The 280,707-nt window shown below is 33.3% G+C and overlaps 41 protein-coding genes and 3 long non-coding RNA genes across 73 annotated transcripts in view; 21 read left to right on the plus strand and 23 right to left on the minus strand.

Moving 5' to 3' along the window:
- The first annotated feature begins 2,561 nt into the window (after positions 1 to 2,561).
- On the plus strand, positions 2,562 to 3,427 carry LOC107365123 (U6 snRNA-associated Sm-like protein LSm7). The gene is made up of 2 exons (XM_015932591.3): positions 2,562 to 2,654; positions 2,780 to 3,427. The coding sequence occupies exons 1-2, from the start codon at positions 2,652 to 2,654 to the stop codon at positions 3,113 to 3,115; spliced, it is 339 nt and encodes a 112-aa protein (XP_015788077.1). The 5' UTR covers positions 2,562 to 2,651; the 3' UTR covers positions 3,116 to 3,427.
- Positions 3,428 to 5,979: 2,552 nt separating this feature from the next.
- LOC107368778 (superkiller complex protein 2-like) lies at positions 5,980 to 14,891 on the minus strand. Its single transcript, XM_089270236.1, has 4 exons — positions 13,830 to 14,891; positions 6,693 to 8,410; positions 6,482 to 6,622; positions 5,980 to 6,404 (listed from the first exon to the last, which is right to left on the minus strand). Exons 1-4 carry the CDS (start codon positions 14,707 to 14,709, stop codon positions 6,135 to 6,137), a joined length of 3,009 nt encoding a protein of 1,002 aa, XP_089126362.1. The 5' UTR covers positions 14,710 to 14,891; the 3' UTR covers positions 5,980 to 6,134.
- On the plus strand, positions 8,634 to 9,714 carry LOC149094427 (uncharacterized). The gene is made up of 2 exons (XM_089270235.1): positions 8,634 to 8,749; positions 8,910 to 9,714. Coding segments are annotated over exons 1-2 (765 nt in total). The 5' UTR covers positions 8,634 to 8,748; the 3' UTR covers positions 9,674 to 9,714.
- Positions 14,892 to 14,935: 44 nt separating the features above from the next.
- On the plus strand, positions 14,936 to 16,901 carry LOC107366836 (DNA methyltransferase 1-associated protein 1). The gene is made up of 3 exons (XM_015934481.3): positions 14,936 to 15,521; positions 15,608 to 16,097; positions 16,172 to 16,901. The coding sequence occupies exons 1-3, from the start codon at positions 15,144 to 15,146 to the stop codon at positions 16,774 to 16,776; spliced, it is 1,473 nt and encodes a 490-aa protein (XP_015789967.1). The 5' UTR covers positions 14,936 to 15,143; the 3' UTR covers positions 16,777 to 16,901.
- A 54-nt stretch (positions 16,902 to 16,955) lies between these two features.
- Positions 16,956 to 17,333, minus strand: LOC107372222 (histone H3-like centromeric protein A). Its single transcript, XM_015940421.2, has one exon. It carries the CDS (start codon positions 17,331 to 17,333, stop codon positions 16,956 to 16,958), a length of 378 nt encoding a protein of 125 aa, XP_015795907.1.
- A 5,291-nt stretch (positions 17,334 to 22,624) lies between these two features.
- On the minus strand, positions 22,625 to 24,539 carry LOC107366689 (DNA methyltransferase 1-associated protein 1). Its single transcript, XM_015934318.3, has 3 exons — positions 24,005 to 24,539; positions 23,429 to 23,918; positions 22,625 to 23,354 (listed from the first exon to the last, which is right to left on the minus strand). The coding sequence occupies exons 1-3, from the start codon at positions 24,380 to 24,382 to the stop codon at positions 22,750 to 22,752; spliced, it is 1,473 nt and encodes a 490-aa protein (XP_015789804.1). The 5' UTR covers positions 24,383 to 24,539; the 3' UTR covers positions 22,625 to 22,749.
- Positions 24,540 to 25,769: 1,230 nt separating this feature from the next.
- On the plus strand, positions 25,770 to 27,733 carry LOC107366678 (calcium-independent phospholipase A2-gamma). Its single transcript, XM_015934307.3, has 2 exons — positions 25,770 to 26,179; positions 26,302 to 27,733. The coding sequence occupies exons 1-2, from the start codon at positions 25,873 to 25,875 to the stop codon at positions 27,666 to 27,668; spliced, it is 1,674 nt and encodes a 557-aa protein (XP_015789793.1). The 5' UTR covers positions 25,770 to 25,872; the 3' UTR covers positions 27,669 to 27,733.
- Positions 27,734 to 27,949: 216 nt separating this feature from the next.
- Positions 27,950 to 29,906, minus strand: LOC107366706 (metallophosphoesterase 1 homolog). Its single transcript, XM_089269203.1, has 2 exons — positions 29,053 to 29,906; positions 27,950 to 28,528 (listed from the first exon to the last, which is right to left on the minus strand). Exons 1-2 carry the CDS (start codon positions 29,564 to 29,566, stop codon positions 28,515 to 28,517), a joined length of 528 nt encoding a protein of 175 aa, XP_089125329.1. The 5' UTR covers positions 29,567 to 29,906; the 3' UTR covers positions 27,950 to 28,514.
- A 267-nt stretch (positions 29,907 to 30,173) lies between these two features.
- Positions 30,174 to 33,622, plus strand: LOC107372233 (superkiller complex protein 2). The gene is made up of 3 exons (XM_089269148.1): positions 30,174 to 32,780; positions 32,866 to 33,006; positions 33,084 to 33,622. Exons 1-3 carry the CDS (start codon positions 30,189 to 30,191, stop codon positions 33,351 to 33,353), a joined length of 3,003 nt encoding a protein of 1,000 aa, XP_089125274.1. The 5' UTR covers positions 30,174 to 30,188; the 3' UTR covers positions 33,354 to 33,622.
- Positions 33,623 to 33,967: 345 nt separating this feature from the next.
- LOC107370629 (uncharacterized) lies at positions 33,968 to 38,518 on the minus strand. 2 transcript variants are annotated; one of them, XM_015938612.3, is made up of 6 exons: positions 38,265 to 38,518; positions 36,570 to 36,814; positions 36,419 to 36,509; positions 35,780 to 36,338; positions 35,438 to 35,719; positions 33,968 to 35,372 (listed from the first exon to the last, which is right to left on the minus strand). In XM_015938612.3, exons 1-6 carry the CDS (start codon positions 38,309 to 38,311, stop codon positions 35,262 to 35,264), a joined length of 1,335 nt encoding a protein of 444 aa, XP_015794098.2. In that variant the 5' UTR covers positions 38,312 to 38,518; the 3' UTR covers positions 33,968 to 35,261. The 2 variants fall into 2 exon arrangements, with proteins under 2 accessions (XP_015794098.2, XP_015794091.2); XM_015938605.3 differs by lacking the exon at positions 38,265 to 38,518 and having other exon boundaries at positions 36,570 to 37,140.
- LOC107372239 (histone H3-like centromeric protein A) lies at positions 34,108 to 34,479 on the minus strand. Its single transcript, XM_015940444.2, has one exon. The coding sequence runs from the start codon at positions 34,477 to 34,479 to the stop codon at positions 34,108 to 34,110; it is 372 nt and encodes a 123-aa protein (XP_015795930.2).
- Positions 38,519 to 38,548: 30 nt separating the features above from the next.
- Positions 38,549 to 40,333, plus strand: LOC107366550 (lysozyme 2-like). 2 transcript variants are annotated; one of them, XM_015934196.3, is made up of 4 exons: positions 38,549 to 39,015; positions 39,110 to 39,327; positions 39,488 to 39,623; positions 39,689 to 40,333. In XM_015934196.3, the coding sequence occupies exons 2-4, from the start codon at positions 39,166 to 39,168 to the stop codon at positions 39,919 to 39,921; spliced, it is 531 nt and encodes a 176-aa protein (XP_015789682.1). In that variant the 5' UTR covers positions 38,549 to 39,015; positions 39,110 to 39,165; the 3' UTR covers positions 39,922 to 40,333. The 2 variants fall into 2 exon arrangements, with proteins under 2 accessions (XP_015789682.1, XP_015789674.1); XM_015934188.3 differs by having other exon boundaries at positions 38,644 to 39,015; positions 39,083 to 39,327.
- A 258-nt stretch (positions 40,334 to 40,591) lies between these two features.
- Positions 40,592 to 41,808, minus strand: LOC107366541 (17-beta-hydroxysteroid dehydrogenase 13-like). Its single transcript, XM_015934168.3, has one exon. It carries the CDS (start codon positions 41,534 to 41,536, stop codon positions 40,592 to 40,594), a length of 945 nt encoding a protein of 314 aa, XP_015789654.1. The 5' UTR covers positions 41,537 to 41,808.
- A 1,048-nt stretch (positions 41,809 to 42,856) lies between these two features.
- LOC107366526 (protein trachealess) lies at positions 42,857 to 76,990 on the minus strand. 2 transcript variants are annotated; one of them, XM_089269152.1, is made up of 10 exons: positions 75,922 to 76,990; positions 68,278 to 68,373; positions 54,620 to 54,744; positions 50,113 to 50,238; positions 47,959 to 48,089; positions 46,983 to 47,337; positions 46,760 to 46,910; positions 45,549 to 45,655; positions 44,995 to 45,193; positions 42,857 to 44,673 (listed from the first exon to the last, which is right to left on the minus strand). In XM_089269152.1, exons 1-10 carry the CDS (start codon positions 75,963 to 75,965, stop codon positions 43,692 to 43,694), a joined length of 2,316 nt encoding a protein of 771 aa, XP_089125278.1. In that variant the 5' UTR covers positions 75,966 to 76,990; the 3' UTR covers positions 42,857 to 43,691. The 2 variants fall into 2 exon arrangements, with proteins under 2 accessions (XP_089125278.1, XP_015789636.2); XM_015934150.3 differs by having other exon boundaries at positions 54,611 to 54,744.
- On the plus strand, positions 45,187 to 46,076 carry LOC107366573 (uncharacterized). Its single transcript, XR_001569708.3, has 2 exons — positions 45,187 to 45,373; positions 45,428 to 46,076. It is a non-coding gene; the product is annotated as an uncharacterized LOC107366573 (long non-coding RNA).
- A 14,504-nt stretch (positions 76,991 to 91,494) lies between the features above and the next one.
- LOC107359796 (ER membrane protein complex subunit 7 homolog) lies at positions 91,495 to 92,845 on the plus strand. Its single transcript, XM_015926368.3, has 3 exons — positions 91,495 to 92,112; positions 92,171 to 92,510; positions 92,590 to 92,845. The coding sequence occupies exons 1-3, from the start codon at positions 91,892 to 91,894 to the stop codon at positions 92,731 to 92,733; spliced, it is 705 nt and encodes a 234-aa protein (XP_015781854.1). The 5' UTR covers positions 91,495 to 91,891; the 3' UTR covers positions 92,734 to 92,845.
- An 820-nt stretch (positions 92,846 to 93,665) lies between these two features.
- On the minus strand, positions 93,666 to 97,782 carry LOC107362816 (uncharacterized). Of its 3 annotated transcripts, XM_015929952.3 has the most exons (3): positions 97,368 to 97,782; positions 96,879 to 96,932; positions 93,666 to 96,282 (listed from the first exon to the last, which is right to left on the minus strand). In XM_015929952.3, exon 3 carries the CDS (start codon positions 95,763 to 95,765, stop codon positions 93,972 to 93,974), a length of 1,794 nt encoding a protein of 597 aa, XP_015785438.1. In that variant the 5' UTR covers positions 95,766 to 96,282; positions 96,879 to 96,932; positions 97,368 to 97,782; the 3' UTR covers positions 93,666 to 93,971. The 3 variants fall into 3 exon arrangements, with proteins under 3 accessions (XP_015785438.1, XP_015785446.1, XP_015785454.1); XM_015929960.3 differs by lacking the exons at positions 96,879 to 96,932; positions 97,368 to 97,782 and adding an exon at positions 96,389 to 96,838; XM_015929968.3 differs by lacking the exons at positions 96,879 to 96,932; positions 97,368 to 97,782 and having other exon boundaries at positions 93,666 to 95,921; positions 96,054 to 96,497.
- A 4,620-nt stretch (positions 97,783 to 102,402) lies between these two features.
- Positions 102,403 to 103,711, minus strand: Rab6 (RAS oncogene family member Rab6). The gene has a single exon (XM_015929974.2). It carries the CDS (start codon positions 103,100 to 103,102, stop codon positions 102,476 to 102,478), a length of 627 nt encoding a protein of 208 aa, XP_015785460.1. The 5' UTR covers positions 103,103 to 103,711; the 3' UTR covers positions 102,403 to 102,475.
- A 250-nt stretch (positions 103,712 to 103,961) lies between these two features.
- Pgm2a (phosphoglucomutase 2) lies at positions 103,962 to 107,815 on the plus strand. Of its 2 annotated transcripts, none has more exons than XM_015929936.3 (4): positions 103,962 to 104,328; positions 105,228 to 106,718; positions 106,790 to 106,923; positions 106,999 to 107,815. In XM_015929936.3, exons 1-4 carry the CDS (start codon positions 104,218 to 104,220, stop codon positions 107,132 to 107,134), a joined length of 1,872 nt encoding a protein of 623 aa, XP_015785422.1. In that variant the 5' UTR covers positions 103,962 to 104,217; the 3' UTR covers positions 107,135 to 107,815. The 2 variants fall into 2 exon arrangements, with proteins under 2 accessions (XP_015785422.1, XP_015785429.1); XM_015929943.3 differs by having other exon boundaries at positions 107,047 to 107,815.
- Positions 107,816 to 108,668: 853 nt separating this feature from the next.
- LOC107369681 (uncharacterized) lies at positions 108,669 to 111,029 on the minus strand. The gene is made up of 3 exons (XM_015937657.3): positions 110,617 to 111,029; positions 109,540 to 110,545; positions 108,669 to 109,446 (listed from the first exon to the last, which is right to left on the minus strand). The coding sequence occupies exons 1-3, from the start codon at positions 110,902 to 110,904 to the stop codon at positions 109,325 to 109,327; spliced, it is 1,416 nt and encodes a 471-aa protein (XP_015793143.1). The 5' UTR covers positions 110,905 to 111,029; the 3' UTR covers positions 108,669 to 109,324.
- Positions 111,030 to 112,357: 1,328 nt separating this feature from the next.
- LOC107372248 (uncharacterized) lies at positions 112,358 to 113,795 on the plus strand. Its single transcript, XM_025161791.2, has 2 exons — positions 112,358 to 113,168; positions 113,237 to 113,795. The coding sequence occupies exons 1-2, from the start codon at positions 112,539 to 112,541 to the stop codon at positions 113,633 to 113,635; spliced, it is 1,029 nt and encodes a 342-aa protein (XP_025017559.1). The 5' UTR covers positions 112,358 to 112,538; the 3' UTR covers positions 113,636 to 113,795.
- A 5,144-nt stretch (positions 113,796 to 118,939) lies between these two features.
- On the minus strand, positions 118,940 to 120,665 carry LOC112539025 (uncharacterized). Its single transcript, XM_025161165.2, has 2 exons — positions 119,842 to 120,665; positions 118,940 to 119,773 (listed from the first exon to the last, which is right to left on the minus strand). Exons 1-2 carry the CDS (start codon positions 120,478 to 120,480, stop codon positions 119,375 to 119,377), a joined length of 1,038 nt encoding a protein of 345 aa, XP_025016933.2. The 5' UTR covers positions 120,481 to 120,665; the 3' UTR covers positions 118,940 to 119,374.
- Positions 120,666 to 122,716: 2,051 nt separating this feature from the next.
- On the minus strand, positions 122,717 to 125,290 carry LOC107367175 (zinc finger protein ubi-d4). Its single transcript, XM_015934860.3, has 4 exons — positions 125,124 to 125,290; positions 123,847 to 124,655; positions 123,530 to 123,765; positions 122,717 to 123,455 (listed from the first exon to the last, which is right to left on the minus strand). The coding sequence occupies exons 1-4, from the start codon at positions 125,162 to 125,164 to the stop codon at positions 123,291 to 123,293; spliced, it is 1,251 nt and encodes a 416-aa protein (XP_015790346.1). The 5' UTR covers positions 125,165 to 125,290; the 3' UTR covers positions 122,717 to 123,290.
- Positions 125,291 to 125,524: 234 nt separating this feature from the next.
- Positions 125,525 to 127,509, plus strand: LOC107367188 (uncharacterized). Of its 2 annotated transcripts, XM_089269249.1 has the most exons (3): positions 125,525 to 125,667; positions 125,783 to 125,814; positions 126,093 to 127,509. In XM_089269249.1, exon 3 carries the CDS (start codon positions 126,325 to 126,327, stop codon positions 126,913 to 126,915), a length of 591 nt encoding a protein of 196 aa, XP_089125375.1. In that variant the 5' UTR covers positions 125,525 to 125,667; positions 125,783 to 125,814; positions 126,093 to 126,324; the 3' UTR covers positions 126,916 to 127,509. The 2 variants fall into 2 exon arrangements, with proteins under 2 accessions (XP_089125375.1, XP_015790355.2); XM_015934869.3 differs by lacking the exon at positions 125,783 to 125,814.
- On the minus strand, positions 126,964 to 130,154 carry LOC149094428 (uncharacterized). Its single transcript, XR_016199880.1, has 2 exons — positions 130,058 to 130,154; positions 126,964 to 127,177 (listed from the first exon to the last, which is right to left on the minus strand). It is a non-coding gene; the product is annotated as an uncharacterized LOC149094428 (long non-coding RNA).
- Positions 128,404 to 130,229, plus strand: LOC107369378 (uncharacterized). Its single transcript, XM_015937340.3, has 2 exons — positions 128,404 to 128,502; positions 128,972 to 130,229. The coding sequence occupies exon 2, from the start codon at positions 129,203 to 129,205 to the stop codon at positions 129,791 to 129,793; it is 591 nt and encodes a 196-aa protein (XP_015792826.2). The 5' UTR covers positions 128,404 to 128,502; positions 128,972 to 129,202; the 3' UTR covers positions 129,794 to 130,229.
- A 578-nt stretch (positions 130,230 to 130,807) lies between these two features.
- On the minus strand, positions 130,808 to 132,820 carry LOC107369251 (tyrosine-protein kinase CSK). 2 transcript variants are annotated; one of them, XM_015937196.3, is made up of 3 exons: positions 132,432 to 132,820; positions 131,337 to 132,299; positions 130,808 to 131,155 (listed from the first exon to the last, which is right to left on the minus strand). In XM_015937196.3, the coding sequence occupies exons 1-3, from the start codon at positions 132,660 to 132,662 to the stop codon at positions 130,979 to 130,981; spliced, it is 1,371 nt and encodes a 456-aa protein (XP_015792682.1). In that variant the 5' UTR covers positions 132,663 to 132,820; the 3' UTR covers positions 130,808 to 130,978. The 2 variants fall into 2 exon arrangements, with proteins under 2 accessions (XP_015792682.1, XP_015792671.1); XM_015937185.3 differs by having other exon boundaries at positions 131,337 to 132,302.
- Positions 132,821 to 134,053: 1,233 nt separating this feature from the next.
- On the minus strand, positions 134,054 to 137,855 carry LOC107367660 (uncharacterized). Its single transcript, XM_015935396.2, has 4 exons — positions 137,498 to 137,855; positions 136,721 to 137,345; positions 134,671 to 136,509; positions 134,054 to 134,601 (listed from the first exon to the last, which is right to left on the minus strand). The coding sequence occupies exons 2-4, from the start codon at positions 137,306 to 137,308 to the stop codon at positions 134,500 to 134,502; spliced, it is 2,529 nt and encodes an 842-aa protein (XP_015790882.2). The 5' UTR covers positions 137,309 to 137,345; positions 137,498 to 137,855; the 3' UTR covers positions 134,054 to 134,499.
- Positions 137,856 to 138,865: 1,010 nt separating this feature from the next.
- Positions 138,866 to 141,056, minus strand: LOC107364849 (acetylcholinesterase-1). The gene has a single exon (XM_015932290.3). The coding sequence runs from the start codon at positions 140,850 to 140,852 to the stop codon at positions 139,167 to 139,169; it is 1,686 nt and encodes a 561-aa protein (XP_015787776.1). The 5' UTR covers positions 140,853 to 141,056; the 3' UTR covers positions 138,866 to 139,166.
- A 587-nt stretch (positions 141,057 to 141,643) lies between these two features.
- Positions 141,644 to 142,469, minus strand: LOC107364894 (U6 snRNA-associated Sm-like protein LSm7). Its single transcript, XM_015932342.3, has 2 exons — positions 142,347 to 142,469; positions 141,644 to 142,231 (listed from the first exon to the last, which is right to left on the minus strand). Exons 1-2 carry the CDS (start codon positions 142,347 to 142,349, stop codon positions 141,896 to 141,898), a joined length of 339 nt encoding a protein of 112 aa, XP_015787828.1. The 5' UTR covers positions 142,350 to 142,469; the 3' UTR covers positions 141,644 to 141,895.
- A 1,298-nt stretch (positions 142,470 to 143,767) lies between these two features.
- On the plus strand, positions 143,768 to 145,516 carry LOC107364882 (uncharacterized). The gene is made up of 2 exons (XM_015932332.3): positions 143,768 to 143,986; positions 144,079 to 145,516. The coding sequence occupies exons 1-2, from the start codon at positions 143,884 to 143,886 to the stop codon at positions 145,056 to 145,058; spliced, it is 1,083 nt and encodes a 360-aa protein (XP_015787818.1). The 5' UTR covers positions 143,768 to 143,883; the 3' UTR covers positions 145,059 to 145,516.
- Ctps (CTP synthase) lies at positions 145,290 to 147,502 on the minus strand. The gene is made up of 5 exons (XM_015932302.3): positions 147,275 to 147,502; positions 146,729 to 147,204; positions 146,205 to 146,650; positions 145,522 to 146,141; positions 145,290 to 145,429 (listed from the first exon to the last, which is right to left on the minus strand). The coding sequence occupies exons 1-4, from the start codon at positions 147,438 to 147,440 to the stop codon at positions 145,577 to 145,579; spliced, it is 1,653 nt and encodes a 550-aa protein (XP_015787788.2). The 5' UTR covers positions 147,441 to 147,502; the 3' UTR covers positions 145,290 to 145,429; positions 145,522 to 145,576.
- A 225-nt stretch (positions 147,503 to 147,727) lies between these two features.
- Positions 147,728 to 149,328, minus strand: Tsen2 (tRNA splicing endonuclease subunit 2). The gene is made up of 2 exons (XM_015932321.3): positions 148,161 to 149,328; positions 147,728 to 148,067 (listed from the first exon to the last, which is right to left on the minus strand). The coding sequence occupies exons 1-2, from the start codon at positions 149,187 to 149,189 to the stop codon at positions 148,002 to 148,004; spliced, it is 1,095 nt and encodes a 364-aa protein (XP_015787807.1). The 5' UTR covers positions 149,190 to 149,328; the 3' UTR covers positions 147,728 to 148,001.
- A 102-nt stretch (positions 149,329 to 149,430) lies between these two features.
- LOC107366501 (uncharacterized) lies at positions 149,431 to 154,949 on the minus strand. Its single transcript, XM_089269263.1, has 10 exons — positions 154,758 to 154,949; positions 152,364 to 152,634; positions 151,782 to 152,137; positions 151,643 to 151,712; positions 151,426 to 151,553; positions 151,274 to 151,342; positions 151,179 to 151,209; positions 150,994 to 151,104; positions 150,772 to 150,911; positions 149,431 to 150,692 (listed from the first exon to the last, which is right to left on the minus strand). The coding sequence occupies exons 1-10, from the start codon at positions 154,836 to 154,838 to the stop codon at positions 150,198 to 150,200; spliced, it is 1,752 nt and encodes a 583-aa protein (XP_089125389.1). The 5' UTR covers positions 154,839 to 154,949; the 3' UTR covers positions 149,431 to 150,197.
- An 81-nt stretch (positions 154,950 to 155,030) lies between these two features.
- Positions 155,031 to 156,062, plus strand: LOC107366516 (pre-mRNA-splicing factor syf2). Its single transcript, XM_015934141.3, has 2 exons — positions 155,031 to 155,211; positions 155,306 to 156,062. Exons 1-2 carry the CDS (start codon positions 155,104 to 155,106, stop codon positions 155,909 to 155,911), a joined length of 714 nt encoding a protein of 237 aa, XP_015789627.2. The 5' UTR covers positions 155,031 to 155,103; the 3' UTR covers positions 155,912 to 156,062.
- Positions 156,063 to 159,093: 3,031 nt separating this feature from the next.
- Positions 159,094 to 182,984, minus strand: LOC107364697 (ATP-binding cassette sub-family G member 8). Its single transcript, XM_015932127.3, has 6 exons — positions 182,732 to 182,984; positions 171,727 to 173,229; positions 168,603 to 169,422; positions 161,094 to 161,302; positions 160,402 to 160,824; positions 159,094 to 159,703 (listed from the first exon to the last, which is right to left on the minus strand). Exons 2-6 carry the CDS (start codon positions 173,075 to 173,077, stop codon positions 159,417 to 159,419), a joined length of 3,090 nt encoding a protein of 1,029 aa, XP_015787613.2. The 5' UTR covers positions 173,078 to 173,229; positions 182,732 to 182,984; the 3' UTR covers positions 159,094 to 159,416.
- Positions 162,800 to 165,374, plus strand: LOC107364725 (uncharacterized). Its single transcript, XM_015932166.3, has 4 exons — positions 162,800 to 163,641; positions 163,789 to 163,949; positions 164,022 to 164,186; positions 164,285 to 165,374. Exon 4 carries the CDS (start codon positions 164,512 to 164,514, stop codon positions 165,205 to 165,207), a length of 696 nt encoding a protein of 231 aa, XP_015787652.3. The 5' UTR covers positions 162,800 to 163,641; positions 163,789 to 163,949; positions 164,022 to 164,186; positions 164,285 to 164,511; the 3' UTR covers positions 165,208 to 165,374.
- LOC149094429 (uncharacterized) lies at positions 168,315 to 170,791 on the plus strand. The gene is made up of 3 exons (XR_016199895.1): positions 168,315 to 168,517; positions 168,611 to 168,848; positions 168,937 to 170,791. It is a non-coding gene; the product is annotated as an uncharacterized LOC149094429 (long non-coding RNA).
- A 154-nt stretch (positions 182,985 to 183,138) lies between the features above and the next one.
- Positions 183,139 to 188,405, plus strand: LOC107364711 (ATP-binding cassette sub-family G member 5). Of its 3 annotated transcripts, none has more exons than XM_015932155.3 (4): positions 183,139 to 183,395; positions 185,313 to 186,150; positions 186,786 to 187,433; positions 187,657 to 188,405. In XM_015932155.3, the coding sequence occupies exons 2-4, from the start codon at positions 185,313 to 185,315 to the stop codon at positions 188,151 to 188,153; spliced, it is 1,983 nt and encodes a 660-aa protein (XP_015787641.1). In that variant the 5' UTR covers positions 183,139 to 183,395; the 3' UTR covers positions 188,154 to 188,405. The 3 variants fall into 3 exon arrangements, with proteins under 3 accessions (XP_015787641.1, XP_089125386.1, XP_015787633.1); XM_089269260.1 differs by lacking the exon at positions 183,139 to 183,395 and adding an exon at positions 184,305 to 184,777; XM_015932147.2 differs by lacking the exon at positions 183,139 to 183,395 and adding an exon at positions 185,038 to 185,233.
- A 194-nt stretch (positions 188,406 to 188,599) lies between these two features.
- Positions 188,600 to 192,896, plus strand: LOC107369005 (uncharacterized). Its single transcript, XM_015936928.3, has 4 exons — positions 188,600 to 188,785; positions 188,896 to 189,343; positions 190,061 to 190,335; positions 191,420 to 192,896. Exons 1-4 carry the CDS (start codon positions 188,777 to 188,779, stop codon positions 192,173 to 192,175), a joined length of 1,488 nt encoding a protein of 495 aa, XP_015792414.2. The 5' UTR covers positions 188,600 to 188,776; the 3' UTR covers positions 192,176 to 192,896.
- A 12,957-nt stretch (positions 192,897 to 205,853) lies between these two features.
- On the plus strand, positions 205,854 to 211,863 carry LOC112539685 (uncharacterized). Of its 19 annotated transcripts, none has more exons than XM_089269348.1 (3): positions 205,854 to 210,603; positions 210,700 to 210,891; positions 211,276 to 211,863. In XM_089269348.1, exons 1-3 carry the CDS (start codon positions 205,914 to 205,916, stop codon positions 211,782 to 211,784), a joined length of 5,391 nt encoding a protein of 1,796 aa, XP_089125474.1. In that variant the 5' UTR covers positions 205,854 to 205,913; the 3' UTR covers positions 211,785 to 211,863. The 19 variants fall into 19 exon arrangements, with proteins under 19 accessions (XP_089125474.1, XP_089125480.1, XP_089125477.1 ...); XM_089269354.1 differs by having other exon boundaries at positions 205,854 to 209,547; positions 210,124 to 210,603; positions 210,700 to 211,863; XM_089269313.1 differs by having other exon boundaries at positions 205,855 to 210,603; positions 210,700 to 211,179.
- A 39,503-nt stretch (positions 211,864 to 251,366) lies between these two features.
- Positions 251,367 to 252,648, minus strand: LOC149094430 (uncharacterized). The gene is made up of 2 exons (XM_089266283.1): positions 251,801 to 252,648; positions 251,367 to 251,704 (listed from the first exon to the last, which is right to left on the minus strand). Exons 1-2 carry the CDS (start codon positions 252,588 to 252,590, stop codon positions 251,373 to 251,375), a joined length of 1,122 nt encoding a protein of 373 aa, XP_089122409.1. The 5' UTR covers positions 252,591 to 252,648; the 3' UTR covers positions 251,367 to 251,372.
- A 24,713-nt stretch (positions 252,649 to 277,361) lies between these two features.
- Positions 277,362 to 278,478, plus strand: LOC107362318 (uncharacterized). The gene has a single exon (XM_015929351.3). The coding sequence runs from the start codon at positions 277,592 to 277,594 to the stop codon at positions 278,378 to 278,380; it is 789 nt and encodes a 262-aa protein (XP_015784837.1). The 5' UTR covers positions 277,362 to 277,591; the 3' UTR covers positions 278,381 to 278,478.
- Positions 278,479 to 279,482: 1,004 nt separating this feature from the next.
- LOC107362317 (putative protein phosphatase 2C T23F11.1) overlaps positions 279,483 to 280,707 on the plus strand; it is a 5,975-nt gene continuing 4,750 nt past the window's right edge. For both annotated transcript variants that reach the window (XM_089266007.1, XM_015929350.3), the window contains exons 1-3: positions 279,483 to 279,544; positions 279,933 to 280,460; positions 280,559 to 280,707. The exon at positions 280,559 to 280,707 is cut by the window's right edge and continues 270 nt beyond it. In XM_089266007.1, coding sequence (XP_089122133.1) covers positions 280,112 to 280,460; positions 280,559 to 280,707 — 498 coding nt within the window. In that variant the 5' untranslated portion in view covers positions 279,483 to 279,544; positions 279,933 to 280,111. The remainder of the gene's footprint in view (positions 279,545 to 279,932; positions 280,461 to 280,558) is intronic.

A 280,707-nucleotide genomic window follows, 5' to 3' on the forward strand; every position in this document is an offset into this window, starting at 1 on the left:
TGGATTCAAAATTCATCTTTGCATGTTTGGTTTGAAAAAAGTGTTCATTTTTACCTTTCAATGTTTATTAAAATCTGGTTTCAACTTGGCTATTGATTGAGAGCGATTTAACCTTGTTTCATCAAACATTTCATTTGGTGATTCAATTGGAAATGTTGAATCAATCTTAATGAACATTCAATATTTCAGCCTTTTTTGTCTGCTTCAAATTCATAACAATATTTTGAAAATCATTATTCAGTTATTAAATAACAAGCACAAAATAAACATAAGCTTTGAATTTGGGTATAAATCTTGAAATAATATGGTAATCATTATAATAATATGTTTTCTTGTCTATCATTACATTTGTCTTGATATTTTCATTTTTTCCTATTTTGTTTCGTCGTCATTTCAAATGCAGCTTTCCATATTATAATCTGAATGGAAATGATGATGAAAATTCAAAAGTAAATTTGATAATTTATCCATTCATGAATTTAATGTTTCCATTTTTAATGTATTTATATATATTTCAATATATTTATACATTATTTATTTGCATTTTAATCATTCAAGATTATTTGGGTTCATCAATTGTATGGCAACAGATTAAGTTGTCAATGTTAATTTGGTTTGATGAACAAATTGGGTAAAATCAAATGTAAAATGATACTTTGCTTCATTATCAAGGTTTACAGCAACAATTGTAGGCTTGAAACAATCAACTGTTAATACAATTGATTTACACTTAAATTGAATCTTCATATGGTTAGGAATCACAGATTTGGGTTTTGGTTGCTTTGGGTTGACTTGGTAATTTTGCCACCATTTGATGCATTTTTTTGCTTGCGAAGTGTTTTCTTGTAATTGTTTATTCCTTTTTTGGCAACATTTTCATTTTTCATGTAATAACAGGATTTATGGTAAAGGTAAACTTGTCAGGTAATGCCAATAGTATTGTAATTATCTCTCTACAATACAGTTTACTTTGCTTTTCAAAATCTTGCTCCTTGTTGTTAATGTTGAATATCACAGGGTTTTCAATATCTTTGGACGGTTAATGTGTTAGACATTACCTAAATATAGTTGGAAATGTTAACATGGCTTTTTACATGGTGATACGACATTGTTCAAGTAATAGTTAAAAGCTACCATTAAAAGAGTATTGGCTTTATTGTTAAATTGCAAGTTTAACATTAACCATTGAGAGGAAAAAAGTAAACGATAATAACCAGGATTGTAAGATGTATTACTCAAGGCAGTTATTATTTTAAGTAGCTGGTAAAAAGGGGAAAGTTGCAGCTACAGGGATGACGATTATGTTGATGGTGTTGAGAACAAATTGGAAATATTAAACTGAATCAAGAACCATTTTGTTTTCTTCTTCTTTTTGTTCCTTCTTCGTTTTCCTCATCTGCTTGCTTTGCTTGGTTTAGATGGAGAAAATTTGAAAGGTTGGAGAAAAAAGAAAAGAGTTCAATCTTATGATGAGGCAAGCAAAAGGTTGACTATTGTCATGGAAAACTGTGTCTGTAAAGATGAGTGATTCTTGAAAGGTATTTAAAATTTGGGCAACTGTAAAGACATGCAGAGTATTTTGGTTATAAACTGTATGAATGTCGTAACTGGCTGATTTGGTTTGTCATTCAAGTTGGAGGAAAAAGGTAAACAGCAAAAATTATTATCATGACGAGGAGTTGAAGATGATGAAAATGAACTAAAGAATCGTAAATTGGTTGGATGTTGAAAGGGGAGAAATATTGTTGATGATGAGGCACACAATATTACATGAGGATTTGAGTTGATTGATTCGTTAAAGAGAGAGAGAGAGAGAAAAAGAAGAAAAGATTGAGCTTAAACTTGAAAGATGATGATAATGACGATGATGATGGTTGAAAAAAATGTTTGATTCTAAGTGTAGTTGATGGATAGTCTGGTAAATAAAGTTGAACATAAAATAGAGAGTGAATGGAGGCAAGATTCTTGAAAGATGGAAGAACCAGACAAAAAAAGGTGAATTGTAAAGGTGAACAAGATGAGACGAGGTAAAATTCAATGACAATATCGATTAAGAGCACATGTTTTGTGCCTTTACTTGTTGAAGTTCATTTTTAGATTAAATACCAAATAATCTGAGAAGGTGTTGATGATGATGGCGATGATAGGTAAAGAAAATTTGAACAAAATAATATAATGTATAAGATTTGGCCTTTAAAAAGGATTTATAATTGGAAGACATTTTGATGATGAAGAGTTCACTCGCGTTTGGTAAAGAAGAGGGAAAATTGGTCAAACATTTGACTAAAAAAACCAATCTCCACCTCAAGTTGATTGAAATTTATATTTGATACTGAATTTTAGATGTTTCTACCGTTTAATCCCATGACATTTATTATTAAATATAATTATGATTAATAATATTTTGATTTAACAAACTTATAACTGGATTTTTTTTCATTTTTCTGGATTTGAAAAACCCTCCAATTATACGGATAGTGCTCTCTAGCGGACATAACTGTTAACAGTTACATATCAATTTTTGTTTTCTTAGTGACTCTTGAATCGAATTAGTTTACGATTAGCTTTCTCTTTGGTCTATTTCAACGTTGATTATAATAATTATCAAGTGATTTGTGCTTAATTTATCCCAATCGTGCTTTATATTAATCATGGTTTGTATCATGTTACTTTTGTGTCATTGTTTTTGATTATTGCACTATGTTTGTTGCTTCTATTTTTTGTTTAGCATGGAATTGACTTTCTCGAGTTGTTTTGTTTTTTGATTTTTATTAAATAGGAAGGCACAGCAATCAAAACTGGTGATGGCAAAAGTGGACCACCTTTACAAAGGAAAAAGGAGTCGATTGTTGACCTGGCTAAATTTATGAATAAACCTGTAAGAGTTAAATTTCAAGGAGGTCGTGAAGCTACCGGTATATTGAAGGGTTTTGATCCATTGCTAAATCTAGTCCTGGATAATACGAAAGAATTTTTAAGAGACCCAGATGATCCGTTTAAAATTACGGAAAACACTAGAGAACTTGGATTAATTGTTTGCAAAGGTCCGTCCGTGGTTGTTATCTGTCCGGTTGAAGGGATGGAACAGATACCAAATCCATTCATTTCAAATTAATGCTTTCACATCAACAAACAAATTCATCATTTTTAAGATACATTTCCGTTTTTATTCAAATGTGATCTACTAAGTTAACAATCTCAAGATTATAAACTTGATAATTCAAATTTGAATGGTCATTGCTATCTTCCATAAATATCTCGAACCATTTTCTCAAGCATCGTTAATCAATGTTTGAGATTATCGCTGTTTAAATTTCAATCTATCCACACTTGATAAACAAAATCAATACAAAATGTTCAACCCTAAAATAATATTGTTTCCATCTTTTTCATGTTGATACAACAATAAATGTATTATGTTTTTAAAGTGACTTTCAGTGTTCTTTTCGAAAGTGCTCAGTTCTAGATTTTCAATTTGATTACCAATTTTGTGTAATTGCTATTTAGTATAAATTTCATATCTACTCACCTTCAATACAGTAAACTGTGTGTCCATCTTTGAGTATAACGATAACTTTATTGTCAGATTGTTTCTCAATGGAGATGCGAGTTCTTTTTCTCATCCTGAGCTTGGCTATTCGCTCCTTGTACTCAAGTTCAACATTATTGTTCCACAATTGGCGTTCTTTTTCCCTCAAACATTCACTCAATGATTGATACACTTTTAGGATGGTTAAAATGTCATCATCCAAAGATAGCCAAAAAGTCTCGGAGCCGAGTTGATATAAACGACAAAGAGAGCATCTCATTGTACCAATGGATCCAGTGAAGGCTGATTTTTCCAGCTGTGAAACCATTAATTGAGTCTGATAGGATGACATATTGCTATGTAATCTACTTGGTATTAAAGCATTGGTACTGCTATCATTGTCACTCTCAACTGTTGACAGACTACTTAAGCTGATATTGTCCAGTGAATTGAGTACAAACTCATTTCCTATGGATTTAGGGGCAACATTACTAATAACATTTTGGTCAATTGTTGCATTACCATAAATATCACTACTACAACTATTACCATCACTTAGACTGTTATTATCATTGCCATTGGAACCGATGTTTTTATCATCTTTGCCCACTGCATACCAATTATCAATGTTTGTTGTACTTGATTGTCCATCTTGAGACTTTAAAAGTGTCAACACTTTCTGATCTGATTCAAGTTCCTCTTTTCCAGTATCTTGTGATAATCTAATGTCTGGTTCAATTGATTTTTCTTCCCTTTTCCGGTCACTTAAAGTTTCATTTTCACCACTGTAATGGATTTCATCAGCTTTGTCCTTTTCAATTTCATCCTTCAACTTTTCAAGATTCGTTTCATCCTCATTGATTGATTTCGGTGGATCAATAGTGACTAAAGGTGCTTTAAAAGAGTTTCCAGTTGACATTGATGCTCCTTCCAAAACTTCAACTGATGTTTTAAATGAATTGTCACCTTTGTATTGATCCATCATTTGCTCGTCATTAATTTCATCGAAACATTTTCGCACCGTTTTATTGATTTCAGCAATAGTTGTTAGTTTACTAGTTGAAGTTTTTGGTGTAGACGAAGATCTGCCTGTTAATAAACTTGAAACTGATTTACTTTGATTGTCAGTATTGGTTGGAGAAGAGTCACTTTCCTTAATGTCTACGGTGTTATTCAAGCTTTTTTGATTCCATAATGTGTTGCTTGCATTTTTAGTCACTTTGGAGGACTTTTTTCCTGTACATAAAGGACATTCAAGAGATTCAGTGTACAGCTGCTGGTGAGATTGATCACTACAAGATGCTTGTTCACCAATCACTTTACTTTTAACGTGGTCTCTCCATAAATTTGGACTTTGATAGCGTTTAATCGCGTCCGGAACAAACACTGATTTATTCTCACCACTTTGATTAGATTCTTTACTGTAGTCGTTACTTTTACCGATTTGAAACTGTTTGATGTTTGAATTGAGAGGACATTTCCAACAATGAACAAAATTTTCAATCAAATAACCGTCACAAGTTTCAATTGAAGGGGTTCCTCGTTGATTACAAGAGACTATGGTTCCCATATGTAGCTATTTTTACATGTAAACTCAACTAATCAGGAGAAACTAGTGAATTGGAGAGAAAGAAATCGAGTTGAACTTGTCTAGCAAAGTATTAACCGAGAAATGAAATTATCCGAAAGGCAAATCTAAAGATACTTTTTGCCATTTTCACCTCAATTTATCCAACTAATAGATTGGTAAAAGTTGTTAGCCAAATTATTATGATCTTTGTAACATGTTTACCTGAACTAATTCACTGAATACTATTGCGTTAAATCGATAAGGTCAATATTTGATGTTGCTTTTTATTTCCTTTCCTTGTTTTCTTTATTATATTGGTTACTCCATTGATTCCTATTCATTATCATTTGTCAAGACTTCTCTTAATCAGTTTAATCATGTTTTGTCATCCAAAGTTACTTTTATCTGGTCAAGCTTATCGAGTATCGATGATGACACAATCATTGTTTAATACTCTTTATAGACATTATTAGAGACATTTAATCATGGTCAATATTTGGTCGAAATATTTGTATAAATGTTTCAATTCAACACTTCAATGCTATAATGGGACTTAAACGATCTATCATCACGATTATTGAACCATAAGTTAACTCATTAGCAGTGTTGTAAGGAGTGAAGTTTAAAACAGAAGCATTGGCAATGTTTAAACAATGATTTATATTGATCATTAGTCACAGCATACCTTATCACATAAATTAATAAATTAAATTTAATGGAATATGTTTTGATCAAGAAAAGCATAAATTACATTTTATTGTATATTAAATATGTACTTTTTATTTCGGATGAGGTAAGTTGCATTATTATTATTACAAGCAATTAGTAGAAGAAAATTATAATATAATAAATAAGAAAAAAAGGTAAAAATATTCTAAAATACTTTTCTCAAACATGATTTTAGTAAATATGTTAACATGATTTGCATATCTATTACATTTAAAGTGAATGTAAATTGATATAACAAGAAAAGTTAATTTTAGTTAACAAAAAAGGCAAAGAGTTTTATGTTTAATATTACAGAGTAATATCAATTCACGGTGCCATCAGTTCACCAATTAGTTCATCTTCATCAATGATTTGATCATCGATATCACCTTCATCATCTTGAATGTAAAGACTAGCAGCAAAGACAATATCACGTCTTATTTTCTCAGAGGTTTCATCCATTTTTTCAGCAAGATTTGGATTCCCCATTACTTCAGCAGCACCTTTGAGATCTTTGAGTAATTCATCAAGTCTTTGAATACATCTAACAATTAAACCTTCCTGAACTTGTGTTAGCTGCATGATCTCGGCAAAAGGCTAAAATAAAATAAAACAAAATGAATAAATAGAATGAAGTTATGAAGTTGTAAATACATATTTCTTAAATAACTCACCATTCCACAGGCCCATTTATAGACAACAACCATAAGACCATCTTTTAATTGATTAACAAAATCTTGAGCAGGCATTTTACTTCCAAATTTTTGTTGAAGTTGTCCAATATTTAATGCAATATCTCGCGTTTTGGTAAGAAGCTGAGAAAAAAATGTAAATGAAGTATTAATTAATTGTCGTATACAGAATTTGAAATTAAAAGGTACTTACTTTTTTCATGGTTTCATCAAATTCAGGTGGCTCAGAGTTTTGTTGATAAACAAAAATAGATAATAAAGAGGCAATGTAAGGTGGAGAGAGATCAGCAAGAAGATTTTCAGTAATAAGCTCAGTTAAAATCAATTCATGTTCAGACATTGAACAACCAATTTTTCCTTTCAATTTTAGGACCATTTCTTCATCATCTGTAATATAATCTAAACTTTTGAGTACTTTCACTTTACACTCATAATCAGGAAGACAACTTAAACTTTCCCTGGACAATTCAAATTTGGCACGACTTAATTTGGTTTCCAGTGAAATACGAGTCATCATTATCTTGAAATGATTTAAAAAGTTAGGACAAATTAAACATTCACGTGATCGAAGATGATTCCGTTTAACCTCTAATGAATCAAATACTTCTACTTGATCCAATTTATTAAGGCCCATTTCTTTAATTGGATCAATTTCATCCAGAAAAAAGATTCCCATTGAACATGATAAGGGTCTTTCATGACTATGACCAGCTAATAAGTTGAGAGTATTTTCAATACATTTTTTTGTCACTGGTCGTTCACTTAATGATAATCCATCTTTTTCTCGTTGAATCCGAAAATCAGCTCCATCCACAATATCTTTCAATATCATTATTATATCAGATGGAAATACTTTGGTTGAAATAAATCGTAAATTATTCACTTCTCCATTGTATGATACAATATCTTCTGGAAATAATCCTAAAACATCAAATATTGTCTCCTTTGAAGCTGTTCGGGAATCATAAATTATTCCCAACATAAATGGATGTTCTTCATGATCAAAAACAATTAACCGGCCATTAATTTTCATTTTTTTAAGTTCAACCAATTGACGACAAATAATTGGCATTGCCTCTTTACGTAATCGACGACAATCAATTACATCATTACAAAATTCCCTAAGGTCACCACAAAATTCACATGATTCAAGTTGAATACAACTAAGTTGCTCTTGTAATTCTTTCACTTCTTCTGTTCTTTGAGAGGCCATTTTTTGGGTTGAATGTTCACCAAAAGATCTTTCCATTATTGATTCAATTCTAATATGTTCTCGAACTCTTAAATTATTCAATATCATAGAATAAGTTAACCGAAATTGCGATTGAAGCTCAGTTGCTTTACCAACAGTCATCCGAGCAAGAATAGACATTTCAGGTATATCACCTTTACAAAGTATTAACACATTTCCAGTTTTATCTTTACCACGACGACCTGCACGACCAGCCATTTGAATGTACTCTGAAGGTTCTAAATCACGAAAAACTTTACCATCATGCTTTTGAATTGAATCAAATATTACACTACGAGCTGGCATATTTATTCCCATGGAAAATGTTTCAGTAGCAAAAAGTGCTCGAACCAATCCTTCAGTGAATAATATTTCTGTGATTTCTTTGAGAAGAGGTAAAATCCCACTGTGATGGATACCTAAACCATTTTTCAACAATCCAGTTATCTCTTTGATTTGAGGAATAGATCGATCTACAGCTTTTAAACGTAATAAAGATCGATGAATAAATCTTTGAATTCTTCCTTTTTCTTCTGCTGTGGTTAAATCCAAAGGACTTGCAAGCATACGAGCATATTGGTCACATCGTCGTCGAGAGAATGTAAAAATAATAACTGGAAGTTGTTGCTCTTTAGCTAAATGTCGAATAACTGTAATATAAGTTTGTCTAACAGTTTTATCTGATCCCATTGATGACTTTGTAAAGGGATAGAAATACTTGTTTCTCTTTCTCCTCTTTCTTCTTCAATCTTCTTTCTTTTTCTCTTTCTTTTTCAATGTATTTCCTGCATACTTTATGCATAGATAAAACGGACACTTTTGATCCATTTTTCACGCGCTTTTTAATGCAATTATTTTAAACTTATCAAAACTTATTTTTAACCTCTTTTTTATCAAAAACATATTAAAACTGTAATTTTCAAGTGACATTTCTGGACATATAAGGTCCGTCTTGACCATTGTAAAAGACAGGAAAAAAGTAATAAAACAATTGTAAAGGTCATAAACTGACTTCAAGAGTAAGTTTCTTTACAGTTTTTACTTAAACCTCACTTTTGTCATTGCCCCTCATTGACTGTTGTTTAACAACGGTTTCAGTGGCGCAGTCGACAGGATAGCTATATCCTCCAAACCAAACTAATCTTCTTTGTTTTCTCTTTCCATATATTTTCATATTAGTGGAATTCATCAACTTTGAGCCTGATTACGCACCCTCAAGCCCTGGATCTGAACGACCACCAACTCCTGGAAGCTGGTACGGATTTGGAGACTCTGATTGTTCCGTCGATGGTAACCAATCGCCAGATCTGACCGACCCGTTAACCAGTTTAACCGAGTTTCCCGCTAATTGTCCAGCCGTTCCAGATAGCAGCCAGTCACCTCGTGGACCCATTGTTAACCAAGAAATAGCTGGTAACTCAACTCACACCAGCGCATCAACAACTGGTAACCCAATTGGTACCACAAGTGTGACCCCTCTTTCAGCTGGTACTACTCAAGGTCCGCCCCCTGGTGGCCACGCCCCCTTCGCCAGCTTATCAGCTTACAAGAATCGAAAACGGAAAGAAGCTCGCCAACGAAAATTGTTAGAAGCTGCAGAAAAGGGCAAAGTTTGTCAGCCGCAAGTGAAATATCTTCAGCAACGCCAGAAACGAGTTGAAAGGAAACTGAAAAGCTCTTTTAAGCAAGGTATTGGAAAAGCTAAGGAAGCCTCGGAGATAAAAGAAGCCATTCCAGCTGACTGGTTCTCGTCTTCAAGAGAACATAAACACGTCTTCAATAACCTTCAACACCGCCAGGAGTCACGTCAACTACTTAACAAAGCAGCAACACTTGCTGATCGTGCCTTAAATTTCAAAGCTATCCAAGCTGAACTTAAAAAGAAAACTGTTTCTCTTCCTGACCCTGTCGATTATATGCACAAAGTTGTATTCAATCTCTAATAAAATTCGTTCTTCTCAATAAAGATATTATCTTAAACTAATATGACCCGCAATCGCAGCAACACCGCAAATAGTAACTCAAGCAATAGCACAATAGTTCAAACAATGGAAAACTCGCATCACGAACCACGCATTGATAAGTATGGAGGTAACAAAGATGACATACGTATTCAGACATGGCTGAAAATTTACGAACTTCACACTGCCACTCAAGATGGCCCAACTAAAGCTAAAAACCTCATTTACGCTTTGAAGGGAACTGCTCTTGAATGGTTTGGTGATGAAATCGCTACATCCACACTTCCTCATTGGTCAACCATTAAAGAACGTATGATCGCCCGCTTTGGTACATCATCAGCAGCGCCTCTCATTGATGCTCAACGCAGATATCTCAAACGAGACGAAACTGTCGAGACATATTATCAGGAGAAAATACGTCTCCTTCGCCAAACAGATCTCTCAGAACAAGAGATCATCCAGCAATTAACAGAAGGTCTCCCAATTTCTTGGAAGTTAACCTTGACTGCCTCTAATCCAGCTAATGCCTCAGCCTGGATCAATGTTGCACGCATGTGTGAGTCACATTTCAAGCTCGCTGCAACACGTAAACAGCAGTTCGAGAAGAAAACTACTAGAACCTTGGTAGCAACTCCTTCTCATCACCAATCTGGTTCGCAATCAAACTTCAGACGCTCCGGTTCATTCAATTCAAAACCGCCTGCTCCTTGCAGACATTGTCAACGACTTGGTAAACGGGAGTTCCATTGGCACAAGGATTGTCCAAATAAACCAGAACAAAATCAATCAACCACACTAACTGCAGAGACTGATGATAACAATGATGTTACTTTAATGGCAAGTCGCGGTCCAATCTTCAAATTCATCAACATACCAGTTAAGATCAATGGAACAATCCAAACAGCCTTCATAGACACTGGCAGCTCTATCAGCATAATAAGTGATAAATTATGTAGGAGTCTTGGTTTAAGACTCAATACCAAGAACCCGATCGTAATTAACCAAGTCGAAGGTGTTACTCGTAGTCTTGGACACGTTGATGTCATCATTAACATACATTCAATATCTAAGCCAGCAAGGTTTCATGTCTTGAAACAATTCAATTATCCCGTGCTAATTGGTCTAGATATTGGTAGACAATTCAAAATCAAACTTGATCTACGAGAGAAAAAGGCTGTCATGACCAACAACAATAAACACAGCACCCTATTGATGATCGAGTCATCAAAGAAACATGAGCTAACACAGCTTTTAAAAGCCTTCAAACCAGTATTTGCCCAGAATGAGACTGATATTGGACGAATATCAGTAGCAAAACATCATATCACTACAGTCAATCATCCACCGATTCAATTACGAGCATACAGAAGACCGCAGTCCGAATACGACGAAATATCAAGACAAATCCGTGAATTGAAAGAAAAGGGTCTCATTAGAGACAGTGAAAGCCCTTGGGCGTTCCCTGTAACGCTAGTTAAAAAGAAGGATGGTGATTTTCGACTCTGTATTGACTATCGTCGACTCAATAGCATAACAATAGACGATAAAATGCCATTACCCAGAATCAACGATGTCATCGATCGACTTCAAGGAAGCAAATACTTCACAACACTTGACGTTGCTTGGGGTTATTGGCACATTGAAGTTGACCCGGACTCAATCGAGAAAACTGCCTTCATCACTCATGAAGGTCATTATGAATGGATGGTCATGCCTTTTGGACTTAAAAATGCACCGGCAACCTTCCAGCGAATCATTCAACGAGTGCTTGGACCTTTACTTTACAATGGCGCTATCAATTACCTCGACGATATCATCATCTACAGTGAAACATTCGAAGACCACATCAACCTCCTATCCAAAGTGCTAGATAAGCTCAAGCTCAACAACATCAAACTGAAATTGAGTAAATGCCATTTTGTTAAGACCGAAGTAGAATATCTTGGGTACATGATCGGTCCTTATGGTGTTAAACCATGTGAAAGAAAAGTACAAGCTGTTTCCGAATTTCCAACACCTCATAATTTGAAAACTCTAAGGCAATTCTTAGGACTGGCAAATTACTATCGACGTTTCATTCACAATTTCGCCGTGATCAGTAAGCCTCTAACAACTCTCCTCAAGAAAAACCAGCAGTTCAATTGGAATGAGAGACAAGAAGAAGCTTTCAACACACTTAAGAGAGCTCTAACTCAACCACCGGTTATAAGCATCTACAACAAGGATAAGCCCTGTATTTTATACACTGATGCATCTGCAATCGGTATCGGCGCAACACTTGCACAAATTGACGATGAGGGTCTCGAGCATCCAATTGCATATTTTTCAAAAACGCTGAATGAACACCAAGCAAACTACACTGCTTTTGAATTGGAATGTTTGGCCGTCGTTGAAGCTGTTGAACACTTTGAAGTTTATCTCAGTTTACCATTCAAAGTGATCACTGATCATAGTGCTCTTCGTTGGTTACTTTCACTAAAGAAGCCAAAAGGACGTCTTTATCGATGGAGCATAAGGCTATCAACATTAACATACGAGTTAATACATCGAGCAGGAAAGAATCAACAACACGTTGATGCTCTTTCACGCTCGCCAGTAACTTTACATTTAGACATTGATGAACTCAAGAAGCACCAACAAAACATAGACACAACGGAAATTCAAAAGCCAATAATAAAAGACGGCGTCATGATGGTAAAATGCAGAAACCAGACAAAAATCGTGGTACCAAGGGAACTCAAGATGAAATTACTTCAAAAATATCATGACAATCACAGTCATCCTGGTAAAAACAAAACCGTAAAACTGATCACACAATTCTACTGGTGGCCTGATGCTATACAAGAGATCCGACAATATGTCTCTTCATGTAAAACTTGCCAGCTTGTCAAGGTCAATCATCAACCAAAAATCGGTCAAATGATCTTGCCGAGTGCTGAACTTGAACCAGGAGATTTGATTGGACTTGATACAATCGTTCTTGGCCCAGCAGCTGGTAGCACCAGACATAAGTACATCCAGGTTTTCATCGACCATTTCTCACGCTTTGTCTGGGCTTTTCCCACAAAAAGCAACACTTCAGAAGCAATAACAACTCTGATTGACAAACTCATACATACTGGTATTCGTATCAAATGTATTCTGACCGATTGTCATAAAAATTTCAATAGCAAATCAATGAAACTATGTTTGAAGCGACATAACATCAAGCATATTAGATCAACACCTTACCATCCTCAGACTAATGGTATAGTTGAAAGATTAAATGGTACTCTTATCACCAAATTGAGAGCAGCTATTCAAGATAATCCAAGAAGAAAATGGAACACACTTTTACCCGATGTTGTTAAAAATTATAACAACACTCCGCATGATATTACTGGTTACTCACCCAACTACCTGTTTTTCGGCAATGATAACTATCCATCTCTGATAACAAACAACGACGACTTACACACAGCGAGACAAAGAGCAAAGGAAAGGACAAGGAAAGCTCAGGAGAAACGCAAGGAGAGACATGATGCCAAACATCCGGAATCTGATTTCTTTGTTGGCCAAAGAGTTTTGAGAGAAATAGCTGACAATCATCCATCAGTGACCAAAATTTCACCGAAATTCACTGGTCCTTACTACATCACAGCAAAAATTACTGATGTAACTTTCGAAATATCGGAAACACTCTCTGGACCAACTTATCGTGCACATGCAAGCCAGCTTAAAGCATTTGTTGAACGGCAACAAACTCAATAACCCGGGGAGAGTGTAAAGGGATAGAAATACTTGTTTCTCTTTCTCCTCTTTCTTCTTCAATCTTCTTTCTTTTTCTCTTTCTTTTTCAATGTATTTCCTGCATACTTTATGCATAGATAAAACGGACACTTTTGATCCATTTTTCACGCGCTTTTTAATGCAATTATTTTAAACTTATCAAAACTTATTTTTAACCTCTTTTTTATCAAAAACATATTAAAACTGTAATTTTCAAGTGACATTTCTGGACATATAAGGTCCGTCTTGACCATTGTAAAAGACAGGAAAAAAGTAATAAAACAATTGTAAAGGTCATAAACTGACTTCAAGAGTAAGTTTCTTTACAGTTTTTACTTAAACCTCACTTTTGTCATTGCCCCTCATTGACTGTTGTTTAACAACGGTTTCAACTTATTAATAGGTCCAAAACTCTTGTGATATTTTGATTCTCTTTCTTTCTTGGCTGCCATAGCTTTACGATAATTTTCTTCTCGCAATTTACCTTGACTATCGATTAGAAGAAATTTTTCATTAATTGTTTTTCCATCACATCCAGTATACAAATAATGTTCCAATGGAACTGGACGCTTAGTAGTATAAACGACATGAATTTTACTTTTACGAGTTCTTCCCAGCCAATCAGCAAAGTCCACCACATTAGGAACAGTTGCACTAAGCAAAACAATATTTATATGATGAGGTAACATAATAAAAACTTCTTCCCAAACATGACCACGTTCTGGATCATTCACGTAATGAACTTCATCAAAAATAACCCATTCAATGTCTTGAACTAGACTTGCTCCTCGATATAACATGTGTAATAATATTTCTGTAGTCATAATTAAACAAGGAGCTTCATTCCGAATTTGAACATCACCTGTTAAAATGCCAATATTAGATGAACCAAAGGTAGTACAAAAATCACGAAATTTTTGATTAGATAGAGCTTTGATAGGTGAAGTGTACACAACACGAGTTAAATTTCGTTTAATTGATAGGGCAATGGCATATTCAGCGACAACTGTTTTACCGGCAGAAGTGTGAGCAGCAACAAATACATTCTTTTTATCTTCCAGGCAGAGTATTGCTTGTTTTTGAAATGTATCAAGTTCAAATGGATATGTAAATGCTGGTGATGGTATTAACTCTGAGAATGGTGGTAACTCCTGATCAACATCTAATATTTCTGCAAATTCAGTTGATTTGAAAAGACTGTCTGCCTTTTTAGGTAAATTTTTCACAGAAAGAGATACAACTGATGCCATACTGATTATTGTTGATGTTGTTTCAGATGTTTTAATCGTGACAGAAATACTTCATGATAACAAGTTTATAATGTTAAAAATATATCAATATCACTTAATAATTAGAAAATACGGTTAATTTAGTCAAAATTCTAGACTAGAAAAAATATAATGTAAAAAACTGTATTTACTGTTCAATGTTTATTGTATTTTTATGAGATGAAAATGAAAACAAAAATAACAGTTGTTCTTTTGTTTGACACTAGATGACTCTCACCTTAGTCTTTCCAAACACAAATTTTCAGGTGATTGGAAACAAAACTTGAATCTTGTTTGAAATTAACAAATGTTTTTATTTACTATATAACTTTATTTTTATTTGTATATTGTGATCCAGAATCAAGGATTATTAGTGATTTTAGTGTGTCACAGGTTTCCTGTTGTCAACAATAAAAATGTCTGATGTTTGGGATATAATGAGTGGGATATCATCTCCCCATCAGTCAACATTTTCATCATCATCTGTTCAACAAGGAGATATGAAAAAACAAAAAATGAAAAAAATGAAACCTGAAGGAATGACTAGAGAACTTTTTGCTCTTCTTACCGACGATAACAATGACTGTGCACCGATAGTTAGTACAGATTTTAGTCCAGCTGGTAGTCTCACTGGTGGTTACAAACAAAACAAGGCTAAATTAGGTCTTAAAAAGGTCCGTCCATGGAAATGGATGCCTTTTGCTAATGCCAGTAGGACCGATGGCTTTAAATTACACCATTGGAGAAGAGTTGCTGATGAAGGAAAAGAATATCCATTTGCTAAATTTGCTGCAGTATGTCAAGACTTCTCCTCTTTTTACAGGTCTTCTAATCGATCGCATTTTTTAACCTTTTTTTCATATATTTCGTATATTTACAGAAAGTTACAATACCATCTTATACCGAAGTTGAATATCAACAACATCTTCAAACTGACAGTTGGTCAAAAGCCGAAACAGATCATCTTTTCCATTTGTGTAAACGCTTTGATTTAAGGTTTATTGTGATTCACGATAGATGGGATAGATTGACATTTCCATTACCGCGTAGTGTTGAAGATCTCAAAGAAAGATATTATAGTGTTGTCAATACATTAAAAGAAATACGAACACCACCTGGACAAGAGCCTAAATTAAAATATTTTGATGCAGAACATGAAAGGAGAAGAAAAGAGCAGTTAACAAAATTGTATGAAAGAACATCAGAACAAGTTGAAGAAGAGCAAAAATTGTTGGAAGAATTGCGTAAAATTGAAATGAGGAAGAAAGAAAGAGAAAAGAAAACTCAAGATTTACAAAAGTTGATTGCTGCAGCAGATAAAAATTCCGATGGCTCTAAAGCAGATACTCCAGGAGCAAATAAAAATCCAGGTATTTTAATGATAATGAAGATGTTAAAATATATTGCCAGAAATATAATCAATTTTGTTATTTGTTTCACTTAGGTCCAGGTCGTCCCGGTCCCGGAAGAGGAAGAAAGAAAACTTCTCATCTCAAACTTAATGCTGTTGGTAAAGGTTCAGATCCATCTACTCCAAATGCAACAAATGTATTGGAGTCTGTAGGAATAAAATTCCCTGAAATTAAATCGAGTGGTGTTAGTTTACGCTCACACAAAATGAAATTACCAGGATCAGTTGGAACTAAGAAGGCAAAAGCTATTGAGCAACTTCTAATTGAATTGAATGTTGATCTTAAACCTATGCCGACCGAAGAGATTTGTCAACATTTCAATGAACTTAGATCTGATATGGTCTTACTTTATGAACTCAAAATGGCGCTTGCTTCATCAGAATTTGAATTACAAACACTTAAACATCAATTTGAAGCTCTTGCACCAGGTATTGCAACGCAAGTGATCCCAACAATTGAATCAGCTTTACCATCATTGTCAACTGGAGATGAGGCCACAAATGTATCTTCATTTTTGGAGACACCTAAAAAAATATCTGAGATAATCGATGTAGATTCTGGTCCAGGATCATCCATACGTAAAAGGAAAGCTGCTCTTCAACAAGAACACCTTTTAAAGAAACTCAAGAAAACTTGATTTACCTTATAAAATCTCTGTTATATAATGGTCTGAGCTGTTCATTTATGAAAAGTTTTGTTTATTAATTGTACATATCGATGTCATATTTTTCATTTCATAAAATAAATATGTTAAGAGTTTGATTAGTTTCGTTTCCTTTTTCATTCATTTTTTTTGTCAACTCTTCTTTATTTACTTCATAAATCATCTTCTTTGATTCGCAAGATGAATTGTACGTCCCTTGGAAATACTGTAATTCTTTTGGCATGGATGGCAGCGAGATTTGAATGTTCAAATAGATGAGTTAAATACGTTTCTGCGGCTTCTTGAAGGGCTTCGAGAGCTGTTAATTGCCAGAAATGAGCTTGCAGTGTCAATTTTTGGGTAACTTCTCTAACCAGTCTCATGAATGGTCTTTTTCTTAGCAATAAATTTGTAGATGCTTGATAAAATTTTATCTCTCTTAATGATCTTACTCCGGGTTTGGTACGTTTTGTGGTTTTCTTTGTGAATTTTGGTAAAAGCTTTTTCGGTTTCTGTTTCTTTTTGGTGACTTGTTGCACTGTTCGCGCCATTTTTGGAGGACAAACCAGTTACCAAATGTTGATACCAAATGCTGATACAAATGTCAGCCAAGACTACAGGACACTGTACCACAGATAATCTTTGATCCGATCACAATATAGCAGATATAAAACTTTAAAACAATTCAAAAAATTTATTAATTGATGTTTTGATTTTCAATCACAAAAAAGACTAGTGATGTGCTAATATATCGAAACAACCGATATATATCGATATTTTTTCACAAGAAAATATCAATATGAGTTACGATATGGTATCGATATAAAAACATTGAAAAAATGGTTAAAGTTGCACCTTTGGACATTAATGCGTCCAATTTTTTCATGAACAATCTTTCTCGTCTTGAAAATATTTGTGTTTTACAGTTAGAAATGTTGAATTGATAATTGAATTAAGGCTAAGAACATGTGACTTTGCAACTCTGCGCGACAAAAACATTTCAGCAAATCAAATGAGTCAAATTTCAATGTAAAAAAGTTTTTTTGATATTTTTTGATATATCGATATCAAAGCCCTCAATATCAAAAATATCGATATATAAAAAATACTCATATCGAACATCACTAAAAAAGACACATAAAATAGAAAGAAATGAGCATACAGCTTGAGAAGTTGAGAGTCATCTAGTGTCAGATAAAAGAACTCGGCACTATTGATGAGTAAATCTGACGTTAAAGTGGAGGTAAATTTATTAGGTTGTCCGGAGCAAACGATGACTCGGTTTTTGTTTAATTGAATTTGATCTAATTGTCGTATGCAGATGAATATTCGTAGTTAGCATCTTACACTATCCATACAATTTTTGCAATTAATAAAATCTATTATCTCAATCAATTGCAAAGATATTCAAATTCAATGAAAAAAATGAGAAATGTTTTTATGCCCTATTCTTTAACATTGATTCAAATCAAAAATGCAGTTTCACCAAGATTTGCCAATTCTCATTTATTTCTCTCATTTTTTAATTAAATTTAAATATCTTCGCAATTAATTGAGATACAGTGAGATCCCAATTAAACAAAAACCGAGTCATCGTTTGCTCCGCACAACCTAACTGACTGGTAGGGATACAAAATACGATCATATTGTGTAAAAATAAAATAAGTTTTCTATTGATGAAATCCGTAACAAATATGGACTGAAACTCGGCCTCTTCAGATCATTTGAATTTAAAAGCATATTATTTAATTAAAGAATCAGAGCTTAAAGGTCTAAAATCACCAGATACGACAGAATCATCAAGATCGCGACTAAATCTTAAATTACATCGACGGACGTTGATCTAACCAGGTAAAATATCATCTGCATCAGGTATATTTTGATAGCGGCCGAGATTACATAATTGGTGAACGGTTCTGAAAATCCAAAATTAAATGAAATGAAATGTAATGAAAATCACCACGGATTTTTTCCCAGAAAGTTCTCTCCATTCTTTCATCAATTGTTTGTAAATCAAAATCAGCAACTTCAATCGAGAGTTCACTCCTCTGCTTCTTGAGAATGATAATGACAATCATGGTGATAATAATAATTTTCATACAAACAGCAACCAGAACAAAGTTTAATTGCGTTTAATGTTGAGTTTCATAAAATAAAACGGTCATGTTCTTGTTGAATGATGATACATAATTTTTAACATTGTTGGTTAAGGTTTTCTTTCCTTTTCCCTGAAAGATCTGATTATTGATAAAGAACTTTCATTTGTAGGTTTGCCAATTTCTCCCAAAGTGATTAAATTTGTAATTTCCCAGCAGTAAAAAATGGATATATTCCTCCATCAATCTTGATATATAATTGCATGCTTGTATCTCTGAAAAGTCCAACATTGTTGTGACCATCAGCAGTCAAATGGTGAATAGGGTCTTTACTATTTAAAGAGATTTCGAATTTTGCTGAATTAATCACTGAGATGTTGAGGCAAATAAAGTTGTAGATGATGAATGGGTCATGGCATGCTCCTTGTGGTGACCATTTACAATCCATTTGTATTTTGGATCTAATGATTTAAAAAACACTAAGATCGTGCATTCTGGCGGTAAAATTAACAGGCGAAGCTGTGGAAATGAAAAGGTGTCTCAATCTTTCCTCGTCAAAGTCTTGGTTTACATCAATAAATCCGGCAATTGAATCTAATAGTAAAAAAGATGTAAAAACAACTCCAATTGAATGAATAGGTAATCCAAGCTCACAGAGCTAAACATCCACTAATACCATATAGTATCCTGCATCCTCAGGTAAAGTAGAATCAAATATCACCGAATAAAACACTTCATCTGATGTTGATACGATGGTGTAATCGTGCTGAGGCCATTGTTTAAATTTGTCTTTACTAATAAATAATGCAATTAAGAGGGGCTACAAAAAGCGATCGATTTACCAAAAAATTGAACTTGTAAGACTAATTGTCAACCTGTTTGTGAATTAACTGTGGAGCGAGTTGAGTTGTTAGTCAGTACACCGAAGCTCCCACTAGTATGTAGCTGCAACATATGCATTGGCTAACTAAGGCTTATAGCTTAGACGGATCTTTCTACAGTCCATCCGCGCTCAGTTCTCCCTATCTAGGTCCGGGTACCTAGGATGTCGTAGGAGAATAGTAGCTCCGAAGACATGCTACAGATGTCCTCTGTAGTGGGAACGTACACTCTGTTCATAAAGTTTAGGACGCGCAAATGAATGACCTAATCTAATTGAATGCATTATATTAAAGTTAAATTAACTATTCAGAAATATTGATAATAAACCTCTCTTTGATATGCATAAGTTTGTAGCTTCAACTTTGATCACTGGTCTGATTGGTAATCGCTCTAACTTATTATCATTGCAATTTTTTTTCAAAAAGTTTAGGACGTATTGAATTTAAATCGGTTTAATAACTCAGTAATTAATTGAACCTCCATTATTCTGGACAACTTTGATAAGTCTGTCTTTGACAGAAAGTGCAAGAGTTTGGGTTAGCTCAGGAGGAATTTGAGACCAGTTATCAGTTATCGCTATTTTCAATTCAGAAATGGTTCTAAATTGATGGCCATGAGCATAAACTTTTCTAACTAACCAACCCCAAAGGTTCTCAATGGGGTTCAAATCAGGACTATAAGGTGGCCAGCTCATGACCTTCACCCCGTTCACTTCTAACCAAGATTGCGTTGATAAAGCTCTATGAGGTGGTGCATTATCGTGCATAAAGAGGTAGTCCCCGCTCGTTATTAATGGACCAAATGGTAACAAATTCTCAGCTAAGATATCTTGATACCCATCAGCATTCATTTTACTTGATTGGAAAACGATTGGAGTGCAACCTTTAGCTGCAAAACCTGCCCAAGTCAAAACTCCACCGCCTCCTGAATGTCGACGTGAAAAAACAGCTTTTTCAGATCTCAAATCAAACCAATATGATCTAAGGCCATCAGGACCATCTAAATTCCACTTTTTTTCATCTGACCAGATGATGTTTTCCCACTCAGAATCGGAAAGAGACAAGTTTCGTATGGCAAAATCTAATCTCATCTTTTTGTGAGCTCCTGTAAGAGCCGGTTTCGATTTGTGACGGCCGAAACTTATGGTTGGGTCAGTGACGAGTCTATTCCAAACAGTGGTACTGCTACAAGCAAGATTGAGGTCACTTTTGATCTCTCGAACCGACATCTTTTCCTTTTTTGCTGTTCTTGCAATCAATCTATCTTCTGCTGGTGACGTAACTTTCGGTCTTCCTGACCTTTTACCTGTCCCAAAAGCTTGTGGGTTGGCTAAATACCTACTGACACTCTGTCTACTCCTTCCGATTGCCTTTGCAATTTCCGTAAAATTCCAATCAGGGTTTGTTTGATGCAAAATGTCAATTTGTGCCTTTTCTTCTGAAGTTAATTCTTTCTTTTGACCCATTCTGCAAATTTATAAACCTAATTAGATACAAAACTGATATACCAAAGTTGACTTACTTTATTGAATTCTGAGGTTAAGAAATGGCTTGACGTCCTAAACTTTTTGAAAATTGATTATAATGGTAAAGACAAAGTTAAACTAACTGTAATTGCACCGTTAAAATTAAACTTGTTTATTGTTTATAAATTGATTGACCATGCCTTTGGGGCCATTACTTAGCAATTTAGTCCCTAAACTAGCAACAGTTTAAACAGAATCAATGATTTGGCGCGCGTCCTAAACTTTATGAACAGAGTGTATAAAACATGGCTTTGCTTCAGCACAGGTAACTGAAGAAGCTATCACTAAGGTGCGACCTAAAAAGTTTGCAACCTCTCTTATTGTTCGTACGTTGATTTGGGCTTAACCCTTTATTTGAATACTTTGCTGTTAAGAGAGACTCATATAAAATTTTGTGGCTGATGTTCACTGAAATCACGTTCAGCCTTCGGCAATTTTCAAAAACGCGCCAAATTTTTCGAATCCATTTTTTTGGCCTGTCGACCAGAATTTCCAAAGTTTGTTATTCTTTCATCGTTCATGAGCCTTTTATTTGCCAGATAAACACTGAATTCTGAAATTTCTAAGGCCATGAGATTTTGCAACACTGATACAAAGAAAGGCAGAGACTAGTTAAAAAACAATTTTCGTTTATCAAATGTGTGAGTTCATTGCCTGATTTTCTACTAAATCAATACATGCTAAAAATATGTCAAAATGTTTCTTGTATTGTTACTAATCCCTCCCTACTTAGGTCCGGGTACCAAGAGTGTTGTACGGAGATACTTTCTCCTGAAAACAAACTAAAGAGCTCCTCTGTGCATGGTGTAGCGAAAGTTCGTGTAGGAGGCAAAAAAATATTTCCCTCTGCGTAGAAACCAATTTTAATTTTCTTTGATTTCTCGATTGAGAAACTGATTTCATCTCTTAAGCCCTCCTACCTACACGAACTTTCGCTACACCCTGTAGTGGGCATGTATAAGACATAGCTTTTGTGAACACACAAGTTAAATAAACCAAGTTCAGTCACTATTGTGAAACTGCACTTAATTTTTTCAATGGTATTAAGGAGGAGTTTTATCTACTTTTGAATTTCGTCGATTTTTGATTGGATTTCTTTAATTATCAATTGACTTAATTCAATTTTCTTTCGTGAAATTTTAATCCAAAAACTCGCCAAATCAGATTAAAACAAAGTTTGAGGCTAAATTCGATCTAATAAGGAAGATTGCAATCATGAATTTCGCTGCCCGATGAATAGTGTAAATAAGCTATTTCTAGCGAGGTGCAGTCTCTCAATGGTGACTGTAACAAAAGAAGAGTTGACAAAAAAAATGAATGAAAAAGGAAACGAAACTAATCAAACTCTTAACATATTTATTTTATGAAATGAAAAATATGACATCGATATGTACAATTAATAAACAAAACTTTTCATAAATGAACAGCTCAGACCATTATATAACAGAGATTTTATAAGGTAAATCAAGTTTTCTTGAGTTTCTTTAAAAGGTGTTCTTGTTGAAGAGCAGCTTTCCTTTTACGTATGGATGATCCTGGACCAGAATCTACATCGATTATCTCAGATATTTTTTTAGGTGTCTCCAAAAATGAAGATACATTTGTGGCCTCATCTCCAGTTGACAATGATGGTAAAGCTGATTCAATTGTTGGGATCACTTGCGTTGCAATACCTGGTGCAAGAGCTTCAAATTGATGTTTAAGTGTTTGTAATTCAAATTCTGATGAAGCAAGCGCCATTTTGAGTTCATAAAGTAAGACCATATCAGATCTAAGTTCATTGAAATGTTGACAAATCTCTTCGGTCGGCATAGGTTTAAGATCAACATTCAATTCAATTAGAAGTTGCTCAATAGCTTTTGCCTTCTTAGTTCCAACTGATCCTGGTAATTTCATTTTGTGTGAGCGTAAACTAACACCACTCGATTTAATTTCAGGGAATTTTATTCCTACAGACTCCAATACATTTGTTGCATTTGGAGTAGATGGATCTGAGCCTTTACCAACAGCATTAAGTTTGAGATGAGAAGTTTTCTTTCTTCCTCTTCCGGGACCGGGACGACCTGGACCTAAGTGAAACAAATAACAAAATTGATTATATTTCTGGCAATGTATTTTAACATCTTCATTATCATTAAAATACCTGGATTTTTATTTGCTCCTGGAGTATCTGCTTTAGAGCCATCGGAATTTTTATCTGCTGCAGCAATCAACTTTTGTAAATCTTGAGTTTTCTTTTCTCTTTCTTTCTTCCTCATTTCAATTTTACGTAATTCTTCCAACAATTTTTGCTCTTCTTCAACTTGTTCTGATGTTCTTTCATACAATTTTGTCAACTGCTCTTTTCTTCTCCTTTCATGTTCTGCATCAAAATATTTTAATTTAGGCTCTTGCCCAGGTGGTGTTCGTATTTCTTTTAATGTATTGACAACACTATAATATCTTTCTTTGAGATCTTCAACACTACGCGGTAATGGAAATGTCAATCTATCCCATCTATCGTGAATCACAATAAACCTTAAATCAAAGCGTTTACACAAATGGAAAAGATGATCTGTTTCGGCTTTTGACCAACTGTCAGTTTGAAGATGTTGTTGATATTCAACTTCGGTATAAGATGGTATTGTAACTTTCTGTAAATATACGAAATATATGAAAAAAAGGTTAAAAAATGCGATCGATTAGAAGACCTGTAAAAAGAGGAGAAGTCTTGACATACTGCAGCAAATTTAGCAAATGGATATTCTTTTCCTTCATCAGCAACTCTTCTCCAATGGTGTAATTTAAAGCCATCGGTCCTACTGGCATTAGCAAAAGGCATCCATTTCCATGGACGGACCTTTTTAAGACCTAATTTAGCCTTGTTTTGTTTGTAACCACCAGTGAGACTACCAGCTGGACTAAAATCTGTACTAACTATCGGTGCACAGTCATTGTTATCGTCGGTAAGAAGAGCAAAAAGTTCTCTAGTCATTCCTTCAGGTTTCATTTTTTTCATTTTTTGTTTTTTCATATCTCCTTGTTGAACAGATGATGATGAGAATGTTGACTGATGGGGAGATGATATCCCACTCATTATATCCCAAACATCAGACATTTTTATTGTTGACAACAGGAAACCTGTGACACACTAAAATCACTAATAATCCTTGATTCTGGATCACAATATACAAATAAAAATAAAGTTATATAGTAAATAAAAACATTTGTTAATTTCAAACAAGATTCATGTTTTGTTTCCAATCACCTGAAAATTTGTGTTTCGAATAGACTGAGGTGAGAGTCATCTAGTGTCAAACAAAAGGAATACTATTATTTTTGTTTTCATTTTCATCTCATAAAAAAAACAATAAACATTGAACATAAAATACAGTTTTTTACATTATATTTTTTCTAGTCTAGAATTTTGACTAAATTAACCGTATTTTCTAATTATTAAGTGATATTGATATATTTTTAACATTATAAACTTGTTATCATGAAGTATTGCTGTCACGATTAAAACATCTGAATCAATGCGAAAAATGCGTTGTCCATATTACTAAGCGTCCAGTTTCAGTTGAATATTATTAAACTGGTTGTGGTCGGTGATCGTTTCACTGATCGATAGTCAAGCCAAATTCCATGGGAATAATATATCAGCTCGTGGCGTAATATTTCAGTCAATTCAAAAGCATGAAGATAAAGTTTTTCGTGGTTTATAACATCCAGATAAAATTCAAAAGCTATCGATACTTAAATCACTTGCTCAATCATAACAAACTACCACACCTCTAACCATCTTCAGATTACGAGAGTTAGTTTTTGTTCGTTAATCAAACCGTATCAGAGATCTGAAAATTGTTTAATGGGCAATCTGGTTATAACTAGTAACAGAGATTCTGTGAAATCCAACTGAATTCCATGTTATCAAAAAGGGAAGCAAGATTTTTCCATCACATATTTAGCATTGAAAATACAACATGATGATGTATCAACTCAGCTCATCATTATGGTTAAAATGGGAAAAATTTACTGTCAAGCTATTAAATGTTTAGGTTTGGAGTAGAAACGAAAGATTTTTGAATTACAATTAGATCAGAAAGAGATTAATCGAGCATGAACAATTACTAATAAGTCGAATCAAGGTATTGAAACAAAACATCATACGATGAGTGCTGATATGGTCCGTTTAGAGAAAACAAACATAAAAATATTTATGACGAGGATCTTGTGTTTTTTTCATCATCCTACGATCAGGAGTTTCCCATCAAGCTAGTAGCCTTGATGATTAGAATAGATTAAAATCAACAGCTTATTTATTGTATCAAATTGTTTCAGGAGATGATTCAGCTGACTGTAAGAAGTAACATTACACAAGACTCGAACCAAAAAAAAGTGTTGCTCCAAAACATTGACAGTTGATAGGAGGAGTCAAAAACAGCTTATCTCATTCTCCTCCAATCAGAATGGAATCACCTGATGTTGTTATTATCTTGTTTGTGCCACAAAATGAAAAAAAGATACACTAAAAGTCAATTCTTATTTCCTAACTGTTTATTATTTAATTGTTGTTCTTGTTGCTGTTTTAATTTGTGATTAAATATAATGAAAGCTGGAAAATTGGTCTCTAGTGGACTGATTCTTCGTGAATTACTTAGAAACTCATCTACTCGGTTAACTTTACCTTGGGAAAAACTTGTGAAACGTTTGGTCAAATCTGAAAATTGGGCTAACGAAAATTCTGAAAGCAGATCTATCTCTTTTAACATATCTGATACTTTGAGTGAAAAAAGTAAAAATAGTTTAAAAGATGAACCTCCTGGATCTTCAACTAGTGAATCGGATGAGTCACAATCTTCATCTTCTAATGAAGTTCTACACAATCAGTTCATTGAATGGATGAAAAGTGAAGGTGAGTAAACTCTATTTTATTCTCAGTGATCAACAAGTGAGGGAAGCGTTGCTCTTTTCACTTTATTCCTGTTCTTTATTCCCTTTTTAAATGACGTAAATTTTTCTCAATTTGCTATTTAGGCTCATCTACTACACCATCATCATTACCATCACAGTCACCATCAGAGGATAGTTCTGGAAACCCTAACTCTACTCCAACTCATGTCTCTTTGCCTAGATTAAGTCGTAACTCTGTGACCAGTAAAGCTCGTCATTTAATAGTCAGCTTAGCTCAAGCCAAAACACCAGTTAGTCAAGCCATTCAGCTTCAAGAGCTTTGTCGTCATCTCATTAATTATCCTGAAGCATGCGGCTTCAGCCTTCAAGAAGGAGCTCTCATGTGCATTACCAAATTAGCAAAGGAAACCAAAGATAGCAAAGTAAAAGCATATTCTCGTCAAGCCTTAGCCCTTCTAGGATACGCTGCTCCTCCAAAAGGTCGGGGAATCCGAATTTTAAGTATTGATGGTGGAGGAACCAAAGGTATTGTGATGATTGAGATTTTGCGGCAACTTGAAAAAGTAACTGGCAAACCAATTCATCAATTATTTGATCTGATTTGTGGTGTTAGCACTGGAGCTATTCTAGCAATGTTATTAGGAGCTTTACAAACTAACATTGATGAATGTATTCGTTTGTATCAAAAATGTTCTGAACAAATGTTTCAAAAGGATACTCTTCGAGGCGCTGGGCGTCTTCTTTGGACCCATGCATATTACGATACTGCTGTTTGGGAAAAAATATTACGTTCTGTTTATCCGGAGAAAGCTTTAATTGAAACAACTCAGAAAGAAAATATGCCTAAAATTGTTACCGTCTCAGCTTTAATCAACACCCCGACCATCCAACCATTTGTTTTTCGCAATTATAACCATTCTGATAAATCTCTAAGTTATTATGAAGGATCTTGTAAATATGCTATTTGGCAAGCAATCAGAGCCTCAGCTGCTGCGCCTGGTTATTTTGAAGAATTTTTATTAGACAATTATGTTCACCAAGATGGCGGGGTTTTATTGAACAATCCAACTCCAGTTGCTATTCATGAAGCTCAACTTCTGTGGCCTAACGAGGATATTCATGTTTGCGTTTCCATAGGAAGTGGTAAATATTCACCATTGAATTTAAAGAAAGAGGAGAAAGTTGCTTTAACAAGCTTGAGAACAAAAATAAGTAGAGTCATTGATTCAGCTACTGACACAGAAGGACCTCATCGATTATTGCAAGATCTTCTGAAACCTGGAACTTATTTCCGCTTCAACCCAGCCTTGTCTCAATGGTATTCACTTGACGAGCACAGACCTGAAAAATTATCACAAATGCAAACCGATGCTGCCATGTATTTACGGAAAAACGAGTACAAACTGAACAAGGCTGCGAAAGCACTTGTTGAAAAAAGGTCCACATTTCAGTCGGTCATGGATCAGATGCGTTATGATCTCAGAGATTAATATTTATGGTGACCTCGTCCTTTTAGTTATACATTTTAGTTTAGTATATGTTAGATCACTACATTGGAGATATTCATGGATAAGAAGCGAGGCCCCTTGGGGCCGAGAATCTTATCAATGAATGTCTCCAATGTAGTTTTCTAACAAACTTGTACCAGTTTTGTTGTATTAATGTGCTGCACTGGTATTAGTGCAATATACTTTTCAAAAAACAATGGCTCTCCTATAAAAAAGTGGTATAAATGTAATTATATTGTTAATTTAACGTAAATATATGCATGTAAATATGTTAAGATACTTTTAATGAACAATCTTTATAAATTTACAGTTTCAACTTAACTTGCTAAAAAATCTTATGATTATAAGATATCAGTCAATAATAATAAAAACTGTACAATATTTTCAAAGTTTCGGCAACCTCGATAATACAAAACTTAAAAAATTAAAATATTCATAATATAATAAATTCATTACGATAATGCTTTTTTGACAAAGTTTCATTTTCTGATTAAAAGTGACTTTTTTCGGCTCTTTTCCTTCTTTAGCAACTCTTCTCCAATGGTATAACTTAAAGTCGTCGATCTTGCTTGAAATAACAAAAGGCATCCGTTTTCATAGATTGACCTTTTTAAGACCCAATTTTGCCTTTTTTGTTTGTAACCGCCAGTGATACTACCAGCTGAATTAAAATCTTTACTATCACAGTCTTACACAGTTTCGCGCTAAATCAAGTTTTTTTCAGTTTTTTGGAAAGGTGTTCATTGGAATTCTTGGTTTCAATTAAATTCTCATTGCTGCCTCCAGACTTTGGTTTAACTTTGGTTTTTTGTTGAGATGCAATTGAGTTCATGAAATATTTTCTGAACTTTGAAGAGAAATAGAAAAAAAATAAGGCAGATGAGAGATGAAAATACTATGTTGATTTCACTTGGTAAAAAACATTTTCTAATAGCATAACTATCTGGCGAAATACAAAGAAGCAGGTAGTTAGGATCCTGTCTGTTTCTCCAATTGAATGAAGCTACGGTCCACTCTTCAGCATCATATTTTGTGTGATTCACAACACATCCAGCATGAATGTGACCATTAAGGATTAAGCGAGGATTGAATTTTTTTAGAAGCATTTCTGAAACTTTATATGACAGACACTCAACACCAGGATTAAATTTATGAAGTCTGTCAATCCCCTTTTGAGAATCGATCTCATGACAAATATCGTCATTTTTTCGATAAAGTGGGAAGTGCTGTAACATGACTGGTCTACCGAGTAAATCACTCTTCTTGAGATTATCTTCAACATGAAGCAAATTTTCTTTAGTTTCTCGGACTAGATCAAGACCATCACCTTCGATAGCCATACTGTTGATTGTAATAAATTTGATACCTTTGACAGTCATGATGTCAGCTAAGCTTGAGTTGAAAGCTTTTTCCCAGCGTTTTCGTAAGATTGGATAAGCAGCAACCCGGTCATGAAATCCAATATCATGATTACCAACAATGAAAATTTTTTTAGTTTCTTCAGTCATTGGAAAAGTTCTGTTAAAACGCTCAACATATTTGTTGAAGTCTTCTTGATCAACTGTGAGTCCTTCATCCAGTAAATCCCCTAGAAAGATGATCATCTCAGGTTGACGTAGTTTTACCGCGGTTTGAAATGCAATCGACATTTCCCATTCACGAACAAATTGATCAACTGGATGACCCTTTCTTTTTCCCAAAAGATGAACGTCAGTAAGAACCATGACTCGAAGCCATTTATCATCTTTAGAATCAGGACATGGCCAATCACATGGATGAATTGAAATGAAATGCAGAAGGAATAGATTCAAAACAAGAGTTAGTAGACAAATGAGAGACCAAGAGATCAGTCTAAAAAAAGCTGAGAATAAAAGTTCCATGATTTCAAAACACGATCGGAAAATACGGTCTTTGTGTTACGAAAAGAAAATGCATTGAAGGTTGTACCAATGGCCAAGTTTCGCGCTAAATCAAGTTATCTCAATTTTTTCAAAAAGTATTCATGGCGAAGAGCAGCTTTACTTTTACGAAAGGATGGTCTAATTATCGTCGGTAAGAAGAGCAAAAAGTTCTCTGGTCATTCCTTCAGGTGTGACACACTAAAATCACTAATGATCCTTGATTCTGGATCACAATATACAAATAAAAATAAAGTTATACAGTAAATAAAAACATTTGTTAATTTCAAACAAGATTCATGTTTTGTTTCCAATCACCTGAAAAATTTGTGTTTGGAAAAGACTGAGGTGAGAGTCATCTAGTGTCAAACAAAAGAACAACTGTTATTTTTGTTTTCATTTTCATCTCATAAAAATACAATAAACATTGAACATAAAATACAGTTTTTTACATTATATTTTTGCTAGTCTAGAATTTTGACTAAATTAACCGTATTTTCTAATTATTAAGTGATATTGATATATTTTTAACATTATAAACTTGTTATCATGAAGTATTTCTGTCACGATTAAAACATCTGAAACAACATCAACATCCACCAGTATGGCATCAGTTGTATCTCTTTCTGTGAAAAATTTACCTAAAAAGGCAGACAGTCTTTTCAAATCAACTGAATTTGCAGAAATATTAGATGTTGATCAGGAGTTACCACCATTCTCAGAGTTAATACCATCACCAGCATTTACATATCCATTTGAACTTGATACATTTCAAAAACAAGCAATACTCTGCCTGGAAGATAAAAAGAATGTATTTGTTGCTGCTCACACTTCTGCCGGTAAAACAGTTGTCGCTGAATATGCAATTGCCCTATCAATTAAAAGAAATCTGACTCGTGTTGTGTACACTTCACCTATTAAAGCTCTATCTAATCAAAAATTTCGTGATTTTTGTACAACCTTTGGTTCATCTAATATTGGTATTTTAACAGGTGATGTTCAAATTCGGAATGAAGCTCCTTGTTTAATTATGACTACTGAAATATTATTACACATGTTGTATCGAGGAGCAAGTCTAGTTCAAGACATTGAATGGGTTATTTTTGATGAAGTTCATTACGTGAATGATCCAGAACGTGGACATGTTTGGGAAGAAGTTTTTATTATGTTACCTCATCATATAAATATTGTTTTGCTTAGTGCAACTGTTCCTAATGTGGTGGACTTTGCTGATTGGCTGGGAAGAACTCGTAAAAGTAAAATTCATGTCGTTTATACTACGAAGCGTCCAGTTCCATTGGAACATTATTTGTATACTGGATGTGATGGAAAAACAATTAATGAAAAATTTCTTCTAATCGATAGTCAAGGTAAATTGCGAGAAGAAAATTATCGTAAAGCTATGGCAGCCAAGAAAGAAAGAGAATCAAAATATCACAAGAGTTTTGGACCTATTAATAAGTCATCAATGGGATCAGATAAAACTGTTAGACAAACTTATATTACAGTGATTCGACATTTAGCTAAAGAGCAACAACTTCCAGTTATTATTTTTACATTCTCTCGACGACGATGTGACCAATATGCTCGTATGCTTGCAAGTCCCTTGGATTTAACCACAGCAGAAGAAAAAGGAAGAATTCAACGATTTATTCATCGATCTTTATTACGTTTAAAAGCTGTAGATCGATCTATTCCTCAAATCAAAGAGATAACTGGATTGTTAAAAAATGGTTTAGGTATTCATCACAGTGGAATTTTACCTCTTCTCAAAGAAATCACAGAAATATTATTCACTGAAGGATTGGTTCGAGCACTTTTTGCTACTGAAACATTTTCCATGGGAATAAATATGCCAGCTCGTAGTGTAATATTTGATTCAATTCAAAAGCATGATGGTAAAGTTTTTCGTGATTTAGAACCTTCAGAGTACATTCAAATGGCTGGTCGTGCAGGTCGTCGTGGTAAAGATAAAACTGGAAATGTGTTAATACTTTGTAAAGGTGATATACCTGAAATGTCTATTCTTGCTCGGATGACTGTTGGTAAAGCAACTGAGCTTCAATCGCAATTTCGGTTAACTTATTCTATGATATTGAATAATTTAAGAGTTCGAGAGCATATTAGAATTGAATCAATAATGGAAAGATCTTTTGGTGAACATTCAACTCAAAAAATGGCCTCTCAAAGAACAGAAGAAGTAAAAGAATTACAAGAGCAACTTAGTTGTATTCAACTTGAATCATGTGAATTTTGTGGTGACCTTAGGGAATTTTGTAATGATGTAATTGATTGTCGTCGATTACGTAAAGAGGCAATGCCAATTATTTGTCGTCAATTGGTTGAACTCAAAAAAATGAAAATTAATGGCCGGTTAATTGTTTTTGATCATGAAGAACATCCATTTATGTTGGGAATAATTTATGATTCCCGAACAGCTTCAAAGGAGACAATATTTGATGTTTTAGGATTATTTCCAGAAGATATTGTATCGTATAATGGAGAAGTGAATAATTTACGATTTATTTCAACCAAAGTATTTCCATCTGATATAATAATGATATTGAAAGATATTGTGGATGGAGCTGATTTTCGGATTCAACGAGAAAAAGATGGATTATCATTAAATGAACGACCAGTGACAAAAAAATGTATTGAAAATACTCTCAACTTATTAGCTGGTCATAGTCATGAAAGACCCTTATCATGTTCAATGGGAATCTTCTTTCTGGATGAAATTGATCCAATTAAAGAAATGGGCCTTAATAAATTGGATCAAGTAGAAGTATTTGATTCATTAGAGGTTAAACGGAATCATCTTCGATCACGTGAATGTTTAATTTGTCCTAACTTTTTAAATCATTTCAAGATAATGATGACTCGTATTTCACTGGAAACCAAATTAAGTCGTGCCAAATTTGAATTGTCCAGGGAAAGTTTAAGTTGTCTTCCTGATTATGAGTGTAAAGTGAAAGTACTCAAAAGTTTAGATTATATTACAGATGATGAAGAAATGGTCCTAAAATTGAAAGGAAAAATTGGTTGTTCAATGTCTGAACATGAATTGATTTTAACTGAGCTTATTACTGAAAATCTTCTTGCTGATCTCTCTCCACCTTACATTGCCTCTTTATTATCTATTTTTGTTTATCAACAAAACTCTGAGCCACCTGAATTTGATGAAACTATGAAAAAAGTAAGTATCTTTTAATTTTAAATTCTGTATGTGACAATCAATTAATATTTCATTTTCATTTTTTCTTTTGTCTTTTGTATTTCAGCTTCTAACCAAAACGCGAGATATAGCATTAAATATTGGACAACTTCAACAAAAATTTGGAAGTAAAATGCCTGCTCAAGATTTTGTTAATCAATTAAAAGATGGTCTTATGGTTGTTGTCTATAAATGGGCCTGTGGAATGGTGAGTTATTTAAGAAATACGTATTTACAACTTCATAACTTCATTCTATTTATTCATTTTGTTTTATTTTATTTTAGCCTTTTGCCGAGATCATGCAGCTAACACAAGTTCAGGAAGGTTTAATTGTTAGATGTATTCAAAGACTTGATGAATTACTCAAAGATCTCAAAGGTGCTGCTGAAGTAATGGGGAATCCAAATCTTGCTGAAAAAATGGATGAAACCTCTGAGAAAATAAGACGTGATATTGTCTTTGCTGCTAGTCTTTACATTCAAGATGATGAAGGTGATATCGATGATCAAATCATTGATGAAGATGAACTGATTGGTGAACTGATGGCACCGTGAATTGATATTACTCTGTAATATTAAACATAAAACTCTTTGCCTTTTTTTGTTAACTAAAATTAACTTTTCTTGTTATATCAATTTACATTCACTTTAAATGTAATAGATATGCAAATCATGTTAACATATTTACTAAAATCATGTTTGAGAAAAGTATTTTAGAATATTTTTACCTTTTTTCTTATTTATTATATTATAATTTTCTTCTACTAATTGCTTGTAATAATAATAATGAAACAATTCATCATTAAATCCATAATCAATATAAACTACCGTCTTAAACAATGCTATTGTATGCGATATTCCTCAACTAACGAGCTAACTTATGGTTTGTTCAATTAATAGGTCTTTTAATTCTCATCATAGCATTGAAGTGCACAGAAAAATTCAAACCAATTGACAGTGATTAAACGTTGTTAATAAAGATGACAATGTCGATCAAACCAGTAAAAGAGAAAACAAAATAGAAATGAAAATCGCGCCATTTTTTAGTATCAATATCGTGTTTATTTATCAATTGAACTTGACACTATGAACACATGGATTTCAGCTTTCTCGAAAAAAAGTTTAATGCGGCTCTTTTGGAATAAAAATGATTAAAGGTGACTTGGAACTAATTTACCAAAAAATTGATTTAATTGTTGTAAAATAAACTTGTCTTAATTTCATTTTAAAGCAAAATAAGTTATAATTTTGTGAAAATTTCAATCCATACATATGATTCCTTTTTTGGTCAACTCTTCATTCATTCATTTTATAAATCATCTTCTTTGATTCGCAAGATGAATTGTACGTCCCTTGGAAATACTGTAATTCTTTTGGCATGGATGGCAGCGAGATTTGAATGTTCAAATAGATGAGTTAAATATGTTTCTGCGGCTTCTTGAAGGGCTTCGAGAGCTGTTAATTGCCAGAAATGAGCTTGCAGTGTCAATTTCTGGGTAACTTCTCTAACCAGTCTCATGAATGGTCTTTTTCTTAACAATAAATTTGTAGATGCTTGGTAAAATTTTATCTCTCTTAATGATCTTACTCCGGGTTTGGTACGTTTTGTGGTTTTCTTGGTGAATTTTGGTAAAAGCTTTTTCTGTTTCTTCTTGTTGACTTGTTGCACTGTACGCGCCATTTTTGTTGAATGTAAAGATAGTCAAAATAGAACGATGAAATTTCTTGCTTAAGAAGGAAGAGATGACTGTGGAAGTAAACACTGTAAATGAAGAAACAATAAATATCACGATTAATTATCACAAATATAAATTATGTACACCAAGTCAAAGTAAACACAATGAAAGTATCAATAAACATATTTTATCCAACGGCTGCAAATTTTTAAATTTGCGTTTGAGCAGTTCGTTCATCTACGTGTGTATAGAGGGCGCTAAAGAGTAAGCTACTTTCGATCATATTTTAATGTGAATTTCTCGAAGTTTAGACTAACAATTGTAAGCTGATTATAATCTGGTTAAGCTTACTAACATATTTAAAGTAAAAATTGAATCAGTTCATGTCCGAGCAAAAGCCTCAGCTTAATAATTTACTTTAAATTGAATTCTCACTGCAATATCAAACATTAAAAGAAATAAAAACGAAATGTTTTACAATTTTTGTATTTTTGTTTACAAGGTATTCAGAGTCGGCCATGTCCGAAAACCTTAATTGTTTGTTCAATCTGAAAAAATCAAGTTATCTAAGCTTACTTCACTTTTCATTATGGAATGTTAAACTAATCTAAACGGGTAAAATAGACACAGAATTTTTTCAGCGATAACTTAATTCCTCAGGCTGTGAAATGTTTATGCTAAATACATGATGATGATTTGTTTAAACTCTTCTTACAAAATTAGAGACTTGATAATGTAATTTAGTATATGAATCAAAATTTAATTTCAATTCTTATTGGTCTAATTTTTAAATTGGACGCAAGTGGATGATTCCACACGCAATAGGAGTTCCTGCATTGCCATCTTTCTTGCTTTGAAAATCATTTCCGCGACCAAGATCGTCAGCCTTTTCGGAAATCTGAAATTTATGCGAAGTAATAGCATTATTAGTCAAATCAAGGTAATAACTTTGGACAAACTTACACCTAGAGTGCGATTAACAATTGAATGGCCTCCGTGTAAACTGATTTGTAAATCCATTTCTTCAAAAAAAGCAACTCCATCGGAATAAACATAAATGTTTCCCAAATCTCCAATGTGACGATTCCAATCATTTTTTCCTCCGTGTTCAGTTTTCTTGGGATTATAATGATCACCAGCAGTTGTACAATCCCCAGCAATAAATGGCAACTCGTAAATGTGCAAACCATGAGGACCAGGAGCCAGTCCCATTACTTTACCTTCCATCGAAACTGGATGATGGCCCTAAATCAAATTTTTTGAAATAATTAAAATATTCACAAATCATTTCACACAATGGCTTACAATTTGAGTGAAAACAACGGTTCCAGTTACTCCAGAAGGACCAGATAACTCGGCCACTGCTCGAGCAGATCTATGCATGTGAGAAGAGTGGTGACTCGATTGCGACGGATGATCTGATGGCGAGTTTTCAGAATCGGATGATTCATTTGTCCAACTCTTTTGGGGCGAGTCATCATCCATTTTGTTAACCACCGGAAAAAGTGATAAAGGTGTCAGAGGTGAGATTAGAGGAGGCAGAGACCATACTGGTGTCGCATCTGATGCTAATGGCACTTGTTGATAAGGTAATAGATTAGGCAAATGTTCTGGTAATATTGTTGATGGTATAACACATGGATACCCAAAATAGCGGTATCCAACATAGGAATGTGGAGATCCTGTCGATGATGGTGAACTAGAACTAGGAATTGTTGGGGATGATAAATGAGAAGTAGGATAATGGGAATATGTCGATGGAGGGTGTAATGACAAATGAGAAGGTAATGGCGATGTTGGAGATGAATATAATCCTGTAGAGCTGGGTCTATAAATCGATGCAAATCTACAAGCAATAGCCAAACTGAAATATCAATTAGTTAGGATTTTGTTAGCGATGTTACAGCTCTTTACGAGTAATATTTTGTTTTTTTGTCAACTTACTCAATTGGTTGATTATTAATCGTTTCTGCTGGTGGACTCCGAGATGGATACTGATTAGAAAGACGCCAATCATGTGAAGAAGGGTAAGTTCCTGTTAGTAAATTAGTTAACGTTAAAATATTTTCAGACATCACCATTTCTTAGTGCTTACCTGGGCTGGATAGATAAGTGATCGATGTCTGAGGTGGTGGAGGGTTAGACGAGTAAACAGATGGTAGAGACACAGCTATCGTTGGTGTTGAAACGTTTATTGGAGTCGATGGGGAATTAGCTGGTGGTGGAGGTGGAAGAGGGGCATATGGTGGGTTAACAGTTGCAGTCGATGTTTTTTTCCAAGTTGATGGATCAAGAATTGATTTGATACCTGTGGCTTTAGGTGAAGAAGTTGAAGTATCTCTGTTAAAAGAATAGAAAATTGGTGGCCAAAATGATGCTGAACATTGGTAATCAGTTATGGCAATCAAAAGGATCAACAATGGTTTTAAGAAAACTAACATGACTCAAAGGTTTGAAACAAAGAGAGTAAACTGATGACCGATGATTGTGTAGAGATAAGACAGTTTTAGCAGCCAAAAAATATTTCTTCGCCAGAATTTTGAGTATCGTCTGGTAACTTGAAGCTAACTGATCCATCCACAAAAATTAACAACAAATTATAAACCTATTTCCAAGTTTATTAATTGATCTTGACTTACTTCTAATTGTTCATCAGCTAACAAAAATCACGTTGGATAAAATTTGGATGAAGACCTTTTGTTTTATCTCATGTTTAGTTTTCGCTTTCAAAATACATGCAAGTTTTAATAGTCGACTATCAAATTAACCTTATTTTCACTTTTATTCTATTCAATTCGGAATTTCAGTTTAAAAACAAGAGAGATGCTCGAGTATCAATAGGCATTGTATAAAAATAATCTCTTATTGTCAATTCTAACTTATAACTCTATGTTTTTGACAATTAACCATTGAGGAAGCGATAATGGAAAGTAACAATTTATTCCGATCAGAACGGAATGAAACACAATTTAGGTCAAAGTCAATGCAGTACGTGTTTTGAAACGTGAATTTTACATTATCTCGACGACGATGTTAGCTTGCAAGTCCCTTGAATTTAGCCACAGCAGAAGAAAAAGGAAGAATTCAAAGATTTATTCATCGATCTTTATTTGAAAGCTGTGGCTGCTAAGCTGAATAAACCTGAATAAATGAAGACCAAAAATAAGATGAAGATTTTTTTACTCTTTCGCTACAGAAGGAAAAAAGGAAGTCAAACGAGAATGGTGAAGGAGCAGAAAAGTGGACTCAACAAAAGAATCCACCTTTATTATTAGATCAACTTGAGGTAACAATCCGTTCCGCTTTCCATTATTTAATTGAATCAATCATCATTAGCCTTATCTTTACTTTCTACCTGTTTTTAGATAACTTTGAACATGCTTACTCTATTGAATGGCTGATTGGAATAGAGTAAAAGATTATCAGAATAGTTACATTAAATCTGATGAATCATTTCGTTGATAAAAAAACACAAGATGGAAAAGACAAAGTAAGAACGAATATAATACTCGAAAATGATGTTTTTATCGGACCAATCAATTGTTATTGAATTTCTATTCTTTAAATAAAAACTCAAGGCGACAAATGTAGGAACAGAATGATCAAACATAAGCATGCAAATGGTGTTGAGAAAAAAAACAATTTGTTTTACTGATTATGCCAATCCTTTCAGTGTTTACCGTCAAAATGTTTCTGAATCTAAAAGGTTATTCAAATTGCGGAAACTCATTCAAACATTGAATAGTAACAATTTGAAGAACAAAGAAATATGAGAAAATAAGAAACATACCTAGACTTGGTTACCAGAAAAACAAATCCTGGATGTTGAAGGTACATTACCAAATATTTCTGGACATTGGTTTATTATGGAACAAAAGTAATTAAATGAACGATTAAGAATCAATTATTCACAAACAGAGATGAAACAAGACCAGAACAGAGAATTCAAATTTCAATATAATCAAATTACGAGTAAATAAACCAGAAAAATAAGCCTTACTCTGCTGATCCTTTGTTTTTTGTATGCTTACTAAAAAGTCGTTTACCACTTTGCCCTTTGAGTAATCTCTTTCTTTTGTTGTTGCTATTAGACTAAATTTAGCCGTTACTAACGAAAGCTTGTAAGCTTGTTTTGCTTATCAGCTTTTGATTTCAGTTGCATCTTAAGTTCAATTAATTTAACTTGTTTTCTTTCAAATTTCAACCTTTTATCCTGCTTTTTTCATGAAATTAATTGTTATATCAAAATTTATTCAACAAATTGACAGTCAAAATGACTTCTCTTTTAAAGGCTTCTCTTCTCTTTCCATTGTGTAAGTTTGTTTGTGCCTTCTTAATGACTAAATGTCCGTAACTTAGTTCGATTAACTTCCCATTTGGAATTGGTACTGATTTAGTATCGGGTTAATTGAAATGTTAACAAAAAATGTGATCAACAAGACAAAAAAAGTAGAATTGGATTCATGTATATATTGAAAGAGAGAGTGAGATGATGACAAAAGACACCAACCAAAAAGGCTTTAAAATCTTATGGTTTGATGGTAAGTCTTATCATTTAGCTTTACACTCGTTTTACCATTTAAAATAACAATCAAAATTTACTTTCAGTTAATCTGATCTGATACACATCAACAGACCATCTCTTCATCTGGATTCAAATATCTATTCAGTGAAACAAAAACACGTTCAAAATGTTTCCAAGTTGTTTCAACCTATCCCAGTTAAGAAGTACCATGATTAAGCAGCAGTCAACCTTTTTTATTCATGCTATAATTGCCATGATTTTTTGGTTCCATGTTTCCATCGGTGATCCTCATGCTCTTGATGATGATTGTCTCAAATGTATCTGCTCGGTAAGTAAACATTATCCTTTTTATCATTTCCCTGATCATAGATGTAATCACATCTAATAATTATTTGCACGTACTTCAACCGATTTTCAATATTTCCTACCTTTTGATTGATTCTTTTGTTGTTCATTGATATTTATTTTACATCTTATCGTAATAAAAGGCAAGCTCGGAGTGCGATGATCAAGTTCGCTGTCATACTGAGGGTCAAGATGATTATTTTTGTGGTCCTTTTCAAGTATCACGAAATTACTGGTTTGAAGCTGGTTCTCCTGGTTATGATGCCAGTAACCCGATGGGTAAGATAGTTTAATTTAATTGATTTTACGGATCCTACTGATTTGCGTCTCTTTTTTCACTATAGATTTTGAGAATTGTGTAAACAATATTTACTGTGCCATTCAAACCGTCAATCAATACTTAAAAATCAAGCAAAAAGATTGTGATGCTGATGGAATCATTACCTGTCAGGATTATGCATTACTACACAAATTTGGACCAGCTAACTGTACTGATGAGAAAATGTATTCCAATTCATCGTTTTGGCATAAATTTGATTCATGCTTCTCATTTACAAACGGAACCAAGCAATTTTAACATCTTCCACAAGCTAATTCCTGCAATTGGTAAAAGTAGCCTTACAAGACTATTTCAACTGTTTCTGCCCAGATGATCTCAATGAAATGGAACCCTCAAAGCTATTTCTAAATCATTTAAAATAATTTATAACTCGTTACATCAATGGACACAATATTAATCAACTAAACACTCTCAACAACTTTACAACTTTTCAATAGTCAGACATCGATGTCAAGTTGTTTCAATTGTGATAGTTTACTGAGCAATTTAAATTTGCTATTATCACAAAATTTTGTATTTTACTTGTTATACCAAAGATTTTCTCATGTTAGTCACACTCAATTGTTATTTGTTCAACTTTTAATTTTAGATATTCTTGAAATTCTGAACTTTTCAAAGACACATTTTATAAAACATATTTCCAATTGAAGTAATTATTGTTAACAAAAAAAGATTGAAAATTTATTTCAAGAAATCGAAAAAGAAGTTTTCAATTGATAATTTGAAGTTAGCTATGATTTAGCTGTATATGAAGATATACAGATAATTGGAAATGTTAATTACAAGGTCTATTCAAAAGTCACTTATATTTCTCACTTTGTTAATAATTGTAAGTTGATCATCTCATTTTAGTATCTCATTTCAGCCCAGTCGTTGATTTAAAGTTAATTGAGATTATTGCACTTGATTAATGTGATTTGATGGGTTTGTTACCATTTTTCTGTTCCTGAGATCTTCCAGTAAATTTGGTCATCAACTCAAGGAATCCTGCTGCTCTGTAAAGATAGTAACCACTCATTGAAGGAATGAAACTTCGAAGGACCATCAAATAGTAAACAATTCTTGGTAAAACTAAAATGAATTGTTCAGTTCGAATGGCATGAATCACTTTCTCGGCGATATATTCAGGCTCCAAGGTGGAAATGAGTTTTGACGAGGCTCCATCAAACATTCCGGTGTTGACTAGGAAAGGACAGATAGCAGTACATTTAATTCCAGTTAAACCAGCTCGCATCAGTTCACAAGCCAGTGTTTCATGTAACATGTAGACAGCAGCTTTGGTAGCTGAGTAATCGGTTAATTTAGGAACCCCAAAGAAAGAGGCAACAGTTGCCATAGTCACAATGTGTCCATGATTGACAGAGATCATATCTGGTAGAAAAGCTTTGTTGATCCAAAAGTTGGATAAAACGTTGACATCAAAGGAACGAAGGATTTCTTCATCAGTCAATTCTAGGAAATCTTTTCCCGAAACAACACCAGCATTGTTGATTACCATGGTCACTGGAGTTCCCAGGTCTTTTTTAATTCTATCCGGCATGGACTTAACCCATTTACGATCTGAAATATCCCCAGTGTAAGCTACACATTGGCAGCCCAATTGACGGATAGTGGCTGCAGTCTCCTCTAGAGTGACACCATTAATATCCCAAAGAACCAGACACTTTACTTGTTTGGCCAACTTGAGAGCAACTATTCGACCGATTCCACTTGCAGCGCCGGTAATGAGAACGACTTCTTTTTCAAGCGATTTGTACCTCCATTCACCAGGAACAAAGAAGAAGACAATTGCTTCCACCCAATGATATAAACATAAAAGGATTACACGAAGAGAATCTTTCAAATCATTCATGATTTGAGCTTGTACTTTGGTCAGACGATTTTTTACTTGTGAATCGACAATCAACCAAACCTATTCACATTGACTGAAATCGCCTTTTGGTTACAAAAAAAAAGTAAAAACTCTTAACAACTGTTGGTTATATAAGTTGGATAGACGATTAAGTTGAACAGTAAATAGACAACAGGATGGTGAGTCCTGAAAAATGGAAAGATGTGGTTTGTTTGGAAACGGAAAGGACAATAAAAATGAAGAATTGGCTTTTGAGAGTTAAGTTAAGTTGATGATGATGGTGAGAATGAAAATAGAAAGGTGAGAGAGAAGGAAGAATAATTGTGATGAAGAATGATTTAAATCTGTAAGAACCGGTTGGTGATTGATCAAAGTTGGTTTATTTTAAGTGTTACTTTTCAACTTGATCATGTTTTCACTGCTGTTCAACCGTACATGTCAAGTCACTTACAATCAATCTGATTCACCAATTTACCAGAGAATTGAACAAATTACGAAAAAAAAATCATTCTATCTTAATTTATGCCAATTATTTGCCTATTTTCAAGGACTAATTATTATTTTCAGACAAAATCATTTTTGAAAATCTATCGTCAACACTATTATTCAAAAACAAACGTATCACCAGGAAATATCATATGAAACCTGTAAATGTGAAGATGATTATGTTAAACAATCAACTTGATGTGAATAAAAAGAAACGAAAAATAAACAATTCAATTTATCATTCAGTAAATGGTAATAATTTGTGCGACACTTTTCTCGGATAACATCAACTTCCAGTCCAATTTTAGCCAACAATAACCTTCCATAGATATTTGTTTACCATTCAATTGTTAGCCATTCAATTGTTGGTCAATCAATAAGTTGGTAGCCTTGATTAAATGTGTGAGTCTGAATCTTTAAATCTACTTTTTTAATCTACAATAATAGAAATGCTCTTTCTTACCTTTTCTTTAATGGTTCAAAGCTATTTTAACATCAACATTAACTGGATATTATTATTGCTATTGTTATCATTATTTCCTAAATTGTGCCGACACTCATCTAATGGACATCTTATTCATCTTGACTGACATGAAGGATAGATGATAAACTTTTCCTGACAGGGAAATCAAATTAAAACCTGGAAAATCCAGAAATTTTGATTCTGCTAGATGTTGACATTAATATGCTATAAATAGGTTTGATAGTCATACATGTATCATACAATAGAGTTGACCTTTTCATAATTTGAATGGTCATCGCATCATCACAATGAGCTGGAATATTTAGATACATTTAAAAATTTGAGTTTCTTAAATGAATCAACGAAGACGATTTATATATTAAATGATATCTTCTCTTTATTTTGATATCAGTTTGTTTTATTTAATTTGAATTGATTTTTTGTTCGAATGTGCAAATGTTACTTTTGCATAAAATTTGAACCTAAAATTGCATTATTTCCATTTAAAATTTTGCTTTCTTGAAAATGACGAAAAAAAAGAGAACATTGAAGGTGGAGTGTTCGTAATTTTTTAAAAGTGATGATGTTTGATTGCAGATCTTGTTGTTTTTTGGTGGCTTTAAATTGTGGGTAATTGAGTTTCATTTCACAGTAATTAATAATAAATTTATATTATAACACTTTTCGCTTGGTTGATATCCTTACGTTTCTTGGTATAACAAAAATCATAAAGTTGAATGAAGTAAAATATCATATAATTATCATATGATATAGTCAAAGTATGTGAAATGATTGCTTTATGATTTAAATAAACTGCATTGCTTGATTGCTTGAATTATTCAATTGATAACACTGCACAATGAAAAAGATCATTTCTTGTTAGCTAACAGCTGGTTAGTGGCTATCGTTTTTCTTAATGAAATGTATCAGTAGTTTAATCCTTGATTAAATCGATAGCTTGTGATGACTTGTTGAACGAACATATTTCACTCGAATGTTGCTGGTATCATAAAATCCAATAGGTATGATCGATTTCTTCGTCCTTATTCTTACTACTGTTGTAATTAGCTTGGTGCTTAAGTTTGCGGCTAGTGTTTTGAATCGGGTGACATTTGATTTGATAAAGGTAAAATTTAATCAAAATGAGATGTCTTGCAATCGCAATTTTGTTCCATGGGTATCATCAATTTTGGGTTTCTGCTTATTCTAATTATAAGCACCCCAATGATGATGATGATTATTGGTGACTGGAGTTGGTGTTGCAGTTGCTGCTGTTGGTACTCCAGGTCCAGGATTACCCCCAGTCTTGTATATGTGATATGCGGCAGCATAAGGATCAACCAAATGATGGTAATGATGAGAAGGATGAGGTGGCGGGGGCGGTGGTGGCGGTGGAGGAGGAGGAGGTGATTGATGATATGGATGCGTATGAGGATGACCATGAGGGTGGGTTTGTTGATGATGATGGGTATGATGGGGATGAGGGTGAGTATGATGAGGATGATGAGGATGATGATAAGCTGCTGCTGGTGCAACCACTTGAGGCTTTAGGATGGCTGGAGTTTCCCGAATCACACTGATATGGCGAAGTAAATTTGACGATGGGCTTCCACAGGGTCCTGGACTACCTGGACTTAAAACACCGTGTCCTCCGCTGGTTAACCCATTTGATCCTCCTATACTTGAAACTGGAGATTCACTTGAAGGTGGTGAAGGTGATTTCCAGGGACGAACAGGACTAGATGTATACCGGCGACGTTTCGATGAATCAATTGATGATTGATTACCGTTGATGGAATTTGAAGGCGCTGTAGCTGAAGATGTTGGTACACCAGCATGATGACCTGGTGAGTTTCCATTTGAAAGTCCATGCTGTTGCTGAGAAGAGCAAGAATCACCGGGCATTGGACGACGCACTCCGGAACCAATTATACCATTATTACCGTTTAAAGTTAATTGATTTGTTTGATTGTTGGATGATGGAGATGAAGAAGAAACAGATGACGATGAAGATGGAGGAACAGACTGCGGCGGTGGACCAACTATTAGAGGTGAAGGAGGCGATGGAGTTATCCGCTTAGAAGATGGACTTGTTTTTATTGTAATTGGTGATGATGATACAGAATTTATCAAACCTATCCCACCAAGTTGACTTAAATCCATTATCACATGATCATATTCTAAACCACTGTGGATAAAGAAATAAAAAATAAAAATAATTATCAATCAGCGATTCAAGAGTATTAAAAATATAAGGCAAAGAAGTCATTGCAAGTCAAGAAGAATGAAACGCTAATTATTATATTTTTGTACTGTGTCAAGAAAAAGCTAAATTAAAATTTACTTGATTGTTAATTTCATTACTTGAGCTAATTTTTTCGCACAAAACTGGCTTATTAACTAAATGAAGCAAGCAATGAATTGAAAATCCCGCTAATTCAATGGCGCGAGTTAAACGCTCATTAAATGACAATTATTTTAAGCAAAAATGTAAAGAGTCAATACGAACCTTATAACATAATTTACACTTATAATGCTTTGTTCTTGATCCTCCGATCCATTAGTCGACCCACCATTAGTAGCACCTTTACCATTCGGAGTTCCGTTATTACTACAAATTAATGTTGCACAAGTTTGAATCCAAGTGAATCCTCCATTTTTATTCATTATTTTATAATATTTAGACATAACCTGTCCCTTGTGTATCACTATATTTATAAACAAAAGATGGCGTTAGTAGTTGCATCATAAATACAAATGTATTTTTATTTCAACAAAAGGTAATCAACTTGAATCACTTAAATTTCATTATTGTCATTAAAAATAATCTTCAAGACAACAAGTTAATCATAATTAAGATGCCAACTCATTGTAGACCAAGAAGACAGGTAAGTTTTTTTAATTTTTCAAGAATATATCTAACAAGTTTAATGTTCATTTAGGTATGACAAGATGACTTCCCTTGTTATGGCCATTATAAAGGTTAAAAGTGGACCAGGTTAATCGTTGATTAGTGTTCAAGATGACGGAGAAGAGGACAAGAAGACATGAAAATAAACTTACAATCAAGGTGACATTTTCTAAGTTGAATAACATCCTGTCCATGAACCAGCGAGTACATATTACGTCCCGTTAATTCATCCGCATTATAATCCAAAAGATCTGATATTCTGGTTTTTAAAGACAGTTTAATGATGTTTATATTAGAAAGGCAGATTAAAGGATAATCAAACGAGGCGAGGAGATAAAATATAATGGTCAAAAACAACAAGATCATTTAAATAACACAACGAAAGCAAACGACACAATCATGACAGGCAGACAAACAAACAAACACAAAAAGGATTCATTGTTTTTATCCACCAACAACGGCGATAGTGAAAGGCTAACCTTCCTGATAGTGATAAAGATAACAATTACAAATAATAAAGGGTGGTTTATTTAATCGGTTGAGTTGACCTCAAATAAAGGTCCTTCGAGGTCATGGTTATGAATTTTACTGACAATTTTATGTTATGTAGCTTGAAAAATTTGATTGTAGGCCCAAGTAAATAAAAAAATAATCATCATAATGATATAATAGAAGGTAAACTTTGACTCTATTACCATTGTTTAAACCAAATTGTTTTTTAGGGCTTTAATTGCTGAACCGAGTAATTAGAATCTCTAAACTAACTAAAAACCAGTAACAACAAAACAGTTGAAAAAAAAGGATCCTCCACTAGTTTCAATGCATTTGTTTTGAAACCTTTGACGATAAAGATGATAATGATGACGATCATCATCTGTCTTCTCTCTTCCTCTCAATTCCTTTGGGTAGCGTTAAAAATGATGATATTTATATAATACATTACGATTTGTGAATAATATGTTTCCAGTTTTACTTTTCATATGAAAATTATCATGTTTTTATAAGGCTAATGGTTCGATTAATTGTCCATCAAGTCAAATTAATTATCTTCTCCATGTGAATACATTAATTCCTCTCTTGGTCTCTCTCTTTCCAACATTCATTAGACACACTTATGCTTCAATTGGCTCATCTTCCTCATCATCATTCCTTTATTATTCTGGTTATTCCCATAGTAACCATATTGATGTTCATTTTTCATTAAAACATTTTGCAGGACAAAACGAAAAGAACAAAAAATTCCGTAAAAAAATGTTAAAGCCTTTACCATTCACTGAATCTTTCATCCATCAATCACCATTAAAAACTGTTAATATCTCAATTGAAGCCATTTAGGGTTACAATCAATTTAAACAATGCTTACCTTGGTTCACAATGAAGTATCTTAAAATCAAGTCCTAATCTCATGACAAACATATCGGGTTCTAATCGTAATTCATTAACAGAAGGTGGCGGAAGAGCAATTGCAATACCAACAAGGCCTACAAGTTTAACTGGACCATTTTGATTTTCTCCTAATGATGGAAACACAAGAAAAGGTTAAAAGTTGATTAAGTAAAGGTGTTGACCCTTTGATTGTTGCTTACTTCTTGAATTAGCATCGGGCCTTAGGTGTGATATTACATGGACTACTCGATAGCCACTTGATTTAAAATGTTGACAACCTCGTTTGGTTAAAGTTGATTTCATTCGGATGCAAAATCGCCTCTCTAAATGATCTGGATCTGAAGTGGTCATCAAATTGTTTGAATTACCATAAGATGGACTGTCTGACTCGGAGGATGCATTTGAACCAACTGAGGCCGGTGGTAAAGGAGAAGAGCTCAGTTGAGAGGAAGAAGAAGACAATGAATTGGTATGAGTAATGCCCAGTTGTTCAGCCAATTCAGCGTGATCTTGTTGGTGAGTGTAATCAAACACACTTGACCCAGTCATTTCAACCTTTTCAATGGAAAAAGAAATAGAAATCAATTTAGTCTCTTTCAATCGAAATTCATTTTCGAGAAATGACCGTTTTAAAATCCAATATTCATCAGAATCAAACTCAACATTAAACCAACAAAAAAGTTGCTAAAAAGGTGAATTCACCAAATAACACAGAATGCGATTTTAACCTAACATCAACCTACAAGAATCTTCAAGTGATCTTTTGAATGGGTTATTTGGTCATTCGGAAAGGAATCATTCGATTTGCAAACATCGATCGAAACATGATCATTTTAAGACTAAAAATTTAAACTTTAACCAGGTTTTATTTTCGAAAAGTTGTCTTTCGATTTTTTGGGAGAAAAATTATTTTTTTACGAAACTGAAAACAATTCTTCTGCACAAATCTGCTATTTTTAACTATTTATCTCAATCGATTTTCTTAATTTCTGATTTTAAACTTATTTCTCTGTGAAACCTCGAATAGATCGACCAAGAATCCAACTTCAATCTTTTTTCATGCTAATAATGCAAATAATTTGATGTATCCTTTTGACCTTCATGTTGAACCTTTTCAGTCAAAATTTACTTTGCAAATTTAAACGGACATTTGAACCAATTTAACTAGCTATTCACCTGACTAAGACCAAGATAGATTGAAACAGTTTCTGAAATGTACAAAAATCTTCCATCTTGACCTAATGCAAACGCAAATCCATCCAATGACTGGAGTATATGAGTTCCTTGGTGAACATCAAACATATTATCTGTAAAACAAGGTGTAAAATGAGGTGAAAAGAAACATAACAATTGAGCGACAACGAAAAAAAAAGTGTGAACCAAAGAAATGCTCATCACATTTAGCATAACCTTTTTTACCTTTTGTTTTGCCGACTATTTTTTTATCACAAAGCCAACAATATACAACAAAATATACACAATCAATTCCCACGACAAGCTAATAGTCTACGAGTGTGTCTCTATCATCATCACCCTCATTATCATCATAATCATCATTATTATGATGTATTGCAGTTGACAGTTTGATGTCTCAATTAGATTGAAAAGTAAAAGTAAACTATGAAAAGCTAGCAAAAACCTAGTAAAAGGTAAGAAACGAAGAGAAAAGGCAGAGAAGAGACAAAAAAAGTGTCTAAACGTGTTTTCCGTTACCTATTAAATTGTACTTCTCTTGTTAACACCAAATTAACCTATTTATTAATTTACATTTCAATTCTTGTGTAAAACACCAAATCATGTAAAGTCACACTCAGAGAGGAGCGAAAATTAAAGTGAAAATTGAAGTGAAAATTGAAGCTTCCAAAAGAGCCTTTTGTGTTTCAGTTGTAACCCAAAAAAAGATGGTCTCTTTGGCCTTTACCAACAAAAGTCACATTCATTAACCAACCTCATTATACTGTAAATGATTAAGGATCAACTCAATTTAAACCAATCGCATTTAACAGGTAAACAAAACTATCTAATTATTTTCCCATTCATTTCATTCAATGACAGGCGAGCTTTTTGTCAACGGCTTTTCTCCATTTTTTTTGTTTTTACCTTTTTTCATACGTTTTGCAGGTTGCTTCAAGGAAACTGTTTTCATTGTACTTTTGTCTTCCTGACAATCAATCCTAATCAATGCAAGAAAAGGTTTACAATGATTTGTGGTTAATATCATCACGTAAATTTAATTGCAACTTTTCTGGTAAATGAAAGAGAACAAGTTGAGAGACAAATTTTTTTTCTTTTCGCCTTCTTTTTCCTTCTTTTCTGATCAAGAATTTTGATCCTATATTTTTGCTCATTTCAACAGTCAACATTGAACTTGTTCATCTGAAGAGTCCACAATTAGAGAAGGTAACTTTCAAGAAGAAAACAGGAAGATGATGAAGTTCATGATCAGAATATTCAATTGCAATGGAATCAATCATCAAACATTTTTACCTCTTCTCTGGGCTTCTTCAAACAAAAAACAGTCAAAGAAAGTTGAAACTGAAAAGTAATCATAAAAGATTGTCATTAAGATGAAATTTAAGCTGAAAAACTCAAAGCTCGACTGGGAGTGAAAAATGAGGGGCAAAAATAAAACTGCAAATATCGATGGTTTTGCAAATCTGTATGAATTTCAATATTGTATTAATCAAAAGGCAAACTCAATTGTACAAACAATAATGCAATATTGGTGAACAATGTTGCGAACTGAGAAGAAGAAGAAGAAGCAAAAATGATGAAAAATTAAGATTTACCACTGAGAATGATGAAGATGAGGTGATGAAGGGAAACATCAAATAAAAAGACTTGTAATTTCATTTCGCCTCTTCCCACCTCATCATCTCTACTAACCAATATTTAGGTCGTCATCCGTTAATAACTTTATTATTTGCGAATTGTCAACATAATAGATCCTTCTCGTATATCAATCTTAATCAGTTTTTTCTTCTTCTTCCAATGTTGGAAGTCGCTTAAATCCCTGCAGCTTTAATAGTCTCACTAACATATATATTGGTATCATCATTGGCTGTGATGATGAGGAAGATGGAGAAAAAGAAATCACAATAATAATCTTAATACACAAGAAAATATTTACTCACATACATCATACTTTTCATTGTATTTTTCGCCTTCTTTTACACTCTTTTCCGATTCACATTCATATTGTCATCAACCTTTTTTTATTGACTAGTCAACATCATCTTGTGGCTTTCATTCACCTTTTCACTCGTTTTTCTGGCATTTCAATGGTTTTCACTTTTTCTTTGACTTTTTTCTTTCTGGTTAAATACTTACACATTTTATTATTTTTAAGTGGATTGTTGGGATTGGGTGCCAATTTTGACCAATTTGGGTCACCATTGTTTGAAAAATCTTTCAATTTTAGGTAACTAATTGTTAACCTAATTATTGATGCTTTATCTGTGAAGAGAAAAGGTTTATTAATGATTAAAGTTGATTGCATTGACTAGTTAAGGGAACCGAAGCAAGTTTCTTAAATCAGCATTTTTAAATAACTTTTTTTTCCAGAAAATTTTTTTCTTTTCATTCCTTTCCATTGTTTATCGTGTTCTAATTGTCCGTTTGGTGTTTAAAAGTAAAGTAGTTTCATGGGAAGGAATGAAAAAAGAATTGTTTATCAATGCAAGAAAAGGAAACAAATGGTTACTCAAATTGAAATGGACGCAAGTTTAAGTCGAAATTCAGTGAGGATTGAGTAAATTTTCAAAGCTTTCAAATAAACGATGCTTCAGTCATCGATCAGTTAGTGTTCAAAATCAAACAATGAATCAAAATATCAAATATTGAACGTAAAAATTAAAATGTCAACCCAATTTTCATCAACAGTGTCTTTAGTTTTCATGAGTTTTGAATGGAAGTAAAATTTGATGAAAATTTTTGCACTAAAATGGGTGCAATGAAAAGATATTGAAATGAGCCCAGAATAGTCAAGTGCTAAAAATAGTGTTTTGTGAGGAAACAGTTTGTTTGATTGGGTTATAAAACAAGGTCATTGAATGGGAAGTAACTATTGTGAATATCAGTGTAACCTTGAAATGTGGGCTGAAGTTTAAGCACGATTCAGGGTTAGTAGAGCACGTTTGGCGCATTTTTACTAGAAAAGAGACAAAAAAAGAAAGAAGAGAAAACTGAAAGGAAAGAAAGTGGAGAACGATAGAGACAGAGACAGCTACGTGATGTCTTACGGAAACGGCCCTATCACGTATAATGAATATGATGAGAAGGATGATGAGGATGAGGATCAAGTATTAGCAATGAAGAGGATGAAAAGGCAAACGTGATTCAACAATTTTTTGTGAATCATTTTGTTTTCTCTCTTTTCTGTCTCCAAATCAATTGAACAATCAACTTCCCTGAAAACACAGAAAATCGCAAATTTGAATATTTAAACTTGATAACCCATTATCATTCCCTGATGGTGCTACTTGAATGGACAAAGAAAGAGATTAAATTAATTCCAAATTTTTGGCTCTTTTTTATTATTCTTCATCAAATTGGATTAACCGTCATTGTTTTCATGGTGATAAACATGATGAACAAATGAGATTACAAGAATAACTAAAGAATAGAAAAAAGGAAATTTTTTTTCATATTAACATAGTTAATTGATGAAGGAGCGAAAGGATGTTATCATTTTAATTGTCATGAAATGGACAAAAAATTTCATTCCATTGTCATGATAATCGAAGCTATTCATGAAGCCTTTAGTAGTTAAATTTAACCCAATTTGAGAAGAGAAAAGTTCTTATTTCAAGTCTTCCGTTGATATGTTTTTGTTGTAAACATTTCCGTTCTCATTATTGATTGAAACAAAAAAGGTTAATTAGCTGATGGTTTCATGAAATGAGAGGAAAAAGTATTTTCAATTATAGAGGTATTTTGGCTCAGATAGGACAATGGAAGCTGAACAACAGGGAAAAGATGCATTTTTATAGGAACTTTAATTCTGAGGAAAAAGAACAACAAATGTTTTTCTTATAGAGAAAAGCAAATTACCTGGTTTTTTGTTCTTGCCATTTGTGAACATTTTAGATTGGATTAAAGTTTAACAATTTATGAAACAAAACCACATGAGCAACTCATCAACTTGACCATTTCCCTGTTGAATTGGTATTGTTATATATGAAGATGGAACAGAAAAAAAAGTTAATTTTTTTGTTCGCATTTTTGGTTGTTTGCTTTATTGGCACTTGTTGGCTTTTTAATGTTTCATGATAAACAATTATGTAAACCAGTTGTTGTTGCTTCCTTTACTGTTACCAACAACCGTTCATCACTGTGAATAGACACACGACCATCAAGATGTTGATGGGTGAGTGAAGAGTCTAATGGCACAAAAAACTAGCATAACAAATCAAAGCTTTGCAAGTGAAACGTGAAGCAATAGCGAGAAGGCAAAGAATAAAAAAATGACTAAAAAAACATGAAAAGGTGCAATAACAAGTAAGTGGGATTAATGGCACTTTATGACTTTATTTCATATGAAGACATTGTGTGCTGAGTAAACATTGTTGCGCTCATGTTAAACCATCTTTTATTATTCAGTTCAACAAATGAGGATAAACAATTATGCTTACCACATAATCAAATATTAATGTTCAATATGAAATGTTTATCAATTTGCAAGATTGAAATCATTTCTCTATTACAACTGTTACTCAGGAAAACATAGAAACTCAATAATTCATTGCAACTTTAACAAAAGGAAAATTAAATTCTTTCGATAATTTGAACAAAAAGTTGACTAAATTTTGGAGCGAAAATTGAAAGTTGAGATTTTCATTATTAGTGAAGTTAATATTTTGTTATTAAGCTTATCAATTGACCGTCAAAACTGATTTAATGAGGTTCGGTGATAATTGAATGATTTTAAAGTGACTTTGTGTAAATTTAATTACACATCTCGGCATGTTTCAATGTTAATGTTCATCTGGATTAGGAAATGTTAATGGCAAGGGAAGTCGACAAATGAAGCATCTGTTTCCTCCTAACAATCAGGTTATCCAACAATGAGTTAATCGTCTGTAATTAATTAATAAGACTTTAGCCATTTCAAACTAATGAATGAGCTTTTAACTTTTGTCTAAGCTTGTTAATGATAATGTCAATTAAAATGCATCATCTTGCTCATAACAACAACAAATCAAATATTAATAAAAAGGTAATCTCAAGAGTCTTAATGGACGTTTTAATTGTTTAATCAAACAGTTAATTTGTCGTTGATTTTCAGGTAAATTATCAAGCTTATCAGATGAGATTTGAAAGCAGATCAGTTGAGATAAAACTGATTTACAGATGAACATTAGTCTGACCCAGAAAGAGCTGTTTATATGAAGACAAGAATTTTCCGTAACATTAGATTCTTTGAAGTTTGTAAGATACAGTTGAAAGGGTTAAATCGAGAGTTTATGGTCAGACAGAAATGTTGAAGAAAATCAAGTTTCTTATCAGATTTTGTCATGAAAAAGTTGAGAATAATTTTTTCCGTGAAAAAAGAAAAAATTTGGAAATTTGATGTTCTTCTGTCAACAACACTTCGGGTTCATTCAATGTTGCTATATCATGATTAAATGTAAATAATGAATGAAAGGCAAAGGGTAAAAAGAGTTGAAAACATGAAAGATCAAAGTGTTGAAGGCCACAAATCATGGGATATTATATTTATGATAATATTAATAAATGTCTTGGGAAGGGTTGGCAAAGTGTTTGGTTAACCAGTGTGAATAGGCACACAATAGTTAATAACATTCAGTTGTTCGGGGCGAGTTTAGACTATTATTAATAGCAACTCTCTATTGTCAATATATTACTCTCAAACTGATTATCTCAACATTAATCTTGTGATAATTCCGGAAATTATTGTTTTCACTTGCCTCAAATCATATCTAAATCAACTTATTGCAGTCTTTATTATAATGTATCCAAGTAATGATATCAAATAATATTCATGAGCCATTCCAAGTTGACATGAAAAATTGAGGTCAATTTTCAAGGTTCTATTAAATTTACCATTTGATGGCCAAAAGATGGAAAAATTATCGCTCAAAAACTAAAAATTTTCAAAAGCCAAAGTTCAACTCTTAACATTTTCATCAAGAGATTGGTTTTGAAAATCATTGGGTTTACTATTGTAACAATAGATTCTAGTTTAAACAACTGGGTGTCACAAAGGTTGAGATTAAAGTCGATTCGAGTCTGTTTTAACTTCAATTTGGTTTAGAAGCTCAAGCTCAACTCAAAGTTCAGTAACTGATGATTTGACTGATAAAAAATTGAAGAAGCGTAATGAACTTGATGTTTAGATTAAATTTGAAACAGAAAGTTAGGTGAATCAAAAGGTAACCAGATTGTTGTTCCAAAGTAAATTACAAATAAATAAATCGAATGAATTAAAGCTGTTCAAAGTTGCTCAATGAGCTTTTTAGATAGAATGAAGAGTCCGCTTTCGATGGATATCAATATTGACATCAAGAGTCAAAAGGGTTTAAGAAAATTCTTTCCCTTACATATCTGAAAACTTTGATAGCTAATCGAGTGCTAAGCAAAAGTTTAGAGCGATTCTCGAGTCAATCGATTGTCAACAAACTGTTCGGTCATTCTAAACATGAAAGTCGAAAATTTTATCCCATTCGAAGGTAATAAACTTTGAAAGATGAAAAATGTAACCTTGAAACGATAACAAAAAGTCCATTTCAATATTAAAGTAAAACCTTTGTTTCCTTTTTCCGATTTAATTCCCTTCTAATCGCCTGACAAACCATTGGGTACTAACTCATGATACCTAATTGAGAAGTGATGGCAGCCGGAAGTGGAAGTAATTTTGCCAATTCATAGAATTCGTGATTTTCTTTACCCCGCCTTGATCGGGCCGCATCTCGACTCTTTTCCTTACGCATTTCCAGAATTCTGTAAGTGAAAAAGAAAGAAAAATTTCGTTAGAATAAAGTATTAAAATTTAAATATCAAACATGATAAAATTCAAGAAATATGAACAAAAGTCAAGTCAACCAATGATTACTTGAATGAACTCAGTTAATTGCTAAGAACTTCTTTTCTGTCAAGTTCTATGATAAAATCGCAATGCAACTGAAAGAAAATGTTGTTTAAAAAAAGATCGATTCGAATGAAGGTTCATCTTTGCAACAAGGAAACAGTTTGATGTTCATTTGGATCATTGTTGTCATTTGTTTATGTTGGTTAGTTAAGGTGTTTGGTTTTCATCTTTCAACTGTAAGGAATTGAGAATGATAAAGAAAACAAGAAAAAGAAGAAAAAAGGAAAATTGGTTTCCATGGAGTTGAAGATGAAGGAAAAAAGAGGTTCATTCCTATTCTGCTCAGTTACCAAAACCTACGCTTCAAATCTTCAGCTTCCAGTAGTTTTACTTCGTGACTTGAATAACATGATAATAATAAACAGAGAAATGTTTTTCTTCGCAATCATCATCTTCTTTCCTCATTTCATTCCTGAAAAGCATTCAGAAATCACCTATTTTACCCTTATTTCTCCAGCTTCCTCTTTTCTTCATCCCAACTCATCTTTATCATTTTTTCTTATTCATCAATTTCCTATTATACTTTCATTCTTGTAACTTTTCAAAGTCACCCTAATCGAGTCCCAAAATGAGCCTTTTCAATGCAATCGCAAAGAGAAAAGTTTTGAAAAAATGAATTTCCAAGATAAGTTCACAGAAAAGACAGAAAAAGATGTAGGCAAAGTTCGACAAAATTGTCCAGGTTCTAAGATTTTCGAAAAATTCTTTGAAAAAAATGCAACTATAAGAAAATGCAATTCACATTTGGACATATCAGAAAATCGAACTTCTATTTTAATCAAAAAACGAGTTAAATAAGGATGTTGAAAATTTGGCCAAAGAAAAGTTCTGTTCAAAAATTTTTGTGGAAAGAAATGCAAACATAAGAGAATTTGAAATCAGAGTTTTGACATTCGATTCGAAAACAAAACTTCACTTATTCTTTCGATTGAAGTTGCAAGGTAAAGTCCTGAGCGAATGTGTTCGAATATTCTGGTCAAAAAAGGCAAATAAAAGAAAATGTAAGATTCGTGTTTTGACGTTTGTGATAAGAATCGAACTTTGAACTTATCTTGATCAAAAACAAAAGCAAACTTTACTTTCACAGATTTTTCCAATAGAGTCATGAAAGGTAAAGTTCTGAGCAAAGATTTTTCGAATAATTATTTCAAAAATTAGAAAGATTTGAATAGGAAAAGGTGAAATTCGCGTTTTGTCATTTGAAACAAATTGTGTGAAAATGCAAATATTTTCACTTATTTTTTTCAATTAATGATGAAAGGCAGAGTTGGATTAAAGGTCAACTTGTTGGAATCTGGTCAATCGTAAAATTAACAAAGCATTTTGTTGAGTTTGTTTATTCATGGCTTTTGTCGCCTCGAAACTGCAAGTGTGAAAAGGCAATAAAATGGGTGCAAAGGAAAAGCAAATTTTCCTTATGGGATTTAGTGGGCAACTTGAAAAGTGCGCTTCGAGTTAATGGCTATTCATTGCAACCTTTTACCATTCAGACATAAATAGACATTTATTCATTGATAGAGTGGACACTGTTCAATGTCCAGCATTAGTTTATTGGCAAAAGGTCTTTTGATGATAATGGCAACAATAATAAGAATACAGTTTTTATAGCCTTAGCTGGTCACGTGAGGTCAATAGTTCCGGTTCTAGTCGAGTCCAGTAAAGCGTAAAACTGCAAGAAAAAAAGGGTGAAATGTTGGACAATTATCATTGATTAACTGTTAATCAATGATAATTTCATTCGATTTTTTCATTCGCCACTTTCATTCTCTTTCTGCTTAAATGCAACTTGCCATTCAATGTTGGCCTGATTTAATCTCAAAATTGATGATAATTCACTTTAATGCAAACTCGACATTGTTAGTTTTTATTATCAATAAAATGCGAAACAATTGAATGGATGATAAAAATGAAGCTAAAAATGTAATCAACCAAATAACAATCTGCATTTAATGAAATCAACTCTTTGCGCTATTAAACGCTAATCTTACGTTTGGTCAACATTTGAGTAAATCTTTTCTTCTTATCGTCCATCATGCTCAAACCCTATAGTCTTACAAGTATCATCATTAACATGGTCACTCTCATCATCATTACTATCTATCATTGGATGACCATCTATTTATGGGCCAAACGTAAGTGTATAATGAGGCATTATCAATGAGAGGCCAACATTGTGACAATTTATTTACAGTTTTATGTTTATTTTGACGCATTTAAAGAGCATCATAATCATCCTCATAATCACTTGTCATTGTCCCTCATTCAATCAATGAACTTATCAAATTGAATGGAAACAAGCTGTAAATCGCAATGATAACAAGCTTTATAGTGATCATAAGAAGTAAATAATCTGTGAACATTTAAATGTTCAAACAGTTAACATGGGAAACAAACTGCTAAATTCACGAAGCAATCATGATTATTCTTGCATTTCTTGAAACAGTCTTTTTCCCTGAGAAAGGTTAATAACCATTTCAAAAATACTTCAAATCTTAGTTTAGTTTTTTTTCGATCAGATATTTTTTTACAGAAAAATCTGAAATTCCTCAAACTTTAAAATTCGAGATTAACCCGATTCTTCTGTTTTTGAGAAATTCAATTTTTATAGTTAATCATTTTATTGGAGGTTTTATTTGAAAAAAATGAATTTCGAGATTTTTTCAAATTTTCATGATTTTCCAAAAAGCATTGCGTTTGAATCAAAATTTTGCAAAGCTTTTAAATTGTGCGGCAACATTAGTTAATTGTTTAAGACATTGAATCCTTTTTTGTCTAATTGGCGATATAATATTGAACATAATTACAAGTTGTAAAGTGAAGAGGAAAAAGGTTGAAAGGTAAACAATTGTTGACAATTATGTTTAAACTAACCAGAAAAGAAGAAGATGAAGGCGAAAGAGAAACAAAGTGATCGTTGAAATGAACTGATCCATGATCTTGTTATTATATTCAACATTATTCGACTCTTGACTGTTTCAATAGAAGCTGAAATGATAATGATTAGCAATAACAAGAAGAGGTAAAGAAGAGGGAAAAAACGAAGCGAATAAACTGTGCAAGTTGAAAATGTTTTGACACTTATATTGTTGAGGAATAGCGTGAGTTGAAAAGCACACCAAAAGACAGGCAGATAATGAGTAGCTTTAATGGCAATAAACTGGCAGAGAAAAGATATCAAGTCAAGTATTAAAATGATTAGACAATGAGAGTTAATCATTGAGCGAGCAATTAGTTAAGTTAACCTGCGGCGAGAGCGACTTGTCTTATTAAAAGTGCTCATTACAACAATAATAGTTGGACTTAAATGATGCAAAGCTAATGAGAGAAGCCAGTAAAGTCAAGGGAAACTTTAAAGTAATGGACAGTTTTTTTGCTCTTTTTTCATAACTTTTATTCCTTTATGTAAATCTCATTTTGTCTTTAATGTAACTTATTTTTATTGAACTTTATCGAGTTTGAAACTTTTCCCTCAATCTTTTCTCTAGATCAAAATGAATCATGAAAAGATTGGCCTTTTCAAATGATGAGACTGGGAGTGAAATTGAATATTTTTTACGCTTCTTTTTGGAGAAGAAAAAAAATGTCATTTTCTGTTTTTTCCATCAAATTGTAAAGTCACTGATGGACAAGTGTAAATAAATACTAGTATTGAATGGTGACGATGATGATGATGATAAAGGATTTAGAGTAAGAGGATAAATATGACATAAATCCTATGGGCTTTTCTGACCAGTCCAAGGTGATTAGAGAAAAAAAAGGAAAAGAAAATTTCTTCGAATGAAACTCATGATGAGATCATAAAGTGTTTCAAGAATAAAAAAGACGGGCCTTTTCAAGTTAGGACCTTTCTCTGTTGTATAACTCGATTCCCTTGTGGACAAAGGCTATCTTCACAAGTAAATAAAAGTTGAAATAAAGAAGCTGATTATGATGATGATGAAGGTAAAGGAAAAGTTTCTTGAGATAATGTTGTTAGTTGAAGTAGCGGTAAAGGTGAGAGTTGAGGAGGTTGGCTGATCACTGTAGGTGGAGAGTTGGCCAACAATGCGCTCTTCAACAATGGCAAATGTAAATGTTTTAAAATGATTATTGAAAAAAAGTGAATATTAAACAACTTTTTTTCTTGGATTCTCATTTTGTTTACATTTTTCGCTGCTGTTTTGACCATTAGTGTCATGACCATGGTCGAAGTAAAACGGTTGCAGTGAAAAGTACCTCGGGGAATATTAGCTTGACGCTATTTTTTATCCACAAAATTATTATTGTTATCATCATTGGCTGTCCATTTTTCCTGTTGCCTTGAGCTTCATTCACTTTCGTTTTTTTTCTGTTGGTTTTTCACTTTTTTTCTCGCTTTGTTTTCTTGTTAACTAGCGGTTCCTATTTAACAACAGGGAAAGGACAAGCAACAGAAACTTGCTAATTTGCACCAATTGTGATTCTCAGTGGACCTTGTGTTCGAGGAGAAGCTAAAAAATAGCCTCAACTTTTCTTCTTCTTCTTCTTCTCTTTGCTCTCTTCTTGATTTGATCTTGTTGCTTTTGATCAGGTTAATATTATTCAATGATGATGAGTTTTGAAATAAGGTTTGACCGTGTGAGGGTCAAAGCAAGATGAACATGGTGATGAGTAAAGAGAAAGAGGAAGATAAATAATATTAAATGTTGATGAAAGTAGAAAAGGAAGAGAGAGAGAAAAAAATGTTCATCTTTAGGTCGATGCTTTTTCAAGTGATGAGGAGTAACCATCAAAAAATAGGAAGCAACAAAGTAAAGTGTAAATGAAATAAAGCGAAACAAAATATCTGTATTGCCCAATGTATTACAATTATTTTCGTTCAATTCTGCTGGGAATTATTCAGGCAAATTCATGAGCCTATTCATTTTTTTGTTGTACCTTCTTCTTCGCCTTTATTTATTTATTTCTGTTTCGCTTCGTATTTCATTACACAATATTCAATTCTGAATACTTTTCCTGCAAAAAGCACAAAAAAACAAAATGCATTAATCTATTTTTTCGAGCCTGATAAATCTAATAACATCAAATTACTAAAGACGCTATTGACCATTTTTGGTCACTTTTTTGCAGAAATTATTTTATTCCATTTTGAAAAGGCCAAACACTGAGACTCATCATAAGTCAGCAGAAAATGCATCTTTTTGAGCATTTCTTCAGCTAAGCAAAACTCAGAAGACAAGAAAAGGGAAAATGAAAAGTTTGAGGAAAACAGAAAATCTTCTCTTGGAATTCAATTTTGAGCTTCGAAAACTCAGTTCAATATCGATAGTTGATCGAACTGAAAGGTCAAATCGAATATCTGGAAACTTGGAATTCGCGACTAAATCAGTCTCAATTGTAAACTTGAAGCTGGTTTGGTTTTGAAATGCATTTTTGAGAATCGCAAGTTCGGAGCAAAAACGATTTTTTACTTTTAGAGGAATCGATGAAATTGCTTGAATTGACTTTCCGAGTTGAATATGAAATGAAATGATCTCATGATTTAGAAGTGAATAAATTGAATGATATTAACCCTGATAAATCAGACTAATTAGATTGTGAATTAAAGTCAAAGTTGATGTGCAATGGAGAGACAACCGTCATCCCATGAAACCTCCATGGAATTGGAACTTGCTGAAAGAGGAAAAGAAGATTCCTAGACAATTGGAATGAGCAAATGCATGAATCAAACTTTGTCATCACCTAATTTCCTTTAATGTTAACAATTGTAAAATGAATGGTAAAGTCGATTGAAGGGGAAACAAAACAACAATGAAATGGTAATTTTATTATTTACAGTCAACTATTGAGCAAATTGATGAGAAGTTGTTTGTTAAATGATGACAAAAAAAGGAGAAGAAGAACGATAAATTAATTCATTCGGATTCGTATTTAATGGTCACAAATGAAGTACAAACTTCTGTTTTACTACTGATTGGTTTCAACTCATCCATTGATTTATCAGAGAAGAAAAGAGAAGAAGAAAAAAGATTATCATGTTTAACAGCAAATTATTATTTTAAATCTTGACCAACAATCTTATTTACATCAATCATTGGACCCAAGCCTGGTTTACAAGAAAAACAGTGGTCAAGATGATAAGCTGGGCCAATTTGTTACCTTCAAATTTTCCGTCCACACAGCATAATATAACAATCAAAGGTTCAAAAATGGACAGTTCAAATGACTTCGAAATTTGTTGCCATTTTTTCTTCTTCTGTTTTCTGTGGTTAAATGAAGCTTTCAAGGTACCTTTAACATTAGAGGAAAGGTCATTTATCGAGAAATGAAAAAATGGCTCAACAATTTGTTAACAAATTCATTTTTTTTTTGGATCTTCTTCTTTGTAAAACCTTCGATTAACCTTTAACCTTGACTTTTGTTCATTTTTTGCAATCTTTTTGCTTTGCCTTATCCACACTCTTGCTGCATGTGTCATCATTGTAATGATAATCATCATCAGGAGCAGGCATCGATAGTACAATGCATCATCATCATCATCCTTTTTTTTGTTCCCTGGGCGTGACAGATAGACACACTTATAAACAAGAAAATGCGTGTTTTTTGCCAACTTTTGTTGATCACAATTTAACAACTACAATTTTTAAACCTTGTCAATGTTTGTCTCTTCAAATGAAATTCAATTCAAAATCATTGTTGTTCATTTTTACATTAAATTGGGTTGAAAAAAAGTGATCAACTTTGAACCAGCAAATAGACTTTTAACTTTCACTTTTTACTCAATTTAATTTCAATCAATCAGAAGAGTCAAAAGGAAAACCTTGATAATGAAATTTTGATGAAACGATAAAATTTTAATTTCCATTGATCACCATTCGATATTCTAGTCAAATCTATTCCAACACAGAACTTGAATCAGTCCAAAGACTCGTTTACAGACACGTTTTACATGCAATTTCATTTCAATTTCAATTGTCAAAAGAAAATTGCTTTTTAATTCAGAAAATTTTCCTTTCACAATCAAATCAAATCAGGTACAGAAATGTTCAAAATAATAGTTTAAACTGTCTTATCAAAGGTCGAACTAGTCGAAATGATGAAAACAAAGTTTCGAAGATGAAATTTTCTATCAACTTTTACTCCGTTTCGACCCTTCGATTGAGCCAAGTTTAGTGCAGAGAAACTGTCTTGTCTTGCATCAAGGTGGAGTCTCTATTAGGGTCTTTAGTTGCACATTCATCACAATCTTTTGAACCTATTTCAATGTTAAACCATTTTATTGTTTGCAAGTCAATCATTTTCATCATTATTTTAGCATTTTTTAATTTCAAACAATTTAATCACTGTAATTATGTTATTCAATATTTTGTCTGCTTCTTCATTTTTCCGTTTCAATAGTTGATCATTTTTATTTGCTCAATTTTAGTCTTCTCTTCCTAATCAATTTACCCAACATAAATCACATTTTGCAATTGTAAACTATCATTAACCCGTCATCAATACCATCTTAAACAGGTAAAATTATATACCTTTACAGTCATGATGAAAATTTTATTATTATTTATTCTTCTCTTCTACTCTTACCTTTCCTTTGAATTTCATTTTTTATTATTCTTGTTAAAAGCACATACAAAGCACATGTAATAATGCAATGATAATAATGATATGTAAAGTAAAATTAACAGTAAAGCAAGTAGCATTGAACACAAGAAAAAAACGTATTTTTTTCTGGTAACATAATGATGATAATTTCACCTGAAATGAAATGAATAAAAAGATGAGCATGAGTCAAGAAAAACTTTAAAAATTGAAGAAAAAAAATTCTCATTGAAAGAAAGAAAAGTCTCAGAAAATTCAGAGAAAATCTTTCATCAAAATTCTGAAAACCCTTTGAAATGAACCAATGAGAGTTGATCAGTTAATTGTGAAAAACATGATAAAGAAAAGATGAAATTCTTGAAGAAAAAAATTCCGAAATTACCATAATAATCATGAGAATGAACTAAAACTCGAAAAATTGGAATTTCAACTTTTCTTGGATTCTCTGCTTTCAATTGATGCTACAAGTTTAATGTTAGGCGAAGTGAAAGGTTAACAATAATAGCCTTTTAAATGGCCTCAATATGCTGACCATTCAAGTGTTGACATGAAAAAGAAAGTGAAAAGTGAGAAAATGTTTTTTGTCGAGATTGATATTTTGTCCATTAATATTGTAATTCAACAATAAGAAGTTATTAACATTGAAATGATATTTAAAAATCATTTGCCAAAAATGGGTTTACAATAAAATGTTGCTTTTATTGTCGAACCTTTTGAACCTTTTAGGGTTGTTTGCCTTATTTTGGTCATTTGATTACAATTTTCGAATCAAAAGTTTCAATTTCGAAGGGTTTTCTCTGAATGCCTTTTCGCCTGTTCAATTGGATGAACATTTTTATGTTAATGCCTTTTTTATTCACCAACTTCAATGGGATAAATGTGTGTTATTTGTGGTTAGGGATGTTGAAGGAAACTGGAAACTCTTTAGGCTCTTTTCCCTATTAAATGATCCCTTTTTTCATGGATAATATTATAAATAAATAAAAGATATTCTTTTCCTTTTCAGCCATTTCTTTCATTTTTTTCACCCAATTCAATCCATTTGTAAAGTAAACTTAAATTAACAAACAAACAGAATCAAAATTATTCACATTTCAAAGTTTATCAATATCAAGTTATCAATATCATTTCCATTCATTCCCTTGAGATAATATTGAAATTTCAATATTTTTTCAACTTTTACTTCTTTCTCACAATTTACCGATAAAATTTGAATCAATAACTTTCAAGTAATGGGAATCGAATAGCTAAAGGTACAAATTCAAATTCGAAATCAAAGAATTCAAAATGTTTCAAATCTCAAAATTTTTCTCAAATTCAATAAAGAGTGAAAAATTTCGCTTTTCCATTGTTCAAAGTTCTTAGACATTAAGAAATTTTCATGCAGAAGTTCTGAAGATTCGAGTTTTCGTTTAATCAGATAAAGATCGAAAGAATTTTCAGAATCAATTTCTTCACCACTTTTGGTGCTGAAGTCGAACTCAAAATTAGACTTGAAATTTGTCCATTCAATGAGGAAACAATTTAGAACTGAATTTTTTCGATTTTTGAGTTTTGTTCGAAAGCTCAAAATGTGATAATTTGACAAAAGATGAACATGTTTTTTTGTCGAAGATGTTATCACATCTGACAGAAATGCATTTGTGAAGTAAAATGTTATTGATATGCTAATCATTAGAGTATTGTGCATAAATGATTGATCATTGGGTTACATAAGCAATGAAAGTTGCCACAAGTGTGAATAATATCGATGAATAAAAAAAGATTTTGTCTTTTCACACAAAACTGAAAACTGATTTATGAAAATCATGGAAATGCAATTTTCTCCTTTTCAACTTTTCTATTCAACCCAAACTGAAACTAATGAAAACGATGCGAAAAGGTAAAACACTAAATGAACTTAAAGTAAATTTCATGATCAAATCTTTACTCAACTAAAGTAAAATCAACTTTTAATGTACTTTTTGCCTCAAAAAGAGAAGAAAATTTTCATGTAAATAGGAAAAATTAACCAATAAAGTTGATCTCTTTTTCAGCCTGTTTAATGATCTAATTTTGATCCTTTTTTATGCTCAAAAACCTGATGACAGAATTTTTAGGTTCAGTGAAAAATATTTTGATTTTTAATGAAATGAGATTAACTTGTATTAACCTGGACTAATAAAGTGTAATTGCCTGCAAAGAAACAGAGAAACGGTTAAGTTTACTGATTGATAAAGTTGCCAAAATTAAGTGACCAAGAAAAGGTATTAACTATTGAAATGAAGATGGAAAAGATTTGTTGATTTGATCTGATTAAAAGTTTTTGCAGCTTAAATTGAAACTTTAGATTCTTATTGAGAGAGACAAGATTATAACGATAACTGAATCGCTTGAAATTTGAATGTTTCTCATTTCAAGATTAAAGTTGGATCGAGTTGAGAAAAGGTTAATTATGTCGAGATAATAGTCTGAAAATGATGTTCGGAAATGATGATCACAATTTGATTTAAAGCTAATTTATGGCCATTCAAGGGTAAATTGATTTGTCTTGTCGAGTTGATGGAAAAATATTGAAACATTGTAACATTGGAATCAGTTGAATGGGATTAACTCGAGATGTACCATGGTCTTGAGGTTGACCTGGTAAGTGTCGACATGAGACACTTTTCTTGTATGGAAATTGAGATTAACTTTAAATAAACAATGTGGTAACATTGATGATAATAAATAGAAATAAATCCTTTTTTTCTTCTTCTCTTTTCTCCACTTGTTCAATATTTTCATTTCAAATGATAATCTGATGATTGACTTGAAATGAAAATAAAGATTTACAGTTAATGTTGCTTGTGTGTGCGTTTCTATCTCATCATTATCTGACTCGTTCGTTTTTTGCTCTTGCTGCTGCTCTTTACTTTTAAAATGTTTAAAGCAACAATGATAAATGATTGAGCATTATTAGCCTTAAGACAAGATTAACCATTTAAGGGTTCACTATGATTTATGTTAGATTAGGATGATGAACAGGGGATGAAAAGAACGCAAAATCTTCTTAATTTTTTATCATTATTTATCTGATGAAATATAAGAAAAGAACTTTTATCGCAAATTATTTCAATCTTTTTTCTTGCTCAGTCTGTCTGATAGTCAGACTATGGTTTTCATTATGGTTTGTGTTTTTCAAACATGTTTCAACTGATAACTCTGACAAGGTTAAACAATGTCTGGTATTGATTGGCTTATTTTGCATAATCGTGACAATTGACTCGAATCAAAATTAACTCCAATGTTATAACGATGGACCAAATATGATTACTTCAAAGAGTCATTTCGATGAGCGAAAAATTTCGTTTGAAAAGGTTGAAAAAAGAGTACAGAGTTGGGTAAAATATCAGATTTAGTTTGTGCTTTAGTTTCTCTCATTGACGATGGTTTGCCTCCAGAATTTGAGTCTTTAAATGTGGATTGGATTGATTCTATTCAGGAGAAAGAAATTTTCGATAAGTCATGATGTCCGGTAAAAACTAATGTTGATCAAAATGATCAAAATGTTGAAAAAACAGGATAATGAGATGGCATGATAATTAATGGACTCAGGCTTTGCCTTCGTGTAATAACTAGCAAATCACTTCGCAATCGTTATTTAATTATACACTTGACCTGAAGCGGATGAAAACACTGTTAGTGACTCTTGTTTGACAAGGGAAAAGGTTTGGGTTGTTTCTAATCAGTTTTCATTGAGTTGTTCATAAAAAGACGAAAAAGTTTGTTCAGCTTAGAAATGTCAATTTTTCAATTTTTTCGACTTTTTGCAACAAATAAAGACTTTGGCCTGTAATTTCATAATCGAGCCCTATTCACCTGAGCTAAGATACTATTTAGTGCGAGATAATAATGCCTACCAAGTTTTGAAATAGACTAAAAATTGAAAACCAGAAAATCGAGTCATGCTTTGCTCCTGACAGCCTATTAATTTGAGAGGCCAGTCCATTGACTATTGAAAATTAATCGACTACTTTTTCATTGATTAACTGTTGAAAGTTTTGTTCATTTTAATGCTAGTCTCACTAAATCGACTGTCCAAGAGCTGTGTGTATCCCAGACTATTGAATGTTAAATTTTCAGCGCAATATTGCTGTAAAATATTAAATTGATTGTGTTGACTCGAGTCTGATTTATTTCACTGAGTCAGCTATCGAAATGATCAAATGTTTAACTGTAAAATGAATTGCTGGCTACAAGGTAAATCATTGGATTATTTTTACATTATTATTCCAACTTATCGGACAACACATTAATAAGACTTGAAAAAAATGTAATGATCTCAGTGATGATAAGTTGATTTGGAAAGCAAAGCTGATTTTATCCTGATAAATGTAGCTTTAACCACACAGACTGTACATTGTTGCTCGACCCGAGAGTTACAATGTTGTAATAACATGTTTATCAATTTTGCGATAAATTTAAAAATTTATAATTTCCTATCATTTGAAGCAATCAATTTAATAACAGTCAGAACTTTAAATCAAAAAATCTTGACAAAATGTCTGATTATTCAACTCAAATACTGTTATCTGACCTTGTCTCTGGAAAACGATCAACAAAATAAAAACAAATTTCCTTTGCTATTCATCAAAGACTTTTATCTGACAAAAAGCAAAAAATTTCCAGAATGTGAACTTTTCTGAAACTCTTCATGAAAACGGCGAAAACAAAAAAATGGACAAAAATTTTCAATCAACACCAAAGTGATTTGCTCATTTATTGACCCGAAAAAAAAGATTATTATTTATTGCATTTTAATCATTCCTTAACTGATAATCATCAAAGACAATCTTGGCGATTCCATTTCGACTCTTGATTATCAGCTGAACCAATCAGAGACATAAAATATTCTTAACCTCAATTACAATAAACATATCTGATCAACAAGTTCAGTTGAAACATTTCCAAATTAACCGATAAAGGTTGAAGAAGCCCAACTGAAGTCCGATTGAAAGATTATAATCGCTTCAATAAATCAATTGGAGTAAAAAATAGTGGATTAAAGTAATGAGATAAACTTGGATCCATTGTAGTTGGTTTAGTCCAATAAGTATAATGGTTAGTTACAAGGCTATTAATAGTGTCTCGACTTTAAAGTAATGTTCAACTTTTTTTCGATCAAATTTTCTCTTTACTTTTGTCAATTTTTTATGGTTCAAACGGGAAAGATAAAGATGTCCAGAGAATAATCAAATTCTCGAATCTACTGGGAGTAACAGAGTTGCACGCGTTTCAGGGATTGGACTATTGCCTTGGATTGGCCATTAGTCAACATTTGGATTTGCCTATTAAACTTTAATTTTTTCATTTCTTTTTTTTCCTCAAAAAAGAAACATTTAAGATTCAAAAGATTTTTCAATGTTTTTCTCTCGATTTGTTCACCATGATAAACATGATTAACTTTGTCCAACATAAAAAACAAGAAAACTCGAAATGCCTTTCAGATTATAAATGACTTTGACACGGAAATTGCAACGACTCCGGAAATTGATTGAAAAAAGATGAACACTTGAACATTTGCAAGAATCAGAATGTCGATCTGATGGTGAAAATGTTTTCCTAATGACCATCAATTGGCTCTAACATTGATTAAAAGGTGCGATAGGAAAAGTCGGAATGGAAGAATGATTTGACGAGAGAAAAGTAAAAAACTGAAGAGAAGAAAAAACTCGAGGAAATGGGCTGAGATAACACTGTAATCATATTCACTAATGATTGTGATTCATCGAGATTGATTGATTGTTTATTAATAGAAGATTGACTTTCCTTCAGTCTTCCAAAAGTGATGGAAAAGCTTTTCTTACCTTGATTGGACAATGGCTGCTTGAGCCACTGTTTCGACACTTTGATGGTGATGATGGTGATGATGATGATGGTGATCTTTCACAGTGGCTCCGACTCTGTTAATCCAAATGTTCAGTTGAAGGGAAGAAAAGAAAATGTTGGTTAAACATTTAAAGTTAAGTAAAGACTTTTTCACTTGAGATTGGCACTTAATGAAATGGTCAGAAGTACAGATAAACTTGTAAATGTTGATACTTTGAACTCTAATTTTTGCTTCTTTTTTTTGGTGACTTTTCTGGCTTTTAATTTCACCTTGTTTTAACTGACAAACTAACTTGTTTTAATGTTTTATTTTTTTCATTCTGCTTTCTCCACTAATCTTGTTTCTGTTAACCTTCAAGAGTGAGAAAAATCAGATGAAAAGGGAAGATAAAGATGATGATAAAGAGGCTGGTAAGATGATTATGAGAGCAGGAAAAAGGATGGGAAGGTGAGTGTCGTGGAATCAAATGAAAGTTAAAAGATTATGAAAGTGTAATTGAGATTCACAGGTAAACTAGACGTACTTTTCATGTTTACCAGGTTTTATACAGATGGACTCTGTCCTTGCCATTATCAAGATAATTTTCATTTTTTTTTGTTACCATTCAATTTATCATTTGCAACCATCAAAAGTAGAGATAAATCTTTTGGCATTCAACTTATCAGCCTTTCAATCTGATAATTGGCACCACTTTTTGTCATTACATTGAAGCAATTTAATTATTAAAGACAAACCAAATTGATCAACTACAACAAAAAATGGCACAAATTGTAATCGAGTTACACTTTTTGGTTCACTTTCAGCCAATAAAGTGGTGAATAAAACATTTAAATTGAACAGTGAAAAGCAAAAGCTCAATATCAATGGTAAGGTAATGTTATTATCATCATAAAGTAATCAATGATAAAGTTGATACAAAGATAATAATTGCGTAAAGTGAACCGTAAATTATGTTATTTGAATGGTCCAAATGAAGAGCATAATGAAGAGGGAAGAAGAAGAGGAAAAATGAAGAGAAGACGGTTTTTCAAGCCTTTTCATCTTTTATGCAAAGTTGGAAGCAAAATCTAGTTTCAATGATATTTTACAGAGAGAAGCATAAATTGCCCGAAGGTAAGAGCATCTCTTTTGACTCCTACTTCCTCTCTTCTGTCTTCCGTCTTGATCATCTTCGATGAAAAAAAGACACAAAATAACAAAACAAATCTCAACCCAAACCAGTTGTGTTAAACTGACTGATGAAGGCTCTAAGAGGCTCATGATTCAGTCCTATGGGCATCAACTTGTGACATTAATGTTTGGCCTTAGTTGCCATTGCTCTAAATTATGCTAATTTTACTCTTTTTTTCCTTCCCTTCTCTGCCTTACTCTTTACACTAAAAAAAAGGATAAAATGATGTTACGAGCAATGAAAAGTTAAGTGAAAATGATGATTATTTGCAATATTTATTATTGCATTATTATTGATATCAATATGCAATCAAACCCTTCACTTTTCCTCTCTTTTTTATTCAATTTTATCGCAATATTTGCTAATGTCACTTTGCGCCTTTTCGTCTTTTCGAGATTTAACCAAAATCTTTACCAAATTATCGGTTTGATTTGAGAAGCAAACAATTTGGCAAACTCGATGTAAATTGAATTATTGGCCCATTTGGAACCACAAAAGCTTTTACTTTGCTCCAACTTTTTGTCTTTTCTTCATTTCAAATGGATCCAAAAACTTCATCACTTTTCACTGAGAAACTCATTATTGAAACTATTCAAGGGTAAATCATTTTCAGGTGAATTATTGGAAAGGTAAAAAAAGTGGAAAATGTTTACTCTGTAATTACAACAAGGAAATGTAAAGATTAATTATCAACTGAACAGAATAATTTATTACTTGAGATGATTATCTGAATGAATTTAATCAAATTGCTTTTAATCCATTCAATGTCCGGGTTTATTAATAAACGGTAAAACAAGGAACGAGTGAAGAAACGATTTAACAAGTAAACATGAAAGTTGATGACAGTTGAAGTCGAAGTGATTTGATGGAAAAAAAGAGAAAAAATTCGAAATTCGAAAAGTTTCAAATGAAATCGAAAAAAAACTTGTTCTTTTTTTCAGTAATTGAGATAATATCAATGTAAGTCAAATTAATATCACATTTGGAAATGAGTTGAAAAGACTGTTAAAGCAATTAAATTATTTGCATAAAATGGCAATCTCATGTTTCATTTGTGTTAAACATTTCAATAATGATTCCATCATTTGGCGTCTTCCATCATTTACATTTCAGATAAAAGTATCAGTTCAAGTTGGAATCTGATCAATATGAGTAAGAGAGAAATGATCATTTTTTTCATTCTTAATATTGTCTCTATTAACAGGCAACTTAACGTATCTCAATAAATCAGAATTAATGTTGAGAAGAAAAAGAAATGCTTTTTTATTGAATTAATGAGATAAAATTGAAATTTTTTGTTTTTCTTCGGCTTCGCTTTATGAGCTTATGTACCTTTTTGTGTGGGTTAAATGTCTCTCTATTGGTATAGTTATTGCATTATTCAGAATTGGAATGATATTTAAATTTTACATTTCTTCTTCTTCTTTTTAATTTTACCATTTTATTGGATTCTAGTTTGTTTTTTGATGTGAACAAAATAAAGTGAATTACTGTCTGCTATTATTATCACCATGTTTCCATTAAGCATGATAAGTGATTTGCATTGGAATGAGTTTTAATGCTGTAACAGTTTTAATTTATAGACGTTTTCCAATTGATTTACAAAATTTTTCAAAATTACACCAAACAAGGTTAACATTTTGGACACTTTAAGCTCAATTTAAACTTTCAATCCAAATTTTATTCGAACCTCAAACTTAATGAAATTCATTGAGAGAAAAATTTTCATTTTCATTTGAGCGCAAAGCTGGACACAAATTGTGCTTATTGGTAAAAACTTTAAATTACAATTTTCGAAAAGAATAGAACATTTTTATCGAATTTTTCAAATCAGGAAAACTGTATTTTTTTCGTGGAAAGTGTCCGTAATCTTAGAACGTTTTAAGATCAAAATGCATTTATTTTCAACTAAAGAAAACAGGATCGACTTCTATGAAAATCTCTACTTCGACGTTTCTCTACTTCTAGTTTTCGTTATTGGTAAGGATGTACTAATAACAAAAACTCAATGGTTCTGGAAACGATTTTTGGACTGATGAAGAATGGTGAGTTCTGAAATATTCGAGAAAGGGGCATGAATCGACTTTCGACTTTTGATTAACAGTTTGTTCTCAAAAAGAGCTTGATGAAAAGCTAACAATAGAAGATGGAAAAGGAAAAGTCGAATCTTATCCTAAATCGATATAAGAGGTAATCGAATCTTTTGAATTAATTCAAAAGAAGAGTTTGAAGATTATTCGTAAACTGGCTGAGGCTAAAAAAAGAGAGCTCGAGAAGCGTAACAATAGAAATCTTAAATTCTTTAAAATCTAATTTGGTCTATTCGACTCAATAAAAAGCTATTTTTTCATTAGAAAAATTATTCTTAATCAAAGCACACTTTATGAAGGTTTAAAATTGTGAGACTCTGACTTTACAAGTCTGCTAACCTTTGGAAAATTACCGAAAAATTCTATCGAATTTAATTGTTTTCTCAAAATTTTGAAATCTTTAAGTCGCTATGAAAAGATATAAAAAGCCTCGTTTTCTGGGTTAACCGATCAAACGGGAAAATTTTTGAATGAAATGCTGAAATGAACGCCAGCTGGTATTAATGAAGTCAACTAATGAAATGAAACGTGAAAAGGACTGAAGATGAAAATGAAGGGAAGTTGACCATTGGCTAATCTTTCCTTGCAGATGAAGGCAAATTTTTGACCGACAAATGTAACTATGATTATCAATTGGCTGTTAATGTTTGATGAATTTTCACTGTAAAACCTTTCAAGAACTAATTTAATCAATTTGCTTCACACGGTTAATGGCCTTAGGTAATACCTTGCCATTGACAATCTAATGGTGAACCTTTGATATAATTCAACAACCAAACTACTTCTCTTCCCATTATCATCATCATCATTATTACTATTAACGTGAAAGACAAAAAAGACCAAAATCTTTGAGCGAATAAACTTTTCCTCTTTTACCATCTTTCGCCTCTTTCAATTTCTCAATGTTTTCTGAACCGTTTGAATGTTTCCTTTTCTGTCCACCGGGTTGATGCTAATTTACGCCTTGTGTAAGCTCAATGCTAGTGGCAATTAACCTCACAGTGAAAAACAGAAGAAGCCAGTAACAACAACAAAAAACAAAACAAAACCTCAACAATCAACAGTCAACAAGAGAAAAGATGAAAATTGAAAAAAAAGAAGAGAAGCAACCAGATTGACCAAACTCGGAATGTTACATGGAAACAATTAGTTGCCTTGAAGATGATTGAAAAGGCCTCATCATTAGCATCATGTTGACTTTTGCTGTTAACAGGAATTAATTTCATGATTTTTCAAACCCTCTTTTCACCCTTTTCACCTTGTTCATTTTCACACTGAATCAACCTCAGAAAAGGTGAGCAAAAAAACAAACTTGAATCAGGTTGAACAACAAAAGGCATTTAAACAGGCTCAACTGATGAATAATGAACGATCGTAAATTGTCGTCGTTTGAACCTTACTGTTGGATTTACCTTTATTGACTGAATCATGTTTTTGTTTTTGTTTTCATACTTTTTTTCGGGTTAATCTTGATGAATGACAGAGAAAAGCTGACTTTGCGAATAAATTGAAGATTAATGAATTCATATTTAAATCAAGTTATTCAATTGAATAAATTAACTGTTTGTCGCGTGTTTCAAGTTACTACTCCTGTGTGTGTGCGTTTACTGACCAGTAACAGGACAGATTGTAATTTATTTGATTAAATGGATTAAAGTAACTCAGGTAAAAGGTATGAAAAGTAATTTGTTTGTTATTGCTTGTTATGAGCTTAGTCAAAGTCTTTATTTAAATACAAGAAACTTGACAAAAAAAGATGAAGCAAAAACAAAATATTCAAATTAATCAAATGAAAATGTCACAGAAACCATTAATAGAATCAAAGTCAAGATTGTAAATAATTTCTGGCCAAATCTGAACCTGAGAATATTATCAATGTTCATAAACTGCTCAGATCATGACTTCTGTGAAATTTTGGCAAAATTGTCAAGATTTTTGAATTCGAAGTGTTTCTCAAACATTTGTAACCTTTTAGTCAGTTATAACCGTATTTGGTTAACTAAAACACTTGACTCTTTGGATTATTAGGACAAAAATATTGACAAGAGAACGCAATTGTTGTCGGTAATGTTGAGGTTTTGCAGCGGAAAACTGAAAATCTCATGTTAACTAGCCAACTCTTTGTCGAATCTGTGACTTTGAACTCGATTGGTTTTGATAACTTTTCATTTGAAATAGTTTGAATTAGAGGAATCAGATTGAGTCAAGGTTTGGTTATTTAGTTGACTTGAAGTGAATGAACGTAGTTTTGCATTTTCAATGTTGAAGGAAATGTTTAAAGATGCTATTTGTTTTTTGGTTTCTTTGGTTCTAAAGTTGATTTCATCCTTTTCACTTCAATTCAAAAGGTGAAAATTGTTTGGTTTTTGTCTGTAAGAAATGAATGTCATTTGACCGTGATCACTGTATTGGTCACAAAGGACAAGTTTGATTCTAATAAATATTCACTCCACTTTGAAAAGCATTTCAAAGTTTAACTGACTGGTAAACCTGGTATTGGGTTCAACCTGATCAGTTGTAACAATGACACAAAAATAATGAAATAAGTGTCGAAACAGCAAATAAAAAGTAATTTCAAAAACAATGCACATGAAGAGCATTAAACATCAGGTAAACACCTAATTCTTTGATCAATTTATGTAAATCTCTCATTGAAATTTCGTTTTGTGGACAACTCAATGTTCGATCATTTTCACTGATACTTTCTTTTCGATTAACCTGACAATTTTCTGACCTTACTGTGAATCTCGAACTGCTTACAGCTTCGATTGGCCACTTTGAAACTTTTGTAGCCATTCAACGTAAGAAAGTTTCAAAGTTACAATTGTCTAACCTCAAGCATTAACAATATTTTTAGACTGAAGACAAACATGGAAATGACTAAAAAATGAAATAACATGAACGGCAAAACATTGTATCATTTTTACTGAATTTTTTATTCGTTTTCTTTGACTTTGAGAAACAATTTTTCAACTAATAAGCTTGAACAAAAATGAAATCATTTCTTCTCTTTCTTCATGTTCATGATCCTGTAATCATGGTCTGTCAACTCATCTTTTTCAACCTCTGTTTAATGAATTGTCAATCTATTGATCTATTAAATGGTTCACTGTTCAAAGTAAATAACTCAGTTTTTTAGCAACTTTGACTTTGCCTTAGAAGAAGAAAATTGAACTTTACTTAAACTTCTTTAACCATCAAAGCATCAGGTATCACTGAGTTTCATCTACACGATCTATTGGCACTTTTAATTGTCGTTCAACAGGATTAACATTAATAACACCACAGAAGTCGCAAGAGTTTTCTCTTCTTGTTGCATGGTACACTGAGTTTACTCATTTGCTTCTCATTTCAATGCAGATTACAGGTAGAAAAATTGATTCTAAGAAGAGACAAAAGAGAGGCGAAAAGGTTTTCCTGATAAATTGCCACATTGGCACGTTTCAGTGAATCAAAAGTAGCGACAAAAAGAAAGCGCAAGAAAATTGATTGAACAAGAAAAAAATGAATTTACATTTTCCAATCAATTTCAACTTTTGAAACCAACGAAAACAATTGCAATCATTGAATCAACATGTCTATATTGGTTCAATTCAAGATGAAATTTCATTTCTTTTCTTCATTTCTCTTGTTGATACTTCATCTTGTTACTTTTACCTGTTTCATTGGTTCACTGATTCAGCTAAATGAGGTTTGGTGATGTTTCCTCAGACTCTTTACAATTAACAGTGTTTATTCACCAAAGACAATTTGTACAACTAATAACAATAACCATAATAATGAACCAAAAAAAAGGTAAAGTCTATAATAAAGTCGATAACTATTTTTTTCAGTGTTTAAACAAGTTTGAAGGAAAAGGCAATTTTGTTGAACTTTTGAACAAGAAAAGGTAAACACGAATCTGAATCACTTGGAAACTCACAAAAGGTGCAAAAATAATAATCCAAATGAGTTAATCCACAAGAAGCATTGTTCATGATAACTGAAACAATTGAACAGATCTTGACACATGGGAAACAGTTTGAGACACTTTATGTTGATGAGTGAAAAGAAGCAAAAATTGAAGTTCAACTTTCAAGTTTATCATGAGACTAAATTGATTGAAAGAGAATCCAGAAAATATGTTAATTGGATAATGATGTTAATCAATTGATTAAACATTGATCCTATAATGAAATGTTGAAAGAATGTCGATTTTTCTCGAGATTATCGAGTTTGGTGAATATTTTGTTCTAAGTTTTTTTTCATCGATAACTGGCTCTTTTTTTCGGTGAAAATTGTTCATGCCGATTGGTCATTGGTTTTGAAAAAGGTAAATGACAATGTGAATTGTTGAAGGTAAAGTGAAAAGGCGACTAACCTGTAATAAGGATGATGATAAGGATTAAAGTGATGTGAATCCATGGTGGTTTGATGAGGATCACTGGTTAAACTAGTTGCTGGTGGAACGTGCGTTGTTCCCGAAGATGGACCTTGACAGTAGTAAGATGGACATAACGGTAGATGAGAGGGATGATGACGGGTGATGAGAATGATGATGAGTTGTTGCTACTGTTGCTGTTGTTGCTTTAGTGGTTCATGTTGTTGAAGTAGGTGGAGGCAGTGTGTAATGAGTTGGATGATGAAGATGACGAACAAGATGAGAATGATGATGAGATGTGAATGGTAATGATGATGATGGGGGATGATGAGGGTAGTAGCGTTACTGGTGAGAGTCAAGTTAGACTGTGTAACTGGCTAGTGTTGAACAGTTGAATGTTGGGTTGTGGATAAAGATGAAGATGAAGAAAAGGTGAAGATAGAAGATGAGAGAGAGAAGATGAAGAGGAAAAGGTTGACGATGTGAATGATGGTGATACAGATGAACTGAATAAATGCGCAGTTGATGATGTTGTTGTTGATGTTGTTCCTGATAAGGTTAAAGATGGAGGAGGCGGAGGCGGAGGCAAAGGGGTGGTGCAGTGGTGGCAACGGTGGTAATGGGCGGTGTAAAGGTTGAGCCAATGTCTCTGGATAAGTGACTTTTCCAGTAAACAGAAGATTTTTTCTCTTCTTTTTTTCTTTTTTTTATCCGTTTTTTTCGAATTTATTTTCTCTTCCAATTCTTGGTCAGAATTTCTTGAATCACCATTTGCCTTTTTTCAATTTTTGCGCAACTTTTATTTTCTATTCCATTGGAAACTTTCCTTTGAATCACAAACACACAAAGTTGAATATTGGTGACAATTCTGGTAATGATAATGAATAACCGGAAAAAGTTCAGAGAAAAATAGATTTGATGCGCAGAAATTTTCTTCTCTAGTTGATATTAACAGCGCACTTTTGGTCCAACCCTGAGTTGAAATTTTCATCTGAACATGATCATGATGGTGAGTTGAGCAGAATTTTCCAACAATAGAAAATGAAGAAATTTTCAATTCCAGAGTTTTCTAAATGAAAAGCAAATAAGATTGATTAGTAATCTCATGAATTTCGGTCAAATCGAGCTCTTGAATCTCTTGAAACTTGAGAAAATTTGAAAACTTGAAAAGAGTCAATTTTTGTTGTTAATCATTTTCCAATTAAAATTATTTTTCTATCAATTCTTATGCTGTTGGGTTTATTGAATAAATCATAATTTGTTATCCTGAACTTTTCTCATCAAGAATATAAAGTATCAACATTATTAGTTTAAAGTGATCAAACAAGTTTTCATGATTAGTTATTCATTATCAACAGTAAATAGTAAAACTAGAAACACTTTTTTCCGTCTTTTTCTTGTTTCATCAAAGAAATGGATAATAAAAATGAAATATAAATATCATAACATCATAATCATCATCCTAGAGAAAAGTTTCATGAAAATGAACAAATCACGATAAAGCAATAAGAAAATAAAATGTTAATTTTTTTTCTCTTTTCTCCAAATTTTCTCAATCTCTTCGGTAATCTTGATCTAATAACATTGTTCTTAAACTGAATTACTGAAGGTGTGATCAACCATCAGAATCGACTATTCAACTCGTTGGAACATTTTTTTCTTCTAAATTTCTGTCAAATTTGTTCCGTGAGAATAATGTTTACTGATTAATCAGAAGTGTTATGACAAGCAATTAATCATGAAAATTTTCACCAAAAAATTTCTTTCCTTTCCAATGAACTTAAAATAATTGATTATTTCATGGACCATTAAAGGAATCACCTTTTCATTGAAAATCTGAACAATTAACAGTTGACATTATCATGTTGAACAATCGAGTAAATCAGGTAAACAACATCTTTGGTAAATTAGCATGGAAAATGAAGAATTGAGAAAAGTTGAGAAATTCATTTTTTCTCCTCAAACCGATTCCAATTAATTCCAAGCACATAGAAACATCATTAGTCAATGATTCAGTTTGCTTTAAATATTGATTGAGAGAAAAGGAGAAATTTTGAGAAAATGTTGATTGAAATCAATAACAATTTACAAATGATTGGCTTCATTTGAATAAGCATCATTATGAGTAATGACAGAAACAAACCTTGTTGACTTGATTGTGATATTTTTACACCTTTTATTGATTGATTATTGATTAAACTGTCAAAGGAAAATAAAGTTGTCAAAATTGAAATTGAATTTGTTTCCATAACTTTGTTTGTATTGATAATTTGGACCTTTTTTTAGAGTAACCAAGAAAAGTCATTAGGATTGAAGGGAGAAAAGGTAATGATTGAAATGATTTAATAAGATGATACTGATGATGATGATATTGATGACATTTGCAGGTATCATTATTGTCATCATCAGATGGTGTTGATGGAAACATTAATGGCTATTTGTAAAGGTATAAAAGTATAAGTGGAAATGTTGATTTCACTTTTTGCTCTCGTTTCGCATGTTGAACATTTTTGCATTAACCATTTATTGGTGCTCATTTTATCATTATTATCATGTTGGTTAACAAATTGATGATATTCATAATGAATCTTTCAAATGGTCTCATGTCTCTACTTGTCCAATTCATCAGCATTGGCAACAGCCATGGAAACAGGCGATTCAACACATTAAACTTCATTCAAAGTCTTCTTTCCGTTAGAAACAAAATTAGCAAAAATGTTAGTCATTCGCTGAACGTGAAAATTAGCGCATGAAAGCTGTTCGAGTAGCAAAACTGTTATTCAAAATCTCGAAGTTGAATGATGAAAGATTTTGAACACTTTTCCGACTTTCGGTTTCGTCTTTATTTTTGCTCGCAAGCAAGATTCTGAAAAACATTCGAATCGATTGAGAGAATCAAAGTTCTAAACATTTTGTAACATTTCAATTCGACCAAATGAAAATTCTTCTGACTTGAACTTCGCTAACATCTTGCTAATGATGGACAATAAAGCATTTTCAAAATCCACTGAATCATTGAGAGCAATGTTAACCTGACAATCTTAATCTTGGTTATTTGAATGCAAAAAGCAATGGATAAAGAATCCAAGTTTTTGCAGAGTTTTGGCCTTAATCAAATTTGATAACTTTTTGCATTAAAAATTCATCTTGTTGGTGGCAAAATTGGGGGATTTCAATGTAAATTGCATGTGATTTCTTGCCGCTTTTTTGCAACATTTAAACTCTCAAATTTCAATGTTAAAAAACTGGGAGTGAAAAGAGATGAGAAGGAAAAAAGTACAACAGAATGAAAATGCAATTAATCATTTTATTAATAGTTGATTGTCCAATATTGCAAATAATTTTGATTGATGATGATGATGAAAAAGTGCGAGAAGTGAATAGAGAAGAGGAACCTTTAGAGAGGGAAAAAAGAAAGAGAAGATAAAAGTAAAGACAAAATGGAAAGAGGTTCAATTACTGATATTCAGCTTTTGAATGGAAACAGTTTTACTTTGGTTAAGCCGTTTACCTAATCATTGGACCATAATGAAGGGGAGAAGAGGCAGAGGTTAGGTTTACCATTAGCATCAACCTTTGCCTCTTGCGTTTCACCCTTGCATTAATATCTGTGTTAATCCAATTGATCATATTAACCATTATTACTGTTTGCTTGCCTAACAATATTTTAACCAACTTACATCTCAAGGGTTAATTAACATAAAGCTTTCATCGGTTTCACCATTTGGTTAAATTTGGATAAATTGTTAACATGGAAATGTAACGATTCCAATGAATAAATAGTTACATTGATACATTGAGAGAAGAGGAAAAAATTATCAAATTTTGGCTATTTATTCATTTCCATTCCCTGTAAGAATGTTTGGATTGAAACAAATTTTCTGTTTACGCTTGTCATTAAAATGAACATTTCTGTTTGTTTATCATTAATAAGGTCAATATTGGCTGCAATTTGGATAACATTTCACCGAATCTATTTAACATTGTTTAAACATAGTCGATAGCTTTTTTTACATGAATATAAGTTTGAAAATTTTGGATAAAATTTTCTTCTCAAGATTTTTCCATTTGTCTTTTTAATGCAATTCAATGGTGCAAAGAGATTGTTCAACTTTGAATAAATGTTATGATAATTAGCGTTTAAATTATATCAATGTGCTCAAGGAAACAAATCATGATTAATAAAAAAAACTTGTGATCATGAAAAGGAAGAAATGAATAGTTTTGCAGGAAAAAGTAAACATTTGAAGGAAACAGAAGTTTTCCATTTGAATTTCATTCTCTTTTCAATAATTGGTGTCTTCAAAGGTATCCAAATAGCCTTAAGGTTTACTTGCCATTTGCACTTCAATTATCATTATCATTGTTATTAACATTAATAACAACAATTAGTGTTGCAAATTTTTCATCTAAACTCGCGATTCAACAGAAAATGAACAAAGGAAAAGTTCAATTATCATTAACACTATTAGCATCTGAGAGTAAATGATATTTAACCCTTTAATTTTGAATTTAAAAAACTGACCCTGAAAAGTTGAAGGAACCAAGAAAAAGAATAGAAAAGGATTTTCTTCTTTTCTTGAAAAGCAAACTTTGACCGAAATTTTGGCAACATTTTCTAATTGGATTGACTTTAATTAAAGGTAACGGAATGGTGAAGTTAATTGAACGGCAATTTATGCAATGTCAATCAATTATTGGGAGAATCTTGAAATTGAGTGAAAAAATGGTTAATTAATCATTTGGTGTTGGATGCGAATTGATGAATGAATTGAGTTAATGAAACTTGATATTAAACTTGATAAGTTGAAATATGAATATTATTTAATTACTTGAAAGATTCTTGATAGTTGGTGATGGTAATGATGATGATGGTTACCCTGAAGACTTGTTATGATTGTTAAATTAAATGCAAACAAGAAAAAATGAAATTAAACAAATTACATGAAATGAGGTAAGAAGCAAAAAAGGAGCCTCTTTGTTGTAATATTTTTGTTACGCTTTTTTGTGTTCTGTTCAACCTTTCTTGGGATTTAACTAAATGGTCCATCTTGACTAGCTGATGTTACCCTTGAGGGTTTAGGAGTCACACATACACTTACAATGGTTAGGTTTTTATTAGTAAACTGTGTAAATGAAATTGCAAAAGGATAAAAGATGCAAAATGTTGTTCTGTGAGAAACAAAGTAAAATGTACAAAATTTAGAGACTGAAAGGAGATTTGATAATCTTTTTATTATTACAACTTGAAATTGGAGTTGACTTTGTGTTGGTTAAAGGTTAATGTTAGAGAAAGATGATGATTGTAAAAATAGTTTGCACCATAAAAATATGATTGAGGTGAAAAGGAGAGAAACATGGAAAGGTGAAATTGAGTTGGAATATGAACTGCTTTTGCACAGATAGTTTAACGGTGGTCATTTTTATATAAACTTGGGGGCAATAAAATGATCACCAATTGATTAATTGACCAGTTTCTTTGGTCTGTTTGGAAGTTGGCAGCAAATTGGTTTAATACAAGTTGCACATCATAACGTTATGTTGCATCTGAAAAACAGAGAACTTCTCGTTTTTCGATATTTCTAGTGTTCTGAACTGAAGCTCTTTTTGTACAATCAACACACTTCTCAAGGTTTGGATTTACCAAAAAGATTGATTCAATCTGAGAGTTGGATCGAGATGACTTCACTAGCAAAAGTACTTGCAATGAAAAGTTTATAAAGAGATTTCTTGTGAAACCTTAAAAGTTTGATGATAAGTTGAACGAGGTTGACTATGAATCAGTAAAGGATTTCGAGAGCATTTGTTAACATCTTCAAATAACTGCAACGAAAATTTGCAAATCAAATATTGAAAGATTTACTTAAAGCATAGTATTTCGAATGCTTGAAGTCGATCGAATGCACGAAAATTAAAATTTTGATTGCAGTGAATGTCTCCTGAAGAAATATTATCGATTGATTTCAAGCGCAATATGAAGTCTAAAAACTCACTCATAATTCGGAATTACTTGTGCTGAAAAAAGGTTAAGATCTTGTTAAAAGTAAATCAAGTTTGATTTTAAAAGCTTATTGTATTCGGTTCAAGATTGATTCGAGGTATTGTGGTTATTGATTGTTTTAAGGATGAAAAGGTTGAAGCACGCAACTGACAAGCAACTTGGCCTGACTTGACAAGTTAAAGGGATGTTTCTTTTCCAGTTGAGCAAATTAAAGCATCTTATATGATACATTTTGGGAAGAAGAGAATGATTTGGAAAACAAATTTAGCTCGTCGCTCAAAGTTTTACTGTTTAAAGAAAAGAAAGAAAAGCAAGGGAAAAACGGATTTACAGGTTCACTCATTAGTTAACATTGAGCGTAAAAACGTCTTCAACTAATAACATGGTTGGTGGTAGCACATTGAATGTGAGACATTGAGACAGCTTCACCAACCACATAAAGTGAAGAAGAACCAGCATTTTGACTCATTGATGTGAAAGTAAAGAGAGTAAAGAAGGTAAACTGTACAAAGAAAAGCCAAGTCCATGTTCATTGAGAAGATGATCATGTAATTGTGCCGGCTAACCTCACTGGATCACATTTAGCCAAACAGTTCACATCATTCACGTCAATATGTGCTTATTAGAGGAAAGAAAGTGTAACTTTAATTTGCATACAATGTTTAATCATTAGACAAAAATGGATTCTTTAGGACTTGTGGTTATGCTAATTACTCGATTTGAAGAAATGATTTCACGTCGGTTGAGAATTTCGCTTTTTCTTGAGAACAGAACAAAAGTGAAATGGAAATTTGTCGATTAAAGACATTCAAATTACTTATAAAGCCTAAAGATTTACCACAATTTTAGTAGACTAAAGAAATGTTTCCTGATTTAGTGCCTTAAGAAATCTGTAATTTTGGCTTATTTAGAGAATAAAGTTGCAAGTTCGTTCAATTTTAGTGTCATTTCATTACGAGAGTAAAATGCAAACTAAAATTGACTTTGATTTCGTTTTGCTTTAGCATTTGTTATTGATATTGAATATTGAAATGTATCGATACTTGTGTCCGTACTTTTCATTCTGAATGCAAATGTTGAACAGTTAAAGGTGCTTCATCTATTGCGTGTAAAAGGTTTGAAATTGTTTCAATTTGAAAAGTTATTACTGCAAGTAAAAATCAAATTGAATACAATGTTTAACAATATGGAAGTTTAAAGAGTAATAAAAAGCACAAACGCCATTTAATGAGCTCGTTTGTTTCTTTTTTTCATCTTCACTGTTTCACTTCAGGTAAACTTCATGTAAACTGACTAAAGTAAATACAACTTGTTAGCCTTTGAAAGCACCCAAAAATGAATAAAACTTTATCACCTGAAGACTGATTATCAACGAGAATTTATTCACTTTTCAACTTAAATATCAGAAATGAATTTCATCTTTTCTTCATTTTTACTACAATCAATCTTCACCTTGACGATGCTTCAACACTTTACGACTTTCAAGATTCTTGCATAAAATGTCATCTTTGGCTGAGAAAGAAAAATCTGAAACTTTGAAGTTCTTTTGGTAATTAGATTGACATTAAGATGTTCATGGATGCTCATGATAATTGTGAACATTTTTTTCTACAAATAAAATGGAAACATTAAGTTGATGAAAATTTTGGATTCACTAATAATGATGTTTTTTGAGTTCAAACAGTAACACAATTAAGCTGAATAATAATGTAAAAATGAATAAATTATCGGCTTTTAGTTGAGTTTTTGATTTACTCGGTTGAACTAGTGATAAATGGATTGTTCAAGTTGTCACAAATGATGATCTGAAAGAGGGCAAAGAGAAAGAGAAATTGTTCATTCTTGTTCATGTATTTATTCAAGTCCGGATGTTTCATTTTCTTGAAAAGTGCGTCTTTTAATGAACTCAATCTTGACTCTTGGAAACAAAATGAAGCATTTTGTCGTTTTTGTCATCATCTTCTTTATGACATGAACACTGAAAGATGCTTGCCTTTTCTTGATGATGATCAAGTTAGCAAGCTTTTCACTTACAAAGGTAAAACCTAATTATGACTCTTTTTTGAAAAGATGAAGAAGAATCGTCTCAAGCGAAGCAGAAAATTTATTTAATTGCTGTATACTTTTCCAGATATTATTATTATTATTATTATAATTCAGGTTGTTTATAAGATAAAAAGAAAAAGAGAAAAAATTGTCATCTTTCGTTTAATTTTTTCTCGTTTCCCTTCATCTACCAGCTTTAATTTTCCTTCTCCTCTTCTTTATCTTTCACCTCACTAACCTTTCCGAGCTTTATCAACCTCTTTTCCTGATCCGTCGGAAACACAAAATGATCTTAAAAGTCTCATGACTTTTCAAATTGTTTAAGGTTCAAGAAAATCTAATCTAATGTTGATCTTGTTGAAAAGCAACTTGACCCAAATTGCGATTCATAGGCTTTTTTCATCGCCAAAGTTGCGAGTTCAAAAGACCCATCAATGGAAGGGAAACATTAAGCTTAATTTTGCTCCAAATGTATCAAGGATGAGGACGAATCTTCATCAAAAATTGGTATCAAAAGTTTTCAAGCTTCTGCTGTTGATTTGGAAATGAAAGCGTTTTTTGAGGGAATGCCTGGTTTTAGTAGTTACCGATAGTTAGTGATAGAAACTATTGAAGTAAATAAAAAGCTCATTGGAACTGAATCGCACTCTTCATCATTACAACCCAAAAGTCGAACACATCGAAACGAAAGTCAATTGATTTACAAATGTCTCTAAACAATTAACTTCATCGTCTTATACAAAAGAATCAAATTGAATTGTCCATAAACTAGAACGAAGTCCAATCTTAATATCGTAAAGCTAATGATCTGTAGAAATGATGACTTCTGAGAAGAAATGATTTCTGATGACTTCTGATTTTTTCGAGAAATGCTTTTAGCTGGTCTTTTTTGGCTGAAAATAGATGAAATTTAAAATTCGGCTTCTTCCTAGCATTCAGTTGTTAGGATGTTATCGTTGAATTCGCTCTCGAAGTGTATCTTTGTGACTTTGGGAAAGATGGAAATGAGGAAATAGAGTAAGTTAGAGTTAGATTCTTGCAAAAGAAAAGTTCTGACAAGTCATCTGATTTGTTCTGAATGTTTGTTTTTCTTCGCCCTTTTCTCGGTGGATGTTGAATTGAAATTACATCTTTTCTAATGTTGATAACGTGATTTGTTACTAAATCACTTGGGCAATTATTATTTACTCTTACCTTTGCTAATTGGTCAGTTTTGTTTGTTTGATAGCATTTGTTAGCTAGGAATCGAGAAATAAAAGTTTAATGTTGCCAGGTAATAAAAATGGTGAAATTGAAATATTTTTCAATTCCATCATTTTTTTATTACCATTATCAATATTCATGTTTATTCAATGCAATTTGAAAGCTTGAGTTGGTGGGTTAGACACGAATCGGAGTAAAATCTCACAAATAGGAGAGTCTTGATTGCTTTAGTTGCAACAATTAAGATTTAAATTGATCAATTATTTTTCACCATTTTATTTCTGCCACTCGTCAGTTATATTCATAAGCTCATAATCATGATTATGTATTAAAAAAGTTAAGCAGCAAATGTAACAACATTTACATAGTTGGTGTAAAAAGCCTCAAGTAAAATAATTTCTTGCTCTTTTTATCCATCCTGTGATAACTTTATCTGATTTAATTTTGCTCTTTGCCCGTTATCAATCCCATCAATCTGAGTGCGAAAATGACTTAATCGTTGATTCTTGGCTCATCAAAGTATAACTAGTTGCATTAATGACCCCTTCATAATGATGATAAAAGGTGTAAACTTGAATAATTCTGCTGACTAGTTGAGCACTTAATGTTCAGGCTGGGTTTTTGGTGCCTTTGTATTGATATTTTTCTCAGGGAAAGGATTTTTCATCAATTTTAAAAATCTTTGTAAATTCCTATGAAAGTTTAATTCAGGCGACTTGATACGGCATCAGTTTAGGTCTGTCGACAGTTGCTAGATCTTCAGGATTGAGAATCAAATCCAAAACTCCGATGCCAATTCAATAAGCATTGCAACGATACAAAGGTTTTAAAAATATCAAAAACCGAAATTCCGACATTGTCTAATGGCTAGGATAACAAGACTAAAAGGTGAGTCGTTATCATCAGATAAATTTAATCCATTGAGTCACATCATTTTACTTGCTTCCTTCCTTGAGCTTTACAAACTAACCTTCGAACCTTTTAGTCAAAGATATTGATCACTCTCAGCTAAATATGACGACACAGTTTAATCTGTTAATACAAAAGAACGCCAATTGAGGTGTAACAATGATTGATAATAACTTCTAAATTGGTGAACTGAATGAATAAAAGGGGTTCAATTTTTAATTTTTGAAACTTTGATGTTAGCTTCTTGCAATTCAACTTCACAACTCCGTACAGCACAAGAAGGGTAAACTGAAGCATTTCGTTTTGTTTTTTGCTTTCGTTTATTCCTTCGTTGTTTTTAGCAACAAAAGTCTCATCATTTTTGCTAAAATTTTCACTTCGCTCTAAAATAAATGTTACTAATGAATTTTTAAGTCTTTCTCGTTGTCTTAAGCAAATTATGCAAATAATAGAATGATATTCATTTCAAGAGAACAGATAATTGTTCTAAATTGCCTCGAGCTAATTGTCCTTTCTATCATTATTTTTCATGATTAAATAAAGAAAAAGAAAAATACAGAGAAATGGAAATTAAATTAAGGACAAAGTAAAGAAACATTTGTTTATTTGGTCAATCTTTTAATTTAAATTTTAAAATCAAAAAGAAGCTGAAACACAATATCGATCTTTCTATATCAGAAATAGCCACTTTTTGGAGCAATCATTGAATTAAATTAAATGTCATCTTTTTCCTTGATTTGATTAAAAGATGGGTTCGTCTCTCAACCGTTTCAACCGATAGCATCTTGACTTGAGATAATGTTAAAAACATAATAAGGCTTGTTTGGACATCAAGTTGTCATGAAATGTTGTAAACTTGTTTCATTATAATCATCATCTTTCACCATCAAGTTTCATTCACAAGGCAAACTTCCCACCAAACCATAGTCGACCTCAACCTACCACACAGTAGATGATCAGTATCATACGGAAGGTAAATTAGTATCAAATTAAATTGACAAGTTAAATAATGGTTTGCCAGTAAGAAAAAAAGAGGTTCCTAATGAATAATTTAATGAAATTAATTAATCATTTAACTGTTAAACAAGTTTAATGGACAAGATTGCGGCAAATTTTGAAAAATGTGCTCAAAAGTATCTTGCAATTATCATCAAGTAAACTGTCTTTTGGGTGCAATAAGTTTAATGATACAATTAGGTTCATTTTGTTGATATTAATAGCTAAATCACTTTACGTTGTTCAACAGCAATTGGCAAAAGTGAAGTTGGTCATTTCAGTTTCATTCAGTTTCTACTTTGATTCATCCATTGTTAATCTAATATGATGAGTTTCAGTAAACTTCAATGGATTGTTAATCATGATTAAAGCCGAGAAAACTGTTTCTTTAGAAAACATTATTTTTCTGTTCTTTTACTATTCAATTGTTGCAGATGCAAATAATGATGATTATTGGGTGATAATGAAGTGAATAAGAATAGTCATTTGAGAAGAAGGTTCATCAAATTGAAAGCTTTGCTCTGCTTGATGAACATCATGATAGTTGAGAAAAAAGGAAACTTTTTATTCCTAATTTACCGAGAAAATAAACATTGTAAGTCCATTGATATTGAAATGGTGTGAAATGGTTGATGATTAAAGATGAACAAATATTAGTGATAAAATCAAATTTTTATGGGTAAACATAATTTGTTGGTGAAAAGCATGAAAGTGTTCAAGTGGAAATAATCATTGTAATCCTTTCTCTCTCTGTGTGTTTAGTCGCGACAACAATGATTACAGGTTATAATGTGATATCAGGTATGCAAAAATCTGCATAAAAAAGCAATAACGTTCTTTGTGTGTCTTTGACTCTCTTTTAACCTTGTTTACGCTTTCTGTAAGTAATCATTGAGTTAAGGTTCAGTTTGATATTGATTAGTCTTTAAAGTTGCCCAGCTTTTTAGTTTAAATAATAAATTTTTAAATTCATTTCTTCTTCCATAATGTACGAGTTCGACCTAAAAACTGATTGAAAGGTAAAAGTCAGAACTTGATTAAAATTGAAATTTTTTTCCGTCCAATCTTGTTCTTGTCCAAAAACTCACAAACTCCTTCATCTTTATATTCAATATTTGTGATTAAACTTTTTGTTTCAAAAACTCAACTTCTTTCACTTTTTAACAGTCTTGTAAAGTCCAGGTTTGGGGCAAACTTAGGAAATTGTGTGAGCAATTCTTGCCGTCATTTACCTCACAATCAATAGTGCCATTGAGTCGATATATCGCATCGAATTCACATGAGCACTTTTAACTTTCTTCAAGGAATGTCTATTTAACAGAAATCATTATCTAACAAGCGAGTTGAGTCTTTGCGGCATTTTGATGAAGTTCAATTCTGATTGCGTTTGGATGAAAAATTTAACTTTTCAATTCATTTTTCTTCTTGAAATTAAATTTTGTTTGCTGATTTTTTCCCTTGAAAACTGTAAAAATTATTGCTACTTTTCTTGAACTAAATTGTATTATATTATTCAAGTTTTAATAATTAAATCTTGATATTTGGTATACATTATGAATCGAAAGAAAAGTTGCTCATTTTTCATCATTTCATGAGCTTCTGCTGAAAATGCAATAAAGTGAATGGAAAAATTGAATTTGCATATTTTGTTCTCTTTTCACGATAAAATTTTGTAAAATGAATTAACTTTTCATGTAAAAAGTTTACACTCATTTCTATGATAAAAGTTCACCTTTCAAAAAAAGATAAACTTTTCTTTGGCAAATTACAATAAAACTATCATGCTTAATTAACGCAATTAATTATTTTAAAAGTTTCCTTTTAATGGAGTAATTTGGTGTGTTTGATAAAAAATGATTAGCAATGATGAGAAGATGATGAGGAATGATGAGACACGGAAAATAATGAAAAGGTGAAAAGTGATGCTAATAATCTGACCATGATACTGTAGTTAATAAGCAATAGCAAAGGTTAACAACTGTTTTGAGCAGGTGATGAACTGCACATTGATATGTCCATTTGAAGGTTGAGTTTCATTTGAAAATTGATTAAACGTTTTTAACCAGTCGCTTTGTTCATCACTGGTTCCTCTGTTGACACTCAATGAGCTTTCCAAGTGAGAGTGGTGGCGATGATAATGAGAATGATAAAGCAAGTAATATTATGATCATGTCAAAGATAAGTTGATGAAGGGAAAAGTCGAGGCTGACTAACAACAAAACACAGTGAATAAGGTTACAGAAGACAGATGATTGTGAATGGTGATGATGATAACAGAAGCAATGAGGATAATAAGGAAGCTTCAAGATAACCAAAAAACACTAGCAAAAAAGGTTACACTGTAATTAATGAATGGTTATTTGGGAAGCAAAAATTTTGTCTCAATTTTACGCTTCTCTTTGGACCAGTCTTTACACCCCGTAAGATGGAAGGGAAAGTGTTTCTTGCTTCTCTCTTTTTTTTGTGTTGGTTGAATACAATTTGCATATTAATGTGACACAAACAAAGGGAACGATAATGTGCTACAAGTTTGTAAGATGCTGTTTGTTCACCTTGAATCATCATGAGTGTTTCAGAACAAAGTTTCAATGTCAAACCTTTTTTGCACTTTCATCATGATGATCTGATAAAGTCAACCTAAATGTGTCTTGCAAAGAAATTTTTCTTCAAGAAAAGTTTACAACATAATTCATGACAATGAGATGAGAATCAGGAAATCTCCTTCTTAGCAAAAAGTTTTTATTATATTTACTTTGAAATTTCTTGATATTTCAGTGGAGTGTTTAGTCAAATTCAGAAGAGATTGGCCAGAGAGAATTCATTTAGCATTTAGACTTTGAATTTATCTCAACGATAAGTTCATACAGAAATGAAAAGGTGGATGGTTGAGGTTGAATTTTCCTGAAGATTCTGTGATTATCATGTGCATTGAGTGTTCAGAGTTTGGAAATAAGAGGAAAAAAAGAAGCAAAAAAAAATCGATAAAAGAGGCTGACTGATCTCCTAAGTTGATGCTAGATGGTGAATCAAGTCGGTTCAACATTTGCTTCAACTCGGCTTGTTACGAGGAAAAGACTTTGCAATGAACAAAAGTCTAATTAAATGCAAACATGAAGATTAATTTAAATATCATTCAATGTTGTTCCTAATAAATGAACTTATTTTTTGCATTTCCATGAAAAGAGGAGAAGGAAGAAGAAAATTTCTTTTTTTTGTGTTCAATTCATTACTTTTTCACTATAGGTAATCTATTTATAGGTTATTTCACCTATAAGTCTATAGAGCCTTATGCAGATTATTTGAAAATATTTTTCATCATTTTGATTCAATATTTCATTCCAATATTTCATTTTGATTTTTGAAAAATTCATCAAATAAGCAATCAAGTTGAGACTTTTTCTGAGGTAAAATTGTGAGGTTTTACGGACTTGCTTTGTGACTCTGCTTGCAAAGTTTACTTGCTGTTGAAATGTTATCGATTCATTCAAATGGAATCAGATGATGAGTTAGAGAAAGGATTGTGCCATGTCAATCATTGGCATCGAGTTTGGGTCAAGAGATCAAGAGTTGCTCAATTTGAAAAGGACAAGAGTTTTTGAAAACGAGATCAACTCGAACTTACCTGATTGAAGTTGGTCAATTGTCACTTTTCAGTTGACATCTATTTAAACACAAATATTTTTCTATTTTTTGCACTTTTCACGAGCTTTTTTGTATTCAAAGACAATTATTCAAATTTAACAAATCATTTGGTCAAGAAAATGGTCAACTTTGGCTTAATCAAGATCGACTTTGAACACTTTGCACTACAACTTTTGTGAACATAAAATGAACTACTCGATGATATAAATCCACAATTTTTCTCTTTTCTTGTGATTTGATTCCTCTTCGGTTAAATGGACAATCTATTTGCCTTATCGATTCAAAAACCAAACGAAAGTTTAACGATAGTCAAGTACAGTCAACACTGACTAACAAGATAGACTAACTTGAATTTGTATCGTCTTACTCGTTCTTAATATTCAATTACAACTGACTTTTTTACTCAATGTAATGACATCTTTGGGTTTTTCAACAAACTACAGAAAAGGCCGCTTCATTGATGAAAGTATTTTGAACAGTTTGTAATAGCAAAGGTTACAAGGCTTTAATTAGCTGACCTGAGTCAATTAGTGAGTGAATGATTCGAGAACAGAATCACTTCTCAAGATGATTCGATTGGTGTGAGTATTTTTAAGTATAGTAACATTATACACGGGATACGGCACTTGAGCTGACTTCGATACCTGAACTTCAGAAATTTCTGAATCTCTTAAGCTTTTATGTAACCGTGAGCACCATCTTTTGGTGTTTTATTGAGTTTTGGTCTTGAACCAGATGTGACTACTTGTGCCATCTAGTGAGTACCCAATCATTTAGAATATTGACAGTTCGATTAGTCAATATTTGTTTCTTAATAAAATTGATTTAAACATGTTATGATCAGCTGATTTTCATTTCCGTATTTAAATATTCTAGTGGCTCTGTATTGTCATCGAAGTCGCTTGCGATTGTCCCATCGAAAATCACCTACACTCATGGCTAAAGGTTCTCTTGGTTAAAAATTATGGTCTATCGAATCAACAATTTGATTCGGATTGAATTTTATGGCTTGATATCTGTCGATTTGTATTTGTTTATTTGTTAATTTGGTCAATTGTGGTATTGTTGTGGTTGGTTTATGATCTCATTTATGCTTATTTATAATGTAGAGTGATTTTCTCAAAATCTTTGGACCTGATCTCTTTTTCCTTGAAACCTTTGATCGGTGTAAAAATGAATTTGATTGTTGCTTTGTTAATTGTGATTTGTGCATTTATTTGCAATGCTCAAGAGGGCTCTATCTACATTAATGAGCTGCCCTTGAATTCAAAATCCACAGGCTTTTATACCATTGAAGGAAGAGTTTTTCCAGCTCCGAATGTTTCTATAACCCCATCTTGGTTCACATCTACAAGGATTATTGTAAACTATGGCCAATTCCTTGCTTTTATGAGGTAATCAATAATTGTTTTTTGATTCGTCATTATTGATTTATTCTGTTCTACTTTTCAGAAAGGATGGTAGTTTTGAGATAAACCAAGTACCTTCTGGATCTTATTTGGTAGAAGTCACTAATCCAGATCTTTTTTATAAGCCAACAAGGGTTGATATTAATTCAAAAGGTAAAATTCGTGCTCGGAAAGTGAATTACATTCAAAGCTCAGCTGTTCAGCAAATCAGCTATCCATTAAAATATCGACCTCAATCTCCATTTAAATATTTCCAAACAAGAGAAACTTGGAGAATTACCGACTTTCTATTCAATCCAATGGTGTTAATGATGGTCTTACCTTTAGTTTTAATAATGGTTTTACCCAAAATGATGAATGCAGCTGATGTTGAAACACAGCGTGTAAGTATTTAATTTAAGTATTAAATTTAACCCGAAATAGCTTATTAATTTTTTGCATTTTATTTGCCAAAATCAAAAGGAGCTGAACAATAAACAAATTCCCAAATATGATGTTCCAGAATTATCCGAAATGATGACAAACTGGTTCAGCGGAGGGGCTTCTGGTCTCAATAAGCCTGAATCACCCGGACTCAAGGCCAATAAATTGCTAAGAAAAAGATAGTTTAACAAATTAGAATATTGATTCAATAATTGATCAATTTCCTAGCCCAGCATTTTTCATATTTGTCTTTCAATCATCAATATTAAATCTGTCAAATCATTTTTAATGCTAATGATTTCTTCAATAATTTTTAAAGTAATTTATATTCCATCAAATGTCTAGAATTAATGAGTCAAAAGAGACGCAAAAACTAGATAATTAAAGATAATCAAATCGCAAATTCGAGTTAAATTCAGCAAAGAGACAAATAGTTAAAAAAAATGCCATTTGTTTGAAATAATATTAACCTGGGGCAAGTATGATTACAATTAGCATTGTTAAGGAAAAAGAAGTTGAAATAGATCCTGAATTTAGAAATTTTTCCTCGGCTAACTGTGACTACTAGCATCGTGACAAGTCGTTAAATCACTATAATTAATGAGTTAGTTCCCAAATTATCAGATTGGAAAGTGCATGTTTTACCAGAGTAATATGGACAAATAGCAAGAAAAGATGAGAGAAAGAGGAAAAAAGTGTTTAAATGATTAAAAAATTAAAATGTTCAAATTGTCGAAAGCAAAATTACGACTAGAAAGTGTATTTCTAAATATGCTTGTTTAATTTGATACAATGGGGAATATTGAATACAATCAACATTAACATATATCTTAAAATTTCAAAATAATGATTTCGTCTTGATTGTTAAGTATCATTCGTCATTTATATTAAATTAAGTCTCACAGTCAACAATTGTCATAATCAACAAAGAAATTGTCTTTTAACAACAAAAATCTAGGAAAGGTAAAATTGTTAACCATTATTAGGGTATCATTTAATTTCCTTTGCATTCTTGTCATTGATATTTTAAATAATAGATAGCATTCAAGGTTGGATATTAAATGCTTTGAAAGAGCATTTAACATGAGTGAATAAAGAGTAATTTAAAATAGCAATTACAGAGTCATTAAATCATTTAATCTCTAAATCTTTGGATATTTGGTTGTCAGTATTTTCCAATCATTGATAAAATATAACTTTGTCCTCCAAAATGTAACAGGGTTATCTTGATTTATGCGAGATGGAAAGTAACCGTTGTTGGTCTGGTAATTACAAAATATCAATCTAGGAAAAAAACAGTCTAAAATAAAAATTAAATCTCAACAATTATTACAATATAAAGTTAGTGTTGCTAAGTTGAAATAAAAAATATGGCAAGGTAAAAATCTCATAGATTAAATAACGATATTTTATAGAGGAGTTCATTCTTGAAGGGCTTCAATGAGTCTTGATAGACAGACATTAGCCCCTTGATTTGCTTTATCACTTATGGTTGTCATATTGAGGAATCCGTGGGGTAAATCAGGAATAATGTCAACTTTAACTTTTCCTTTCCAGATTTTAGCGTATTCAAGAGCCATATCCAGAAATGGATCAAATTGGCCAGTAATTAAGTATATTGACAAGTCATCAAGGCTATTTATATCATAGCAAACCATTGGTGAGATATAAGGTGCCATGGAATCAGTCAAGATCTTGGAGCTTCGTTGAGTAAATGCATTCTTGTCACAATTGTACCAATTTTTATCAGAGTTAAACCATGTATTGTAAAAGCGTTCCCATAATGAATCTTTAGAGTAACGATTAGGAGTATTGTTGTTGTTTTTATCTTGATCATAATTTAAATTTCTTTTGCTTTCTGATGAAACGGAGCCTTCATCTGAAGGTTCATCGTAACTTGAACATGGTTCACAGTCTGAATCAAAAGTAATTCCCGAGGCATACAATGACATTCCTTGATAAACAGTATTGAGGTTGAGAAAAGCGTCCATAAATCCCAAAATTAAGGAAGGTATTTTACCTTCATGATTGAATGAAAGAATTGGATAAAAACTAACCAAGGAAGTTGGGAAAATCCAAACTGAATTTGGTGAAATTTTTTGAATATCTCTAAGAACCGCGGAAAGGGTGAAAAGGAGATAAGCTCCACCAGAATCACCACTAAAGATTATCTTGCGAGGAGTAAAGCCAAGAGTTTTAGTAACTTGTTCTGATTTAGAAGTCACCCAGAGGTATGCGTCCAGAATCTCTTGGAGAGCAACAGGATAACGAACACAGCGTGTATAATCAACATCCATTATGACGGCACCGTTCAATTGTGGCACCCATTCCATGAGATATGTATCAGAGAATTGAGGAACATCAACGACAAACGCTCCACCTCGCACATGGAATATTAAATCTCCTGATGGTTGGCAATCAGTGTAACTCATCAAACGACATGTACCAAAATTATTGCTCCTAACTGGTGTAACATCTGGACAAAAAGTTACCCGACCACCTCCAGATTTTGGGATGATCCAATCTGTCTGTCTTGGTATGGACAACTTTTTGATCAAAGTTCGATGATAGATTGAATGTAGAGTTGACAGAACAGAAGTGAACGGATTATTAACACAATTTAACATAGTAAGAGGGAAAAAAGCATTTGCCTGGTAAAGTAAATTGACCATTCTAGATCCATGGGAATTTCGTGAAATTAAGGTGGACAAAGAACCAGGAAAACCAGATACTAAACCAACGAAAAGAGCGTACAGGCGAAGTGCATACCGAACATTAGACTCGATGTAAAATAGAGAAAAGTAGCCCCAATAGCATTTGAGATTGTCATGAAGATGAGATTTAGAAGATATGAAATTATGAAGATGCCAGCTTGTTGAAGTGGAAGTTGGTGGTTTTAATTTATTAGTGTGAAGAGCTACAACCATAGAACATAGTTTAACTAATAAGCTGGTCATTTCAATCAATGGTTCTACAGGAATATTTGATGATAGTAGATATTCTTTAACTATTGGAACAAAACGGTCAGTCATTTCAAGTAAAGTTCGACATCCATTGAATTTAAGATCCCCATAGTCGTAAAGGTGGGCAAAATCTTCAATCTGTTGAGTTAATTCACACAACTGAGACAGATTGTCCATCAACCTGTCCGGAACATCTTTAAACAAACTGGAATTTAAAGTCGCTAATAATTGTGGGATTCGAGTAGCCTTCATGATAATACAGAAAGATGATTTTTAAAATATGGTCCAAATATTGCAGGATGGGAAGTCGATTAAAACAAGAAATATTTCAAATCAGAAGGCCAAATTTTAATCCAAAATGGAAAGGTCAGATCGTGAAGTATCAACAATAACACTGTTCGGTCAGCACTAAAAATAATCACAAGAAATAAACATAATTGGAGTAATATTTATATTACAGTTAAGTCTATGTGGTTTTTACAACTGGAGAAAAGCTTTAATTTTGTTTCAAAAAAGCGAGTTTCAACTATGAGTATTTACGTCAAAGAGCCATCTACTGGTTGTTATACCCGTTGGGCAACTTTTTGGTGGCAACACTAGATAAAGGTTTATGTAAACAGAGGATAAAATGTTGAACCACTTAATTAAATGTTATCCGTTTTGACTTGAACCACACAAATTATTTGCACAATTAAATCAAGTTGAACCAGAGTTGATGGTTATTGAAGCTTCGATATTGATTGCCCAACAATCGGGATGAAATGAAAATCTGAAATGAAACCGACAGTGAAGATAACAGTTATTCAAGTGAAAAGATCGGGTGATTTGGTATCAGATATTGATAAATAAGTACATGTATTGAATTATGATCGTACGATTGATGTAATGGCGTTACTTATATTTCACAATACAAATATTAACAAGTTGATGAAAATGACAATTGATTTAAATGTAAAATTGAAAAATGTTTAACATCAATCAACTCTGTGGTTAAATAAAGAGGCTTAGGGAGATTAAACTAAGCTAGAAATGTATACACAAACTGTACGGTAGAGTTCATTTAAGAGGTTGTTGATTTGTATTTTGATTATTATTTACTTAAATTGGAGAGTGCTAACAATCGTTGGTTAAAACACAAACAATTTGCTATTAATAGTGTAAAATTCAAGGATTGGAATGAAAATGAATATTTTTTAGTCGATAAACGTTACAAAAAATTCAAGTGAAACTGACAGGAAAATATGGCTCATTTCAACTAGGATTCACACTTTGTAATAATAGTAATAAAGACTCAAATACACAGGATGGCAAAATGTTTGATTAAAGTAAAAAATTATAACATGAGAATAAAATACGTAAAAATACCTTGAATTGTAACCTCCAATTTGCGGATCTCCTTGGATGACGCGTATCTTGTCTCTATTGAATTATTCGGATATTTCAATATCAGTTAATAAGCCATAATCAGTATAAGACGATCATTAAAAGATAAACGTTAAAGTCAATGATAATTGTGAATTTAGATTCTGATTTCATCAAACTATTTATGATCAATGATTAAGCTTTAATGGTGACACTTTGAGTTTACTGGTAAAACTCAATTACCATTAGAATCCAATGTGCATTTATTTATATCTGTATAATCACTTTATCTCTGATTGATTGTATCAAACTAAATTGTAACAATTGTTATCAAGGATCATAAATATTGACGGAAAGGTGAACACATTAACAAGTAAATTCAATCCAAGCTGCTGTGAACTAACTGTAACAATCCATAAAGATATAAAATAAAAGGTAAAGAAGACACTCGGAAGATTATTGAAGCTATCAGTGTTAACAAGTCAAAATCACCTGAGGTTGGCAAGTTGCTATTGGTGAAAGGTAAGATCAGGCCACTTTTAGTGGTTCCTCCACTCCTCTAACCGATCAGGTCATTGGGCTGACTCTGAACCATTTTACCGTTTAAAAAGCCATAAAACAGTACAAGACAGTAATGAATGAGAAACCAGAAAAATTGATTGAAAAAAATATCTAATCATCATACAATACTCTTACAACAGCAGTATTGTTGAAAGTTGACAATTTAGACAATGGTTAATTCGCATAATTTATTGAAATGGTTTGTTTTGTGATTTAGGTTTTTTGGTTATTTATCATTGTATTCTAATCGTTTTGGCTAATTTGCAATTTCTGTAAATTATGAATATCAGATTTTGTATAAATATTCATTGTTGGCTATAACTTGCATTGTCTTCTGGCTGTGTTTAACTAACCAACAGATATGTTTTGTTGTTCTTGTTCATCAGACTGACTTGATGAGTGACTTTTGGGTTTGTTATTGTACATTCGTCAAGTTGAGCCAATTACAATACTTAACTGGTATTTTAACTGGTTCCGTCTTGCGATGTACAGGAAATCAAGATTATTTCCTTAGGTGTTAATTGATATTTTGTTTTCTGGTTATCTCAAAGAGCAACTGGTTTTGCTATTTGGGTTGTCTTCAAATGTCTGTTCAATGTTGCAGAAATATCTACATTATTTACATTAAATCTAGGGTTAAAATTACCAAAAGACTCAAGGTTTTTTCACAAAACGAACCGGTTAGTCTTTGTACATTTTACTGGTTATTTGTTTCATTATGATTTTAAGGCCGAACATAATCAAATAATCAGTTATTTTTCTTTTGCTTCTGATCAGGTTTGGGAACAATTTTTATCGGAAAGAGGGAGAGAAGGAGTCAAAAGTGAGAGCTTGGTATACTATTCATCAGTGAAACTCTCTATCAGCTTTTCAAGTGAAAGCAGCTTCCATGTCAACTGATCATTTGATTGTTATTGCCCTATTTTCATTATCTATCTAATTCGACTTGAAATTTGTGTTTATTTTGCAACTATAGCCACAAAAAATTGATTTTATTAAACAATATTCACCACCCACAGTGCCTGGTTTACCATTTTCAACAAATTCTCACCTGATCATCTGGAGACTTGACTTTTCTCTCAACAATTTTTTTCTTCTTTGGTTTAAGCTGTGATTATAGATCCACAACCAAATTGTCGATTATTTAGCTTGGTGATTTGTATACACAATTGATCCACTTTGTGTTGTAATCAAATGTGACGTGATCTGATGTTTTGTTCGTAAACAGATTCAAATTATAAAGGCTGACTCTTTTGTTTTGGTTGATCAACACACACTGTTCAAGACAACTTATTCAATAAAAGATATGGATAAGGCTTTAATCAATGGTGTCAATGGAAGCTCGATTGGAGCTAGTCATGTAATGTATGATTGTATGACTGGTGAACATTTAAAAACAATCAAAAGATTGGTCAAAAAATTGAAAATCAAAGCAGGAGAAGAAAGCAATGGACAAGTTAACCAGATGTACAACAGTTGGATCAAACTCAGTTTACTCTGTGATTATTTATACGAAATAGGTTCTGAATATTGTCACATTGATACAGTTAACAGACGCCGTAACGGTAAAGGTGTGAACCTATCTAATGGTATTCACAGCAGCAATAACAACAGATTTTCGAGATACAATGGTATTAAATGTTTGATCAAAGTTGTCAGTAAATTCGTTTGCCATGTTGAAGATGCCCTTGACAATGGTTTTGTGTCTGTTGGTTTATCAAATCCACTTTCAGTATCCACTTCAACATATGAAGTTTTACACTCAATCACTGAAATGTTGATTATTCTGCTTGAAATATTAAAGACCTACTTTGAGGATGAATCACCAGTTGAAACAGGTGCACAGGCAACAATGTATTTACTTGAAACTTACATCAAATCTCGAGAAAAATTGACTGAAGGAATCAAAGCATATTGGTCTCACTATCCTGCTTTCTGGTTAGATGAGGATGCTCAATGGGTTTCTTCATTTTTCTCTCTCATTTCATCATCACTGAGTAATCTACCCTACTCATTAAAGTCCTTGGTTTCTCGTTCTGCTCATGGTTACTGGCAGGAGGGTTTATTGTACTCTGCAAGTCCTTACTATCCCTTGAATTTGGCCAACTACGTTAATAATCCATTTACTTCAGCCTTGAATTGGGTAACCTGTAAATACTCTGGACTTGCCGTAAAGGAAATAGATGTTCCACGATCTACAAACTGGCAAATCCCTTGTGGTGGGACAGAAGGCGATGGTAAAGTTAGATATGTTGACAAACAGTCGGGAGATGCAAATCTTAAACCAATCAAATGTCGTTTGATTAACCATGCTGGCAAAGTACCAAATGGAAATGTTATCTTTCACTGTCAAGGAGGTGCGTTTACAGTAGAGTTACCTGCTATATTTGACCAATGTTTCCGTCACTGGGTTCCTTACCTAGAAGGTGGAACTATATTCGATGTGACTTATAGTCGATTTGTTCGGTATCCAGTTCAATTGCAAGAATTACTTGATGTATTCCTCTGGTTGACTAATTATGAAACAAATGACGTACAAAATACTCTGGGTTTTATTCCCAAGAAAATTATCTTCTGTGGCGATTCAGGTGGAGGTTTATTCTTATTCTCACTGTCAACAATCTTGCGAGATATCCAAATAATCATTTCTTCAACTCCTGATGGTCCACCGATTGCTTTTCCAAGTCATTTGTATCCAAAAGCGTTGGTCACTTTCTACCCAGTTCTTTCTTTAACATTCCCATCTGTACAGCCATCTTTAGTATTCTCTTTTCTTGAACAATTTCTCACTCCACTAGCCATTCTTAATTGTTTGTCTCTTTACTCAGCTGGAGTTATTTTTGATTCTGACTGTGAAAACCTTGATTCGTTCGATTCATCTCGTTACCTACAACCTTCACGCTGGCAAACCTTTTATAACACTTGGATTAGCAAGCAAAATATATGGCTTCAATGTGATAAAGAGGTATTGAGTGAACGAATCAATGCAATCGTTAACTCTTCACTGTCACCTTATAAATCTCCATTAATCAAATACAATCTTGATTTGATCAAAGATCTAAATATTTACCTTGTTGTCGGTGAATATGATCCTTTTCTTGACACTAACATTGAATTTGCTCAACGTTGGCCTGGAAAAATTGTTCTTGACGTTATAGAAGACGTAGGCCATGGATTTTTGGGCCTTACATGGACAAGCAAGAAATCAACATCAGCAGCTCGCTTATGCCTTGAAAGGATATTGGAAGCACTTAAAGATTGATTTGATGGACTTTGCTATCTATTACTTTGTTACACCCGTTGTTATTTAATTATCAATTCAGACAAGAATCTCAAAACATGAAATCTTAAGATTTTATTGTTAAATGAATACTATCAAGACAATATCATGTCTTTGTTTCAATTATATTCATATATCACTAAATATCGATTTATTTTTTTGACACTATCTTTGTTATGTTGAACGATTCAACTATGTGAATAAATACTTAATAGCGAAATGTTATACTTATCTGTGCAATAAACGCTGATTTTCAAATAAGAATAAATACACATCTGAACAAAAATCATTCTAACATTTTAATTATGACTGATAGAAATACATGCAATTACATATTTATGCAAAGAATGCACTTATAAAGAGCAATCCCAAAAAACACTGAATAAGGAAAATAATTGGAAAAAGTAATAAGTTCGCATCTCGGATGCTGGCATAGTTTTTGTAATCTCGAAGTCCCGCTGACAGAAGGATGGATATTTTGTTGGTGTACATTTTCATTCTGAGTTTTTGTCTAGACCGACTAAGCCATCGCCACCTCTTGTTGGTTTATGAAATTTCCTTATCAATTAAGCGAAATTTAAACCGTCTTGTACACACTTCACCTATTAAAGCTCTATCTAATAAAAAATTTCGGGATTTCTGTTTTTCTTAGTGCAACTGTTCCTAATGTGGTGGACTTTGCTGATTGGCTGGGAAGAACTCGTAAAAGTAAAATTCATGTACTGTATACTACTAAGCGTATACTACTGTCATGTATACTACTAAGCGTCCAGTTCCATTGGAACATTATTTGTATACTGGATGTGATGGAAAAACAATTAATGAAAAATTTCTTCTAATCGATAGTCGAGGTAAATTGACAGAAGAAAATTATCGTAAAGCTATGGCAGCCAAGAAAGAAAGAGAATCAAAATATCACAAGAGTTTTGGAGCTATTAATAAGTCATCAATGGGATCAGATAAAATTGTTAGAAATACTTATATTACAGTAATTCGACATTTAGCTAAAGATCAACTTCCAGTTATTATTTTTACATTCTCTCGACGACGATGTGACCAATATGCTCGTATGCTTGCAAGTCCTTTGGATTTACCCACAGCAGAAGAAAAAGGAAGAATTCAAAGATTTATTCATCGATCTTTATTACGTTCAAAATCGATCTATTCCTCAAATCAGAGATAACTGGATTGTTAAAAAATGCTTTAGGTATTCATAACCTTTAGGTATTCAGGAATTTTACCTCTTCTCAAAGAAATCACAGAAATATTATTCACTGAAGGATTGGTACGAGCCCTTTTTGCCACAAACTTTTCCATGGGAATAAATATGCGTATCGTAATATTTGATTCAATTCAAAAGCATGATGGTAAAGTTTTTCGTGATTTAGAGCCTTCATAGTAAATTCAAATGGCTGGTCGTGCAGGTCGTCGTGGTAAAGATAAAACTGGAAATGTGTTAATACTTTGTATAGGTGATATAACTGAAATGTCTATTCTTGCTTGGATGACTGTTGAGAAAGCAACTGAGCTTCAATCGCAATCTCGCTTAACTTATTCTATGATATTGAATAATTCAAGAGTTCGAGAACACATTGGAATTGAAAAATATGAAAATATCTGGTGAGCCTCTTTATCAGAATGGTTTAATTGCAAAAATTCACGCGAGGGAATTAGGAAGACCTAATATTAAAAACATTCGCCAAAATCTTTAATATTAAAGGGTAAAATTGTACACCATTATGAAGGTTTCATGTCACCATTAACATGAGCAGCTATTTTCATCCCGCGGGGTTTCACTAGGAGTATCCTTCAGATCAACTTCCACAATATCTTCTTTTACTTTAGATGTTTGTTCCATTCCAGGTAATGCTGCAGCAACTCTTCTGAAAAGTTGTTTCACATTATATCCTGATTTAGCGCTTGTCTCGATAAACATTACATTTAATTCTTTGGCTCTCTTTTCACCTTCCTCTGTTGATACTTGTCTTTTATCCTGTAAATCAGTTTTATTTCCGACCAACATTATGATGACATCGTTACCTCTTTCAGTGCGAACATCATCAATCCATTTAGACGTTTGATGGAATGAGTTGGCATTTGTAATGTCATAAACAACAACTGCAACCGTTGAATCTCTTATATAACTTGGAATAAGGCTTCGGAATCTTTCTTGACCTGCTGTATCCCATAACTGTAGACGAACAGTCCTCTCCTCGAGGTACATGGTTTTGGATAAGAAATCAATACCAATAGTAGCCTGGTAAGTATTATCAAATGTATCATACATAAATCTTGTAATAAGGGATGTTTTGCCAACTGATTGTTCTCCTAAAAAGACCAATTTGAATTTTTTCAAAGGATTCCCAAAATCACCTGGAGAGGACATTGTGTGAACAAATTAATCTTTTATGTGGCAAAGGAAAAAGCCAAAGATGCACAGAAGTAAGATAAGCACTACTAGACAAACTAAAGAGTTAATAAAAAGGAGGAGCACAAAAAAAATGAAGATGCAAAAATATTCAGAATAAGAAACAGTTGAAACTAGAGACTGATTACCTTTACAGTTGGCTAATAATATTTTTTGACTGCCCTCTGCGTTCAAAAATTGTAAACTCTTTCTTTTGCCTTTAATTTATTACATCACAGCATAAAGTATCGTGACTTGACTGTAAAAAAAGGTAACAAACAGTCTTCAGTGGAATTATCTTCTTCATTTGCCGACTCATAGATGGCAGTTAAAGCCAACGCTCGAAACTCACAATAAAATGAGTTAATGATAGGAAGCTCTTTAATTTGGTGATGATGGTGATTAACTGAATAAACGATTGACTCCAGATTGAATATAATTAGATAGCTTAACGGTTAACCTTTAAGAAACACTGAATAACGTTATTAGAAAGCATAAAATTAATACAAAGACATTGCCATCTGTTAATGAATAAAAGAGACAATCAAAAGATTCATCCGATTCATTGAATCGACTTTACTCAATGGTTGATAAAAAGATTTGTTTTCTTTTCATATTCAACTTTACTTTTTTTTTATCATCACCAAACATCATCATTTACAAGGATCTTTGTTTTCATTGATATCTTCTCTTTATCTCATCTTCATCACTGTTCTTCCCTTTAATCTTCACCCTTATTTTTCAGTATTACTTTTATAATGATTCTTAAGACGTTTTATATCTCTGTTCTAATTGATAAACAACCGATAAGAAACCATCTTTTTTACCATTTTGCTTCTCGCACTCCACTATAAGGTTATTTATCCGTTCGTCTTCAATTCTTCTCTTCTAGTATAACGCATTTTCAACATCGCCACAGCCAACAATCATCTTGCAAAGTCTCGTGTCAACTAATCGTATCATATTATTTCAACGCTTCTCTTGTTACAAAGCAAGTTCTACACTCTATTCCTATTTTCCTCTCTGTTTTTGGGTGAATTCGTGTTTACGTTATCTTGATCTATCCAAATTTTGTTAATTTTTCAACTGTAACCATGTCTAAGCCCATTCTTTCCAAAACCAAATCTTTATTAAATGATAATTCGCATTTGAGTGGCGATCAAAAGCTTGATCAAGCCATAAATGATTACCTTCAATGGGACCAGGTGAGTTATGCTCTTTTTATTGTTTCCTGTCATTTGTAGTTAAAGATTTACTGTTGATTATTTTCGCATGATTTTTTTTGTGTTAAGGTTCCTTTAGTTGCTTTGTCACAATCATCTGACTTAGCTACTCTCTTGATAAATTGAATCAATTTGAGACGAATGAATGATTGCTTTGTTTACAAATTGATGATGAGGTTACTTCCATCTTTTATATCTAATCTTGATTGATCTTTTCTAATTAAAACTGATAATTTCAGGAACTGATTAATGAAGGATGTCTTCGTCCAGATTTGATTCAATTTTATCGCTAAATACCCGATTGAATTGATGATATCTCAAAGAGCACTTTTAGATTTGAAGCGAGATTTTATTGTTTCGAGAATTTCATTTTCCAGTTGCCTGAGTTTATTGCTTGAGAAAACTGGAATCATTTTCAACTTTTAGGTGAAAATACAGCATCGATAAAAAAATTCATGATGGTTACGATGAGCAATTGTCAAAATATCGATCAGTTCTAATAAAATCATAAGTATTCATTTATTGATTAGCTATAATTTTAACTTTATTACAATTCAATGCCTTGTTCATCATTGCCTTAATTCATTTTCGTTGTCCTTTTTTTCAATTCAAAATGTAGCTAAAATTGAAGTGCTATTTCATTCTCAGCTTACAAGTTTTCTTGGTTGTGATAATCTTGAGTTCATAATAATCATGATAAAAATAATAATCTCTAATAAATATTTTATCACAATTCATGTTTGTTGAACTACGTAATTTCAATGCCACTGTAATAGTAACTGTGACATTTTTATCTTTGATTTCACTTGACATTATGAATAATATCATTAGCTTTAACTGATTATTTTTTAACATCTCATGCCCTTTTTTGTCGTCTACAGTATCAAGAAACTAGAGATTTTATCAAGAAGTTAACGACTGAGAAAGATTGGCCGAAATTACGAGAACTTTTAGGATCAAGACTTCAATTTGGAACCGCAGGAATCAGAGGTAAAATGGGTCCAGGATTCTCACGTCTCAATGATTTAGTAATCATCCAAACCTCACAAGGAGTGGCAAAATATTTATTGGAATATGATGATGAAATAAAAGATAAAGGCATTGTTATTGGTTACGATGGTCGGCATAATTCCAAGCGATTTGCTGAAAGAACCGCGGTTGCATTTCTTTCTCGTAATATTCCTGTTTATCTTTATTCTGATCTGGTACCAACTCCATTTATTCCCTTTAGTGTCAAACTATTAGGATGTTCAGCTGGGATCATGATAACAGCTTCACATAATCCTAAAAATGATAATGGTTACAAGTTGTATTTCGGCAATGGAGCTCAAATTATATCACCTCACGATAAAGGTATCCAAGAAGCAATCTTGAGTCACCTTGAACCATGGGAAGGAGCTTGGAAACGGGACAAATTATCATTAGCAGTTGATAAATTGCCTGAGATTGAGTCTCTATTTTATGATGAAGTTCGTAAACGAATCTGTGATCGATCTCTCATTGAATCCTCTGACCTGGGTATAACATACACAGCAATGCACGGTGTTTCTCATAAATATATGACTTGTTTATTGAAGCTGGTTGGCTTCAAAAAGATTCATCCTGTTGCCGAGCAGTCAGCTCCTGATCCAGAATTTCCAACGGTTCCTTTTCCCAATCCTGAAGAGAAAGGAGCACTTGATTTATCAATTAAATCTGCAGATTCTTCTGGGTCAACGCTCATTCTAGCCAATGATCCAGATGCTGATCGATGTGCAGCTGCTGAAAAACAACCCAACGGTAAATGGAAAGTATTTACGGGTAATGAATTGGGACAGTTGCTCGGTGCTTGGCTATGGTCTGAACATCTTCGTAAAGATAAAACAACTTTAGCCAAAAATGTTTACATGATAGGTTCAGCAGTTTCATCAAAATTTTTAGACACAATGGCCAAAGTTGAAGGATTCAATTTCATCGAGACATTGACTGGATTTAAATGGATGGGAAATAAAGCTGATGAACTAGTCAAGGAAGGTAAAAAGGTGCTTTTAGCTTTCGAAGAAGCTATTGGTTACATGTGTGGAACCCATATTCTTGATAAAGATGGAATCACTGCATCCATTGAGGTAGCTCAGATGGCTGTTTGGTACAAAAAACACACAGGACGCACTTTGGCTCAACAATTGGATTATCTTTATGATAAATATGGTATTCATTGTAGCAATAATGGTTATTTTTTTTCTACAAACCAGGAATTAACTAAAACAGTTTTTAATCGACTTTCCAACTGGGGAGGATCTCACAGCTATCCAGCTTCATTAGGATCATACAAAATTGTTAGAGTTCGTGATCTAAATCGAGGATATGATACAAATGAAAGTGATAAAAGAGCAGTAAGTATCTAAAATAATCATGAGTAATTAAACAGTGTGACACTAACCTTTTCAACGTTTTCTATTCCTAGCGTCTACCTTCTGATTCATCTAGTTACATGTTGACCTTTTACTTTTCAAATGGAGCTTGGTTAACAATTCGAACAAGTGGAACCGAGCCAAAGGTTAAATATTATTCCGAAATGTGTGCAGCACCAGACATCAAGTAAGTTAAATTATTGTTGACAACCACAACTCCTTATTAATTTAGTTGATTAACCAATGGATCCGTCTAACCAAGGATCAATAATTTGTTTTTCTTCCTGCTACTCTTTTCTTCTCCAAACAGAGACCGAAATAAAGTAGAGAAAGAGCTTTCTCAAATAATCGATCTTATGACAAAAGAATGGCTTTCAGAACTGGCATCACCAAAATAATCATCATTCCAATGATCTTCATGAACAAACCAGAAACCAATGATGTGCTCTTATCGTTTCAACGCCTTGCTATGATTACTTCTTGTCCATTCCTAGATTCGCCATCATTGCCCATTTTTAGTTTACCCATTACAGTGCTATTCAATTGAACTTATTTCCAAAATTTGGTGGCTTTATTAGTTTGCGAATGAAGCAAAATGGCGATAAAAAAAGTTCTATTGATCATCATCGGTAAAGAAAAATTACTCGGATCCAAAAACCCAGAGATTATCTATTTCCTTGTTTCTTTTGTTAAATTAATGTAATCTTCTTGGTGCATTAATATCGTGCTTTTATCCAAATCATTTAAACTAAATGGTATCATCTAGTCTATTACAAAATCACCTCTAATTGTTCACTTAGAGCATTGCGTTTAAAGTGCAATCAATCTTTTTTCTGATTTCAATGATTAGTCCTTAAATTTATGATCTTACATGATCGGAAATCTTCATGTATATAATGTCACAAAATTCCAAGTGCAGCAAAATGATTGACATTGTTGTGTCCAATAGCAATGTTATTTAACTATAATTCAACCTTGCTCAAGTTGCAACTCTTAAAGTTGTGAATGAGACGTCAAATCATTCACAAACAAAATGTATTAATAATAAAAACATCAAGAAATATGTCTGCTAAGTTAAACAGTAAACTTGTTTATTTAATTAGAATCAAACCAGCAATTTGTTAATCTTTTAATGAACTACGTAATCATTTAAATGAGCCATCATTCAAGATAATCAATCACTTTGTATTTACTAGTAAAAAGTGACAACAACAGACATTCATGGTTAAATCAAACCCTTCAAGATTATAGCACAAATTCAATGGCATCAACAAAAGCAATGCAAACAACATCACTTTTTCATTGTAAACGTTGAGTTTGATAATTGCCTGACTAACTAACAATAAGAGATTTAAAGACATTGAAAAGTCAGATTGAATTAGAAGCAATTGAACTAAATAAACAAATACAATTCCATTGATTAATTAAATCGCAGAAAAAAAGGAAAGTAAATCTTCTTCAACTGATCTAAATTAAAGATTAACAATTGTCTTAAATTAGCTAAAAGCGCAGGTTAGTAAAAAACTGTTCAACTTCGGCCATTCAAATAAAATGTAAACCATTTATTTCATTGTACAATATGATAATGATTAAGAGTGAACAAGAACGGTCAAATTAATTTGATTGCTCAATCGAAACAATTGATTAATTTGAAGCCGTTTAACTTTCTCATTCTCTATTGATAGCAATCAAAAGGAGAAATCAAAAAGATCGTGATTGACCTGATCCATCAATTCATAAATATACATTATCATCGTTAACAGTAACAAAAACATTATTGAATTATGGAAGCCGTCATTATCATCATCGCCTTCTTCATCATTGCAATCATTACCATAATCATGATTTGAGCCATTTAAGTAATAATAAATTCATGTCAAACATTGAAATGTTGTGCTTTAATTTTGTTGTTAACATTCAATCTTTATCATCTTCTAGCGATCATTTATTGCTAAGGTAACAAAGGTGCAAAAATGGTAAAATCAGCATTTCCAAGATTGATTTAATTGTTGAACTGACTAATGGAAGATTTTTTAGCGAAAATTGAAAACATTGAATCCAAATCAAATTGTCAGTCAAGAAGTGCAAATTTGAGATCCAAGAAGCTCTACTTTACGATCATTAGCTCAGAATTAATTGTTGCCACAGCTTTTACTTGATTGTTTCATTTGATGATTTATTTTCCTTTTAATTCTTTATTTGTTCTCCAACAGTTTTCTTTATTCATTTTGTTCAAATTGAAATGCTTTTATTGAACAGGATCATTAGGCAGGATTTGATGGCTTAATAAACACACCCAGTACTTTATCAGGACCACCAGAATGATCTTAAAAGTTTTGATGATTGGTACATTTCAATTCATGATGTTTAATTCAATGCTTTGGGAGGAACTCTTGAAGAAAATAAAGGAGGATAAAAAACTCTTTATCATGATTGAATCGCGCCTTTATGTTTATGTTTTCTTTATCCTGTAATTACTGACACAAGAAGAAAGATTGACAAACTATTTTAATAGTTGACAATATTAATTTAATTTTATACGATGTTGATGAAGATGGGGATGTTTTTATACAATTGTATTTATAAATTTATATAATATCTTTTAGTTCCCTCATGAATTCTTCATATGCATCATCTTTTGTTGGTTGTGGTTGCTGTTTGAATTGAGTAGAATCATAAGGCTTTGAAGTAAAACTGAAATTAGATTCACCTGGAAATAAAAGAAAGAATAAATTAATTAGTAATATAAAACTTTAAATGGGAAAATGTAATAGCACAAGATAGTTGGAAACTCGATACAAACCTTCATTTTTGTTAGTTTTCTTTACATTTTTCTCATTTCTTCTGATTTTTAAAGACAAAGGAGTAAATCTAATTGCATCGGCACTCAAATTCCTTAGTTGAGGTTTCGCTTCTATCGTTGCCTTATCAGAAACGACATGAGATGGCTTTTTGTCTTCTTTCCTATTATTATTTTGATTTCCTCTGGGGTTATGTCTGGGAGCATTATGCCGTTGAGGTCTAGAATGTGGTGGTCCCATACCAGGTCTAGGAGGTCCATTAGGTGGTGGCATACCAGGTCTAGTTTGTCCATGCATTAAAGGTTGAACAGGAGGACGAAGTAATAGAACAGGTGGAGGAATTGGAGGAGGGGCTGGTTGAATTTTAGTAGGAGCCATAGTAAGTATGGGATTAGTTGGTGGAATTGTTGTTTCCTGAAGAGCTGATGTCGAAGTAGGTATAGGGTTGATGGTAGTTGTGTTGGAAGAGATTGGCGTTGTACTAGTATTTGGAAGCGTAGATGAAGTAGTCGTTGAGATCTCATTTTCTGAAACGGTTGACTCTGTGGGCTGAGAATCTTCGGGAGAAGAAGGAGCATTCTTATCATTTTCAGCGACAGTCTTTTCTACATCTTCAATTTCCTTCAAAAACTCGTTAACATCAGCTTCCTTTTCATTATCACCAAAATGTACTTTTTTATTTGTTTCTTGTTCATCATCTGAATCTCCATCTTCAAAATCATCTAGATTTGGTGGTGGACCAGGAGGTAAGCCTGGAGGATCTTTATTTATCACTGGTGTTGTGGTACTCTTTTTAAGAATTGAAGAAGGTTCACTTTCTGGTTCCTCTTCGATTATTTCTTCACCTGTATTGGCTTCGGGAGGGCCTGTAGGAAGAGGGATGTCATCTAAAGCTACTTCTTGAGCTGATTTAACCGCCTCATAAAATTTGATCAATTGATTTCGCTTTGATTCATATTCAGCTTCTAATCTCTTCAACTCCAAAAACTTTTCATGTTCTTCTTTAACCTGAAAATAAATTAATAAGACATCAGTAATGTGTGACCAATATTAAGAATCTTAAACAAGCTTCAACTCACATAAAGCCTACATAACCGATCCCAAGTTTCTTTCAGTTTTCTCCTTTTGTCACGTAAAACCTTCTCATTAAGTGGGGGTGGTACATCAACGTTGAACTCCATCAGATCAAGACGTTCCATATCAGCTAAAACTTGATGTGGATCTTTTCCTTTTAAAACTGCAGTCCTGACCAGCATTCGCTGTTTCTTGTTCTTCTTCAACTCTCGCTTACGTGCTTCCTTGCGAGCTTGATCGGTGGGGTTCATGTACTTACCACTTTTAGTGGTGTTTATCGACCGTCTCCCCATGACTAAAGATACTTAACTAGTTATAAAACACAAATATGAACAATAAAACAAAAGGAAAAAGTATCAATTTAAATCACAAATCACAATAAAAATTTCAAGACCATCATATGTTTACTTTTTGTAAAACCAAAACAGAAAATAACTTCTAAAGAAAACACTAGGTGGCAGTCAAAAGCAATCTCGGAAAAAGTAAAAAAAGCTGCTTTACAAACCATTAGAAAGACTTTAAATAACAAAAATTGCTCGAATAAACAACAAAAAAATGAATTTCTAGTTTAATCGTAAAGATATTATAATTTTAAATGTATAAATTATTCAAAAAGTTTACTATTGACGCACGGGATACGTTAATAGTAAGTCAAAACCATGGGATTGATGGACAGTTTGACTGTTATGCATTTACAAGTAAATATTTTGTTTCAATTTAATTCATTCAATACGTACAGTATAACAAGTCAAAACATCAAATTTTGGTGAAATAATTATGGCTAGACGGAAGGGATTCTAAGGAGAAATTTTTACACACCCTGAAAGCCTTGATTGGACTACATGTCTGAAAATAGTCAGAGCTTAATCGAAATTCAGGTTACTGAGAAATTTAAGTTTAATCTGATTGAAGAAAAACTTTTTTGTTATTCTCATTGATAGTTTATTGTTGGACTAGGAGTTTATGTATATCGTTCGAGTAAAGAAGAAGAGTTCGGTGAAAAAAATCTGGTATCTCGACTGTACAAATCTGGATCTAAATTTAGTCAAAGATTGTCCATTAGAGGAAAGTTTGAGTTCAAGAACTAGAATCCATTTTATGACCCCAACCAACAAAAAAGTTTAGCTCTCAACTGGAACGTAAATTTTTAATCAGATCTGGAAACATCTTTGTGATTAAAAAGTTTGACTGATCGAAGTTTTTGAAAAAAGACTTTAAAATTTCAAACTTCGAGTGCATTTTGCTCAGTTGTAGAACCGTTTTTATTTATTTTTTAGTTTTCCTTATTGATGATTCTTTCATTGCAAATCCGACTCTTTTGCTTGTGTATTGAATTTTACTCACAAGTGGAAAGAGTTTGCGATCAGCCTCTGGTTTATGTAATGAAGTTTCTAGATTAATTATCAATGTCCAACTTATTTATGGACAGAAATATTACGCATTGAACTTGTTAAGATTGCTTGAGGGCTAAATGGGCATGAATTTCCGGTGTAAGATTATGATGATGATAATGATAATGGATGAGTAATAAAGGGTGAATAAAAGATTCAAATAATCAATTAGATATGAAAGGGGTTGACTTGAGTGAGATGATGATGATGAGAAAGTGAGAGATGAAGAGTAAGAAGAGAAAGAAGAGTAAGAAGAAGAAAGAGAGAGAAAGTTATGATGGAAATGGTGAGCGCTATGAATGTAAAGGTGGACAAGTAACAAGTGGTTGAAGATGATTTTCAGTTGAGTTAACAGTTGATCTCCTTGAGTTTCGTTTGTTAAATAGTAATCAAGTGAATTTAAAAGTAAGTTTATCATCAAAATGAAAGTGAAAGTGAATTGTGAATGAATTTTATAGTTGATTTGATATAGGATGGCCTTTAATGTTGTTGTTATTATCACAAGAAAGGATTAGTTGTTTGGTTTCAGTTCAATCATGCAAACTGATTATACTTGTTGGAATCCAGGTGATTCATATCAGTTGACCAGTTTATCTGGATCATCTTCATCTTCATCACTCAATTATAATCAAACAAATTGTGATCAACAACCAACTTCAACAGCAACAACAACTACAACAACAATAAGCAATACTTCAATACCAAATGATTCAGTGTTTAATATGTTTGATCCAACAGATTCAGTTAACCATTTAAATAGTGATTCTTATCATCATTTAGATTATCATCATCAACCAATTGATTCTTATAATTATTCTCAATATTACATTAATGAACAATCATCTTATCACATTAATTGTGATCAATTGTCAATTGAAAGTTCAAATAATAAATGTTATTCATCTGAATCATCTTCACCTGAATTGTGGGACAATTATGGATTAACCGATAGTAACAATAATATCAATCAAAGTGGACAAGTTTATAACAATTATCAGTCAAATGTAACAAGTTATTGTGATCAACAACAAAACTCAAATCAAAATGATCTTAATATTGGAAAGACATTTACCAATGATAATAACATTGGAAGTATAAAGGCCAATGTGAAATTAACAAACAAATCAACTTCAAGATTGTCTCTTAAACAATCAAACAATCGAAAGGTAAGAATATAATTGATTTAAATAAGAATTCTTATTAAAATTCGTTAATTTGTTGTCTTTTCATTCAGGTTTTATCTGTCAATAAAATAAAGAATGAAAATGTTTCCCATTTCAATTCAAATCAGATCCCTAATCATTATCATCTCCACCATCAAACCCATCATCCACACCATCGATCAATTGAATATCGAAATGAAAAGTATGGGAATCCTGAAGATGAAGAAAGACGAAGACGAAGACGAGAACGGAATAAAGTGGCCGCAACCAAATGTCGAAACAAGAAGAAGGTTCATGTTTACAAGTTGTGTCAAGAATCTGAAACATTGCAATTGACCAATTCAAGTTTAAAGGATGAAATGTTGATCCTGAAAAGGGAAGAGCAAAGACTAAATGAATTGCTGGTTAAACATTTACCTTATTGCATGAGACGAACTCTTAAACCAATTAGTGATTCACTTAATCTTTAGATTGATTATAATCTCAACACCAACACAATCCTTTATTCAATCCTCCATATTGATCATCTATTTATTATTTCAATTGTCACACTTGTTTAACTTAATCAACAACTTGGTTCATTTGCGGGTCTCAAATCTCATCAATTTAAATAAATCATTTTCCTTCCTTCACCTTTTCATCTTTTCATGTAAAATTAAAACTCAACCATGTAATGTCCATAACTAAACCATCAACCAACTTTCCAATCAACCAAAAAATGATTTTCTTCTTCTTCTTGTACAGAAAACACTTTTTACTCTTGATTTTTGTTCATCTATTAATCAGTTGTTAAATTAACAAATGTTAAATGCAAGTGCAAATGTAAATTCAAATGTAAAGTCATCACGGAAGAGACACAAAATTAAATTAAGTGAATCCAGTTTATGGTGTTCATTACAATTTCATGCTCATTCAAATCTAATCAACTGGTTAAACAGCTAATGAACAAGAAAATTAATCAACTATTTAAATTGTCATTCAACTTGTTTGGTTGGTCAATGGAAAAATCGAATACCAATTTAACCATCTAACCACCAATAATCAATGGTTACATGGAAATCAATCTCAATATTGATTAAAAGGTAAGGAAAAGGGAAGCCAATGAAGGTAATGAAAATAATGTTATTTTAAAACCTTGATTGTTGGTCAAATAATTGTTGATTATCTTGAATATAATACAAAATTGAAGACAATTAACTTTACCCGAATCCAATATTTTCATCCAAAATTATAATTCACTTTCAACCTTGATTAACAGAGTAACCAAAACAAAATGACCTTCTAGGATTCAAGTGCTTACATGTTAATTTAATATCTATTTTTGATAATCAACGGATTTTTGATTATTATTTAAAGTAATTCATCAACAGTCTGGTTTCATATCAATAATCATCAATTTGCAGTTCAATTTAATAGCTTAAAGTAATAACAAAATACATTTCAATTGATATCTCCAAATTGATTTATATAACATGAATGTGAACATTAATCACGCTTAGCTTTAATCTCATGCTAAATCTTGTCACATCAACTATCAATTTATTTGAAAACTTGTTTAATTCATTTTCAATTGCTGCACTTATCATCATTTATCATGGTCCATCATGAAGCAAATAAAGATAAACCATGAATTATTTATTTACCAGAAATAATATTTTCTGTAAATTAAACCATTGGACTGTAAAAGAATGGCTAATTAACCGTTAATTGTTTCAATTTTTGTGTTACAGTTATATTGACCTTAACACTTAAAGTGAAAAGTAAATCACAATCGCCTACTTTAAATCTCGTTCATTTGTACAATTACAATTATAAGTATTGATTAGCATAATTATTGTAAATTGAATGATGAAGAAGAAGAAGAAAAAGATTGAACAATAATTCAATTTTCCCATCATTCTGTTAGCTGTCCATGAATGTTCAATGAATTCAATTAATATCAATATATATTCAATGTATTTAACGATATTAACGGCCAACTACGTGCTGATCATGCTGAGAGAATCATCAATATCAGGTAAACGAAAATGATAAAAGTACAAAAAAAGCAAAAACCTCTTTTTTTGGTAATTTCAAGTGCTTTTTAACTGTTCACTGAATCACCTTTAAATGCATTACAATTTAAAAATCAAAATTCATTACCAAATTCAATCCAACATCTAAATCAAATAAAGTTGAGGTTAAACAACAATTTTAGTTATCCAAATGAAACTAAATTAAATTTAAAATAAAAATCAAGATCCTTCTTTGGTGTCACTTTAACATTAAAATTAATTCCTAACCTTTAATTCATTCAGAAAACGTAAGTTTCGCCATTTTTATAGCAAATCTGCATTTAAATTGTAAATCTCAGCATAACTTGAAAATGTCATCAAAACATTTCCAAACATTTCCTAATTTCCCTAAAGATTGGCCCATAAAAGTGCGTTTAACCAACAGTTTCATTCAATCTTCACTATCGATATCGACCTTTGATTGAATGTTCAGATTTCATTTCATTTCAAGATTGGTCGAGATGTTTCTTGAAACTTGGAAATGCTTTTTGCTTGAAAAATTGAAAGAAACTAGAAAGGTATTTTTCTGTTATTTTCAGGCTTCTTTTGCAATGAAAATCAACTTTAATATTTACTTTGAAACTAATGAAATTCATGATGAATTTGATTGACAGTAAACATTGAAAACATTATACAGGTTAATTTGACAAGGAATCAAAGAAAATTGAAAAGTCAAGAGAAACGACATTAAACTTTTGTTTACATTGAATCTGACAATCAGGATAATCATGATAATCATGACAATCATTATCATCAAATGTTGGAATATCATTGAAGTAAAACTTTTGTTAACCTTAATTTTCAATTTTAAATTGTCAAACATTTCATTATAACAAAAAGATATTTACGACAATAATGATCATTAGCGTATCAAGTGATGAACCATTGAATTTTAATGAAAACGCCTAAAAAAAGTTAAACCATTTGAAACCTTTTTTTAATTGCCTAAACATTTCACTTAACTATTCAGCACATTTTCATAATTTAATAATGAAAGGTTACAATGACAATTAGTTGCAAGAACGAGTTTCAGTGAATATCAGACAGAATTCAATTCAAACTTATAGATTGATTTTTTGATTAAACCCTAATGAAGTTGTTTCTTTTAATTGTATCAACATTATACATTCAATTATCTTTTGTTTAAAATGTAAATTATCATTTCCTTCTGGTCTTATTTACATCATCATATTCATGATGATCATGAACAACCAAGCCTGTGTTATAGGAATACAATCGCAATTATTAATTGTATTTATTAATACAATAAACACACCTAAAGTGGGTCTTGCCGGGTGGCCTTATTAAGCCATTATCACTCATTGAAATTAATCATTGGAATAACATTTTCCCGTTAAAAGCAACATTTGATCAACAGCAAGTAGTTTCTGTCTTTTAATTTAATTAACACTGTTGATCAAGACAAACAATTAAATGAAGAAGGAAAGGTTTTCAAGGTAAGAATGAAATATTAACCAAGAAAGGTTAAAATTCAATGAATAATAATAACTTCGATATTCATATTTTCCCTGTTAATCAACGAAAATATGAAAATTAAGATTTCTCCGTTAAATCATCTTCTAATTGAATCCCAACTCCAAAGTTGATTAATTTGATTTACAGTTAAGATTCAACTTTTTATGTTCAATGGAGCAACGTTCATGAAAGGCTCAATTGCTGATATCAACTGAATCACTTTCAATTTCAAGTCAATTGCAGTTTCATTTCCTTAACTTGCCTTGAATTCAGTTTAACTTTTCTTTTCAATCAAAGTTAATTTTTTCTCGTTAAACCCTCCATTGTTCAGGAATCTCTGAAAGAGGATAAGCAATTAACCAGTCATTTGAATAACATGAAAATTTATTGCATCAAATTTAGTTGGACAAGATGAATGTTAACTCGATGACCATGAAGGATGAAACGATTCAATGATGAGTACTAACCTGAGCTGATCTGTCAATCTTTGATAGGAAATTTCATAATGATTGATCAACATCATCAATTTATCATGATAACACCACACACCTTGTTGTGCACACACAATTGACTGGCTAACAGGATTATCAGTCCATCTCAATCGCTCATTTATCCCATTCATTGTTATCATCAAATTATTATAAATACTTTCTTATTTGCGATCAATCAGCTAATCAAACTGTAGACCAACTCGGCTTTATTCAAGTTATTATTAGTTTATTTACTTCTAATCACTTTTCATTCTTGATTCGGTTTCAACGGGATTTACCCAGAACATTATCATTATTAAAATGTTCAATAATGTTTGCATAAAAATCATCTTTAAAAGACGATTACTTTTCTCTCCTCTTGCTTTCCATGTTATTTGAAGGTAAAAAAACATTTAAGGACAAACTTTTGCAACTTTCATGAATTTCATTTAAATTAATTGTTGATTAATCATATTTTGTTGACCTATCAAGGCAACTCATACAAGTGAAAATGACAACCAAACAATCAACTAAACTCAATAGTTTACATGACATTTCACTGATCATTACTTAACAATTAACTGGACTTGATGCCAATAGCTCAACCATTGAGAAATGAATTCATTTTGTGAGAATTCATTTGAATAAGAAATCAATTGAATTGATGAATCTTAATTTTGATATTTCTGATTAACATTCACAGGAAAGTATGAATATCGAAGCTGTTAAGTTATTATTATTCATTGAATTTTAACCTTTCTTGGTTGATATTTCATTGTTACCTTGAAAACCTTTCCTTCTTCATTTAATTGTTTGTCTTGATCAACAGTGTTAATTAAATTAAAAGACAGAAACTACTTGCTGTTGATCAAATGTTGCTTTTAACAGGAAAATGTTATTCCAATGATTAATTTCAATGAGTGATAATGGCTTAATAAGGCCACCCGGCAAGACCCACTTTAGGTGTGTTTATTGTATTAATAAATACAATTAATAATTGCGATTGTATTCCTATAACACAGGCTTGGTTGTTCATGATCATCATGAATATGATGATGTAAATAAGACCAGAAGGAAATGATAATTTACATTTTAAACAAAAGATAATTGAATGTATAATGTTGATACAATTAAAAGAAACAACTTCATTAGGATTTAATCCAAAAATCAACCAATCAAATTCAATTCTGATCAACAATTATTCTATACGCACAACTAGATCATGATCTTGCCTCATTTCAATACCAAATTGAAGTGGATAATATCGCCTTTGATGGAAACCAATTTATCTATAGCAATTAGAACTCAGAATTGTTATGATTTGTCAATGTTCAATCAATAATGTTGGCTAACAATTAGATTGCAACAATAACTTGAATCCTAGAAGGTCATTTTGTTTTGGTTACTCTGTTAATCAAGGTTGAAAGTGAATTATAATTTTGGATGAAAATATTGGATTCGGGTAAAGTTAATTGTCTTCAATTTTGTATTATATTCAAGATAATCAACAATCATTTGACCAATAATCAAGGTTTTACAATAACATTATTTTATTTCCTTTCATTGGCTTCCCTTTTCCTTACCTTTTAATCAATATTGAGATTCATTTCCATGTAACCATTGATTATTGGTGGTTAGATGGTTAAATTGGTATTCGATTTTTCCATTGACCAACCAAACAAGTTGAATGACAATTTAAATAGTTGATTAATTTTCTTGTTCATTAGCTGTTTAACCAGTTGATTAGATTTGAATGAGCATGAAATTGTAATGAACACCATAAACTGGATTCACTTAATTTAATTTTGTGTCTCTTCCGTGATGACTTTACATTTGAATTTACATTTGCACTTGCATTTAACATTTGTTAATTTAACAACTGATTAATAGATGAACAAAAATCAAGAGTAAAAAGTGTTTTCTGTACAAGAAGAAGAAGAAAATCATTTTTTGGTTTAGTTATGGACATTACATGGTTGAGTTTTAATTTTACATGAAAAGATGAAAAGGTGAAGGAAGGAAGGAAGGTTTGGAAATGTTTGGAAAAGGTTAAAAAGGTGAAAATGATTTATTTAAATTGATGAGATTTGAGACCCGCAAATGAACCAAGTTGTTGATTAAGTTAAACAAGTGTGACAATTGAAATAAATAGATGATCAATATGGAGGATTGAATAAAGGATTGTGTTGGTGTTGAGATTATAATCAATCTAAAGATTAAGTGAATCACTAATTGGTTTAAGAGTTCGTCTCATGCAATAAGGTAAATGTTTAACCAGCAATTCATTTAGTCTTTGCTCTTCCCTTTTCAGGATCAACATTTCATCTTTTAAACTTGAATTGGTCAATTGCAATGTTTCAGATTCTTGACACAACTTGTAAACATGAACCTTCTTCTTGTTTCGACATTTGGTTGCGGCCACTTTATTTCGTTCTCGTCTTCGTCTTCGTCTTTCTTCATCTTCAGGATTCCCATACTTTTCATTTCGATACTCAATTGATCGATGGTGTGGATGATGAGTTTGATGGTGGTGATGATAATGATTAGGTATCTGATTTGAATTGAAATGGGAAACATTTTCATTCTTTATTTTATTGACAGATAAAACCTGAATGAAAAGACAACAAATTAACTCATTTGAATAAGAATTCTGATTTAAATAAATTATATTCTTACCTTTCGATTGTTTGATTGTTTAAGAGACAATCTTGAAGTTGATTTGTTTGTTAATTTCACATTGGCCTTTATACTTCCAATGTTATTATCATTGGTAAATGTCTTCCCAATATTAAGATCATTTTGATTTGAGTTTTGTTGTTGATCACAATAACTTGTTGCATTTGACTGATAATTGTTATAAACTTGTCCACTTTGATTGATATTATTGTTACTATCAGTTAATCCATAATTGTCCCACAATTCAGGTGAAGATGATTCAGATGAATAACATTTATTATTTGAACTTTCAATTGACAATTGATCACAATTAATGTGATAAGATGATTGTTCATTAATGTAATATTGAGAATAATTATAAGAATCAATTGGTTGATGATGATAATCTAAATGATGATAAGAACCACTATTTAAATGGTTAACTGAATCTGTTGGATAAAACATATTGAACACTGAATCATTTGGTATTGAAGTATTGCTTATTGTTGTTGCTGTTGTAGTTGCTGTTGTAGTTGGTATTGTTGGTTGTTGATCACAATTTGTTTGATTATAATTGAGTGATGAAGATGAAGATGATCCAGATAAACTGGTCAACTGATATGAATCACCTGGATTCCAACAAGTATAATCAGTTTGCATGATTCAACTGAAAACAAACAACTAATCCTTTCTTGTGATAATAACAACAACATTAAAGGCCATCCTATATCAAATCAACTATAAAATTCATTCACAATTCACTTTCACTTTCATTTTGATGATAAACTTTCTTTTAAATTCACTTGATTACTATTTAACAAACGAAACTCAAGGAGATCAACTGTTAACTCAACTGAAAATCATCTTCAACCACTTGTTACTTGTCCACCTTTACATTCATAGTGCTCACCATTTCCATCATAACTTTCTCTCTCTTTCTTCTTACTCTTCTTACTCTTCATCTCTCACTTTCTCATCATCATCATCATCATCTCACTCAAGTCAACCCCTTTCATATCTAATTGATTATTTGAATCTTTTATTCACCCTTTATTACTCATCCATTATCATTATAATCTTACACCGGAAATTCATGCCTATTTAGCCCTCAAGCAATCTTAACAAGTTCAATGCGTAATATTTCTGTCCATAAATAAGTTGGACATTGATAATTAATCTAGAAGTTTCATTGCATAAACTAGAAGCGATCATAACTGGTCGCAAACTCTTTTCACTTGTGAGTAAAATTCAATACACAAGCAAAAGAGTCGGATTTGCAAGAGTGAATTCTCACATGCATTAAACTTGAGCACCGTATATCAATAAATCTTTGTTATTCGATTCACATTTTATTAAAAGAAAGATCAATAAGTTTTCATCAAATTAATGATCCACTAATCGAAACTATCCAGTCAGAATTGAAATGGAATCAACCTAAATGAATTAGTCATTTTGGATTGCTGAAAACATTAACTTTGAAGTTTGCTATAACAAAGTATCATTCAATTGCGTGTGTCTATAAACTGATCTCTATGCAGCACTCGATTGATACTAAAAAGACACAATCAACACAATTGCCACATACATGCACAAATTGATAGACCTTTTAATGAAACTCATTTTCCTTTTATTTTAATGACGAACCAGAAAATTCACTTTACCACATGAAATAACGTTTTGTGTTGAGTTTCGTGAAAAAATCCGCTTCCATAAATGAACACAAAAGCTTTGCGAATTTCAACTTCGAACCCGATTTTTCGAGAACTGTTCATCATAGACCTATTTAAGTCGCACAAATAAATTCAGTTTTCATGTCTCTGCAGACCAAAAGAGTGTCAATTTTGTAAGCAATCTATTTTTACCAGTTTTTGCCCGTTTGTGTAAATTTGTTTATAAATGTGACAATTGTGTTGATACTGTAGCTTTGGGAATAAACTGATTCTGAGTTATCTTTAGATCTTGATTAGCTTGATCGTTAATAAGCATCATCATCAAGTATTGAGGTAGATGCATTCAATAAACTCAATCTACTTGCTTAGGGGCAAGTCCAACATGGCAAGTGAATGCAAATTTCTAGGAAAAAGCAATGAAAACCTCAAAAAAATAAAAGATCATGAAACCTTGTGGTTTAGGAGAGTGAAAATTTATGGTATAAATTGAAGTCTAATCGAGTCATTGATTTCGAATTAAGGTCATTTAGTGGAAATACATGAGTTTCAATGGTCCCAATGTTTAAGATTAACAGTAAAAATCTTTACGAATTAGATTTTTGGTTGGTAATAGCCATAAATTACAGTAGGATTTAAATAAAAGACGATGCTAACCTAAATGCCTGATATATTCCTGAAAACGACTTATGTAATATTTTTCAAGAGAAACCGCTATTGCTATATTAAAGGGTAATGAAGCAACAATAGTAATTAACATTGAAGGAATGAATCAGGAAAATGTTTAACATAATTTACATTAACTAATAAAATTGAAAATGAGTTCAATAACAAAGAAGCTAACATGTAAAATTTATGAAAACATAATTGAAACACTAATCTGTATAAGAATGGTGCTAAAAGAATCGTAAAAATATTTCGGAATAACTATGAGTAATCCACCAAATAGCTCTGTACTTTATTGCTTGTACTGCAAGGTCGTAGGACTCCTGTGGCATGAGTCCCCTGCTGTATCATCGTAATAACTGGAATAGAGTCAATGTTGTTCAACTTTTAAATAAATGATAGTTTTAGGTTCTTACTACAATTTGGATCTTTGATTTTTTTGTTGCATTCAATGTTAATAACAAGTTTTCAATTGTAACATTCAATTTACAAACGATTCTTAAGTTTCACTTCCGATTTCTTTCATAGCTTGAAAGAAATTTTCCGAAGAACCTGCTTCGGTATTGTTTTAAAGTTTAAATAATTTTTATTTTCAATATAATTTAGTGGCACAATAATTAAGAGAGGAAATAAAATTAAAAACTGTTATCTCGAGTTTAACAGGCATAGTGAGTATAAAAGCAATAAATAATGAACTTCTGTTCATTAATTTATAAGCTATAAATTATAAATAAGCAAACAAGATAAAAATTAGAGTTTGGTTTTTTTCTGAAAACCAATTTTCATTTCATGAAGTGACTGTTCATTGTTGAAAAGTTGAATTTTTGGCTAAGTATTTTAAATGATGGTGATGAAGTATGGCCCAAACTTGAATTTTTACATAAATTACAAGAAAATAATTAGGAAAGAAGAGCATAATTGTTTCATTGATGAGATTTTGATGAGTATTTTGGAAATTGTATTCACAAAGATGACGTTGAAGTTGGCAGATAAATTTCTGAGATTCGTATGTTCATGTGGCTGAATAAGCGTGACAATTGAGAAAAAATAGAGGATCAATATGGCACTGTTAATAAAATTGTGTTGGCGTTGCTTGAAATATTAATTTAAGGCATTCACAACCATTCTTCTCTATTTTCATGTTGAACTTGCATCAGGAGATTCTGTCTTGTTTTTTGACTTTTGATATTCTTCAATACACAAATGACAGCTCCATGATCCCTCTGGAGGCTCTGATAAAGGTGGAGTGAGACAATACATATGGTAACCACGATCGCAATCATCACAAAAAAGAAGTTGTTCCTGTTGATCAAGATGAATTGAAAAAATTAAGTTTTAAGCAAAGCGATGATAAAATAGTTTTAATTGATACTCACGTCATTGTCTGAAGTTCCACATAAGCCACATGATTTACATTCAATACACTGCCATCGATATTTTTGCACTGCAAGAATCATTTGAGCAGTAAATTGAAGACATGTTGGATGAGCAGATCTGCCACAATCAGAACAGGAAACCATTTTTTCGCGTGATCTACTTTTTTTGTTTTCTTCAGAGTCTCCTAGGCAGAAATCACAATAAGGACTTGGAGCAGCTGGGTTTCCACCTTTACCTGAAAAGATGTATTCTTATTATTAATAGTTCGAAGTAAACTGAAACACAGATCTGACACTTTTGTAAATTGAAATCTTACTTGATGATGATTGTTCTTGAGTATCATTCGCAGTAGACCCTTGAATTGGCTGATTTGAATTGTTACTATTGGATGATGGATTTCTGGCACGAGTGCAAGATTTTTCATTATTTTCATCTTCATCAATATTTGATAGAGGAGTACCACTTTTAGAGTTCTTGTCCCCATCAGATGAATTTTGATGACCATGAGCATAATGATAAGTCAAGCCAGGTCGAGTTTTGTAACGAGCATCGCAAAGATCACAAGCATATGGTTTATCAGCATCTTGCTGGTCCGATTGTCCTCTTTTACGTCTAGTTGTTTCTTTCCGTCTTCTTCTTCGTTTGATAGTAAATTCGTCATAATCATCACCGTCCGAAGCGGGTTCATCAAAATCTCCTTCAAATAAATCGATGCTATCCTCATACTCGGCATAATACCAAGCATCTTTCGAGCTTTCCACAAATTTGTCAGAACTATTCTCTGACTGCTCAGGCTTTGTTTGGACAGTTTCAGACCCATTATTATGAGATTCTCCACCATTCTTGTCAGAGGATTCATTGGTTCGATCACGGCAAAAGTAACTTTGGTTCAACAAATAGCCATGTCGTCTTTTTTTCCAACTTTTAGCTGGGTATGTGTACAGTTGACCATAAGTCAAACCAGGCATTCTTTGCCATTTTTGCATCCAAAGGTAACAATCTTTTTGAGCAACACCAGTTTGAGCATCAATAAAAGGTAAACGAGTTTTTCGATCGCCAACCAATTGATTGTTATATTTTGACGAGTTTTCAATGGCATCTCTATATGAAATTTCATTAAGCGCTCTTTTTGTTCAAATGGAAAAACAAAACAATATCAACATCCGATTAGAAAAATTAATGAATTTGTAAGAATAAAATGTTACACTTAGAAACAACCAAATTTACATTGAAAAACCCCATGTAGATACGAATAAAATTTTTAATCATATTGAAAAAAAACTATTCATTTGATTAAAAACCATGCCATAATGAGTAAAAGGTTTGATCGAAGTATAAACAACCTTTTCAGCTGGCATTTGAATAATTTGAAAATCTTAACATAAATCAACATAATTATATTGGTCGATTTGCAATTGAGTGACAAATTGTCAATGAAATTCTGGTCGAATGTCGGTTTTATGTTGAACAATTTAAGCGATGTTTTTTTTCATTTCATTCATCGGTTTTTCTGTTCCAATTTGGCTGTTCCAAAGTGAAACTGTCAAGTCAAGAGCTTAGCCTGTTATAAACAAAGAAAAATTGTTTACTTACTTTTCAATCTTTTGAATAGTGTGCGGCCTTAAATAAGCCATTACCTGGTGATCAAGTATTACCAATAATCGATCGGATAGTTATCAATAACTATTAATAACACATAATTTATAACAGTTGAAAGAAAAGGAGAATTTCATTTGAAAAGTGAATAATATTCACTGAATATTATTACTGATTATTCAATCGTTAGATGGCAGTTCTAAAGGGCCGGTTAAGCCGGTCTTATCCAATCAAAAAAGAGTTTCTGATGCCCGCCATTTTGCTATTCACTTGGTTTAAATCGATAAAGGAAAGTTAGTTCAACATCCAGATGAAGAGGGCGGTAAAGAGCATTACATAAGCATTGAATAATATTTTTCGTTACTTCTCAGCAGAGGCATTACAATCGGACTATTGAACTACTGGTACATGCTAACTACATTGTATTCTTTGTTTTATCAATTGTTGCCGTAATTCCAATTCAACTCTTTCGTTAAAGTTAATTATTACTGTTAATTCGTTATTAATTTTTTTTGTACTTATAAAATATCAATTAACCAAGGTGAGATTTTATATATTCTTCATAATTTTGGAAGTGATAAATCCAATTAACATCCTATTTTGTTGGTTGAAATTGTGTCTGGTTCCTAACCTCTTTCAAGCCTCTTTCTTTTTAGAATATTGTGGATGCTGGTTAATACTGTATAATGTAATGGCCTTCTTCTTACAATTTCTTTAGTCTGTTCATTTTTCCCTTTCATCCATTCACTAAGGTTTTTTTTCAGAACTTTTTCCCCCCTGTCACTGACTTTGATTCATTTATTCTTTCTTATAATAGTATCTCTTTCTCTACCACATCTTACCTTATACCGTGTGACTTGTGTTTTTTAAATGTGGTCCTGCCTTTTTACCTTCAACAATCTCAAATCCTTTGGATTACTCAAATTAAGTGCTTCTTTTTTCTACTCTGTTTTTTCATATCTACAGGTTGTCCATCTTCCATTACTGTGACTTCAATATCAACATAAAGCAGCTTTAAAACAAAATTACCTCAAAAACTCACTAATTCTCACAAGGCGCAGCTTATTGTCCATTATCATCCACCAAATTCCATCAAGATTTATAAATACTTATATATATCTATCGTTATAAATTACATACCATTTTATCATATTCATTATTGTTAGTAGGATTATACTAAAGTTGACATAATTTAATCATGCCACAAACAAGAAGCAAGAGAACCGCTACTCCAGTTAAAGACGGACAAATTGATGGTGATGCCATTGAAATTAAAAAGAGTAAAATTGAAAACAATGACTCGGTCGAAGAAGTCTCCGCGTCTACAGAAGCTATCAAAACCAATAATGAAGCTGAAGTAACCAATGGAAAATCTGAAGCTGTTTCTGAAAGTAAACCTGAAGTCGAGGAAGCTGTCGAAAAGAAAACATCCAATGGAACATCTGAGGCAGTAGCTGAAAATGGTGAAGCTAATGGTGACCACTCCGAAGCTAAACCTGAAGTTAAAGAAGATTTAGTCGAAAGCAGTGAATCTGAAAAAGTAGAGAAAGTAGAGAAAGTAGATGGTAAAGTTGAAGAATCAGCAGTGTCAGCAGAAGCTACCTCAAATGAAGCTAATGAAGTAAAACCAGAAGCTGAGGCTGAAAAGAAAGAAGAAACAGTTGCTGAAACAACCACTGTCGAAAGTACTGAAGCAGTTAGTAAACCTGAGGAAGTTGCTGTAAGCGATGACCAAAAGAAGCCAGCTGAAACAGTTGAAGAGCCAAGTGAAGCTGTTTCATCAAATTAACATTAAGCTGATAAGCGATCTATAAAACCCATTGTTTTCATCTAAATCCACCTTCGACGTATAAATTTACTCTCTATTCTATCTTCAAACTCTCCATTTGAACAAAAAAATTTTCCGAATACAGTTCCTTCATTTCCATTTTTTTCTTTATAATTGTCTAAATTACCGTTGTCATACAATCTCAGTTTATTTACCATTTCTTAAATGAAAAAAGAAAAAGGAAACAAAACTTAAACCAAATCCACGTGGATCAAGCAAAAAACTCAATGCAATCCTTATTTTCCAGCGTTAAACAAAGCTGTTTCAGAGTTGTCCAAAAATTTTCAAAGCTATTGGAATAGTCAGATCTCGTCCGAGCAACACCAAATGCATTACTCTGGTCAGAGGATATATTGATTCGATTATGGACATGACTTTAACTTCGACATAGTAATAATAATAGTAACATCTTTTTGCTTATGTCTATATAAGTAAACAATTTTCTATGCGTTGTAATACACATTCTTTGTCATTTCGATGTTAACACCTCTGATTATTACAGTTTGAGCGTCAATAAAGTTTAAACGAGTTTTCCGACCGTTAAATGATTTTCAATCCAACGTTGTTTCATTGATACTTCAGTTTGCTATTTCTCTGTTCATCTTTTTAGCGCGCTATTATGAATCAATCACTCATGAAACTCAAACCTTTTCAAATTATTCTATACTGAAAATGTTAGAGAATCGTCTTAATTGTAATAAACAATTTTTACCAAAGATTAGGGTTTACTCTTGAATTTTTACAGCACAACTGTTATCTTAAATCGGAAAATGATTGCTTTCCAGTCTTTTGAAAGCAATACGGGTTTGGTGTGGGTGAGTGATAGCAAAATACCGGTTATCCACCAGGTATTCTTGATAAATATCAAATAACAATAATTGTCAGAAGCGGAAAGATGGTCAGTAAATTGGCTAATTTCAAAGCAATGAGATAATGATAGTTACTTTTCGTTTTTGAAAAGCGAGCGAAGGAGACTTTAAATTTTAAAACGAGTCATGGCTGAAAAGTCGAATTAGTCTAACTTTAGGTAATAAAGATTTACTAAACAAAATCAAATGAGATAATTAGTTGAAATCGGAAAAGGTTACTTTTGTGATTATTCACAATCATTTAATTAGAATAGTTTAAAATGTGTTCATGTTAGGTTCTGACCACATTCACGCCTGATTTATAGTGTTTGCTGATTTAGAAATTTGAGGGCAAAGGTTTAAGTACTTACCGCATCTACTTTTTATCAACTAATCAAACCTCATTAAAAGTTAACAATTTTAATTATTACAGTTTTAGTTTAATGATAAAAACATGTAAAATAGCGAGAAAAACCGGAAAAGAATAATTTACTCGTTAGATGGCAGTAGAAAAGGCCGGCACGACGCCGGTTCTGTCCAATCAGAGATAAGCTTCTGCTACCCGCCATTTTGCTCACAGTTTTCTTCCATACTCTTGAACCAGCAATTCTTTGTTAAATCAAGTCTACAGTTAAATTTAATAATTACCGTTTAATTACAATTAACTGGTTTTATATTTATTAAAATTCAACTAATCAAGGTGAGATTTCATGAAATGTGTATAATTTTGGAAGTGATAAATCTAATTAACATCCTATTTTGTTGGTTAAAATTGTGTCTGGTTCCTCTCCCTCTTTCACGTCTCTTTTACTTTTCTTTCCTTTTATAATGCAGTGTAGTTATGCTGAGTTTATACTGAATACTCTACAATGTAGAGGCAATATGGAAGCCTTTTCTTTCTTTTTCTCCCCATTTTTTATAAGTAATCATTTTTCCCTTTCATCCATTCACTAAGGTTTTTTTTCAGAACTTTTTCCCCCCTGTCACTGACTTTGATTCATTTATTCTTTCTTATAATAGTATCTCTTTCTCTACCACATCTTACCTTATACCGTGTGACTTGTGTTTTTTAAATGTGGTCCTGCCTTTTTACCTTCAACAATCTCAAATCCTTTGGATTACTCAAATTAAGTGCTTCTTTTTTCTACTCTGTTTTTTCATATCTACAGGTTGTCCATCTTCCATTACTGTGACTTCAATATCAACATAAAGCAGCTTTAAAACAAATTACCTCAAAAACTCACTAATTCTCACAAGGCGCAGCTTATTGTCCATTATCATCCACCAAATTCCATCAAGATATATACATACTTATATATATCTATCGTTATAAATTACATACCATTTTATCATATTCATTATTGTTAGTAGGATTATACTAAAGTTGACATAATTTAATCATGCCACAAACAAGAAGCAAGAGAACCGCTACTCCAGTTAAAGACGGACAAATTGATGGTGATGCCATTGAAATTAAAAAGAGTAAAATTGAAAACAATGACTCTGTCGAAGAAGTCTCCGCGTCTACAGAAGCTATCAAAACCAATAATGAAGCTGAAGTAACCAATGGAAAATCTGAAGCTGTTTCTGAAAGTAAACCTGAAGTCGAGGAAGCCGTCGAAAAGAAAACATCCAATGGAACATCTGAGGCAGTAGCTGAAAATGGTGAAGCTAATGGTGACCACTCCGAAGCTAAACCTGAAGTTAAAGAAGATTTAGTCGAAAGCAGTGAATCTGATAAAGTAGAGAAAGTAGAGAAAGTAGATGGCAAAGTTGAAGAATCAGCAGTGTCAGCAGAAGCTACCTCAAATGAAGCTAATGAAGTAAAACCAGAAGCTGAGGCTGAAAAGAAAGAAGAAACAGTTGCTGAAACAACCACAGTCGAAAGTACTGAAGCAGTTAGTAAACCTGAGGAAGTTGCTGTTAGCGATGACCAAAAGAAGCCAGCTGAAACAGTTGAAGAACCAAGTGAAGCTGTTTCATCAAATTAACATTAAGCTGATAAGCGATCTATAAAACCCATTGTTTTCATCTAAATCCACCTTCGACGTATAAATTTACTCTCTATTCTATCTTCAAACTCTCCATTTGAACAAAAAAAAAATTTTCCGAATACAGTTCCTTCATTTCCATTTTTTTCTTTATAATTGTCTAAATTACCGTTGTCATACAATCTCAGTTTATTTACCATTTCTTAAATGAAAAGAAAAAGGAAACAAAACTTAAACCAAATCCACGTGGATCAAGCAAAAAACAATACCTTCAACTTAACATTTACCAAGAAATAACGACCAAAAAAGTATACTTGGGAAACAGCAAAGGCAAATTTTTCAATAAGTCATTTTCAACAACTGTTTGAAACTGTATTGCATTCGAAGACTTTCTGTAACCCGTTTAAATAAATAATAAAGAGACATTTTCCTGGTACATAAGTTCTTTTTCCTTATAATTTATGCTGTTCAATTTCATCCAAATTATCAATCAATTAATCAAAATTATTTCCTTTTAAAGTAACATACCGGTTACCTTTTCTTTCTCATTTCTGGCGCTACCATCGATCCAAACAAAATCATCTGCTATTGATAATTATAACCAATATTTGAACCGTTGTCAATTGGAACAATCTATGAATTGTATTTACATAATTATACAAATATCTTATCAATATCTCATTAAATTGCAGAATTGTCAAACATTGGAAGTAAATTGGAAATTGTTCATTTTGAATAAATTAATCTAGAAAAGTCACAAACTATTTGTCACCAATCAAAGTACATGTTATCCTAACTAATTAATGTGAATATCTTTATTTGGTTCAACTCATTCTGACGTATTGTTAAATTCATGGTGATGAGATGTAAGTTTTTTGAATGTTAGATTTTTTGGAATATTATTTCAAGCTTAAATATAGAAAAGAGAAAAATATTGGTATGATTGAAACTTTTTGATGATTTTTACTAGTTTATGATGGGTCCAATAATTGAATGAATAATTTATCAAATATGTAGAGAAAAAAGTGTAAACAGTTGGAATTTAATAGTTTCATCTTTTCAATTGGTATGTAATGAGTAGAAAAATAAATGATTATGTGTATTTAATACAGTATGAGTTGGCTGTTTTTTCCATTCTTTTCTCTTTCCTTTCAAAAAAAAGTTGAATGAAATATTGTGAACAATTTATACAGCCAAGGTTTTGAGATGTTCCAATTTTTTCAGTATCAGGGCAAAAGTAGGTCGTTTGTCGGGATCAAGGTCCCACGATTGTTTCATTATTTCATATATTTCTGATGGACATCCTTCCGGTGCTTCCATTTTGTATCCTTTTTCAACATGTTTGACAACATCATCCAACGGCTGTGCCAATATAGAAATAAATTTAATATTAATCAAATTGAAATAAACAATATGGAATGAGCGTGATAGAGAAAAGATTAGATAGTTCATAAGAAAAAAATTTCTTCCAAAATCAAGGTTGAGACAAGAAAACAAGATATGAGAAAATGTTTTCAACAAATCTGAGATTAACAATACTCACAATGCGAGGATATGGAACCCGACCAAATGAATAAATTTCCCACAGAAGAATACCAAAGCTCCATACATCCGATTTGTTAGAAAATTTATTGTACCTTAATGCTTCCGGAGCTGTCCATTTGATGGGAAATTTTTCTCCCCGAAGGCTGAACGATTCTTCCCTAGCCAAACCGAAATCACATACTTTAGCAATTCCATCTTCGGAAATGAGAACATTACGTGCAGCCAAATCACGGTGAACGACATGCTTTGACTCAAGGTATGCCATTCCAGCACAGGTATGGGTAGCGAAATTGATTTGATCTTTTTTATTAACGTGTAATCGACCTCGGGATCGTAAATAGTCAACCAGGGATCCTTTGGCCATATATTCAGTGACAAGGCAAATAGAGGGACCGTCAAACACAACGCCCATAAGTTGGACCAGATTTGGATGTCGAAGTGATGTCATTAATGAAGCCTCGGCGAGAAAATTTTGCGCTGCTTTACAAGAATCTTTCAATATTTTAACTGCAACTTTCTGTCCACGATAATATGCAAGACGTACATCTCCAAATTCACCGCGTCCCAAAACTTCTCTAACTTCACCAAAATCAAGGTCTTCTACCGGCATAGCCCATCCAGCTTTTTCAAATGCAGAAAATTCAAGTCCTCCTCTTTTAGGAACTGACATTCGTAAACGAGTACACAAACCATCAGCATCCTTGTGATAATGTTCAACTAACTCAGACAACTTGTCAAAATATTCCTCTTCATCAATCGTCACTTTGTTATCCTTGAATATTACCCTATAATGTTCAACTTTGTTGTTAAAGCAAACACAGAGAGTGTAGTCTCCAGGAAAATTAGTGCTTTCTCGAACAAGAAACAATCCATCCTCTCGAGGTTGCAATAAACTTTCGGCTTCTTCTCGTTTGATCTTTCCATGAAACCAAGGCATGGCATTTAATTTGACTTCATGTCGCTGCTTCGATTGCGTATAAGGAAGAGGAAAAAAGAGATAAGATAAAACAGGAAAACAAGAAAGGGTTTGGTTAGATATTTTGTTATAATCACAGGAATTGCAAATAAACAAAATGACAGGACTGATACTTACAGTTAAGCCGTCGTTAAGGCTTCCGACAGGACTAAAATCGTTGTGAACTATTGGCGCACAGTCATTATTATCGTCTGATATTATGGAGAAAAGCTCTCTTGACATTCCTTCTGGTTTCATCTTTTTCATTTTTTGCCTCTGCACATCTCCTTGTTGATTGGATGCTGGTGTTGATGATGGTGATTGGTGTGGTGAACCCATGCCACCCATTATATCCCAAACGTCGGACATGTTCTGTTTAATACACCACAAAAATCGTTTGAGATACACAATTAATAAAAACAAGTGAGGGATGAACGAAAACTATGAAGATTAAGAGATGATTGTAGCTCAATAAAAAAAGTTTTTGAAGACATTTCACATTACGTACATACAGTCAACCCTCTCAAAGTTAGACTTACAGTTTGTTAGTGAGAATAGCAAATGGTCTATTTTGCAGTCAAGTATGCGTATTTTAACCAAAGATCAACCTTTCAGGTAAACCAGAAAGTTTTAAACCTCTGACAGTAATTATATTTCAAACGATAGATAAAATGGTAATTTTTTCAGCTGTTAATGATCAATCAATATTTGCTCTTTTATTTACACCTAATTTCATAATGAAAATATTGATCAAGACACTTTAATTTTGGTTTAATTAAATGCTCTTTTGCAACTTTTCACAACAAAAATGTAAATAAAAACAGTTTCAGAGTCATCTAGCGATTATTTAAACGTCGTACATTTATTGTAACACGAGAAGGTTTATCAATAAAATTGTAATTATATTTCGAGGCTCTTCATTATCCAGTTTATTCAACTATTTTATAATCTATGAGAATATCCTTTGAGGAATCATTTTTTTCATTACATTTCAAATTGCAAACACAACACTAGACAAAATTGAAGCTGATAAGCAAGACGAAACAATAAAGAGTAGCAACAGTTCAGTTGACCATTTGCTCGAACAATTTGCAAATTATGAAAAAACGCCGATTCTCATCAATATCCTGATAACAGGATTTTGTCTCTTACTACTCTTATTAAGGGAAAGTCGGTTAATTAAGCTCATACTGATGATGATGATAGAAACAGGGTCATCAGTTTTTACCCAAAATAGTTTATTTACGAATTTCAAGCGACATGGAAAGAAAGATGATAAATACGAGATGAGAAGATCCAATGAATTTGATTTCAATTAGGTTGACCCGAGACTGAGGAAAGTAAAATATGATGCAATAGAAAGTTCCCTATTATAAATTATTCATATCTATCGATTATTCATTGATGAAAGTTATCTCCCAATAAACCTACATGTGAGATGAATTTTATGTTCATCGAATCAAATTTATCGAGAGAAAAGTGAAACTTGAATCATTCAGCAATAAGATCTTTTGCGCACCTAATCAGAGCTAATCATCATTTTGTAGGTATTCATTGAAACCATAAAAAATAATGATTTAATATCCTAATCTTTAGTTGTTGGATGGTTTTCATTTCGACAAATTGAATATTTTGTAGAACAATTCAAAACTCTCAGTTTCTCAACATGCTAATCGTATTCATTTGAAAGAGTAACTCAATACTTTGAAACCAAAAAACTTATACTGTGCGAATGAATGAAAAATTGAAGAAAACAATCATTGCGTCAAGAAATTTCAACATTATAAATAAATTACAAGATGAATTGGACCAATAGTTTTTAGGAGATAATTAACATAAGTATTATTATTAATATTATCATTAATATAGTTATTATCATTATCATTATTCAAAATTTGAGATGAAAAAGTGTTTGTTGTTTTCCTAGTGATTCATATGTCTTGACGTTGGGTTTATAAATTGGTTTGCAGCTTGTCCTAAAGCCAAAATAATCATTATGATCATTTGTTGGTTCTTTTTGTATTTGCGGGGACGAAGTTTAACCAATAATCTGGAAAGATAAAAAATGGCAAGGTTGATCTAGTATTTTTTTAACTATGGCCAAAAACTTGTTGTGTAATTAAATAATGTGTAAATATGAGGCACTGAAAAAGGTTGAGAAGGCTTCAAATCCAGCAATTCATTTTTCCATTCGTCAAAAATCTTCTCAAGATTCCATTGTACCTGTGACACTAGAAAAGCTTGGGTAGTATGCAAAAATGAAAGCCAATGATAGTATAATCAAAGGGACAATTGCACAGATGGATGCCTGAGAAAAGAAGAGAAACGGGAAAATTAGTAAAAATTGACATAAATAAAATATGAATTGTAAACTAACCGTTCGATTTTGATAAGCAACGAGATCATATTCATGTTTTAAGGTGGTCAGCTCATCTTTTAATTTGTGATTGTCTGCCTTATATTGTTCAGATAGAGATTTAAGTTCTGCGACTTCTTGCTCATATTTTTCCAAAAGATCGGAATCAACCAAAAGACTAGATTCATTAATATTAGTTGTATTTTCGTCAAGCAAGCATTGAGTGTCGGTTGCAACATCATTGACAGTTGTCGATGAAATTTCAATTTCATTTGGCACAATATTGTTATTTTCAGAAACGGCATCATCTTTAAGAGAACAAGGTTCTTCCATTATTACTTCGGGTTTAGTGTCATTTGTTATCACAGACAACATCGAAATTTCGTCTGAATTAGTTGAGCCATCTAAAGACCTGTCGTCACTTGATTCTTTTCGAACTAACGAATTTTCATCAGTCATTTCTTTAGATATATCTTCAGTACATTTGCTTTCATCGTTAATGTGATTTGTTACTTCCGATTCTTCATCGACAACTTTCTCTTCTGTAGCTTGAGTGGACGGAAAATAGTTAGTAGAAATTTCAGACTCAACATCCAGCTTTTCAGTCTCAGGCTGAGAAGAGTAGCTTTCTGATAAGCCTTCATCAGGAAGATTTTCAGATTGTAGTGTCTGGTCTGAAATTTCAGATGCTGACAAATCACTGGAATGGATTGACTGCGAAGTATTTGCGTCATCTAGCTTTTCAATGATTGTTTCATCAGTAATAATGTCGTTATGGAAAAGTGCCGTCACTTCATTTTCAGATGGAATCTCGGTTGATGAAACTGTTTCCTCAATATTATTCAGTCCGGTGGACGTACAATGAGTCATAGTTTCATCTAGACTTGAAAATTTATTTAAATCATAGCTAGTGAAATGGTCTTCCATATTTAATTTTGTATTTTCCTCGGGACTGCTGTGCTCAAATGGATCTGTCACTTTATTATAATCAATTTGATTATCAATAACCCCGTTCTCTTTAGGTTTTTTGTTTCCTTCATCTTCAGTTATTTTGGTCGATAATCTCAAGTCATTGGAAATATTTTCGAATGCTTTTGCCAAAGATTTGTATTTATCTTGCATCTCTTGTAACTCTTTGAATTGTTTATCATGTTCCTCGGCTAACTTCTTCATTTCATCCAATAATGAGTCACATGTATCTTTATAATGATCACGCTGTTCTTCAGAAGAGCTCAGCGCTATTTGTAACTCATAATTTTTGGATATAACCAGTAACTTTTCTTGTAAAGCTTTCTGGATTGCATCTTTGGCTTTTGATTCGTATCTTTCTCGATCTTCTTGAAGGTTCATGACTTCTTTCCAAAGGTGAAGAATTACTTCATCAGGCCTGTTGAGGTCCGAATCAAGAAGAGATTTTAGTTTCATTTGTAAAGACTCAATACGACTTAAAAGTATATCCTCTTCAACCATAGATTTCCAACTTTGTTCAGAAGATGCTTGAGCCTTTTGCAATATTGTACTCAGGTTTATTAATTTATTACGTAGAATTTCTTCCCTTTGGCGTGCCTCTTGTAACCAGCTAGAAAGTTGAAGCAAGTTAAAATACTTTACATTTGAATTAAGACCGTGTAAGGCTATCCCTTCACTTGGTTTAGCCTCTGATCCATCAGCATGATAAAGCTTAAGCGTTGCAGATATACAAGGAATTGTTAAATATTTCGAGCTCTCTGTAACATCCACACCAAACTGTACATGATCACCGGAGAAGATTTCTTTGGGCAAGGAGGTCTCATTAGAGTTACTCAAACGAACATTATTCACAAAAGTGCCATTGGAACTTCCCGTGTCTTGAAGGTAAAACTGTAATGAAAAAAAACGGAAACCATTAGAACAGTATACTAAAATAAATTAACTATCGATTCTGAGTTATAGTCTATTATTGGTATTTTATCATTGATGCATTCGATTAACTATTGAAAGATAAGTTGAGTTGAGTCAAGGTGGATGAAGAATGAGACAGTGATGCATTCCGAATGGATCGGAACGTGAGAGATAAGCAAAGAATACTAACCTTGTTTTTTTCATAATAGAGAAGAGCATGGTTACGAGACAATACTTTACAATCAAAAATCCCATTTATTTGAAGTGGTCTACACTTGCCAACAGCTCTACCAATTTTTACAGGCTCATTAAGATTAAGACTTCTATCTTGAAACTGAGCTTTATTCTTACAGATGAGAACTGCTTTTGGATAAGGTGATTTTTTAGCCTCTGAGTCCGGATATTTATAGGATGGTGCAATAGGCGATTCAAGATTGTAACGTTTGATTCTTGACTTTGGGCTTGAGAACTCGAGACACTGGGGTATGAGAGATGCAGTAGGCATTTGTAAAGCAGCAATAGGAGCATCCGATGGTAAAGAAACTGGTATTGATGGCGATGATTTCAATGTATCAGTTGAATTTGTATCAGTTGTGGGTGGTGAGTAAGCAAGAGGTGACAATGATAATGGAGATGGAGGCTGTGTCGATGATGATGATGGCGGTGAAAAAGCATCTAGAAGATCATCTCTTCCCTGCATATTAGACATTCTCTCGGCATTCTGGGCTTGAGTCAGTTTGATAAATGCCTGATGTTTTGTTTTGGCGTAATAGCTCATATCATATCATGGAGTCACTCTAGTACAGCCATTGGATCTATTAAAATAGAAAAAAAACCAAATACATTTATGTCAGAGGTCTTTTATGTTAAACTATGATTTTCAATGATGTGTGATGATACATGAAGAGAACTGTTTTCAAGCAAAATTATAACAGAATGAAACAAGCGCATCAAAAATATGGTTTACCTTTAAGACTCTCACTACATTGGGTCAAATTGATAATAGTATTGTTATTGTTGGTGGAACCATGGTAGAAATATTTTTGTTTTGATAACAGAATAGTGTTTACAAAATTAAACCTAGAATGAAAGATAGAAATAAACACAAACAAAACCAAAAGGCAAAAATGAAGGTTGTTGTTTGATTAATATATTTAGCAACTGTCCATGGTGTTGATGAGGATGAGAAGTTTAAAGGTGAATAGATGACAAGGAAACGGATGATGAAGATGATTAAGACGATGGAGATGATTATGATAAACTGGTAATGATTTAAAGATGATGATGATGATGAAGATGAAGAAAAAGTTGAAAGTAGAAATGAAGAAAAGAAAGAGAAAGATACAACTATTCTGTCTAATGAACACTTAGCCTTAGCCTAAGCTTCCCTCTTTTGGATGAAGATGAAACAAGATTCTCTCTTCAGATTGAAGCTATTTATTTCACTAATGCATTAATATTTTATGATCTTCAGCAAATCTGGATCACATGTAGCATTTGAACAAATTTTTAGACTGAAATGGATGAAAAATTGCTTGTTTTCGTTATGTTAAGTTGAAACTGTTTAACACTGCATTCGTAGATAGCATAGCATAGTTACTTGAGATTAAATCTTTTCAAATGATAGACTGGATTTTCAAAATTGAACTATTTTTTTCAACCCATTTACCACACAATCAACTGAATGCTGATAAAAATTTTTCCGATGAGTGTTTGGTGAATCGTAGAAATACTCATGAAACAATTTGCTTCAACCAATTCAATATAGTAAGTGTTTCATAGTGGACTGATTGACAAACAATTTGGCTGTTAATTAAAAAGTCATCTATTATTTCAATATAGCATAACTCATGATAGAATCTAATAATTGATGAAAGAATAATGTTTCTTTGAACAGCCATTCTCGAGATATTGAGGCTCAAAGTTTTAAGGCCACTGGCCAAAATAAAGAGAGCTGTTGGTAAATGCGCACCAACAATTTTTATCCAGCTCTTATGGTCATAGCGCAAGGTGCAACCGAAAATCGAAGAGATCTATTGTATAGAAACAGAAAAGATTATTTCCCGAAATAAGTGCATTTTCTGGTTGAGCACAAAGAAACCAACCAGAAAAATTATTTTGATAAAAAATCTGTACAAAAGGCAATATAAGTTCAAACTTCGACCTCGATTTTCTCGAAAACTATGGGTCGGAGAAAATTTTTAATAGCCTTAACTCAATTTTATGCCCCTGCAAACCCACAAGCCAGTGCTCTTAACTCGAAGGAAAAATTTTTTGATACACTCCTTTAAGCTTTAAAATTGGAAGATTACAGGTGACAAGTTGGAAGGAGTAATTATCGTAATGACAAACAATACCTTTATCAAATATAATTTCATTGATGAAACCAGCTTATCAAAATTTGCTGATAATACATATCAATTAATTGAACTCTTATTACAGATAAGTGATAAACAATTTTAACCAGAAAGTAGCGCAGCATCCAATTTGAAACAATCGAGGACTTAGTATTTTATTAAGCCCTTGATTGCCAACTCAAATTAATAAAACAGCTAATAAACCAGTTTTTAACACCAGAGACCTTGAAGCATAAATTATTTTTTAATGTCCATCTATACTGACTCTAATTCAAAAAATTAAAAGTCATTTCCATAGACTATTTGCTTCCAAATTTCACAGTGGAAATATCTTTCATCAAATTTGGTTGAGTTTATCTGTTTGGTTGGATTTACTTCGAGTTGATGAGGTAAGATTTTACCAGTATGACTTTGCCTAATGTACGGAGACCAGTTAAGTTTACCACTATGAACAAATTGTTTCCAAATAGAGATAATTTGTTCAGTTTGAATAACGTCTTCTTCTGTGACTTTTTTCTTGAGAAGTAATGGGGTACCAAATACATAAAGCAAATCAAGGCCATGTCTTGGTCCAAAGTTGCTGTTGAAAATCAGTTGAGGTTCCATGGAGCTGAAAATTGGACTTGCATAAGTATATTCTAGAGTATAAACAGTATTTGTGTCCATAGTTTTCTCGGCAAACCAAATTGAAGGACATCGGATAAAGAGATCGCCCAGGGCATGAACAGTTGCTTTCTCTGCGTCAAATGAATTTAGGTTGTCAAGTAAACCCGAGAAATATGTTTCGTCAGTCAATTTGACAGCTTCTGATGAATGAAGACGATTTACTGTTGTTTTGAGAGCTTCTCGAAAACCTTTACTTTTATCATACCGCATGTGGGCCAAAATAACGGACCCTTCATCAACCAAGGTTGTGACAAGGATTGGAAACCCAGATGGAAATGAACCAGATAAAAGACGACGATCTGCGTCGGCTTGTGAAAATTCACCTGTATCTACTAAACATCTTGGTGCTCCATGAACGCTGCTGTGTTCTGTTTCCTCACTCATGTAAGCTTCCATGAGGCTTTCGGGTGTAGCCGATCGAAGACATGATAAAATTTCTGGTTTAGATAAATGGTTAATGGATTCATCAGGTGAACAACCTAGAAATTTGGAAATCTTTCCCGATCTTATCAAAGCTGCACCAATATCTTCATTCAAACTAGTTTTTGTAGCTCCACTTTGTAAGATCATTTGTTGGAAGAGTGGACGATTTTTTTGTCTCATAAACTGCAAAGCTACAGAGATTGATCCAGCTGATTCACCTGAGAGTGTTATCCTGCTTGGATCACCACCAAAATATTTAATATTATCTGAGATCCATTCTAAAGCCAAAGCCTGATCTTCCAATGGTAAATTGCCAGGAGCTTCATCTGAATTGGTAAATAGACAACCAAACACTCCGAGACGATATCTTACAAGAACAACAACGAAATCACCTAAAGCTGAAAGTAATTCTCCATCTGATATTCGAGGATCTCGAGCACCATCAAGTATAAAAGCTCCGCCATGGATGTAAACAAGAACAGGTTTCAATTGGTCTGAGCTTAGATCAGCAGGCGACCAAATATTTAAAATCAAACAATCCTCTGTTTCGTTTACTTTAAAAGGTGAGGTAATAGCCAGATACTTGGCTGGCATAGAGTAGCAAACTCGAGAGTTGCGAACTGCTTTGTAAACTTCATTGGATTTCTTTGTTATCGGAATAGGCTTACGAAAACGGTTGTCTCCGATTGGTGGTTCAGCATAAGGTATATTGTAAAAAACATTCAATTTAACACCTTGAACTGTTTTCTGGACTCCTTTGATTTGTCCTGTGGATATGCTAACAATTGGATCTGCACATTTTACCAAAACTGGTTCATAGAAACAGATTAAAATAAAACTGATTATTAATTCAGGGATATGAAGGGAAAACAACATGATGATTAGGAGCGGTGGCAACAGATGACCAAAGAGATACGCGATCAATCTATTGCTATGGTTGAATAGACTAGTGACTAACAAACCTTGTTTTAAATCTGGCTTGGTGTCCTTGCCATGAAGCAAACCAAACAAAGAAAAGTAGAAAGACCTGTTACATCTGATGCGTTAGTGAGAAGGAAAAAACGATTAAAAAGAGTCTCTGGTGTTTAATCATGTAATCCAAAGAGTTATACTCTTTGATGTAATCATTGTATTATCTCATAGTAAACTAATATAAAATCTAGATCAAATGAAAAAACGCTTGAAATTATTTGTCACAATTGATTGTTATCAATAATAAACTTGAAACATTTATCAACTTCTTGAGCCAATTCTACACCAAGTTAGTTCGTATCAAAGGGTTACTCTTTGGTTCTTATTTTTTAGAATTGATTATGATAGTTGGAATGAAATGGAAGGGGTAAATTGAATAGAAATACCAAATTGCCTTTACCATTCTAATTAACTTTTGATTACTTTATGACTATTTCAGTCAAGTAAAAAAGAGTTGAGGCTCTTGTTTATTCCTGTCAAGTCACAACTAAATATTATGTTATAGCAAATACAAGGAAACAATGCAATTTTCCTTTTGATTATTTTCCCTTCAATTAGTTAAGTTTTTATGATCATTGCTTTTTACTGGTTCCAGAAATGATTTGGACATACTAGGCACAATTTAACAAAAAGTTGGGATAAAATGACTTTTGATTCACATTGAGAAAACAATGATTAATCTAAAATTTAGACTGTTTGTAAGATTTATAGCTTTTTATTAAGGATATAAAAAGTATGAACAGTTTTCGAGTCATCAGCGTAAATTTAAGAAAATATTAAAATTTTTAGTAGAAAATTCAAATTGAACAAAACTTGTACTTAGCTCATACTTTTAACAGAAAATTTTGTAAAATTTAAGATTGACAACTAATTCAACTGGAAACAACGATTGAATTTTAAATGAAATTTTACCTAACTGTTGAGGAATATGATCATTAGTATATTGATCAGTTTGAAATGAATGGATTTGGTATTTGTTCCATTCCATCAACTGGACAAATGACAACTACAGATGGACCTTTGCAAACAATTAATCCAAGTTCCCTAGTGTTTTCCGTGATTTTTAGAGGATCCTCTGGATCTCTTAAAAATTCTTTAGTGTTGTCCAGAACTAGATTAAGTAGAGGATCAAAGCCTTTCAATATACCAATAGCTTCCCGGCCTCCTTGAAATTTAACTCTCATAGGTTTATTCATGAATTTAGACAGATCAACGATTGACTCCTTTTTCCTTGGTAAAGCGGGTCCACTTTTACCGTCACCAGTTTTGATTGCCGTGCCTTCCTTTACAATATGAACGAAAATAATTTATCGAAAATCAATTCATAGTAAACAAAGAGAAAAGACTTAACACATCGTACAATAATCGAGAAAAAACATGATAAATAATAATACATACCATGATAAATTTAAGAAATATTTCCGCAAGAGCACATAAATTAAACAATATTAAAGTAAACGGATAAACTAAATGTAAGGCAAAGGCAATTATTAATTATTAGTTAACTACAATTTGTAATTCGATTTAAAAATAAACAAAATCATTCAAATTCACATGTTACCAACGGTTTCCACTAGAGAACACTTTTGGGGGGCTTTTTGAATTAGAAAAAATGAAATGGATCAGGATACATGTGAACAACCAGGCTTATCAATTAAGACAAATTCAGTATTTGCTTTAGTTTCAACAAATTTGCATCATTTTTTGGAGAACTAGCTATGGATCTGAACATGTTCTCTTAATTTGGTATTATTTGATAATATAATAAGATATTATTATAAAATGAATCTTTCCTGGTTAAGAATAAGTGATGGATGAAACCCATTTTCAATATATTTTTTATATTTTCTTACATTTTCTTGTTAGTTTAATATTAACAACAGCAACAACAGCTTAATTGATAGGGCAAATGCATATTCAGTGACAACTGTTTTACCGGCAGAAGTTTGAGCAGCAACAAATTCATTCTTTTTTCTTCCAGGCAGATAATTGCATGTTTTTGAAATATATCAAGTTCAATGGATATGTGAATGCTGGTGATGGTATTCACTCTGAAAATGGTGGTAACTCTCGATCAGCGTCTAATATTTCTGCTATTTCAGTTGATTTAAAAACACAGTCTGCTTTTAAGGTAAATTTTTCACCAAAGAGATACAACTGATGCCATTCTGGTTGTATTGTGGTTTCAGTTGCTCTATTCGTTACAGAAATACTTAATGGTAGATTTATAGGATTGAAACTTAATCATGTTGAAAATTTATCACTATTACTCGCTTATTAGAAAATAATAATTTGAGTCTAAAGTTTTAGACCAACTCAAAGTTTACAGAAATTGTTCAACTTCAACATATTTATTTACATTGTTTATTCAACTTTTTAGATTACGTCACATTCGATGTTGTGATATATCGAGAAGAAAATATCGATATTTCATCAATATCAGATATAGAGACCAGTTGGTTACTGGTAACCGGTTAAATGGTTAGAGGGGGAAAAAAGTAACCAAGTATGGTTACTATAACCAGTTACTATAACCGGTTACAAAATAACCGGTTACTTGCTGGTTACATTGAGAGGGAAATTTGAAAAGAAAGTAAAGAAAGTAAACAACAGATTTCTAAATACATTAATAGATGGCGCTGATAAAAGATGAAAAATTAAACTTTTTATTTTTGAATTTGGCGGTAAGAAATTTGTAACCAGCAAGTAACCGGTTATTTGTAACTGGGGGTGAAAGAACCACAGTTACTGGTTATACTAACCAAACTAGCCTGTAACCGACGTATCTCTAATCAGATACATATGTATCATATTAAAATGAATTTGGGAAGAATGACTGTTGTTACTGTTGTAAGTTAATTTCAATCATTTCATGTTGAATTGTGTTCCTTTCCTTTATTATTATTTTACGGTTGATGATTAATCGCAATTGGCTATGGCGAAGAAAGAAAAAACAATATTAGATCTCAATGAGGATGTAATGTTTGAGATACTTGCACACATAACCAATATAAGGGAAGTTCTTCGTTTGAAGTCAGGTAAATACAACTTTATTTATTTCAATTTTTCTCATTATTTCCTTACTAATTAAATTATTTTATAATTCTTTTTCTTCATCGTGTTACTATAGTGTGCAAAAGATTTGATTTCGTGGTTACCAAATATGTAAATTTCTGTCCGATCAAGATAATGCTTCCTCGTCATATTTATTACCCGGCAGAGTTGGTATTGCCCCGTAAGATGGTTGAGCCTCGCTCTCATAGGCTAGAAATTTATTTAATACAAATATTATCGAATTGCAAACGTCTCAGTCAACTCAACACTGTAATGTTCACCAATTTTGTCTGGTGGAGCCTATCAAATCTTGATGGACCGCTTCCTAGTCTAGTCAATTTAGACGTAAGAACATCTCATCCAACGCTGAGCAATTTAGCGCTGAATACGCTTTTAAGAAAGTGCATAAATCTGGAAAGATTAGGACTTTGGGAATTTTCTCGTCTTAATATAAACCTCAATTATATTAGCTCCACAATAACGCATCTTGAAATCAAAAATCATAGTAGTGATGCTGCTGTCCTTAGGATCCTCCAAAGCAAAGGACAACAACTTAAACATCTCAGGATTGAAAACTCCAAGTTCAACACAGCAAATACATCTCGTGTGGATAAAATCTCCAATGAAAATCTTCATCTTATACTTGCTTACTGCCCAAATCTTGAATGTTTGAACTTGATCAACTATATAATGCCTGGTGATTTAGGATGTATTACTGGCCTCAAAAATTTCAAACAGATTGTTCTCGACTCTCCAAAATCGGACTATCGATTTTCTAACAGTGCAGTCATACAAATATTATTGAACAATCCAGGTCTTACTCATCTTACTATCCCGATTCCTATTAGTGAGTTTTTGGAATTTATAAGAACCTGCCAAATGTACTGTCCAACGCTACAGTATCTTGATTCTTTGACAATCCAATTATATGACGAAATAACCATGGATGCAATAATGAAAATTTGGGCTAGATTTCTTAATTTGTATGAGTTGAACAAGTGTACCAAACATAAATTTTTAACTTCTCGAAAACAAACGATGCCATTTGGAATTTGATCTAGAAGTTCCTGATGATGGTCGTCATGATGGCACGTTCTCTAAATTCATCTATACCAAAAACTCACCAGACTTGAAAACTTATTAAAGGTTTTCATTTTTTTTCTATATTTGTTGCTGGAGTGAAACTATCTTCACGTTTTTTATCTTATCAATTCTTAATTCTCAACGAAATCAAGAGTTGATTCCCATTCATATCTAATGCATTTCAAGAAATGTTAAGTCCATTGATTGAGGGTATAAATTATTTTGTTTAATAAGCAATATAATTGGATGCAAACAAAAGCCAAGACAGACATTTCCCATCATATATCACGATCTGATGGAGCTTCTCTTCCTTGTGATGCCACAAATCTTTTCAACAAGTTTGTCTGTAAAATAAGTTTGATTGAGAAAAAAAGATTCATCAGTAAAAAGTTTACCTTGTTGTAATAAAATTTCAATTTTTGTGTCTTAAACTTACTCGAATTTTAAATATCATGTTGATGAGATGAAAATGGATCTTTCAATAATTTATTTCAATTTTTTATGAATTTGATTGCACTATCGATCAAACCAACAAAAGCTGGAGATGGCTTAGACGGTCTAGACAAAAATTCAGGGTGAAATTGTACACCAACAAAATAAGGATGGTCTTTCAGTTCTGAAATTTCCATCCTTTTATCATCGGGACTTCGCCCTACAAAAATCATACCAGCATCCTCGAGCCGAGATACGAAATCAGGGTTGACTTCGTATCGATGACGATGTCTCTCTTCAATTATTTCTTTGTTATATAAACTTTTCAGAATCGATGTTTTGACGACAAATGTTGTTTTCTTTAACCCAAGTCGCATTGTTGCACCCATCCGACCCATATTATGCTCAGGCATATCTATAATAATTGGATTTATAGTTTTTGGATCAAATTCAATTGAATTTGCATCGTTAAGTGCAAGTACATTTCGAGCAAATTCGACTGCTTGTAACTGAAAACCCAAACAAATGCCCAGACAGGGGATTTTATTTTCTCGGCAATATTTTATGGCAGAAATTTTTCCATAAACTCCTCTTTGGTCAAAACCACCAGGAATAATGATTCCACTGCGAAATAAAAGAAAAAATATTATTAGATTGAATCAAGACAATTTGGATGGGTTAACATACCTGGCTTCCTTCAAGTTATCCCATGCAGTATTGAATAAATCAATATCATTTTCTTTTTGATCTTCTTGTAAATTTGAACTTTCAATGAAAATCCATTTTATTTTGGCACCTAAAGATATGGCTGCGTGCTCAGTTGCTTTGAGCACTGATGCATATGCATCATTTGATTTGGTGTACTTCCCAACTAAGGCAATTTTTAAATTTAAATGGTTTGTCTCACTGGCCTTCAGCAATTTGTTCCATCGGGAGAGATCTATTTTAATATTTTTATCCAAGTTGAATTTGTTTATTAGAATATCGAGAATTCCTTGCTCTACCAAGTGCAGAGGAACACGATATAAAGCCATATCAGGCACTGAAATAACTTTTTCATTCGTTAAAGTGCAGGCAGCTGCTACTTTAGAGTGGGTAGCTGGAGCTAAAACATTATGAGATCTACAGATCAGCTAGAAAAAGAATAAAAAATTACAATCAAAAATTTTTAATACATGTAAATCATAAATATAATAGAGTTAAAAACTTACCAAATCTGGAACAAGACCATAAGATCGCAGAGATCCAACTGATCTTTGTGTTGCCTTGGTCTTCTGTTCATTATGAAATTCAATTATTAAAGAAACGTGAACACATAAAAAATTTTGTGGTCCAACTTTCAACTGAAATTGCCGGAAGGCTTCTATGAAAGCCATTGATTCGATGTCACCAATTGTACCTCCAAGTTCAATTACACACACTTGTGGATCTATTTCTTGTTGATAATCATCGAAGATTTTCTTGCACGAAACACTTGTAACCCAATTCTGGATTGCATCCGTAATATGAGGCACAAACTGTACAGTTTGTCCTAAATATGCACCATCTCTTTCGCCGGCACTAACTTTTTGAATAATTTTTCCTGTTGTAATGTTGTGTTCCGATGTCAGTCGTAAGCCTAAAAATCTTTCATAATTTCCAAGGTCCAGATCAACTTCACCACCATCGTCCAACACATAAACCTCACCTGAGAAGAAAGAAATAAGATTAAATTAAATATTTTAAGATAATAAAAAGCAAAATACAAAACAACTTACCATGTTCTGATGGGGAGAAAGTACCGGCATCAATGTTAACATAAGGGTCGATTTTTATGACGGTGCAGGCTAAGCCTAGGCTCTGACAAATCACCCCGATTGATGATGAAATTATTCCTTTGCCAACCCCACTAATGACACCACCAGTTACCAAAATATATTTCATTTTTTAACTTAAAAAAGAAGAACAAATCAAACTAGAAAATTGAAATTTGAGCAGTCAAAACACAAGTTAAATTGAAACAAAAACACTTGTTCACTCGAGTTTTATGCTTTTTACACTGCCATCTGTACATTAAAATGTGCAGAGAGAGAAGAAAGTTGCTTGAGACTAGAACTGCCTCGAGGAAGATTAGAGAGTAAAGGGGTTAGCTAGGGCAAAAAAAGGCTTTCAACTTGGACTTGAAACATTGTTTGTTTTGCAGATTTAGACTTTACCCTTTTTGAAAGATATTAGTATTTCAGTTGAATGTTTATTTAAAAAATTCCAATAAACTCTTTCTACCCGGTTTAGACCAGTACACTGAAGATTTTTTTGAATGCCACTTGTTAACGGATGAAGATCCCATTCACATTGTTTATTTTGCTTGCAATGCAACATCTTAATTTCCCACTCATATCAAATTTCAAGAAATGTTAAGTCCATTGATTGAGGGTACAAATTATTTTTGTTTAATAAACAAAATAATTTGATGCAAGCAAAAGCCGAGACAGATATAATTTGCCATCATATATCACGATCTGGTGGAGCTTCCCTTCCTTGTGATGCCACAAATCTTTTCAACAAGTTTGTCTGTAAAATAAGTTTGATTGAGAAAAAAAGGATTCATCAGTAAAAAGTTTAACTTTTTGTAATAAAATTTCAATTTTTGAGTCTTAAACTTACTCGAATTTCAAATGACTTAATAACCCGTGGATCAGATAAATCTGCATCTTTTAAATGTTCAGGAATAATAACAATACATTGAATCGGTTTTTTAGAAACTCCTTCGCTAAGTCGATCCCATCCAGAATGAAATTGCCAATCACGAGTTTTGTATTTATTAGCGATGGTTTGGTTGGATTTGAGAATGAAAACTATTGCTGAGAAGATGGCATGATAATGAGCGGGCCCTTCTTTGTATATTATAAAATCACAACCGAATTTGGTTCCACTTTTTACAACCCATCCTTTACTTCTGAAATAATGGTAAGCAGCATAGTATCCAGCAAATTCACTTTTATCAGTAGGGCAGTGAAGGGAACAGAATTTAGCCCAAATCTGTGTTAAATTTAATTTAGATCCATTCAATGAATCGGTGACAGTCATACAACCTAAAGCGTAAGCTAAAAAAAATGTTTCTTCAAGAGAAAGTCTAAGTGTTTCGCGAGAATCAGCTGGGCTCACATTCTTGATAGGTTGATAGGTTGATTGGATAGGAATTGGTTCTATTGGAAATGATGATGATGATGGCGATGATGGAGATGGTGATGATGATCGTGAAGTTGGCGGTGTCTTCCTGTAAAGATCATCAATGATGCTGCCGTGATCGGGACGCATAGGGAAGGCTGCATCTAAAGATGCTTCTTGAGAACAAATGTAAGCATTCTTTTGCTTTTTACGTTGTCTTATTATATCAGCGACTTCAGCTGTCGGAGCATTGTTCGATAATGAACCCTTACCAAAGAATCCATGATAATACAGAGCTTGCATGGAACATTCCTCTTTTACCTCACAACACCTTTCCCCATAATTGATATAACAATTGAAATAAACAACTGAGAAAATCTTGTTATCTAAAGGATATTGTACTTGGCCAGACGAATTAATTAAAGGAATTGGATAAGGTAAACGTTTTTCTTCCTTCACTTGCACATAATGTAACCGTGCTTTACGATCACTTTGAATATAAGGGACTTTATTAAAGGTAGACATGGCATTGATTAAAATGGTGTAGAAGGTGCCTTTAGAAGGTGACAAAATTAATTATGTTTAAATAATTCCACACTGTTGAAATTTTGCGCTTTTGCAACTGATAGATAATGTGAACATGCGCTAACATCAATTTACTTTGCGGTTTTCTCGAATCGAGAATCTCGATTATCAACCTGACAGTGTTTAAAAAACACAATTTATCGTTAAGATATTATATGCATCAACAATAGAAAATCAAGGATCAATTTGAAATGGTTTTAATTTATTTATTTAATGAAATCAAAATGAAATGACTTATTAGTTATGACAAGATTTTGTTTTGTGTTTGCTTTAAAAGTGAAGAAAACTTAAACTCGCTGATTTGCGGGAATGATCTTTTTTCTGTTGATCCATTTTGCTGCTCTTTTTGTCGATTTTAGTAGATTGGAAAGGAAATTAGCTAATATGAGGTAATTTTTAGATGTAAGGATGGTCAAAATACAAAAGCCGTAACAGTCTAAATTGTTGAAATTTCAATATGACCAAATGACCAATGAAATGTGATAATCTTTGTTCCACTTCGACAAGTTAGTTTTTACAAAAAGTGTGTTCAACCTGTCAATTCTGTGACCAAATCTTATTAGAAATGAAGATTGGTTGATTAAGGTGAGTTCATTGACTCACTATTGATGATAACAAAAAAATGAGACGCACAGCGATAATCTTTAGTCAATGAAAAATTACTTCTCAGTATTTTATAAGTCATTAAGGATAGAAATTAAGGATAGTTTACGATGGAGCAGACTGGATAGATTTTGAATCGTTAACGAATAATTGCCTCAAGAAATGAATGAGATTTGTAATTAATGGAAAGTTACGTGTCGTCAACCTTGGTAGAGAAATTCTTGTAGAGAAAGGTCACAAAAGTGGAGAAGAGAGCATAGAGTTTGCGATGAAGATACGTAGATTATATTGATGAAGCAAGATTAATCTGGGTACCGAAAACTGGTATGTTGTTAACCCATAAGATTATTCCTTAGTGATTGGAGTTTCTTTTTGTGAATTATCTTGATTAGATTCCTCAGAATCTCCAACACCATTGACCAAAGGTTTATCCAAACTCGTCTTTATACCTTCATTGATCAACTTAGAAGCAAGTACGGTACGCATTTCAGCGGGAAATTTGCTAAGCTTGTACTTTAGAAGAGAATCAATCAATGAATTAACTACTTCCACTGCTTTCTGTGCATCTGAATCATTTTCTATTTTATAGCTGGTAAAAGTATCAAGAACACTTGGGCCATTGCTTTCTGGTTGAGTCACTTGTTCGTGAATTTCTTTGAGATTTACTTTTTTCGTAGGACTAACGGATACATTAGCTGGTATTTTGGGTTTCTCATTCTTGACGGTCCATCTTTTTCTTCCATCAGCCTCTTCTATTTCTTTAGCTTTTGATTGGGCTAGAGCCATTGTTTCTCTTGTTCGCTCACTAAAACTCCAAGCTTCCAACGGACGTGCTTTTTTCTACAAAATTAACATTATGATAGTTTTATCTTGCATAAATATAAACTGAAAATTAACAAATAATAAAAAATCTACTCACAATGTAATTGACCCTGTGTTTGAAACCAATTACATGATTGACAACTGTTGCTGCATTGTTGAAAACTTTGCACAATGTGCACTCATAGAGTCTCATATCTTCATTTTCAGGATCAATGTACTCGACAATTTCTTCCAAACCTGGAATTGAATAAAAGATTGATTAATATATGTTTACATATTTAAATTAAACCATATCTAAATTAAAATCATATAAATTTACCTATTACAGATACTTTGACCAATTTGAGCTGCTCATCTAGAGTTACTTTATCTGAAGCTGGTCCATCAAGCTTGTCTTTTTTGGCCTCTTCTTCCTTTTCTTTTTCAGCTTCTGCAAAATAAATCAGCCAATTCATTACAATTAATATAAGCGACGGCTCAAATAAAATATAGATTCGAACTTACTCTCAACCTCCGCTTTGTGAGTTTCGTAAAACTAAGAAACGAAAAAGAATACGAATAAGTGAAAGGTGTCTAAATTTAAATTGGTTAAATCTTACCGCTATATGTCTTAGACTTGTTATGTGAGGATCAATAACTTTTGTCGAATTAAGCGGACTGTTGCACAGCTAAAAAATAAAACAAATTAAAAAATTTAATTATACTATAATCAAAAATGGCAAACGAATGACAAAAAGTAAACTTATCATACCAAACAATAGTAAGCTTCTCCACCAATACCATTCTTGAGTCGAACCTGTTGCTCGACGTATTTTGTCTTCTGTTCATCGGTTAATCTTTTCAATTCCTCTTTACGAGCTTTTAATACACTTACATCAGCTGTTGTAGAATAAAAAATGATTATTTTAAATTTTTAACGAAAAATTCAAAAATTTAATCGCAATATATGCAAATATAATATAACTTACTTATTTTATCTGTTTTCATAACAAATTTCATGTCAATGCCTTGCAGTTTTTCATTAGGTTCGGTCATATGCTATGGAAAAAAGGATATTTTGAACAAAAAATTAATTTGAATCCAATGCTTAACTATAATATTTAGTACCTTCTTGTGTTTGGGGCTATCAATGTGACACTCAGCAGTAATCAGGGAATTGCAGAACGCGTCACAATAATAACAATGAAATGAATTTCCATTGCTGTCAGGAGTCGGAAGTAAACCACTTTTCTCCAAAGATTGTAATTTTTCAGCAGATGGAGGTGGCGGTTTTGGTTTATCTAATGTAGGTTTAGTTCCTCCTTGATTACGCTGTTGAGTTGCTGGGACAGGTCCTTTATTAACATATTGCCTGGGAGTACTTGGTTGAAAGTTCTGTTTGAAACGTTTGTTAGACTGTTCTTCAAGAAATGGTCCAGAATCGGGGTAGCCTCCTGGTCCACTCGAAAATAAGGGACGTTTAGCTGAAATTAAGAATGAACAAACATTTATTAAGTTGAGCTTAAAAAACGAGGGCAGATATGACAGCTCAGTAATGAAAATGTGTTCAATGATGAATTCACTAGATGATTCAAAGATGATAAATTAACTATGAACTACTAGTTCCAAAACAACACCTATACTGAGTTGTTATATTGGTGAAAGAAAATGAGGCATCAAGGGATGAACAGACTGATTAAATAAACAAACCTTCAAACCCGCTAAACATTGGCGGATCTTTTCTGATGGCGCTATAAGACCCGAAATTGTTAACATATTTCGGTTCTGGCGTCATTTTGTGGTCATTAAAAGAGATGCCTAGGTATCCAGGACCTCTGTTCAAATCCAAAGGGTTTTGAGGTGGACCGGTTCTCAGAGCAAAAGAATCATTTCTAAAATTTGGTGAGTTTTGTATATCAGATCGATAATATGGTGAGTCATTGAAAAATTGTCTTCGGAAAGCCATTGAATTACTGCAGGGCTAACAATCAAACGTTAAGTTAACAATGAGATAAAAGCAAAAAATGTAATTAGATTAACTGAAAAACTGAATTAAAATATAAACAATGTGAAGCGCAGAAACACACACACAGACAATGAGGAGAAAGAGGTAGAAGTGAAGCAGGAATTTTAAAAATGATAGTCACGATTGATAATATTTTAAGGTGATGAATAATTATATTTACTGAAAGAGTATAATTTACTGTTGAATTAGATCGGAATTAATTATATTAAAATTATCGAAGAAAGAATTGCATGAAATTCTATGTCACAAAAGTAAGAAAATACAGAAAGATAGACAGAGCAAAAAATAGAAATAGAAAGAGGGGAAAGACGTTTCTCCAAAAAAGATGGAAAAGAGCATATGGAGGGAAAGAAGATAACTTTCAAAAATCAAACAAATATATTTTGAAGTATTTTGCCTTTTAATCTGAAAAACCCTCTATTTTACAATTTGTTTGAACTTTTCAACTTGCGAAACTCATCTAAATTGTTGATTTACTATTTAGAACAATCTTTAAGCAGTTCTAAAAGGCTAATTTCCGAAAACAGTTTGATTAAAAGGGGCTAAAAGTTTGAAGAGTCACTCTTTGATTTTATCAATTTTTAGGTCAGAATGTTATTTACCGATGCTTATGAATAAATTGAGACGGTTTAATACCAATACTTGTAGTTCAATTTTAATGCAAATTAATTTTATTGATATTGAATTATTCAAGGTTGAAAATGGCAGCATAAGTCCAGCTGAATTACAGTATGCATGATAATTTTAAAATTATTGTACAGATTTAGATACAAATAAAAAATAAATGATTGTAAAAATTTTTGCAGGCAGAAAAAGTGAACAGAAAACGATAAATGAATTAATGAGTGAAAGTATTGATAGAATGTGAAGCGATGTAAGCCTATGTCGGCGTTTGATGCATTGATGTTGTTATTGCCGAGTAGATTAGTAACTTTATTCGTCTAATAGGCCATATTTTTCAAAATAATTTACAACTCCAATGGAAGCTTCTTCGGTAAAGTCTGAAACGGTTGTGTGTTTTCGTCTTGAAGTTCCTTTGCCTCTTCTGAGATTATAGTCTTCTCCTTCGGATAGACTAGGTTTTTTAAGTAAATCTTGTCGATTGGATTTAACATCAGATCTATCCTTTTTGAGATATTTTTCAGCTAATTTGCTGATGATGTCTGCTTCAAAATTAGCTTTAGACGATGGTCGATTTCGATCATCTCTGGATGGTGAGGGACTACTGTGACTTTCACTTTGCTCACTACGACTATTAGATATCCTTTGATTCTCTGTCGAGCTGTTTAAATTCTGTAAAAACTTTTCATAAAAGTCCTCCTTCACCTTAGATCTGGATCTAGGCAATTCACTTCTGTCTGATCGACTTTCACTTTCAGAAGTAAGCAAACCACTGTCAGATGCTTTCTTTTTCTTGTATCTTTCTGACATTTTGCGGTGAGTTGAACTTTTATCTCTACGAGATTTGGTATGGAAACTGGTCATCGTCCCGACAGATCTTTTTTCTGGTTCCTTTTTGGTTTGTAGACTCAGAATCATTTGAAGTTGTTTTGTCATTTTATCCATTTTTTCTTCTTGTCTTTTCAAAAGCAAACTCAACTCGGCAAACGAATCCTTGTGCTCGCTCCTTGAAGAAGTTTTGGTGGGAAGATCATAATCGATACTGAGATCAGGAACGGAAGGTTTGATGTTTACCATCTATGTTGAGGTGAAATTTCACAAAAAAATGAGAAAATGCATTAGAGCTTTGTTGATGAAATAAAATTTATGCAACAATGGTTCAATATTTAAATTCTCAAGTAAACTTTAGTCAAAACTAATAGGCAAAAATCGAAATATTAAATAATAAATAAAATTATGTCAAGTTAGATCAACCATGACACATGCAAAGAGTCAAATGAGTTTCGAGCCAACTGATTCCAAACAAATACAATGAAAAACACAGAGTGCAATCAATAATTTGCAAACCTTAATTCAAATTAATTAAATAAAATTCAAGTCTATATCAAAACAATAATCATTACATTTTTGTTGACAGTTGTCAACAAAGGCGAAAAGGGGCAAGTAAAAATACTTACCCTGGGCGGTTCTGGTATGGGCACTGGTAGTTTGAACAAAGTATCAGTATTTGATTGTTTAATATTTCTTCTTGATTTCATGATGGTTTTTTATGCATCGGTTATAATCAAAATAGAAATTAATTGTCAAAAAACATGAAATAATTAGTTTACATTTAGAGATGAACAAAATTTACTTTCACACATTTTAAAATTTATAAAACGTTTTTATGCAAAAATTGTGCGCTCTCATTGGTTCATCGGAAACCAATAGCAACCAAAGTCAGGTGATCAAGTTTTCACAACAAAACCATTTATTTTTCATTTCTTTATTTGGTTTAATTGTAACATTGTCAATAAGTTAATTATGAGTGCTTTAGCTGGCCCATCTTCATCATCACCATCAACTTCATCGTCCCTGGTCGATAAAAGACAACAGAGGTTACAAAAATTGAAAGAACTCAATAAAAAAAGAGTAAGTCTTATTCCCTTTTCACATCTTTGACGTATTGTTTATTTCTTAATTTACTCAAATTTAATAAATTTATTGCTTGTATTTAACTCTCTAGGTTGAAGCTATTCGTCAAAACCACCAAGAAGTTGTCGAAGAGTACAAAAAGGCGCAGTTACCCAAGAATTGGGCAAAGAAGCAAGAATTTGTTGATTATAAGCTGCAAGAAGAAATTGAACGAGAGGAAGCCAAAAAGAAAGGCCTAGATCATGATCGACTGAAAATGTTAAATATACAAGCAGATGAAGCTGAAAAGGCTGAAAGGAGAAGACAAGCCAAGAAGAATGTTGACCCAGGTTTCTCAGGATATGAAGCTGCAACGGCACGACAATACAATCGTCAAGTTAAAGATATCAAACCTGATATGGAAGAGTATGAAGAAGTTAAAAAGACTCTTGGTGATAAAGCCTTTTATCCTAAATTAGAGGACATGTTTGATCCCGCTTTTAAGGACACTAAAGAAGGTATTGATCGTATGGTCGAAGATTTGGATAAACAATTAGAAAAACGAGGCAAATATAGTCGAAGAAGGAGATATGACGATGATGCTGACATTGATTTCATTAATGAGAGAAACAGGAACTTTAACAAAAAACTCGACAGATTCTATGGACAATATACTACCGAAATTAAGCAAAACTTGGAACGTGGAACTGCTGTTTAATTGTTTATTTGTAAATATATGGCATTTATTTATGTGAACAAGTCTTAGATTATAAAATTTGGATTATATTCACTTCATTATGACATGAAGGGCGTATCAAAGGAGATCTTCTTCATCGTATTTTGATCCAATAAAGTTTATTCAAATTTGATCTTCATGGAGCACACAATTCTCTTACCATTCTTGTCGGATAATTTTGATGATAATTGTTGCAGATTTAGTGGTTCCGTCCAAAAAGCCTTCATTTGAACTGAACTTTAGGATAGTATTTTAAACGTATTTAAAATTTACAAATCAAAGGAAAAATAGAAGAGACGATATTACTATAATTAGAATTATTGTGATAATTAATAAAAATATAGCTCTACGAACACCGGTCCTTTTTCGTATAATCGCATAACCATCCATACTATTCTGGCGCTGATAAGGGTCCATTGTTAACGCTTTTGAAACATCCAGAAAATCAACTCAACCTTCAATGATAACTATATCAATCTTACAAACAAATGGAATAATTTAGGTGGATAGCTCACATTTACATCTGATTAAAATTATCTATTGACATGATTGTTAATTAGCAAAAAATGAATCATATTTTCATTTAATTTATTTTATGGGCTGTTATTTAATAATTTTTTCATTGCAAAAAATCGCATCTATCAAAGTATTAGGAATAGTCAATGTTGTGTGGTATAAAAGAATTGAAAAATGAATTTACAATAGTTCGAATGATGATCTGAAGTTTTTCAAAATCTTGTGAATGCTGGATTATCTGAGGTGATTAGGGAACAATCTGGGAATTCATAGTACCAGGCACAGTAAAAGAATCACAAATTATTACGATGTCGCGGGACTTTCACATTTTTATAACCTTCATCCAATCCATGACTGTGGGAATAATTTCTTACCAAGGAAATGATTTCAGAACAAGGTTGATGGAAATACAATTAAAGTAGTAGCCAGAAAGGATTAATCAAAGGGTGAATCGGTGGATAAATCATCTTGGAATCTCAAATTTGATGATAATTGTTGAAGAGGCATTGGCTCCGATCTAAAAAGACTTCCTTTGATAACTTTAGGATAGCATTTTAAGGTTTAAACAAATATGTAAATATAAGAAACATTATTGCTGCAATTATTATGAAAATAAATAAAGATATAACTGAACGAATTATAAACCTTCTCCGCATAATCGCATAATCTTCCGCACTAACGTTATACGTTATAACAGTGATCTGGGGTTGGTAAGGGTCCATTGTTAACACTTTTAAAGCACACAAATAAATAAACTAAATTTTCAAAGGTTTCACTTTTATATGAATCTTACAACCCAACGAAATGATTCAGGAGGATATCTGACTGATACTCATTGTTAGCATCTGATTAAAATTATCCATTGATGTGACGCTAATAAGCAGAAATGAATAATATTTTCATTTAATATACTTTATTGACTGTTATTTAATGATTTTTTCTGAGGTCTTTTGTCATTTGGTCTGAGGTTTTAAAATTAAAACAAAAGTTACATTGATTAGGAAAGAAAAATTGATCATCATTGCACAAAAAGCAAGTAAAGATTAAAAAAAAATTGTAAATAATGGATCATCTGAGGTGATAAAAAAACAATTAGTTCAGGTGAAAACAGAACAATTAGGGAATTCGTAGTACCAGCCAAAGTAAAAGAACCACGATGTAAGATGTCGAGGAGCTTTCATATTTTTATAACCTCTATCCAATTGATGGCTGTGGGAATAATTTTTTACCAAGGAAATGATTTCAGAACAAAGTTGATGGAAATACAATTCAAGTAGTAGCCAGAAAGGATCAGTCAAAGGGTAAATCGGTGGATAAATCATCTTGGAATCTCAAATTTGAATGCCAGGTTTGATCTTCGTGGAGCTCACAGTTTTCTTACCATTTGTGTCGGATAATTTTGATGATGATTGTTGAAGATACATTGGCTCTGTGCTAAAAAGACTTCTTTTGAACTGAACCTTAGACTAGTATTTTAAACCTATTTACAGTTAAAATTTGTTAGAATTTGCAAAATGGAAAAATACAAAAAACATTATTGCTGAAATTATTATGAAAATAGAAAAGGCTATAACTGCACGAATTATAAACGTTCTTCGCATAATCGCATATTCTTCTGCACTAATGTTATACGTTACAACATGAATCGGGCGTCGGTATGGGTCCATTGCTAACACTTTTAAAACACACAAATAAATATTAACAACCACAATATTAATAACAACAATAATCAACTTTCAAAGGTTTCACTTTTATATGAATTGTACAAGCCAATGAAATGATTCAGGAGGATATCTGATTAACATTCATTGTTAACGTCTGATTAAAATTATCTATTGGTGTGACTGCTAATAAGCAAGAATGAATCATATTTTCATTTAATTTATTTTATTGAGTGTTATTCAATGATTTTTCATCTAAAAAATTGCAACTAACAAAATAAAATTATGAAAAGTTTTAGGAACAATTAATGTCGTGAGGGATAAAATTAGTAAAAAAAGATTGTACAATAGTACGAATGATGATTAAAGTGATTACAAAGCAAAGGCAAGTAATGATTAAATTTAAAAATTTTGTAAATATTGGACCATCTGAGGAATTTAGGAAACAATTAGGTGAAATTTTCACCGTGAAAACTGGACAGTTAGTGTACCAATGGGATCTTCAGGGAACTGTCAATTTTCTTGCCATTCGGGTTGGATAATTGTTGAAGAGGCATTGGCTCCATCCTTCCTTTGATAACTTATGATAGTATTTTAAGGTCCAAACAAATATGTAAATAAAACAAACATTATTGCTGTAATTATTATGTAAATAGAAAAGGCTATAACTGTTTGGATTATAAACCTTTTCCGCATAATCTCATGATTATCCGTACTGTACGGCATATTAATAACACTTTTCTTGTGTTGAGAAGAGTCCATTTTTACCGTTTCCATTGATACAACACAAATAAACTAAACTTTGAAAGGTTTCACTTTTATATGAGTCTTACAAACCAACGGAATAATTCAGGACATTCATTGTTGACATCTGATTAAAATTATTTATGGGTGTATTACTAATTAGCTAAAATGAATAATATTTTAACGATAAATATGTGAATCTTACAAACAAATAAAATAATTCTTCGTTTGTATGAAAGTGAATCATATTTTCATTTAATTTATTTTATTGACGTTATTGAATGATTTTTCATCTAAAAAATTACATCTAACAAGATAAAATTAGGATTAGGAATAGTTAATGTCGAAAGATGAATTTACAATGGTGCAATGATGATCTGAGGTTAAGTTCAAAATAAAACAAAAGTTACATTGATTAGGTCAGGAAAGTTTATCATCATTGCACAAAAAGCAAGTAATGATTAAATGTAAAAATCTTGCATCATCTGAGGTGATTAGGAAACAATTAGGTGAAAACAAGACAGTTAGTGAATTTTTAGTACCAGGCGCAGTAAAGGAACCACTAATTATGACGATGTCGGGGAATCGCGATTGCGTCGGTTCTTTTTATTGGCAATGAAACAGAATGATAAAGATCCAATGATCAGGAAGATGGCAAAGACAATGGCATAGGCAATAAATGGCTGAGAGATGAGACGTAAAATATCCGATCCTGATGTTTTGTAATTAAACCAGCGAAGAATGTGTTCTCTCTGTTGAAAACCACAATCAGCTTTAATCAAGATTGCATTCTCTTGCTGAATAATCGGGTTATGTGTACATTGATAGGCGAGTGGAACAATCGATGACGAACCTGTTGATACAAAACAAAAACAAAAAGTTAGTTTGCACTGAAACAATCAATAAATCACACAAAAATACGTTTAAAATAAATTGTATTCGTTAATTTCACTTCAATTGCTTCTCATACTAATCAACCTTTTTTCTCACAACAAACATTGCTATTCTCATAGCTATTAGAACACTTTTGAACCAAGCCACAATCACTGCAACGATATTGTTCAAGAACCTTCTCATATTCTTGTAACCTCCATTCAATTCATGATTGGGGGAATAGTTTTTCACCAAGGAAATGGTTTCAGAATAAAGTTGAAATACAATTCAAATAGTAGCCAGAAAGGATCAATCAATAGCAAAGGGTAAAATGGGAAAATAAATCATCTTGCAAGTGATGGTGTTAGAGGTAATGGACAGTTTACTTGAGAAGAGAAGTCTCACAATTCTTGCTAAATTTATACCATTTAGTGTAAATTGAAAGTAAAATGGATAATGATGATGATTAGAGGAATAAAAAAAGCTGGCAATAAAGAGTTCACTTTTATTGTTCATCAATACTGATCCAGTGAGAATAGGGAAACAAAATAGACTCCAAAGGCCAACTCTCACGATTTGAAAATTTCGATCTCAATTTAATCTGATATGAAAGTGATTGTGGCTTGTTAATATCATGGCTTCCTCTTTCTCTCTACAACCTGAATCTTCCATTTTTACCTGTTGTATAGTTATTATGAAATTCCCATCCAATCAGCACCTCATGCGTATACCTGATTGGGGAAATTGAGTGTAACCATTTTGTAATTACGGATAAATCCTTGTAGTGAAACGTTGTTCCCGCGGCGAGAGTTAATATTGAAAAAATAAGACCAAAAGCCAATGAAGCTGTTGATCGACGATCAAAAGACCAAGCCATTGAGAGAGCAATCATCCGGATCATGTGGAGATAGCCCAGCAATATAACCAAATAGAGAAGTAAATTATTTTGAAGACCGGCCATGGAGGAAACAGGAATTATAAACCCCATGAACACTAGAGTTGCTTTTGGAAGTGTGTAAAGTATCTTGGAAAAGACGTATAGCGGTTTGGTGTATAATTGCATCTTAACTTCATTCAGAACATAATTTTTCTCCTTGTGAGCTGAAATATTGGAAGGAATGAAAAAAAAAGATTAGTAAGGAAGAGATTTACAATTTCTATTGATTTGATCTAAAACATTTATTCATTGTTCTGCTTGCTGATCAACACTTTCAATTTACTCGGTATGTTGATTGATTCACGACTCATCTTTAGGACCAATCAATGTAATTACACTTTGATTCAATTTTTGATGGAATCATTTTTCAGCGCAAACAAGACAATAAATGAAAATTGAAGATCAATCAATAAAACCTAAATCTTGTGTTTACCATCATGAATCTCAACAAGAAACAATGGAATTGGCATAATTGTTAAAATGGTATGATACAGTCCAATACGATCCCATAGATGTTCCTGTTCACGACCAATCCTGATGTGCCAATAAATGATTCCCGTGCAAATGGATAGACTAATTGCCAACAGTAAATTACGGAACAAGTGGATAACGTTGTAGGGAAAAGTGAATATTAAGGCTCGTCTGTAATAAGATGACAAAATGAATTAGATATAATTTCAATTTGAACCAATAGTCACAATAGTTTCAATCAAGTTGCCAAAAAACATACAATCAACAAAAGTACCAAGAATTAGTGAAAGTGCAATTTTCCAACCTTTACCAGTGAATCGGTGATAATGAACTATCACTATTGATCTTCAATACAATAGATGGTCAAATTGACATTTTATAAAACCATGAAGATGACCCTAAATATTGTACTTTCCTCAACTATTTGAGAAACAATTTTCATTCCCATTATCATGTTAAGGGTTTGCGTGATCAATGTAAACATGAAATCTTGTTAAATCGTTAAAAATTTCCAATCAAATCTTCTCTTCTGTTCAGCTTCTTTTAAAGACTACGATAGTAACTCATTTTAAATGTATTCACCTCGAGTATTAGTAAACCCAAATTACACTTAAATTTGATTTTCTGAAAATTTTTAAATATTTGCTGATAATAGCTGCAAAAATAGATTCAATTATCACTTTGGAATGAAAACCTCGGAAACTTCAATGACTTTGATTGTTAATAATAATATTCAAATACGATGATGCAGTCTGAAGACAGCTTTTGTTGTGAATGAAAATCAAACGAAAATCTTGATTAAGAGTTAGATCTAAAGCTATTAATAGGCAGCATTCAAATTAAGTTAATTTCTTGCATTGGATTAGGTTATTGTCAATTGTTAACTGTCTAGCAATCCAAGCTGTTACTGAAGCAATAGCAGTTAGTTGATGAAAGCAAATCAAAAGTATTGATTGACTATTATTAATCAACATTGCAATCATTGATCCATTGTAAGATTTCAATTGTTGTAAAAATCAAAATTGAAATTTGGATGAAAGTGTTGACAAATCAATCTAATATGATTAGCTGGATTTTACACTCGACATTTCATCAGAAACGTTGTTTATACACGTTGGTTGTACTAAATATAGACAACCGATCTTATAAAAGGACACACATTTGATCAAATATTATTATGATATTTTTTGTGCTTCTTTTGATAACAATGAAGGTCAATAATTTTGGAGGCTATAATTTGATTTATCACAATTGAAATCAAGAAGCAGAAAATAACATTAACTCTGAATTATTGACACAATTATTTTTTTTGACAGCTTCACTGTTTTTTAAGCTTCACTTTTTTCTCACATTGATTTACTTGACTGACGACTAATTGTGGCTTGATAGCTTTCAATGCTTAAGTACACTGAAGGTGACAATGATGATGATGGAACCACCAGCAAGAGTGAAAAACATCAACAAGCTTGATAAATTGGCGTAAAAAAGGAGCAACAGGCAAACAGCATCAAATAGGAATAATTGAATAGTTTTATTTTGATTTAAAATTTTTGGTTTTTCGGTAAAACTGGTTAAACCTAAAAATTAAAGTTAATTTGATTAAACCGCTATTTTTGGGTACGGTCAAGTATTAGCCAATGAGAGAGCTGGAAAAGATTCAACATTTACAGCAGTTTTAATGCAATCTTTTTAAGTTGAATAGACAATTTAATAATAACTGTGATTTCAACAATAGATTATTTTATTGGCCTGAGCGGTGAAAAGACGCAAGATTTCAATATGAGAGTGGCTTTTCGTGTTTCTCAAAGATCCTTTTTTCAAACTCTGTTCATAATCTTCAACATTCATCTTCTTAGACTAACGAATGCTTACTCTTCCCCACAAAATATCAACTGAAATCTTCGAAACATGTTCATATACCGGCTTCCGCCTGACCTAGTAATTGGATTGACCGGCAACAGTAAGAAATCAAATTAATAATCTATCGAGTAACCTGAATTTATGGTTTACTTGAAAAGCAATGGTAACATTATTTCCTATTGTGAACATCCAAAGTCTTTCACTCATAAAGTTATGTTTCTTTTTTTGTGTCTGACAATGTGAGTTATTATTATTTAAAATAGTATTAATCAAATTTACTGGATTGATTTGGTTCAACATGGGCTTTTCCCAATCATATTCTATATTTATAAAATGACTGTAATTGTCCAAGTGAATCAGTGTTTAAAACTATTACAATTAAACCATAATAAAGTAGGGACACCCAAAGAAAAATGGGAAAAAGTGAAAAGGTTTTTCTGTTTGGCTGATTGGTACAATCAATTAGGACGGTGGCTCAGCAGTTTCCCAGTCATCGCTAGTAATATCATAATTATACTTGCCTCATGATAATGCTAATGATTGAATAATACAGAGTACACAAGTTGATCATTTCCGTGTCCCTCTGCAAAAATCAGACGATAAATGGTGTATATTTAAAAACAATGCGTCCCATCAACTTAGACATTATTGTAAGTGAAGACCGATCATCATCATTATAAAGTTGTCTAGCAAAGTTTAAGTATTGTCACATAAGCTTGAGAAATGGCCCATTCAATAGTAATTAATTGTTCCCTTTTAATTTGTTTCCTATCTTCTCTAATTGTCAATGTTAACAGTCGAGCATTTGATCCAGAACGGAGTTGCCATCAACGTGGTTGCCAGGAATCATCTTTAAATGAATGTTCCCGTCGGGGTCACTCTTGGGCTTCATTTACTTCCCATGGAACTCAAACATGTTTATGTTGTTCTGATGAAAAAGATGCTCTTGAAGCTGCAGGTAATTTTTTTTATGAAACAACAATAAATTCCTGTAACCCTTTAATTATCCAACATTTTCTTGCTTTTACAGGAGTCAATCAAGATAATGAGGTTGGATTTTTCTTTGGAAACGTACTCAGAGTCTGTGAATCTCTGCACATCGAGGAAGGACATTGTCGCAGCAGAGAGTCAAGAGATTGTAATTTCATTCCTGCCTTCAGAGGAAACAATTATTTAGGATGTTTCTATTGTCGACGTAAGGATATTGAGTGTTCAATTATGAGCTTAAAAATGATCTCAATGTTAAAGTGTTTAAATTAATACTAATTTTCGGCTTTCATTTCTATCCAACAGCTCGATGTGATCATGAATCTGATTGTCAAGATTTGGGTAGAACTTGTGATTTGAGTAAAAATAGTCAACCAGTTCGCTCCTGTACTGGAACTGGTTCTGGTTATATTCCTGGTTTTGATGATCCACGAGAATATGAGACAGCAATTAAGAAAAATTATCTTCTCAATTTGAAGAATCGAACCAAGCCAATTGAAGCAACTTCAACTACAACAACTTCAACAACAACCATGTTACCAATACCTCTTAACCCCTCATCTTTAAGTCAATCAACTAAAAATCATCCACAAAAACCATGTAATGGTTATCCTGGTAAACCGGGAGGATTATGTTCACAAACAGTTGAAAATCAACAACAATCTAACGATGGATTTCAAATTCCCCAATCATCCTCACTCTCATCAGATAGCAGTTCATTCAAGAAACCATTTTCAAACAAAAAATGGCCTCAACAACAAGAACCAGTAAAAAGTGTTCCAACCAATAACAATGTTAACAAGATTAATAATAATGTTGATAAATTTAGCCAGACACCATCAAAAGTGAAACCCGCTCAGAAGCCTTTTCCACCATTCCATCCTGGTAAAGGAACACCTTCTTGGTCATCGATAACCCAACAACAGCAACAACAGAATCCCGTAATGTCCGATCAACCTCAAGATTCTGTTGGTGAACCAGTCCATGTTAGTGATGAAGAAAGCTGGGGTTCACCTCACTCAATGCCCTCTCATTCAGACGATGGATTTGAATTGGGTCGATCACCTCATCCTCATAGGAATCCAGTTATTCACCCAGTTTCCGGTTCACATTCAGCAAGAACAACAACAAATGAACCAATACAATTAGAAAGAGGATTCAAGCCAGCTGATAGTAATGAGACTGTCTTTGTTGTTAAAAATAATCATCGCCAGGTTCATCATGGTTAACATAACAAACTCAAGTCAATAATTTTGCCTTGATAAACATATTTATACCACTTGACAATTCACAATCAATTGATGAAAATAACGAAAAGCAAGTTTTAATTTATTTCAATCTCAATCTGTAAACCTTAACCCAAACCAGTATTAAATCAATATTGTGAAAACGTAAATTAGACTCAAGTTTATTTGATTCGCCATTTGATGAAAACTCAACAGTTTCAAGACAACATCAGACCAAAACTACTGAAATATATTAAACAAATAATCCTGTTTTCATCATTACCATTTGAACTTCCAGAGAAACCCTTAAAAACATTTACATAACTGTAACAATGAAATTAATTAAACCGTGATTCAGTTGATCATGGTTATCATACTAAATGAATGAAATACATGATATATTACTAACAAGGAACCATAAAACATCTCAAGTTAAACATTGAGCCATTTGTTATTTATATTTTCAGTTAATTGTATTTTAAACCAACAAGGCTTTCTTGAAAACTAATTTTCGTGATTATAATTGTAGAAGAAGAGATTCTAATTTGGTTAATCAAAGCACAGGAAACTTAAATAATCATGTTCATCTTTAAATTTTTAATTTGCTAATTACACCAACTTGACTTGAATGCCAAACCGTATACAGTTTAAAGTTTAAAAGTGAATAGTTGAAGCTAAATCCAAACTAAATCTGGTTAAACTGTTGTAAAAGCAGATTGTAACGTTGATTAAATGAGTTAATTGTATAAAGTTAAATGAAATGATTGAAACCATGTTAAAGGAATGAAATAGAAATGTTAAAACTGGAAAATCTCATGAAAAAAACCATTTCATTGTAAACATTGGTTAAGAAATGGTTCAATATTTTACAAACCAATCCATTAGGTAGGTGAGGCAAGGTTATCATATTTTAATTAATGGCTCATTGAATAATCTTATTACAATTTACCTTATTTAGCTCAAGATTTTACATTTTTTTCACTCTTCTTAACATCCTACGATAAAATAATGATAACATGACAATTGACTCAAAATGAGATGTTAAGATGAATTGAATTAGTTGAATGAATGCAATTAAAGAGATAAACCAATTGACTGAAATTACCTTGAAATGATGATGAATGTTAATGATGAAAGGTGAATAAAGTGGAAAATAAGTGCGATTTTTTAGCGAAATCAACCGATTCTAATTTATCTTTTTTCTTCAGTGTTCATTCCGTGATTCAATTCACTTTCACAGTAACTTGGATATGAGTTACATTTTCAAATCGATATCAGTCAAATTTAATCACTTTTACATTGTCATCATCATTACCATCTTCTTAATTGTGGTTACACCAGAAAGCACAAATATCAATCTGTAATATGAACAAAGCTATGGTTTACTAGACATCAACAAAAGTTATGGTAAATTGCGAGTTAAGTGAAAAGTCGTTTACCATGGTTGGCTTGTTTCATCTAGGTATTGATGGACTGAAAAAATGCACCAAAAATATCCATAGACATGAAAGGTTCAACCAATTGGCAAATGAAGACTTTTCATAATAAAAAATCACTTTTCAGTTGAAACGAGAAAAGCTTTAAACACTTTTTTATTTCGTTTTTTGAGCTTCAACAAACTCTTCAAAAAAAGGGAAAATTGGACAAAAATGCCAAAAAATCGAACCTTCAAATTTACAGATTGTCAACAATACACTGAACTAGAATTTTCCTGACAACAATTTAATTTCTCTTCTCCTCTATCCAACCTTTATCATTGGAATTGCTTTATTTTTACCTTTGCTATTGTAACCTTTGATATGGTAAAGTTGAATTTTTTAGTTCAATTTGAATGGGAAAAATTGCAGACAAAATGAAATGCTGAAAACAATGCTATTCACATATTCAATTGACTTTCAAAGGTATTGAAACAGGTTGATTTGAAGGTGTTTAAAAATTATTGGTCAACTCACAATGAATGGATAATTTAAAGTTTAAGTTATAAAACACTTGCTCTGAAAGTGGTTTTTGATTGAAACAATGAAACAGATACAAATGTAATTTGATTAAAGGTTAATTTGATGAGAAAAGGTTTCATTGGAAAGATAATTTGACCAAAATTTTGATTTCGCTTAACATTTCAACATATTTGAAACATTAATCTCGGTAAAGTTAAATTATCTGTCATGTTAAACAAAGAAAACATGAAATGAAGATGAAAAGGTTTGAAAGTTAAATTTCTTGTTGACTTTTGGCTTTTTTTTGTAGCTTCATTCATTTGAGGTGAAAAAACGGCAACTTGAAGGTTGACCTGGATAAAGTATTATCGAGTGAACAACTCATCAATTTCAGGTACAATATTCAACATGATTATTATCAATGAGAGTTGATTCAATGAAACAATCACGATCTTTGATGAAACAAATTTCAAGCTGAAAAAAAGTGAATCATTGTACAATTATTGCTGATATTGCTGTTAACCTTTCACTTTCATCGGGTTGATTGCTCATGTTGTAACTTGAAATTTACTTCAATCAACAAGACTAAACACAATAAACTGACAACTACAATTAATCATGAAATTGATTCAGAAAAGGATGATTATTAATTTACTTCAACAATGGAAACTTGATGGTTCTCTGGTGTTTTTTGGGTTTCTTTTGGCTGGTTTGTACCAACTCTTGATTTGTCACTTTTGTTCAACAGAAAACATTATTATCATTGTTATTGTGGTTAATAATTATTTTTAATGAATTGGAAGGGAGTAAAAGTAAATAACGATAATCTATTATGAATTAAATTGTCTTTTTTTCATCAAATAACAAACCACACCAAAGTGTCATCATACTTTGGTTTCATTAGACTGACAATGTTGTCCATTCAACACCCAGGAAATTCAAATTTTGTTTGTTTAGTTTCAATTATTGAGAACAATTAACTCTGTTTTATCAATTGTTACTTTCATTTAGGTTTTAACATTTTTTATCAATGTAAGCCAAAAGTGTCAATCAAAGATGAGACCAATTTTTGAGATATTTGCATTTTCGGTAAACTGGTTGAATTTGATTAACCGAGGGTTTTGAATTGCCCGGTTTTATTGGTTATTTCTATGGAAACTATTTTGCCTCTCTTTTCACAATAAATTGTGAAGTTATTATTATAATATATTGTTATTAATATAATAACTTCAAGTTAACTGCTTTCGTATTTTGTCAAAAAGTCAAATCATTAGATTGATTTAATTCTTGAAATCTATTCTAAAGGCTTCAATTGGCATGCATTTTTGGTTGATAGCAAAGTTAAAGTTAAAATTATATTGTTTTAGTTGATAATGGTGAGTATGCTACGAAAAATACTTTGAATGCTTTATAGCAATTGATTGAATGAATTAATGAGTTATTTATATTATTTTTACTTACATCCACAGAGCTAGAAACATGATGGTCATATGGGCACGTCTTACTGGTGGTGGGGCAACCGATGGTGGACCTGGCAATGAAACCGCATTGGAACATCGATTGGAATAAAGGTCAACCAAATTTTCTATTCGTTGACTTGACTCTAACATGGCCTCTGAACTTAGATTATCTAGGGTTACCAGGTCAAGATAATAGTCACTTGGATTTTTGTAGGTAGGACATGGGAAGTCAATGTAAGAAAAGTAGGTAAGAAGATCTTTGCGTTTACCAAAGTAAAGGATTCGACCAGTTGAAACAAGTGCAATTTGTGATAACATTGTAAATATTTCATAAGTTGCAGGTTGAATGGTGAGGATAACACATCGACCCGAGATCAGAGCCCATTGGCGAAGGTATTCAATGAGAAAGAAAGAGTCGAAAATGTCCATCCCTTTGGTTGGTTGATCAAGTAAAAGGAGATCCGTGTCTAAAAGGAGTGCTTGCCCTATCAACAGGCGACGTTTCTCAGCCTCGGTTAAATCGGCCACTGAAGTATGACGAACTTCACTCAGACCAAGTTCCTCGAGAACTGCATTTGTACGCTTTTTAGTGTCAAAGGTATTCTTTTTGGCAGGACCTTGAACAAGAGAAGAGAAGAGCAGAGTTTGCCGGGCCGACATGTTCGGACACAGATCAGTATCTTGGCCCACGTACGAGCTGACTTGTGATAATTTGGCGGGAGTCATGAAGATGCCATTCAATGTTATCTCGGATTTGACGGTTCCTCTACTTTTATTGTAACGATCAGATAAAATTTCTAGAATTGAAGTTCCTTCGTATTCTGGGTGGAAAGAAAGAAAATGAAAACAGTCAGAACAATCAACCTGCAAAAAGGTTTTCAGTCAATTCCAAACAAGCAACCGTGCAAAATGAAAATTTATTCAAAAATTCACTATACCAGTCAACTTTCAACTCTATTATTATTGCTTCAAGTTGATCAACATTCCAAATCAAATTGAAATGTTATACTTCAACTGATAATCTAATCATGAAGATAATTATGATAATAACCATGTTTGGAGAGGTTCAAGGAAAAGATGGTGAATTGCAATGTTCAACTTTAAAATTTAATCTCATGGAACTTTTCATTTCATTTCAAGAAAAACATCTCTATTTTTCCTTCCTTATGAGAGCATTGAATCTTCTCATTCAGTGGCAAATATTATTTCTCATGAGAAACAAGGACCGTTTCAAGAGCACCGGATTGTTAATGAAATAAATATTACAAAGTGGAGTTGCAAAAAGGTTAAACTTGACTTGATTAGGGTGAGAGTTAAAGTTAACAAGGAAACAATTTGACATCTAACACATCTTTATTATATACACTTTTACTGAACATAAATTATGTGATGCTACCATGATGGGAATATTTAATAGTCGCATAGATTATGATGATGATGCCTTTGATTGAGTGTAAACTCAATTAAGTTAGAGCGTTGAATGCGAAAGGAAAAGGTTTCTTTCATGATTATCCAAATATTATGTCTAAAAAGGTATTCAGGGTGAGGTTTTAACTCTTTAACTCTTAATATTAAACTGTAAAACACCTAACAAGATTTACCATGACTCAATCGAGAGTTGTCACCTACAACAATTTAATCATACAATCATAATTATTTTGATAATCATCATAACCATCATTAACTCAACATGTTTCAAGTTCAAAATGATTTCCTACTTTTTTCTTGCTAATATTTACCTTTTTTCATGATTAAATCAACAAATAATTATCTTTTAGTTTGGACAGTTCAACTTTTAATCTTAACCAGTTTGATAGTGATTTACCAAAATTAATTCATTTCTTGAACACGCAATAAACTTATTAATAAAGAGTAAAATTTTCATCAAATTGAATGGTGAAGCTTATAAGTTAACAAAAATGCTATTTTTAGGCGAAACAATCAACTTTACAGTAATCATTTGGCTAATCATTTTACCATCAATCAATGAGTCAAATTAACCAGATAAAGATGAAAGATTTAAATTGAACCCTTAAAAATGTCATCACAATCAAGTTAATAAACTACAGTCTTGATTGACTTTACTTATAAAACGCATCAACTAATCAAATCATATGCATGTAAATGGTGGAGTTGATTTATTTTGGTTAAACCATTAAAAATTACAGTTTACAGATTTTCAATTGTAAATTGATTGATAACCATTAAAACGGCACTGATTAGAAACAATCAATGAAACTGAAAAGCGTAACAAAATGAAGCTCCAAACTAAAATTCACGATTTTTACATTTTAAATATTAAGACAAATTATGAAGATAATATTTGAAATGATTTGGGTTCCAAAACAGCAAAAAAAAATAGATCAAGAAAAAGATTTGAAAATCATTAAAATTTCAACTATAAATTAAACATTAATTGATTACAATTAAAAGGATAATAAAGTCTACATTTTGTAACATTAAGATTGTAAAATTCAAAACAAATTAACAACAGATAGAAGCGCAAAATTCAAAGGCAACATTTTTAACACACAACTTTCACCTTTAGGGATGGAATTGATTATAATAATTATCATTGAAACACTTAAAGATATAATAATAATAGTCCAAGATTTAGCTAATTTTTGATGCAAAAAAAGGTTAAAGACAAAAATAAAGTAGCAAAAATTATAATAATGATGATAATTGTAACAAAGTGTTATGTTATGTATTAAATTGTACTTTAAATATAGTGTATTAAAATGTCTATAAAATATGATTAAGCTGTTAAATCTTTCTGAAAATTATACAATTTGTCAAAACAATGGCTTTCAGTGTAAATTTCAAGGCAAAAATCACTGATGAACATCATGGAAGAACAAATGTTTTCCATTCATCGACATGTACTTAAACTATCCATAAAATCAGTAATTGAGTCAAAATTTTCTTCATGGGAAACCTTATTGAATACAAACTGCTATTTTCAGTCAATTGACTGAAAATTCAATCTTGACTATTTTGAAGATTTTTGTTTTTCCAAAATTGATGAGAGATGAAAGTAAATTATTAAAGGATTTGATTTCATGATTAGATTAATTTGAGACAATTTAAAGAGGGAATTGTAAATGTGTGTTAAAATTGCTCACCACTGGTTGCCATAATGGCAAGGACTTCACCGGCTTTAACCTCAAACGAAATGTTGTCCAAGATTCTTGATTTGGTTCTCTGGGCTCCACAAATGCGCCTTAAAGTGGACGTTTTGTCCAACTCATAATAGAGCCCACGAACAATTAGGTGAGGATTTTTGGGTGAGCTGGATGGTGCTGATAAACCATTGGATAAAGGTAATTCAGTATCAATCATGTCTTCACCATTGGAATGAATGTAACCATTGGTTTTACCCATTTTACCATTTAACCCATAACCATTGCCATTGGCCATTTGATCACGCGTATGGTAATTGTTATTGTTATTGTTTTTGTTATTATGATTAGAGGATGGAAAGCGTAAATCAGTTTCACTGACTGCTTTACCATTGGCAGTCATGTAGGGCGGTGATGAGTGAATGAGTCCTGAATATTTATTGTTTGACGGTGAATTGGCAGATGATGATGATAACAGTAGATTGGCTTGACTTCGTTTACCTCGGTAAAGTTGATTAGAATGAAGGTGAGAATTTAAATGGGAAGATGAATGATTAGCGAGATGAGGATGATGGTGAGACTGGTGAACAGCAGAAGGTGAAATGATTGACTCCTCTAAATCACCTCGAAGAAGGTCAGGATCACTTTTCCAGGTTCGACCAACATTTTTTCTACCCTGTTGACTGGAGACGTGTTTAGAAGATGAAATGGAAGGTGCATGTACTGGTTGACCTGTTCCAGAGCGTCCATTGTCAATCTCATCTTCCTCTTCATCATCGTCAACATCAGTCATGGAAGCTGAATCAGAAGGTAAATGATGACCATAACCAGGTTTACCCAAATGGGAACCATGTTTACCCTGGTATTTGTGCTGTTGCGAGGCAAGTTTAGACCTTTCAATGTGACCACCACCAATGATGCTTGATCCACCAGCACCAACCATTAAACCTGACCGACGATCCTCATCTCGAACACCCAACTCGGATTGAGACACTTTGACCCGAGGAAGGCCATACCGAAGGTAAGTGGCTGGATCATGATTACGAAGCCTTGGACCGTACTTGGGATGATTGAGTATATTTTTAACGGTCGTCTCTTTCAACTGGAAATTGCCAAACGGCCTCTCACCGTTGACACTTTTGTTTATTCCAATGGCTGATTCAGACAGATCGGCATTCAAGTTTTGTCGATAAATGGACCAAGCATGAAGATCCTCTGTATTGTCATAGCCACGATTACCGTAACCACCACCAGGCCATTGGCTCATAACCGATGGACTATTCATTGGACTGTCTTTGTTATTGTTGTTCCCATTAGGAGCAACATATTTACGCGATTCACGATCGTCCCACATTGACACTGATCAACAGTTGCAAGTTTTAAAAGCAAAGATGATTTAATTGGCAAATCCTATTTTGTAAACTTTGGTCAGTCAATTTGTTGCTCTCTTGTCTCAAATGTCCATTTGGCATAAAATCATCAAATTTTCATCAGGAAAAAATTCACCTTTAAATGAACAAGAAAAAATAGAGATAAATATAACGATACATTAAGTGTTTGATGAGTCGAGTTTAGCGTTTTTCTGCTCGTGTTTTCAGCTTGTCTTTTCACACCAAATTTGTTGTTAACAGTTAACACGTTGTTGCGTGTGTTTCAAATTTAACATTATTTGGACAAAAAAGCGTCTCAAAATTGAAAAATGTTGAAAGGAGTAAAAATTGAAAGATGAAAATGTTTTGATGAAAAGTGGTGAAAACAAGTTTACTGTGAAATTGAACTAAAACTCACATGGTTAAGGTGAAAGTGTTACAGATTGTTGTTTGTTGTAAATGGATTGATTGTTTCAAATCAAGATGAACAATTAAAAGTATTATTAGGGCGAAAAGGGAGAGAAATGCGGAACACAAGTTATCGACAAGAGTTAACATCAACATTGGCAAATTGTAAATGCGAGATTGTTTAATCAGTATTGGACTGTTGATTAACTTCAATCACAAAAAGATTCAAAAATAAGGATTGAAATTGTGGTCAAAAGCGTAAAGTTAATAACTATCATTTGAAAGGCAAAAGGCAATACAAGTGATCAAGTAATAAACATATCATCATCACTTTTCCCCTCATCGGGTTGAGAGGAAAAAAAAGTGTTGACCATCGATTGACCCGTTTTCCTTGCTACCTAAATGTTAATCCTATTCAACCTCACCTATTTTGGATTATTCATGACCAACATTAGGCTTAATGATTGATTCATCTTCAATTCAATTATTCACTTGACTGTGATTTTAGCACCCAATTAGTGTTAAAAATAGGATAAAGTTGACAATATAAGGTTTGGCTGTGTGTGTGATTAGGATTAAAATAGTTTCAGTACAATTGATCAAATCCATGATTAAGATGGAGTCAGGAAATTACGTTTTGCACTAATCTAACCAAGTAAGTCAAGTATGGATTTAAATTTTTGTTTGAACCCTATTATTGAATCAACTTGCAGCCACTAATTCAATTTGAGTCAATAATTAGATGCGAATCAATCATTTGATAAGTGCAACAATTATGACTCAATATTGATCAAATTTCAGGGTTGATCATCAAGGTGCCAATCAATGGATGGAAAGTAAAAAGATGTTTATTGATGAGGAAAAGCGCATAAAACACTTTGACTTTGTTTTCATCAAATTAAATGTTGACTGTTATTATCGAGTCAAATTGAATTGTTGCAATTGGTATTTTCATTTGAAATTAAACTTTGTCTTCTCTCAACAAGTGATAATTTTGGTTACGTGAAAGTGAGATGGAAATGATTATGATTAAGATAATCATGATGCTGATGATAATGGTGAGGCCAAGAAATCAATTGTTCATTTCAGGATGTTCCCACAAATCAACCTGAATAAGTCAAATCAGTAATAAGCTCATCTAGCCAAGCCTTTGTTTTTCATCGTTTTAAAGGGGTTTTTATATTTACTGTGAAATATCAACAGCTAAAAATTGGTGGACATTTAACGTTAATGATGGGCCAACATTTGGGCAAGTCAATGATTTTGCAGATTAATTGACCAATTTAGTTTCAACTGTTTATCAGGTAAACAGATAGAAGCGCATAATTTTAACTGGAAATAAAACTGATCACAAATGTTGAAGTTGAATGGATACTTTGATAGACTGACAGTCAACTTATGATCAACCTTTACAACTTTGCATTAATATTCATAAATAAATTGAAAACTTGAAAAATCCATTTAAATGCTTTCAGTTAATGATCAAGTTTGATTGAGCAAGTTGACCAAGTAATCATTGGATTATTTTCAATCATCAAAATCCAAAACAAGAAATCGATAGAAAGTGAATTTTATTCCAAGTTTCATTGTAGATCAACACCTAAACATTTGAAACCAAAAACAGAGTTCAAAGCAAAAGCTCTTATTTGATATTATTGTCTAAGAATACTGATGAATATTGATCAATGCTGAAATGATTTCCATTGAATCTGAATAAATCTTCGCCATTCTTCAAATCAGGATAAAGTTGAATTTAAAGCTCGCTTTTTACTCAAATCTTAATCATTTTTTGGTTATGAATGTTTGAACAGCAAATTGAAAATATTGGTAAAATTTTTGGATTTGTTTTCACTTCAATCACACTTTGACATTTGAGAAAATTTCAGTAAATTCAGAAAAAAGGGTTTTAATGTACAATATTTGGTAAGCTTAATGATGAGCAAGCTTAGTGATTGATTACATTGTATTACTGTGCAAATCGTTTGGAAAATGAGAAGCCAAGAGAACGCAATTAGGATTAAAAGATGATGAATTAACTAATTACAATTGGGTTGGTTTATGGGAAAAACTGGCCAAATGAGAAACAAAGTTGGCTAGAAAGTTTAAATTGCAAGATAAATATCATTTCAAGTAAATTAATCACGATTCCTTATTAATGCCCATCATTTAATTTAAAGCAAATCACAAATTGCAATCAAAATTACAGTTTGTTGTTGCTCCATCATTTACAGATCATCTGAATCCTCATAAAATTTAAATGAAAACGACAACATGTTTGATAAAAGGTTAATTGAAATGAACTTTTCAACATCAACCTTTCAATTCATCGACACAAGGTGATCATCATTGATGATCACTTCAATAATCAATTGTGGTTAAATAGTGGATCACCTTTTTGTGTTTACACTTGCGGTTGAAAATTGGGAAAATTATTCAACTTAAAAGTGTATCTTTTAACCTGTGAATAAGGTCAACTGTTGAGTAGGCATTGATAGTTGATCTGCTTTTGTTGTTTCAACCTTTTCTCAATTTGTTTGTTGTGCACAATCAAAATCTTAATCATTATTAATGATAATTGTTTGATTGATATAATATTATGGTTTAACTTCCGCAAGAAATGAAGACGATTAAAGGTAAATTTTAAAGGAAAAATAATTGTGATGAAAATAATGGTGAAAAGAAAAGGTAAACATCGTGAGAAACTTGAATCATTGAGATTATAATTCTGATTCACAATTATCTTGATTCGCCTAAATTATATACACATTTATATCATGTGTTTCCATTTGGGTGTTTAAATTGAATCAACATCACAATCATGATAGGTTTAATGAAACAATCAGAGCAATTAAGAAACAAATAGAAACAAATAATGAAATAATTTGATTACAAGTTAGCAATTATCAACACTTTAAGATGATTAACATCAATAGCAATTGTAAACCATTGATCACTGGTTTCATTGTTAACATGCATTCAACTTCATCTGATCAAAAGGCAAAATTGAACTTGAAATTCAAGGATTGATTCGAAGTAAACTATTCTGATGTTGGTTCAAAAGCTATGAAGATAAGTTCAGAGTTAAGTATCTTGCAGAGATGAATAAAATGGAAAATGGAAATTTTTGTTTTACAGAAATTAAAACAGTTTTGATGACTGTGATGATGACCATGATTGAGTCAACTGGTTATTTGAATGACAATGAATTTACAGATAATTCAGATTGCGTGAGCGTTCCTTTGATTCACATCTTATTTGCAAACTAAACCAGATTAGTTCAATATCTTGTTTCTTTACCAATATTTAAAGATTAGATTTGTTCATCTTTGCTACTAAATAAGGTTTGATTAGGTGCTGAGATAAAACTGTGTCAAGGTTTTTCACCATGAAAAAAGAGTTTGGAATGTTTCTTTTTTGTCTTCTTCTTTTGGTGAAACTGAATGAGACGCGAATTTCAGGCTAAAAGTGAACATTTTTTTCCTTCAACTAAAATTAGTTCTTTGTTGTCTTTACCAATCAAAAACATAATCATGAGTGAAACAACAAAAGGACTCGTTAAGAAAAGGTTGAAAACAAAAGTCGAAAAGTTTCATTGATCATTTTCCTGATTAATCTGGTTAAACGGCTAATCAAGCGAAAGATGATTCAGAATGAAAGAGAAACAAAAACAAGAAAAAAAGTGAAATGAAGAGGCGCAAATCAGCATGGGAAAGATAATTGAATGAACCTTGATCTTCTTCATCAAATTGAAACAATTGGTGGTGAAAATCAAGATCGTTATTAATCAACATTTCAAGTGAACACACATTCATTTGGTTCAACATGTTTTCATTGGTAAATGGACATTTCAGGGAAAAATAAGATTAAAATTAACTTGGATTCAATGGATATTAAAACTTGAAGAATCTGAAAAGTTGGTCAAGCTTGGAATAAAAATCAAAATTTTTCATCGAATCACAATTTTTATTACATTTTCAGCTCGAAACATGAGTTTAGGTTGTAAAGGTTGATGCACTTGAATATATTTTTTTGTGACAAAAGGCAAATGATTAGAATAGTTTTATAATCAAAATGATGACCGGAAAGAAGAGCATCATCATCATCATTTGTATTATTATCATTATTAAAGGTTTTAAAACATTAACCAGTTAAACAGAAACAGAAAGTTGATTTAATGGTTTCATTCACTTTTCATTTCAACTTTGATGGTTACCTTTGTTTGCTGCTTTTCATTATAATCATTTAATGATGATGATCTTGTTTTAAAGCAACAAAAAAGGTCTAATTGTAAAGCATGAGTTGATTACAATTAATTTATTAAAATTGCTTTAGGTTATCAGAGGTAATTAGTGTCAGTTTATTATTAAAATTTACTGCGACCAAGAAACATTCCAAGTGATATTTAAAGGTTTCAACAATAAATTTTGTTGTCAAAAGTCAAGACAATTTTAATCATTTGCAAAAAAATTGAATTAAATTGAATTTCAACATTTGCAAGTTTGGACAAAAATCAATTTCTCTTCTTACAATTGATTATTTCATTGATTCATTTCTGACCAGTGAAAGTGAATATTAATAGTTATAATTGTAAGATAACATCAACTGATCCGTTCATTGGGATTGAAGCTCATTCAAAGTTACTGTTGTAATATGAATATAAGTTGGCTGTTGATGAAAATGAAATGGAAACAATTTTTCTGTATCTCAATCAATATCACGCTTGTATTAACACCAATTACATGCAAAGTCGTACAGCATTTAGTTAGATCGTGATTTGCGTGATTAAGATCAATCTCATCATTTAAATTAACAGTGATTTTGAATCGTCAAGTTTTCATGATTACAATTTGATCCTCTCAAGCAAAAATACAAAGTCGATTGAAAAGGCACATTGAAACATTGATATTGTTGTAAATGAAATAATATAAATCAACCAAAGAATAATTTAAATTGTTGATTTACCAATTACAGGATTGAGATTGTCCAAATACAGGAATGAAGATTTAAAGCAAGATTTGGAAATATTGAAAATAAGAAGGAAACAATTGTCAGTGAATTATGATTAACAAAATACAAGATTTGATTGTAAGCAAAAAAGTATTTTATTTCATTTTCATCTCAACCAGAAATTACAATCCTCATTTTTGGGTTGAATAATGGGCAAGAAAAGGCAAAAGGTTAACCTAAATCATAGTAAAGACTAAACTAAATGAAGGAATTTTCAAAGGCTAAGCAATCTGATTAGACGAATCAAGTTAATCAGTAAATATTTACTCGGAATTAACCATTATTAGATGTTATCTGATGTTAAATATTGTAACTGAAATATCAAGTGATGTTTATTGAATTGAGTCACTTTTTACGTTTTTTCATTTTTAACATTTCATTTTCTGGTTAACAACGATTAAGGCTAATTCCTGAATTTTGAAGATTTTTCTTCTTCCTTTGCTTCATCACAATCAATTTTTATTACAATTAACTTGCCATTATAATCAACACCATCTAAAAATGTATATCAATACAAGACTTTGGTAAACCTTTCAATGAGTTACAACTTTAAACGTGTAACGATGTTGCATGTAAAATTAGATTATTGCCGTTTGCTGGCAATAATGATAACTAATTTAAATCTATTCATTCAACAATTGCAAATGAATAATGAAAAATGAATAAGTGAAACAAGTTGATCACAATTGAGGCCAATCACCTTCAAAACCAATTCAATAGATTACCAAAGATTTTTCAATGTTTTATGTTATTTCAATTGAAACAAATTGAGTTTATAAATAATCTCAGCATTTTCAGACAAAGCTTCTTGAGTCAACACAATCAGAATGTTCATTTTAATCAAATCAAGTCTATTGATTAAACAGTTAATATTTAAACCAGACTGGTTCAAAATCCTCAGATTATTTTACATTATTATTGACAACAAAACTGGTTAAAACAAAAACCGATTCATCTTATTGTGGCGTTGAACAAATATTTTGATTTTGATTGAAATTTAAAAACTTAATTCGATTGATTTCAAGCTTAAAACATAATCAAAGGACTAATTTAGCATCGATAAGCCACAGTTTAACAAATGATGTGGAAAATGAATGTTTCATTGATTCGTTGAATATTGATGTTGAAAGCCAGATGAATACGTGTTTAAAGCTACGTGTAACAATTGACTCTTGATTATAACCATTATAATATATTACCATCATGATGAAAGTTAATTGTGATGAGCAATGTTGTAAGATGGAAACATTAGATGAAAGGTAAAAGTAACTTGATTAGCAACTACAAGAGTGGAAAGGACTTGGTGTTGGTTGAAGTTGGTGTTGATAGCCTAGATTTACCGTTTAATTAACATCTTTCTGATTGACCTGACTTCATGCATTTCTGAATAACACAAGAACCAAGCCATAACAGACATCTTAATCATAATCATAATAATCTTCAATTTAGAAACCACTTTTTCCACTTTTCCAAGAAACACACTTTTTTTCAAGTTCAAGTTGAATCCATGCAAATTAAATGAATAAATAAGAGACAATTATCAGATTCCTTATCAATTCAGTAAAAAACGACAAATTGACTCTTCTCCTGGTTCAATTAGTAATATTAATTGTCCCACTAATGATTGGAATGAAAAGGCAACAAAAAGAATCTGATAAAAGATGAAATTTCTTGAAAAGTAAATGTTTTAATGGGACTTTCAAGTTGGGACTAAACATGGTTTACTAATTGTTCAATAAACATTGTCGATGTTAACTGTTGAGCAATTGATTCATCAGTTAACGTTTTAATGATGAATGTTCATCAACGAGTGAAGTGTCGTTTGAAGGCTATTTTTGCTGTTGTCACAGTTGAGAAGTGAGTTTCAATGATTGTTGTCTTGTTGAATAAATTAGTGAAAATTGCTGGCAACATGATAACCATTAACCCTTTTTGTGGGCTTAATGACAATAAGAATGTTCAACTCTTTTTTCTTTGATGGACAATCGACAAGAGTGCGAAAAAGAATGCGATTAAAAATGTTGGCCTTTCTTTACCTTCCATTCAAATGTTATTGGGTGCAAAGCTTTTAACTGGTCAATCGATTGTTAAACATTGATGGTTATGATTATGCTAATGTCAAGTCAACTGTTGAAATTGGATTATTGAAAGTGATTGAAAGAGGGTGAAAGTTAAACTTCAATTGTAATTAATTGTTAAAATTAAAAAGCAATTTAAATTGCGCAAATTTGAAATGGATGATTGAAAATTAAATGACCTTTCTTTTGTTAATCAAATTCATTCATCTTGATCATTGTTTGTTATAATTTAAATCTCCATCATAATTATTGCCAACCAACAGCTTCAACCGCGTCAGGATAATCAGGAAATTTAATTAACTTGATTGAAGAAATTTTAATTTGGTGAATCAAGGAAAAAGTAATAATGGAAATGAAAAAATTGTCATCAAACGAGTTAAGCATTTCTGATTGTCAAAACTCTTTGTCAGTTTCAAAAAATAAAGTTGAACGATTTTAACTCCTAAAATGATTCAAATTGCGATCAGATTGTCAAATCTCATCAAATCAAATCTCAGGAATCAGTACCAAAAACTTTATCAAAATCATGATAAAATTATGATGAAAGCAACTCATGAAATTCCAAAAGAATTGAAAATTACTTCAGAAATGATGATTTGAAGCTCATTTTCAATGTTATTACAACTTTGAATATTAATCTTTCATTTAACCTGATATGAGTTTCAATAAGGTTTGGTCAATCGATGGTCGAAACAATTAAATTTTGACTTTTTGAAAGGTTTGAAGCTTGTGGTCAAAAGCAGTGTGAGAACTCATTTTCAAGATGAAGTTTCTCATGAAATGCAAAATACTTCGCTTGATATTCACCATTTCATGACCAACACAATTGATTTGATTTAATTTTTAGAAAAATTTTCAAAAAATTTGGCCAAAGTGAAACAGCAGGAGAGATTCAAATTATGATGAAAAATTGGATAAAAATTTCCTTCTTTTCTGTTGAATAAATTTCTTCAATATTAACATGAATATCTAGTGGTTTCTTTAAGAGTTGGGTGAAATTTTTGCTGAAGAAACGGAAATATTTTGTCTCAATGATCTGCAAGATTCTGTATAAACAGGGAATGATGGTTTAATGTTACTTCCGTACAGAAAATGTTTGTTTTTCATTCTCTTTCATTATCATTTACCATGTTAACCTAAAATACCAGGTTCAATATAATATCTACTTTAATGGATGGATTGGACTTGTATATAATTATAATTGATATCAATGAATAACGTTGATGTAAACAGTATTAAAGTGAATCAACAATCTTGTCTCTTTAACTGACAATCATTTTGGATTTACAGGTTTGATTAACAATTGATGAAGCAATACAACAAATACTAACCTAATGTCATATTTTTCAATCAACTTTGTGTTAACTTTTTATAATAACTTTCATCAAGTGGTTTATCAAAACTTTGATACACCATTTGATTATCATTGTTTAACTGTTGAACCTTTTTTTCCGGTTCTTCAGGTTATTATTGATAAATAACTGTCAAAAATGTCAAGACTGGTTAAATCAAGAATGGGTTGAATGAACAGTTTGTGCCAATATATTTAATCAAGTTGGTCAATTGAATTGGTATGAGATGGCAATTTGAGTTTCAGTAATCATCAGATTGATAGGATTAAGCCGCAATCTTGATTTAACCTTTTCCCATTTTAGGCAAGAGTTGTAATATTGTCATCTTTTTAGGTAAACTGACTTCTGACGAATCTTGATAAATAAATATTAAGTTGGTTATTGTGAGAATTGTCAACAATTAAGAGATTGTTAGATGGCAAAATGTAATCATGAAATAGTATAAGCTGTTGAATGAGTACTTGTTAGCCAGATGACCATACATTAACACAAAGAAAGAGCGAGTGAATGGCTTGAAAATGGCTGGTAAATGGCTCAAGGTAAATGACTCTTTGATAATCATGTGTAAGTAAGGTTATTATACTAGATAACAATTAAATGTCAGTAACTGATTAGGATTATTTGGTTAATTTGGTCAGTCAATGGTTTAACAAGAACCAGGTTTTGTTTGAAAATAATGGCAAAAATGGTGAGATCACATGATAACAAGCAAAAACACAAGCAACAGCAGCTTTGAACCGGAGAGACTCAACGAGAAACAAGTTAGACAGAAAAAAGTATAGTTAACACTTACATTTAATGGTAATTAAAACAATCTACTGGGCAATGGGTTGATTAGTCATTGATGTAGACACTAATACACAGTTGGAACACAATTTGGGTCAATTAATAATCACTATTGAAACAATTTAGTCCAATTTATTGACCAATGTAAAGGTTGTCAACAAGGGAAAGCCTGTGGAACAACAACATTCTTATAAAAAGTAAAGGTTGCTAACAAGAAATAAACTTTTTTTGATCAAGCTGTACATTGCTACAAGAATAAAACTGAAAACTGGTTTCTCTTTTGCTTCCATCTTCTGGCTCTTTCTTTCTCCCGGTTGCCACCTTTCTTTTCTTATCTTCCCATTGAACAACCTTTTGTATTTCTTTCTACCCTCCTCTCCTCTCCCTCTCTCATACCTTTACTTTATCATCCTTTAGCTGGTAGCTGAAAAAGTTGAGGTTAAAAAGTTAGTCATTTTGCTTTTCATTATTTCTTGCTAAACTGAATTTCTTTGGTTTTTATTTTCAAAATTATCGATAATCCATTGCAAATGAGAATCACTAATTGATCATTAACGTTGTAATTGTTGATTAACTCTACAAGTCGTTTGAAATCAAATGTAATTTACCAGTGCTGAATGTGGATCCCTTTAAAGCAAACCTAAACTTGGATAACGTCTGAAACCTAAAAGGTAAGCAAGTGTACTTTAACTCCAAGCTCTTTGCTTTGTTATTGTTTTTTCTTTTACTCTGAATTTTTCCTGAATTTTGGGTTGATTTTCTTGAGATTCACTTTTGTAAGAATACTAAATGATGTCAACATTATTACCTTGAAATGATTAGTGAGCAATTAATTTTGGTTAATTTTTCACCTCTTCAAGCCTCTTCTTTTTGCTTTTTGTTACACTTACTCTTCTCTGCTTGTTTACCGACTAAACCCTCCGCTCTTCTTTCATTTGATTATATCATTATTATGATTAATTTATCGAGTGGTGTTCTGTCTAAGGAGGAAGGTAACTTTTAAATTACTGTAAAGCTCGTTAATTTGGGTATAGTAAATGAAATAATTGTGTAGGCTCTGGTTTTTACCTTTATCAATTGTCTATATGGCAGTCGGTTAACGGTTGGATCCTGTTGGTAGCTCAATGGTGGAGGTGGAGGTGATTTTTGGTGGTCGTCTGGTACAGATTAAAGTGATGCTCTGATGGTGACGTTTATGTTAATTGTTGTTAGTTGGCTGTTGATTGTTAACACAAGTATTAGTACAAGTATGCTCAAGTTAACTAAATCTCAACTTGAACATTAAACAACACTTGGGAAGTTGTTCACCATAGATGGAATGGTTCTTGTTGTTGGTGAACTAAAACCTTGGCTTACATTTTTCTTCTCATTCTATTGCCTAATTTTGATAGTTTTTAATCTAATTGTGTTTGTATAACATCATACTGTCGCTGTTATCGTCATCGTCTTGAAAAAAACACTCATCATCATGGTCTTGCAACTTGAACAAGACTATTGTCTACCAACGCATTAATTACTGCCCATTATGAACAAGATTAACAAATCATGAGGAAACAACAGAAAAGCTGTATCATTTATATGATAAAATTAGATTATACTTTACCGTTAATCAAAGTAATGAACCAATGGCACAACAATTCAATGGACGGAAAAGACCCAAACAAAAGCAAGAAAAATATGAACAACGTTTTGGTGACTTAAGTCGATACAGTCGATCAGCATGAAATTTTCACTTGCAATTACTAGGCGTTTATAGATGAATATTTGCGAATCAAAGTACCATTATCTACACTATCTCATGGTCACATTTGATTTGAAACTCCACCAATAATGATATTCAAATGAATTAAAAAGGAGACTCTGGAGGAAGTGTTATGCTTCTATTTGGGATGATTTTTTACAGTTTCAAGGAGAAAGTCATCTTATTTTCTTACTTTACGGCAATTAAATCAATTGGAAGACATCAAAGCAGCGAGAAGGGAGAATAAGAGAAAACTCATGAAAACGGATGATACTGAAGATGACTTGAAACAACTGAAAAGAGTGGGTTTTAGTAAGAAATATTTTTTCTTATTCTACCTCCAACAATTTTTATTGGTCGTTTTACTATTGAAATGAACATTATTTTGATTGTGTTTTATTTTATGGAGTCATTTGTTGTAAGAATTAGTGCAATAAACATGATTATGTCAAACTTGTGCTAATCATCATCACCATAAACATCAAAAGAATCGACAGAAAATCATAAAAATATTGTGATGAGTATTTTTCGTGGATAACGCTAGTTTCTCAATCTAATTGTGACCAATATGTTTTCAAGTATTAACCAATTATCAGTGTATTGATCTCCTTGTCAGTATTCAAATTCACTTTGTTGTGTCCTTTCAAGTAATTTTCAACAATCATGTCATCAAATTATTCAACATCATTAGAAACTGAAATTCCCAATTTATTCCCTATCTTTTTTTCCTCCAAAAAAGTCGCCAAATTTTGGGCAACTTTACCAAAGGTCTCTAATTTTTTTCACCTGTGACTTTTTAGAAGTGATTTGATTCTAATTTGTGATTTATTTCCTTTCGTTATTCCAGATGAATTATATGAACCCAGGATCTGGTGGATCGCATCCTCAATCTTACCATATGATTGAATTAATTGGAGTCTCTCATACAGGACCCATAGTGCCGCCCAATAGAGCCACTATCTGGTCAAAATTAACTGGTTCTTTGGCCAAAGGATTAATTTTAAAAGATGTTTCTTTTGAAGTTTACTCTGGTGAAGTGATGGCCATCTTGGGAAGCAAAGGTTCTGGAAAGAGAGCTTTAATAGACGTTATTGGACATCGAGTCACCGGACAAGGATCCACAAAGGGGCAAATTTTATTGAATGATGTTCCATTGACTTTAAGACTGTTCCAAGAGCAATGTGGTTTTGTCTCTAAGCGAACTCAACTCATACCAGGATTAACGGTTCGTCAAAGTCTTCAATATATGGCCAATATGACTATGAAGACGAGTCAAACCATGAAGAAAACGCGCATCAAACAAGTCTTAGCTGACCTAGCCTTGACTGGACTTGCTAATCGTAAAGTTGACACTTTGAGCCTACCAGAAGCCAAACGACTTGCCATTGGTTTACAAATTGTTAGAGATCCATTGTTGCTCGTTCTTGACGATCCAACTTCATCACTTGATCCACTCAATACATACTTTGTCATCTCTATCCTATCAAATCATGTAAAAAAATACGGCCGAATTGTCATTCTCACAATGGACAAACCTCGATCAGATATATTTCCCTTTCTTGATCGTGTTACGTATCTTTGTTTGGGTGACGTTGTCTACACTGGATCTACTCGAATGATGATGGACTACTTTCGGAGTATTGGATTCCCTTGTCCTGAATTGGAAAACCCTCTCATGTATTATCGTATGTATACAATTATACTTATCATTTAGTTCACAGTCTACTCATCATCAAGTTTCAGGTTGATCAGAACTCTTAATACCTGTTGAATTAAATTCTAAGTTTATCCTATTTTTATTTGTCTTAAATGGATCTTGCATTGAAGATTAACAATGACAGATTGCTTTTATAATAACATTAGATTTAATGGGAATTTTTTTCCTTTCAAATTCCTTAAATTTATATAATGAATTGTCCTTTTATGTTTGACCCTTTTTCCCTTTTCATTACAATTTGAGGAGCAATTTAAATTAAAGTTGACTTCATCTTCAACAATAATATTTGCTCATAACCTTATTGGCTTTCATGACAAAAAGCAAGTTAATAATCGCATTTGACTCTTCACTCAACCTTACTATTTCAATCTTTGGGTCTTTTCATCTTCAATCATTAGCTTAAATGATTTTTATTCACTTTCTATTGATAGTTAATTTCAGTAATTATGAGAATGATTATCTTGTCAATGAAGGTTCTTTCAATGGATTAACTTTTCAATTTTGACTCCAAAAACCTGCAACAATTTTCCTCATTGTATTTCCAACCCTGAATGAATTTAATCTTTAATACTAATTTTATATCATTTCCTTTCTTTCCAACAGTTTGCCTTTCAACCGTTGATAGAAGAAGTCGAGATCGTTTCATTGAATCTTCAAGTCAAATTGCCGCTCTTGTCGATAAATTTAAAGTTGAAGGACATGAATATCGTAAATATAGTGGATCACCCGCAGCCATTAATGGAGCTGGTCCATTGTCACCAAGTATACCTTTAACAGCATATGGGCGAGCATCAACCTGGAATGTTACAATGGCTTTGATGGGTCGACAATTTTCCTCTTTATTTACATGGACCAATATTGCTCGACGAATCTTTGTTTTACCCCTTTTCTTTCTTCTCCTGTACATATTTATTCTTCCCAAGTTACCCTCACAACAGCAATCATTTCAAACTCGGTCCGGCCTGTTTCTCAATTGTATAACTGTAATTAACTTTGTTACACCAGCTCTCACTGCATACTCATTTGCACCTCATCGTAATCGTTTCTACGAAGAATCATCTCGACTTTCCCTTTACCGTGGACCGCTCTTTATTTTAACTCAAATACTAACCAGCATACCATATAATCTTATCACAATTGGTATCTGTGGCAGCATCATTTACTGGGCAGCTGGACTTCGCTATGATGCTTATTACCTCGAAAGATGGGGACTATTTACGGCCATCCTTTGGGCTGTTCATACATTTGCAGGTTAGTCTTTTTAACTTTTATCTTTTTGCTCTTCTTTATGATCCCAAAGTCATAATGTAATCTATAAAGGTTAATTTGACTCATCAGTATTCACTACATTATCTGGATAACAACCCGTATTTGAATTAATCCATTGATTCAATTAAAGAGTGCAGACTTGCTTTGTTCCATCCTTTATTGTTTACAATTAGCTAATTACGTTTTTCTCCTTTTTTTAACACAGAGCAACATACAGTGGCTTTCCTTTGTTTCATCAAATCACCATTTACTGCCTCAGTTACCAGTTCAACTTTTCTCAATTTATACATGGTCTTTGGTTGCGCTTTCCTTCGTTCAACCTTGTCAGCTCCTGAATGGATGAGTTATCTTGAATTTGCCAATATCTATTATTATGCTTATTGGTCTTTCTCGTTTCTTGAATTTCATGATAATGATGCTCTCACTCAGGCACCAGCCTTATCACCAACCACCGGTTTACTTGAAGAGTGTCCTATGAATGTTATTCCTGGTAAATGTTTATTCATTAATGGAACTCACTTTTTATCTCAAAGATATAAAGAAGGAATTGATGCGAGTAAAAATCTTCTCCCTGAATGGTCACTCACCCATTATAAAAATTATGCACTCAATTTGGTCTTCATCTTGTCATCATATGCACTGAACACGATTGTTTACATTATTCCGATTCCCGGTTCAATCAAATCCAAATTTCGAGATTAACATATATTTTTTGTGTTTTAAATATTTCCATCGGCATTTTATGTCACTTTTGTTTCATTAGCATCATCAATTGTATTTAATTGTTAACGGCTAATATGTGCCTAAACAGACAAACACTTATACAATATTTTTATCACTGTTAGCAACTTTTCATGTTTTAATTATTGACATAAATATGATCCTTACTTGTTCCATTGTATAATAATTGTCTCTTCAGAATTATAATATAATAAAATAAAAAGCTTAGATTCTTATAAACAGTTTAAAACATCAAAAACAATTTACCAATTAATTATTTTAAATAATTTATTTCAAACGAATCGTTTCATTTTAAATTTTTCTGGTCGATCGCAAGATGGCGGCATACGCGTAATAATGCCCTCTGGTGTTGCATAAGAGAACTTAGTTTATATTTCCAAATTTTAGGTTTTCTTGAAAAAGTTACAAACAAAAGATATTTTTTTATGTTTTTATTGTTTTATTCTAATTATTATTTGGTTTGACGGTTTCACTCGACTCTGCATTGGTTTTTTTTCATGGAAAGATATCTCGCTCTGGTTATTTAGTTGAGACTTTAAGGTAGATAACCTTGGTTTATTCATCTCAGTTTGGTTATCCTTTAAATGGCTACTGTAAGTATTCGATGAAAGAAAAATATGTTCCTTTCTGGTTTCTTGTTCTTGTTTATTTCCCTTTTTATCGTTATTTATCAAGCTGATTGATTTTTTTTCGTTATTTACAGACATCGAAAGTCGGTTACAATGATTCAATACGGTTAATGGATGAAAGGAGCGGTTGTAGATCATTATTATGTGACTCTAGTGGAATAATAATTGCTGAAATGGTCTATAGATGTATGGCTTGTTTCTCGATACATGAGTACATTGGTGATGTTAGCAAGCATTATCATGCTGTCCATTTAAGTGAAAAGAAAGAGGAGCCAGATGATTCAGCTAATTTAACTAATGAAGAAGACCAAGATCAGCTTAACAACAACACTGTTTCACTTAATGCGAATGTCAACCACAGTTATAACAAAACCGTCGATAATACTGCGAGTAAAATTATTAACAACAGAGATAATAACAATAATAATAACAATAGCAGCAACTATTTATCAGATAATAGCAATAATGATGAATCGTGGGAAATCGACGAAAAATTGCATGATAATTTCAAGCCCAACTCGCGTAAGTCAACTTGTTTGGTTAACATGTGTTAACTCATTAAATTTCCTATCCCTAAAGAAACGAATCAATATGCAAGCTTTTGGTTATGAGGAAAAAACATTTGATAGCCGCCTGATTTCATTTTCAACTTTCATATTTCATTCTCTATTACATTTTCCATGAACCCTCAACTCTATTACCACTGGTTTATAAATTTAAAGAAATCCGTCATTCACCCTGTCACTGATGCAAATCGGGTTTAACATAAAAATTATTGAAAATTATTTTACTAACTTGTGTCTAAGTGAAATTCACCTTAACCACATTAATATAAATAAATGCTTCGAAAATTGCATGCTCTAATCTTTTCCTTTTTTGTTTCAAAGCTCTTCCAGTTGCTAAATTGTTTATTCTTTCCAGTCTCAGGGATTTTTGTAATTTGAAGCGTCTGCTGTCAAAACGTAAAACCATTTCATTTCCTACTCTTTCGTTCTTACTCTCTCTCTCTCATTTCCATCTTCAATGCCCTCCATTTTTCATTCATTTATCATAGTTACTAAGTTCTTTCTCTCTTCTCTTTCCCCACCCTCTGTTATGTTTTCTTTCTCTTTTATTTTCATTTTTTCTTCTTTTTTTCATTTGATTCTCATGTGATTTCCATGTAATTGCTTGCTTTAAGTGTAACTTCTCACATCGGTGTAATCACTTATTCCCTTCTTTCTCTTTCTGTTATAATAGATTCCATACCCAATTTCGTGAAATTGAATAACACAATTCCCAATCCATCTGAATCTTGTACTCGAAGTGGATACATTCATTGTCCTGTTTGCTCAACCATTCGATGTTATACAACCCTCCAACGTCGCTATGGTCAATTCACTTGTGTTGCTTGCTACAGATTTTTCAAAGAATTTTTCTTGAGACCAACTCGATTCTCTTGCCAGTTTCTTGGTCAATGTCCACTTGATGTTAAATCAAAGTGTAAAGCTTGTTGGATCTTAGCCTGTATGAAGGTAAGACAGTCACAAAGCTTAAGATGAAGCTTAAACGGTGTTAGTTATTGTAAATGACAGCATTAGTTGCACATTCATTTGCTTTGGGCGAAGTTATGCATAAACAGAAAATTTCAGATGGTTATATTTTTATTTATCCAGCAAAATGAATAATTGCCCATAAGTTCCTGTTTCCTGTGCAGTTCTCGGTTCCGATAGACACTTATATGATATAAGTTGTATCATAAAATCTTGAATTCATTCTTATTTTTCCATTTTAATTCGCAACAATCTATAATTTGAACAGAAGCTTTCTTATCAGAATTTCCGTAATTTTAAAATTTATACTCTTTTCAATCATTTTATTATTTCGATTTTAATTTTAATTTTTTTATCGCAAATTCTGAATAATGTCTACTATTGTTACTTGAACCAACCATTTCAGTCTAATATTAGGTGATAAAGGATAGCCAATAACAAATGCATTCTCAATTGTTCTGTCTCTTTCATCCATGACCTCACCCTTTATCTAATTAACTACACGTTAAAGTGTTTTTAATTGCTGCAACTTCAATTGAATCTTGAGGTTTGAAATAATGTATTAAATTTTAATGAGTTGTAGACTAAATTTAGAACCAAAGATTTGACTCGCTTGTCAATAAAATTTTTCATGTCCATTCATCATGTGCACTGTAAATCAAATTAGTTTAGTAAAAAAGTGTTATGTTATACATAATCAATTTAACTCAATTTTCGAATGAACAGAACGGTTAACTCTTGTGACTACGTCAACTTTAGATGCCTGCACTCCTAATTAGTCAAAACTGAATACCAAATTAACATTGAATATGCCCTTATAAGCCAAATAAAAGTCAATTAACCCTGATATATGTTTATGATTCAGAAAATATTGATAAAATTAAGCTTGATTCGTATCTTAGCAGCTTTAAAAACTCTTATAAACATCTGCATCACTGTAAAACTGTCAAATTGAAAATTTATTTGTTTGAATTAGTATTTTTATGATGCGAAAGATCTAATTCTCTTCTTTCTGAGATAATTCAAAATTACATTGATTCTAATAATTTACTTATTTTTCTTGCAGATTTATTCCGTTGATAGTCGTCGCAAGTCTGTCCTCGAAGCATACGCACCAATCAAAGCAAATCTTCCTAAAGTAACAATAAAATCATCATCACCATCTTTTCCTTCATCATCTCTACCTTCATCATCTTTACTTTCATCATCTTTACCTTCATCATCATCCTCCTCATCATCAATTTACATTTATCCAAATGAAAATTGTAAACCTGTCAAATTAATTACTGCTTCAGCTTTGCCTATCGAGCCCGATGATAAAAAATCCTTGATTTCGTCAAACCTAAAAGACACTTGTAATTATGGAAATAAACAATCAACTGAATCAACCAGCAATATTGTGAATCAAGAAACCAGTAAAAAACAACCATTTAATACCAACATGTTAACCTGTGAAGAAAAAGTTCCTCCTGATTGCGATGAAGCTGAAGATGAATCTGATGCCAATCAGAATATACAATCTTTTATTAAAGAAGAAAATGACAAATCAATCGCAACTACTTTTCAAGGATTTCCAGGTCAAACCATTAAAGTGATCGATTTCAGGAGAATCACACCAAAGATCATCAGCAAAAAGCCTGATCGTCGAAGTAAAATTCGCGTCAAAAATTGGTGTTGCCTTAAATGTGCCAATTGTCTTGCTGATGATTGTGGCAAATGCATAAACTGTTTAGATCGGCCAAAATTTGGTGGACCTTTTGTGCGTAAACAACGATGTGTCAACAAAAAGTGCCTTGAAAAAATCCAGTCTGATATAAAATGATTTACAATCCATTGAATCACGCATCAAAACTACAACCTCAATCGCAATCCTAAGCAGATCCACTATTGAAACTTCAAGTGCCTTACAATTCACATCATTTCGAACTCTTAACATGCTTAAAAATTTTTTAAACTGACCCAGCTTCAAAGAAGAAACATTCTAACCATTATACAATGCTGATAAATTTATCCAGTTATCAATATTGACAAAAACAATCCGATGCTATTAATAATCGACTAATGTTCATCTTTTCTAATACATTTAATTCTTATTGTTTACTCGAAAATACCAATTCTCAAAAGCTACCTCAGCTTTATGAAATGATATTTTTGATATTGAATTATTACTTTATTGTCCTTTTCTAATTGTTACTAAGTCTAATTATGTAAAATTTATCTTTTAGTAACGTTAACTATGCAGATAATTATCTCAACATGATTCAATACGCTTCTAAACGTTGCCATAACTTCCATAATTATGTAAACTTTAAATAATCTTTTATTATTCTATCATTAATTTGATTTTTTTACGCAAAACCATTTATTATTTTGTCTATATGTCTATTATTATGTTAATCTTTTCACATGTGCACTACAAAAATCACAATTCACATATTTATGCATGTAAACATATTTATCCCTAAATGTAGCCCAAAAGTTAGAGCTTGTCTTATTAATCATAAACATTTGTTTAAAGATCGTTCTCATCTTGAGTTAGTCAATCCTGATTGTTGCTCATTTATTTGCCACCTGTTTATGAGTATTTATGAGTATTTACGAGCATTCATGAGAGCACGAGTCGCAAAGCGTCGGGGTGAAAGCGCAAAGTTGACTGTCGCTAAAATTAGTTGCCCAAAGTACTTGTGCCATCTCTTGGATCATAAACTAACTTACAAACTCAATGCTTTTATAAGACGTTAATTTTTGTCTCTATTTTCCAATTTGATCAAAGTTAATTCAAATAAACCAATTTTACATGATTTTTTATCCAAACTGTGTTTAAATGATCTATGCTGCCTTTGTTATCATCAATTTAGTTATATTTTTCATTGCTTTTGAGGTTTAAGCAGAGCAAGGAGATAGCCCTGTTATTGTAACACTACTTTTTATATTTATATTTGGAGCTGACAATTATATCTTTGAATGGTCGATCACAATGCTAAGTTGATTTTTGTTTCATCTGTTCTGTGATCAAAAAGATTTACCAAAATTCTTTGCCCAATCCTTTTATTCCGTCAAACTGGACTTGACTTTTCATTTTGCCGACTTAAACGCAAACATTATGATTATGGGTAATTCCTGATTTGCGCATTTACATTACATCTTTTGTAAACTCTTGCTACTTTATATATTCATTTATACTCATAATAATAGGTTATAGTCTTCGATAGACTAAAGTGTCTCAAATGGTTTAGGTGAAGGGAATCGGGTAAAACTGCGCACTTTTAACCACCTTTTAGGAGGAGTTTTGGTTTTTACGGTAAAAAGATGAAAAGCAAAGGGAAGAATCAACTTTAGTTTCTTGGTTTATAGTAAACTTGACTTTAAGCTACCGTCTATAGTGATAGATACATCGGTAAATTACTTTACTCTTCATGTTGGTTAAGATTCTTTTGTCTTTTTGTGATTCTCTTTGATAATTTACTCTAAGTGTGAACCCTTTTGTAACATTCATCAACATGACCATACCAAAATTCAATTCATTTTCAATTCGGAGTTTACTTAATGAGATTGACAGTGACAATGAAAGTGAATCAACACCCTTTTCACCAAATTTGGATAAGACTTCAGTCATTACCAACAGTGAACCCAACGGGATTGAAAGTGTAACAAAGTGTTCAACTTCGGATGTAAATAGTGATCTGGACAACATTGTTAATATGAAGAGCTGCCAATCATCAAATTCATCAAAAAGTGTAACTTCGTCTAAACCTGAAGTAAACTCTAATAGTGAAAGTAACTCTGCCAATAAACCCAAATACAGTTACAATGCATTGATAATTATGGCCATTCAAAATAGTCCAGAGAAAAAGTTGACCTTAAGTGGCATTTACGATTATATCACTGAAAACTTTCCTTATTATAGAAGCAACAAGCAGGGTTGGCAGAACTCGATTCGTCACAATCTGTCTCTTAATAAGTGTTTCATTAAAGTTCCCAGGAATTATGATGATCCTGGTAAAGGCAATTACTGGATGTTGGATCCAAATGAATCTGATGAAGTGTTCATTGGTACTTCTTCCGGCAAGTTGAGGAGGAAAAACAGTTCAAGAGCGAAACTCGCTCAATCCTTTAGAAGGTCAATCTTACAAAATTATGGTTCTTATGGGTCACTGAATCGGTTTCAATTGTCATCACTTTCACCTTACAGACCAACATTCACCAATCCATTTGCCAACTGTGGTCAACCCATGAATGCATTTTACTTCCAGTCATGTTTATTTTCACCCAAATACTGTAACAATGACAAACAACATTAACGTGTAATTTCATTTCATGTAAAATAACCATTCTGTTCAAAATTCAATAATAAATGTATTATAATACACAATGTAATATACATTCAACACAATGATTAATGTTTAAATCAAGATGGAATCAGAGTTGGAATTGAAAAGAGTGTCAATGAAATAAAAGTCGGTTTGGGAATCCTTGAACTGAAGATGGCTTACAATGTTAGTGGGAAACAAAAGCAATTCAATCATGATCATTGAAAAGAACAGAAAAAAACGTTATCCTTTTAAGTCACTTCTTTGATCTTAATTTTTGGCTACTAATACTTTTCTTAGTTTAATCCCTAGCTAGACAATTAACAGTTTCGGAACGCTTCAGAAGCTAAATAATCATTTAAATTGAAAAAATATGGCCATCAGATGCAAGTCTTAAAGCTATTGAACACTGGGCGACACAAAGACCAACTTATGAAAGATTTAAAATTATGACTTTAGCATTTTATGTATTTTTATTTGTACTGCTCAAACAAACTAGATTTTAGGGACAAAATTAAGCTTGTTAAGGATCTCATTTGTTTGGATATTGGTAATGATCTCGATATAACTGAATCCATGCAACAGTATTGGACGTTGTTGGCAATTTAACAGTTTATAAAGATTATAATGATTATCGAATCACGGTCAGATTTATTAGCTCAAGTAAACATTGAGTTGAGCATTGAAAATGAACTTTTTAATAATTTGTCAATGGTGACATCAGACCTTTTCCATGATGATGAGCAAATAATCTTCAGCTTTGTTCAACCTTTTTAGCGTTGGTTTTTTGTCAATTTGAATTGACTGTGATGAATTGTCTCAATGATGAAACTGAATCATGCTAACCCTATGATGTTTATCAAACCTTTAGTCAGCCTTAGTTTTAAGTGTAATCCAGTTGAAGTTTGTGTCAAAAACGGACATTAATTTTTCTATTTTTTCTTGTTAATCTTCCCTTCTATTGAGGGACAAGATTGTATCGAGTCCTTGGCTGCCTTCAATTGACTTGATTAAACTTGACCCTGGCCTGGCTTGTCAACCGCTTCAAACGAACCACTTCAACCCCTAAAGTGACACTAATCCTCTGGATTCTTTTCCTTGCTTCGCATAAATTTCTTGTGTTACCTCAGAGTTAAGGCTAAGTAATTGACTGAAGTCATGCAATCAAACTATCAACCTGTTCATCTTGTAACTTCCGTTTCAGTTTCTTCCAAATCTCACTTCAATTTGTTACAAATTTGTAAAGGTGTAAAGACACAAGCTTCAAATCAGTTTAATAAGTTTCACATAAATTCAACTTACATCACCAAAGAAACAAAAAGTCCTTCAAATTGGAAAACATCGCTTTAATAATCAACTTGCATAATGGTCAATTCATTGAAAGAAGGGAAAACTGCAAGAAAATTAGCACAGATTAACTGACGATTTCAATCAATGCAATGTCAACAGTGAAACGCTAAAGCATTTTATGTCATTAAAAAAGTTCAACACAATTGTAAGATATAACAACTTTGGTAAAAATCTTTTTATTTAAATGCTATTCTTGATCAAAGCATCTAAGGTCATTTACATGAGGTTAGCAAGTCCATAATCACATTATCCTTACCTTTGCATTGGCATAAAAGCGCAGCTTTCACAAAGAAAATTTGAGATTAATATTTGAAAAAGTTTCTAAATATTGTGCAAATAACGCGAAAAGTCGTCATTTTATTTGTCCTCCAACAAATGCGTTTACATTTTCATCGATTTGCTCCATTTTCATTCCCTTGATAATCGCCTTAAACATTTACCCGTGACTTGACTCCATTTAAAACCTGACAGCGTATCCAATCTTTCCTTCCAATAAATGTATCTGTTGATATTGTTATTAACCTCACCTATTGTTCAACAGAAATGTAATAAAAAAGGTAAAATTATTTCGTCCATTGAGACCATTTATGCTCACCTTTAGTCCTATTCATCGTCAAGATGGTTACTTGTTTACAATCATTTTCATCATCATCATCATCTTATTTTGTCTGATATCTCAATTGAACCGGCGATTCACTTCTTTTGACAATTAACTTTACATTTCCTTAAATCTTTCAGTCAATCAAGGCATTCATCAAACAAACTGAAAATTTAATTGCTATTCAAAAATTGAATTCAATAAATGGACGGAAATTTGAAACAAAATGTTTAAATTATTCTTGGTTATTTCAAGTTGTCATTATCATAAGTGGTCTGTATCTGGTCAGTTTTGGTAAGGGTAATGAGTGTCAAAATGGTTTGATTAATGAGTTTTGTTTACGTTTTGTTAACTTTTTGTTTCCTTTAAATTACTTGTGACACTTTGAGAGACAACAAGTTGAAGCAGTAATCTCATGAGATTTCATGAGTATTTGTTGGGTTTACTTGAAGGAGATGCTAAGGAAGGAGGTTTAATGAATATCACCGAAAGGTCAGTGTGGATTTAAGCCAATTAAAATATTACGAAGTTAAGCTTTTGAAAGGTTCACTAATCCGAGCTTGACTCGGTTCGACTTTGTTCTTTGAATTTTCTTTTGTTTTTTCTGTTTTCATTTCACAGCGACTTTAGCTAGGTTTAAGGTATAGAACTGAATTGTAGAAGAAAAAGTGAAACAGAAAGCTTCATAGAAAGTTGATCGTGTATATGAATCAATTTGGCCAATTTATGCATCAATTTGTGACCAAAATTGAAAGCATTGAAAAATGTTGCTTTTTGAGGCTTGTTTCAATACTTGATAGCGAGTTGAATAGTTTTTGATTTGTTGAGTTGAAAAGTGTTAAATGAGTATCACAAAGTGTCATCATTAAAAGCATAACAAATAAAGTCTCCAAAAATGTTGCAGCAAACATTTACTATCTTATGCTCATTAAGGGTCCATCAAATTATGTTAACAGTATGTGTCACTTCAACGCACTAACAATTAGTTTTAACACTTGACTTGACTTTACTAAAACATCACGAATCAAAGTTGATAACGATGTTATATTATGCAGCTTTTGAATAAAAGTCGCAACCATTACTTTTATGAGGACATTTCAATAACAATAGAGGCTGAATGTTGCCATACTGACTTGCTTAGGCTTTCATTCAATTCAAAGAGGCTTTAATTTATGCAAATCAATGACGGACTGCAAGTACAGTGTAGTTGAGAGAGGAGAACAACTTTCATGATTTCTTGATTGAATTAGATATAAATTAAAAATACAATTTATTCAACAAGGAGACTCTGAGATTTGACCTTCTAGTCCAAGGAATAAAAAGTTGAAGTGAAGTTTATTCGGATTTTACTCTAAGTTTTAATTTCCCTACAAACTCGTAAAGTCTCATCTCTTAACTTGAAAAATGAAATTGTTGCCTAAACTCATTTGAATGTTTTTGTCGTCCAGAATCTCTTCAATTCGACAAAAGTAAAGGTTTTCTTGTGAAAATCATTTTTTCATTAAGGATTCAAGTCTTTTCGAAAGAAGATGAACATTAGTCGATTATTAATAGCATTGGATTGTTTTTGTCAATATTGATAACTGGATAAATTTATCAGCATTGGGCATCGTGTAATGGTCAGAATGTCGACGTTAGGTTGACGACATCAAGGATTTTTTATTATCGGGTTCGATAGGCAAAGCTGAAGCGGTAATTAATTTGACAGGTTTACAATTTTCATTTGAATCAATGTAAATTGATGATGAGGAGGATGATTATGTTCTTGTTTTTACTTTGAGATTTAATTTGATTGGTGTTTAAGCTTCGAGGACAGACTTGGCAGACGAATCAAAGATAATGTTTTTGTGACTTTGATAATAATGATGAAGTAAATATTGTAAGAATTGTATTTGGAATAAAATGTGATTTATTTAGTTTCGATTGGAAACATTCCTTCGATACTTTCCGCATGAAAAGTTGACGAAAACTTCATATTCCCTTCTCAAGATCATTCAAACTTAGATTTTGGAACTTTGATCAGTATCATTGAATAAATATTCTTATGGGCTGTTATCACTTCCTTATTTCCTTTTCACCTTATTTAAACTCCTCCTTTAGTTGCGCAGTTTCTAGCATTGGAAATGAATACAATGCTAAAATTTGATCACTGCTATCAACTATCAATCATGAACTAGCATAGTTCATGGTCAGCTTTCAATGGTTATTATTATTATTCAATGTATAATCGCAATGCAAGAACTGAATCAGGAATTTGGTTAAATTATTTTTGGATCAGTTTTCAATCAACAAGTTGTCATTCCTTGAGATCAATAATTGCTTTATAATATTTTGTATCTGGTCAGTTTTGGTAAGGGTAATGAGTGTCAAAATGGTTTGATTAATGAGTTTTGTTTACGTTTTGTTAACTTTTTGTTTCCTTTAAATTACTTGTGACACTTTGAGAGACAACAACTTGAAGCAGTAATCTCATGAGATTTCATGAGTATTTGTTGGGTTTACTTGAAGGAAATGCTAAGGAAGGAGGTTCAATGACTATCACCGAAAGGTCAGTGTGGATTTAAGCCAATTAAAATATTAGAAAGTTAAGCTTTATAAAAGATTTACCGATTCTTGTCTCTTTCGGCTCGATAGAGAATTGAAGCAGATTATATTAATACTCCATTCTAAACAGAATCAATTTATTTTGCGATTCGGGCTCAAGATTGATTTAAAATTTGTGTAAAAATGAAATGCTACAATGGTATGAAAGAGTTTGGTATGAAATATTTTTGAAACTGTTTATTGAAAAGTATAACTAGGAATACAATTTATATAAGATGTTTAGATATGTGTTTAAAATGATATCTTTTTAGAGGATTAAAGGCAAGGTTAGACTAACAAGTTGCCTTTCGCAGGTCAAAAGCAAGTCAATTTAAGCCAATATTTTGTGGTTTTAAAATGACCTCAGTAGTTTAACAGTGGGAGTTGATTTGAAAATAAAATGATAGTTTAAAGTTTGATTTCCCTTTAAAAATGGAACAGAAAGAGTCCATTATTTTTTAAAATTTTAACTTTTCTTGGCTTTCTTCACCTTCACACAAACAAACAAAGGCTATAGGGTCAACTGAATCTATTTGTCAGGTTTAAACAGGACTATCAAATGGACTGTTATGAGAAGGATGAGACGACGAGAAGAGGCCAAAAGACATGATGGTTGAGGGCGAATGTGATGAAAGAAAAAAAGGAAAATTGAAATATTGAAGAGAATACTTGAGATTAAAATGTATATTGATCATTTAATGACGGTAATGATAACAGTTTAACCTCCAGCACAAGTTGATGATAACAAGAGATGCTGGATGGAAGAGAGAAGAGAGAAGAGAGAAAGGAAAGAAGAGAAAAAAGTGAACGTTAAAATATGATGATAAATGATATAAAAAGATGAACAAGAAAAGAGTATAATAATAATAATAGAAGTTAATGTGATAGAGAAACATGGAGTTGGATATTTGATGATAATCATTGTGGTGGTTAGGTTGAAACATGTTCAAAGATGAGTGAGGCTCATGGTGATGATTATGATGATCAGATGAAGAGGAGGAGCAGGAAGAGAAGGTGGAGTTTGTTAGGATGAGGATCAAGTGAAGTTCAAGTGTTACAGGAATAAATGATGTCTTGTTGAACAACATAATAAGGAAAATATTGAGAGCGAAACAAAAGGCTGACAGAATCAGTTGAAGATGATGATGTTAGTTAAATTAAATTGACCATCAAGTGACTGGTCATCTTCATCTTCTCCATGTTCCCCTTTCCTCGCTCATTGCAAATATAAATAAATATCGAGTTAACATTGGCGTTGAAAACATAAGCTTTCCAAGATAAACTTGTTATCAATCTTGTTTAACAACATTATTGCTTCTCTCAGCCTCTTCATCAATCCCATTATTATTAGTGTTATTATCAAATGACAATTATAATTATCGAGTATAGATGCGATTCCTTGTTACTCAATGAAGGAGGAATGGGAAGGAAGAGAAGGAAGAGAAGGAAGACAAGAATAAATGTGATAATTTACTTTGATTTGTTTCATTTGTTTCATTGTTTCTTCAACTAAAGAGTAACCTTTCATTATCCCAATGAAAGTCACACAAGTGTATAATAACATTTTGATAACTACAAGTATCTTTAAACCTTTATCAACTTGTCAGTCCTGAGAGTTGGTCAATATTTTCATTCCTTATTCATTGATACAGACTGAATGGTTGGTCATGTTGGGCCATCAATTGTTAGATTCTGGTTCATTATATTGATCTTTTGAGACCTCACATCAAACTTGGATATATTCATTAGAAAATATTGATTAACGAAGAAATTTTGAAAAGCAATTGCTAAACACCGAAAGACCTTAGTAACTCTTGGAATTAATTCAAATCAATAAAGAACTGAATAAAATAAATCGAATACAACTTTTTAATTCGTTAAATGTTAAATTTGACGCGATTTCATTTATCTCGAATTTATAATTGCATGATTCGTGATTGATTGGTTAACCCACCCAAGCAGTGATTGGTTAAGGTTTTAAAGTAAAGACAACTTTTAAAGTAAAGTTCAGTTGAAAAACAAAACGTTTTCAGCCAAAACAAAACTCTATTTGTTTCTTAATAACAGACAACACTTTGCGTCCTTTCCGTTTGTCCACTTAGTATTTTAGGGAAGATACTCGAGGGACACATTCATCATCATGTCCAAGTGGAAAGCCTTAGAATCTTCAACAGTTCAACCAAAGAATGTCTTATTAGCACCATTTCAATAAGCAAAGATATTCACAGTAAAACAGCTAAAAAGTCGATGATAGAAAAGAGATAAAAAGCGAAAATATTTATTCTTCGTTGTGAAGAAATGAAAGTATACGAACATGGACCATTGAACTGATGAGAGACGAACTCAAGATGATTCAGTTATTTACCAAATTCAACTGTTGACTATCATTAACAAGTAAACAAGATGTTTGTTTGTTTTTAAACTGATCTCGGCTTCCATAATAATCCATGAGACATGCGATACAGAATGTTATTCAACTTCAAAAAAAAGTTCTTCTCATACTATTCGAGATCCATGTTAACAAATGTTTTTACTCTTCAAAGTCAACTGTTTAACTGACTTGAGGTCGACTCTGAGTTATGTCTTTAGAAGTTCTTTGCCACATTTTGTATGTATTATGCAGTAATAATCTTTCTATTGTTAACAAAATAAAATTCAATTAAATCAAATTTATCTGAATAAAGTCATCCATATGACAGGTTTCTAATGATGAAAATAACTGGTCCAAACCGTTTGCAAACAAAACTTCAGACACTTCCGTATCCGATGTTGTACAACATCAACAAACTCTACCGTTTCATTGAACAAAAAACCCGCTCAAAACTTTCTCAACCCGCTGGTCACGCTGAATTAAGAAAGCTTGTCAATCTTTAGAATTTATAGAAAAATCGACTAATAACTCGAAGTTGTTCTGTATCAATGCTAAAATTATCAACATTTTATTCATCTCATTTTGTGATTTCTAAATATTGTGCAAATAACGCGAAAAGTCGTCATTTTATTTGTCCTCCAACAAATGCGTTTACATTTTCATCGATTTGCTCCATTTTCATTCCCTTGATAATCGCCTTAAACATTTACCCGTGACTTGACTCCATTTAAAACCTGACAGCGTATCCAATCTTTCCTTCCAATAAATGTATCTGTTGATATTGTTATTAACCTCACCTATTGTTCAACAGAAATGTAATAAAAAAGGTAAAATTATTTCGTCCATTGAGACCATTTATGCTCACCTTTAGTCCTATTCATCGTCAAGATGGTTACTTGTTTACAATCATTTTCATCATCATCATCAACTTATTTTGTCTGATATCTCAATTGACCGGCGATTCACTTCTTTTGACAATTAACTTCACATTTCCTAAATCTTTCAGTCAATCAAGACATTCATTTTATCTTTATATTGCTCGCATGAAACAAATACAATTCATTAGCTTTTACTATTAATAGATTGGATAAAGTGAATAAAGTTAGAAACTGGATTACCTTTTTATTGATCAGATCAATTTAACCAGTCGATTTCCTTTTAATATTTCCTCAATTTTAAGTATCTTTACAGTGATAATCATTGTTTCTGATCAATTAATCAATTATAGCGAGTGACGATCACATCCTACTGAGAACTTAATGTGTGGCATGAAAAGCATGTCAACATAACTGGACAGACACAGTGAGAATAAAATTGTTTTTTGTGCTTTTCTCTTGTTTTTGTATCACAAAAGGTCGACTTTTTAAGTCTTTAGATCAGATTAAACTGACAGCTTCAACTTTGCGCTTGTTTTTAACTTGACCAAAGAATAAATAAACTAATTTGTTTTCATTTTGAGTACATCTTCGGTTCTTGTTCATGTTGTTGTTTTTTGTTGTTTTGTTGAACAAAATGAAGCAATCAAAACGATTCTAATAACAGTAGATAACATCAACAGAACTCAAAGTAATGAAATGAACAGAAGTAATGATAATGACCAAGAAGATGATTTTGTTAACTTGATATTCATCCAACAACAACAAGTTGAATGTCACTTTTTACTGAATGACTGTTCAATGCACAAACAAGATTTTCAGACTGATTAAACCTCTAACTTGGTTAAACTATACCAGTTAGTAGTAGCAACTGTTTAACTGCAAATCATGTTTGACATTTTGTCAGATTATCTTGAACCTAGAAGAGTCCGAAAACTCTCTCTATTCAGGAACATCTTCTTTTCTCTTCCTACTCTATTTACATGTTTACTTGTAAAGGTACAAAACGTTATTTCGCCCATTTTTAGTTCATTATCATCTTGGTTCCTTTCCTCAGGAAAAATGTTGTCTATTAAAGAGAATCTTTCACTTTATCAGATTATCAATCAGTGTCTCAGTAGGGTGAAGATATGGTTACTTGACAAACGGACAATATTGACTTGATAACATTTGGTTGACACAGAGTTTGTCCAATTTGTGGCTTGATTGATTTATTATTACTGTTAGCATCAATTTAATCAGACAACAGTTAAGCACGAGATGGATTCCTCTTGCAGTTGGTAAAGTATTCAGTAAAATTATAATATCCAAAAGAGAAAAATAAAAGATAAATGTTTCTTTTCGATTAGCAAATTCAATTTTCAATGGTTACATCTTTTTCACAACATCTAACAAGGGAAGGTGCCTAAGTGGTACGGTGGTGGTAAGTTATAGAACTGAATTGTAGAAGAAAAAGTGAAACAGAAAGCTTCATAGAAAGTTGATCGTGTATATGAATCAATTTGGCCAATTTATGTATCAATTTGTGACCAAAATTGAAAGCATTGAAAAATGTTGCTTTTTGAGGCTTGTTTCAATACTTGATAGCGAGTTGAATAGTTTTTGATTTGTTGAGTTGAAAAGTGTTAAATGAGTATCACAAAGTGTCATCATTAAAAGCATAACAAATAAAGTCTCCAAAAATGTTGCAGCAAACATTTACTATCTTATGCTCATTAAGGATCCATCAAATCATGTTAACAGTACGTGTCACTTTAACGCACTAACAATTAGTTTTAACACTTGACTTGACTTCACTAAAACATCACGAATCAAAGTTTATATAATAGATATTGCTGTAGATTTGATAATGATGAAGTAAGTGATGATGTGATTGAGCTTTTGAATAAAAATCTGTACGTTTACTTTTATTAAGTCTTGAATTTAATGAACGATGTTCAATAAAGTAGAGATTATCATTTGAATATCTTGTGCATATTTACTACTATTACTGATACTATGACCTACTAACTTGCTTTGCTTAGACTTGAAAAATGAGGCGAGGGAAGATAATGGTGGATTTAGTGTTAGCGAAAGGAAGCCTTTAATAAATTGGACTATTCAAACTATTTGTATATTTGTATACCAGGAAACCATGAGACCGTGAAATTTGACCGCTTCCGACGAAATCAAAAATTAAAGCCCAAAGCTCAACTGAGAATGATATAAGCATTATATGATATCATGAAATAATTTATGATGGATAGACAATAGGCTTTCAATGTCTACTTATTTAGATTGTATTAATGCTTTATCTTACCTTAACCTCATAGTCTTATTAAGATCCAAAAAATAACGGAGATTTTGATGATCATGATAGCAGATTGAATCAAGATAATTTAATTTGTGTGCTATCAATTATGCTGTGAATTCGATAATAATGATGGATTATTGTAACATAAATAAATAATGATGCGCATTTTATTTGGAATGAAAACAAAATTGATTAAGTTTCTCTTTGAAACATTCCTTCTTTGACATTTTCCGGATAAAGTGTTGATTGGCCTACCATCCAAGAGCCTCCTTTATCAGAATTATTGTAAATTGCATGAAAATTTTATCAAATGATAAATATGAATATTTTTACAGTTATTGTAGCTTTCAACTGAAGACTATAACAGCTAATTTCAATATTTGTATTGACTTTATTACTCATTGCTGAATAAACTTAACTAAATAAATAAAAAACAAGTTAGTCATGAGTCAAGAAACAAAACACGTCAATTAAAATATCTTCAAAAGCAATTGTCATGACTGGCAATTAAATTGAAGTGTAAAAACGATTTTTTAATAATAAATACAGATTCAATGAATAATCTAGGGATTCAAAAGCATTAATCGTTATTAGTTATTACTATTTCTAGTTACAAAGATTGACCGTTCTATGACTACGCTAAGACAATTAATCTGGCGATTCCGTTTGCGCATTGAATGGTGGTGTTTAGATGAGAAAAAGTGTTCAAAAAAACACACGACAACAATATTGTAAAATTCACTAGATAATGTTGTTGATGAGACAATTGGGCAAATATTGCTATGACATTTAAAGACTGTTATATTTAATGTTTATAATTGCTAATTGCTGACTATTGTTTATTTTTGTGAGCCAAATTCCACAGCAAATACAGATGATTTCACAAATAAATTATCTGTATTCGATTTCAAACTGTTAAAGCGTTTAACCAGATGCCGTTAATAATGTTAATGTTCGAGTAACTACTAACTTCTACCTGCATTTAGCATGAAGCCGTGTATCCAAGAACAAATAAAGTAACTCAAACAAAGAGTCTGCTATTTGAATGCATTTCCGTTTCCAAATGAAAACAAGTTTAATCAGACGCCATAAAAGTTACTATAAAACCCAGCACTTTGATAATTGAAAATCATATCATCTCAACTTGAGATAAGCAAAGTTAAAAAACAAAAACTTCAAAATGGTTTTTAAAATGTATTTAAATTTACTAATCCTTGCTATTACAGCAACTAATTATGTTTCCACCCGATCTATGGGCTCAATGCCAGGCATGGAACTCGACGTGAACATGCCAATGGACATGATGTCAAATGTATTGGGTGGTAGCGCATTTGCTGGTTCAAACGCAGATACAGAGAATGAAGGTAGTGAAGCAGCTTCCAATGCCGAATCCACAGCAGGTGCCAATGCAGAGGCAACGACTTATGAAGAACCCGATGGAGAGGATGATGGGTTAACTTATGGAAATGATGAATCAGATGCTGACGCAAAAGCAACAGCAGAATCAGCAGCTAAAGCCGGCTCTGACAATGGTAGCGGTAACAACGGAGGAAACGGTTATGGCAACAATGGAGGATCAAGCTCAGCAACATCATCGTCCTCAGCATCAGGTTCATCAACTTCAGAGGGATCTGACAACGGTAGCGGTAACAACGGAGGAAACGGTTATAACAACAATGGTAACAATGGAGGATCAAGCTCAGCAACATCATCATCATCAGCATCAGGTTCATCAACTTCAGAGGGATCTGACAACGGTTATAACAACAATGAAAACAATGGAGGATCAAGCTCAGCAACATCATCATCATCAGCATCAGGTTCATCAACTTCAGAGGGATCTGACAACGGTAGCGGTAACAACGCAGGAAACGGTTATAACAACAATGGTAACAATGGAGGATCAAGCTCAGCAACATCATCATCATCAGCATCAGGTTCATCAACTTCAGAGGGATCTGACAACGGTAGCGGTAACAACGGAGGAAACGGTTATAACAACAATGGTAACAATGGAGGATCAAGCTCAGCAACATCATCATCATCAGCATCAGGTTCATCAACTTCAGAGGGATCTGACAACGGTAGCGGTAACAACGGAGGAAACGGTTATAACAACAATGTTAACAATGGAGGATCAAGCTCAGCAACATCATCATCATCAGCATCAGGTTCATCAACTTCAGAGGGATCTGACAACGGTTATAACAACAATGGTAACAATGGAGGATCAAGCTCAGCAACATCATCATCATCAGCATCAGGTTCATCAAATTCAGAGGGATCTGACAACGGTAGCGGTAACAACGGAGGAAACGGTTATAACAACAATGGTAACAATGGAGGATCAAGCTCAGCAACATCATCATCATCAGCATCAGGTTCATCAACTTCAGAGGGATCTGACAACGGTAGCGGTAACAACGCAGGAAACGGTTATAACAACAATGGTAACAATGGAGGATCAAGCTCAGCAACATCATCATCATCAGCATCAGGTTCATCAACTTCAGAGGGATCTGACAACGGTAGCGGTAACAATGCAGGAAACGGTTATAACAACAATGGTAACAATGGAGGATCAAGCTCAGCAACATCATCATCATCAGCATCAGGTTCATCAACTTCAGAGGGATCTGACAACGGTAGCGGTAACAACGGAGGAAACGGTTATAACAACAATGGTAACAATGGAGGATCAAGCTCAGCAACATCATCATCATCAGCATCAGGTTCATCAACTTCAGAGGGATCTGACAACGGTTATAACAACAATGGTAACAATGGAGGATCAAGCTCAGCAACATCATCATCATCAGCATCAGGTTCATCAAATTCAGAGGGATCTGACAACGGTAGCGGTAACAACGGAGGAAACGGTTATAACAACAATGGTAACAATGGAGGATCAAGCTCAGCAACATCATCATCATCAGCATCAGGTTCATCAACTTCAGAGGGATCTGACAATGGTAGCGGTAACAACGGAGGAAACAGTTATAACAACAATGGTAACAATGGAGGATCAAGCTCAGCAACATCATCATCATCAGCATCAGGTTCATCAACTTCAGAGGGATCTGACAACGGTAGCGGTAACAACGCAGGAAACGGTTATAACAACAATGGTAACAATGGAGGATCAAGCTCAGCAACATCATCATCATCAGCATCAGGTTCATCAACTTCAGAGGGATCTGACAACGGTAGCGGTAACAATGCAGGAAACGGTTATAACAACAATGGTAACAATGGAGGATCAAGCTCAGCAACATCATCATCATCAGCATCAGGTTCATCAACTTCAGAGGGATCTGACAACGGTAGCGGTAACAACGGAGGAAACGGTTATAACAACAATGGTAACAATGGAGGATCAAGCTCAGCAACATCATCATCATCAGCATCAGGTTCATCAACTTCAGAGGGATCTGACAACGGTTATAACAACAATGGTAACAATGGAGGATCAAGCTCAGCAACATCATCATCATCAGCATCAGGTTCATCAAATTCAGAGGGATCTGACAACGGTAGCGGTAACAACGGAGGAAACGGTTATAACAACAATGGTAACAATGGAGGATCAAGCTCAGCAACATCATCATCATCAGCATCAGGTTCATCAACTTCAGAGGGATCTGACAATGGTAGCGGTAATAACGGAGGAAACAGTTATAACAACAATGGTAACAATGGAGGATCAAGCTCAGCAACATCATCATCATCAGCATCAGGTTCATCAACTTCAGAGGGATCTGACAACGGTAGCGGTAACAACGCAGGAAACGGTTATAACAACAATGGTAACAATGGAGGATCAAGCTCAGCAACATCATCATCATCAGCATCAGGTTCATCAACTTCAGAGGGATCTGACAACAAAGGCAGCGACGACGGTAACAATGGATCATCAAGTGCAGCAGCTTCATCAGCAGCAGCAGCATCAGGTTCATCAGCTTCAAACGGTAGCGATAACAACGGAGGCAACAACGGTAACAATGGATCATCAAGTGCAGCAGCTTCATCAGCAGCAGCAGCATCAGGTTCATCAGCTTCAAACGGTAGCGACAACAACGGAGGCAACAACGGTAACAATGGATCATCAAGTGCAGCAGCTTCATCAGCAGCAGCAGCATCAGGTTCATCAGCTTCAAACGGCAGCGACAACAACGGAGGCAACAACGGTAACAATGGATCATCAAGTGCAGCAGCTTCATCAGCAGCAGCAGCATCAGGTTCATCAGCTTCAAACGGTAGCGACAACAACGGAGGCAACAACGGTAACAATGGATCATCAAGTGCAGCAGCTTCATCAGCAGCAGCAGCATCAGGTTCATCAGCTTCAAACGGTAGCGACAACAACGGAGGCAACAACGGTAACAATGGATCATCGAGTGCAGCAGCTTCATCAGCAGCAGCAGCATCAGGTTCATCAGCTTCAAACGGTAGCGACAACAACGGAGGCAACAACGGTAACAATGGATCATCAAGTGCAGCAGCTTCATCAGCAGCAGCATCATCAGGTTCATCAGCTTCAAACGGTAGCGACAACAACGGAGGCAACAACGGTAACAATGGATCATCAAGTGCAGCAGCTTCATCAGCAGCAGCAGCATCAGGTGCATCAGCTTCAAACGGTAGCGACAACAACGGAGGCAACAACGGTTACAATGGATCATCGAGTGCAGCAGCTTCATCAGCAGCAGCAGCATCAGGTTCATCAGCTTCAAACGGTAGCGACAACAACGGAGGCAACAACGGTAACAATGGATCATCAAGTGCAGCAGCTTCATCAGCAGCAGCAGCATCAGGTGCATCAGCTTCAAACGGTAGCGACAACAACGGAGGCAACAACGGTAACAATGGATCATCGAGTGCAGCAGCTTCATCAGCAGCAGCAGCATCAGGTTCATCAGCTTCAAACGGCAGCGACAACAACGGAGGCAACAACGGTAACAATGGATCATCAAGTGCAGCAGCTTCATCAGCAGCAGCAGCATCAGGTTCATCAGCTTCAAACGGCAGCGACAACAACGGAGGCAACAACGGTAACAATGGATCATCAAGTGCAGCAGCTTCATCAGCAGCAGCAGCATCAGGTTCATCAGCTTCAAACGGCAGCGACAACAACGGAGGCAACAACGATAACAATGGATCATCAAGTGCAGCAGCTTCATCAGCAGCAGCAGCATCAGGTTCATCAGCTTCAAACGGCAGCGACAACAACGGAGGCAACAACGGTAACAATGGATCATCAAGTGCAGCAGCTTCATCAGCAGCAGCAGCATCAGGTTCATCAGCTTCAAACGGCAGCGACAACAACGGAGGCAACAACGGTAACAATGGATCATCAAGTGCAGCAGCTTCATCAGCAGCAGCAGCATCAGGTTCATCAGCTTCAAACGGTAGCGACAACAACGGAGGCAACAACGGTAACAATGGATCATCGAGTGCAGCAGCTTCATCAGCAGCAGCAGCATCAGGTTCATCAGCTTCAAACGGTAGCGACAACAACGGAGGCAACAACGGTAACAATGGATCATCAAGTGCAGCAGCTTCATCAGCAGCAGCAGCATCAGGTTCATCAGCTTCAAACGGTAGCGATAACAACGGAGGCAACAACGGTAACAATGGATCATCAAGTGCAGCAGCTTCATCAGCAGCAGCAGCATCAGGTTCATCAGCTTCAAACGGTAGCGACAACAACGGAGGCAACAACGGTAACAATGGATCATCGAGTGCAGCAGCTTCATCAGCAGCAGCAGCATCAGGTTCATCAGCTTCAAACGGCAGCGACAACAACGGAGGCAACAACGATAACAATGGATCATCAAGTGCAGCAGCTTCATCAGCAGCAGCAGCATCAGGTTCATCAGCTTCAAACGGTAGCGAGAACAACGGAGGCAACAACAGTAACAATGGATCATCAAGTGCAGCAGCTTCATCAGCAGCAGCAGCATCAGGTTCATCAGCTTCAAACGGTAGCGACAACAACGGAGGCAACAACGGTAACAATGGATCATCGAGTGCAGCAGCTTCATCAGCAGCAGCAGCATCAGGTTCATCAGCTTCAAACGGTAGCGACAACAACGGAGGCAACAACGGTAACAATGGATCATCAAGTGCAGCAGCTTCATCAGCAGCAGCAGCATCAGGTGCATCAGCTTCAAACGGTAGCGACAACAACGGAGGCAACAACGGTTACAATGGATCATCGAGTGCAGCAGCTTCATCAGCAGCAGCAGCATCAGGTTCATCAGCTTCAAACGGTAGCGACAACAACGGAGGCAACAACGGTAACAATGGATCATCAAGTGCAGCAGCTTCATCAGCAGCAGCAGCATCAGGTTCATCAGCTTCAAACGGTAGCGACAACAACGGAGGCAACAACGGTAACAATGGATCATCAAGTGCAGCAGCTTCATCAGCAGCAGCAGCATCAGGTTCATCAGCTTCAAACGGTAGCGACAACCACGGAGGCAACAACGGTAAAAATGGATCATCAAGTGCAGCAGCTTCATCAGCAGCAGCAGCATCAGGTTCATCAGCTTCAAACGGCAGCGACAACAACGGAGGCAACAACGGTAACAATGGATCATCAAGTGCAGCAGCTGCATCAGCAGCAGCAGCATCAGGTTCAAACGCAAAGAAAAACAACGGAAGTAACAATTCTGGGTCGAATTCGGCAGCAACATCATCAAACAGTAGTGGTAAAAAAGTGAACAATTCAGGATCAAGTTCTGGCTCAGCAGCAGGATCTGGCAGCAATAGAGGAAATGGGCAAAACAATGGCGGCAGTAAAGGTTCAAACGGATCAGCAGCTTCATCAGCGTCATCAGCCGCAGCAGCATCAGGGGCAGCTGGCAATGGAAATTCCAAAAAAGGAGCAAAACAAGGAAATGGACCAGGCAATTCAGCAGCATCAGCTTCAGCTGCAGCAAGCTCAGCATCTGGAAAGGGCTCGAAATCAGGTAAAAGTCCAGCTAAGCAAGGAATTATCCCAGCCATGATGTCTAAAATTCCAACTTTAAGTGTTTCTATGTTTTAAATTTGTATTACATTATAAATTGCATTACTCTTATGTGTTATGTACTCATAGATTAAAATAAAGAGCATTTAATTTAAAATTTAAGAATACGTTTCTAACAAGGGAGGTACTTGAGGGCATCCGCACCGGTTTTAATGATTAATTTGTAATTGAATTCATCTTATTAACAAAAATATAGTTCGTCGTCCTTTAAGTAGCAAATGGACTGAAGGTTCGAAAAGCGCCATTTATTGTGGATCGCTATGCATAGATCAATGTGAAAGAAATAATATGAAATCCTTTTGATTATGAACATTTAACATTCAGAAATGTTTGATTGTTACAGATATAATATTTACTAGTGAATCTTGATATTTACAACCATCCAAATGCTTCTTGAATTGGCAAATTATTTAAATTGGACAACAAAATATGAAGGTGGTCTTGGTGTAGTTAACAGATTAAAAACGGAAACTATCATGATAATTACAAGCATTTCGATTGCATGACTAAAGTCAATTACTTAACTTTAACTTTCACTTTAAATTGAGAGGCACAAAGAAGTTGTTAGAATTGTCATTTTCATTGACCAATTATCCTAATCTGAGAAAAAAAGAACCAGAATAGGAAGAAATTTTATTCCTCAGCGGATCATTCAAAATTATTTCAAAAGTATTTCACAGTAAATCATCCGAACAACAAATTATTAATATTTGGCTAGTCAAAAACATAATTAACTTGACAATGTTACTTGCGGTTGCAAAATAATCAGCTTTGGAAGCTTATATTTGTTCACCTTTCTTGTTATCATTTTCTTCTTCTTCTTCTTCTTCTTCTTCTTCTTCTTCTTCTTCTTCTTCTTCTTCTTCTTCTTCTTCTTCTTCTTCTTCTTCTTCTTCTTCTGCTTAATTCTGATCCTCTTCCCGCGAATGATGACCCTTTTGCTTTCTAGTAGCCATTATTCAACAGTGAATAACACATATTTTTCATTTTTATGTTGATAGTTATGATAATAATCGCTAAGAAGCTTGTCATATCCTTTTTATGGTCAACTCATTTATTATAACATTATTAGTTTCAAGTAAATATTAGCATCGTTTCAGGTCTTGAGGTTAATATTCAATTGAATAGTAATAAAAGATAAGAGGCAAGAATCGTTACAATTTAAACCAATATAACCGAATGATTTGCTCATCACTTTAGTCCAGTTTACACGTTCACTTGAATAGAGAAGATACGAAGCTCTTTACATTTGTACATCAAATCCTCTAATATATTAACATGTAGTGTGTGTTTGTTTGTCTTAAAGGTGCCATTAGAAGGATAATAAACTAACAACAATGATAGTAAAATATATGGTTAATGATAAAATAAGATGCAAGGCGAGCCTCTTTCTTGTTTGTTTAAAGTTGATAGTTGAGTCTCAAGTAGGACTGGATGTAAGTTGTGTCAAGTAAGGAGCAGACATGAATAGCTTCATAAATTGTGGTTAATATTATAATAATTCAATATATATTATTAAATAATAGTATATATTAGTAATCGGGAAAAGTGAAACAAAGCCAAAAGTAGACTGGAACAGCTTCTCATTGCTGGTCCAATCAAAATGATTTCAGTTGAAAAAAAGTTATTATAAGCATTTGGTTATTATTTGGTTCCTCATTTGTCTTTACTATTCATAAGTTAGTTTTAATGTTAATGAGGCGACCTTTTTTCATGGAAATAACCTGTGGGGAAAAAGTTTGGGAATTTTTGGTTTTTTTGTTATATCTCGTAAGATAATGGCTGAATTCCTTTGAAAATTCAACTTGTTATAGTTGAGTAGTTTACCTTTGATATCTGGACAATCCAGAATGAAAAAAAACAAAGGTCACTCCACAATCATCGCTCAAACTCGGAAGAGAAAAAAATATTTGAAAAATTCTTTTTGATACATGTTAAGCTCTCATAGACAGAAACCAATTTTTGAGACTAATATTTTGGTTATTTGGTTGAATAACATATTATTAAAGATTGAATATCTTTCAAACGACTTTTCCAAATTTCTTAAATCGCACTTCAAGCGAACAATTATGAGCATCACACAACGGAACTTCTCATGGGAATTGTTAAATCCTTGCGACTGAAAGACACCGGTAAAGGGCTTAACAAAAATATAAAACGAAGAGTCATAAATCAAATAACCTGTCATTGTCGAGGAGGACGAGCAATACAAAACATTTACTGAAGACAGTTGATCAGAAATGAGCGTTTAAGGCAAGCTCAAAGCTAGCTCGGAATAACCTCAACTTTGAAATATGACAAATGAATCTCTGAAAAATTTAATCGAAAATTTGGAGTTTGCTGAGTCGAGGAGTCGAGAAACAGTCAAAAGAAATCGTACAAAATCGTCGTAAATGAACTTTATTAAATGAATTGTTTTGTTTTGACAGTTTTATTTTAGCTTTTAACTAAAATCTAAATGGTCATTTATATGAAAATCAGTGTCTCAAGCAAATTCAAAATACATGTAAATGTATGTTTGAACAGGTCACTTAAAGGTCAAAATTTTCTGTTTACTTTACAAGTTATGAAGCCATTTACAATATGAAGCAAACCAGGCAAAAACATGAGCACCCAATAAGAAAGTGAGAATAAAAAAAGTATTTGGTTTCAGATCATCGCTAGACTATTTTTTCTGGTGTAAGCTGTTATTTATCCAAAAATCATGACTTACACAATGCTGTTGATAAAGAGTCGAGCTAAACTGCACAGGTTAAGTCTTCGAGGTTAACCTGCACCTGATAAGGTTAACCTTTTAATGACTGAACTCGAGCATGAAAACAGAAATAGCCATAAGGAAAGCAAACAAAGAAAAAAGAAATTTATAAATTCACTCGCCTTACAAAACAATAATCTCATGCAGGATTTGATATTGAAAAACAGATTCGTGTTACAATGTAAATTTGGCCAATCATGTTAAAAAATCGTGGTTTTTCTTACAGAAAAAAAGTTAAGAATCGTTTTGTTAGTCATAATTTTCACACTCCCTGAAGAGCGAATTGTGAAAATTGTTAATAAACATTTTCTTTTCAATCTAAATCTCATTCCGAATTTAGGTGAACAAGGCAAGTTTAAAGTCACTATCTTAATCGATTTCACGAGGCGGAATCACCATGAAAGGCCAGTTTAAAGTTGAATGATATAAATATTATAAAGGGTGTTGCGGATAAAAACTATAATTTATCTTACCTTAATTTTTGATAAAGATGACGATGACCATGATAACAATGAAGATAACAAAATTGAAGAAGAAACAAACGTAGACAAAAACATGAACAAATCAATTATCAATAAATCGTCATCTTTATCAAAATTTAAAGTAAGATAAATTATAGTTTTTATCCGCAACACCCTTTAATATCATCCATTTAAATTAAATAATCGGTAAAGAGGCAAATCTCTATTGGATCCTCTCTCATACTTTGCACGAATTGATTGATTGATTTCGATTGATTTTTACTTTGATTTTGTGAATAATGAGATCGCATTTGAGGAATGCAAAGGTTTCAAGCAAATTGTATATTCATATTGATATTTATTTATCAATATTGGCAGATTAAGTATTTGAGAGGAGAAACATTTTTACATTTATTATGATTCTTGATCAGTCACAGTTTTCATAAAAGTTTGAAGGAAGGCAAAGCAAGAATGCATTTTGTATTCAAATAATGAAAGAGTTTACAAGAAAATAAATGAAATCAAAAATTGAAATGTAATCATCAATATTATATTCTTGGATGGTTAACTATATCATTATTGTTTGTGCATTCATGATAAATAATGATGATCCTTGTTCATGATTATCATTATCATATTTTTTGTTGCATCTTCTGTCATTCATCCGATTATTTGAAACCAATAATCAAATGGCTAAAAGTGTAGTTTAACAATCAATCATCACTGGCAATGAAATGTTATCAAAGGGTTTTTGTTGCAATAAGTTTTTTCCTTCAATCTTTTTACTCTTTTGTTGAACATTAAATGGAAAAGGGTTATTTGCTTGAGGATTAATGGGAAACTAGATTGTAATTTAACCTGTAATAATGATGTTTGGGAGGAAAATGTCATGTAATATCAGGAATGAAAAAAGATGATAACTTTGATTATTACGACTTTTGACTTGTTACAAAATAATAACATTAAACAACTGGAAACAATTTGCTTCGTTAAACTTATTTCATTATTAAAGGATATTATTATAGTGTCCACTTGAGATGAACTCATCAGGAGCAATGATGATCATTTTCATGGGAAATGTTCAATTTTCATTATTGAAGACCAAATCACTCCATCTGTGATAAATTACACTCCATTCCAAACAGAATCCATTTATTTAGTAATTCGGAATCAAAGTTCAATTATTAAAGTTGAATGAGAGTAAAATGCTTGACTTGAAATATTTTTGAAACTTTATATTTAAAAGTATAAATAGGAATACAATTTATATAAGATGGTTAGTTATGAGTTTAGAATGATATCTTTTTAGGGGATTAAAGGCAAGGTTAGACTAAGTTGCCTTTCGCAGGTCAAAAGCAAGCCAATATTTTGTGGTTTTAAAATGACCTCAGTAGTTTAACAGTGGGAGTTGATTTGAAAATAAAATGATAGTTTAAAGTTTGATTTCCCTTTAAAAATGGAACAGAAAGAGTCCATTATTTTTTAAAATTTTAAGACAGCACAAGACAGCAGAGAGACAACAAGTTGAAACAGTAATCTCATGAGATTCCATGAGTATTTGTTGGGTTTACTTGAAGGAAAAGGAAGGAGGTTCAATGGCTATCACCGAAAGGTCAGTGTGGATTTAAGCCAATTAAAATATTAGAAAGTTGCGCTTTATAAAAGATTTACCGATTCTTGTCTCTTTCGGCTCGATAGAGAATTGAAGCAGATTATATTAATACTCCATTCTGTACAGAATCAATTTATTTTGCGATTCGGGCTCAAGATTGATTTAAAAGTTGTGTAAAAATGAAATGCTACAATGGTATGAAAGAGTTTGGTATGAAATATTTTTGAAACTGTTTATTGAAAAGTATAACTAGGAATTCAATTGATATAAGATGGTTAGATATGAGTTTAAAATGATATCTTTTTAGGGATTAAAGGCAAGGTTAGACTAAGTTGCCTTTCGCAGGTCAAAAGCAAGTCAATTTAAGCCAATATTTTGTGGTTTTAAAATGACCTCAGTAGTTTAACAGTGGGAGTTGAATTGAAAATAAAATGATAGTTTAAAGTTTGATTTCCCTTTAAAAATGGGACAGAAAGAGTCCATTATTTTTTAAAATTTTAACTTTTCTTGGCCTTCTTCACCTTCACACAAACAAACAAAGGCTATAGAGTCAACTGAATCTATTTGTCAGGTTTGAGCAAGATTATCAAATGGACTGTTATGAAAAGGGAATGGATGAGACGACGAGAAGAGGCCAAAAGACATGATGGTTGAGGGCGAATGTGATGAAAGAAAAAAAGGAAAATTGAAATATTGAAGAGAATACTTGAGATTAAAATGTATATTGATCATTTAATGACGGTAATGATAACAGTTTAACCTCCAGCACAAGTTGATGATAACAAGAGATGCTGGATAGAAGAGAGAAGAAAAAAGAAAGAAAAAAGTGAACGTTAAAATATGATGATAAATGATATAAAAAGATGAACAAGAAAAGAGTATAATAATAATAATAGAAGTTAATGTGATAGAGAAACATGGAGTTGGATATTTGATGATAATCATTGTGGTGGTTGAGTTGAAACATGTTCAAAGATGAGTGAGGTTCATGATGATGATTATGATGATCAGATGAAGAGGAGGAGCAGGAAGAGTAGGTGGAGTTTGTAAGGATGAGGATAAGTTCAAGTGTTACAAGAGTAACTGATGTCTTGTTGTACAACATAATAAGGAAAATATTGAGAGCGAAACAAAAGGCTGACAGAATCAGTTGAAGATGATGATGTTAGTTAAATTAAATTGACCATCAAGTGACTGGTCATCTTCATCTTCTCCAAGTTCCCCTTTCCTCGCTCATTGCAAATATAAATAAATATCGAGTTAACATTGGCGTTGAAAACATAAGCTTTCCAAGATAAACTTGTTATCAATCTTGTTTAACAACATTATTGCTTCTCTCAGCCTCTTCATCAATCCCATTATTATTAGTGTTATTATCAAATGGCAATTATAATTATCAAGTATAGATGCGATTCCTTGTTACTCAATGAAGGAGGAATGGGAAGTAAGAGAAGGAAGACAAGAATAAATGTGATAATTTACTTTGATTTGTTTCATTGTTTCTTCAACTAAAGAGTAACCTTTCATTATCTCAATGAAAGTCACACAAGTGTATAATAACATTTTGATAACTACAAGTATCTTTAAACCTTTATCAACTTGTCAGTCCTGAGAGTTGGTCAATATTTTCATTCCTTATTCATTGATAAAGACTGAATGGTTGGTCATGTTGGGCCATCAATTGTTAGATTCTTGCTCATCATATTGATCTTTTGAGAGTTCACATCGCTGTCTTAGAATGCGAATCAATGTGCATGTACTTCTTCATTTTATCATTTTAGGTTGAAAAGCTTGAGACGATTGTAAAAACAAGCGTTTTATTTTGCAGCTTTATTATCAGAACTGTAGGCCCAATAAAGAATTTTGTTATTGTATATTTTCAGGTCATGATTCAAGTGACTTGCGATTTCACCTCAACTCAAATTTCTGGCTCCAAATTGATTTATAATTGCATGATTTGTGATTGATCGTTTAACCTACTCAGGAAATGATTGATTAAGGTTTCATTGACAACTTTTTAAGTAAAGTTCAGTTGAAAAACAAAACGTTTTCAGCCAAAACAACTCTATTTGTTTCTTAATAACAGACAACACTTTGCGTCCTTTCCGTTTGTCCACTTAGTATTTTAGGGAAGATACTCGAGGGACACATTCATCATCATGTCCAAGTGGAAAGCCTTAGAATCTCCAATAGTTTAATCAAAGAATGTCTTATTAGCACCATTTCAATAAGCAAAGATATTCACAGTAGAACAACCAAAAAGTCGATGGTAGAAAAGAGCTAAAAAGCGAAAATAATTATTCGTCGAAGCTCGTATTCGTTGTGAAGAAATGAAAGTATACGAACATGGACCATTGAACTGATGAGAGACGAACTCAAGATGATTCAGTTATTTACCAAATTCAACTGTTGACTATCATTAACAAGTAAACAAGATGTTTGTTTGTTTTTAAACTGATCACGGCTTCCATATTAATCCATGAGACATGCGATACAGAATGTTATTCAACTTTAAAAAACAAGTTCTTCTCATACTATTAGAGATCCATGTTAACAAATGTTTTTACTCTTCAAAGTCAACTGTTTAACTGACTTGAGGTCGACTTGAAGCCAATAATGTGCAACATCAATAAACACTAATCCATCAAGCATTCCAAGTAAAATTTTCCTTCAACCGAATTCATCTCAAAACAAAATGCAAACAAGAAAAAACGACGATAAATATTTACTCTTTTGGATGATCGCTGACAGTTCATGATCATGTTTAACATCAATTTTGATCTATTTTACGAAATAAAGTTTCTAAACAGACTAATGAACATTAATTTGACTCAACACATTTCAATATGAAAATAACATTTATTTTGATGACACTTAAGATTAGAACCGTTACAACCGATCTATGTACAGATCAATCGATGTAAATATAAATGCAAATTGAAACACAGTTAATTTAACTTATTTTAATACTTAGTTTCCTTTTCCTTTCATCAATTTTTCTGTGATCACAAAAGCGAATATTATGCAAATGAAAATCGAAATAAACTTTTAACTGATCATGAAACTAAAACTAGAACATATTTAAACTAAGAGACTGACCTTGACTGATCAGAACAATGAGCAAAGATGATTCCAATGGAATTGAAGTTCAATAAAAGTTGTCATTAAACAAATAGCAACAAGAAAATATGCAAAAGTGTTGCGACCTTAAAGTGTGTCTTAATAACATTATAAGTTTCCTTTTTGGCAACATCTTTTCACTATTTATATTCAGTCGACTGTAATCATCAACCTGATGACAAGCCTCAAAGCCTGTTGATATTCATTCGCATGTATTATTTGTGTGTCAATGGGAATCACAGTGAATATATTATTATAACCATTATTATTGTCACCATTAGAGGCTAAAGAAACTGTCAAAATTGAAATGCGAATCACAAAAGTCATTATTTTCATATGCTTAGACCAAACATGATGACAATAACATTAAATAATTTTGTTTCATTTGAAAACAAATCTTTTCCTGTCAAACAAACTGGACGAAACTATTTTCCCTTTTCTAGTCCAATGAGTGTCCGAGTTACACAGTTTTTTGACAACAAAGTTGACCATCACTTTCACTGGGTCAAATCTCGACCTGCTTCTTCTCATCGCATATTTAAAGTGAAAAATAGTTTCAGTTTCTGAAGTAAATATTTTAAAATGAAAAACATTTGTTTACTAACTTTACATAAACTGTTCAATCGGATTCAATGTTGAACAAAACTTGAGCTTGTTAATATTGATTACTTTTCATGTAAACTTGAGTTTATCGTTTATTTTTATCACATCTTTCAGTTAAACTTTACTTACTTCATTACTCAAAACTGAAAAATTGGTGTTTATTAAATTATTAATATGAATAAACTTCATGTTCACTTTAATTGAATAATTGGTTTGACAGTTAATTCAATGAAATGTTAACAACATCATGTTACACTTTGATTGGTTCAAAGACAATTCAATTCATTTCAATAAACTTTATCTTTCCTATTAATATTAACAATTTAACAATTTTACTTGAAAAATGAACTTAAATTGAAATTTTTTCCTCTTTTTTGTTTCATTATTCATTATAAACAACTCAATAGTAAATATTTATATCCAAACTTAAGTGAGTTTATTCAATATATAAAATGTTTCTCATCGACATCAATCACAATGAATATTTAAAGTTAATGAATTATAATTATTCAAGGATTTTAAAAAAAGTTCTTGTTCAAGATCATTTATTCCCTCGACTTTGATACTCATGCCTTTACGAATTAATGATCAAAAAATACTCCAAATCACACCTTCCAATCAAAATGAATAAATTAGAACCTAATTGAGCTCTGTGTTCAAAATGGCAGCGCGTGCAAACCCAATTTGAATGAAACATGTTTGGCTTTTAAGCTGATTTCAACTAAGCTTTCATTTCATTTCTCTTTCTTTTGAATGCAGAATATTTAAATTCATTATTAGTTCCAACTTTCCTATTTGCTGTGAATATGCAATTTTATCTTCGAAAACTGTATGAGACCAAAGTGCCGATAAGAACCACCAATCTGTCTGATTTTGCATAAAAAATCAAAGTTTTTAAAGGAAAATTGAAATTATTTGTTATCCTTTTATACTCTTAAAAGTGACCAACACACAGAATGACCTGTCCATTGTCAAGTCTGTTTTCATGTTTGTAACAAGAAAAGTTGTCAACAAACACGAGCAATGAAGACACTAACAAAGATGTAAAGTTTGGAAACAAAAGGTGATAAGTTGTAAAACATGGACTAATAATGATATGTATTTATTGCAAGAAAAGGTGATGAGAACTGTTTTGTTAACAAATAAATGTTGAATGTTGTTCAAATTTAAAGGAGCAACAAAAGGCAGGGAAACATTAAAGTGATAACAAAGGATAAAACATGTAAATGGGCGGATAATACATGATAATTTGGGTTTAGTTTAACAAAACGAAAGGCCGAACCCGATTCAGCCGAAAAAGGTCAAAGTCAAAGCTTATAACAATAAAGAACAAGGGAAAACGGAACGACACAAACGGAAAGCTACTAAAAAGTCATTTATCACAGAGCACACAATGGATGTACATAGAGATGGGTCTAAAAGTACCACTAATAGTGATCAAACATTAGCATTGTATGTATTTGAATATATTAAATGGAAACAAATTGAATGTCGAAAAGGGCAAATCGCAGGAAAAAGCGACATTGAGAGTAATTTAAAGACGCTTTTCTCATCATCATCATCTTCTTCTATCCATCATCATATTGATCATCATAACCATCATTACATTCAACAGGTTATTATGCTCTGATAAAGATGTTACACCAAACAATGAACAACAAAATGCACACACACACAAACCACAGTGACATTAAAAGGTCACTTGATCCATAATTTATCATTGAATAATATTTCACACTTGAATTGACTTTTGTCCCATTTCACTGCACATAATCATGAAAAGGTACAAAAGTCAAAGAGTCGAGTTTTGTGTCTCTAAACCACAATAATAATGGATAGCGATTGTCATCATTATTGATAATATAATCATCAAAATTTCCTCTTCTGGTGAAGCAAAGGAAGAAATGAATCTCAAGAAAAATCGCTTTTTATTATAATATTATAATAGTCTTTAACATTTTACGCAACAACAAAAAACAAAATCGCAACCTCAACCTCAACCAGACCCAACCTCGATATTGACTTTGAATATTCACTAAAAGGCGCAAAGACACCGCACTGATGAATAACAATATATTGTAACAACTTTATTAGATCTGCTTTTATCAATAAACTTGACACTCCAAGTTACTCTCTTGTTTGTTATACTAATAATGATAACAATCTTTTCCTCTTTTGTAAACTCATTTCATTGGGATAATATTTGCTTAGTAACATTATTATCACCATTAATAAGATGAATATCAAGGCCAATGTATTCAAAATCAATGTTTTTTTCAAATCAACCCATGGCTGGTTTACAGTTCGTTAACAAATCACAAAAGATAAAGTTGTATACAATGTATCTGAACAACTGATCATGTTCAGATTTTTCTTTCCTTTCTTTTTTCTTCGACTTTCTTTTGACTTGATTTGTCTCTACCTGAATTTTTTTTGCATCCTTCAACTAATTTCAAGCCTGCCTCAGGAATAAAACTTTATTGCATCGGGAATTTCAGTGCAAGATTAGACTGGAGTGCATCAACCTTTGTTATAATGCATTGTCAACCATTCTTGATTGTTCAACATTCATGTTCCAGCGTGGCTACAAACATTACTCGAGTTTCTTCTGCAATACAAAACAGACAATATCAATTACAATCGATTAGCTATTTCATCAAACATTACTTTATCTTACGATTCCCGTGATTTCTTGAGCATTAAGAATGCATAACTGTCCCATTTTTTAAGTAAATTTACAATAGTATTTACACTAATAATGTGAACAAACAAAAATGTTTATTAAAAAAAGTTTTTTAATGCTCTTAATACTTGTTTGTTTGAATATTGAAAGGTAACAGTATCAATATAATCAACTGCATAAATAAGCACTAATCCTGTTGTATAACATTCGTTGGATAAAAGAGCAGCAAAAAGGCATTCTGTTGAATGTTGCATAGAAAATAACAAAAGAATTATCGCCTTTTATTGCTGTAAACTTGGACATTATTGATGAAACGATAACGCAAATATCGACTATCCATGGGTCAGATTGAAGATTAAGATTATCCAAAAAGTAAATTTATTTTTGCATTATAATACTTTGCATCAAATAGTTAATGTGAGGAACAAGAAAAGTTAAGAAGATATAAAATATTTGCGTTTTAAACTGAAAAGATGAAAAATGGAAGATAGTTTATTAATTTTTTTACGATTCTCGTTGCCTTTTTGCTTTGGTTAATCATGATGATCATGATGATTGACACATGATTAAAGAAGAAACTTATTTATTGGTTCAACTTTGAAAAGATTTTAAATTTAAGCATTTCTTTACTAACCACAAACCAGAAGCTGGTAAAGTTTACAGTAAAACATGAGGGAAACAAGTTGCCGTTGTTGTTGGGAAACCTGAGGCTTCTTGGGTTAACTAAACTGACAAGTTTAACATAAACCTTGACATAAGTGTTTTCATGTTTATTAACATTATTATTGTTTAATTACTGGAAAGGCAAGGGAAGCTGATGATGATGATAATTATGGTAAGTTGTGGGCTCAGTTGAAGGTGAGGCTAAGCTTTATTCCGATCATTAACCATTAACTTTATCAGCTACAATTTATGAACTAATTAAATCTTTGATTACTTTTGGCAGCTCGAACCTCAAGGAAATACTACTTATAGCTTCTAAACTTGACTTCTGGTTAAAACTTGCTTGACTTTTCTCGAGTTTCATGCAAAGTAGAAGTCGATGACTTTACAACAAAATCAACTTGAACTGAAAAGCCTACTGATAATAACTCATAAGCAAATAACTTTTTAGTTATGAATTGACAACTTTTTACTTTCGACAATGAGTTTGTCTACATACAGGAAATCATTACAATTGAAATTGATTTTGTTATATTTCAATGTTACCTAATAACTGTTATTACTGTTGTAAGTGAGGTTTTTACTTAGAATGAGATTCAATAAAATATTGACTTAAAATTGACACTAATTCGATATATGATCATTAACTCATTGGTTGCAGGTTCAAAGCGCTCAGATATAATTATTAAGGGATCTTGAGATTTTAAGAAAATTTTGAGGAAAAAATCTCTTTTTTACCATTTGCTTCTTTTCATTTTCAATCCACCTTTACTAATAATGGTTTACCTTTACAAATTAAACTAGTAACTTAAACTTAATGGTCAATAACTCTTGTTCATTTGCTTTGATATCTTCATCTTGATACTTGTTTATCATCTGGTTCCCTTAAAGTTGCTTACCCCTGACCATGAATAAACGATATATCACATTACATTCAATCCAGAAGTTACCTTCTCTTATCGTTCCTTCAGGATCATTATCGGTATAAACATTTTCAAGCTTCTTCTTTTTTCTTCAATTTGTCTCAATTTCTTTCTTTCGGCTCATCCAACATGAATTATCATTCAATTGACAGATTAACCTTCTTCTCTGTAAATGTTGAGCTTTTCCTTTTTTTCGTGTTTACTTCTTCTGCCTTTCCGTTTACTCTTAATTTCCCAATAATATCATTATCATGTTATGGTGTTGAACGATAATGTTGTTTGTAAAATTAACTGAAAATATCAAAGTGCGAATGTAATAATTACATTGAATGACAAAATAAAGTTTGACTTTAAATCAATTTGAGTTCATATTTGCTGTCATCAAATGGACAAATCACTTTTGCCACTTCATCAACTTGACTGGAATAACTTGACACAAGTTTCATCATTCAAACGAAACAGAATCAATGAATAAAAAAGTTGAAAAGAAGGTTATCAATTCTGGATTCAAACTCAGAAATGAAAGTATTAATATTATAACATTATTAAAACATGAAGGCAAAGGGTTTAAACTTAGGAAAGTTATGAGAACTGTTTTGTTAGCAAATATTAATAAATGTTGAAGTTAAAGGAGCAACAAAAGGCAGGGAAACATTAAAGTGATAACAAAGGATAAAACATGTAAATGGGCGGATAATACATGATAATTTGGGTTTAGTTTAACAAAACGAAAGGCCGAACCCGATTCAGCCGAAAAAGGTCAAAGTCAATAGATGACAACAATGGGTAGAGTGGGGTAAGGAAAGGGAATAGTAGTGCGGTAGCGAAGAAGAAGAAGAAGGAAAAGGAACGGAAAAGTCACTATACAGGCCATTTATCAATAGTCTTACATTTGATATTATAATAAATGTTCTACTAATAATGATCAACACCTTTACAGGGCTTTACACTGATATCTCAATGAATCTCCTTCACTAACATTGTAAGAGTCACAATCTTTAACAATTCAATTACTTTGTTCATTCCTTTCATCAGCTTATCCATCATCATCACCCATTAGTGTTGATGGTGAGGAAACCACACAACCAGCAAATGCAACCCAAAATTATCCTTTGCTTCATTTTTCCCTTTGCTCTGTGGTCTAGGTTCTGGATTAACAATAAACTTTTTTGACTATTTTAACCAGCAAAACTTTTCCTTGAGAGAATGTTAAACCATGTAAAGTTGCATCGATCATTTCACATGTTTAATTGGAAAGTTTCAGTGTTTGTTTCACATTAATATTTGTTTTCAACATGAAATGCTACAATCAATTGCCTAAAGCTCTTTACCTTTTAACCATTATTAGTGTTGAATTACATGTATTTGGTTTCATGGTTCATCATTGTTATAATAAAAGAAGAATATTGCTTTTCTTTTGAACACAAAATGTTGAGATTATCATTTTGTTGAACAACATGAGCAGCTCTTGTTGGAGGCAAGAAAACAAAACGTGCAAAAAGGTGAATTCAATTGATTAAAGTTGAATCAATTTGTGGTAACAATTACATGTTTGTGAGAATAAGAATATCTGTTGAATCATGAAATGATTCCATAAGTAATGCTTTTATAATGGCTTCCTTATGAGCAAATGTCATCATTAAAATGTTACGAGAAAAGAGTAAGTTAATTGAGTCGGAAAAGGTTGCAATTATTGTTATGTGCAAAGGAGAAGAAAAGTAAAAGTAAAATTTTCAAATAAACCAGCATAGTACAGGGAACATATAATCATGGAAAGAAGAAGTTACTCAAAATTATTAAACAATTTGTCGGAAAATCTGATAAAACAATGAATAGATTATAAATCAATCAACTGAGTAACAAGATGTGTGTAAATCAGGATAAGGAATGAAATGCTTCAGGGTTTAGCAGTGAGATACGAATGGGAAGATGAGAAGAGAAGATGAACATGAAGATATATGGAAGAATAAAAAGTCTAAACTTCTTGATAACTTGACACTAAACTTGAGTTAAAAGTATTGAGTAAATAGTTTTATTTTAACTGACAAAAGGATTCATAGATGAACAAAAATGATCTGAAGTACAACCTGGCATAACCTTGCGAAACGTAAAATATGAACTGGTGAAGTATAACTGAAAAAGGCTTATCGATTCCAGGATCTCGGTTTTTCGATCAACGATTATTATGCTAGCAAATGTAATCCATTGTTTATTATCAGGATCGTTTCAACACAAAACAAGCAGCTAAAACAAACACGAAACGACAACTGGTTCTTTGCCTTTTCAAAGACAAAAAGAAGCAAAAGTTTGACTTTAAAGTTGTTTATTTGACAATTTGAGTTTGATAAAAGTTGAAATACAAAAACTGTTTCACTTGTTCAATATAATTGCAACTCCAAGTGAACCCTCAAAGGTAACAACAAATGCAATAAAAAGTATAATCACTGGAAGAACCACAGAATAATAAGACTCTTCATTAGCGATACAAGTTGATATAATCAGAAAATGTTTGAAGGCAAAAAAAAGGTCAAAAAGATGATCATTTGAGGTTTTAAGTGAAAATCCAATGAAAAGAAAAACATTTTTTAACTTTTCTTTTCTTTTCATTCCTTTCTTCTTTTCTTGTTTCTCTTCTTAAATGCAACAAAAGGACAATTGGTTGACTCGCAAACATCAACAGATATGTTTATTAGAAAGCAATTGGATACGCTGTGCGATTTTGTAAGCGATGCCATCGAGTTACGAAAGAAACGAGGAAAAGTTGAAAAGTCCGAGAACAACAAGAAAAGGTTTTACCTTTTATTTAATAGGAAAAGACGAAGAAAGCAAAGTTTAGGTAAAAAAAAGATGTTGAACAAATGCTGTTAATTGTTGTTCGTATTATGTGTTGATCCAAGTGAAGCACGAAAAAAACATTTCTATTTATCCTGGAAAATATAATGCAATGCTTCACGCTCTTGTCAACTTTTCACTTTTCACTTATTTATCTTCATGTTGATGATGATGATGATGATACATGATAGTAAAAATGGTTTAGTTTTCAATTCTGATAGACTAATTGACCTTAGTAAGAGTATTAACATTGGACACGGCTACTGGTAACACAACTCACAATATTATTTTTCATCATTCTTCACATTCCTTATTGTCATTGACCTCCCAGCAACTTTACACTTTCAGTTGTTGTTTAATATCTTCATCAATATTCATTTGTTGTTTCAACAAAGAATAAGTTTCATTATATGAATTATTACGATTAATGAAACAATGAGAAAACCTGTGTGAAGAAACTCTGAGTGTAGGCCATTTTTCCTATTATTCTACAAACAACATTCTATTGAACAAACTCCTTTCTGAGAATGCAATAAATTTCTGATAAATTGCCTTGATTACTCCTGTAAAGGTTGAAAATCCAGCTTAATTTGAATAATCTTAAAAATTCAATTTTCAAGTTGATCAGAACGTATAATCAAATGATCCAAATATTATAAATCTGTAAGTAGTATCATTGGTTGCTGTTGGTGCATTCCAATATTTGATATGACATCTTGGCAAATAAAGGGTAAAGGGTCAATCAGAAGAAAGGCGAAGTATAATAGCAAACATCTAATATAAAATAAAGAAGCTAAATTGGACTGATTAAAGTTTTTCTGAAAATTAAAAAACATTAATTGCCATAAACTGAGTTTGCTTTTTTTGATTTTTTCGTTCAAATCTATAGAAATCAAATTTTTTCCTCAATAATTACAAACTGATTAAATGCAAACTAGATGAAAATTTTTGCTACAACAATATGCACATCGATATTTTTCGCGGATTCGCCTTTCTCAATTTTGCATTCGCTATATTGTCTTTCTCGGTTTTGGGCCCTTAATATCAAAAAGCAATATCTAATCAAAAACTTAGCTGATTAGAATGATTTCTCATAGCTTTTGGTTATTTCAATTATCAAGTTGAGAACAAATTAATTGAATTCAAATGATTAAGCAAATTATATAAATATGAGTCTTAAATGAAAACTCAAACTACTGTTTGGGTCGAGTTAGACTTTAAGCTGTCAAAATTTTTGATGAATGACTTCTCTAATCTTCAAATTTTTATTGTAAGTTTTAAAAGGCTGAAATGAGCTCTCATGAGATGAGATTCCCATGAGATGTTCAGACCATAAAAGTTTCAAGCAAGAATCCAGAGATCGTCCAAAACAAAACGATCATTTATCGCTTACTGAGAATATAAGAAAAATATCATTTTGTTAACTGTCAAAACACAATAAATGGCTAAATAAAAGCAAAATTATCGTCTTTGCCTTCATAATCTGCAAGCTCATCAATGTGATTAATATTGACTTTGGTGATAGTTATTATGATAGAATGGGACAATGAACCAATTAATCGATAATAAAAGTTCATATCTATTGTAACGTATGCAACTTCTGATTGAAAAATCAAAGTAACTTTATTTCTCATGAATCTGGCTTAATTTTTGTTATTTAATATGAAAAAGTTGAAAACTAACCATAAATTGATTTAATGAAGCCGGATTCTGGAAACAGTTGGTTCTTCCCGTTAAAGATGGATTATTGAAGAAAAGCAATTCACCAATCAATGAGAACATTTTTTGAAGGAAAACAAAACATTTACTTGTGAGTGGTGCAAATGAAGGAATCATTTTCATGGATTGTACATGAGTTTATTATAAATATATACAATTATCTACAAAACAGTTGAAAATGGATTCAAGCCCAAGAGATATGAGTCTATTTCCATGAAAAAAGGTCGCCTCATTAACATTAAAACTAACTTATGAATAGTAAAGACAAATGAGGAACCAAATAATAACCAAATGCTTATAATAACTTTTGTTTGGAGTTGTTCAACTGAAATCACTTTGATTGGACCAGCAATGAGAAGCTGTTCCAGTCTACTTTTGGCTTTGTTTCACTTTTCCCGATTACTAATATAATAATATATTGAATTATTATAATATTAACCACAATTTATGAAGCTATTCATGTCTGCTCCTTACTTGACACAACTTACATCCAGTCCTACTTGAGACTCAACTATCAACTTTAAACAAACAAGAAAGAGGCTCGCCTTGCATCTTATTTTATCATTAACCATATATTTTACTATCATTGTTGTTAGTTTATTATCCTTCTAATGGCACCTTTAAGACACACAAACACACACTACATGTTAATATATTAGAGGATTTGATGTACAAATGTAAAGAGCTTCGTATCTTCTCTATTCAAGTGAACGTGTAAACTGGACTAAAGTGATGAGCAAATCATTCGGTTATATTGGTTTAAATTGTAACGATTCTTGCCTCTTATCTTTTATTACTATTCAATTGAATATTAACCTCAAGACCTGAAACGATGCTAATATTTACTTGATACTAATAATGTTATAATAAATAAGTTGACCATAAAAAGGATATGGAAAGCTTCTTAACGATTATTATCATGACTATCAACATTAAAATGAAAAATATGCGTTATTCACTGTTGAATAATGGCTACTAGAAAGCAAAAGGGTCATCATTCGCGGGAAGAGGATCAGAATTGAGCAGAAGAAGAAGAAGAAGAAGAAGAAGAAGAAAATGATAACAAGAAAGGTGAACAAATATAAGCTTCCAAAGCTGATTATTATGCAACCGCAAGTAACATTGTCAAGTTGATTATGTTTTTGACTAGCCAAATATTAATAATTTGTTGTTCGGATGATTTACTGTGAAATACTTTTGAAATAATTTTGAATGATCCGCTGAGGAATAAAATTTCTTCCTATTCTGGTTCTTTTTTTCTCAGATTAGGATAATTGGTCAATGAAAATGACAATTCTAACAACTTCTTTGTGCCTCTCAATTTAAAGTGAAAGTTAAAGTTAAGTAATTGACTTTAGTCATGCAATCGAAATGCTTGTAATTATTATGATGGTTTCCGTTTTTAATCTGTTAACTACACCAAGACCACCTTCACATTTTGTTGTCAATTTAGATAATTTGGAAATCAAGTAGCATTAGATAACCAATTGGATGGTTGTAAACATCAAGATTCACTAGTAAATATTATTAGTCTGAGCGTAGTGAAGACTTATGTATTATACATTGTATGTGGATCGAAAAAAATGGCAAACTAACTAATGCAGAGAACAAACCACTGAACAGAATTTCATGAAATTGGACATTATTGAAGGTCATATGAATACGAAGCTCCAAGATAAAGGAAAATTTTATACTATACAGGGTGCCCAGAATTTTCGAGCTCAAGATTCTGAAAAATCACCTTTTTCGGGATTATTCAAGATTTCGTTGAACTAACTTCATGAAAACCGATATACAGTTACAAAAATTGTACACAAAATTTTTCACATGAAAATTTTGCGCATGCGCACAACCAAAAATTTTATATTTTGAATTTTCGCTATTTAGCTAAATCTATGCCATATTTACAACTACCTGAGTCCGAAAAATTTTTCATTACTTATTTTTTATACTATATGATCGATCTAAGCCCATTTTGCAAAAATAAGGAACAGAAAAAATTTTACAAGATTTGATCATCAGGTGTAAGTGATTTTTTTGCTACAAATATGATCTTGTAATCAGAATAAGTTCATCCACGTGAATTTATATTTCACAAAAAAATTATTCAAAGTTATTACAAGTGCAAAAGCTAAACGCTCGCTCAGACTACGCCGGCTCCCGGCTGACCTAGTATTTGTAACAATCAAACATTTCTAAGTGTTAAATGTTCAAAATCAAAATGATTTCATATTATTTCTTTCACATTGATCTATGCATAGCGATCCACAATAAATGGCGCTTTTCGAACCTTCTGTCCATTTGCTACTTAAAAGACGACGAACTATGTTTTTGTTATTAAGATGAATTCAATTACAAATTAATCATTAAAACCGGTGCGGATGCCCTCAAGTACCTCCCTTGTTAGAAACGTATTCTTAAATTTTAAATTAAATGCTCTTTATTTTAATCTATGAGTACATAACACATAAGAGTAATGCAATTTATAATTCAATACAAATTTAAAACATAGAAACACTTAAAGCTGGAATTTTAGACATCATGGCTGGGATAATCCCTTGCTTAGCTGGACTTTTACCAGATTTTGTGCCCTTTCCAGATGCTGAGCTTGCTGCAGCTGAAGCTGATGCTGCTCCATTGCCAGGTCCATTTCCTTGTTTAGCTCCTTTTTTGGTATTTCCATTGCTAGCTGCACCTGATGCTGCTGCGGCTGATGAAGCTGATGAAGCTGATCCGTTTGAACCTTTATGACCGCCATTGTTTTTCCCATTTCCTCCATTGCCACCAGATCCTGCTGCTGAGCCAGAACTTGATCCTGAATTGTTCACTTTTTTACCATTACCCTTTGATGATGTTGCTGCTGCTGAATTCGACCCAGAATCGTTACCATTGTTACTTCCGCTGTTTTTCTTTGCGCTTGAACCTGATGCTGCTCCTGCTGATGAAGCTGCTGCACTTGATGATCCATTGTTACCGTTGTTGCCTCCGTTGTTGTCGCTGCCGTTTGAAGCTGATGAACCTGATGCTGCTGCTGCTGATGATGCTGCTGCACTTGATGATCCATTGTTACCGTTGTTGCCTTTGTTGTTGTCGCTGACATTTGAAGCTGATGAACCTGATGCTGCTGCTGCTGATGAAGCGGCTGCACTTGATGATCCATTGTTACCGTTGTTTCCTCCGTTGTTGTCGCTACCGTTTGAAGCTGATGAACCTGATGCTGCTGCTGCTGATGATGCTGCTGCACTTGATGATCCATTGTTACTGTTGTTGCCTCCGTTGTTGTCGCTGCCGTTTGAAGCTGATGAACCTGATGCTGCTGCTGCTGATGATGCTGCTGCACTTGATGATCCATTGTTACCGTTGTTGCCTCCGTTGTTGTCGCTGCCGTTTGAAGCTGATGAACCTGATGCTGCTGCTGCTGATGAAGCGGCTGCACTTGATGATCCATTGTTACCGTTGTTGCCTCCGTTGTTGTCGCTACCGTTTGAAGCTGATGAACCTGATGCTGCTGCTGCTGATGATGCTGCTGCACTTGATGATCCATTGTTACCGTTGTTGCCTCCGTTGTTGTCGCTGCCGTTTGAAGCTGATGAACCTGATGCTGCTGCTGCTGATGATGCTGCTGCACTTGATGATCCATTGTTACCGTTGTTGCCTCCGTTGTTGTCGCTGCCGTTTGAAGCTGATGAACCTGATGCTGCTGCTGCTGATGATGCTGCTGCACTTGATGATCCATTGTTACCGTTGTTGCCTCCGTTGTTGTCGCTGCCGTTTGAAGCTGATGAACCTGATGCTGCTGCTGCTGATGATGCTGCTGCACTTGATGATCCATTGTTACCGTTGTTTCCTCCGTTGTTGTCGCTGCCATTTGAAGCTGATGAACCTGATGCTGCTGCTGCTGATGAAGCGGCTGCACTTGATGATCCATTGTTACCGTATTTGCCTCCGTTGTTGTCGCTACCGTTTGAAGCTGATGAATCTGATGCTTTTGCTGCTGATGAAGCGGCTGCACTTGATGATCCATTGTTACCGTTGTTGCCTCCGTTGTTGTCGCTGCCGTTTGAAGCTGATGAACCTGATGCTGCTGCTGCTGATGATGCTGCTGCACTTGATGATCCATTGTTACCGTTGTTTCCTCCGTTGTTGTCGCTACCGTTTGAAGCTGATGAACCTGATGCTGCTGCTGCTGCTGATGCTGCTGCACTTGATGATCCATTGTTACCGTTGTTGCCTCCGTTGTTGTCGCTGCCGTTTGAAGCTGATGAACCTGATGCTGCTGCTGCTGATGAAGCGGCTGCGCTTGATGATCCATTGTTACCGTTGTTTCCTCCGTTGTTGTCGCTACCGTTTGAAGCTGATGAACCTGATGCTGCTGCTGCTGCTGATGCTGCTGCACTTGATGATCCATTGTTACCGTTGTTGCCTCCGTTGTTGTCGCTGCCGTTTGAAGCTGATGAACCTGATGCTGCTGCTGCTGATGAAGCGGCTGCGCTTGATGATCCATTGTTACCGTTGTTGCCTCCGTTGTTGTCGCTACCGTTTGAAGCTGATGAACCTGATGCTGCTGCTGCTGATGATGCTGCTGCACTTGATGATCCATTGTTACCGTTGTTGCCTCCGTTGTTGTCGCTACCGTTTGAAGCTGATGAACCTGATGCTGCTGCTGCTGATGATGCTGCTGCACTTGATGATCCATTGTTACCGTTGTTGCCTCCGTTGTTGTCGCTGCCGTTTGAACCTGATGAACCTGATGCTGCTGCTGCTGATGATGCTGCTGCACTTGATGATCCATTGTTACCGTTGTTTCCTCCGTTGTTGTCGCTGCCGTTTGAAGCTGATGAACCTGATGCTGCTGCTGCTGATGATGCTGCTGCACTTGATGATCCATTGTTACCGTTGTTGCCTCCGTTGTTGTCGCTGCCGTTTGAAGCTGATGAACCTGATGCTGCTGCTGCTGATGATGCTGCTGCACTTGATGATCCATTGTTACCGTTGTTGCCTCCGTTGTTGTCGCTACCGTTTGAAGCTGATGAACCTGATGCTGCTGCTGCTGATGATGCTGCTGCACTTGATGATCCATTGTTACCGTTGTTGCCTCCGTTGTTGTCGCTACCGTTTGAAGCTGATGAACCTGATGCTGCTGCTGCTGATGATGCTGCTGCACTTGATGATCCATTGTTACCGTTGTTGCCTCCGTTGTTGTCGCTGCCGTTTGAAGCTGATGAACCTGATGCTGCTGCTGCTGATGATGCTGCTGCACTTGATGATCCATTGTTACCGTTGTTTCCTCCGTTGTTGTCGCTGCCGTTTGAAGCTGATGAACCTGATGCTGCTGCTGCTGATGATGCTGCTGCACTTGATGATCCATTGTTACCGTTGTTGCCTCCGTTGTTGTCGCTGCCGTTTGAAGCTGATGAACCTGATGCTGCTGCTGCTGATGAAGCGGCTGCGCTTGATGATCCATTGTTACCGTTGTTGCCTCCGTTGTTGTCGCTACCGTTTGAAGCTGATGAACCTGATGCTGCTGCTGCTGATGATGCTGCTGCACTTGATGATCCATTGTTACCGTTGTTGCCTCCGTTGTTGTCGCTACCGTTTGAAGCTGATGAACCTGATGCTGCTGCTGCTGATGATGCTGCTGCACTTGATGATCCATTGTTACCGTTGTTGCCTCCGTTGTTGTCGCTGCCGTTTGAAGCTGATGAACCTGATGCTGCTGCTGCTGATGATGCTGCTGCACTTGATGATCCATTGTTACCGTTGTTTCCTCCGTTGTTGTCGCTGCCGTTTGAAGCTGATGAACCTGATGCTGCTGCTGCTGATGATGCTGCTGCACTTGATGATCCATTGTTACCGTTGTTGCCTCCGTTGTTGTCGCTACCGTTTGAAGCTGATGAACCTGCTGCTGCTGCTGCTGATGATGCTGCTGCACTTGATGATCCATTGTTACCGTTGTTTCCTCCGTTGTTGTCGCTACCGTTTGAAGCTGATGAACCTGATGCTGCTGCTGCTGCTGATGATGCTGCTGCACTTGATGATCCATTGTTACCGTTGTTGCCTCCGTTGTTGTCGCTACCGTTTGAAGCTGATGAACCTGATGCTGCTGCTGCTGATGATGCTGCTGCACTTGATGATCCATTGTTACCGTTGTTGCCTCCGTTGTTGGCGCTACCGTTTGAAGCTGATGAATCTGATGCTTTTGCTGCTGCTGATGATGCGGCTGCACTTGATGATCCATTGTTACCGTTGTTGCCTCCGTTGTTGTCGCTGCCGGTTGAAGCTGATGAACCTGATGCTGCTGCTGCTGATGATGCTGCTGCACTTGATGATCCATTGTTACCGTTGTTGCCTCCGTTGTTGTCGCTGCCGTTTGAAGCTGATGAACCTGATGCTGCTGCTGCTGATGAAGCGGCTGCACTTGATGATCCATTGTTACCGTTGTTGCCTCCGTTGTTGTCGCTACCGTTTGAAGCTGATGAACCTGATGCTGCTGCTGCTGATGATGCTGCTGCACTTGATGATCCATTGTTACCGTTGTTTCCTCCGTTGTTGTCGCTACCGTTTGAAGCTGATGAACCTGATGCTGCTGCTGCTGATGAAGCGGCTGCACTTGATGATCCATTGTTACCGTTGTTGCCTCCGTTGTTGTCGCTGCCGTTTGAAGCTGATGAACCTGATGCTGCTGCTGCTGATGATGCTGCTGCACTTGATGATCCATTGTTACCGTTGTTTCCTCCGTTGTTGTCGCTGCCGTTTGAAGCTGATGAACCTGATGCTGCTGCTGCTGATGATGCTGCTGCACTTGATGATCCATTGTTACCGTTTTTGCCTCCGTTGTTGTCGCTACCGTTTGAAGCTGATGAACCTGATGCTGCTGCTGCTGCTGATGATGCTGCTGCACTTGATGATCCATTGTTACCGTTGTTGCCTCCGTTGTTGTCGCTACCGTTTGAAGCTGATGAACCTGATGCTGCTGCTGCTGCTGATGATGCTGCTGCACTTGATGATCCATTGTTACCGTTGTTGCCTCCGTTGTTGTCGCTGCCGTTTGAAGCTGATGAACCTGATGCTGCTGCTGCTGATGATGCTTCTGCACTTGATGATCCATTGTTACTGTTGTTTCCTCCGTTGTTGTCGCTGCCGTTTGAAGCTGATGAACCTGATGCTGCTGCTGCTGATGATGCTGCTGCACTTGATGATCCATTGTTACCGTTGTTGCCTCCGTTGTTGTCGCTGCCGTTTGAAGCTGATGAACCTGATGCTGCTGCTGCTGATGATGCTGCTGCACTTGATGATCCATTGTTACCGTTGTTGCCTCCGTTGTTGTCGCTGCCGTTTGAAGCTGATGAACCTGATGCTGCTGCTGCTGATGATGCTTCTGCACTTGATGATCCATTGTTACTGTTGTTTCCTCCGTTGTTGTCGCTGCCGTTTGAAGCTGATGAACCTGATGCTGCTGCTGCTGATGATGCTGCTGCACTTGATGATCCATTGTTACCGTTGTTGCCTCCGTTGTTGTCGCTGCCGTTTGAAGCTGATGAACCTGATGCTGCTGCTGCTGATGATGCTGCTGCACTTGATGATCCATTGTCACCGTTGTTGCCTCCGTTGTTGTCGCTGCCGTTTGAAGCTGATGAACCTGATGCTGCTGCTGCTGATGATGCTGCTGCACTTGATGATCCATTGTTACCGTTGTTGCCTCCGTTGTTGTCGCTGCCGTTTGAAGCTGATGAACCTGATGCTGCTGCTGCTGATGATGCTGCTGCACTTGATGATCCATTGTTACCGTTGTTGCCTCCGTTATTGTCGCTGCCGTTTGAAGCTGATGAACCTGATGCTGCTGCTGCTGATGAAGCGGCTGCACTTGATGATCCATTGTTACCGTTGTTGCCTCCGTTGTTGTCGCTGCCGTTTGAAGCTGATGAACCTGATGCTGCTGCTGCTGATGATGCTGCTGCACTTGATGATCCATTGTTACCGTTGTTTCCTCCGTTGTTGTCGCTGCCGTTTGAAGCTGATGAACCTGATGCTGCTGCTGCTGATGATGCTGCTGCACTTGATGATCCATTGTTACCGTTTTTGCCTCCGTTGTTGTCGCTACCGTTTGAAGCTGATGAACCTGATGCTGCTGCTGCTGCTGATGATGCTGCTGCACTTGATGATCCATTGTTACCGTTGTTGCCTCCGTTGTTGTCGCTACCGTTTGAAGCTGATGAACCTGATGCTGCTGCTGCTGATGATGCTGCTGCACTTGATGATCCATTGTTACCGTTGTTGCCTCCGTTGTTGTCGCTGCCGTTTGAAGCTGATGAACCTGATGCTGCTGCTGCTGATGATGCTTCTGCACTTGATGATCCATTGTTACTGTTGTTTCCTCCGTTGTTGTCGCTGCCGTTTGAAGCTGATGAACCTGATGCTGCTGCTGCTGATGATGCTGCTGCACTTGATGATCCATTGTTACCGTTGTTGCCTCCGTTGTTGTCGCTGCCGTTTGAAGCTGATGAACCTGATGCTGCTGCTGCTGATGATGCTTCTGCACTTGATGATCCATTGTTACTGTTGTTTCCTCCGTTGTTGTCGCTGCCGTTTGAAGCTGATGAACCTGATGCTGCTGCTGCTGATGATGCTTCTGCACTTGATGATCCATTGTTACTGTTGTTTCCTCCGTTGTTGTCGCTGCCGTTTGAAGCTGATGAACCTGATGCTGCTGCTGCTGATGATGCTTCTGCACTTGATGATCCATTGTTACTGTTGTTTCCTCCGTTGTTGTCGCTGCCGTTTGAAGCTGATGAACCTGATGCTGCTGCTGCTGATGATGCTGCTGCACTTGATGATCCATTGTTACCGTTGTTGCCTCCGTTGTTGTCGCTGCCGTTTGAAGCTGATGAACCTGATGCTGCTGCTGCTGATGATGCTTCTGCACTTGATGATCCATTGTTACTGTTGTTTCCTCCGTTGTTGTCGCTGCCGTTTGAAGCTGATGAACCTGATGCTGCTGCTGCTGATGATGCTGCTGCACTTGATGATCCATTGTTACCGTTGTTGCCTCCGTTGTTGTCGCTGCCGTTTGAAGCTGATGAACCTGATGCTGCTGCTGCTGATGATGCTGCTGCACTTGATGATCCATTGTCACCGTTGTTGCCTCCGTTGTTGTCGCTGCCGTTTGAAGCTGATGAACCTGATGCTGCTGCTGCTGATGATGCTGCTGCACTTGATGATCCATTGTTACCGTTGTTGCCTCCGTTGTTGTCGCTGCCGTTTGAAGCTGATGAACCTGATGCTGCTGCTGCTGATGATGCTGCTGCACTTGATGATCCATTGTTACCGTTGTTGCCTCCGTTATTGTCGCTGCCGTTTGAAGCTGATGAACCTGATGCTGCTGCTGCTGATGAAGCGGCTGCACTTGATGATCCATTGTTACCATTGTTGTTATAACCGTTCTCTCCGTTGTTACCGCTACCTTTGTCTGATCCTTCTGAATTTGATGAACCTGATGCTGCTACTGCTGCTGATGAAGCGGCTGCACTTGATGATCCATTGTTACCGTTGTTGCCTCCGTTGTTGTCGCTACCGTTTGAAGCTGATGAACCTGATGCTGCTGCTGCTGATGATGCTGCTGCACTTGATGATCCATTGTCACCGTTGTTGCCTCCGTTGTTGTCGCTGCCGTTTGAAGCTGATGAACCTGATGCTGCTGCTGCTGATGATGCTGCTGCACTTGATGATCCATTGTTACCGTTGTTGCCTCCGTTGTTGTCGCTGCCGTTTGAAGCTGATGAACCTGATGCTGCTGCTGCTGATGATGCTGCTGCACTTGATGATCCATTGTTACCGTTGTTGCCTCCGTTGTTGTCGCTACCGTTTGAAGCTGATGAACCTGATGCTGCTGCTGCTGATGATGCTGCTGCACTTGATGATCCATTGTTACCATTGTTGTTATAACCGTTCTCTCCGTTGTTACCGCTACCGTTGTCAGATCCTTCTGAATTTGATGAACCTGATGCTGATGATGATGATGTTTCTGAGCTTGATCCTCCATTATTACCATTGTTGTTATAACCATTTCCTCCGTTGTTACCGCTACCGTTGTCAGATCCTTCTGAATTTGATGAACCTGATGCTGATGATGATGATGTTGCTGAGCTTGATCCTCCATTGTTACCATTGTTGTTATAACCGTTTCCTCCGTTGTTACCGCTACCGTTGTCAGATCCTTCCGAATTTGATGAACCTGATGCTGATGATGATGATGTTTCTGAGCTTGATCCTCCATTGTTACCATTGTTGTTATAACCATTTCCTCCGTTGTTACCGCTACTGTTGTCAGATCCTTCTGAATTTGATGAACCTGATGCTGATGATGATGATGTTTCTGAGCTTGATCCTCCATTGTTACCATTGTTGTTATAACCGTTTCCTCCGTTGTTACCGCTACCGTTGTCAGATCCTTCCGAATTTGATGAACCTGATGCTGATGATGATGATGTTTCTGAGCTTGATCCTCCATTGTTACCATTGTTGTTATAACCATTTCCTCCGTTGTTACCGCTACTGTTGTCAGATCCTTCTGAATTTGATGAACCTGATGCTGATGATGATGATGTTTCTGAGCTTGATCCTCCATTGTTACCATTGTTGTTATAACCGTTTCCTCCGTTGTTACTGCTACCGTTGGCAGATCCGTCTGAAGTTGATGAACCTGATGCTGATGATGATGATGTTTCTGAGCTTGATCCTCCATTGTTACCATTGTTGTTATAACCATTTCCTCCGTTGTTACCGCTACCGTTGTCAGATCCTTCTGAATTTGATGAACCTGATGCTGATGATGATGATGTTGCTGAGCTTGATCCTCCATTGTTACCATTGTTGTTATAACCATTTCCTCCCTTGTTACCGCTACTGTTGTCAGATCCTTCTGAATTTGATGAACCTGATGCTGATGATGATGATGTTTCTGAGCTTGATCCTCCATTGTTACCATTGTTGTTATAACCATTTCCTCCGTTGTTACCGCTACCGTTGTCAGATCCTTCTGAATTTGATGAACCTGATGCTGCTGATGAAGATGTTGCTGAGCTTGATCCTCCATTGTTACCATTGTTGTTATAACCGTTTACTCCGTTGTTACCGCTACCGTTGTCAGATCCTTCTGAATTTGATGAACCTGATGCTGATGATGATGATGTTTCTGAGCTTGATCCTCCATTGTTACTATTGTTGTTATAACCGTTTCCTCCGTTGTTACCGCTACCGTTGTCAGAGCCGGCTTTAGCTTCTGATTCTGCTGTTGTTTTTGCGTCTGCATCTGATATATCATTTCCATAAGTTAACCCATCATCCTCTCCATCGGGTTCTTCATAAGTCGTTGCCTCTGCATTGGCAACTGCTGCGGATTCGGCACTTGAAGCTGCTTCACTACCTCCATTCTCTGTATCTGCGTTTGAACCAGCAAATGCGCTACCACCCAATACATTTGACATCATGTCCATCGGCATGTTCACGTCGAGTTCCATGCCTGGCATTGAGCCCATAGATCGGGTAGAAACATAATTAGTTGCTGTAATAGCAAGGATTAGTAAATTTAAATACATTTTAAAAACCATTTTGAAGTTTTTGTTTTTTAACTTTGCTTATCTCAATTTGAGATGATATGATTTTCAGTTATCGAAGTGCTGGGTTTTATAGTAACTTTTATGGCGTCTGATTAAACTGGTTTTCATTTGGAAACGGAAATACATTCAAATAACAGACTCTTTGTTTGAGTTACTTTATTTGTTCTTGGATACACGGCTTCATGCTAAATGCAGGTAGAAGTTAGTAGTTACTCGAACATTAACATTATTAACGGCATCTGGTTAAACGCGATAACAGTTTGAAATCGAATACAGATAATTTATTTGTGAAATCATCTGTATTTGCTGTGGAATTTGGCTCACAAAAATAAACAATAGTCAGCAATTAGCAATTATAAACATTAAATATAACAGTCTTTAAATGTCATAGCAATATTTGCCCAATTGTCTCATCAACAACATTATCTAGTGAATTTTACAATATTGTTGTCGTGTGTTTTTTTGAACACTTTTTCTCATCTAAACACTACCATTCAATGCGAAATCGCCAGATTAATTGTCTTAGCGTAGTCATAAAACGGTCAATCAGTGTAACTAGAAATAGTAATAACTAATAACGATTAATGCTTTTGAATCCCTAAATTATTCATTGAATCTGTATTTATTATTAAAAAATCGTTTTTTCACTTCAATTTAATTGCCAGTCATGACAATTGTTTTTGAAGATATTTTAATTGACGTGTTTTGTTTCTTGATTTATGACTAACTTGTTTTTTATTTATTTAGTTAAGTTTATTCAGCAATGAGTAATAAAGTCAATACAAATATTGAAATTAGCTGTTATAGTCTTCAGTTGAGAGCTACAATAACTGTAAAAATATTCATATTTATCATTTGATAAAAGTTTCATGAAATTTACAATAATTCTGATAAAGGAGGCTCTTGGATGGTAGGCCAATCAAAACTTCATCCGGAAAATGTCAAAGGAGGAATGTTTAAAAGAGAAACTTAATCAATTTTGTTTTCATTCCAAAACTAGGCCAGACGATCGCTCGCCAAAATCGGAACGTTAGCAAGGAATTGAATCTATCGTATTGTTCGTTAGATTTAACAAAAAACGAAAAAGGTCGGGAAATTGTATTTTAGTTTTACTCCTTAACCATTCAGTACCGACCATGATGCATTACATTCTCTTGCATCCGAAATCTTGTTCATAACCTGTGAAACCTCATGCAAGTTTTAAAATTTGCTAATGCTCCGTCGTTTATTCAAGCATACTGGGTTGTGAAAGTCATAGAAATCCCGAAAGATGCCATTTGATGGTCGTTATTGTATTCTCAGGCTTGCAGCATGTTCTTAATGAGGCATGTTGCAAATATCAAGTCTGAGACCTCATTCGTTTAGGAGATATCATAGTTACAAAAAATTTCTTTTGCATGCGTTTCAGACTTTTTGCCCTGTTTTAGGCCAAATTTCGATTACTATTAGTGATATAATGATGCATCTGAATGAGAATTTGCAAAATGCCTCGAAAATTTTCAAACGACATTCAAATGACCTCTAAAGGTCAAAGGTCGAAATCCCGAAAAATGACCTCTGACGACCTTGAAAAGTTGATGGTTTCATTTCTAAATAGTTTATTTGTAATCAGCTAATATCATGTTTCTATGATGTTTTATTCGTTAGATATCTTGTTTACAGCAAAACAAAAAGTTAATTTTCGAAAAGGCATATCTGAGTTAAAATCTTCACTTCGTTTCACTACGCTCCGATAAAAATGCGCATCATTATTTATTTATGTTATAATAACCTATGGGCAGAAAGTTTGAGACAAATGTTTAATTGCTCGTATCTTTTTCAAAAATCCTTGCAACTTTTCATTTCAAACGATCAAAGAATTAGCAACTCTTGCTGTACAATTTGATATATAATGTCCTACTATACATAGTACCATTTGCTTCGGATTTTACGTTTTTGGCACCCTTCTTCGGTGATTAAAGTTGAATTTTTGCAATTAGTTTTGATTCTTTATATTAAATTATTGGCGTATTAGGCATAATATCAGAATGAAAATACAAGATTTTGATAGGTCAAAGAGTGTTTTTTAATGTTAGCAAGTTAAAAAAGCTTGAAATGTTATATAACATTTAAATAAATGGATCTTAAAGTTAGTTGATTTTTTCAAATATTTTTTTTCGTTAATGCGAGCAAAAATCATTCAATTGTCGCAAGAGTTAATTATTGATTTAAAATGATCAGAATGTTCGATGATCTTGAATTTCTCACTGTAGATAAACTGAACCTCCTTCTCAGTCTCTTAAAAGTTTCGGCGCTCTAGCTAATCGGATTATCAAAAAAAAGATTTACACATTATTTGTATATTTGTCTCAAACTTTTTGCCCATAGGATAATTCATCATTATTATCGAATTCACAGCATAATTTATAAAGCACACCTCGATTTATTCCTCACTCCGAAGCTAGCACACGAATTAAATTATCTTGATTCAATTTGCTATCATGATCATCAAAATCTCCGTTATTTTTCGGATCTTAATAAGACTATGAGGTTAAGTTAAGATAAAGTATTAATACAATCTAAATAAGTAGACATTGAAAGCCTATTGTCTATCCATCATAAATTATTTCATGATATCATATAATGCTTATATCATTCTCAGTTGAGCTTTGGGCTTTAATTTTTGATTTCGTCGGAATCGGTCAAAATTCACGGTCTCATGTTCTGCTGGTATATAAGAATATACAAATAGGTTGAATAGTCCAATTTGGTAAAGGTTTCCTTTCGCTAACACTAAATCCGCCATTATCTTCACTCACCTCATTTTGCAAGTCCAAGCAAGGCATGTTAGTAGGTCATAATTTGGTATATCTTGTTATTCAAATGATTATCTCTACTTTATTGAACATCGGTTATTAAATTCAAGACTCAATAGAAGTAAACTTTTAGATTTGCATTCAAAAGATCAATCACATCATCACTTACTTGATCATTATCAAATCTACAGCAATATCTATCAACTTTGATTCGTGATGTTTTTGTAAAGTCAAGTGTAAAAACTAATTGAATGTCTGGAGCTTCCGAAATTTGTTAGCCTTTTGTTTATAAACAACGATTTATCAACGAAATTGAATGTGGTACTAATTTTGTGTTAAATTTCAAATTAAATACTTTTGAAACTCATCAAAACGATTTGAAATAAGCTTGTGCCTTTACACTTTTACAAATTTGTAACAAATTGAGGTAAGATTTGAAAGAAACTGAAACGGAAGTTGCAAGATGAACAGGTTGATAGTTTGATTGCATGACTTCAGTCAATTACTTAGCCTTAACTCTGAGGTAACACAAGAATGAAAATTCCGATTGTTTCTGCTTGTCCCACTAACTATTCTGTTGATCAATTCTTGACTAGATATGACTCATTATGCAGTTGATCATTTTTCACATCATTAAAAGTTATAATATCGAATTCTTGTTGCGTTGCTTAGACACCTAGAAATGAAAAAGAAATGATAAGCAATAGACTTGCGAGGGAAGAACCCGAGGTCATCCGAATAAAAATTAATATTTTTATGATAGATCATTCAATCATAATTCAAATGCATTTAAAACAAAATGAGTTGAACAAAAAAGCTAATCAAAATGGTTTCTGTAACAATCAAACATTTCTGAATGTTAAATGTTCATAATCAAAAGGATTTCATATTATTCCTTTCACATTGATCTATGCATAGCGATCCAATGAATCGCGCTTTTCGAACCTTCTGTAAATTTGCTACTTAAAAGACGACGAACTATTTTTGCGTTAGTAAGATGAATTCAATGACATATTAATCATTAAAACCGGTGCGGATGCCCTCAAGTACCTCCCTTGTTAGAAACGTAATCTTAAATTTGAAATTAAATGCTCTTTATTTTAATCTATGAGTACATGACACATAAGAGTAATGTAATTTATAATTCAATACAAATTTAAAACATAGAAACACTTAAAGCTGGAATTTTAGACATCATGGCTGGGATAATTCCTTGCTTAGCTGGACTTTTACCAGACTTTGAGCCCTTCCCAGATGCTGAACTTGCTGCAGCTGAAGTTGCTGCTCCTGCATTGCCCTGACCATTTCCCTGTTTACCTCCTCTTTTAGAATTTCCATTGCCAGCACTACCTGAAGATGCTGCTGATGATGAAGCTGATGAGGCTGCAGATCCGTTTGCACCTTTACTACCGCCATTGTTTTGCCGATTTCCTCCATTGCTACCAGATCCTGCTGTTGCGCCAGAGCTCGAACCTGCATTGTTCACTTTTTGACCACTGCCGTTTGATGATGTTACTGCTGCTGCACTTGATCCAGAATTATTCCCATTGTTACTTCCGTTGTTATTGTTTGCGTTTGCACCTGATGATGCTGCTGCTGATGATGCTGCTGCACTTGATGATCCATTGTTACCGTTGTTGCCTCCGTTGTTGTCGCTACCGTTTGAAGCTGATGAACCTGCTGCTGCTGCTGCTGATGATGCTGCTGCACTTGATGATCCATTGTTACCGTTGTTGCCTCCGTTGTTGTCGCTACCGTTTGAAGCTGATGAACCTGATGCTGCTGCTGCTGCTGATGATGCTGCTGCACTTGATGATCCATTGTTACCGTTGTTGCCTCCGTTGTTGTCGCTACCGTTTGAAGCTGATGAACCTGATGCTGCTGCTGCTGATGAAGCGGCTGCACTTGATGATCCATTGTTACCGTTGTTGCCTCCGTTGTTGTCGCTACCGTTTGAAGCTGATGAACCTGATGCTGCTGCTGCTGATGATGCTGCTGCACTTGATGATCCATTGTTACCGTTGTTGCCTCCGTTGTTGTCGCTGCCGTTTGAAGCTGATGAACCTGATGCTGCTGCTGCTGATGATGCTGCTGCACTTGATGATCCATTGTTACCGTTGTTGCCTCCGTTGTTGTCGCTGCCGTTTGAAGCTGATGAACCTGATGCTGCTGCTGCTGATGATGCTGCTGCACTTGATGATCCATTGTTACCGTTGTTGCCTCCGTTGTTGTCGCTGCCGTTTGAAGCTGATGAACCTGATGCTGCTGCTGCTGATGAAGCGGCTGCACTTGATGATCCATTGTTACCGTTGTTGCCTCCGTTGTTGTCGCTGCCGTTTGAAGCTGATGAACCTGATGCTGCTGCTGCTGCTGATGATGCTGCTGCACTTGATGATCCATTGTTACCGTTGTTGCCTCCGTTGTTGTCGCTACCGTTTGAAGCTGATGAACCTGATGCTGCTGCTGCTGATGATGCTGCTGCACTTGATGATCCATTGTTACCGTTGTTGCCTCCGTTGTTGTCGCTGCCGTTTGAAGCTGATGAACCTGATGCTGCTGCTGCTGATGAAGCTGCTGCACTTGATGATCCATTGTTACCGTTGTTGCCTCCGTTGTTGTCGCTACCGTTTGAAGCTGATGAACCTGATGCTGCTGCTGCTGATGATGATGCTGCTGCACTTGATGATCCATTGTTACCGTTGTTGCCTCCGTTGTTGTCGCTACCGTTTGAAGCTGATGAACCTGATGCTGCTGCTGCTGATGAAGCTGCTGCACTTGATGATCCATTGTTACCGTTGTTGCCTCCGTTGTTGTCGCTACCGTTTGAAGCTGATGAACCTGATGCTGCTGCTGCTGATGATGCTGCTGCACTTGATGATCCATTGTTACCGTTGTTGCCTCCGTTGTTGTCGCTGCCGTTTGAAGCTGATGAACCTGATGCTGCTGCTGCTGCTGATGATGCTGCTGCACTTGATGATCCATTGTTACCGTTGTTGCCTCCGTTGTTGTCGCTACCGTTTGAAGCTGATGAACCTGATGCTGCTGCTGCTGATGATGCTGCTGCACTTGATGATCCATTGTTACCGTTGTTGCCTCCGTTGTTGTCGCTGCCGTTTGAAGCTGATGAACCTGATGCTGCTGCTGCTGATGATGCTGCTGCACTTGATGATCCATTGTTACCGTTGTTGCCTCCGTTGTTGTCGCTACCGTTTGAAGCTGATGAACCTGATGCTGCTGCTGCTGATGAAGCTGCTGCACTTGATGATCCATTGTTACCGTTGTTGCCTCCGTTGTTGTCGCTACCGTTTGAAGCTGATGAACCTGATGATGCTGCTGCACTTGATGATCCATTGTTACCGTTGTTGCCTCCGTTGTTGTCGCTACCGTTTGAAGCTGATGAACCTGATGCTGCTGCTGCTGATGATGCTGCTGCACTTGATGATCCATTGTTACCGTTGTTGCCTCCGTTGTTGTCGCTGCCGTTTGAAGCTGATGAACCTGATGCTGCTGCTGCTGCTGATGATGCTGCTGCACTTGATGATCCATTGTTACCGTTGTTGCCTCCGTTGTTGTCGCTGCCGTTTGAAGCTGATGAACCTGATGCTGCTGCTGCTGCTGATGATGCTGCTGCACTTGATGATCCATTGTTACCGTTGTTGCCTCCGTTGTTGTCGCTACCGTTTGAAGCTGATGAACCTGATGCTGCTGCTGCTGCTGATGATGCTGCTGCACTTGATGATCCATTGTTACCGTTGTTGCCTCCGTTGTTGTCGCTACCGTTTGAAGCTGATGAACCTGATGCTGCTGCTGCTGATGAAGCGGCTGCACTTGATGATCCATTGTTACCGTTGTTGCCTCCGTTGTTGTCGCTACCGTTTGAAGCTGATGAACCTGATGCTGCTGCTGCTGCTGATGATGCTGCTGCACTTGATGATCCATTGTTACCGTTGTTGCCTCCGTTGTTGTCGCTGCCGTTTGAAGCTGATGAACCTGATGCTGCTGCTGCTGATGAAGCGGCTGCACTTGATGATCCATTGTTACCGTTGTTGCCTCCGTTGTTGTCGCTGCCGTTTGAAGCTGATGAACCTGATGCTGCTGCTGCTGATGATGCTGCTGCACTTGATGATCCATTGTTACCGTTGTTGCCTCCGTTGTTGTTGCTACCGTTTGAAGCTGATGAACCTGATGCTGCTGCTGCTGATGAAGCTGCTGCACTTGATGATCCATTGTTACCGTTGTTGCCTCCGTTGTTGTCGCTACCGTTTGAAGCTGATGAACCTGATGCTGCTGCTGCTGCTGATGATGCTGCTGCACTTGATGATCCATTGTTACCGTTGTTGCCTCCGTTGTTGTCGCTACCGTTTGAAGCTGATGAACCTGATGCTGCTGCTGCTGATGATGCTGCTGCACTTGATGATCCATTGTTACCGTTGTTGCCTCCGTTGTTGTCGCTACCGTTTGAAGCTGATGAACCTGATGCTGCTGCTGCTGATGATGCTGCTGCACTTGATGATCCATTGTTACCGTTGTTGCCTCCGTTGTTGTCGCTGCCGTTTGAAGCTGATGAACCTGATGCTGCTGCTGCTGATGATGCTGCTGCACTTGATGATCCATTGTTACCGTTGTTGCCTCCGTTGTTGTCGCTACCGTTTGAAGCTGATGAACCTGATGCTGCTGCTGCTGATGAAGCTGCTGCACTTGATGATCCATTGTTACCGTTGTTGCCTCCGTTGTTGTCGCTACCGTTTGAAGCTGATGAACCTGATGCTGCTGCTGCTGATGAAGCTGCTGCACTTGATGATCCATTGTTACCGTTGTTGCCTCCGTTGTTGTCGCTACCGTTTGAAGCTGATGAACCTGATGCTGCTGCTGCTGCTGATGATGCTGCTGCACTTGATGATCCATTGTTACCGTTGTTGCCTCCGTTGTTGTCGCTACCGTTTGAAGCTGATGAACCTGCTGCTGCTGCTGCTGATGATGCTGCTGCACTTGATGATCCATTGTTACCGTTGTTGCCTCCGTTGTTGTCGCTACCGTTTGAAGCTGATGAACCTGATGCTGCTGCTGCTGATGAAGCGGCTGCACTTGATGATCCATTGTTACCGTTGTTGCCTCCGTTGTTGTCGCTACCGTTTGAAGCTGATGAACCTGATGCTGCTGCTGCTGATGATGCTGCTGCACTTGATGATCCATTGTTACCGTTGTTGCCTCCGTTGTTGTCGCTGCCGTTTGAAGCTGATGAACCTGATGCTGCTGCTGCTGATGATGCTGCTGCACTTGATGATCCATTGTTACCGTTGTTGCCTCCGTTGTTGTCGCTGCCGTTTGAAGCTGATGAACCTGATGCTGCTGCTGCTGCTGATGATGCTGCTGCACTTGATGATCCATTGTTACCGTTGTTGCCTCCGTTGTTGTCGCTGCCGTTTGAAGCTGATGAACCTGATGCTGCTGCTGCTGATGAAGCGGCTGCACTTGATGATCCATTGTTACCGTTGTTGCCTCCGTTGTTGTCGCTGCCGTTTGAAGCTGATGAACCTGATGCTGCTGCTGCTGATGATGCTGCTGCACTTGATGATCCATTGTTACCGTTGTTGCCTCCGTTGTTGTTGCTACCGTTTGAAGCTGATGAACCTGATGCTGCTGCTGCTGATGAAGCTGCTGCACTTGATGATCCATTGTTACCGTTGTTGCCTCCGTTGTTGTCGCTACCGTTTGAAGCTGATGAACCTGATGCTGCTGCTGCTGCTGATGATGCTGCTGCACTTGATGATCCATTGTTACCGTTGTTGCCTCCGTTGTTGTCGCTACCGTTTGAAGCTGATGAACCTGATGCTGCTGCTGCTGATGATGCTGCTGCACTTGATGATCCATTGTTACCGTTGTTGCCTCCGTTGTTGTCGCTGCCGTTTGAAGCTGATGAACCTGATGCTGCTGCTGCTGATGATGCTGCTGCACTTGATGATCCATTGTTACCGTTGTTGCCTCCGTTGTTGTCGCTACCGTTTGAAGCTGATGAACCTGATGCTGCTGCTGCTGATGAAGCTGCTGCACTTGATGATCCATTGTTACCGTTGTTGCCTCCGTTGTTGTCGCTACCGTTTGAAGCTGATGAACCTGATGCTGCTGCTGCTGCTGATGATGCTGCTGCACTTGATGATCCATTGTTACCGTTGTTGCCTCCGTTGTTGTCGCTACCGTTTGAAGCTGATGAACCTGCTGCTGCTGCTGCTGATGATGCTGCTGCACTTGATGATCCATTGTTACCGTTGTTGCCTCCGTTGTTGTCGCTACCGTTTGAAGCTGATGAACCTGATGCTGCTGCTGCTGATGAAGCGGCTGCACTTGATGATCCATTGTAACCGTTGTTGCCTCCGTTGTTGTCGCTACCGTTTGAAGCTGATGAACCTGATGCTGCTGCTGCTGATGATGCTGCTGCACTTGATGATCCATTGTTACCGTTGTTGCCTCCGTTGTTGTCGCTGCCGTTTGAAGCTGATGAACCTGATGCTGCTGCTGCTGATGATGCTGCTGCACTTGATGATCCATTGTTACCGTTGTTGCCTCCGTTGTTGTCGCTGCCGTTTGAAGCTGATGAACCTGATGCTGCTGCTGCTGCTGATGATGCTGCTGCACTTGATGATCCATTGTTACCGTTGTTGCCTCCGTTGTTGTCGCTGCCGTTTGAAGCTGATGAACCTGATGCTGCTGCTGCTGATGAAGCGGCTGCACTTGATGATCCATTGTTACCGTTGTTGCACTCGTTGTTGTCGCTGCCGTTTGAAGCTGATGAACCTGATGCTGCTGCTGCTGATGATGCTGCTGCACTTGATGATCCATTGTTACCGTTGTTGCCTCCGTTGTTGTCGCTACCGTTTGAAGCTGATGAACCTGATGCTGCTGCTGCTGCTGATGATGCTGCTGCACTTGATGATCCATTGTTACCGTTGTTGCCTCCGTTGTTGTCGCTACCGTTTGAAGCTGATGAACCTGATGCTGCTGCTGCTGATGATGCTGCTGCACTTGATGATCCATTGTTACCGTTGTTGCCTCCGTTGTTGTCGCTACCGTTTGAAGCTGATGAACCTGATGCTGCTGCTGCTGATGATGCTGCTGCACTTGATGATCCATTGTTACCGTTGTTGCCTCCGTTGTTGTCGCTGCCGTTTGAAGCTGATGAACCTGATGCTGCTGCTGCTGATGATGATGCTGCTGCACTTGATGATCCATTGTTACCGTTGTTGCCTCCGTTGTTGTCGCTACCGTTTGAAGCTGATGAACCTGATGCTGCTGCTGCTGATGAAGCGGCTGCACTTGATGATCCATTGTTACCGTTGTTGCCTCCGTTGTTGTCGCTACCGTTTGAAGCTGATGAACCTGATGCTGCTGCTGCTGATGATGCTGCTGCACTTGATGATCCATTGTTACCGTTGTTGCCTCCGTTGTTGTCGCTGCCATTTGAAGCTGATGAACCTGATGCTGCTGCTGCTGATGATGCTGCTGCACTTGATGATCCATTGTTACCATTGTTGTTATAACCGTTTCCTCCGTTGTTACCGCTACCGTTGTCAGATCCGTCCGAAGTTGATGAACCTGATGCTGATGATGCTGATGTTGCTGAGCTTGATTCTCCATTGTTACCATTGTTGTTATAACCGTTTCCTCCGTTGTTACCGCTACTGTTGTCAGATCCGTCCGAAGTTGATGAACCTGATGCTGATGATGATGATGTTGCTGAGCTTGATTCTCCATTGTTACCATTGTTGTTATAACCGTTTCCTCCGTTGTTACCGCTACCGTTGGCAGATCCGTCTGAAGTTGATGAACCTTATGCTGATGATGATGATGTTGCTGCTGCACTTGATGATCCATTGTTACCGTTGTTGCCTCCGTTGTTGTCGCTGCCATTTGAAGCTGATGAACCTGATGCTGCTGCTGCTGATGATGTTGCTGAGCTTGATTCTCCATTGTTACCATTGTTGTTATAACCGTTTCCTCCGTTGTTACCGCTACCGTTGTCAGATCCGTCCGAAGTTGATGAACCTGATGCTGATGATGATGATGTTGCTGAGCTTGATTCTCCATTGTTACCATTGTTATTATAACCGTTTCCTCCGTTGTTACCGCTACCGTTGGCAGATCCGTCTGAAGTTGATGAACCTGATGCTGATGATGATGATGTTGCTGCTGCACTTGATGATCCATTGTTACCGTTGTTGCCTCCGTTGTTGTCGCTGCCGTTTGAAGTTGATGAACCTGATGCTGCTGATGATGATGTTGCTGAGCTTGATCCTCCATTGTTACCATTGTTGTTATAACCATTTCCTCCCTTGTTACCGCTACTGTTGTCAGATCCTTCTGAATTTGATGAACCTGATGCTGATGATGATGATGTTTCTGAGCTTGATCCTCCATTGTTACCATTGTTGTTATAACCATTTCCTCCGTTGTTACCGCTACCGTTGTCAGATCCTTCTGAATTTGATGAACCTGATGCTGCTGATGAAGATGTTGCTGAGCTTGATCCTCCATTGTTACCATTGTTGTTATAACCGTTTACTCCGTTGTTACCGCTACCGTTGTCAGATCCTTCTGAATTTGATGAACCTGATGCTGATGATGATGATGTTTCTGAGCTTGATCCTCCATTGTTACTATTGTTGTTATAACCGTTTCCTCCGTTGTTACCGCTACCGTTGTCAGAGCCGGCTTTAGCTTCTGATTCTGCTGTTGTTTTTGCGTCTGCATCTGATATATCATTTCCATAAGTTAACCCATCATCCTCTCCATCGGGTTCTTCATAAGTCGTTGCCTCTGCATTGGCAACTGCTGCGGATTCGGCACTTGAAGCTGCTTCACTACCTCCATTCTCTGTATCTGCGTTTGAACCAGCAAATGCGCTACCACCCAATACATTTGACATCATGTCCATCGGCATGTTCACGTCGAGTTCCATGCCTGGCATTGAGCCCATAGATCGGGTAGAAACATAATTAGTTGCTGTAATAGCAAGGATTAGTAAATTTAAATACATTTTAAAAACCATTTTGAAGTTTTTGTTTTTTAACTTTGCTTATCTCAATTTGAGATGATATGATTTTCAGTTATCGAAGTGCTGGGTTTTATAGTAACTTTTATGGCGTCTGATTAAACTGGTTTTCATTTGGAAACGGAAATACATTCAAATAACAGACTCTTTGTTTGAGTTACTTTATTTGTTCTTGGATACACGGCTTCATGCTAAATGCAGGTAGAAGTTAGTAGTTACTCGAACATTAACATTATTAACGGCATCTGGTTAAACGCGATAACAGTTTGAAATCGAATACAGATAATTTATTTGTGAAATCATCTGTATTTGCTGTGGAATTTGGCTCACAAAAATAAACAATAGTCAGCAATTAGCAATTATAAACATTAAATATAACAGTCTTTAAATGTCATAGCAATATTTGCCCAATTGTCTCATCAACAACATTATCTAGTGAATTTTACAATATTGTTGTCGTGTGTTTTTTTGAACACTTTTTCTCATCTAAACACTACCATTCAATGCGAAATCGCCAGATTAATTGTCTTAGCGTAGTCATAAAACGGTCAATCAGTGTAACTAGAAATAGTAATAACTAATAACGATTAATGCTTTTGAATCCCTAAATTATTCATTGAATCTGTATTTATTATTAAAAAATCGTTTTTTCACTTCAATTTAATTGCCAGTCATGACAATTGTTTTTGAAGATATTTTAATTGACGTGTTTTGTTTCTTGATTTATGACTAACTTGTTTTTTATTTATTTAGTTAAGTTTATTCAGCAATGAGTAATAAAGTCAATACAAATATTGAAATTAGCTGTTATAGTCTTCAGTTGAGAGCTACAATAACTGTAAAAATATTCATATTTATCATTTGATAAAAGTTTCATGAAATTTACAATAATTCTGATAAAGGAGGCTCTTGGATGGTAGGCCAATCAAAACTTCATCCGGAAAATGTCAAAGGAGGAATGTTTAAAAGAGAAACTTAATCAATTTTGTTTTCATTCCAAATAAAATGCGCATCATTATTTATTTATGTTATAATAATTCATCATTATCGAATTCACAGCATAATTTATAAAGCACACCTCGATTTAATCCTCACTCCGAAGCTAGCACACGAATTAAATTATCTTGATTCAATTTGCTATCATGATCATCAAAATCTCCGTTATTTTTCGGATCTTAATAAGACTATGAGGTTAAGTTAAGATAAAGTATTAATACAATCTAAATAAGTAGACATTGAAAGCCTATTGTCTATCCATCATAAATTATTTCATGATATCATATAATGCTTATATCATTCTCAGTTGAGCTTTGGGCTTTAATTTTTGATTTCGTCGGAATCGGTCAAAATTCACGGTCTCATGTTCTGCTGGTATATAAGAATATACAAATAGGTTGAATAGTCCAATTTGGTAAAGGTTTCCTTTCGCTAACACTAAATCCGCCATTATCTTCACTCACCTCATTTTGCAAGTCCAAGCAAGGCATGTTAGTAGGTCATAATTTGGTATATCTTGTTATTCAAATGATTATCTCTACTTTATTGAACATCGGTTATTAAATTCAAGACTCAATAGAAGTAAACTTTTAGATTTGCATTCAAAAGATCAATCACATCATCACTTACTTGATCATTATCAAATCTACAGCAATATCTATCAACTTTGATTCGTGATGTTTTTGTAAAGTCAAGTGTAAAAACTAATTGAATGTCTGGAGCTTCCGAAATTTGTTAGCCTTTTGTTTATAAACAACGATTTATCAACGAAATTGAATGTGGTACTAATTTTGTGTTAAATTTCAAATTAAATACTTTTGAAACTCATCAAAACGATTTGAAATAAGCTTGTGCCTTTACACTTTTACAAATTTGTAACAAATTGAGGTAAGATTTGAAAGAAACTGAAACGGAAGTTGCAAGATGAACAGGTTGATAGTTTGATTGCATGACTTCAGTCAATTACTTAGCCTTAACTCTGAGGTAACACAAGAAATTTATGCGAAGCAAGGAAAAGAATCCAGAGGATTAGTGTCACTTTAGGGGTTGAAGTGGTTCGTTTGAAGCGGTTGACAAGCCAGGCCAGGGTCAAGTTTAATCAAGTCAATTGAAGGCAGCCAAGGACTCGATACAATCTTGTCCCTCAATAGAAGGGAAGATGAACAAGAAAAAATAGAAAAATTAATGTCCGTTTTTGACACAAACTTCAACTGGATTACACTTAAAATTAAGGCTGACTAAAGGTTTAATAAACATCATAGGGTTAGCATGCATTGATCGAAAATGAATTGATAAAAATAAAAGTTGCTTAAATTTCGCCATTCTTTACCAGCAATCCTTTATCATTTTCACTTTGAGTTGTAACCTAAAAGTAAATCAAGTTTATTCAATTGCCATAAGTACTGAAACTTGCCACACGCTGAATCCAGCAATTTAAATTCCGAAAAAGTAGTTTTGATAAGTTTCAAAATCTGCAACAAAAGATGCCTTTTTCCGTACTTTGACCAAGTCCAAGTGTTGAATGGACACTGCATTATAACATGATAATTGTAGCCCTGAGAGAGGAACTAAATTGATTAGTTATTTAATCAACAATCAGATTAGTATGTTAAGATGGAGTGAATGCCTTTGAGAAGCTTTATGCTCACTGATTGTTGTTGTTTGTTTTCAACTTTTTCATGTTTGTTATCCAATCTTCACTTTTTTCAATGAAAAGTTCTGTAAGAGGATTATGGCTCACCTTTTATCCCATTCAAGTAAGTTCTATACAAACAACTTATTACACGTTGATTAAGTTAATTATTGTAATCAAAAATGTAAACTTTACTTTAATACTTAACCTGAACGTGATCGTCTAATCATTGTAATCATTAACAGTTCAATTGTTCAACCGTTAATCTGAGGTGCTATTGAATCAATTAGATTATCACAATTATACCATTTCTTTATTCAAACGGAAAATCTTTTGATAATAAATGGCAATCCAAGCTTTTTTGGAGGATAATAGAAGACAAATGAATGATAATTTGAAAAATTCTATTATCATGAATTATGTTGAATGATGATAATAGTAACATGAATAGAGCAATGATAATAGCGATATGGTATTCAATGGCCATGATGTTGAGTCATCAGGTAAGATTATCAAATTCATCATTTATTCTTGGTTCAATTACTCTTTCAAGTTTCATCTTGTTTCTCTTCATTTGTGACTTATCTTTTAATATCTCATTGTGTTATCGAATTTTCCTCAAAAATGAAGAATCAAGAAATATTGATTTAAAGGTTTGATTGTTGTTTAACAGGTGCTTAATGTTAAAGGCAGTTGAGCTACTTTTCAATTGTGAACACAAACAAGATTGGAAAACTCAGTGTAAGCATATTGACTAAAACACGAGAGTAACCTTTCTATTCAATATCACCTTCCTAGATGATTGAGATAATTTTCAATATCAAACAAAATTAAAACTCATTTCTGTTCAGTTGGTGGATTCTTACTTTGATTTCATAACTCACAATGGTACACAATTTGAGGCTGAGGTTCCGATTAAGGGACCCTGGCAGATTTTGCTCCGGATCATGGTCAAGGTACATTCGATCATGAACTTTTCGAAAATCGAAACCATTTTTTGCGCAAACTTTGCGTTTGCGCACAATCGCTTATCAAAGTTGAAAATTAACATGGGGCCCTATGGGAAAATTTAATTTCTAATATTTTCGTTATTTTCATTGTGAATCAAATTAAAATGCATATTATTTTTACTCACAATATTCTGATACAAATAACTGGCCTGAAGTGATGATTCAATGAACGCAGCATAGATAAAAACCGCAAATATATTGTAAATCAAGCCAAAGGAGCGAAAACACTCGTTTGGATGGTCTGATGGGTTAGGTATGGTTAAATTCGGGCAAGATAAGTTGGTTGGTCATTCAGGTTAGGTTAGGTTAGGTTAGGTTAGGTTAGGTTAGGTTAGGTTAGGTTAGGTTAGGTTAGGTTAGGTTAGGTTAGGTTAGGTTAGGTTAGGTTAGGTTAGGTTAGGTTAGGTTAGGTTAGGTTAGGTTAGGTTAGGTTAGGTTAGGTTAGGTTAGGTTAGGTTAGGTTAGGTTAGGTTAGGTTAGGTTAGGTTAGGTTAGGTTAGGTTAGGTTAGGTTAGGTTAGGTTAGGTTAGGTTAGGTTAGGTTAGGTTAGGTTAGGTTAGGTTAGGTTAGGTTAGGTTAGGTTAGGTTAGGTTAGGTTAGGTTAGGTTAGGTTAGGTTAGGTTAGGTTAGGTTAGGTTAGGTTAGGTTAGGTTAGGTTAGGTTAGGTTAGGTTAGGTTGGATCATTTTCTGAATTTAAATCAGTCGAAGCAAGGTTTTTTTGTCATACAATCTAGTAAAAATGCATCTTGGTCCTCTACGCAAGTGTTTTTCTACTTTCTCTTATGTTTAATGCATTTTATAATCAGCAAGTATTATGCTCTAGAAATTTCGAACAAAATATACAACAATCTGTGTGATTCGAACGTAAAAAACGGCTCTAAACAAAATTTTATTTTGCCATAGAGACCCATGTTAATTTTCAACTTTGACAAGCGATTGTGCGCAAACGCAAAGTTTGCGCAAAAAATGGTTTCGATTTTTGAAAAGTTCATGATCGAAAGTACCTTGAACATGATCTATAGCAAAATCTGCCAGGGTCCCTTAATCGGAACCTTCTCCCAATTTGACCATCTAATTCATTTTGTTTTGATGTTGAACATACGATCATTGATTTGATATGACAAAATTCATTTTACATTAATTGGGTCAAAGGATGTTCCAAGTTGTCAGTTTTGTGGACAATTTTTGATGAATGAGTTTTACAAAATTGTCAAATTTTGTTTTCGTTTGTCGTGCAAGCGATGAAAGGTTCAATTTTGTGTTGGATTGCAACTAAAAGGTTGACTAAACGAGACTAGATTCCCATGAGATATCCGTTTAGACCATGAAACTTGCTCTAAAAGATAATTATTGAAAGTCTATCGAGACATGAACGGAATACGAGTTGAAAGCAAAAGGCTCATTTATCGCCTTATACAGTGTTGTAAGTGAAACTGTCATTTTGTTCCTTTAAATAGCTTTTCAAAGTAATAACTTCAAATAATCTAAATATTCATATTTTGGAAAACCGAAAAAAAAGTTGAAATAATTTGAAATTCCAAATGATCAAAATCATAACCATTTTATGTTCCAACCGATCGGGGTTTGTGTTGAAAAAGCGTTACAACTTTATTGCGTGTTAACTCTAATCACTTTGTTTGTTATTAAATATTGACTCGCTAACGAGTTGAACATGTAAAACTTTGAAATATAATAACTAAAAAATAAATAATGTAAAAAACATTGAACTGTAAATATATTTCTTTCGACCTCATTTGAATAATGTTACTAAGCAAATATTATCCCAATGAAATGGCTTTACAAAAGAGGAAAGATTGTTATCATTATTAGTATAACAAACAAGAGAGTAACTTGGAGTGTCAAGTTTATTGATAAAAGCAGATCTAATAAAGTTGTTACAATATATTGTTATTCATCAGTGCGATGTCTTTGCGCCTTTTAGTGAACATTCAAAGTCAATATCGAGGTTGGGTCTGGTTGAGGTTGAGGTTGCGATTTTGTTTTTTGTTGTTGCGTAAAATGTTAAAGACTATTATAATATTATAATAAAGAGCGATTTTTCTTGAGATTCATTTCTTTCTTTGCTTCACCAGAAGAGGAAATTTTGATGATTATATTATCAATAATGATGACAATCGCTATCCATTACTATTGTGGTTTAGAGACACAAAACTCGACTCTTTGACTTTTGTACCTTTTCATGATTATGTGCAGTGAAATGGGACAAAAGTCAATTCAAGTGTGAAATATTATTCAATGATAAATTATGGATCAAGTGACCTTTTAATGTCACTGTGGTTTGTGTGTGTGTGCATTTTGTTGTTCATTGTTTGGTGTAACATCTTTATCAGAGCATAATAACCTGTTGAATGTAATGATGGTTATGATGATCAATATGATGATGGATAGAAGATGATGATGATGATGAGAAAAGCGTCTTTAAATTACTCTCAATGTCGCTTTTCCCTGCGATTTGCCCTTTTCGACATTCAATTTGTTTCCATTTAATATATTCAAATACATACAATGCTAATGTTTGATCACTATTAGTGGTACTTTTAGACCCATCTCTATGTACATCCATTGTGTGCTCTGTGATAAATGACTTTTTAGTAGCTTTCCGTTTGTGTCGTTCCGTTTTCCCTTGTTCTTTATTGTTATAAGCTTTGACTTTGACCTTTTTCGGCTGAATCGGGTTCGGCCTTTCGTTTTGTTAAACTAAACCCAAATTATCATGTATTATCCGCCCATTTACATGTTTTATCCTTTGTTATCACTTTAATGTTTCCCTGCCTTTTGTTGCTCCTTTAACTTGAACAACATTGAACATTTATTTGCTAACAAAACAGTTCTCATCACCTTTTCTTGCAATAAATACATATCATTATTAGTCCATGTTTTACAACTTATCACCTTTTGTTTCCAAACTTTACATCTTTGTTAGTGTCTTCATTGCTCGTGTTTGTTGACAACTTTTCTTGTTACAAACAAGAAAACAGACTTGACAATGGACAGGCCATTCTGTGTGTTGGTCACTTTTAGGAGTATAAAAGGATAACAATAATCTCAATTTTCCTTCAAAAATTTTATAATTCAGTTTTTACAATATCAAACTGGACGGAAATTCATTAATGTATAACACAAGATACCAAAAATTAACCCAAAGTGAACAGAGGTCAAGAGTTGCAAGAAAAAACTGTTGAATCGATAGCAATTGTTGCCACAAATGTTCTGAATAATCCAATTTGCAATATGCGAGTTTAGTTAGCGACTTCAATGATACTTATTGACAATCCTAATTTAACATCATATCTAAATTTTTGGCTCCATTAAAGGAGAAACAAAAGAGACATTTGATGAAAAATGTTCGAAAGGATAGCAAATGGTTAATCAAAAGCCAGGTGAAAGATGAATGGCAATATTTTGATTGCAATGGTGGTTAATATCAAATAAATGATCAAAAATGGAAATTTCGGGTTCTATTTTTATCCAAATTATCCTTAATAACAATGATTTTTTCATGCTTTTATGCAAAAAGATGGACAATAGATATAACAATACATTAAGAAAAATAAATATAAAATCAAATACTTCAATTGCTCTTGGATATTCGAGTCGGGAAAAAACCATTTTGTATCGTGCTTATAGCAAATAGTTATGATAAAAAGCTTGTGGTTTTGCTTACAATCAGTTTCAGTGACAGATTAATATCGATCTTGCCAATAGGTATAAGCGGTCAAATGTAAATATTAACAGACAAAAAGATCAAAAATGGTTTCAGGAATGTTTTTATTCTAATAATATTTAGAGGTCAAATAAGGCCATTTAAATATTTTCATGTCAAAGGTGAACAACAATTTCACTATTCGCTTCCAATTGAGTTGACCGTGTGTCAAATAAAGTCAATCTTAGCTTTGATACAAACAATGAACTGTTGAATTTATGGATAAATAAATGAAAATCATTCTGGAATTAAAGAGATTTAATCTGAGGTTTGAATTTACAATATTAACTTTAAATATTCATTGTGATTGATGTCGATGAGAAACATTTTATATATTGAATAAACTCACTTAAGTTTGGATATAAATATTTACTATTGAGTTGTTTATAATGAATAATGAAACAAAAAAGAGGAAAAAATTTCAATTTAAGTTCATTTTTCAAGTAAAATTGTTAAATTGTTAATATTAATAGGAAAGATAAAGTTTATTGAAATGAATTGAATTGTCTTTGAACCAATCAAAGTGTAACATGATGTTGTTAACATTTCATTGAATTAACTGTCAAACCAATTATTCAATTAAAGTGAACATGAAGTTTATTCATATTAATAATTTAATAAACACCAATTTTTCAGTTTTGAGTAATGAAGTAAGTAAAGTTTAACTGAAAGATGTGATAAAAATAAACGATAAACTCAAGTTTACATGAAAAGTAATCAATATTAACAAGCTCAAGTTTTGTTCAACATTGAATCCGATTGAACAGTTTATGTAAAGTTAGTAAACAAATGTTTTTCATTTTAAAATATTTACTTCAGAAACTGAAACTATTTTTCAAGTTAAATATGCGATGAGGAGAAGCAGGTCGAGATTTGACCCAGTGAAAGTGATGGTCAACTTTGTTGTCAAAAAACTGTGTAACTCGGACACTCATTGGACTAGAAAAGGGAAAATAGTTTCGTCCAGTTTGTTTGACAGAAAAGATTTGTTTTCAAATGAAACAAAATTATTTAATGTTATTGTCATCATGTTTGGTCTAAGCATATGAAAATAATGACTTTTGTGATTCGCATTTCAATTTTGACAGTTTCTTTAGCCTCTAATGGTGACAATAATAATGGTTATTATAATATATTCACTGTGATTCCCATTGACACACAAATAATACATGCGAATGAATATCAACAGGCTTTGAGGCTTGTCATCAGGTTGATGATTACAGTCGACTGAATATAAATAGTGAAAAGATGTTGCCAAAAAGGAAACTTATAATGTTATTAAGACACACTTTAAGGTCGCAACACTTTTACATATTTTCTTGTTGCTATTTGTTTTTTCGTTTTCTGACAACTTTTATCGAACTTCAATTCCATTGAAATCTTTTGTTCTGACCAGTCAAGGCCAGTCTCTTACTTTAAATATTTTCTAGTTTTAGTTTCATGATCAGTTAAAACTGTATTTCGATTTTTATGAGATCTGTTTGCATAATATTCCCTTTTGTGGTCACAGAAAAATTGATGAAAGGAAAAGGAAACAAGGTAAGTTAAATCAATTGTGTTTCAATTTACATCGATTGATCTGTACATAGATCGGTTGTAACGATTCTGGTTTAAGTGTCATCAAAATAAATGTTATTTTCATTTTGAAATGTGTTGAGCCAAATTAATGTTCATTAGTCTGTTTAGAAACTTTATTTCGTAAAATAGATCAAAATTGATGTTAAACATGATCATGAACTGTCAGCGATCATCCAAAAGAGTAAATATTTATCGTCGTTTTTTCTTGTTTGCATTTTGTTTTGAGATGAATTCGGTTGAAGGAAACTTTTACTTGGAATGCTTGATGGATTAGTGTTTATTGATGTTGCACATTATTGGCTTCAAGTCGACCTCAAGTCAGTTAAACAGTTGACTTTGAAGAGTAAAAACATTTGTTAACATGGATCTCGAATAGTATGAGAAGAACTTGTTTTTTTAAGTTTAATAACATTCTGTATCGCATGTCTCATGGATTATTATGGAAGCCGTGATCAGTTTAAAAACAAACAAACATCTTGTTTACTTGTTAATGATAGTCAACAGTTGAATTTGGTAAATAACTGAATCATCTTGAGTTCGTCTCTCATCAGTTCGATGGTCCATGTTCATATACATGTACTTTCATCTCTTCACAACAAAAAACGAACTGCCGTGAATGATTATCTTCCCCTTTTAACTCTTTCGACTATCGTTTTTTTCATTGTTTTACTGTGAATATCTTTGCTTATTGAAATGGTGCTAATAAGACATTCTGAGATTGAATTGTTGAAGATTCTAAGGTTTTCCTTTTGCAAATGATGAATGTGTCCCTCGAGTATCTTCCCTAAAATACTAAGTGGACAAACGGAAAGGACGCAAAGTGTTGTCTGTTATTAAGAAACAAATAGAGTTTTGTTTTGGCTGAAAACGTTTTGTTTTTCAACTGAACTTTACTTTTAAAGTTGTCAATGAAACCTTAATCAATCACTGCTTGAGTAGGTTAAACGATCAATCACAGATCATGCAATTATAAATCAATTTGGAAACAGAAACTTGAGTTGAGGTGAGATCACAAGTCACTTGAATCATGGTCTGAAACTACAAAGTAAGTTTGATATAGCAATTTTTCATTGAGGCTTCAGTTCTAGTACTGCAAAACTGCAAAACAAAACGCTTGTGTTTGAAATCGCTGCATTTTTATTGCTGCTTTTCCACGCGAAATGATAAACGCGAGAAGTAACCTGTGCGGGAGTATTCCTAGACAAACTATAAAACCATTTTTTTAACTAAATATATGCTCAATATGCTTGAAATTTTACAGAAAGGATTCAAAAGGGCTTATCTTTATTCATACCAAATTTGGTTTGAATAGCTTTATTAATTAACGAGATTTTTTTCATTAATGGATTCGTATTTCAAGAAATCAATGTGTAGTATCAAAAGGTCAATATGAACCAGAATCTAACAATTGATGGCCCAACATGACCAACCATTCAGTCTTTATCAATGAATAAGGAATGAAAATATTGACCAACTCTCAGGACTGACAAGTTGATAAAGGTTTAAAGATACTTGTAGTTATCAAAATGTTATTATACACTTGTGTGACTTTCATTGAGATAATGAAAGGTTATTCTTTAGTTGAAGAAACAATGAAACAAATGAAACAAATCAAAGTAAATTATCACATTTATTCTTGTCTTCCTTCCCATTCCTCCTTCATTGAGTAACAAGGAATCGCATCTATACTCTCGATAATTATAATTGTCACTTGATAATAACACTAATAATAATGGGATTGATGAAGAGGCTGAGAGAAGCAATAATGTTGTTAAACAAGATTGATAACAAGTTTATCTTGGAAAGCTTATGTTTTCAACGCCAATGTTAACTCGATATTTATTTATATTTGCAATGAGCGAGGAAAGGGGAACTTGGAAAAGATGAGGAAGAAGATGAAGATGACCAGTCACTTGATGGTCAATTTAATTTAACTAACATCATCATCTTTAACTGATTCTTTCAGCCTTTTGTTTCGCTCTCAATATTTTCCTTATTATGTTGTACAACAAGACATCAGTTATTCTTGTAACACTTGAACTTATCCTCATCCTTACAAACTCCACCTACTCTTCCTGCTCCTCCTCTTCATCTGATCATCATAATCATCACCATGAGCCTCACTCATCTTTGAACATGTTTCAACTTAACCACCACAATGATTATCATCAAATATCCAACTCCATGTTTCTCTATCACATTAACTTCTATTATTATTATTATACTCTTTTCTTGTTCATCTTTTTATATCATTTATCATCATATTTTAACGTTCACTTTTTTCTCTCTTCTTTCTCTTCTCTCTCTCTCTTCTCTTCCATCCAGCATCTCTTGTTATCATCAACTTGTGCTGGAGGTTAAACTGTTATCATTACCGTCATTAAATGATCAATATACATTTTAATCTCAAGTATTCTCTTCAATATTTCAATTTTCTTTTTTTTCTTTCATCACATTTGCCCTCAACCATCATGTCTTTTGGCCTCTTCTCATCCTTCACATAACAGTCCATTTGATAATCTTGCTCAAACCTGACAAATAGGTGCAGTTGACCCTATAGCCTTTGTTTGTTTGTGTGAAGGTGAAGAAAGCCAAGAAAAGTTAAAATTTTAAAAAATAATGGACTCTTTCTGTTCATTTTTAAAGTGAAATCAAACTTTAAACTATCATTTTATTTTCAATTCAACTCCCACTGTTAAACTACTGAGGTCATTTTAAAACCACAAAATATTGGCTTAAATTGACTTGCTTTTGACCTGCGAAAGGCAACTTAGTCTAACCTTGCCTTTAATCCCCTAAAAAGAATCATTTTAAACTCATATCTAACCATCTTATATCAATTGAATTCCTAGTTATACTTTTCAATAAACAGTTTCAAAAATATTTCATGGCAAACTTTCAAGTCAAGCATTTTACTCTCATTCAACTTTAATAATTGAACTTTGATTCCGAATTACTAAATAAATGGATTCTGTTTGGAATGGAGTGTAATTTATCACAGATGGAGTGATTTGGTCTTCAATAATGAAAATTGAACATTTCCCATGAAAATGATTATCACTGTTTCTGATGAGTTCATCTCAAGTGGACACTATAATAATATCCTTTAATAATGAAATAAGTTTAACGAAGCAAATTGTTTCCAGTTGTTTAATGTTATTATTTTGTAACAAGTCAAAAGTCGTAATAATCAAAGTTATCATCTTTTTTCATTCCTGATATTACATGACATTTTCCTCCCAAACATCATTATTACAGGTTAAATTACAATCTAGTTTCCCATTAATCCTCAAGCAAATAACCCTTTTCCATTTAATGTTCAACAAAAGAGTAAAAAGATTGAAGGAAAAAACTTATTGCAACAAAAACCCTTTGATAACATTTCATTGCCAGTGATGATTGATTGTTAAACTACACTTTTAGCCATTTGATTATTGGTTTCAAATAATCGGATGAATGACAGAAGATGCAACAAAAAATATGATAATGATAATCATGAACAGGGATCATCATTATTTATCATGAATGCACAAACAATAATGATATAGTTAACCATCCAAGAATATAATATTGATGATTACATTTCAATTTTTGATTTCATTTATTTTCTTGTAAACTCTTTCATTATTTGAATACAAAATGCATTCTTGCTTTGCCTTCCTTCAAACCTTCCATGAAAACTGTGACTGATCAAGAATCATAATAAATGTAAAAATGTTTTTCCTCTCAAATACTTAGTCTGCCAATATTGATAAATAAATATCAATATGAATATACAATTTGCTTGAAATCTTTTCATTCCTCAAATGCGATCTCATTATTCATAAAATCAAAGTAAAATCAATTGGAAATGATTATTCCGTACAAAGGAGTAGATTGAATCGAATAGAGATTTGCCTCATCACCGATTGCATGAAATTTTGTATGATGATAGAGCACATTCAGGTGTACAATATCTCTCAAATTATTTTTGAGCAGACTAAAGAATCGGAAGGCATAAATCGACAATCATGAGCGCATTAAACTTTGCAGTAAAACTCACAGATCGAATATGTATTCGATATAATGCTAAGTGTATTATATTTTGTATGTCCAAGCGTGTATCCACTTCACTCGGCTACCAGTAGTCAGTCATATTGGGAATAACCAAAACATTCAAGTTCTGAATCAGACTCAACATGAACGCATGTTTACTAACAGTTAGGTTATGCGCAAAGTTAATGACCACAGATGTCCTTTTTATTGGCCACCAAAATTCAGATTTTATCAGAACTGTGCAAATCGATAAAATTCGTTTAGCTTATTCATCGGCTTATGTTGACAAATCCAAATGTTTGCAATACATGCATAAGTAGAGTAAATGAAAATATTAAAATATTAAAATCGCTAAATGGCACACCTTCAGGGAAAAGGCTTATGAAGTCAGAGCGTAACCGGAAGAAAATATCATTTCTGAAGTCAATATTTTTATTGTAAAAGTTTGACAGTTGACAGTAAAAGGGATTTTGGACAGTTTACATCTGTTTTCATCAAAGTGCACAGCTCTTAATGAGTCAACAAAAAATTTATTACACTTTCATCAATTGATTTTGCTTTTGATTTCCATTGAAACGGTGCAGATAATCGTTGGTTCATCATTTACTTCGGTTATCGGCCTTGAAGATTGGAATGCCCAATCAGCTATCTAAATCAATTTTCATGACAAAATGAGTTGCAATAGAAAAGGCAAGCATTTTATTGCTATAACCGGTTAGAATCTGAACGTTCGTTTACTTTTCATCTCAAGAAATGAGGTTCACATAAACAGTCTGAGGTCAACCAAAAGCGTCATTTACAAAGGGAAAACAATGATCATTGCAAGTGATGAACATCTGAAAATATTGAAATGTTTCATGATCTTGTTTCGACTTTAGTGAGATTCGATTTATGCCTGAATATTCATCGAATGTATTGTCAACTTGAAATTTTAATGACAAGAGTCTCGTTTACAAACTTGAACCTTGTTAACCTGATTGAATTCATTAAAGCTTGATGAAGCCACAAATGGTTGAACATAATTGGCCAAATTTACATTGCAACACGAATCGAGTTGTTACTTTAATATCAAATCTTGCATGAGTTACTTGTTTGAGCACAGCAAATGAATCAATGAATTTCCTTTTCCATTGTTTGCTGCAACTTTTCTTTAGGCTATTTCTGTTTTCATACTGACAACATGTATTAATGGTGAAAAGCGAGATAAATAACCTTTTCTAATGGAAATGCATCCAGAATTTCAATCAATATTAAACAATATTTTGTTTCATGAGAATAAAATGAAAAGGCAAATCTCAACTGCAAGAGTTTCCTTGCAGTTGCCAAAGTCGATTAAATTGAATGAAACCGGAAAACAATTAAATGCAGTAAGTGGAGTGATTCAAAGTATGATTGAGATTAAATTACAAATATTAAATGAATAACATCGCAAATGAAAACATTTGATTCCAACTTTTGCCTTTTGTTGTGAGCAGAAAATTTGTCGCTACAAATAAAGGAAATTGTTTTATCACTCCAATCTAAATCGACTGTAAAGGACAGTTTATTGGCTTGACTAATACAACTTGAGATGTGAAAACATCAGATATTCCGTCTCTTCATTCAATTCATTCAAGAAGTTATTTCGTTTCAGGAATTTCCTCAACGTTTCGTTTCTTGAGATCAATTAAAATGTTGGAAGTTGCAAGAAAAGAGTTTGCGATTACTCGTTCGATTGGTTAACTAATTGAATGCATTTTTATAATTATTTACCTTATTTTGACAATGCATGAAGCTGCAACTTAAAACTTGTTGAAGATTGATTGATTAATTATGATAATGAATAATTTTGCTTTAATTGTGTGCTTTCAATAAAGTGAGGTCAAAAACTGTCAGTTTTGTGGACTATTTTTGATTAATGAGTCTTTCCAAAATCGTCAACTTTTTGTTTTAGTTTGTCAGGAAAACTATGAAAGGCTTCGATCTGTGTGAATACCAGTTAAAAGGTAAACTAAGTAAGATGACGTTCCCATGAGATGTCCGTTTAGACCATGAAAGTTGCTCTAAAAGGTCCACCGAGAGGCCAATTTGAAAACAAAAAGCACATTTATAATGAGCAGAATGGTAATTTTGTTCATCTCCAAAGTCACTTAAAATTGTTTATCAACGAAAAAACACAAATTGCAAAGAATCCAAAAACATTGAAATAATCTAGAACATCGTCGATCTTTAATGCAACGACTATTTGAAACCTGCAAACATTGAATGGTTATGGTCGATTGTGTCAAGAGAAACGCGTGCAATTTTTTTCGTGTTAACAGTTCACAGGTTCACTTGCTCATTTATTAAGTTTGTTAACGAGTTGTCCATAATTACAATCGTTCATAACTGTCTCGCAACTTTGGTAAATGAAGCAATCTCGTGATGAATGAGCCTGTAAGAAGGATGAGAATGATGAGGATAAATATGGCTTTTTGCTTTCATTTGACCATTTATGATGTTTTGACAATAAACAAAATGATAGTTTTGCTTATTACAATGGAAGGAGATAGATGAGCTTTTTGTTTTTACTCTTTACTTTGCTCATCTTCCTCTCGATGGACCTTTGAGTATCATCTTTCAATGCAACTTGTAGGACCTAAATGCACATCTCATGGGAATCTGGTCTCGTTTAGTTAACCTTTTAGCACACAAATTTCCAACCTTTCATAGTTTTCCTGACAAACTAAAACAAAAAGTTGACGATTTTGGAAAGACTCATTAATCAAAAATAGTCCACAAAACTGACAGTTTTTGACCTTTTTTACTTTAACATTAACCGACTGTGATGCGTTTTTACCAACACAAAATAAACATTTTAATGATCACAATTGAACAATCATTTCATCGACATTTTTGCTGTTATTTCGTTACTATTGTCTATTTCGTATGAATCAAGAATTGTGATTAGCCTACTTTTTACAGTAAAGTTATAACTGTATTTCAATGTACACTAATGATGTTAGTAAACAAAAACGTTTATTGAATAAGTTTACCTTTTAATGCTCTTATTGCTTGTTTGCTTGAATATTAAAAAATAACAATATCAATATAACTGCATAAATAAGCACTAATCTTGTTGTATAACATTCTTTGGATGAACGGCAAAAGGTCAGCTTATTGATCTTAAGTAGGAAACAACAAAAGACTTATCGACTTAGAACGTTTATTAATATTAAGTTATTTGAATTATCACCTTTTTATTTCTAAAACTTGGACTTAGTTGATGAAACGATAACCAGAATATCGATTATGAATCAGTTGGAAGATCAAGATTATCCGAAAGGTAAATTTGTTTTATATTTCATTTTAATGCCGAAGTAATAAGACGATATTTGCCTTTACAAAACTGAAAAGATGAAAAATGGAAGATAGTTTATTAATTTTTTTACGATTCTCGTTGCCTTTTAGCTTTGAATAATCATGATGATCATGATGATTGACACATGATTAAAGAAGAAACTTATTTATTGGTTCAACTTTGAAAAGATTTTAAATTTAAGCATTTCTTTACTAACCACAAACCAGAAGCTGGTAAAGTTTACAGTAAAACATGAGGGAAACAAGTTGCCGTTGTTGTTGGGAAACCTGAGGCTTCTTGGGTTAACTAAACTGACAAGTTTAACATAAACCTTGACATAAGTGTTTTCATGTTTATTAACATTATTATTGTTTAATTACTGGAAAGGCAAGGGAAGTTGATGATGATGATAATTATGGTAAGTTGTGGGTTCAGTTGAAGGTGAGGCTAAGCTTTATTCCGATCATTAACCATTAACTTTATCAGCTACAATTTATGAACTAATTAAATCTTTGATTACTTTTGGCAGCTCGAACCTCAAGAAATAGCTTCTAATAGCTTCTAAACTTGACTTTTCTTGTAATATAAAAGTGGAAATGATAATTTGATGTTACAATGAATCACATATTTCAGATTATAATATGGTAATAGAGAGTTGCGTGAAATAGGGTTTTAATGGAAGCAGTCACAATATATCTGTATTTGCGGCTTTTAAACTCGAATAGTCCATAAATTTTGAACTTTTAAGATTAACTTTCTATCGAAAAAGTTATCGTTCGACAGATTCAATTACTGTGTCATTTTTGGAAAAACTTTTTTACCATTTGCTTCTTTTCATTTTCAATCCACCTTTACTAATAATGGTTTACCTTTACAAATTAAACTAGTAACTTAAACTTAATGGTCAATAACTCTTGTTCATTTGCTTTGATATCTTCATCTTGATACTTGTTTATCATCTGGTTCCCTTAAAGTTGCTTACCCCTGACCATGAATAAACGATATATCACATTACATTCAATCCAGAAGTTACCTTCTCTTATCGTTCCTTCAGGATCATTATCGGTATAAACATTTTCAAGCTTCTTCTTTTTTCTTCAATTTGTCTCAATTTCTTTCTTTCGGCTCATCCAACATGAATTATCATTCAATTGACAGATTAACCTTCTTCTCTGTAAATGTTGAGCTTTTCCTTTTTTTTGTGTTTACTTCTTCTGCCTTTCCGTTTACTCTTAATTTCCCAATAATATCATTATCATGTTATGGTGTTGAACGATAATGTTGTTTGTAAAATTAACTGAAAATATCAAAGTGCGAATGTAATAATTACATTGAATGACAAAATAAAGTTTGACTTTAAATCAATTTGAGTTCATATTTGCTGTCATCAAATGGACAAATCACTTTTGCCACTTCATCAACTTGACTGGAATAACTTGACACAAGTTTCATCATTCAAACGAAACAGAATCAATGAATAAAAAAGTTGAAAAGAAGGTTATCAATTCTGGATTCAAACTCAGAAATGATTATAACATTATTAAAAACATGAAGGAAAAGGGTTCAAAGTTGGGAAAGTCATTTGTTAGCAAATATTAATAAATGTTGAAGTTAAAGGAGCAACAAAAGGCAGGGAAACATTAAAGTGATAACAAAGGATAAAACATGTAAATGGGCGGATAATACATGATAATTTGGGTTTAGTTTAACAAAACGAAAGGCCGAACCCGATTCAGCCGAAAAAGGTCAAAGTCAATAGATGACAACAATGGGTAGAGTGGGGTAAGGAAAGGGAATAATAGTGCGGTAGCGAAGAAGAAGAAGAAGGAAAAGGAACGGAAAAGTCACTATACAGGCCATTTATCAATAGTCTTACATTTGATATTATAATAAATGTTGTACTAATAATGATCAACACCTTTACAGGGCTTTACACTGATATCTCAATGAATCTCCTTCACTAACATTTTAAGAGTCACAATCTTTAACAATTCAATTACTTTGTTCATTCCTTTCATCAGCTTATCCATCATCATCACCCTATTAGTGTTGAAGGTGAGGAAACCACACAACCAGCAAATGCAACCCAAAATTATCCTTTGCTTCATTTTTCCCTTTGCTCTGTGGTCGAGGTTCTTGATAAACAATCAACTTTCTTTGACTATTTTAACCAGCAAAACTTTTTCCTTGAGAAAAGTAAATCCTTAAATCATGTAAAGTTTTATCGATCATCTCACATGTTTAATTGGAAAGTTTCAGTGTTTGTTCCACATTAATATTTGTTTTCAACATGAAATGCTACAATCAATTGCCTAAAGCTCTTTACCTTTTAACCATTATTAGTGTTGAATTACATGTATTTGGTTTCATGGTTCATCATTGTTATAATAAAAGAAGAATATTGCTTTTCTTTTGAACACAAAATGTTGAGATTATCATTTTGTTGAACAACATGAGCAGCTCTTGTTGGAGGCAAGAAAACAAAACGTGCAAAAAGGTGAATTCAATTGATTAAAGTTGAATCAATTTGTGGTAACAATTATATGTTTGTGAGAATAAGAATATCTGTTGAATCATGAAATGATTCCATAAGTAATGCTTTTATAATGGCTTCCTTATGAGCAAATGTCATCATTAAAATGTTACAAGAAAAGAGTAAGTTAATTGAGTCAGAAAAGGTTGCAATTATTGTTATGTGCAAAGGAGAAGAAAAGTAAAAGTAAAATTTTCAAATAAACCAGCATAGTACAGGGAACATATAATCATGGAAAGAAGAAGTTGCTCAAAATTATTAAACAATTTGTCGGAAAATCTGATAAAACAATGAATAGATTATAAATCAATCAACTGAGTAACAAGATGTGTGTAAATCAGGATAAGGAATGAAATGCTTCAGGGTTTAGCAGTGAGATACGATTGGGAAGCTAAGATGAGATGAGAAGATGAAGATAGTTGGAAGAAGAAAAAGTCTAAACTTCTGTCAGTTGATGACTTAATATTGAACCTCAGTCAAAAGGCAATGAGAAAAGTAAAATAGTTTTATTTCAAAGTTGGCCAGCGTGAAGTTCAGAGTGGATCAAAAGTGATGCAAATAAGTAGGCGGTTGTGTTCATTTGTTTTCTAGCTTTTGTAATGCTTCTTCTCGTTCCTGGTTCAAAATTATTTGACAGAATGGGCAATTCCAATAGATAAAGAAGAGCCAGAAAAGGTTTAATCGACTTTCAGAATCTTGTTTGCTCACTGAACAGTCATTCAGTTAATTTAAGTGACATTTTACTTTTAGTTGTAGCTGTTGTTGGATGGATATCAAAGTTAAAGTCTTGTTATTCCAATTCATTATCATTTAGCTCTGTTGGTGTTATCAGGATCGTTTTAACACAAAGCAAGCAACTACAACAAACACGAAACGACAACTGGTTCTTTGCCTTTTCAAAGACAAAAAGAAGCAAAAGTTTGACTTTAAAGTTGTTTATTTGACAATTTGAGTTTGATAAAAGTTGAAATACAAAAACTGTTTCACTTGTTCAAGATAATTGCAACTCCAAGTGAACCCTCAAAGGTAACAACAAATGCAATAAAAAGTATAATCACTGGAAGAACCACAGAATAATAAGACTCTTCATTAGCGATACAAGTTGATATAATCAGAAAATGTTTGAAGGCAAAAAAAAGGTCAAAAAGATGATCATTTGAGGTTTTAAGTGAAAATCCAATGAAAAGAAAAACATTTTTTAACTTTTCTTTTCTTTTCATTTCTTTCTTCTTTTCTTGTTTCTCTTCTTAAATGCAACAAAAGGACAATTGGTTGACTCGCAAACATCAACAGATATGTTTATTAGAAAGCAATTGGATACGCTGTGCGATTTTGTAAGCGATGCCATCGAGTTACGAAAGAAACGAGGAAAAGTTGAAAAGTCCGAGAACAACAAGAAAAGGTTTTACCTTTTATTTGATAGGAAAAGACGAAGAAAGCAAAGTTTAGGTAAAAAAAGATGTTGAACAAATGCTGTTAATTGTTGTTCGTATTATGTGTTGATCCAAGTGAAGCCGAAAAAAAACATTTCTATTTATCCTGGAAAATATAATGCAATGCTTCACGCTCTTGTCAACTTTTCACTTTTCACTTATTTATCTTCATGTTGATGATGATGATGATACATGATGATAGTAAAAATGGTTTAGTTTTCAATTCTGATAGACTAATTGACCTTAGTAAGAGTATTAACATTGGACACGGCTACTGGTAACACAACTCACAATATTATTTTTCATCATTCTTCACATTCCTTATTGTCATTGACCTCCCAGCAACTTTACACTTTCAGTTGTTGTTTAATATCTTCATCAATATTCATTTGTTGTTTCAACAAAGAATAAGTTTCATTATTCAAAATATTACGATTAAGGGAAACATTCTTAAATGACTTTGATTTCTTCGAATTTTATTCTCACATCATTTATGCTATAAAAAAAGTCGTCTTTTCATTGCCGCGCTAATAATGTTGTTTAAAGAGTTTGAATGGACAAAAAGTGCAACATAAACTTGGATTTACACGAAACGAGCCTTTGTTTGCGCTCAATCAATCAATCAATTAAAGTTGTTATTTTCATTACAATATTGAATGAAATGAAAGCGTATCAAACTAAATGCGATTAACCAGTCAAAAGTCAAAGCCAGTTCAACCCATTGCAAATGTTAATTCAAAAAATGACATTTCACTTTAATGTTTTTTCCCGTTTCCTCCATTCAAAGTCTCAATATTTGTGCACAAAAATAAACTAATGTTGACATTAAGTTTACTCTAGTTTACGATGAGAAGCATTGAGCAAATCAAATGAAAGGCCAAATTTACATGTAAATATAATAATTAGCAGTTGATTAACAAAAGTCAGAGTAAAATTGAAACGTAAATTGAATGAATAAATTATCCAGAAAAAGCAATGAAAAAGATTAACATTTAAAATTCATTTTTTCGCTGTAAATGCATATTCTAATGGATTTAGATTGAGGTTGAAATTTTGGCAGATTCATTGGTTTGGCCTGGAATTGAGATTAACATTTAAAATTGAATCGTCAACATTGACTAATTGAATAATTTTGACAAATTTTGACAAACCAACATGAGAACAAGATGAATGAATGTTAAGGTTGAACGGGAAAGGTCACTTGATGGCTGAAAATTGCTGTTTAAAAACAACAACATCAATTAATCATAATTAATCAGTTATCATAATTATTGAATGAGATTTGGTTTCACAAAAATATTAAAATGCTATTGAAGGGAAAAGTTGTCAAACTGGCAACAGAAAAGATGTTTATGTGCAATCTAAATCAGTGTTAAATAACGAGATAAATTGAAATAAATTGTCCTCTAAACGTTCCGTGTTAACAATCAATTAAACATTATTCAACATTTTCTTACATTAATAAAGGTTAATCATTTTTGCGTTTCTTCTTCTTCTTCTTCTCCTGACAAACCCTTCAAAGTGGAAACTGAAATGAAATAAAAAAAGCAACTTGTCAGGTTGACATGAATTTCACTCTGATTGAGGTTCCAATTACAAACCACCCACTGGGTGTTAATTTATCCTCTTCACCTTTACCTTTACTGAGAAAAGGAAACAATTCTTGGATAAAAAAAAGACGAAAATAAATGTTTTCCTTTTTGTGTTGTCTCTTCTCTTTGCGAACACTTGCATTGCGATTTCAAATTGTTGCTCTTATCATTATGACATTTGGGCAAATAAACATCAACAAAATCTGGTGAGAAACAGAGGAACATGTTCAGCTTTATTCAGATAAAATAATTTTCTCATGACATTGATTAATAACTTTTCATTATCCATTAATAACCATGAATAATTGGATTAAAAGTGCTAAAGATAAGGTAAGGGCAAAAGACGTGAACAAGAAACGAAAGTAACTTCTTCTTAATCTCATGTTTAACATCTTTCAGTGAATCTTTTCAATTATCGGCTGTAATTTTTCATGTTTATTTATGCTTTTGTTTCATGGTCAACTGAATCAAGCATTTCTGCATACAATTTTTGTCCAACTCAGGTTAAGCTTAGGTAAAAGTGCGTGCTAGTCAAACCTAGAGTTAAACACTTAAGAAGCTCAAAATTCATAGAAAAAAATTGATCTTTCAAATGAGAAATTTACTTCATCGGAAAGAAACTCTAAAACGGCAAAACGCAATGAAAGTTTGGATTTTTGTATTTAAACGAAAATTTTGATTCGACTCTTTTTTCTGCTTTCAAACTGAGAATTAAATACTTGAATTAACTGATGAAAATAATTGAGTTTTAAGTTATTAATATTTCCATATTTCGAAAATTGAAGATTGTTGAGCATTTTAATTGAGAAACTGAAAATCGGTGAAAAAATTGATCTTGCAACGAATTCAAATGAGAAACTTATTTCATCGAAACTCTAACTCTTTAGAGGGACGAAAACGCAATGTTTTTCAAACAATCGATAAAAGTTTGGATTTTTGTGTGTAAAAGGAAAGTTTAGATTCGATTTTTAAGTTTTCTGCTTTCAAACTGAGAATTGAATGCTTGAACAGATTGATCAAAATCATTGAGTAATTGGAAAAATTGCAAATATTATTGAACACTTTGATTGAGAAACTTAAATGCATGAAAAAATTGATCTTTCAATGAATCCAAATGAGAAATTTCTTCGAAACTCGAACTCTTAGAGTGACAAATGTCTTTTAAATAATTAACAAAAGTTTTTGTATGTTGGACTTTTGTATGTAAAATGAAAATTTGGATTCGATTTTTAAGTCTTCTGTTTTCAAATTGAAGATTGACGGATTGATCAAAATCACCGAATCTCAAGACATTTGAACATTTGATGGGAAAAACATTGTTGATGTTTGAAGATGTGCTTGGTCAGGTCAGTGAAAGGTCAAAATTTTGTGTTTACTTTACATTGATGAAGCCTTATACAATGTGAAATGATCCAGACAAAAATGTGTCCTTTCAAAAAGATGTCCATCTAAACAAATTTTTTTGCTAACATTAGACAATATCTGTTCATTATCAGTTTAACCGAGTTTAATCAAGAAAAAGCAGCTTTCTTCTGTCATATTAGTCGACTTTAAAGGAATTAGCGAAATCATTTTTGTCCATCTTTTAATTACGATTAAGGTTTCAGTGAAGACCAATGTTAACCGATTATCGCGTAATCAGAAATGTAAACATTTTTCTTATCAAAAGGTAAAAAGATGAGAAAATTTGATAAAAAATATTGACTCAAATTGACTGTGAAAATGAACTTATTTTTGTGTGCAAATGTTATCATCAATTGAGTTATTTCAATATTTTGTTCACATTTGGATAAACCTTTTCTCTCTACCTTTTACCTGTTAAAAGGCTTCACTCAAACAACATCAAGATAAAAGTCTTTGTCATTCCATGTTAAGTGAAACATTAACAAGAGTCAAGATTAGATAATTTCAATTCGTTAAGAGATTCACCGATAAAATAAAGCCGATTATTGGATAATATTGAACAACTTTTAACGCACAATTCAGACCAATAAAGCTTAGCATTGTCATGTAAATTGACAGTTATCATTACCTTTACAATTTGAAACTGTAAAACTCATTCAATGAAAATGTAAAACCATTTGAGAAAAGAATCGTAAATTAAACTGAAATTTTTGTCATTGAATACAGTTCTGAAAAGGATTGGTTTATGACATTGTTGATGAAAGCAACAACAACTTGAAATAAATCCAGTTAAAGAAATGATCTTTCATCAAAAGACTTAACAGGTTTAAGAGATCATTAACGGCAATTTTAGGTCGCTTTCAACCTTTTATCGCTCTATTCATCTCTTGTGCGACTACTGGTTATGTTGTGAAAACGAGCATTTTACGAGCTTATAAAGTGATAATGCGAATTGGAATGACTTTTGACTGAAATTGATGTAGATCTTGAAATGATTTAATCAATGAATGCTAATTATTTCATGTCTCGGATTCCCTGTTTTTTGTCGTTTTTTTTATTCTTTTGCGAAATTATTGAATGAAATGTAATTCCATGTTTCAGGATAACCTATAACTATTGGATGTTTCATTTGTTGACTTCAATTGTTACTTGTTCATTGATATTGATACAGAAAAAAAGGTTTATTTTTTATGTGTTTCCAATTCTTGAGTTTCATTTCCATTCGAAACCGTTTATTACAATTAAATCAAATTGAACCGGAAAACAATTAAATCTATTGATACGTGAGTTTTTGGTAGGACAATAACAATATCAGGTAACAAGAGGTTTACCGGTTAAACAATAAATATATTGATGGAAAGCAAGAGCAATACAAAAACAATTGGATTGCATTACAAGGGAATGAAGTAGAAATTAATTTCCTCTTTCATTTCTCATTTTTATAATAATAATGTTAACAATTTATTATTACATTTGATAAACTAAAGTGTCTCAAATGGTTTAGGTGAAGGGAATCGGGTAAAACTGCGCACTTTTAACCACCTTTTAGGAGGAGTTTTGGTTTTTACGGTAAAAAGATGAAAAGCAAAGGGAAGAATCAACTTTAGTTTCTTGGTTTATAGTAAACTTGACTTTAACTTGCCATCTATAGTGATAGATACATTGGTAAATGACTTTACTCTTTATGTTGGTCGAGATTTTTTCGTCTTTTTCGGATTCTTTTGTATAATTCAACTTAACATGGCTTTGCCGAAATTCAATTCATTTTCAATTCGGAGTTTACTTAATGAGATTGACAGTGACAATGAAAGTGAATCAACACCCTTTTCACCCAATTTGGATAAGACCTCAGTCATTACCAACAGTGAGCCCAATGGGATTGAAAGTGTAACAAAGTGTTCAACTTCGGATGTAAATAGTGATCTGGACAACATTGTTAATATGAAGAGCTGCCATTCATCAAATTCATCAAAAGGTGTAACTTCGTCTAAACCAGAAGTAAACTCTAATAGTGAAAGTAACTCTGCCAATAAACCCAAATACAGTTACAATGCATTGATAATAATGGCCATTCAAAATAGTCCAGAGAAAAAGTTGACCTTAAGTGGCATTTACGATTATATCACTGAAAACTTTCCTTATTATAGAAGCAACAAGCAGGGTTGGCAGAACTCGATTCGTCACAATCTGTCTCTTAATAAGTGTTTCATTAAAGTTCCCAGGAATTATGATGATCCTGGTAAAGGCAATTATTGGATGTTGGATCCAAATGAATCTGATGAAGTGTTCATTGGAACTTCTTCCGGCAAGTTGAGGAGGAAAAACAGTTCAAGAGCGAAACTCGCTCAATCCTTTAGAAGGTCAATCTTACAAAATTATGGTTCTTATGGGTCACTGAATCGGTTTCAATTGTCATCACTTTCACCTTACAGACCAACATTCACCAATCCATTTGCCAACTGTGGTCAACCCATGAATGCATTTTACTTCCAGTCATGTTTATTTTCACCCAAATATTGTAATAAGTGAATATTGTAAAGAATAACATTCAAATTATTGTGTAATTCTAATTCTTGTAAATTCTGTTTCAAATTTAATAATAAATAGCAAATCTTTTTTTCCCTTAATGACAAGAAGGACAAATTTCATTGTTTATCAACTCACATTTACAGATTTAAAGTCAAATGTTTAAATTGCAAAATGAAATCCTTTACTTTTGTGCCAAGTTGGAATGAAAAATTATCACAATTCGGATTTAAACTTATATCTTCAACTTTCATGAGACAGAACTTTTGTTGCTTCGTTACTGAATTAACGTGCAAAAACAATGAAGGCCTAGTTGCCCTGTAATGACGAGTTATTTCAATTTAAAGCCAGAGTTAATATCAAAATTGGTTGTTAAAAAAATCAAACAAAATGCGACAAAACCTTCGCTAAAATGATGAATATATTAAAGTGAATACATGAGAAAGATTGAGATTTGTAAAGAATTGATTCGTTTATTTGACATTTATCAATAAATGGTAAAAGAGTGTTCTGTACATCTTAATAATGACCTCTGAACATCTCAAATACCCGTCAGTGGTAAAGAGTACTATAAATTTTTCAGAATTTCAATGATTGAATGGCTCTATAATACGGCTGAGAAAAGGTTTACAAGGAAGAAGATTGATTCTTGTCTGATTCTTAATAATCAACAACAAAAGTCTGAATTCAAATTTAAAAAGATGTCAATGTCAATGAAAAAAGTACAAGTATGAGTAAAAATGACCAAAAAGCTGATTTGATTAACTGGTTCTCTTCATTTTTATAGACAACCGATTTAACCATTTTCAAGAGCGATTTATCTTTGAAGTAGCTTGGATTGGATAACAAAACTGTTGTCAAAAACTCGGTGCAAGTTTCTTCTGTGAAAAAATTGTCCTCTGAAAAGATAACTTCTGAAAACATCTTGAACATTGACTTGTTACTCAGTTTACCTCAACTGGGTCTTGAACTCGGACTTTCCTCTCTATGGATATTCAATATTCAAAGATGGCGGGTTAGTAACAAGGGCATGCGCGTTTTAGAGAAGAATTGAAATTGAGAAAAATAAATTCTTGGAAGCTGCTTCTGCCGTTTATTTTCAAAACAGTTATTGATGTTATTGTTTTTTTTTGCCTAGTTTAATTTACTAATCGTCTTTAAACTGTGGTACGTAATTTTAATTCTTTAATTATGCTGATTATCTTACTATTTTAAGTCTTTATTGATTACTATTATTAATGTTTATTGGATTTTCTGTTCACAATTTTAGTCTTCTGTGTTGCTTCATCACTCCTTCCCTTATTTTGTGCGCTTCTCATTTTTTCCTCTCTTTCTCTTCTCTAATTCTTGGTGTGGTGCTATGTTTTTTATTTTTAGTTTCTGTATCTTCTGTATCTTTTGTTCTCGTTGTTTTCCATTTACTTGTTAAACCTTCAGTCGTTAAATTAACTGTGTTATGTTTACCTGATTTTTTTTGCATAAATTATTAATAATTAACGTTCTATTTTCTCTTCTTTTCCTCTTTTTTCCAATTTTTTTTGTTTGTGTTTTTCAGCTCAATCTTTCGGATTATCAATTTTTCCGACTACTGCGTGCTTTGATTTTGATTAACACCTCAAATTAAAATATCTCGACGCTGTTGATAGAACTCAGCAAATAATTTTGAAACATCACCTTGTTAAAATTAAATCAAACGTCTTAACGAATTAAGGAGCAAAATCAATTTATTACAACATGGGTCAAACCCTTTCAGAGCCTGTAACCGCCAAAGAGACAACTTCATGTAACAATCGTTATGTATCTGTTGGTGCCTCCTGTATGCAAGGTTGGCGAGTTAGTATGGAAGATGCTCATACACATATTCTTGACTTAAGTTCTACCGACCAGACTGCTAGTTTCTTTGCAGTTTATGATGGACATGGAGGTACTCGCGTTGCTAATTATGCTGGTAAACATCTTCATGACATCATTATGTCACAATCTGCATTTGAAGCTGGTGAAGTTGAAGAGGCCATGAGACGAGGTTTCTTACAATTGGACCAAGATATGCTTAGGGATCCAGATATGAAAGACGAACTTGCAGGTTTGTATTAAGCCAAGCAGCATTTAATTATTATGCTTGCTTTCTATTCAGAGTCAATGATTCATTAAATTCTAAAAATGTGAATTTTTGTTATTCAGGAAGTACTGCCATAGTTTTGTTGATTCGGGAAGGTAAAATGTACATTGCAAATGTTGGGGACTCTCGAGCTGTAGCCTGTTGGGCTGGACGTACTGACCCTCTTTCATTTGATCATAAGCCAAGCAACGAATTGGAGGCAAAACGGATT

Source organism: Tetranychus urticae, chromosome 1, assembly GCF_039701765.1.
Source record: "Tetranychus urticae isolate SD_2017Ah chromosome 1, NJAU_TeUrti_SD_1.0, whole genome shotgun sequence".
Taxonomy (NCBI): domain Eukaryota; kingdom Metazoa; phylum Arthropoda; class Arachnida; order Trombidiformes; family Tetranychidae; genus Tetranychus; species Tetranychus urticae.

Excerpts from the sequence above, each read along its gene's own strand:
- LOC107368778 (XM_089270236.1), bottom strand. The coding sequence starts at position 14,709 with ATGGCATCAGTTGTATCTCTTTCTGTGAAAAATTTACCTAAAAAGGCA. Across the intron at positions 8,411-13,829 it reads GAAACCGTTGTTAAACAACA|ATAAAACTGTTAGACAAACT; the intron begins GTCAATGAGGGG and ends CAATGGGATCAG. Across the intron at positions 6,623-6,692 it reads TTGATGAAACCATGAAAAAA|CTTCTTACCAAAACGCGAGA; the intron begins GTAAGTACCTTT and ends TTTTTTTCTCAG.
- LOC107366836 (XM_015934481.3), top strand. The coding sequence starts at position 15,144 with ATGTCTGATGTTTGGGATATAATGAGTGGGATATCATCTCCCCATCAG. Across the intron at positions 15,522-15,607 it reads CATTTGCTAAATTTGCTGCA|AAAGTTACAATACCATCTTA; the intron begins GTATGTCAAGAC and ends GTATATTTACAG. Across the intron at positions 16,098-16,171 it reads AGGAGCAAATAAAAATCCAG|GTCCAGGTCGTCCCGGTCCC; the intron begins GTATTTTAATGA and ends TGTTTCACTTAG.
- LOC107372222 (XM_015940421.2), bottom strand. The coding sequence starts at position 17,333 with ATGGCGCGAACAGTGCAACAAGTCACCAAAAAGAAACAGAAACCGAAA.
- LOC107366689 (XM_015934318.3), bottom strand. The coding sequence starts at position 24,382 with ATGTCTGATGTTTGGGATATAATGAGTGGGATATCATCTCCCCATCAG. Across the intron at positions 23,919-24,004 it reads CATTTGCTAAATTTGCTGCA|AAAGTTACAATACCATCTTA; the intron begins GTATGTCAAGAC and ends GTATATTTACAG. Across the intron at positions 23,355-23,428 it reads AGGAGCAAATAAAAATCCAG|GTCCAGGTCGTCCCGGTCCC; the intron begins GTATTTTAATGA and ends TGTTTCACTTAG.
- LOC107366678 (XM_015934307.3), top strand. The coding sequence starts at position 25,873 with ATGAAAGCTGGAAAATTGGTCTCTAGTGGACTGATTCTTCGTGAATTA. Across the intron at positions 26,180-26,301 it reads TGAATGGATGAAAAGTGAAG|GCTCATCTACTACACCATCA; the intron begins GTGAGTAAACTC and ends TTTGCTATTTAG.
- LOC107366706 (XM_089269203.1), bottom strand. The coding sequence starts at position 29,566 with ATGGAACTTTTATTCTCAGCTTTTTTTAGACTGATCTCTTGGTCTCTC.
- LOC107372233 (XM_089269148.1), top strand. The coding sequence starts at position 30,189 with ATGGCATCAGTTGTATCTCTTTCTGTGAAAAATTTACCTAAAAAGGCA. Across the intron at positions 32,781-32,865 it reads TTGATGAAACTATGAAAAAA|CTTCTAACCAAAACGCGAGA; the intron begins GTAAGTATCTTT and ends TTTGTATTTCAG. Across the intron at positions 33,007-33,083 it reads ATAAATGGGCCTGTGGAATG|CCTTTTGCCGAGATCATGCA; the intron begins GTGAGTTATTTA and ends ATTTTATTTTAG.
- LOC107372239 (XM_015940444.2), bottom strand. The coding sequence starts at position 34,479 with ATGGCGCGTACAGTGCAACAAGTCAACAAGAAGAAACAGAAAAAGCTT.
- LOC107370629 (XM_015938605.3), bottom strand. The coding sequence starts at position 36,915 with ATGTTAGTTTTCTTAAAACCATTGTTGATCCTTTTGATTGCCATAACT. Across the intron at positions 36,510-36,569 it reads CACTTATCTATCCAGCCCAG|GAACTTACCCTTCTTCACAT; the intron begins GTAAGCACTAAG and ends ATTTACTAACAG. Across the intron at positions 35,373-35,437 it reads TTGTTAATCGCACTCTAGGT|ATTTCCGAAAAGGCTGACGA; the intron begins GTAAGTTTGTCC and ends CATAAATTTCAG.
- LOC107366550 (XM_015934196.3), top strand. The coding sequence starts at position 39,166 with ATGTTTCCAAGTTGTTTCAACCTATCCCAGTTAAGAAGTACCATGATT. Across the intron at positions 39,328-39,487 it reads GTCTCAAATGTATCTGCTCG|GCAAGCTCGGAGTGCGATGA; the intron begins GTAAGTAAACAT and ends TCGTAATAAAAG. Across the intron at positions 39,624-39,688 it reads TGATGCCAGTAACCCGATGG|ATTTTGAGAATTGTGTAAAC; the intron begins GTAAGATAGTTT and ends TTTTCACTATAG.
- LOC107366541 (XM_015934168.3), bottom strand. The coding sequence starts at position 41,536 with ATGAATGATTTGAAAGATTCTCTTCGTGTAATCCTTTTATGTTTATAT.
- LOC107366526 (XM_015934150.3), bottom strand. The coding sequence starts at position 75,965 with ATGGATTCACATCACTTTAATCCTTATCATCATCCTTATTACAG. Across the intron at positions 50,239-54,610 it reads TTCTCAATTAGGTATCATGA|ATAAAGCATCAATAATTAGG; the intron begins GTTAGTACCCAA and ends TTCTCTTCACAG. Across the intron at positions 48,090-50,112 it reads ACTTAAAAATAATAAAATGT|ATAATATGTTTGATGTTCAC; the intron begins GTAAGTATTTAA and ends CTTGTTTTACAG.
- LOC107359796 (XM_015926368.3), top strand. The coding sequence starts at position 91,892 with ATGAATTTGATTGTTGCTTTGTTAATTGTGATTTGTGCATTTATTTGC. Across the intron at positions 92,113-92,170 it reads CAATTCCTTGCTTTTATGAG|AAAGGATGGTAGTTTTGAGA; the intron begins GTAATCAATAAT and ends TCTACTTTTCAG. Across the intron at positions 92,511-92,589 it reads CTGATGTTGAAACACAGCGT|GAGCTGAACAATAAACAAAT; the intron begins GTAAGTATTTAA and ends CAAAATCAAAAG.
- LOC107362816 (XM_015929952.3), bottom strand. The coding sequence starts at position 95,765 with ATGAAGGCTACTCGAATCCCACAATTATTAGCGACTTTAAATTCCAGT.
- Rab6 (XM_015929974.2), bottom strand. The coding sequence starts at position 103,102 with ATGTCCTCTCCAGGTGATTTTGGGAATCCTTTGAAAAAATTCAAATTG.
- Pgm2a (XM_015929936.3), top strand. The coding sequence starts at position 104,218 with ATGTCTAAGCCCATTCTTTCCAAAACCAAATCTTTATTAAATGATAAT. Across the intron at positions 104,329-105,227 it reads ATTACCTTCAATGGGACCAG|TATCAAGAAACTAGAGATTT; the intron begins GTGAGTTATGCT and ends TGTCGTCTACAG. Across the intron at positions 106,924-106,998 it reads TGTGCAGCACCAGACATCAA|GATCAATAATTTGTTTTTCT; the intron begins GTAAGTTAAATT and ends CGTCTAACCAAG.
- LOC107369681 (XM_015937657.3), bottom strand. The coding sequence starts at position 110,904 with ATGGGGAGACGGTCGATAAACACCACTAAAAGTGGTAAGTACATGAAC. Across the intron at positions 110,546-110,616 it reads ATCGGTTATGTAGGCTTTAT|GTTAAAGAAGAACATGAAAA; the intron begins GTGAGTTGAAGC and ends ATTTATTTTCAG. Across the intron at positions 109,447-109,539 it reads GAAAACTAACAAAAATGAAG|GTGAATCTAATTTCAGTTTT; the intron begins GTTTGTATCGAG and ends TTTTATTTCCAG.
- LOC107372248 (XM_025161791.2), top strand. The coding sequence starts at position 112,539 with ATGCAAACTGATTATACTTGTTGGAATCCAGGTGATTCATATCAGTTG. Across the intron at positions 113,169-113,236 it reads AACAATCAAACAATCGAAAG|GTTTTATCTGTCAATAAAAT; the intron begins GTAAGAATATAA and ends CTTTTCATTCAG.
- LOC112539025 (XM_025161165.2), bottom strand. The coding sequence starts at position 120,480 with ATGCAAACTGATTATACTTGTTGGAATCCAGGTGATTCATATCAGTTG. Across the intron at positions 119,774-119,841 it reads AACAATCAAACAATCGAAAG|GTTTTATCTGTCAATAAAAT; the intron begins GTAAGAATATAA and ends CTTTTCATTCAG.
- LOC107367175 (XM_015934860.3), bottom strand. The coding sequence starts at position 125,164 with ATGGCTTATTTAAGGCCGCACACTATTCAAAAGATTGAAAA. Across the intron at positions 124,656-125,123 it reads ACTATTCAAAAGATTGAAAA|AGCGCTTAATGAAATTTCAT; the intron begins GTAAGTAAACAA and ends TTGAACAAAAAG. Across the intron at positions 123,456-123,529 it reads GTGGAACTTCAGACAATGAC|GAACAACTTCTTTTTTGTGA; the intron begins GTGAGTATCAAT and ends CTTGATCAACAG.
- LOC107367188 (XM_089269249.1), top strand. The coding sequence starts at position 126,325 with ATGCCACAAACAAGAAGCAAGAGAACCGCTACTCCAGTTAAAGACGGA.
- LOC107369378 (XM_015937340.3), top strand. The coding sequence starts at position 129,203 with ATGCCACAAACAAGAAGCAAGAGAACCGCTACTCCAGTTAAAGACGGA.
- LOC107369251 (XM_015937185.3), bottom strand. The coding sequence starts at position 132,662 with ATGTCCGACGTTTGGGATATAATGGGTGGCATGGGTTCACCACACCAA. Across the intron at positions 132,303-132,431 it reads GCCTTAACGACGGCTTAACT|CAGCGACATGAAGTCAAATT; the intron begins GTAAGTATCAGT and ends ACGCAATCGAAG. Across the intron at positions 131,156-131,336 it reads GGGTTCCATATCCTCGCATT|CCGTTGGATGATGTTGTCAA; the intron begins GTGAGTATTGTT and ends ATATTGGCACAG.
- LOC107367660 (XM_015935396.2), bottom strand. The coding sequence starts at position 137,308 with ATGAGCTATTACGCCAAAACAAAACATCAGGCATTTATCAAACTGACT. Across the intron at positions 136,510-136,720 it reads TCTATTATGAAAAAAACAAG|TTTTACCTTCAAGACACGGG; the intron begins GTTAGTATTCTT and ends TTTTCATTACAG. Across the intron at positions 134,602-134,670 it reads TTGCTTATCAAAATCGAACG|GCATCCATCTGTGCAATTGT; the intron begins GTTAGTTTACAA and ends TTCTTTTCTCAG.
- LOC107364849 (XM_015932290.3), bottom strand. The coding sequence starts at position 140,852 with ATGTTGTTTTCCCTTCATATCCCTGAATTAATAATCAGTTTTATTTTA.
- LOC107364882 (XM_015932332.3), top strand. The coding sequence starts at position 143,884 with ATGGCGAAGAAAGAAAAAACAATATTAGATCTCAATGAGGATGTAATG. Across the intron at positions 143,987-144,078 it reads AGTTCTTCGTTTGAAGTCAG|TGTGCAAAAGATTTGATTTC; the intron begins GTAAATACAACT and ends GTGTTACTATAG.
- Ctps (XM_015932302.3), bottom strand. The coding sequence starts at position 147,440 with ATGAAATATATTTTGGTAACTGGTGGTGTCATTAGTGGGGTTGGCAAA. Across the intron at positions 146,651-146,728 it reads ATGGTCTTGTTCCAGATTTG|CTGATCTGTAGATCTCATAA; the intron begins GTAAGTTTTTAA and ends TTCTTTTTCTAG. Across the intron at positions 146,142-146,204 it reads GATAACTTGAAGGAAGCCAG|TGGAATCATTATTCCTGGTG; the intron begins GTATGTTAACCC and ends TTTATTTCGCAG.
- Tsen2 (XM_015932321.3), bottom strand. The coding sequence starts at position 149,189 with ATGTCTACCTTTAATAAAGTCCCTTATATTCAAAGTGATCGTAAAGCA. Across the intron at positions 148,068-148,160 it reads TTAAGTCATTTGAAATTCGA|ACAAACTTGTTGAAAAGATT; the intron begins GTAAGTTTAAGA and ends CTTATTTTACAG.
- LOC107366501 (XM_089269263.1), bottom strand. The coding sequence starts at position 154,838 with ATGAAATCAAGAAGAAATATTAAACAATCAAATACTGATACTTTGTTC. Across the intron at positions 151,343-151,425 it reads GAGAAGCTTACTATTGTTTG|CTGTGCAACAGTCCGCTTAA; the intron begins GTATGATAAGTT and ends TTTATTTTTTAG. Across the intron at positions 151,210-151,273 it reads CAAGTCTAAGACATATAGCG|TTTTACGAAACTCACAAAGC; the intron begins GTAAGATTTAAC and ends TTCGTTTCTTAG.
- LOC107366516 (XM_015934141.3), top strand. The coding sequence starts at position 155,104 with ATGAGTGCTTTAGCTGGCCCATCTTCATCATCACCATCAACTTCATCG. Across the intron at positions 155,212-155,305 it reads AAGAACTCAATAAAAAAAGA|GTTGAAGCTATTCGTCAAAA; the intron begins GTAAGTCTTATT and ends TTAACTCTCTAG.
- LOC107364725 (XM_015932166.3), top strand. The coding sequence starts at position 164,512 with ATGTTACCAATACCTCTTAACCCCTCATCTTTAAGTCAATCAACTAAA.
- LOC107364697 (XM_015932127.3), bottom strand. The coding sequence starts at position 173,077 with ATGTGGGACGATCGTGAATCGCGTAAATATGTTGCTCCTAATGGGAAC. Across the intron at positions 169,423-171,726 it reads TGCCATTATGGCAACCAGTG|AATACGAAGGAACTTCAATT; the intron begins GTGAGCAATTTT and ends CTTTCCACCCAG. Across the intron at positions 159,704-160,401 it reads TCATAATAACTATACAACAG|GTTCGTCATCGATTGTTCCA; the intron begins GTAAAAATGGAA and ends TTGTATCAACAG.
- LOC107364711 (XM_015932147.2), top strand. The coding sequence starts at position 185,129 with ATGTCATCAAATTATTCAACATCATTAGAAACTGAAATTCCCAATTTA. Across the intron at positions 185,234-185,312 it reads TTTGGGCAACTTTACCAAAG|ATGAATTATATGAACCCAGG; the intron begins GTCTCTAATTTT and ends TCGTTATTCCAG. Across the intron at positions 186,151-186,785 it reads AAACCCTCTCATGTATTATC|TTTGCCTTTCAACCGTTGAT; the intron begins GTATGTATACAA and ends TCTTTCCAACAG.
- LOC107369005 (XM_015936928.3), top strand. Across the intron at positions 189,344-190,060 it reads TAATTTCAAGCCCAACTCGC|ATTCCATACCCAATTTCGTG; the intron begins GTAAGTCAACTT and ends CTGTTATAATAG. Across the intron at positions 190,336-191,419 it reads GGATCTTAGCCTGTATGAAG|ATTTATTCCGTTGATAGTCG; the intron begins GTAAGACAGTCA and ends TTTTTCTTGCAG.
- LOC112539685 (XM_089269286.1), top strand. The coding sequence starts at position 205,914 with ATGGTTTTTAAAATGTATTTAAATTTACTAATCCTTGCTATTACAGCA. Across the intron at positions 210,604-210,699 it reads ATCAGCAGCAGCAGCATCAG|GTTCATCAGCTTCAAACGGT; the intron begins GTTCATCAGCTT and ends CAGCAGCATCAG.
- LOC149094430 (XM_089266283.1), bottom strand. The coding sequence starts at position 252,590 with ATGGTTTTTAAAATGTATTTAAATTTACTAATCCTTGCTATTACAGCA. Across the intron at positions 251,705-251,800 it reads ATCATCATCAGCAGCATCAG|GTTCATCAACTTCAGACGGA; the intron begins GTTCATCAACTT and ends CATCAGCATCAG.
- LOC107362318 (XM_015929351.3), top strand. The coding sequence starts at position 277,592 with ATGGCTTTGCCGAAATTCAATTCATTTTCAATTCGGAGTTTACTTAAT.